We start from the raw sequence: 211,286 nt of genomic DNA on the forward strand, positions 1-211,286 counted from the left end.
AGCCCTAAAACACTTGACGCACTCCCGCACAACTTTGTTAGCTTACCATGCGTAGGCCAGAACTGCTCGCGAATTGACGATAACAACAGCTGTGGCCCTGCGTGTAGGAGACGCGCGTGCTCGTTGCGCAGTGTAAGCTTAGTAAGCGGGTGGCTGTGATGTAATATGGCTGGGTGTTTCTTATCGAATGAGTATGTTGAGTTAGCTAAGCGTCCGCCGACTCGCATTAATCCTTCTTTCAAAAAAGGGTTCAAACATAACAAATTTTTGATTTCTTTAAAATTGGTTTATTTTGTTGTAGCAATTTATACTCGCTCGGGAATGATTCGATTTGAGATAGTTTGATTAGAATTTTAATAGAATTATTTATCTTGTAGAATCCACGGACGAGTTGATGAAATGAAACTCGTGGAGTTCCAACAGTACTATTTAATATTCTTTCACAATAGTACCTAATTTGAACACCTCTCACACTATCCAATACAATTATTAGGCGGTAAGGATGTAAAATAGCGCATGCATCAGGGATAGCGTTGACGACAAAGCAGGCAACATGCGGACGGTGCAGCAGACATCATCGGTGTGTCACGAGACGGTGAAAGCAGCCGTCTGCGCGGAAGTGGACAAATTTCGACCTCTTGCGCGCATGCTGTGCTAGGTCCGTTACATATCACGACACGACTGCAGATCTGCGGCACGACTCGTCGTACTGCGAGGTAAATGATATTATTATAAATAGCAAGTATATATGTTGATATATAAATAAAGTATTTATATGTATAGATATTATATGTGGGCACGCCACATCACTCCCCCCCTGAGGCCGTCCTAGGACGGACGATAGCGAGCCGGAGGCTTTATCGTTCTTCTAAAACGAGTGCGTTTGTTATTAATCTGAATGTTTTTATCTATTTCAGTCTTATTTTCTTTAATTTCTTTTTCAGGATTCCTTTCAGGATTTTCTTTTTCATTTGCTACATTTTCTCCTTTCCACCCCTCAGTTTTCTCAGCGCTTCTTTCTTTTCTGTTTTCAGCTGAGCTAGGTTCCGCAACCGGATTATTACTGACGAGGTATGCTGGTTTCAGCCTGTCTACTGACACAGTTTGTTCTCTGCCTCGTATTAGCAATTTATATGTCTTGTCTTTTCGTTCAAGGATTTGGTATGGGCCAGAATACGCCGGCTGGAGTGGAGACTTTACACTGTCATCTCTAAGGTAAGCGTGAGTTGCTGTTTCCATGTCCTTGAAGATGAATATGCTTTTGTTACAGTGTCGAGTCGCTGGAACTGGTCGAATATTGCTTATAATGTTACGAAGTCGTACAATGAAGTCGGTCAAGTCCGTCGATGTGACTGAACTTGGGTTGAAGAATTCTCCAGGAAGTTTTAGGGTCTCGCCATAAAGAAGTTCAGCGGGTGACGCTTGCAAGTCTTCCTTAATGGCACTCCTCATGCCCAGTAGCACCAAGGGTAGCGTTTCGGTCCAGTTTGCTGAGCCATGACAGGTAATCGCGGCTTTTAGCTGACGATGCATCCTCTCTACCATGCCATTGCATGCGGGGTGATATGCCGTTGTCCTTTTGTGCTTAAATCCAGCTATGTCAGACAGGTACCTAAATAGCGAAGATTCAAATTGCTTGCCACGATCAGTAACGATCTCCGCGGGGCATCCGAAGCGTGAGATCCAACCTTGTAGCAGGGTTTTTCCAACAGTTTCTGCTGTGATATCTGTTATTGGGAATGCTTCAGGCCATCTTGTAAACCTATCCACTGCTGTCAGGCAATAACGACATCCATTTGAAATGGGGAGAGGCCCTATAAGGTCAATATGTACATTTTGGAACCGAGCTTTAGGAAGACTGAATGAATTGAGAGGTGATGACGCATGTCGGGTAATCTTTGACGATTGACAAGCACGACATGTTTTCGTCCATTCCCTGCAATCTTTTCTTATTCCTGGCCAGACGAAACGATGAGCAACTAGGTTTGCAAAAGTCTTTGCACCAGGGTGACTGAATGAGTGTATACTTTCGAACACTTGTCTTCTAAATGGTTCAGTGACGAAAGGTCTTTCTATTCCTGTGCTGATGTCACAGTAAATGGGAATATCAGTTCCATCTAACTTCACTTGCTTAAGTCGAAGCGCTGTTTCTGTGTTTTTCAACAAGTTCTGCAGCTCAGCATCTGACGATTGAGACTTCGCTAAAGCTGTCAGGTCTATGGGCTGTGTAACTTCAGCTATCCTGGACAGGCAATCCGCTACCACATTATCTTTCCCTGATATGTGTTTTATATCAGTTGTGAATTGTGCGATATAGTCCAGATGCCTGAATTGGCGCGGCGAACAATTCTCTTTACGGGCCTGGAACGCGAAACAGATTGGCTTGTGGTCCGTAAAAATGGTAAAGTGTCTAGCTTCCAGCATGTGGCGGAAGTGCTTGATGGCTTCATAGATGGCAAGTAATTCTCTATCCTAGCCTATTCTATATCTATGCTTCAATCACGTCGGGTGCGATGATGACGAAGGCTGCTTTCAATCACGTCGGGGTCACCAGTGTAGAATCCACGGACGAGTTGATGAAATGAAACTCGTGGAGTTCCAACAGTACTATTTAATATTCTTTCACAATATATGTTGATATATATAAAGTATTTATATGTATAGATATTATATGTGGGCACGCCACAATCTCAACTACAGAGAGTGGACCTAAATATTTTGTATTTTTTGGATTTGAATTATTTGTAAATCGCAACATATACGCTATAACACGATATAACGTTTTATCACTGGAACATTTACAAAATAAAGATTGCATAAACAAATTGGTTTCTTGTTCCACCGTGTAACAACAAATAACATCGTCTATGATTTCTGAGCTCACTGTACGTATTAGCTCAGAGCGTGGCCACTCTGATCGTGGAGTTCGGAGCCACGATGGGCCCTGCCACCACGACACACTCTGGGCTAGCCCGGCTGCGGGCAGCCCACGAGTTATCATATCTGCTGGGTTATCCTGAGAACGAACCCAATGTCACTCATTTATATTGCATAAGGCATGAATTTCCTTTACTCTATTATCAATAAAGCCTTGTAATTTACTAGGTTGTGTGTTGTTATTCCAAGCTAAAACGATAGTTAAGTCGGACCACAGATAAATTGAATTTAAATGAATTTTTATCGCCATTTTTATCTTATTACAAAGTGTGGCTAACAATGTCGCCGCTCGTAATTCGAGTCGGGGTATCGTTTCTTTTCTTGCTATTCTTGAGCATAATAATCTCACTACTATGTTACCTTGTTTATCGATCGATCGTAAATAAATGACCGCGCCGTATGCAGTTAGTGAACTGTCCCTTCCGTGCACTTTCATAACTAAGTTTTGTTAACTGGTTAAGAAAAACCCTTTTTTATTATTGTTTTCACAACTGGTTTTTAAACAAGAATACGAAGTGTTCATTCATAACTGACAATCACAAATAGTTAAGAAACGAATAATTATGATTATGTTTTTATAACTAGCTACAGTCAGCAATAACATTTTTCCTTTAACCTTAAATCAAAATAAAAACAACAGAGTTAGAGTTTTTATCGAGAGTATTGCATGCGGAAAACGGATGAGGTTCTTATCTTAATAAATTATCTATTATTGATATGTAAACTGCAATGGCATGACATTGACATTGTCATTTTAGTATTATTTAGTTTTCTATTGCAATTGAGTGCAATTTATATAAAATATATAGCAACCGAAAACTTAAGTGATAAACTATGTCGCTTTCTAAGCCCACCATGGAGTTCATAACGACAAAAAGGGATCGCGAGAAACTACTATACGACGGCCGTCAGTACCATAAAATTAAAACTTATGTGAACGAAAATGTTTTTTGGAAATGCTACAATAAAACCGGTTGTAAAGGTAATGTGACATTAAGCAATGAAAACCATATAGTTAAAGAGGGCGTGCACGATATTGATTGTTTACCTAATAGTGCAAAATATCTAGTTTTGAAGAAAATGAAAGATTTGAAAACTAAAATAGTAGCTAATGTCGATCCAATACAAAAACAGTTTGAAGAAGTAGTATGCGAACTGGAAGACGATGGCGTGCACTTAGTTGCTGACTTACCAAAATTTGACAATATTAAAAGTGGTCTATACAAAGCAAGAAATAAGGCATTAGGAGTTTCTAAGCTCCATTTTGAATCACCAACTAAAGTAGAAATACCAAAAAAATATAAAACTTCCTCCTGGCTGACTATAACGACAATGACACAAACAACAGGATTTTAATATTTTCTTCTTCTGATATAAAAACGTATTTGGACAATTTCGAACATTTCTTTCTGGATGGAACTTTTAAGTCTTGCCCTGAACCTTTCACACAAATATATACCATTCATGGACTACATAAAATAACAAAAAAAATGGTACCTTTATTCTTTGGTTTCATTCATAATAAAACTGAAAATACCTACAAACTTATATTTGAAATGATAAAGTCACAAATTCCAGAATGGAACCCCGTAAAATTGACACTGGATTACGAAATCTCAGCAATGAAAGCGATACGTAAAATTTTTCCGAATGCAGTAATGAAAGGATGTTATTATCATTTTTGTGCCAGTCTTTTTAAAAAGGCGAAACGATTAGGGATTAAATCTACAGTACAAAGACGACATATTGCGAGATGTGCTGGCTTAGCCCGATTGCCATTGAGATATGTAATGGCAGGTTACAAGTATACAATGACCAAATCCCCGAAAACTGAAGCAGTGATAAAGTTCAACAATTACCTAAACCGTTACTGGTTCAGCGATGTAAATTTTATCAAGACTTGGTGCTGCTACGGCGAGGAAATTCGGACCACCAACAATCTAGAAGGCTGGCACGCAAGACTTAATAGAATGGTTGGACGCCAAAAAGCGTCGCTAGCAACAATTCTGAATGTTCTTCTTAAAGAAACAAAAATTTCAATGTCGTTCAAAACAAACAAAAACACATCGAACAAAAATTACCAAGAGATTGACCAAGAAATTGCGGATACTATACATCTTTTAACAAATAAGTCTATCACTGTTGGACATTGTTTAGAAATAATTGCCCCATTTAAATATTAAGTAATAGTTAATTTCACCTAAATTACATTCTGTGTTTGATTTAAGGTTAAAGGAAAAATGTTATTGCTGACTGTAGCTAGTTATAAAAACATAATCATAATTATTCGTTTCTTAACTATTTGTGATTGTCAGTTATGAATGAACACTTCGTATTCTTGTTTAAAAACCAGTTGTGAAAACAATAATAAAAAAGGGTTTTTCTTAACCAGTTAACAAAACTTAGTTATGAAAGTGCACGGAAGGGAACTGTCCGCGAAACCGTGCAATTCTACTTCTGTACAGTCAGCAACAACAACGTGACGTGGTATCAACAATGTATTAAGAACAAAAATGCTATTGTAAAATGATTTAAATTCTTGAGTTATTCCCGTTCGCCACCCCCAGTATTGCCCCCTCCGGTGGCGACTGGGAATTATTCTAAAAAAATATCCCAGTCGCCACCTCCGGGGGCAAGCGGGATTGTTGGTAGTAAAAATCCCAGTGGCCACCCCTAAATATAGTTAACATAAAAACTAGGTATGCTACCTATTATCTTTATTTTTTTTTTGAAATGACAAAGAATGTTAATTTTATTAAATTTCTGATTAAAAAATAGAAGTACGTAGGGTTAATCAAACGAGAGAGTTACAATATTTATAAATTGGTAGAAAATTATACAAACATTATTTTTTAGTATTTTTATTTTCAAAATCAACTATTTTAAACACAAATCCAAAATCACAGATAATTAGGTACTTTCAATAGAATATAAAATATTTCTTAAAATATACTTGAAAAAACAATTCTCCGCCTTCTTAAATCTACATTTTCATTTCCAAAATCAACAAGTTTTATACAAATTCTAAATAATCACATCAACAAGTCAACAATCATTTCTATAGGAAAAAAAAAGTATTATTAGAAAATATACAAAACAAATAAAGTATTACTCTGCCCTAATAAAAAAATATTTTTAACAAAATTAAAAGTATGCACTAAGCATAATGAGTATTTTCAAATAATCACAGACATAACGAGACTCTACCCTACCCTAATCAGTATGAGAAAAAATCACAGATGCGTCCTCTCAATTAAATTCGTCATTAATGTACTCGTATCACAGAGTATTTACAGTAATTGGGTTTTATATGTAAAAAAAAAACTTAGAACTAGATATTTTGCTACTTTAAAAAAAATACTTAGGTAATTTGTTATGACTGGCACAAATCAACATCATTATTTAGGTACCCATAATTGACTACGTTATTCATTGATCGTCATCAAGTAATGAATAATTTGTTTAATTTACCATACCTCTTATGCTTTTTTTTACCTTTTTTTATTTATTTTCATTGCCAAGAAGCCTTAATGCCTTACAGTTTCTAAAAAATGACCTACTGATATATTGCCATGTAACAGCTCTAACTGACTTTCCAAAATAAATTGATCAGTAAGGACATTATTTTTCTTTCTTTTTTTAAAAGGTGTCATTTTGGTTTTATTAATGTTATCACAAACACTGAAATATGCAGAATCTTTAACCAATACATTTAATAAATGAATAATATTAGGGTTCTTTTTTCCAATTTCTTGGTTTAATTTGTGATTCCAAGCTTCCAAGAAGTTAGTGGTCCTATGCTGCTCTCCGTAAGCACACCAAATTGGTATAAATTCTTCCTTCAGCCATTGTTCTTCAAAGTATTTTCTGAATTTTTTTAAATCCTCCTCTTGTGTACTGTAGCGAGTAATATACTTCCAGCCGTTCGAAATTTCGTGTGCAGGCAATAACGGTAGAACTGCACTTAGTGCAACCTCTCTTATTTTCTTCACATCTTTTGATTTTGTAATTTGAAGTTTACGGGCCTTCTCCCAAACCGCTTTATTATAGTGATAATAGCATCCTTTTGTGTTAACTTGCGGAAATAAATTCTTTATAGCAGTCATTGGCGCTTTTTCGAAGTCAGTTTTGTATTTAACCGGATTCCAGCCGGGGATTTGAGCTTTTATCATGGAAAACAGAATGAAGTACGATTTCACGTTTCTTTCACTCATAAGAGCGTAAACAATAGGCATTAAATTCGTACTATTTGATGTACTTCCCATATCTGCATGTATAACATATAGCTGCGAAAAAGGTTTCGGACAACTTTTAAAAGTTCCGTCACTGTAAAAATCAGTCGCTTTGCAAATTGAAAGTTTAGCTTTTTCTGTGCAGAAAATTAGAATTCGGCTGTCACCATCAGCATAATCAGCTAGTAAAAAAATTGTGAATTGGTTCGGGACTTCAACGTTTCTTACTAGCTGCGGCTGTAGACACTGTACTCCAGCTTGTACATTCCTAAATCTGTACAAGGATGATTTCACGCTATTGAATGTTGGTATCTTGCACACCAAATCTAATCCGCTGTTTTCTAATGTTGCAATCATATTATTATAAGACTGAGGAACTGCCGGGTAATTCCCTTTGATAATTTCTTGTTTGCAGGAATAAAGCCGCTCATCAATTTCATTTTTTAGGAAATCTGGAGTACATAAATGCGGCGTTTCATTTACGATATTATTATTCTGCGAAGAAAAAAAGATTTTATTAAACATTTAATTTGATTATTAAATAAGAGTATAGGAATCAGGGTACGAAATTATAATCGATCCAGTAGTTTCGGATCCTATTCGTTACAAAAAATCTCTTTATAATACAAAGCAAAAGATATTGCTTACGATTAATAGGCATACAAGTAGAAAAACTTACACGAATCTTTATAACTCCTTTGCATTTCTTTTTTCGCTGGCTGCATTCCCACACACTTCAACTAATTGGCTGGGTAATGATTCGTCCCAACCCGTTTTTTCAAGAAAAAGTTGTTGTATAAAAATTTTACCTTTAATTAATACTGGTGTTAAAAGCCCAAGTGGGTCAAAAATTGACAATAAAATCGACAAAGCCTTTCGTTTAGTTAATTGATTACTCATTGGTAGATTTTTTAACGCGAATGTTAGGTTATCGTTTTGTTGACACCAAGCGAGACCTAGTACCTTGCTTGAGCTATATCCATCTCGCCCTAACGCTATCGGTGAATTTGATTGAGATGCTTGATTGTTTGTGTTGGCTTTACTTACCGAACTTAACACCTTCTGCGAGTTGGTCCGCCATTTACGTAATTTAAAATTGGCCTGTTTGAGAATACTGTCAACTTATCTTATCGTTTTAACCATCTTGTAAAATAGTAGTGTAGTCGTCAACTAAACTATAAAGGAAATCGTACATATAGAAACTTGTTGTTATAGCTATAGCTGCGTCAGGGAGCTGTGTTTGGTTATTGGTAGGCAAGCTGTCATAAACAGCGCGTGGCTAGATATGGCGCGCTTTTTAAACCGAAGCTGAAAGTAGTCAGCGCATTAATGTTAATAGGTTGATCGGGATTTTCGCGCCACAATATACTTTGCAATTGTCGTTGTTCCGGATTAATGTAAATCATGCGATACATCTTTTCGATATCTGCACAAACAACAAATGTCCCTATTCGAAATCGTAATAATAAATTTACTAAATCACCCTGATTGATTAAATAAATATATTAGGACAAATCACACAGATTGAGCTAGCCCCAAAGTAAGTTCGAGACTTTTGTTATGGGATACCAACTCAACGGTACTATATTTTATAACATATACATATATAGATAAATATCCAAGACCCGGGCCAATCAGAAAAAAATCATTATCCATCATGACCCGACCGGGGATCGAACCCGGGACCTCTCGGTTCAGTGGCAAGAACTTTACCACTGCGCCACCGAGGTCGTCAAATTGTACCCTTGTATTGTATATCATTTAATGACAACCCGTTATCAGTGGAGCATTATGCGTCATAATCATAAACTATCCTGACGGCTGCTTTGTTTTTCACCATTTATGACAGCATGGTGGGGCAAAAAATTACATTGAGCATTTAGTGATTGACCATCTATCTTTATCATATGGCCTGACTGTTCAAATTCCCGCATACATGTTATGTAACGTTCTTTAAATTCGGTGTTGCGAGCAAATTTTATTTCTAATTTTTTTAAACTTTTGTATGCAATGTGTCGTGATCTCCCTAAGGAGGAGGGATCCTCCTTAAAGCACCGTTTGCAAAGTATATGAGCCGCGATAGATTTTTGTTAATTTTTCGTAATTTAAGTTTCACAGATCCTAATCTGACTTTTGATAGCAACGAGTAGTAGCAGTGGATTTACAAAGCCTTTATTTATGTCTTTTATTAACAACTTAATGAAACTTCTTGTAGTTCCACTGAAATAATTAACTATAGATGAAACTGTTGTTTTGTGGCGCAGACGTTTTAAAATCATATACAGTATATACTACGGAAGAGACATAAATACGTTAAATTACATGTGCTTACGGATAATGCAGATGGCATAACGCAGAAAATCTTAGGTTACTTCAGGGAAAAGGTCATGCAGATAAAGTTGTAATGATGTTAATGGAGGATTGTTTGAATGTAGGACGTTCGTTGTATATGGATAATTTTTATAATAGGTTACTCTTGCAGAAGATCTGTTATATGCTTCGGCTACATTAGCGGGCTACAGCTAATATTCGTGTTAACGCGATGAATGTGACCGAGTACATCGTGTGTGACGTAGTTTCGAAGACGATGTAGTATCGGGGAGCTGTCGGTAAACTGGCGCGGATCAAAGGAATTTGTCGCGACAATATTCGCTTGGGTGGCTACACCTACGTCAATTCAGTGTCTTCCAGACTTTGAAGCAAGACGTACGTGCCTGTATTTATATACTATGGAGTGGAGTAACTAAAAAGTGTTACGAGTTTATTCAGTTTCATGAAACGGAGAGTATCTTATGGAATCCTAGTGACCCCGACCATAAAAAGAAACATTTGGTTCATGATGCGTGGATCCGAATTAAAAATAAGCTTAGTTGGCCCTACAACAGTAGAAGAAATGAAGAAGAAAAAAGATTCATTGATGGCATACAACAGAGGCCATCTCAATAAAATTAACAAATCGATTCAGGAGCTGGCGCCAACGACGTACCTATACCAGACAAATTGGTTTGCCTTTTCGGCGATGAAAAGTTTTCTTCAGCCTATATACGACTGTCGTCCAACTATAGATTCCCAGGTAAACAATGAAACAAGCTTCTTTATTTTCATCAGGTATTTATGTATAAACTGATATATAAAAAGAAACTTGCATATTATGGTATTTTCTCTGGGTTTAAACGTAAGTATTATAGTATTGTAATAAAAACTATTCATCGCGTCAACTCGACACGAATATTCGTCCGCCTTAACGTAGACAAGAGCATCGGCTACGCCCGAACACGATGTTTTTGTCGCGCCAACACGATACGAATCTTCGCCCGCTAATGTAGCCGAAGCATAAACTACTTTTATAAGTTACACCGATGTACCTGCGCAGAAGTCTAATTTTTGTACGGCGCGAAAATATTTTAGCTAATCAGAGCGCGCCATGTTTACCCGCGAACAGAGCTGTCCGCTATTGGCTGACGCGTATGTCTGGAGTCCGCGTCGTCTCCTCAGTCGGTATTTATCTAGTCTACAGTGTAAACGCGTTCGTTGCTCTTTCATACACTTGAGTGCAAAGTTAATAATAGTAAATCTTCAAAAAAAAAATGTTAGTTTTTTGTGTGGACAATGTCTTTACTTAAAAGAGGTAAATCTTTGAGGGGTCAAAGTAGAGAAATAATATATAATGTGCATCAGTTCATGCAAAACGAAGCTCAGCGTGCAAAAAATGAAGTGTTTAATGTGAATAATTTTCAGTCAGTCCTGGTACGTACTGCGAGGGCTACGGGCATATCCCGAAAAACAGTTGCTGCGATGATAAAAGAAAAAAAGAGCGCTTCAATGCGACCATCAACGTGTTCCTAATGAAACGGGACCAAAAAAAGAAGTTTTAAGTAAAGATGCAGTTAATCTATCGTTATTTGAAGAAACACATCCGAATGAATCTGGCATAAGTAATCGAGCTGATCTTAAGAACCAACCAATTGTTATAACTGTGCCGTCAGAGATGGAACATGTTTACCTTATCCATCTCTGTCAATTGGTTTAGTAACCGAACCAATTGATCTGACAAGTTTGATATTGATACGAATTTTGATATTGAGGGTAAGTACCAACAATGATCTTCCAGCAGTACATATCACAAGTCCTAAATGTGAAAAAAAAAACGCGCTCGTGTTTTGTATCCTGGAGACCCTGAACCACCTCTTAAAACAGTAAGTTCAAGCTCTCTTATATACAATACTTTTAATAAATCTAAAAATATTGGCTTTACTTGCAAGTTGTGTCAAATGGAATTAAAAAGTAAAATAAAATGCATAGTTTGTAAATCCGATACATGTCTGAAATGCAGTGGGACAGTCTTTTTTGATTACATATGTCCTCCTTGTCTTTGTGACTCAGATGAAAGTTAAGTTTCACCTTAATTTAAATTTAAAAAATAACTTGTAGGCTGCTGACTGTCAGTAATTTGTTCATGATGATAATTATGTTAAATATTTAGTTTTTTGGAATAAATTACTCGAAACAGCTAACTTCATAATCAATCATTGATTAATAAGCCGTAATTTTGCTAACATTGACAACTGTGATTGATTTTGAGATAAAAAAATATATCGTAACGATGATAATTATTTTATATTAGTTTTTAAAGAAAAAAAATATTTCGTACCGGCTAACTTAATAATCAATCATTGATTAGTATGCCGTAAATTTGCTAACAATGTGTTTTAATTGACAAATGTGATTGATTTTGAGACTGATGAGAACCAAGTGCGGAGAGTATTCGTATATTTTAAGAAATTGTATGAAGCGCGGCAGGCTCAGCAATTAGGTACTATACAGATTTGTATACCTATATAAGTTTAAGCAACTTATATTGTCATTACCATGACTTTGTCGTAAAATTTTTTGTACCCAATGAATAATGTTTTTTTGTTATTTGAGCACATTTAATTTCGTTCAAACGAGTATTTGTTTTTTTTTAATACCGAGAAGTCTTGTTTTAATTTAAATCTATTCATTAAAAGTGGTAAACTTTTTAAATACCTAGCATAACTACTTTTTTTCCTTGACGCAATAGGAATAATGGGATAAAAATTGAAAATATAGCTTGTCCCGCTATTTCTATTTAGTATTTTCATGGAAATAGTAGGGTCGTGAGCTGTAATTCACTTGTTATGCCTTTGTTTTATCTTGAAACATAGTAAGATAAAAATAACAAAGGCGATGATCACCAACAATACAGATATCAGGATGTTGTTCACCCGCACATGACTCTCACTTTCCAAAAGGTTCGCGCCGTTGGTACCACCAGATGCTGTCTGCGCAATCATTATTTCCTTGTCCTCACTTTTAGAATAGCTCTTCCCCATTTAGTTTCGCTCCAAACAGGTCTTCTAACAGTTAAACATTTTTTTTTATTATTAAAAAAAAATAACACAATTTGCCGTAACGTTGACCAAGTACGCAAACAAAACAATGCAATAAATTTTGTTCAATTTAGTGCCACAAGGCATCTAATGAAAATTCAGAAAGCTCCGAATCCGAAGACGTCCCACTTAGTAGATTGTCAAATAAAATAAGCAAATATGGCAATGGTGATTATGTGATTCTCAAGTATGAGGGAGAACATTTCCTAGGCGTTATAAAAAATGTACGCGGAAATATGTTTGAAATTAGCACCATGAGTTTTTCGTTGAAAAACACTTTCAAGTAGCCGGAAAAAGAAGATAAAATCTGCGCATCACACAGGAATGCGTCTACGTTTCACTTTATGCGCGATCGTTTCCATAAACTGGCCGGGTCGCCATGAATTACAGTTAGAGGTGATTTGATAAAAGGAAACACAAACGTACGTTAAAGACGTATATTATCGACTGCTCAGGCTTAACTTACACTACAAAGTAAACCTTATACACCTTATGTACACACGACACATATCCTTCATATATTTCATATTAAATAATTACAACTAACCTTACATAAGACTGCCTCTACTTCTTCATAATTATTACATATTTAAAAATATTTAGAAGTCATTTTAAATTATCAATTTTTCTATCTTTTTGTTTAATTTGCTGCTTAATTTAATTCATTTCATACTTCTCTAATAATATCTTCTCACGAATATATAAGCACGGTATTGAGGTTCAATGAAAACACATCTTTAGGGATGTCACCAGTCAGATGATCAAAGTACATTACAGACTGATCTCTTTAATTGTGTCGTATACGTTTCGATCTCTTCCTCTGTTGTCCGTCTTCCTTGTTTTCTATTGAACAATTTATGACGTTATAGTGTCACGTTAACTTTTGGGAGGAAAATGATTCAAATTTTCCTATTAAGTTTTTAAATGCGATATTTTTCATTGGAATATTAAAATTATGGATGTACACTTGTACAGGGTGTTAACTGACATCCTAGAATAACGCAAGCTAAGTAATCAATAAACTTAAATTTACAGGACACTGAGGAATAAACCAATTTTTTCGAGTGTATTAAAAAGTCGCAATGATTACTATGCAGCCTGTAGCCAATATTGGAATTTAGGAGGACGGGTTATTCGATGGAGGAGAGCGTTGGTGTGTTTCGTTTTCCTCGCTGACTTCGTTGTGTGTGTTGGTGACGGTTTCGTCGTTTTCGCTGTCCGTTTCGTCCATTTTGTATATTTCTCTAGCCGCTGAAATGAGTTCTTTCTTGTCTGTTGCGAGCTCTATCCACTCTGAAGGGCTTTTCTTATAGTATTCCATGTCCTGTTGTAGGGAATTTATCCAGGTTTATACCTGGATAAATTCCCTACAACAGTTGTAAAATAGGTCGACCTATTTTACAACTTTTTGCTTCATGTTTGTATGCAGCGTGTAGTAGGTGTGGGTCTCTGCGTCGTAGTATGTGTCCATAGTAACACATTCGAAGGCATTTGATTCTTTTTGTAATAGTTTTTCAATCCAGAAAGTCGTGTATATTTCTGTACATGTGCGGGGCCTGCATTGTCTAGCATGTCGCGTAAAATCATTCTTTCGTATCTCGTAAGTTTTGAGCGATTCGCTTTTGTTAGTGCTGCGCATTTGAGACCGTAGGTCATAAGTTGGTTCTATCACCATTTTGTAAAGAAGTTTTATTGTTTTCCCTTGCATGCGGGAACTCTTAATAAATTTTTGTAGAGTCTTCGAATTTTTGATCGCTTGTTTGCAGCGGGCATTTACTGTACCATTCCTGTTCAGTGCAGATGAGATGTAGGTCCCTAGATACCTAATTTCTTTAACGGGACATAAAGTAGTTTCTCCCAGTACAAAAAAGTTCCTGTAATTTATGTTTATGTTATATTGTGGGTCGCGAACTAGTAGGCCTTTACAAAAATTTCGTTTAATTGTTGAATATCGTTTGATATTATAATTACGTCGTCCGCGAGGGCTAGAATAATTGGTAGTTGAATTTTGTCATCTTGATTAATTCTTATATAAGTTAGTTCTTCCGCTAGTGTTTTGAAGACGTCGTCCATAACTATTGTTCAGAGTCTTGGTGATATGGGACAGCCTTGTTTGACACCCTTACCTTTTTTTATCCATTTGGTTTGTTGTCCGAACCATTTAATGCATGTAGATTCATTCAAAGTGGCTTTTATGATTCGATTTGTCATGGATTTATTTGTTCTAGACGCGATTATATCTCTGAGGGCTGAGTGATCCACGGTGTCAAATACTGCTTCTATGTCGATCGAAAGAACAAAAGTTTTTTCACCCGAGTTAGCATGCCATAACCATGCTAAGTTGCTGACGCAGCCCGCCAATTCAAGCAATCGTCGTCGGTGCGAACCGCCGACTCAGCCATTACGCCATAACCCAGTTTTATTGCAGTTGTTTTTATTTTAATATCTAAAATTAGTCTTGTATTGAATTCTCTTGAATAAACACCTAATTTGTAATAATAAAATATCTTTTTTAAAACGCCCTTCGCGACCGCCTATACGTAATTGGCGCAGTCGGTAGGATCGTGGCACCCTAGGACTTTCGGTATAAAGTCCCCTTCGCGAATAAACTCTTTGTGAAGATTCAGGGTGAACGGTTTTAATCGTTGTTAACCGCGATAATAAGAACTCTACGGCGGTAACAGTGAAGCGGCTTATCTCGCGGGAATCCGGAAAATTGGAGACCTGTACTCTGCAAGACCCGAGCAGGAGATGCAGACGAGGCTGTGTTGGTGAGTACTTTTTGCTTTCCAAGTACATCCTATATGCTCTATTTCCTGTCGTATTAGATGTAAGATAGTGTTCACGTGTGTCTGTCTATAGGCTTTGAATCGCTATAGATTATAAACTAAATTTAAAATCAATTAAAAGTTTTAGTATACACGTTTTTTATATTCATTTACTATTTTTAAAATGGAGTTCCAGACAGATTTTAAGATGATCTCGGAACTTATGCCTAAATTTGATGGTAATCCTAAAAGATTACAGTTTTATATTAAAGAAGTAGATAACTTAATGGCACTTATTAGACCTAATGATGGAGCAGGTCCTTTCGCATTAGTTTGTTTAATTAAAAGTAAGTTGAGCGGAGCGGCCATAGATGCCCTCGCTCACGAAGATACACTTAATAGTTGGGTAGATATTAAACGTGCCTTATTAACACGTCTAGGAGAGCCTAGAAACGAAATTCAAGTTATGCAGGAGCTCACACGCACCCATCGCAATAAGAACGAGGATGCTGAGTCCTTTGGTAAACGTATTAGAGATGTGCTCGATACTTTATATCAAGTAGGCAGGCATTCAGATAAATCTTACTATGAGAATATGGCTATAGAGCAATATGTAAACCAGTTAGAATTCCATGTATCTGTAGGTGTACGTATTAACAAACCTTCCACATTAGAGCTTGCAATAGTCACTGCACGTCAAGAAGAAGCAAAGGTTGACTACAGACAGGGCTCAAATTATAACAACCCTTCTAGTAGCCACCCCCAAAATAAAAAGCCAGATAGTAATAATAAGCCTGGGAATAATCAAAATCATTTTCAGCATACTTTTAAGAATAATCCACATTTCCTTAGACCATTTAACTTTGCACCTCAGCCACAAATTGCACCCCATAATAATTATATACCTCAGCGTAATAACTTAACCCCCGAACAGAAACAGCAGTTAGTAAACTCGGTGCTACCGTGGAAAAATAGACAAGGTAATTTTAGAAATAATTCAGCAACTTTAGAAACACAGGTAATTTCCAAAGGCCTAATATACCCCAACAGCAGGTCAACCCTCAGAAGTCATCTGACGTCACTATGCGATCGGTCAGCAAGCCAGCGCCACCGCAATTTGCTTTCGAGGAATTATTTTATTCCCCTTATGAAGGTAACATAAATTCGCCACAATATTATTATAACCCTGCAGACTACTACCCTTCCCAAGATGAACAAGAGGTAGACTACGCCTCAGCGATTTAGGAGGAAGACCAGCCAATCACACCTCAGGATTTTCAAGAAGACCAAGAGGTAAACAACCACAGTTGATAAAATTAAACCATCAGGATAAGGATCATCTCCCCTACATAGAGATACCTGAATTTCAAGGTAAATTCCTTATCGATACAGGCGCGTCACGCTCAATGATATCCCCTGACGTAATTTATAATACCCCCTTTCAACAGTGTGTAGGTTACGAGCCATTCGAGGTTAAAACAGCTCACGCGGTAACTCGACACTCATACATAGCGCATTTGCCCCTACCACCGGTCTTTAACAGTGACAAAACTCACAAGTTTCTCATCTTCGAATTCGATAATAAATATAAAGGACTAATTGGCTTAGACCTTTTGAAGTCTTTATCTAGTAATATTGATCTACGAAGTAAAGTATTACGAACTTCATCTGCTATAATTCCTATTCATTTTGACTACCCCATTAAGAAAATAAAAATCGAACCATATTGCAGAAAAATTGTAAAAGTAAAAACAAATTATTCCGATGGTACCTATATTCATGAGGACCATGAATGGATTAAAGGTCTAACAACCCCCGCAGCTTTAGTTAAGGTAGTTAATGGTACATTTCTAACTGAGGTTTTAAACTTAAACTCTGATAAGAAAACTATTAGTAACAAACCCCCAATTGTTTTAACACCATATGTAGAAAAGGAAACCCCCGATACTTATTGCGAACTAAATTCAATACGATCGCAATCAAGTACTGATAAAGAGTATCGTGAGAATTTAAAGAAAATAAGAACAGATCATATGAATGAAGAAGAGAAACGTGAGATAAATAGGTTATGTTATCTGTATAGAGATATCTTTTATTCTGAGAACATACCTCTGACTTTTACACATGCAGTTAAACATGAACTCAGACTAACAGACGCCACTCCTATCTTTGTCCGTAGTTATAGGCAAGCCCCTCAACAGCGAGATGAAATTAAAAGGCAAATAGATAATTTATTGAGACAAGGTATCATACGCGAAAGCGTGTCTCCTTGGTCATGCCCTGTTCATATTGTACCTAAGAAGCCAGATGCTTCTGGCAAGGTCAAATGGCGCCTTGTCATAGACTATAGACGACTGAATGACAGGATTATTGAAGACAAGTACCCCTTACCTAACATTAGTGACATACTTGACAGACTAGGGCGCGCTCAGTACTTTAGCACTATAGATTTAGCTAGTGGCTACCACCAAGTGGAAATGCACCCCCGTGATATTGAGAAAACAGCCTTCTCAACTGAAAGAGGTCATTATGAGTTTCTCAGAATGCCCTTTGGCCTAAAGAATGCTCCAAGTACCTTTCAGCGATTGATGGATCACATCTTGCGTGGCCTAGATAACGTATTTACGTACCTTGATGACGTAATTATCGCATCAACATCCCTTCAGGATCACATGCATAAGCTTAAACAAGTATTCGACCGTTTAAAGCTTCACAATCTCAAAATTCAGTTAAACAAATCAGAGTTTTTACAAAAACATGTACAGTTTTTAGGTCATGAGCTTACATCAGATGGCCTTAAGCCTAATCAAGACAAAATTAAAGCAGTTCTAAACTTTCCTATTCCTAAGACTCAAAAGGATATAAAAGCCTTCTTAGGATTAGCGGGTTATTACAGGAAATTCATCAAAGATTTCGCAAAGCTCACTAAGCCCATGACTTCATGTCTCAAGAAAAATCGTAAGGTAGAACACACTTCTGAATTCCTTGAATCTTTCAACAAATGTAAACAAATACTTACTAATGACCCCATCTTACAGTTCCCCGATTTTGACCAACCTTTCATACTTACCACAGACGCATCAGACTTTGCCTTAGGTGCAGTCCTTTCTCAAGGTAAAATAGGCTCTGACAAGCCAGTTGCCTATGCGTCTCGTACTTTATCAGACACAGAGACTCGTTACTCTACCATAGAGAAAGAACTATTAGCCATAGTGTGGGCAGTCAAGTACTTTCGACCCTATTTATATGGTCGTAAATTCACCATCTATACAGATCATCGTCCCCTTACGTGGCTTATGTCTCTGAAAGACCCTAATTCAAAGCTAACCAGATGGAGGCTTAAACTAGCGGAGTTTGACTATAATGTCATATATAAGAAGGGCTCACAAAACACGAACGCAGATGCCCTATCTCGAGCTAAAATATTTCATAATAGCATAGATTCCCTTGCAGTTAATTTTGAAGATAACGAGGATGATGAAATCATCCCTAGAATTTTTGAAAACGTTCGTCGTGAGATGGAACGCGAAGCTGAAAATAATAACAATCAGCACATTCCCGAGGAGCCTCCTGCGCTACCCCTATCCATTCCAACTGCTACTTCAGATAGCATGAGCATTGTTTCCTCTGACCCTAATCAGTTAGTCTCCACAAACCATACACAAGCCGATAACGAAAACAACGGCATCCCTATTATAGATGACGCTATTGAAAGACAACAAAAACAGTTTTACATTAGATCTACCCCCGGTTCTACCTATAGAGTTGAAAATAGGACGACTAACTCTAAAGTTACTATTAAAGATGTTTTTATTCCGGTAAATAATACAGAACAGGAAATAATTCGATTTCTCAAAGAACACACGATAGCTGATAGAGTTTTCCATTGTTACTTCATAGACGAAAGTCTTTACCTAACTTTTTCCCGAGTTTATACCACAATATTTAATGAAAGAGGCCCTAAGTTAATAAGATACACATGTCGAGTAACATTAGTAGAGAACAAATCAGAGCAGTTAGATATAATTAAAAAATACCACGAAGGAAAGAACATACATCGTGGTATCCAGGAAACGTTTAAACATATACGTAGGAATTATCATTGGCCTAATATGTTACTAACAATTCAAACTTTCATTAATAAGTGTGATACATGCTTGAAAGCCAAGTATGAGCGCAACCCCTTACGACCACCCCTTATGGTAACTGAAACACCTACCAAACCCTTGCAACATCTCTTCATGGATCTGTATTCCACAGGCGGTGGAACATTCCTGACTATCATAGATAACTTTTCTAAATTTGCGCAAGCAGTCCCCATGCTAGGCTCTAGTAGTGTTCATGTAGCAGATGCCCTCTTAAAAATATTTTCTATATTAGGATTACCACTTAAAATTACTACCGACTCTGACACTAAGTTTGAAAACGATGTTCTTAAAGAAATATGCGCATCTCATAACATAGAGATTCACTTTACCACCCCTTACAACCCTAACTCGAACTCCCCAATAGAACGCTTCCATTCGACTATCGGTGAAATAATAAGAATTCAGCGTATGACCAACAAAGATGATACAATACAAGTAATCATGAGATACGCTGTAATAGCTTACAACAATTCAATACACTCAGCTACAGGTTACACACCACATGAGCTACTCTATGGACATACAGCAGCTAGAAACCCGTTAGAGCTTTATTACCCTAGGGAATTTTATCAAGATTTTGTTCTCAAGCATAGAGCGAACGCGGAAGCTGTACAGGAGTGTGTAGCAGCCCACTTATCTAAAAATAAAGAACAGGTAATAGCGAAACGGAATCAAGCAGCAGAGGAGACTCAGCTAAAGGTAGGTGAAACGGTTTATAAGCAGGTAGCGAAGACAGCACGCAACGATAAAACGAAACCTGTATTTAAAGGTCCGTATAAGATCATTCACCTACACCCTAATAACGTGGCTGAGATAATAGGCAACCACCCTAATTCAAAATCTATAAGAGTTCATTTCAAACTATTACGAAGACCTCACCTTGTTCCAGGGCATTCCTCACCGGAGCCCTCGTGCTCTCAGCGGCAACCACCATGAACATTACCCCAATAGATCATTCCAACGGTCTACTATTACTAAAACAAGGCTCAGTTCTTAGACAATTAGATACATTTAATTTAGTCTGTACGTATAATATAACTTACCTTTATGCAACCACCTTAAAACTAGCAGACTTATATGTAAGCACTAATATGTTAGACCCTAACATCATCTCCAAAGATTTGCATAAAACTTACACAGATCAAATTGAGCATAAAATTGATATCATCTATAACAAGCTCACATTTTTAGCACCACCTAGTAAGACAAAGCGTGGTTTGTTTAACGGTATAGGTTCTGTAGTTAAGTTAGTAACCGGAAATTTAGATTATAATGACGCAGTTAAAATAGAAGAACAAATTTATAATCTTAGAAATAAAATTCATAGTATCCAAGAAAAATCCGTTGTAATAGCTCAGAACGCTATCTCAGAGTTTTCAACCCAAGTAAATAAAATTAATGAAAACGAAAATAAATTAGCTGAGATAATAAAAAACGTTAGTATGCACTCTAACACAGTTTATAGACATTTTAATCTATTACAGGTTCATATACAGATCGATTTTAGTTTACAGATAATTTTAGATAAACTTATGTTACTAGAAGATGCTGTGGCATTTGCACAGATAGGTATCATGCACCCTAGTATAATTCATTCGAAAGATCTTATTACAGATATGTTGGATCTGAAGAGTAATTTTAGTTTTACAGCTGTTGCTCCCATTAGCTTAGAAAATATTCAAAAAATAGAAAAATCTATAGAAGTCAAGGCTTATAGTACCGGACATTCGTTAAACTTTATCTTAGAAATACCATCCGTAGATTCAACTCCTTATAACCTAATCCATATATATTCCATCCCAAATGATGAAAATATTACTATTATTCCTAAATCCCAATACCTAGTACTTGGTAGCGGAGAGTACACATACATCAATGAAGAATGTCGCCACATCTCGGATGAAACACAAGTCTGCAAGCAGTTGATCATGAAGCAACTTGAAGATAACGGAGACTGCATAACATCTATAATTCAGCATCAACCGGCACACCCCAAATGTGAATATGCGAAGATGAAGCTGACCAACGGAAAATTCCAGAACATCTCTCCCAACAGTTGGCTCGTCATCACCAACAACAATGAAGTGCTGAAATCAACGTGTGGAAGCGACGTCACTTACCATACTCTCACTAAGACGCAACTCATCTCAATCTCGAACGAATGCCGTGCCGAAGTCCTCAACATAACACTGCAAACACATAGTAGCGCCGTGACAATACATGACGTCATCCCGTTACCTGAGCAACAAAGTAAACCGAACAATGAAATAAAATATGAAATACAACTAGAAGACATTTCACTGGATAGCTTACATCAACTGAAAAATAGAGCAAACGATTTAGATGAAGATGATTACAAGGATCAACTAGTATCCTTCACTCCAAGCTGGACCACCATCTTGCTGTACTGCATCGGAGCTGTATTTCTGATCTGGAAGACATACAAATACTTCACATGTAGAGAATCAACACCCCTGCCAGCAGCATCAGGAGATACCCCCGAGCGAACCAGTGGGACACTGTTCTATCTTAAGGAGGGAGGAGTTAGCATGCCATAACCATGCTAAGTTGCTGACGCAGCCCGCCAATTCAAGCAATCGTCGTCGGTGCGAACCGCCGACTCAGCCATTACGCCATAACCCAGTTTTATTGCAGTTGTTTTTATTTTAATATCTAAAATTAGTCTTGTATTGAATTCTCTTGAATAAACACCTAATTTGTAATAATAAAATATCTTTTTTAAAACGCCCTTCGCGACCGCCTATACGTAATTCCCGCTTTCCATTCTTTATCCAATATTCGACGTAAGGTGAACATGTGGTCATCCGTGGAGCGATTACTTAGTAAGGCGGCTTGGTAATTGCCTAGTGTTTCAATTATTTCGTCCAGTCGTTTTAGTAAAAAGTTTGCATAAATTCTGTATCCCTTACTACATATTGATATACGTCTGTAGTCATTTACCTGTTTCGGGTTAGTTTTTTTAGGGAGTGGCACTTGAATTGACTGAGTCCATGAGGATGGCAGTATGTTTTTATTCCAAGCAGTTCGAATGTGGTTTAGAATTTCTAAATTTAGCTCTTCTGGGTTGGCTTTGTATCATTCTGTTACGACTTGGTCTATTCCCGGGGCTGTTTTATTGCGCATTTTTTTTTTATTATTTCTTCGATTTCTTCTAGTGTAGGTTCCGCGCCTAGTTCTTCTTTTGCGTTTTCGCCTGTCAATTCTTCTATGATTTGTCCTTCTGTTTTTGCCAGTTCTTGTTCCCATTTAGACATAGGAATAAAAGTCTGCTTTAGTCGGCGTCTTTCTGTTTGCTTATGATTTCTATAGAATTCGTATGTGAATTTCATTCTTACTGTGGGGTGTCTAGTTGATAGGTCACTGAAGAATGCACGATATTTTTCTTGTACCTCGGCGACCTCTATTGCTTGTAGGTGATATCTGCACTCTTTCGGGATTTTTTGGTGGATTGGGTTAGAGGGCCGCTGTTTTTTCAAGCATTTTTCTTTTTGTAGTTTTGCTAGAGCTAACCTGTACTCTCTGGAATATTTCCGATAAAATTTCAGGATTTTTGTGGCTGCTGTTTTCATAGTTCCTGTTTTTCTTCCCAGGAAAGATTGGCTTTGTTTTTGTTCTGGTGTCTTTTATTTAAAAGTTCAATTACTTCCGTTTGGTATCTTTCTTTTGTGCCTTTACTTTGAAGTAGTTCATAATCTAGCGATTTATATTTAAATGTGTTTAGCTCCTTGTTTTTGGGTGTTGTTGTTTGAGTATTAAATTGGTGGGTCTTATTTAAAGGTCTTAGATTGCCCCAGATGATTTTATGGTCCAAAAGTGGCGTGTATTCGCATTTTATATAGTTAAATGATGGTGGAGTTTTAGCTTGGGTCATAATGTGGTCGATTTGTGAAATATTGCGGCCGGATCTGTATGTCGTTTTACAACTATTGCGGCCGAAAGATGTGTCCAGTCGGAGGTTTCCCATTCTTATTAGATCGTCATGATTTCACCGTTGTTGTTTGTAGTTTTGTGATGCAGGTTTTTACCTATTTGTTTTGGATTATGCCGTGTCTTTGGGTTTTGGTAGCCGACGTGTGCATTGAAGTCGCCCAGTATTATAATGTATGAATTTATTTGTTTGCCGATTATTAGTTGCCGGAGGCGAGCCAAATCATTTGTTGCCGCTGACGTTGAGTTTGAGAAATGTGTATTAACTATAACTAGTGTAGTTTGGTTATCTAGGTAGATTAGCGCTGCCATGTTGTTTGTGTTTGATTTTGTCCATTTTATTGTGAGACCGCAATGTTTTCTTATTAGGATGGCTAATCCCCTTTATCGGTTTTCACATAGAGACCAGAGGTAGTGTTTAGATTTGTAAGAACCTGTTTTAAGTGGGTTTCCTGTAGGCATGTAATGTGAATCGATTTATCTTCTAGTATCGAGTCAATGTCTGCTTTTTTGTTTAAGGTCGCTGCGCCTCTTACGTTCTGTTATACTATACATATGCACCCTTTAGTGCTTACATCACTCACAGACTGCTGCATCAGCAGATTCGGTTGCGACGTTAGTCGCTAGTCCATTCCTTTCAGTCAGTCGAAATCGAGCTCCTTTCCATGCTAGACGGTTGCCTCAAATCAATTAATTCTTTTTTTTAAAAACCTATTTCCTCAACTCCGTATAACATTTGGTGGCAACGGTAAAGGGATTTAGAAAAATAAAATCCCCGGTTCGCCTCTTTCACGTAAAATTCAAGTATATAAATTCACGCGTGTGTGTGTTTGTGTTCAACTTCGAGTTCTGCTCCGGCCCTCATAGTCGTCGTCTTCAAGAAAGCAGTCCACCTGGGGCCCATTGTTGGGCATCGCCGATATTCAACGTGCTCCAACCGGCCTCAAACCACCTGCCAGGTTACCCACTGTCACGCGATATTGACGCTGTGACCGGTATACCATTGAAGCGACAACTAGTGATTCATTATCACATACACGGTATCCTCATCACTGTATCCAGATCTAAGCGCACCTCCTATCGACATCGAGATTTCACCGTATCGACGACGTCACGCCGTGCCTGTATTTTGTTGTGTCTACGCGACCAGCGACATGCTCGCCCTTATCACGTTTCCTGCATTCCTGTGAGTGACTTTTTATTCATACTTATTCTATTGGTCATTGCTACTCTGTACTCGTGTTTTTTTTTAACAAACGAATTCTTGTCATAATTGTATAATTTTATTATTATTATTTTTCTTTTATATTCACATTTTGTTACTCATTTAAAATGGCCGAAGGTCGTTCAACCAGCCCGAAACCCGAAATCTCTGTCACAGACACAGAGGAAGATACCCAGGGCCAATTACATCCAGGCCCCTCCACTAGATCTAGTAAAAAGAAAGCGGCTGTAATTCCCAAATCCGAAATTGAATTATCCACTTTGCTTAAATTTATAAAGCCATTTGATGGTTGTAGAGAAAAGTTAAATTCATTTTTAGTAAATTGTAATAATGCTTATGAAATAGCCTCGGACACACAAAAAGATATTCTCTTTAAATACATACTCTGTCAGTTACAAGGCAAAGCAGAGACCGCCTGTTCCATTAAAGAATTTACTAATTGGCATCAGCTTAAAGAGTTCCTCAAAACGCAGTTCAGCGAGAGGAAACATTACGCTCATCTCCTCACCGAATTACAGGAATGCAAACAACAAGTCACTGAAACTGTCAGTCAGTATGCTTTAAGAATAGAGACTTGCTTATCTCATTTACTTACCGAAATTTCCATCTCACACGGCCATAAAAGTAGAGAAATGATTGGACGTAGTGCCGCGATGGAGGAATTAGCCCTCCATCATTTCCAAATGGGGCTAACGCCTCGAATATCTAATTTTGTTAGGAGTAAATCCGTTAAAACTTTAAACGAAGCAATTAATATCGCAATTTCTGAAGAAAGAATCCAACAATCTTTATCTAAACATTCAGCCCCGTCTAGCAATCAACAATCTCGTCAGTTTATACGTCGTAACCAAAATCCATCTTCATTCAAAAACAATCCTATTACTCCTCGTCCTAATAATAATAATTCCATCCTTGTCTGCCGATATTGCAAAAATCCAGGTCATACTATAGAACAATGCCGAAAAAGAGAATTTAATAATAATCGCGAGAAGGGTGTTCTCGGATGTGTAAGAGGTGTTATCGGTGTTCCTAAGATTAAATTGAGTTTCGTGTCGACTTACCAAATATTTACGTACGGAAGGATTGTGTATTGTAACCTCAACATCACTGGATCAAGGTACGACATTGTATACTATCTCACAACGTTAATATCTCATTATAAACACTTCAACAATTTCGGCAAAGGCAATCAACGGAATTATTTAAAAATTGAATCACTTGTTTATATGGAAATAAACCAATTAGAGCAGATAAAACGGAGAAACCACAACCCACAACGCCCACAACCCTTTCGTCACAACCGGCTTTTCTTTTCTGTCTGTCAAATAAATGAAGTGACTTTGACATATGAATGAAATTGACATAAGAAGTAACATATTGACATGGTATTATAAATATAGATGAATTAAAGAATAAAATTATACAGCCAAGTGGCAATTTAATTGACATTAGAATATTTTCATAAGTATAATTACAGTTTTTGTCTTTGAAAATGGATAACATAACCATTAGAAAAAAATTACACAGATCTATATCAGAAACGGACTTAACAAAAATGACGATGGAATGTAATAGCAATATTTTAAATTCTACTATTATGGACACTACTATGTACAGCCTGCAAAATGTAACTACAAATGATACATCTTATGTTGAAGATTTAAAAACAGAATTAGAAACTGTAAGAGAGAAATTATTAATTGCAGACTTGGAAATAGAAAATTTAAATATAGAAAACATTAAAATGAAGCAAAAAATACATGAGCAGGATAAAAAAATGGAATTACTAAAAAAACTTACGACTAATAATTTAACTGAAAACAAAATTATGTCCACACCAATTAGAAGGAAGATTTTAAATATAAAGATGCGTACGCCAAGAATATCACCATTACATCTGGACAGAAGCGTTTTGGCCAATACGCATAACCCAGGAATAAAAAGTAAGGACGTAACATTCCGTCTTGAAAGAAATACCCCAAGCAAAATTAACTCGTGTTTACAGCAACTATCTACTGACACTAGTGATAATACTTTTTCTCCAGAAAATTTTAACAAAAATATCTACAAGAAAGAGATTCACAAACAAGTTCCCACCAAAAAGGTTATTATACTATCTGATGAACAAGGACGTGGGCTCAGAAATCAACTTCAAGAATTATTGGGCTCTGACTACACTGTTATCTGTTTTTCTAAGCCAGGTGCATCAAGTAGCAATATATTAAATAATTATTTATATGATGAGTTGAACAAGCTAACTAAAAATGATACTGTTGTTTTTTTGGGTGGAATAAATGATAAAAATCCTTACAATTTACAAACAGAAATTATGAAATGGCTTCATTCTCTAAAACATACAAATGTTATTGTAAGTGAAATTCCATATAATAACAATTTAAATGAAAAGAAAATAAATTATACACTTCAATTTTTATGTAGACAAAATAATGATGTTATATTTATGGATATGAATTATAGTAGGATTCTGCCTCGAAAGAAACACTTTGTAACTAACTTAGCTAGATGCCTATTAAAGGAAATATTATACATTGGCTACCAAGTTCAATTACAGTCCTATAAACAATTTGTACAGAAGAATATAAATCAAAATAATAATTGCGATTGTAAAAATAAAGATTTTAAAGATAATTCAACCCAAACATATTAGTGATACCTAATAATTCAAATGATATTCCTTCAAATGACATGAATAAAATTAATGAAGCTTGTGACATTATAAATTCTAATAAAAATAATAATAATATGGACTCGAATACTGAAAATTATAATAACGACAGTAATAATTTATTTCGTTCATAATAATATAAATATAATGCATCAGAATATAAACGGACTTATAAAAAAATGAGATATGTTACTAATTAGCTTAGACGAATTAGAAGATGAAGGAATACCTATTGATATTTTATGTGTTACTGAACATAACATGTGTAAAGGTGATGAGCATAGGTTAAAGTTATGTAATTTTAAATTAGCATCGTATTTTATGAGACATGATAGGGACGGGGCTCTTGTATTTTAATAAGAAACTATTACAAGTTTAATGAACTCACAGAATTTACCAGTATGTCTGTTCCAAATATATTTGAATGCTCTGCAATTGAACTTCCAGTGCAAAAAGTAGTGGTTATATGTATTTACAGAAGTCCCAAAAATAGTAATTCTAATGTAGAAAGGTTCTTCAACAAACTTGATGTGATTTTAATGAAACAAAAACCTAACTATAAAGTTGTTATTTGTGGAGACTTCAATATAGATATTCTGGTGAAAACTAAACAATCTGGTGATTTCCGCAATTTATTATACATACACAATCTTAAGTTCCAGTTTGAACAAGTTACTCGCGTATCAAGCAAGACTTGTTTGGACAATATCATTCACAATTCTAATAAATGTAAGGGTGAGGTACGTGAATTTTCATTGTCAGATCATACTGCGCAAATAATAACATTTCCTGTCAAAAAATATTGCCGTCTAAAATACTGGTTCAAAATGAAACGACTCGAAGTATAATAGACAATTTTTTATCAAATACTTAAGCCAAATAAGGTTTGAAAATGTTTGCCAAGAAATGGACCCAAATGCAGCATACAATGAGTTTCATGATATATTTAAGTTACTATATGATCTATGTTTTCCAATAGTAAAAATAAAAATTAACACATTTAAAAAACCCAGTTGGATATCGAAAGGTATTAAAATATGTAGTAAACGTAAGAGAGCTTTACTATGGAAATATAGAACGGACCCTACGAAAGACAACGAATTGTCGATGCGCTTGTATAACAAAAGATATAAACGAATAATAACACTTACCCAAAAGTCTAGGAATAACTATCTTATCAATAACTCGAAAAATAAAAGCAAAGCCACTTGGAATATAATTAACCAAAATAAATATATTGTACCTAAAGAAAATATTGACAAAATTAATGTTGATAATAAAATTATTACTAATCCCATAGATATAGCGAATTCATTTAATGATTATTTTATTGACGAAACAAAATCTGACAAATTTACTAATAATTATTCAAATACAATAAATAACAATAATTTAAATTCAATATTTTTGACTCCGATTATTCCATCTGACATTTATGAATTAATTAAATCATTAAAAAATACAAAAAGCACTGGTTATGATGACATAGCCACTATGATCGTAAAAGATGTTGCGCATATTATCAGTCCCGTACTATGTAACATTATAAACAATATTATGGAAAAAGGTGTTTTTCCTGACAAATTTAAAATTTCTATAATAAAACCACTGCATAAGAAAAATGATAAGACAAAAATGAATAACTTTAGACCCCTTGCTATGGGATCAATTTTCTCTAAAATAATAGAAAAGGTCATACACAGAAAACTATATAATTTTTTGGAATCACATAATATACTTTCACCCCAACAGTATGGTTTCAGAGAAAAAAAGTCAATTAACATGGCCATTTATGACTTTTTATATAGAGTTAAGGCACAGGTTGATAATAGAAAACCGAGTGTTGGTCTATTTATGGATATGTCGAAGGCATTTGATCGTGTTGTGCATGAAATTCTATTGCACAAACTGTGCACTTACGGTATCCGTGGCAACGCGCTCAAACTGATGGAGTCATATCTAAAGGACCGACAACAGATAACTCAAATTGATAAGATTTGTGACAAATCCAAAACAGAACTTAGTTACTACTCACAAGCTAGAAAAGTTACATGTGGCATACCGCAGGGGAGTGTATTAGGTCCACTATTATTTTTAGTATATATTAATGATTTACCTTCAGTAACAGAACATCATGTTACACTTTTTGCTGACGATAGTACCATTTTATTAACAGGGACTGAATCCCATAACATGGAGACTGAAATTATAAAAACATTGACATTAATAACAGAATGGCTAAATAATAATAAATTGAAAATTAACATTGAAAAGACGAAACTAATAAATTTTAAACAAAGACATAATGAAAATTCCAAACTTGACATTACATTCTTGGACCAAACTATTACCGAAACAGAGGTCAATAAATTTTTAGGTTTATATATTGACAATAAACTAAAATGGAAGACGCATCTAGATTACTTACGCAAACGGTTAAATCAATACTCATATGTACTCTCAAGACTACAAAAAATTGTAAATATAAATACTGTTCTAACAGCATATCATGCGTATGTAGTGTCATCATTAAAATATGGAGTCATATTTTGGGGGAACTCAACTGACAAAGAAATGATATTAAAAGCCCAGAAACGTTGCATTAGATCTATTTTCTATTTAAAACCAACTGACTCATGTGTACCATATTTTAAAAAGCATAAGTTGCTTACCCTGCCCTGCATATATATTTTCGAATGTGCTCTTTTTGTACACACAAACAAACATTTGTTTTCACATCACACCAGCGCGCGTCATTGTACCAAAGTTATTCAATATGCATGTAAAACAAAACTAATGAGCAATAGTGTATTTGGCAAAGCCCCTTTAATATATAATAAATTGCCGAAATCGCTACAATTGACCATAGATGTGGGTAGTTTCAAAAGAAGCCTCCACGATTTGTTAGTTCAGAAATGTTATTATAATCTTAATCATTTTATGAGTGACAAATTGTAATCTTTATTAATTTAATTAGCTATTATATATTTAATTATTCTGACTGACATTTCTATGATTTAATTTTGATTTAATTTTATTTTAAATAATGTTTTCTAGATTTAATAGGTACTAATATTGACAAGATTATGTACGCCTGCCAGGCAGAAAACAGAGTTCTGTTATATTAACATTTTTATCGAGCCATTGTACCTGTTTTCACGAATAAATGAATTTTGATTTGATTTGATTTGATTTGTTATCATGTTTGCTGTGTTGATGTATTATCATTGTAAATTAATATTTATTGAAATATGACCACTACAGAGGAGTTGATTAGGATTTTAGAAGGAACTAGTGATGGTGAATTTGAAAGTGATGAAGTGTTCTTACATAATCAACAGGTAAGTTATTAAAAATTATAATACAATAAAATAAAAGTGTTCTCAATCTAGTGTAGTTACTCTGCTCTGATACAATATAGTGTTTGTAATTTTCTTTTTTTATAAAGGAATATTGAAATTAATACCTATAAAGATGTTACCTTTAGAAAAAAAACTTCCTATCAAATTTATTTTCATATTTTTTATTTCGTGTTACTAAAAATATTAGAATTTTGTTCGATCATTTTACGTCAGGAATATCACCAAGTTTAATATCAAAGGCTTCGTCTGAACTGGAAATCTTTGAACATTTTATTAATTTAGAACTTATCGAACATATGGTTAAATGCACTAATCAATACCATCAACGTCTAGTGAGAACTCTTCCATTGAAAACGTACTCAAGATTACACCGATGGAGTGACGTCACAGTACAAGACATGTATATACTTTTAAGTGTCACCATGTTAATGACAAGAAATTCACATTTGTCTATTGAAGAACATTGGTCGACGGATCCCCTATTATGTGCTCCTATATTTGGGAAGTTAATGACTCGCAACAGATATTGTATGATTTTAGGTATGCTCTGTTTCCATGATCTGACAGCAGCACCAGCATCAACGTCTGATTTAAGACTAACTAAGCTAGAATTTATTATACAACACGCACGTAGATTGTATAAAGAATCATTGGTTCCTTACAAGAATTTGTGTATCGATGAAAGCATCGTCCCTTTTAAAGGGCGCCTTGTTTTCAAGCAATATATGCCTAGAAAACGAAATAGATTTGGGATAAAGCTTTTTGTACTATGTGATATTGAAACTGGATGCATAGTGGACTTCATAGTATATTGTGGTGCAACCACTGATGTTGCAGATATTCCGGATTTGGGCAAAAGTGGGTCTGTCGTAGTTAAACTCCTTGAAGACTATTTTGATTGTAACAGGTGCTTATATGTTGACAACTGGTACAGTAGTCCTTCGCTGTTTAAGTATTTAAAAAATAAGAAAACTTACGCATGTGGCACGGCTAGAGTATCTAGGCGTGGGATGCCAAAATTTAAAAAAATTAAGAAAGGCGAAGTGGATTCCCATTACTGTGGCTCGCTAATGGCATTAAAATGGAAAGACAAAAAAGATGTTATAATGTTAAGTACAGTTCACGACAGTAAACTTGTGCCATCTGAAAAAATCGATCGCGTTACCCGTCTACCGAAAATGAAGCCTGAGTGTGTGATTGATTACAGTAAAAATATGGGATCAGTTGATAGAACAGATATGATGATAAGCTCATTAACGATTATGAGAAAGACTGTAAAATGGCACAAAAAGCTGGGTTTCCACATTTTCGACATGCATTTATTAAATTCCTTTTTTATTTACAACGCCATGAGCATGACAAAGCTTGATTTAGCGCAATTTCAGTTGAATGTGATACGGCAACTCATAAGCAAACACAAACCGGCAGCTGATGTATTGACCATTATACCGCAAACTTCACAAAGACAAAGTCTTGATAGTAACCCTTTACGTTTACTTACAGCCGCGGCTGTAAAGCATATGCCAAAACTCATTCCGGATAGGAAATGTCAACGGTGCAAAGTTTGCACTAAAAACAAAATCAGATCCCAGACTCGGTATTACTGTGCAGAATGCAACGTTTATTTATGTGTAGATCCCTGTTGTAGAGTGTATCATGAAAAGAAGGATTTGTAATACTTATCAGGAATTGGAAAATACCTACTTGAAGGGTATAAAAATTTGATGGCTAATTCCCTTAAAATTTAATCAGCTAAACTTTTACACTCCGTATAATGTATACCTACTCACCTAATTATGTTATCATTTTTTGATTCATAATATTTTTTATTTTATCACGACAAATCAAATTCCCTTGAACTTTAATAAAATAAAAGTAATTCTGTTTCCTATTTTATCATAAAATAGTATCATAATTACTTACATTTCAAGTAAATAGATTATGTATTCCAAATCATCATTTTTAAACAAACCTTATACCTATTTATCAAAAATAGAATATTAAGATTTGTACTGACTGCAATGATAAGTTAGAATAACTTATTGTCACCTGCCAGATGCCAAATAACATTGTTGTACAATAAAGATTTATCTTATCAACACACTGAAACCGCGTCCCACCGTGTTCAATGTGCGTGCGCGCAGGTATATTTGTCCTGAAATAAAGCGGGCAAAAGTCAAATCGTTGTCAGTTTGACTTTTGCTGTTTTTAATACAAAACCGCCATATGAGTAAGTAGACCAAATCAAAAAAAAACATATCAAAAGAAACATTAAAATAATCAATAATAAAATATACAGCTAAAAGTAGAGCTACTTATTATTATGAGTATAGTCGTTTATCAAACTGAATTATTGTTTTTCAGTCTCGGATACTTCTATGTTGTGAGTATGTTCATTTAAAAGCGTCCGTAAAAAATTTAAAATTTTGACGTAACAACGTGTACGCATACAAGGTTGGATATATTTTAATTCCTCGTTGAGTAAACGACAAAAATGTTCATTCCTGTTATCGGTTGCACTAAGTGATGCACATTCTGGACATGATTTCACAGTCACTTGCGGTGGGTCCTCTTTTACTTGCTCAGGAAGCATTTTTGGCAATTGTTTTTTAACCCTTTCTTGTAAAACAGATTTGAGGAAAACAGTTTGAGTTGCATCTTCATCGCTGTCTGAAAACTCCTTCCTAACTCGTTTGTTATCTGGAAAATTTTACATGAATTAAGAAATTACTTATTATTTATTTAGCATGCTTTCCTTCAGAGATTTTAATTTCGTGTAAATAATGTTTTAAGCGAGGTCATCATTAAAGAAAGTGATTGTATTGCTGCATGAAAACAATATTTCTCTGCCGTTACCGGTACTTTACATTATTTTACTACAAAAAGTAATTGAAAATCATAACTCTTTGAAATACAGTAAAAGCTTACCTTTAGCCATGGCAATTGAAAGTAAAAAAACTTGAGACGACGAAAAGAAAAATTACACTTTCAGATGATTCAAGTTAGTCATGTCATGTAGGTAGGTAAGCAAGTCATGTAGTGTAGGGTATGGTAAATTTTTACACAAGGAATCGTTTTTTGTCTTTAAAATAAATATAACTTGATTTAAGGATTGTTAGATATTAATACGATCATCAGATCTAGTAAAATGAATATTGTCTCCATCATTTTATTAATTTAGTAATAAATCAATAAGTTAAAAGTAAATCTTTTGTAAGGTATCGAAGTTTATGACCGGAAGTTGGCACATCACTAACACTTGTTAGAAACTCATAATAAGCATACGCCACTGTCTGATATATCAGACGCGTAGTGATGGAATTAATATCATCATTACTTGTGCGTTTTTTCACTGTACGCCACTAAGATTTCAATACATTTTGTTCTAATTATTTTGTTTAAACTGTTTCAAAGAGTACAAAATAATTAAATAAACTCCATGAAACTAAAAAAATACAATAGATATATTTTTATAATGATTTATTTAATAAAAATTAATAAAATCGATACTTAATATCAACAACACTAGTAAAACAACCACGTTTATTGCCGTGGCGTGTGGTGAACGTTTTTGACGAAAACTCTTGGCGTGGAAAGGGTTAAATGCTTTTATCATATCATCTTCGGAATAACTGAACATTTTTCCCTTTATTGGAGGCATTTTTAACGTATTTTATCAATTTAATAAGTACCTGCACAAAAAAGAAAGACAACTTTACTTTTGTACTAGTATTTGATATTTAATGTTCAAGTAATTGATACCCCCTATCAACGACTAGGTAGAAGTCACTTAGTAAAGCAATATTTAAAACTGAGATAGTTCAACCTTAAGCTTATTGTAATAGTAAAAAAAATCGATCGAATCGAACAGATGACAATATAGGGTGAATCCACCGGTTTACGATCAGTTAGTCGATGTTTCGATTTTAAAACGTCATAACTTGAAAAAATTATGCATTACAAACTAGATATTGTGTTTTATGCATAAAAAAACTTACAAATTATTTAATAAACCCATCTTCATAAATAATTCTATTTATCTATTATTTTTAAATTTACAAATAATCGAAAAGTGTGTTTTTTTTAGTTCACGATCGCTTTTCGTCAGTTTACGTTCAACAGTTTGCGGCTGTTTACGATCATTAAAAACCACTGAAAAGGGAACTCTAGGGCAATGAAATGAAAGTCGAAATCGTATTGTATTATTTATTGAAAAAAAAGTTATTAATTTTGACAAAATGAACTGTATAATTATAGGTCGTTAGAGCTGCTTCAATATAAGATTTTTCGCGCATTTCTGTGCATTTTAAGTGGAACCAGCGAATGCATACATCGCAGCCTATATTTTTTTCCAAATCATCTTCAACGTCACTAATTAATTCTTCAGCACATTCACTGCATAACAAAGTATCTTTTTTATTAATATTCTTTTTTGATAAAACCTTCTTTTTCTTCTTCTTCTCCTTTTCATCTGCTTTCTTTTTCTTTTCTTCCTCCTTCAATTGTTGTTTAAGCTTTTTCTGTAATTGAATATTTTCTTTTTCTTCATCTTTTTTTTTTTGTAGTAGTCTCGCCAGGCTTGTGATGAAATTGCGCTTGGCAAATTAACTTGACGGATTACTGTTTTTGGGGATGCCTTTGGCTCTGGGAAATGTAGGTGTAGTACTTTTGAAAGGTTGTGAAACACCTTGCTCTTCTTTGGTTTCAGTTTCTTCAAAGCTTAAGTTTTCTGGAGTGATGTCTGTTGTCATATTAGTTGTAAGTTGATTTGGTGTTGCAGCTTGAGGATCTTCATCATCTTTTACCATATTTATTTCAGGTTCGTCAAACATAGCTAACATCTCAATAGGCAGAATGGATGTACTAAGATCTGAGGCCGCAGAATTTCGAGGCGTCTTTGATTTAGAACGCCTATTTTGGAGATATGTTGCTTTAGAAATTTCTATCTCTTTTAAAACGACTTCTGAATCTATAGTACGTTCCGACAGTTCATTTTTAATTATTGATATTACTTTCATTGCTGCATCAAACTCATTTGCAGTTTTCTTATTCGAGCTTGAATTTTTCTCTCTTCTCTCTTTCTCTACTCTTTGTTGTGTATCCTTTACACATTTTGTGTAATCAACATTATCTTCATTTAGCGGGTATAGGCCACACTTTCTGAACACATTTCTGATAGCGTCTTTTAGCTCAGTTTGTGACAGGGTATTATTTAAAATGGAGCAAAAATTGAATTTTGTTACAGCTTGGTCTGATTTTTTAACTATATTTTTCCAATTCTGTTTTAGTGGTCTGAATACACTAACATCAGCCGGTTGGAGCATATGAGTACTATTTAGTGGCAATGCGTATAGAATTATATCATTTGCTTCACAAAATTCACTCAAAGCATAAGTCATGTGCGATTTATGTCCATAAATAAATAAGAGAATGGGCTTCTTAACGTTATTTTTCATCAGCCAATGGGAACAAGAACTTGCAAAAACGGAAGGACAAATCATAGAAGAATTGACAGGCGAAAACGCAGAAGAACTAGGCGCGGAACCTACACTAGAAGAAAACGAAGAAATAATCAAAAAAATGTGCAATAAAAGCCCCGGGAATTGATCAAGTCGTAACAGAATTATACAAAGCCAACCCAAAAGAGCTAAATCTAGAAATTCTAGACCACATTCGAAGAGCATGGAATAAAGACATATTGCCATCCTCATGAACTTAGTCGGTACAAGTGTCACTCCCTAAAAAAAATCCTTCCGTGCACTTTCATAACTAAGTTTTGTTAACTGGTTAAGAAAAACCCTTTTTTATTATTGTTTTCACAACTGGTTTTTAAACAAGAATACGAAGTGTTCATTCATAACTGACAATCACAAATAGTTAAGAAACGAATAATTATGATTATGTTTTTATAACTAGCTACAGTCAGCAATAACATTTTTCCTTTAACCTTAAATCAAAATAAAAACAACAGAGTTAGAGTTTTTATCGAGAGTATTGCATGCGGAAAACGGATGAGGTTCTTATCTTAATAAATTATCTATTATTGATATGTAAACTGCAATGGCATGACATTGACATTGTCATTTTAGTATTATTTAGTTTTCTATTGCAATTGAGTGCAATTTATATAAAATATATAGCAACCGAAAACTTAAGTGATAAACTATGTCGCTTTCTAAGCCCACCATGGAGTTCATAACGACAAAAAGGGATCGCGAGAAACTACTATACGACGGCCGTCAGTACCATAAAATTAAAACTTATGTGAACGAAAATGTTTTTTGGAAATGCTACAATAAAACCGGTTGTAAAGGTAATGTGACATTAAGCAATGAAAACCATATAGTTAAAGAGGGCGTGCACGATATTGATTGTTTACCTAATAGTGCAAAATATCTAGTTTTGAAGAAAATGAAAGATTTGAAAACTAAAATAGTAGCTAATGTCGATCCAATACAAAAACAGTTTGAAGAAGTAGTATGCGAACTGGAAGACGATGGCGTGCACTTAGTTGCTGACTTACCAAAATTTGACAATATTAAAAGTGGTCTATACAAAGCAAGAAATAAGGCATTAGGAGTTTCTAAGCTCCATTTTGAATCACCAACTAAAGTAGAAATACCAAAAAAATATAAAAACTTCCTCCTGGCTGACTATAACGACAATGACACAAACAACAGGATTTTAATATTTTCTTCTTCTGATATAAAAACGTATTTGGACAATTTCGAACATTTCTTTCTGGATGGAACTTTTAAGTCTTGCCCTGAACCTTTCACACAAATATATACCATTCATGGACTACATAAAATAACAAAAAAAATGGTACCTTTATTCTTTGGTTTCATTCATAATAAAACTGAAAATACCTACAAACTTATATTTGAAATGATAAAGTCACAAATTCCAGAATGGAACCCCGTAAAATTGACACTGGATTACGAAATCTCAGCAATGAAAGCGATACGTAAAATTTTTCCGAATGCAGTAATGAAAGGATGTTATTATCATTTTTGTGCCAGTCTTTTTAAAAAGGCGAAACGATTAGGGATTAAATCTACAGTACAAAGACGACATATTGCGAGATGTGCTGGCTTAGCCCGATTGCCATTGAGATATGTAATGGCAGGTTACAAGTATACAATGACCAAATCCCCGAAAACTGAAGCAGTGATAAAGTTCAACAATTACCTAAACCGTTACTGGTTCAGCGATGTAAATTTTATCAAGACTTGGTGCTGCTACGGCGAGGAAATTCGGACCACCAACAATCTAGAAGGCTGGCACGCAAGACTTAATAGAATGGTTGGACGCCAAAAAGCGTCGCTAGCAACAATTCTGAATGTTCTTCTTAAAGAAACAAAAATTTCAATGTCGTTCAAAACAAACAAAAACACATCGAACAAAAATTACCAAGAGATTGACCAAGAAATTGCGGATACTATACATCTTTTAACAAATAAGTCTATCACTGTTGGACATTGTTTAGAAATAATTGCGCCATTTAAATATTAAGTAATAGTTAATTTCACCTAAATTACATTCTGTGTTTGATTTAAGGTTAAAGGAAAAATGTTATTGCTGACTGTAGCTAGTTATAAAAACATAATCATAATTATTCGTTTCTTAACTATTTGTGATTGTCAGTTATGAATGAACACTTCGTATTCTTGTTTAAAAACCAGTTGTGAAAACAATAATAAAAAAGGGTTTTTCTTAACCAGTTAACAAAACTTAGTTATGAAAGTGCACGGAAGGAAAAAAATAACCTGAAACAGGTAAATGACTAAAGACGTACCTATATGTACTACGGGATACAGAATTTATGCAAATCTTTTATTAAAACGACTGGACGAAACAATTGAAACACTAGGCAACTATCGCCTTTCTAAGTAATCGCTCCACGTGGTCGAATATTGGATGAAGAATGGAAAGCGGGTGAAAAAAGTTCTTTCGATCGACATAGAAGCAGCATTTGACAGCGTGGATCACACAGCTCTCAGAGATACAATCGCGTCTAGAACGAATAAATCAATGACAAATCGAACTATAAAAGCCACTTTGAATGAATCTACATGCATTAAATGGTTCGGACAACAAAATAGTTACTTTATATAATACATTGTTAATATATTATATTGTATTCCTTATATTTTATGTTTATGTAATTCATTTTATGAAAGTCTTATCCCCATTATTATTGCTAATTTATATAGGTATTTACAAATACTTTTTTTTTCTATCTGCCACAATGATGTCCTTAAAAAGTAAACATTTTAAACTCGGTCTGTATAACCCCGGTTCATTAAAGGCTAACCATGATGACTTTCTCACTGCATTTGATCACACAAAAACACTATCTGTTATGTCTGGCATGAAGGAGGAGGTGCTCGAGGCGTTAACGAATTAGGCTCTTGCGTATTTATGTATTTACATAATTTGCATGATAAAGCAAATGAAGATTTTGATGTTGTTTTCTATAGCGACAATTGCTGTGGCCAACAAAAGAATAAGTTTATGTTGGCAATGGATCAACACGCTATTCGACAGTTTCCAAAATTGCGTAGTATAACACACAAATATAAAGGGGCACACCCAAAACGAGGGTGGGTGACTCTGAACACTCCGTGATAGGGAGGAATATTTCAAATGCATTGAAATCTTGGCCAATCTATAGACCAGATCAGTATATAGCATTAATCAAAACGGCTAAGAAGAAAGGCACACCTTACTCTGTTAAAGAACTGACACATGACAGTTTTTTTCATTAAAAACCTCTGGCTGTAGGTAACTACACCGTTACAGAAAATGGAAAAAAGCTGAAATGGACAGATATAAAAGTTTTAAAAGTTGTTCAAGAAAACAGAAACAAGTTTTTTTTAAGACTTCATACGACGACACAGAGTTTAAGTATCTCCTTTGAGTAAAAGAACAAAAGCAACGGCGACCACGACACTAAAAAAATATATATGCATATTTGATATATGAAACAAAAGAATTGACAGCAGGAGTGCGAAAAAAATATCAAAAAACTAAATCATAATATTAAAAATGCTCTCTCCAAAAATGTATAATTTTGAATTGTGGCCCTTTAGTTTATTAACTGCGATTTGTAGAAACCTGCAAGAAGTTCCATCAGAAGTTGATACCCTCAACTTCTGAGGGTACTTCTGCACTGCCAGCTGAGGATATTGTTGAGGAACAGTGGCATGAAGAGTTAAGATATTACTTAAAGAACAGACCTTATAAATAACTATTTTAATTAGGTTTAATAAAATGTTTTGCTGCACACTTGTGTTTATTTTTAATATATTTTAACAAACTAAAACTTGACTGACCACAAAAATTAAAAGTAATTAAGGCTATTAACAAGCTATCACAATCACAAACTAAAGAATAGATACACAAAGCTTAATATTTTTTTACAAAAATTCATGCAAGGTTTAGTAACAAATTTGGCAACAGACAAGACTTAAAGTAAACAAAAATTGAAACTTTATTTACTTTCTATTTCTAAGAATTTTAAGTTTTTCTAATTTTAATGTTTCATTCTTAAGTGTGAAAAACGCCATCTTCTTTACACACTTTTTCTTCATATTGAATTATTCGGCAATTGCATAGTCTTTTACTATTATGTTTCACAGCTTCATTCTTCGGATTTACATATTGTAGTAGCGCCACCTACTGTCAGCCTTGCACGGTAGTTTAAAGTTTTTTTTTTTTATATATGGCAACACTCTTGCATATTCGTAGTGGGGACACACATTCCGGGTTTCAGTCATTGTGCGTTTCCGTGCTGTAGCCTTCGCACGTCCACTAAAAATTAAATTCGTAAATAACGAAGTTTAAAATTAATTTTATAATGACTATTTTTTTTCTTTAAAATAATGGGGAAAAGTGGATCATATGACAAAATTGAACGGAAGATACGGAAATTAGAAATAAAATTACAAAAGAAACGAAGATTAAGGATTATTTCGTCGTCATCTTGATCGTCATTTGATGAACCTAATAGTAAGTAATTTTTTTTGACATAATATATAAGTGATAAGTACGTACTGCTCATACATACGTCGTATGTATGACAAAAACACACGTCGTGTGTCTGTTATAATGTCTAATAATATGTTTTTTTCATTTGCTGGCCATACGTCGTATGCGCAGCAATTAAAATACAGACGTCATGTGTCTGTTGGAATCCCCAATATTATCATCAAATTATTTTGCTGGCATACGTCGTATGCGCAGCTATTATTAACACACGTTGTGTGTTAATAATTTCTAATCATGTTTCTGCCTTCATGCAGATACAATCGTTGAGGAGGAAGAGGCAGTTAATGATGAACCGGGAGTTGAATTATCCACACTTGCTTCACCATCCTCAAATATTGGAAATAGACAGAATTTTGAACTTTTGAATCCACCGCGGGAAGTCTCACCTTTAGACCAAAGTGTGTCTATGCCGGATGAATCTCTATCCCCAAATTCAATCCCAGGACCTTCAACTATACAAAATGGAGAAAATAAGGAACATCCTCTTGAAGAAAATATATTACAGCTGTTAGGAGATGCTCCGCAATCAGATGTTGTCCTGGGAAAAGAAATTCATAAAGAAATTGCGGGTAGATGGCAAGAAATTTTGAAGAATGGCCTATCTAAAGAAATAAAGGACAAGCTCACAGGACAGTATTTAATTCCCGCAAACTGTAACCTCCTATTAGCACCAATATTAAATCCTGAAGCCAAAGCAGCAGTTCCCGACATAATTGCTAAAAGAGACACAACCATGTTTCAAAAACAAAATCAAATCGGCATTGCATTAGCCGCATTATCAACAGTGATGGAATTAGTAATCTCCAATGAAACCTCGAAGCAAAAGCTTCTGCAACCGTTAAGTGATGATTGTCGAATTCTTTGTGATAGCCACAACGCCGAGACCAAAACGCGCCGTGGCATTTTCCTGAATGCAATCAACACTGGATTACGGGAAACACTTGCGAGTACCAATAGAGATAAATATTTATTTGGCGAAGATGTCTCAGAAAAATTAAAGATTGCCAAAAATGTTCAAAAAACTGGAGAGTCCCTTCAAAAGGTGACTCCAAAGCCAAACACCAAAAACGCTCCTCAGTATAAGAACAAGAATTATTTAAACTCCAAGGGCAATCTTCGCAAACAGAGTAGAGAGTTATCCAAGACCGCAACTCCAGCTCGCGGCTCGCACCACCCTCCACCAGCAACGTGTTCTCGATCACCGAACCGCCGACACTTCACATCGACGATAAATCATCAGGTACAGTACGCCGGTCGTTTGCAATATTTTTTTCAGCAATGGGCTCAAATCACAAGCGACTCATTCGTGCTATCTTGTATAAAAGGTTACAAAATACCTTTTGTTTCAACTCCCTCTCAGGAAAATTATCCAAATGTTTATCCGAAATCTATAGAGGAACACCACGATTTCGAGATAGCAATTCAAAAATTATTAGACATAAATGCAATCTCAAGATGCTCTCATGAATCGGGAGAATTCATATCCAGTATTTTTCTCGTGCCCAAACCAAATGGTGAAAAAAGATTTATTCTAAATTTAAAAAAGTTGAACAAATTTGTTAAAACTAAGCACTTTAAAATGGAAGATTATTGAACTGCAATAAAATTAATAACAAAATACTCGTATATGGCTTCCATCGATTTGAAAGATAGTTATTTTTTTATTAATGTAGAAAAATCAAACAGAAAATATTTACGTTTTAAATACAGAGACAATTTATTTGAATTTAATTGTTTACCATTTGGTTTGAGCACAGCACCCTACGTATTCACAAAACTACTAAAACCCGTTATAGAATATCTAAGGTCGCACAATTATATGTCTGTCATATATTTAGATGACATTTTTTGTATAGGAAAAAATTACATTGAATGCAAATCTAATATAGAATCAACTAAGTCAATTCTTCTTAATTTGGGCTTAATTATAAATGAAGAAAAAAGTTGCTTTACCCCTTCAACAGAGTGTAAATTTCTTGGTTTTTTATTTAACTCTAAAAATATGATTTTAAGATTACCAGAAAATAAAATTCAAAAAATAATAAGTCATATCAAAACATTTCAAAATAGAAACAAGTGTAAACTTAGAGATATTGCTAAATTAACAGGTTTATTAGTGTATGCTTGTCCAGCAATACAATACTCCTGGTTGTACGTAAAATTACTTGAACAATTTTTATTTTGCAAATTAAATATTTATCATAATTATGACAAAATGGTCACTGAACCATATTTTCTACAAAATGATTTGAAATGGTGGTTAAGTAATGTTAAAAATGGATTTTGCCCTCTTAAATCTGGTAGATATATTAAAGAAATCTACACCGACGCATCAACGACTGGATGGGGTGTTTTTAGTGAAAACAATAAATCTTACGGACATTGGAAAGATAGTGAGAGGTCTCTCCATATTAACGAATTAAAATTAAAATCAGCTTTTTTCGGATTGAAACTATATGCTAACCATTGTTACAATTGTGAAATACTACTAAGAGTTGATAATATTACAGCGATTGCTTGCATAAATAAGATGGGTAGTGTTCAATACCCACACCTTAATTACATCACTAGGGATATCTGGAAATGGTGCGAAAGACGTAGAATTGTTATATTTGCTTCATATATATGTTCAAAAGAAAACATAGAAGCTGATTTTTTATCTCGTAAAAAATTTCACGATACAGAATGGGAGTTGGGTGATTATGCATTTAATGAAATAAAACAAATGTTTGGCACCCCACAGGTAGATTTATTTGCTAATAGATGTAATGCCAAATGTTCCACTTTTATCACTTGGAAGAATGATCCAGATGCATGGGCAATAGATGCTTTTACAATCCCTTGGAATAACTAACGTTTTTCAGTTATTTTGAAGACCCTTCAAAAGATAGTTAATGAACAAGCAGAAGGAGTGGTTGTAGTACAATATTGGCCTACTCAACCATGGTTTCCATTATTTAGGAGGTTGTGTCGTGAAATAATTTATTTTGAACCAAATATAAATTTACTAAAATCTCCTTTCAGGTCACCACACAACCTCCACCGGACACTAACATTGGTTGCCGCGAAATTATGCGGCAAGCTCTACTGAAGAGGTGCCTGTCTCCGAGATCCGTAGATATAATGTTAGCGTCTTTGTCTTCCCAAACTTACAAGCAATATGATGTCTGTGTAAAAGCTTGGTTAAATTATTGTAAAATACATTATAGTAAACCACCGTACATCTGACCTTCCCACTCGGGCCTCCCGCGGTCGGTTGCCGACGCGATATAGAGAATAGCAATCTCTTTCAAACACCTGCGCGCGCATCGCGTGATACATCGCGCATGCGCACTACGTCATATAGCGCGCCGTTTGCCCCGACGCCTCTGTGCTCGGCAGTCAGCCATTAACCGGCAAACTATTCACATCTTCCGCGTACCTACACTGATGTGCCGCGATCCGCGCGCTTCCATATCTATCGCGACTTTAATAATTTTAAGGGATTTTTCCGAACCCTTCTGTATTTGTAACCTCCTGTGTGTGTGTGACAGACAATACATTTTATATGAGACTACCTCGTTTTCTTACACCCCTGAAACCCTTCTCATAACATAATTATTAATATACCCGATCTTCAATACCAATTGTTATACACTTTTTAACTGACACCTTCGATAAAGGTGCAAAATATGGAACCATTAATTCGTATAAATCGGCTTTATCGTTAATATTAGAAAATAGTTTAGATGATGATAGAATTAAGCGCTTTATGAAGGGTGTTTTAAGATTGAGACCATCTGGTCCCAAATATAATATAACCTGGGACACTAATGTAGTATTAAATAACTTAGCTAGAAAATGGCCAAATGAAGAACTGGATCTTAAAACTCTCCAAAAAGACAGTCACATTAATTGCCCTTGTCACTGCACACCGTGTACAAACTCTCTCTTTAATAAAGATGCCAAATATTGTTGTTAATCCCAATGAAATAGTCATAAAGATTCCAGACAGAATTAAAACCACCCATGTAAATCCTTTCTAACCTCTTTTAAAACTCCCATTTTACAATTTACGTCCAGAAATTTGTCCGGCTAGATGTCTTCAAACATATATTGATAGAACTATTCAATCTAGAAATAACGACAGCTTATTTATTAGCTATAAAAAACCATTTTCTAAAGTTAACTCTCAAACATTAAGTCGTTGGATTAAAGATACTTTAAAGGACAGCGGATTAGACACAACAATATTTAGCGCTCATAGTACACGGCATGCAGCCACATCAAAAGCTAATCGATTAGGAGTAAGCATAGATGTAATCAAAAAAACTGCAGGATGGTCTGATTCTTCGTCAGTTTTTGCAAAATTTTATAACAAAGAAATTTGTACTGAAAATAATTTTGCTCAATCTCTATTAAAGTGTCATGAATAAATGAAAGGTGATTATATATGATTATATATACAAAAGATTTTTATTTTACATCCTCTAATATATTCATAATGAACAATATACAAAAGATTTTTATTTTACATCCTCTAATATATTCATAATGAACACATTATGAGATTTTAGTCATTTCACATGGCTCTAAACATCCTACAATATGTAAATCCGAAGAATGAAGCTGTGAAACATAATTGAAGATCAAACGAACTTCTAAGTGAAGTTCGATCATAATTATGTGAACAGCTTCATTCGAAGCGATTTACCATCACCCACCCTGTATCATTATTGGAATGATAAAAAATAATAATAACCCGACCCTTAAATACTACGAAATGACTAAGTAAACAAAATTGAGCATTGAGCAATTGAGCATCTTTAAACTACATGACTGAAACCCGGAATGTGTGTCCCCACTACGAATATGAGTGTTGCCATATATATATATAAAAAAAATTAAACTACCGTGCAAGGCTGAGAGTAGGTGGCGCTACTACTACAATATGTAAATCGCTTCGAATTTACTGTTTACATAATTATGATCGAACTTCACTTAGAAGTTCGTTTGATCTTCAATTATAGATAGATTCGATTTTTCTATTTGAGGTTTTACATAACGAACTATAAAAAAATTCACTTTAAGCAAAGTTTCGGGAACTGCATTATTAATGGTTATTGGTTATCTACTGATATTCTATTTGAGATCTTATGTTTTTTATTTTGATAAGTTTTTTAAATGAAAACTACAGATTGTTAAATGCGCGCAAATTCGGCGAGGGCGGGGCGACGAATCGATGCAGTCAGGTGATTCGGGCTGCGGACCAATAGCGTTGCGTGTTACTTACGATTGCCATGCGCTCGCCACTGGCTCACACGCAGCATTGTGCGTTTGTTTATGTTTTAGTGTGACGTAATATTTGGACGTGCTGCATAATTAATTTGTTTTAACATTGTTAACTGCTTTATGGTTACAATCATGAACGATTCTAGCTTACCAGGGACAAGTAGTAATAATATGAATGAAGTTCCAGTGTACCAAAGTGAATCTGAAAGTGAAACAGAAATAACAGTGACTAAAAAGCAAAAGAAGTCAAAAAATTGGATATTTATAAAACAATTTTCTAATGAAGAAGAGGCTACAAACTTCGTAAATTCTGAATGTACTTGGTCGCGGAATTACACACGTGCCACTGAAGATGGTCAGAAAAGGTTCTATCACTGCTACAAAGTTAAAAGAAGGGAGCCGCAATGCGACGCGGAGCTTTATTTATTATTTGTAATGATGACGATAAGGTAAACATGTATCAAACTGACACGGAACATAACCACGAACCACTGCCATACATGGTAGAAAAGCGGGCTGACATCGTGCTGTTTGCTGATGATACGTCATTAATCTTTAAAGTAGACCGCCATAGCGAAGATGTTGATGTAAATCGTATTTTGTCTACCATTTCGAATTGGTTTTCTGCTAATAACTTATTGCTGAATGCAAATAAAACCCAATGCATTAAATTTACACTTCCCAATGTTAGGCAGGCTCACGTCGACATGACTCTGAATGGAGAAAGCTGAGATTTTGTACTAAACACTTAATGGCCTATCTAAAAAGCTTAGTTCCGCGGCATTCGCAGTTTGGAGAATCAGACAACTGACGGACGTGGCGACTGCTAGATTAGTTTACTTTAATTATTTTCATAGCTTAATGTCCTATGGGATACTACTTTGGGGGAGTGCTAGCACCATTAACACTATTTTCATTTTACAAAAAAGAGCAATACGTGCTATATATGGTTTGAGGAGAAGGGATTCCCTTAGAGATTTTTTTAAAGATATTAATATTTTAACTTTACCCTTAATATTCTAACTTTTTATTTATATATATATTTTATGTGACAATTTTCAATAATTTTATTGGAAATACATATTTTATTTTATTTATTTATTCAAATTTTGACATTTTTAATAATGATGTAAATTCGTCCTCCTAATTTTTAATATATGTATAAGACCTATATTGTTAATTGACGTCCTTGGAGAAAAGGCTGCGGTGAAGTTTGTTGCGCCGCTTCTTCTTCACCTGCGCTTTGGAAGCCGGCAGTAGACTTAGTTTAAGTAATTTTTGACGTCAATAAGTGATGTATATCATCCTAAATTTAATAAAGAATTTTGAATTTGAATGCTGTTGGCACCCGAGATAATTACGGCATTCGCGAGAAAACAAAAGAGGAAATCAACAAATTGTTTGGTTTGCGCTTGAAACCCAAAGCAATTTTATCAGAACTTGCTAATATAGAAGGAATAGTTTTACCAACGAAAAAGCAACTCTACAATTATTTGTCGGATCACAGAACACAAAAGTTTGGAAAATCGAGTATTTCTCTGGGCGAATTAGAGCAGTGGATATTTAAATGTACCACTATTCCAGAAGATAGCAATGAGGTTTTCGTCATAAGTTACCATATTATTGAAGGGGATCAGCCAAGTTTCCGATTCAATCTATCTACAAAAGCATTATTGAAAAAAATTTTATTCACGGAACTCATACACACCGATGCCACTTACAAACTGGTATGGCAGCAATTGATTGGTTGATTGTAGGTACTACGGATAAAAATCGTATGTTTCATCCGATTTGCTTGGGAGTAGCTACCTATGAGCGTCAGGAAGATTTTAAGACCATGTTCCAAGGAATAAAGCATGTCATGCAATTATACGATTACACAATGAATCCCAGAGTTCTGATCTGCGACGCGGCTCCTAATATTAAAAACGCACTTTCAGTCAAGTTTTTGGTGAAGAGCCGACTATTCGTATGTGCTGGGCACACGCTAAAATAAATATACAAAAGAAAGTAGAAAAAATTGTGCCAAAAAAGGATCAAAAAAGCGTCTTGAGACATGTAGATGTTTTGCATAACGCCGCTTCACTCGAATTGTTTAATGCCGCTTCGCAAGCCTTCCTTGACAAATGGAAAACACAAACCAACTTTGTAAAGTACATGGAAGAGGAACGGTTCAGAAAGAATTGAAATTGGTTCTTAGGTGCAGCACCTCTGTCGCCATCGATAAATAATGCCCTCGAGTCATTTAATCGAAGCATAAAAGACCATAATACATTGCGAGAACGATTTCCTCTGTCGCGATTTTTGTCTGTTGCTACCGATATGGTAGCCCAATGGTCATTAGAAAACTCTTCGTTACCTGAGGCACCTACTATTGAGCTTCAACAGTGGACGGAAGCTTACGCTTGGGCGAAGAAAGATATAAATATAAAGATAATAGCATCTGATCCTATCAAAAAAGTATATTTGATTTGCAACGAAAATGCGAAAGATTTAAACTACAATGATCGCTGGCAAACTTTTAACGAGTATAAAAAACTGTCAGTAGCTTTCCAAAAAACCACACTGCCAAATTTGGACTGGCAAAAAGGATCATGCGACTGCGCCGAATTTTTCAATAAATATGTATGCACACACGTTTTGGGTCTAGCAATTCGGCTCAAATTAACAACACCACCACTAGAAGCAAAAATGATACCCATCGGACAAAAAAGAAAACGAGGCAGGCCCGCTAAGTCCAAGCCAGCACTTATTTACCAGTGACTTAAGTACCAATGTTGCTTATTATTAATAAGATTACTTTTTTTTAGTTGACTGAAGCGTCTTATTTTAGTTTGTCTTTTGTTCATAATTTTTTCCTATTGCTTTGTTTTTTCGGAATACATTGTTCCATTTTATGTGAAATTTCTAGATTCTCAATCACAAATGACGCGAGACGAATTTGTGAGAGATTTAGATAATTTTTGTAATTTATTAAAATTAGAAGAAATATACATATTAAAGAATAAAGATAATGAAATTTTCATAGAAAAATTATTAGATAAAATAAAAAATGATAAGACTAGGTCCGGACCGCGTATATGTATTTTAAGGATTTATTAATTTTAAGGACGTGTATTTTAAGGGTCTAAAACATTTAAAGAAAGAGGGAATTATCACTAAAGAAAATAAAATATTATGCTACGTTATTGTCAATGGACAGAGACAACAAAAGTCACCGGAAAGATGGCGGGCATCTGTCAACAAAAATGAAAGAATATGCAGATGCACGAATAATACTTCAAATTCCAAAGAAATGGATTGTAAACAAACAAACGCATTTAGTGCCGTATTTTTGAATAGATTTTATAGTAAATCTGATTGGTATGTCGACTCCGGTGCGAGCGTGCATTTGACAACAAATGAACACTGGATAAAAAACCCATGTTACGATGTTAGCCTGAAAGAAATTGTTGTGGCTAACGAGAATAAAGTTCCAGTGAAATGTTCCGGCAATGTGCAAATTGTTACCTGCACTGATAATTTTAATTTTTATGTGACAGTGGAAGAGGTTATGTGTGTTCCAAGTCTCACGACGAAATCTTCTGTCAGTTAGTCAACTTATAAAAAACGCGGAAATAAAGTGAGCTTTAGACAAAATGGATGTGATATTTACAACAGAGAAGGAGTTTTGGTGGCAACAGGTATATTAGCTAATGGAGTATATAGATTAAATATACCAGTGCACTTGTCAGCTGCAGCGGTGATATCCAGTGAGGTGTGGCATCGACGACTGGGACATGTTAATAGTTCTTACCTGAATAAAATGCAGAAAGCAGTGGAAGGTTTTGACATGGACCAGGAGGCAGAGATAAGTAAAACTTCCTGTGTTACCTGTTGTGAAGGGAAGCAGAGCCGTTTACCTTTCCCGAGCAGTGGCAATAGATGCAAGGAGCTGTTAGGTGTCATCCATAGTGATGTGTGTGGACCTATGGAGAATGTCTCGCTGGGAGGATCAAGGTATTTCATACTTTTTATAGATGACTATAGCTGCATGACTCACATTTATTTTATGAAAAACAAAAGTGAATCTTTCCAATGCTTTAGAGATTATACAGCCAAAGTAGAGAATGAATCGTACCATTGTTGAAAAAGCTCGATGTTTACTATTTGATGCTGGATTGAAAAAGCAGTTCTGGGCGGAGGCCGTTAATACTGCTGTTTATTTGCAGAACCGGACAGTATCTGCAGTATTAAATAATAAAACTTCATATGAGCTGTGGACCAACAGGAAGCCTAACATTAGTCATCTTAGAGTATTTGGAAGTCAAGTAATGGTACACATACCCAAAGAGAAAAGGTCGAAATGGGACAAGAAGTCAATGAAATGTATACTCGTGGGTTATGAAGAAAATGTGAAGGGTTACAGAATATATAATCCTGAATCCAGGTTAGTAACGTGCAGTCGAGATATCATAATTATAGAGAAAGAAATTGATAATACTGTGATAGCAACTGTAGACTGACAGAGACAGACTCTGATAAAAAGGAAAAATGCTTAGATTCAGTGGGGGACAGTCCTCAGTCAGACGATTCATTCATTTCAGTGGAGACAGTGAATAATACAGATGATTCTATATACACTTGCTGCATGCTCCACAATATGTGTAACCGGGCACATTTAATAGTGGAAGATGATGAGAACCCTAATAACATACAGACCTAACTATTGGTGTAGAACCTGCACTACAAGAAAGAGGTGGAGCTTGTATAGAGCTGCAAAGGGGTATAGAAGCTAGAGCAAATCTTGTGCGACAATTGTGGGCAGCATGTGGTGTGTGATAATGAGTAATATTTGGTTGGGAATATCCTCACAGGAAGTATAAAAACAATGTCCGCTTCTTCTTCTATCATGGGTATAGTAAAAATGCCTTCCTATATAGGCATGGCTGACGTTATGCCATTAAAAAGATTCGAGCAGATTCGACGTAACATTCACTTTGTAGACAATGCCAATTCGGATGACGACAGATATAATAAAATACGACCGTTCATTGAAAAAATAAGGAGAAACTGCCTCGCAACTGAAAAAGAAACAAAGTTTAGCATCGATGAGATGACTATACCGTATAAGGGTACTAAAGCCGGAGACAATATAACCCCATGAAACCTGATAAGTGGGGATTCAAGAACATAGTACGAGCTGGCGCGTCTGGAATCGTCTACGATTTTCTATTGTACGGTGGCGATGACACATTCCGTTACATCGATTTTACCGAAGAGGAAGAGCAGATTGGGTTGGGTGCTAAAATGGTAGTAGCTCTTTGCAAGACCATTCAGACTCCAGGATGTGCCGTTTTTTTCGATAACTATTTTACGACGATCGACTTAATCTGGTATCTACGTGAACACCGTGGGATTTTCAGTCTCGGTACTATACGACAATATAAGTTATAGTCAGTTGTCAAACCACCTAACATAACTACAGCTAAAAATTCGTCCTCGAGTTTAGATCCAATATCCTCCAACTGCTGTCCGAGCTCCGTAATATGTGATAGGTAGCTTATAATTCATACCTGTTGCTAATCCATTTTTCAACAGATTCATGCTTCTTGAGTTGAGATGACCCACTGATTATGGCTTTGGAAAATTCGGGAAAGCCTCTTACGACTGAACTTGTCAAAATAAAATTGTTGCAGGAGCAACAACGACGGGATGGAAAAACTGAACACTCCGATTTCAACGCTTTAGTGATGAAGAAGACATTCAAATCATTTAAATGTTTCCGATGCAAAAAGACCGGGCATTTTAAGAAAGATTGTCCAGAAGGAAAGAAAAACCAGAAGAGTGACTTATCACTCTTCTTGTTTTACTTATCTTTATTGACAGCTTTATCAGCAAATATTCAGAAAAATGTCTGGTATATCGATTCTGGAGCGACAAATCACATGTGTCATAATAAATTACAAATGATGGATTTTCAGTGTGGAAAGCCGTTGCAAGTGAATGTTGCTAATGGAGATACAGTGCTGACAAGTGGTCAAGGAAAAGTTCAAGTTAATTTAAGAAATGGTTTAAATACTATAAGTAATGTTTACTATATACCGGAACTATTTACTAATTTATTATCAGTTAGTGAATTAAACAGAAAAGGCTATAATGTAATTTTTAGTCCAAAAGGTTGTAAAATATATGATGATAGTGAAGTTATAGCTACAGGCAGTTGCATTAATGGCGTATATAAATTAGATACTGTGATAGACTTAAAGGTTGTAATAAGGGATTACTGACTGACAAAGTGCTGAAGAAGAAAGGCAGAGGTTCATTCAGCCAAGTCGTAGACAATGACAAAAAGATCGCTATGGTCAAATGGTACGATAATAAAGTTGTGACTTTGGCCTGTTCTTATGCAGACGCTTACCCAGTTCAGGAAATCAAGAGATGGTGCAAAGAACAGAAAAAGAAAATCGGTGTTAAATGTCCACGGTTAGTTCAATACTACAATCAACATATGGGAGGCGTCGACCTGTGCGATATGTTGATATCTCTCTATAGAACATCTTTCAAGAGCCGTCGTTGGTACATGAACATCTTTGGCCAAATGTTAGATATAACGGTTAACAATGTCTGGCTTCTCTATAGGAGAAAATGCAACACCAAGAGCATGAAAAATGTCAGCTTGAAAAAGTTTAGACATAGGTTGGCAGTCGAATTGAGGCAAAAGGGACGGTCAGTTCAGACAGAACCACCAAGCCCTGTACCAAAAAAGTCACTGATCCAAAACCCAAGTGCACCGAGGCCCCCAGTACACTGGGACGTACAGACGTACGTTATGATGGCTGCAATCACTGGCCTGAATATACAACATATGGACGTTGCAAATTCTGCAAAAATAATAAAACAAACATGGTTTGTTCCAAATGCAAGCAGAGGCTGTGCTTAGTGGCCAAACGAAATTGCTTTTATAATTTCCACAATAAGTAAATAGGATGCTAGGCAAAACTACAAAATTATAGATGCATAAAAAACTACGGAGATAGTTAAGACTGATTAAACTAACTTTTTAGTTTTATTTGTAACTAGTTTTTATGTTCAAAACATAATTGTTATTGTAACTTTTTAAACGTTTTAGTCTTATCAGAGTTCCTATTAGTCTTTTAAGCGACTGTGACAGAAAGTAACTGTAACCATGAGACTATATTTCTTTGATATAATTATTATTTTCCTACGAAATCACTTGTTTTTTTTATTCTATTCCTTTGATAATGAGAAGTATACTGCACGTGGTTGGAGTGCATCAGTTTTTTAAGAACTTGATAATGTCCAGTATAATGGACGTATATTTTTCAGAAAACTGAAATATCTAGATTTTTTAAAGTATTTTTTCTAGGGTCTCCTACAACCTAATAACCAAAATCTATAACCATTTTACAAATTTAATTAAAAAAAAACCGTCGATTTAAGGGTTAAACGTTATCCTGAAATAAGTATTAGAACTTCAGAGGCAGTAACAGCTGCTAGCGCAACTTTTGCTGAGAAGGACATCAAAGGATGGTTTTCTAAAATAGAATAGAATAATATCTTAAAGAAAATGGTATTTTTGACATTCTCTCTGACCCAAGCAGAGTACTGAATGGCGATGAGACATTTTTTTTATTATGCCCCAAGACAGGAACAGTATTAGCAGAAAAAGGAGACAAAAATGTATACGAAGTTGACAGAGGACAGGCAAAAAGTGTAATAACCGTTATGTTCACTATTGCAGCAAATAGAGCTGTGACACCACCCATGATAATTTTCCCCTATAAAAGACTCCCAGGGGATATCGCTGCAAAGTTCCAGAGAAGTGGGGAATAGGCCCCAGTGATAATGGTTGGATGAAGGCCGATATTTTTTACGATTACGTAAAAAAAGAAGTAAATGTAAAGTTCCCTGTAATTTTTTTTTTGTTGATGGCCACAAAACACACATGACCTTACAAGTAAGTGAGCTGTGCTTAGAATTATAAATAGTGCTGATAGCCTTGTATCCGAATAGTACACGTATTCTTCAGCCCGCAGATGTGTCTGCCTTCTTTCCGCTAAAATATGCCTATAGGAAGAGTGTACTCGATTGGAGACGAGAGCATCCTTTGCAACAACCAAATGAGAATTTGTGCCGATTTTGCAAAAAGCAATAAGTTTAGGAATCAAACCAGAGATCATTAAGAATGGTTTCAAAGCTTGCGGTTTACACCCTTGGGATCCTAACTCCGTAAATTATTCGAAATGTTTAGGATCATCATCATTAACTACTAAAAATAATATAAATATATTAGGATATAGAAATACCACAAAAAATGAAAATAAATCTATTCAGGAAAAAACAATTACAAAAGAAATATTTGCAAACATAGTTGGCTTAGATTTAATTAAAGATTTAGAGCAAAAATCACAAAAAACACACTGTGGAAAAGTACTTCAAAGTCTGTGGAATTTTTTTCAAAAATTCTTGTGACCAAGAGCGAGAAAATGCAATTTCAAGAGAATATAGTCAAATTGAAAACCTAGATCCTAATATTCAGATTGAAGATTTAGACGTGATTATTGCTAGTGATAATCTAAATATGAGTCCATCACAGTATTTGAACATCGCAGAAAACTCGCCAGCTAATGTTGAAGATAACACTATTATTAATGCCAATATAACACCGGACAACACTCCAAAACCTATTAATACAATTGTAGTAAACAGTATACAAATTTGTAATCAAACCAATGGAAGGTTTTAACAGTTCAAACGGAAGAAGGTACAACAGAAAATAAAGCAAAGAAGCAAAATATTGATCTGATTCCTGTGCAATTACATGATTTATTAGTTCTTCCAAAAACCCCAGTTCGCAAAGGAACTGGAAATACAGAAAGAACATCATTTGTATTGACATCAGCAGAATGGCAAAGTAAAGAAAATGAAAAAAAGCGTATCAAACAAGAAAAAGAAGACGCTATTAAGAAACGAAAGGAAGAAAGAGAATTAAAGAAGGCATTACCAAAGACTAAGCAAGTAAAGAAGGAGAAAAAGGAAAGAAGTTCAAAGCTTGGAATAGAAAACCAGCAAACACAGAAAATAGCAGATATAAAAAAGCAATTATTCTCACCCGATTTTTATAATATTGCATCAATATCAAAGCAAACAAATAGTCTAGATAATGCACTAAACATTTTAAATTTGAAAGAAAACTTTAATGTAAAGAAGGACACAAAAAGACACAAAGATTCTGAAATAGAGAAAATGTTGTTGTTGTCAGAATTTGAAGATTGACTTTTTATTACACTGATTATTAAGATAGGTAGGTACGTAATTGAGATTGAGATATTGATTTTTTTCGTTTATGTTATCAGAAATTGAAGACTGATTTTTTATTACACTGATTTTTGAAATAAGTACGTAATTGAGATAAGAGATATTGTTTTTTTTTGTTTATGTTGTGATAAATTGAAGACTGATCAAGATAGATAGATAGAACAGGATAATAATTGTGATTTTATTTGATTTATAACTTCAAAAATATGTCTTTTTTAAAATATGTTTAAAGTAGTACTTAATTTTTAGTTTATAAGAGGTACTTAACTCCAGAGGTACTTAATTTTTAGTTTATAAGAATACCAAAAGACTAAGAATTTGTTACGGGTTTCAGATTTATTTCTTTTGATAAATATATTTTTATTACCTTATAGACATTGTTTTATTTATTTTACCTTCATAAAGTAACTAGGTACTGCATATTTAAGATACTAAAGAGCAAATTAATAGATCGATTGCAAAGGTGCCAATACATGGTTTATCTGATGGCAATACTTTGGGGTTGACTATGCCAATAGTTGGATTTTAGCATGTGCATACTTTAAATACCTTTTTCTAGTATTTGAGTCTTGATTTCCAAAACAATTCATTATTGAATAGTTTAAAAACTTATCTGAATACAGTTTAAGCAATAATTATTGCTTTAGATTCAGTATATATTTTTTTATACTTTTTTATTTCACACTTGTCGCCTAAAGTGCCAAAAATTGGCTGTGTTACCCTACATAAGACACAAGCTATTTTTTATTCACAGGAGTAATAAAATCTCGCGGTAGGTAGTTAACTAAATAACTAAGTTGTAATAAGATAATAATTAAATACTGTATGCCTACAAATACCTATTTTATTTCTGCAATATTTACGTAGAAAGCATGTACTACTCCCTGTACATCTTTTAAGGTCACTTCTAATATTTAAATATTTTAATATGGCATATATAAATATATATCGCATGTAGGTATTCCAAAAATTCATAGATTTAAAGCGTCAGAACCGTTTCATTTATTTAATCCAAAATGAAATCAAAATTCTGAAGCCAAATCAGTTGAAGTTTCATTTGACTTAGGAGATATAGATTATAATAATATCAAACCATCTCCTTCATTTTTTGAAAATATTAATTCGAAAATAATTTGTCAATTAGAGACAGAAAAAGAAATGAATACTGAAGAACCAAAGAAAGGTGTTGATAAAATTAATAGACATAGCTCTGACGATGATAACTATGAGGTATGTATGGAAATATGTTGTTATTGTAAGTACCTCTTACTCGGAAGAACGTAAGTACAATCTCAATCTTGACATTTAGGTACATCAATACCTTTGTAAGAAGTTATTAGCATAATGACCATGCAGTCAAAATATTTTGCCCAAAATAATGTTCCTCTTACCCAACCTGACAGTTAAATTAAAGAAATGCTGTAGTTAGCAATGAGAACTGAGTTTTTAAGTTTTTTAAGAACACTCATGCTATCATTAAAGGGCTTCAAACTGGTACTCCAATGATGCCACCAAACACTAATTATATATATATATATAATATACGGAATTGATTCGTCAGTTTTCATAACAAAATACATGTCTGCCAAATGTACAGTACAAAATCCATCGAAGGAATCTAGTTCTCTAATGACGCCGTAGAACTCAACTCACACTTATAATTCCAGAGACCTCCGTTAGAATTCGACAAAACATTCATGTGAAAATAGAAAAAATATGATACTCTAACCTCAAACAATTACAATAACTAAAACGAACGGGCACAAATTCAACAAAACATAAAATTATTTTTTTAAAACAAACCGGTTAGAAATATATTTTTTAAATTATGTACAAAAAAAATATTTAGAAATTATGATGACAATATGCATGACAAAGACAACACAAAGTTGCCAAGTGTAAAATTAATATTTTCAAAGGGGTTTGAAGATTTTACTATGGAGCGTGGCATACCTACTGCCGCCATTTTGATTTTTTTTCAAAATCGCGGCCAGCCATGAAACCTTTATAAATCGATAGCTGACATTAATGCCAACAAAAAATATTAATTCAATGACCCTCATAAAGTGTCAGGTTTCCGAGAAAATAACCGTCAAAGTTGATCACGTGATTTCTATTTTTTTTTTAATAGCGACTATAAACCCATCTATTTGGTATAACAATGTGTAAACATACACAAAATATTCTAATAGGTATAGATAATATTAATAATAAAACATAGATAACTATGCCTCATGATATTTCTACATGTTGCGGCTACTATGTACTTAATAAGAATATTTTATACTACGACAAAAAAGTCAATGGAGACGTACTGTTCCTTAGGTATTGTTTTAGGTGTTATATATAACAAGAAAATAGATTATATATTGTATTATTCTAATGTGCAAGCGAGACACACTACAAGCGGGGGTGGGGGGAGTGTGGCGGAGGAAGTAATTAACTATTACTTGTTTTATGTGTATAAGAAAGTTAAAAAGTTTTTTTGTATTGATGTTATGAATGTGATTTTTGTGTTTGTAGTCTCAAAAGTGTTTAAATTGTGTATACTAAAAGCATGATGCCTTAAATTGTTTATCGGGCAATAAAAATACTGTTCCGAAACTGTACTTCTAATTGTTTTCCCTTTTGTGCCAATGTAAAAAGAAATCCAGGTTTATATAACTATTTTCGCAAAGAGAAATTGTAGTAAGTAGGTAACCATAAAACTATGCCACAATATAAACGTAAAGAGAATTTTTAATTTTATGATTATTCCTATCTTGTGTTATGTAGTAAATGGTTTTACAGAGGTACCTATTACTTTCATTTACCCTATAATGTCAAATGTCATATTAAATCTAATGACGATACTGCACTCACACATAGATGGTCACAAAATATGTTATTAAGTTGAAAAATATATCCAGATACAATGCAACATACATATTTGTTCTAAAAGTTTTTTTTAACATCTTTATTCATCAGAACACATACCCTTGCTTATAATTATGGATGTCACGTGATCAACTTTGACGGTTATTATCTCAGAAACCTGACACTTTACGAGGGTCATTGTTTTAATATTTTTTGTTGGTATTTATCTCAGCTATCGATTTATATACGTTTTATGGCTGGCCGCGATTTTGAAAAAAAATCAAAATGGCGGCAGTAGGTATGCCACAAATCTTCAAACCCCTTTTGAAGCACAATGCAGGAGCCAGCACCCCCAAGAATTTGTTGATCCCAAGTACATGTATTGCTTTCCCTTTCATTTGTAGCTTCTTGCGCAAAAGTTTTTTGCAATAACTAGCAAGTTTTTAACAAAATTACGTTTTAGTCAGTGTATTGTTGCAATTTACGCGTGACGAACAAAATCATGTCCATGCACTAAACCGTTGAGAAGCTCCATCGTTCCGAGCCTAATAGGCTCAGCCTATACTGAAGCGACGCGACGACGTGGAAAATTTAAACTTTGCAGAACAAGCATGCACGAGATTGGCGCACGAGCTAAATATTTTGAACTTGAACCTACGAAATAAAGTTTTATTTTGCAACTCTGTCCAATGTCGTCGTTACAGTCGTTGCTTTAGCACACGTTTTAGAGGTAGGTACCTACCTAGTTATTAATCCGAGGTTTCTATATATCATCCCTATAAGCTGGCTGTTCAAAATAAGCAGGCAGGGTAGGATAATAGGAAATAATTATTGTTCGTTCATTCAAGTCAAAATGTCAATGTCAAAGTTACGTCAGCAAGGTATCCAAAAAAATTGACGTCGAGCGTACTACACTAGTTTTGATGTTGTAATATTAGGTATCGTCTAAAAATCAATTCAATTTTTAATTATCTTGCCATTATTACCATTTACTTTGTTTGTGCAATATTTCATCATGAATTCTGTGTACTTCAATTGATTCCACTAATATTGTTACTTCCATCACAATGTTTTGGCAATGTTTCACGTAAGTTACATTTTCGTATCTTTATAAATAAGCGAAGTCTTATTTAATTAGGTTCTCTACATAGATATAATTGGCCCATTTTGCAATTTTTTATCGTAAGTTATTACTTTAAAAAAATTGTATATTTACAATTTTTTTTCTATTCTACATTATTCTGATACTTTATCGAGCTGACGTGTATGTGTATCTGCACATTGGAGATAAAGATAAAATCTGTGCAATTTCTTTTACAGGTTTTTGGTAATCCTGCCAGTTATATTCATTGGAGTCATATCAATAGCCACTTTTGTATTGGTTCCATTGGCTTTTATTTTTGCGTCATGGTATATGAGGATCCGGGAACGTAAACTTCAGAGGCGGAACAGGGATGGAGCGAATGTCGCGTTCTTTCATCCATACTGCAACGCTGGCGGGGGAGGAGAGAGAGTACTATGGGTTGCAATCAAAGCTTTGCTGGAGAGGTACTGTTGTTTATTTAGCTAGAAAGAAAAGGCTGATACAAATCTAGTTCCTTATAATCTTTACGTATATTCACATATTGACCGAAAATTGTATGATAGCCATGAGACTTTCTGGTTGGTAATTTTGATGGAATTTAAATGTAATGTAGAAAGCAAATAATATTTTCTGTTTTGCATCACTCATTGAGTTGTTTCTTAATTATTAACTGATGCTCTGTTTCTTAATTCATTTGTTTATACTAAATGCTCTGTTTATTAAACCTCCACAAATAAAATACCAAATTTTGACTTTCTACATGTAGTAAGTCAGCTGTATTTAAATTTCATTGACATGTGTATTGATTAATGATAATAATGAATTCTAAATAGGGTTTTATAAAGAATGTTTATGGTATATACACTGCCATTAATTATTTAACAAATGAAACTTATGAAACTCATATTAACAAACTCACAATTGCAGGTATCCAGACACAAACATCTACATATACACAGTAGAAACAGCTGAACCAAAAACAATACTAGATAAGGCTCAGAACCAATTCAACGTCAAAGTTGACCCAAACAAAATCAAGTTCGTCCGGTTAACATTGCAGAAGCTAATTGAAGCTAAAACATATCCATACTTTACACTCATATTGCAGAGTTTAGGCTCTATGTTTTTAGGAATGGAAGCATTTATGAAACTTAATCCAGGTATGTGGTTAACATTTATTTGAATCAAATTTTATTTACTAGTATGGTACAAAGCACAGACAGCATTCTCTACCAACCTTCAGGAAAAACTGAACCACTTAATTTCTCCTCTTAATTACTTGTCTGTATGTATTTTGAGGCTTGTGGTTCCCACCCTAAAATAATATCACTCCATGTCCCATTGATGTCATACAACACAACTAAGGTATAGCCTTGTCACCTTGACAGCTACAATGAAACTACAGCATTTCACATCTGAATTTGTAATTTAAGCCTAGTGATATTATATCCCACTGCTGGGCAAAGGGCAGTATGTACCCATCAATCATTATAATAAATGGTTTTTGATGTTTCGCAATTTTATATATATTATATATATATATATATATATATATATTATATATATAAAATATTGCATTTATATGCAAGATTAGATATCATATTATTGTGATATCTAATCAGTAATCTTTTTCCAGACATATACATAGACACAACGGGTCACGCGTTTACATACCCTATATTCCGGTATCTAGCTCAGTGTCCAGTAGGCTGCTATACACACTACCCCACGGTGACGTCGGCCATGACGCGCCGCGTCAAGCAGCGCGTCGTGGGATACAATAATTCGAGTATAATCGCCAGAAATCCCATATTTACATGGATTAAGTTGCTGTATTACAAAATTTTTAGATGGGTGAGCCTGTAAATTTATCTCTTTACGTAGCTACAAAAAACTGTATATTTTTATTGTAGCCAAAAGCGAAACGAGGCATATGCATGGATGCCAAACATCATAATCTGACAATAACCACTCCCTTCTCCTGTCCACACAGGGAGCGAAGCGACACACCTGAAAGAGTGTCTTTCAGGTAACATCTGAAAATGAGATGGACCTTTTTGTATTTCTGCCACACATGTTATATTTTTTGTTTGTACAAAATTTTGTACAAACAAAAATTATTTGTACAAAAGTTGTGTTGTTTTTACAAATAGATTTTATATATATATCTATCAGATAAACTTGAAACATCCCTGGCCAATATTATTATTATAATTGCAATATATATTGCAATATATTTTAAATGTTTTACAATATTTTTTGTTATTTTTTTATAAAGATTTCTTTACTTCCTATTTCAGCTGTACCGTCTAGCGGGTCGGTGCGCGGACGTGGTGATGGTGAACGGGAGTTGGACGGAGGGTCATATTAACGACGTGTGGGGGGTCCCCCTACAGACCCACAGGGTCTACCCTCCTTGCGATGTAAGTTTTAGAAGCTTTTATAAGAAAATAAAAAACGAAGCACATATTCTGAATTGAACAATATTTATCAATCAGAAATGTACCTACAGAAATTCGAAATGATCATCTTTTTATTCAGGTAACAGAACTAAAGAAACTGACATCTTTAGTGAAGGACTCTGACCCGATTCGAATCCTGTCCGTGGCTCAGTTCAGGCCGGAGAAGGACCACCCTCTGATGCTGCAAGCAATGTACGAGCTGAGGAACCTGCTGATTAAGAACGAAATGCTGTGGAACAAGGTATTTGATTATTACGTCAAAAATTTGACGACCTCGGTGGCGCAGTGGTAAGATTCTTGCCACTGAACCGAGAGGTCCCGGGTTCGATCCCCGGTCGGGTCATGATGGAAAATGATCTTTTTCTGATTGGCCTGGGTCTTGGATGTTTATCTATATATGTATTATATTATATAAAATATAATATCGTTGAGTTAGTATCTCATAACACAAGTCTCGAACTTACTTTGGGGCTAGCTCAATTTGTGTGATTTGTCCTAATATATTTATAATTTTGGATATTTTTTTTAATGATCCTGTCATGCATGTAAGACTAGTCGTGACCCGTTAATCTAAAAGAACTTATTTTGAATTCTGTATATCCGAAAAGGAAGCGATATTTTAATGTGGCATATTTAACATTCAATTTTTTTTTCAACCGTTTCTAGATAAAACTGGTTTTAGTCGGTTCCTGTCGCAACGCGGAGGACGAAGAACGCGTTCAGAACCTCAAAGATTTGGCCAAACATCTCTCTGTGGAGAATTCAGTGCAGTTCGTAGTGAATGCGCCGTTCGCAAGATTGCTACAGTTGTATCAGACCAGCAGTATAGCGTTACACGCCATGTGGAACGAGCACTTTGGAATTAGTAAGTTTTTTCCGTCGTAAACGCTATGTGAATTTTGTACGACACGCCAGGTGTGTTTTCAGATGCGGAAAAAGATTATATAATTGATTGCTCGTAAAATTCATTTTTTTTTCTTTTTGCGAAGTTTCTGAATGCATATTAGCCTAGAATAAAAAATATTATTAGATACTGGCATTTGTCTGCAGCTCCGCCTGTAGTAATTTATGTGATAATTAATCACCTGATTAATTATGTCTATTATTTCATCAAAATAGTCGTGAAAACTGTCGATTATAAAATATTAGTATGAATTACTCGAAATTACTATTCACAACTGGTAGTTTTAAACTTTTGAGTGTATAAATGAACGATTCCGAATGAAGACACCTTACAGGTGTGGTGGAGTGCATGGCGGCGGGGCTGGTGACGGTCGCGCACCGCTCGGGCGGGCCGCGGGCGGACATCATCGAGACGTGCCAACCTTCGCGCACAGGTAACGTTTTGTAAAACACGTGCTGTATCCATTATTATATTAGGGCTGTTGAAACCTTTAACCAATTTTATATTACGAAAAAAATAATAAAGAAAATGGTCTGATTAGTAAATAAATAATTATTTCCACATTTAATACCGGTAGCTTTGCATAATGATTTGCTAGGCCAAGTAGCCCGATCAAATCTATCTTTTATCATATGTAAAAAATATAATAACAATAGATACAGTCAACAGCACATCAAGTTACCCTGCTTAAACCTCTATGGCGCGGTAATAGCGGTGAGTTTGCAATGAATTTGGGAAGCTTGATGTGCTGTTGACTGTACTAACGTTGTATATGTAAAAAATATAATAAGATTAGGTACTAACGTTATATTCAGGATTCCTTGCTGCCGAACCAGACGAATATGCTCGGGCCATATTAGAAATTATAGCTTTACCTCCCGAAGAGAAGAAGAGGATTGTAGAAGCTGCCAGGTACGTACAATTTTGAATCAGATACCTGTATTGTCTATATAAATATTGTAAAAGCACAATAGAATACTTAAACTGTTTGTAACAAATAACTTGTAGGTAATTTCGATGAGTTTCATAATACATATTTTAACCAAAGATTTCCACTTGTCACAATCCTGACAAAAATAAAGATTATTTATTTGCAAACACATGACTAGACTACATTTTTACATTGTGGTGTTAAAACTTCATCCTACATTTTTGACAAATACAAATTAAAAAAAAAAACATTTCATTCTTTCTTCATTTCAGTTTCCACTCTCGATTTACAAAGAGTGTTAAATCAACGATATTTTATAAATTCTATTTCCACTAAAATTGCAATTATATAAGTGTCAGTAAATATTTTCTTTCAGGTCGTCAGTAGACCGTTTCTCAGAGAAGGAATTCGAGAAGGCTTTCCTTCGCTGCGCCGAACCGCTTTTGAGAATCGACTAGCGAACGTCTTTAGCCGCTTGGCTTGACGAACTAGAAGTTATTACTGCCGACTATTGGTATAACATGCTTAGGGTGTGATAGCTACATTTGACCGTGACTCATTGAAATGAGTGAAAAGTTTATGAAAGTGTAGATTTCTATGTGAAACTTTACATCTCGGATATATGCTGTGCGCTTTTCGTGATACACGCTAGGTGCGATTTCTGTCGTGGAATTCTTAGAATATTGTATAGGATTCCGCTCATTTCTGTAGGAACTGGTTTAGATAGCAAATTTAAAGGAATGCCAATGAATTATGTAGTTTTTGAAGTTCTAAAATAGAGAAGTCTGGTTAGTTATTTATGTATATATAAAAATAACCATACATAAATAAATCTAACCAGACTGATCTCTGTATATAAAAAAAAAACTTTGTAAATCTTAACTTGTAATTGGAAATAGAATGTGCTTTCAGATATTACTTAGTAAAATTGGTCGTATTTTCACATTACATACAGTACCTACCTAATAACTTTTGTAACTAACCTAATGCAATAATACCTCGCATACTAAATCAGTTAAGTAAATTATATTAAAAATTACTTGAAAGAATGTGAAAACATTGTAGGTACAAAGCACTTCATTTGGGCAGTCAGTTAAATTAGATTCGCTAGCTTTTTTGCAATGTGCTGATTGCCCTAAATAGTTTAACATATAATTGTAATTGGTATACGTTGACGATATCGCTTCTTTACGCAATATGTTTCAAATAAATTTAAAACGCTCTATTGCTAAATTTAAAAAAAATCTAGTTGAACAAATAATGCGAAAAAATGCGTGAAATATGTAATGCGTCATAGAACTTCATATCTTAGCGCTAAGAATAGCCTAAACAATGCATTTGAAACTAAACTACGTAGGTATAATGTTAAATGAGCTGTTGTTATTAAATGTGCCACTAGTTTGGCCAGTCATTGCAATTTAATGTGTTTTTTTTTTTTTAATTTTTTTTAGAACTTTGATTTAATACCTTTGATGTTATAACGATATATAGCACATGATATTTGTTTGTTCTTTTTTTAGTTTTCTTAATCCATAATACAATGTTATTCAACTGTAAATAATGATTGTAACGTTACTTAACTATAACTATACTTTGTGATTATTATAAGTACGTTCCATTAGTATATAAGATATCGCAATAAATTATTTACCAAAGTTATTGGTGTTTTGTTTATTACCACTAGTGTTTCGTACCACCCATAGACGTAGTCTGTAGTTTTTTCACAAAATATACTGAAGAAAAAAAACCTATTTATTTAATATACATATAATACCTATGCTTGTGAACTTATTGAGTTAAAAATTTCGAAACTCACCTTTTTAAATTCAGTTCGTTCATTTCATTGTGAAATATGCGCCTGGCGTGTTACACGCTTGGCGCACTTTATAAGAGTAAATACTTTAACATTTCTAATTAGTAAATAACGAAAAAGTAAAGTATCTTTTTTATAAAAACATTTAATTACACATAAACATAAATATATTATCTGTAAGGTGTATAAAGTAATAAACTTAAATTAATGGAATATTTGCGCTTACGTCCGGTTACCCACTCTGTCTCGTGGAATTAGTCTCAGTTCTGAGCCGTGCTTCAGGAAGACATTTCCTAAAAAAAAAAACCGGAACATTATAATAGGTAGAAACATATGTGTGGTATGTGCTGCTAGATGGAAATCTGTATCTAGGTGAAAGTTCACCTAGGCCAGAGCACTGGCTGTTCTAATTAAAAATTACACTTACTTGGCAAATAAATGAATATAAATATATCTCTGCCCACAGCATAAACAAATAGTTTTTTCTCACTAGTTCGATTGTCAAACTAGTAAGAACTTTTTCTCATTTGTTCGATTGTCCAACTTAAATGAGAATAGTTCTACTACAGCTAAAAGTTTTACGAATATAGTAATACCTGCAGTCTGTTGCGGGTTGATGCCGATGCCGTCGTCTGTGATGACCGCGCTGGTGGCAGGCTCCACTCGGAACTCCTCCGCTGCGAACTTCAGTACTGCTGTGAACGGCGTCGCTTCGGGCACGCTGAGACTACAATCGAAATGTATAGATAGCATCCAATTTATTTAAGAGGTAATCAATCTTGACATGTGTATTCATAATAATAATGAGATGAAAAAATTCAGGAATCGAGCGGGAGAACCCACTCCCCTGCTTAACCACAGTGCTCTTAACCACTGAGCTATCGAGACAATGCCAGATGCCAGTTCGGCCAAATTGAGAGTAGCAAGTACTCTTAATAAACATTTTTTTACTAAAAGTTTGTACCTATGTATTGTCTGTCATCTGTCATTAACTTAGTCTTAAACGGTTTGGGTCATGTTAATGATATTTCGGGTTAAAGAAATATTTATTCTTATAAGGAATAAATTAAAAAACTAGCTTTATTATTAAGCAACATATTACAAGTGGGACAAATAAAAAATTCTCACATAAATTTCTGGTAAAAATATTTTAATAATTTTGTCAAACAGATTCATAACATGTTTTTCCAGAAAGCCACATCTGAGTCACTGATTATATCAAAAAATTCTACCTTCAAATTTTCATCCACACAAATTCTCTTGACTACCCCCACTAATTGAGTATATGTCAGGTCTATGTAAAAGAATTCTGCCGACATATTCTCCTTCAACAGCCTCCCGCAATCCACTAAAGCTCTCACAATCAATTTAAACAAATCCATGTGATCTATACATAACTGTAAAAAATACTTTTCGTCGACGCTAAAAAGATATTTCCATAATGACTTATTAATATAACTTTTTCTTGATATCACATCTGTGAATACATTTACTATACTATTTACAGATTTAAGATATGTCACATCTTTATTTATAATGCTTATAACTAATAAGTTCATGTTATCCTGATTTAAAGCATTAAACATATCCAACAAAACATCTTTTGGGTGTTCACAACTGTTCAACTCAGATAGCAAAATCTGACTTTTAAATTCTAAAATCTTCTCCTTTGGTATTTCATTGGGAATATGCCGCAATAAAGTCTCTTTTGATGCAGTCTCTAGCATTATATCAGCGAGACATTTCTCTAACTTCTCTTTGGAGAACATCTCTAAAAATATCTTAAAAGCGATGTCCATTTGTATAATTTTTGTCTGTGACTGTATAATTTTTTTCAGGACATAGTTTTGGGGGTCAGCAAAACATGTTTTTAAAAAATAGTCAGGGAAATCTTGTTCACTTTGTAAAATCGTAAGGAACTCTGTTACAATGTCCTTTTTATGGAGTTTATTTAAACAACTTTCGATGTGGTTCGCGATAACAAAAGCATTTTTTATTTCCTCCTCAGAGGTTTCATTTGTGGGCCAGTTTTCTGTTTGACAGAGGCAAAGGAAGTCTTGGAAAAAGTCCAGGAATTGTCGCAATACAGCTGCCTCCATGATACAGCGATGTAACTTCAATGTAAGTCTTTAATTTCTTCAGCATCTGTTAAAATGAAAAATCTATGTATCATTCCAAAAGTTTGGGGTATATTTAAACAATTTAACCAATTTAACTATCAAGATCTACGTTGAAGTTACAGAATATAATTTTAAAATGTCTACGTGTAAAAGTAAGCGGAAACTTACACTTTAAAAGGCAGTTTTGGATCTGAAGTCAGGGTTATCTTGAAAGTAACTTTAGACCTGAAAGTAATAGTGAATTAGAGATTTTTTAATTTACGCGTATACATATCAAATCTTTGTATATACAAATTTTACTTACATGGTTATAATTACACGTGAAATATACAAGAAGAACCAAGACAAATAGCCACAAATAAATAGCAATCTTACAAACTCGATCGTTCAAGGCCAGAAAGAATGACAGTCAGACAGATGACGTTGCACGCATGTCAACTTGAAAACGTCTCGGTTTAATGAAGAATGTGTAGAGTACCTAGTAAAATTTTAGTGAAAGCAAATCCAGGATTTCTCTAGTAACAATTATTTTGTAAAGATGTCATTTTCTAGAAAAAATATTACGATTATTAATTATTATTTTATGGATCTTTTTTTTTTCTTTGTGGATCACCAAGATCAGTAAACTTATCAAATGTACCAATTTAACATAAAACAGCTGATTTTGACATATTTGACAGTGACATGAAAATGCATGACAAACATGATTTATCAAATAAAAATCAATACAAAATAATCAGACTGTAAACACAGGTTTTCGTAAATATACGTAAAATCGTATCCAAAATGTTACTTAAAAGGAATCTACTTGAATCTTTGACTATAGTTTCTTGTAGTGGCACACTTATTTGCTTGTTACTTCATTGTTTTACTAATATATCTCCTATAAGCGGTGGTTACTTATTCACCTACTTTATTGCTACATTTCTGGTGTCCTTATTTCTCAGTTTTAAGTTTGTACAGTATTTATTGCACTTGAACAAACCTTTGAAATATGATTGGGAGTGGTTGGAAGGATTTCCGGAGATATTTCGTAGTCTTTTCCCAAATCCGCCGAAACGATCCAAAATGGAGACTACCAAAGAATATGATACAAATGAGTTGAGTGTTATCAGCACAGTGTTGGAGAAGAAGCTGGTCTCTTCGTGGTATATGCCGTATATATCGCAGGAGATAGGGTTTCCCTTTGGATGTAAACAAATGCTGGATCAAATGATTGCAAAGACTTTTCAGGTATGTGACTGGTCGATATTGCTTCATTATTATTAAAAGTAATTACATCTAGTAAATTTTTGGATACCTGGGGGCCACAAAGGTACAGGCAGACCAAGAAGTAGATGGGTTGACCTCAACAAATTTTTGAAATGGCTAGAGTTGGGTGGAAAATTACAAGTTGAGCTTTGCTCAGCAGTGGGACACGTTAATTAATGTTAATATTATTTATTTTGACGACCACTGTGGCCTAATTGTCATCATACCGGACTGCTACAGGTTCCCAGGTTAGATCAGACCAGATTAGACCCGGTCAGATCAACATGGAAAATGATCTTTTTCAGACTGACCTGGTTTTTGGATGTTTATTTATATGTTATAAAATATAGTATTGTTGAGTTAGTATCCCATAACACAAGTTTCGAAATTATTTTGGGGCTAACTGAACCTGTATGAATTGTACATTATATTTATTTATTTCAGATCTGCAATAAAATAGAAACCAAAGACGTCTACATAGATGTGTGTTCCATACTGGTCACGCATTTGAAAGAGTACCGAAAGGCATTGAAACGTCACGAGAAAGCCCCAAATGATAGCATAGAGAATCTTTACAAAAAATCCCACTCTGCATTTAACACAGATAACAAAATTAACGCTACGGACCATTGCACAAACGTAATACGGGTTATCCTCAAAGAACTTATATCTTGGGAGCTTTGGGACACTCCCCACTCCGAATTGCTTGTGAGAATTCTGTCTAAAAAGCTGGAAAGCTTTATTGATAATACTTTGGCGAATCCACAATGGCTGAACGATAGGTTGATGACTATTTTAAAAGGAAAAGTCGTCATTCCTAAAGCGGAAGCCACCGGTTTCAATGTCATAGAAGATATACAAGAAATTGAAATTACCGAAGCAAAACCAGAGACAACAACCATAGAGTCGGCCCTTTCTACATTGATAACAAAAAGCACTGCTCCGATTTTACACAGGGCAATTAATGAGGATTATAATGAGGAACAGACAAGGATGCGAGATATTGTTGAAGAAGTGCCCGTGACGTCATCAGAGCCTGTGGATATTAAGTCGTCGCCCATTTTGAGACAGCGACGGGGAAGACAGGGCAGGAATGAGGTGAAAATATACGACAGGATTATAGAAGGTCAGTCTAGAATTATACAAAGACTGAGGAAGTAACTGGGGAAACGCTCAGATGAGAAAGAGAGAGTCAAGAGTTATATGAGAAAATCATAGGCAAGAAAAAAGTAACGACAAATTATCTATGCCACTTTCTAGCTCTACAATTATAATTTGTATTTCATGATACTTAACAGTGATGTCTAAAAATAGAATGCGCTATTGTTTGTTCGACGACCTCGTGGCCTAATGGTCATCACGCGGGACTGCTACACTGGAGGTCCCGGGTTCGATCTCCGGTCAGGTCAACATGGAAAATGATCTTTTTCAGATTGTCCTGGGTCTTTGATGTTTATCTATATATGTATATATTATAGAATATAGTATTGTCGGTTTAGTATCCCATATCACAAGTTTCGAACTTACTTTGGGGCTAAATCAATCTGTGTGATTTGGCCCTATATATACTTATATATATATTGTTTTTATATAGTTTGCGAATGATCGTGAGGAAACCTACACACTGAATGACAGTTTAACTAATGTGATTTGCGATGCGACACAACTGACCAATCACAGTGCACCATTGTATTTGTATTCAGGCAGCGTAAAAACCTGGGAAACAGACTTGGATCTCCAATGTATCAGCTTGGGGCAGGATCTGCTGGCGAGCCTGGACGGGGAGCTCGCGCTCGGGCGCCTGTGGGCGCTCGACCCCGACCCCGGCCCCGACGGCAGCCCGCGGCTGAGGCGGGACAAGTCCCCGCAGCCGATGTGGTTCGGTGAGATACTGTTTATTTATTTATTCCAATTTTTATTTAACATTTTGGGAATCGTTTTTTAATGACAATTTTGACACAAACTTTTATAATTGTCAGAGAGGTGCATTCAATGTGTGACAAAACATGTCCGTGCAGTGAACCGTTGAAGAGTTCCCACGTCTGGAGCAGTCCATCACCATCATGCTTATCATAATAATGCATGTCATCCGAACTAAAGCTTTAAGCTTAACTTGCAAGATTCCACTAGAGACATAGTGACAGAGACATACACACATGGTTACATTGCAAATTAAATAAATGCTTATAAAAATACCGTTTTCAAATCGCATTTAAGTACCTATAGTATTATATATATGAGAGTTGAAAATTTTACTTTTTCTGCAATCTTGTTGTCTGTTTTCTTTACTCGGTGTACAATATAATAATGTTTTTCAGGTGAAGAAGACGCCATTGACATGGAATTCGAGACCAGTCCGCCCAAGACCAGTCCGGTCCGGAAGGACCACAGTCCGAAACCGACAGACGCGATCCTGAAAGATCTTCAGACCACCGTCCACCAAGCTAAGACGAAAATCGGCGACCTACAGGTCTCGAACACTGCCAAAATAGATGTGCCCTACAAACGCTCCGGTGTATGTTCTTTGCACGTTCTATCTGCTTTGTTCGGTTTATCTTTCCAATCTTTATTAGTTTTGAGGTTATGTTTTTTAATCTTCTATGCTAACGGTTCTCAAATTGTGTATGTTCGCTGAGCTCAAGGTCATAGTACAATACCTGTTGGGGCTCCACGATTATATTGCAATATGACGTAAACGCGTTGGAAATGATTTCATTAATTTGGTAGGTATTATTAATAATTATGAAATATTAACATTATTGAAAGGCTAATTATATATAAAAGAAGTTTTAATTTGCTTAGATATATAAAAAAAAATCAAAAAACAGTTTGAGAACCGCTTTTGTAATGATTGAAGCACATGTTTATAAGGTGGTATAAAGGGTACACCAATGGTTTAGGCGCAGAAAACTAAAAACATAGACAATGTGCCCGGTTTTATTATGCATATCTTGCCGCTTATCTCATTTGGCTATATTAGCGTTGTCTTTAGTTTTCTGATTCAATCTTTGTTGGTTTTGAGGTTATGATTTTACTTTCTATGCAATATTTGAGCATGTTTACTTTGAATGAGGTAAAAGGGTTAACGAATGGGTGGTAAGCTAGTACTTACGGAGGGTGGGTACTGGTCTGGTAGCAGGGTGAATTTTAAAGCATTTCGATAATACCCTCTTTTAAATTTCAACAAAGACAAGAATCTTTTCACTACCCTAATTTATATAAAATTGTGTTGGGGGTGATGTAAAGTTTTATCAATATTTGTTATTGAAGATTTTAAAAAAGTATTTTTATTTTGAAGGATGACGGCAGTCGAAATGCTCGAAAATCTAGCTGTTATAGGCAAGTTATGTCAAAATAGAGCTAATATCGTGCCGTAAAGAATCGCATTTTAAGAATTTATCCTTATTTTTTTTTAAAAAGCATGTCTACTTCTTCAATATTAATTTCACTAATTTATTTTCTTTAGATATTCGAAGTAAAAGGTTCGTTAAATTAGTATTCAGATGTTTATCACTAGATGGGCACGAGGTGTCCCGTCCATGTTAGAATATTTGTGACTTTTGTAAGAACTAACGTTGGTTATTGGTTATCGATGGATTCGATAGTTGTCCTTGAAAATCACAAAGAATATTGAAAGACAAAAGTAAGGCAATAACATCGATAGTTTCAAAGAAAAAACTTTTACACTATCGATATTTTATTCTATTGATTTATTTTAGATTATCGACAGTCTAAATTCATCCGATTATCCCAATATTATCGATAGCATCGATAGTATTGCCTCATTCTGAGCTACTGATACTATCGATAGTCTAGAAATACTGTAGCTTCAATATATCGATAATGGAATATCGATCGGGAACACTATTAAGAACATGTCGAATAGAGTGGTTGCCAACAAGTCAAATAGGGATACCTACTTTTTTCCATGTGTCAAAAAAAATATATGGGGCTTGTATGACAGTGGGCACGTGTGACGATACAAGTGTTGAGTCAAAAAAGGGTTCTAATTATAATTTGATGAGATCAAAATAATATTGAATGTTACTGTACTTAAATAAAATTGATCAATTTGATAGCTGACAAGGTCAGAGAATTGTAGGTAGGTATAATCTAGTTTATCAATAGGGTAGTTGACAAGGTCAGAGAATTGTAAAAAAATAGTATAATCTAGATAAAATAGATATATTTAGGATCATTATGATAATTCATAGACTGTATGCTGGATCATTATATAAGGATTTAAACTTGGCTGGAAATTTCATTTTCAAAAAGTGTGAAAATATAAAAACAAAATCGACCATCATAAAAAACTGAAATTTTGTAACAACTTTTATTAAGAGGTCATCATCATAAACGTAATATTTAATAAAGCTTTCGAACAAACATATCTTTCTTCTAGAACATTTTAGCACGTTGTGACGTCACATGTTCGTGTCATTTAGAATGGAGCGTTTGGACGAATCTAATAATGGGTGATTTCATTTTTGTCATATATTCAAAAGTATTGTTTTATTATATTATCACAGTATTTTTTCAATGGTATTTCTAACTAGCTTTTGCCTGCGGCTTCGCCCGCGTGAATTTCATAGCAAAATCTCAGTAATTTTTTTATCGCGTATTTACCGGGATGAAATGTAACTAATTTTCCTACAGGACCCTCCTCATTTTCCGGGATGAAATGTCTATAAGATGTTAAACCCGGGATTCTGAGGCATTTTTGATTCATAATTCGTTTTTGAATTATCCTACGGGAACCTGACCATTTACCGGGATGAAATGTATCTAAGATGTTATCCTGGTATATAAGGTTTCATATATATACCAATTTTCAAGCAAATCGGTCCAGTAGATTTCGAGTGATGCGCGTTCAGACAGACAGATAAAAATTTCCAAAACTATATTTTCGTCATCTACGAGGGGAGGTCAAAAAGTTCGCGGAATAAGGGGGAAGCGGATTGAAATTAAACACCAAACTATTTTTTCTTTTCAATATATTCTCCCTTAACTCTAATACATTTTTCAGATCTCTCAAATAACTTATTTATACCATCGAAAAGAAATGATTTATCTTCGGTGTCAAAATAGGCCGAAATTGCCGACTTCACTTCTTCATCGTCGCCAAATTTTTTCCACGCAGCTCTTTTTTCATTTTTGGAAATAGATAATAGTCACTGGGTGCCAGGTCTGGACTGTAGGGTGGGTGGTTCAATTGTTCGAAGCTGCATCGGTGAATGGCAGCCGTCGCAACATGGCACGTGTGAACGGGTGCGTTGTCGTGCAGAAGAAGCACACCTTTTGACAACTTTCCTCTTCTTTTTTCCTTAATAGCTTCTTTTAATATTTCCAGTAAAGAAGCGTAGTACTGTCCCATTATAGTCACACCACGTTCTTTGTAATCGATCAATATAATGCCTTCTGTATCCCAAAAGACAGTCGACATGATCTTGCCAGCCGATTGTGTCACTTTGTACTTCTTTGGAGGAGGTGTGCCTTTTTTATGCCACTGTATCGACTCTTGCTTCGACTCAGGTTCATAGTGGTGAACCCAGGTTTCATCACCAGTAACAATCCGGGCCATAATTTCTTCCTTTCTCTCTCCACAGAGCTCCAAAAACTGTAGAGAACACTCGACACGTTCACGTTTTTGAAGTGGCGTGAGCATTCTCGGAACCCATCTTGCACTGACCTTAGTCATGCCAAGATGATCATGTAGAATATTCAAAATACTGGTTTCGGATACTCCAATCATTGCTGCAAGCTGCTTCTTCTTCAACCGGGCATCTTCCAATACAAGTTTTTCTACTTTTTCGACGATTTCCGAAGTGGTGGCCTCAATTGGCCGTCCGGAGCGTGGGTCATTTTCAATGGACTCTCTTCCTTGTTTGAAAAGACTATGCCACTTGTAAAAGATGGTTTTTTCAGGGGCAGAGTCCCCGTAAACAGCCAACAGCTCTTGAAAAATAATCTGAGCGGATTTTCCTTGCTTGGTAAGGAACTTAATAACAGCGCGGTGTTAAATTTTCTCCATACTGGCTGATTTCTTCCCGATTCAGTTGTTTACAGGTCGATAACACATAAGTTAATGAGCCGATTACGTTCAAACTTGATATATATACTCTTAATGAGATGCTCAACTAGTAACTACCTGGACGAGTAAACCTACCCCCACCAACCCCTCCATTCCGCGAACTTATTGACCTCCCCTCGTATATCAGTAACTAAGTATATTCCATGAAGAATTTAAAAAAAATATATCCAATGTACAAATTTGGCCTTTCTTCAATTTTATTATATGTATTGATAATATAGTCATTAAAACAAACAAATGTCAACTAGCCTATTAAAGTGACATTTGATTGTAAGGTTATGTGATATGTATTTATATATTCTATACATAGGCAACTATATTGCACGATTATGACAAAATCCATGCATGATTTTATGTCATTTGTTGCATGAACTTAATTCGAATCGAAAATGGATTTCATTGATGTCGTACGAGGCAACTAAGGGTCACATAGTCATCATATTTTGTTTGTTGTGTTTGGAGCACGTACTTATTTACGAAATTTAAAAGTGATAACTTGCAATGGCTTTATACTTATTTATGCTAGTGCTTATTAATTTGTTCATTGGCTGTTAGTTTTCTTGAGATATAAAATGAAATAGCTGCAACGGTTGCTGACATGCAACATTAAGAATCCCAAAGACTATATCAGCCAAGCAGTCTGTTGCAAAATAACATCGTGTTTTTAAGGGGCTATATACGCGCACACTAGTGCCACCATACAATTTTTGTCATATTTTATCTTGACATATATTGCTACAATAGTTAAAAGACGTTATATTATTACATCTCACAACGTAGATCAAGCTAATATAGTTTTCATCTTATAACCTAAAAATGTTTATGATTATATAGGATGAAGCTGCAGGCATGATGGAAGGTCTGCTGGACTTCGGCATCGCTGGTCTGAGGAAAGGACTACGTTTTACAGGACTTAGCGACGACTCACAAGTACTATTTACTTTATTCAAATATTAATATTAAGGTATATTAATAGTATTAAGGTATTTGCCTTATTTAGATAATAATAATATATAAGTGGAATGATTACCTGAATACATTAAATAGTGCCCCAAGAACGAAAAATTGTTGTAAAAATTGTTTACGTTTAGAATATATCTTGACGATTTACTGCACTGAGCGTCACAGAAAAAAAACAGAACTACAGTACAAAAACCAGCCTTCAGTGTATTTCCATGTAGATGTGCCACCGTGCTAACTAACCAACAACAATTTATCTTAAACAATTGTCCCAACACAAAGATCAACTAAAGAAGAACATCAACTAAATAACTTACCTAAAGTTACTTCACGTATAATCATAGAGAAATCCAAATTAAGTAATTCCATAGTGTTCTCTTCCCGGCCACTTCGTTTGTATAATCATCATAATCACTGAGAAATAATGAACCAACACAACCATGTACCGTCACTTATAATCACAAAGGAACACGACCGCTCCGCACGGCGCCAGAGCTAAAATCATTACAACGCTCACACGTTCGTTTTATAGCCAACACACAGGTGGTGTGCCATTGACATTTATGATTTACTTTGTCGACGCCATTTTGTAATATGTGCTGTTTTATCGACAAAACGGTACTTAAAATGACAATAAAGTTAACTCTCTGTCATATGTTAATGAATGTGAATTATGTGCAACAGGACAAGTCGCCGTCGCATCACAAAAGCGAGCGAGTCTCCCCCGCAACGGAAATAAAGGCCAGAGAACGAGAGATAGGCAGCTCGTCCGTTATACAAAAAGGTAAAGACCATCTCACTCTCATCCCATCACATCATTGCCAGTTCCAGGTTGCATTCGGAGCTGTAACGTTGCGACGCCAAAAAATACCCAAATTTTTTAAAGACTCGTCTGTCACTTCACATTTGGCCGCTTGACGTCAGCTCGCCTAGAGAATACAATAATTGCTTATCAGCTAAGGATAGGTGTCCTTTAGTCGACTTGTATGACATTCATGGAAGTATATGGAGTGGTTCTATTCTAGGGCGGGATCACACGCTCACAAAAAGGCCACATTAGTATTGTAAATCTCTTATATTAGCATTAGTTGAGGATTTTTTTGAATTTTTTCAACGAGTTGACTACTTTTTTTTCTAATATCAATAAAAGCTTTTGAAAACAAAAAATCGACATTGAATTATGTTTGGTCACTGAAAAAGTTTTGTTTTTTTTTTCTAAACAAGCAAATAGCCAATTGCATTTTAATATTATAATAATACTTGACAGCATATAATAACAATCAAGTGCTTGTTTCTAAAAAAAAAATATTTCATTTTTAATTTCTTTTTGTGGCGAGTTTCGATAACATTTATTTGTTTGGTAGATGGCAACGAAATGCCTACCCCAGCGCCACCATTGCTGAAGCAACAGCGTGTTATATCACAGGACAGTTTGGTAAGATGTCAGACAACGTGCAAGCTTTGGTTTCATTTCACTTAAAGTGCTAACAATTTTGTAAATTTATAGCGAAAACTAAAAAATATCACAAGAGATTATACTACACAAGATTTTATTAGATAGTAATATGTCCGCTGCTGAAAGTGATATAAAAATATGATGATGGCGCTAGTGCGCACACTTGGCCCAGTCTTAAGACATATTCTAGATTAGTTATTGCCTGCTGCTTCGCCCGCGTTAACTTTCCGGGATGAAAACCCTATGTCCTTCTCTATACTTCAAACTACATGTATGCAAAAATTCAAGAAGATTGGTCGAGTAGAGAGGTTATTTTAACAAACTTACTTTCGTACTTATAATATTAGTATTATTATATTGATATTTATTGAATGTTGCTTGCAGCCGTCGCAAGCCAAGCCGATACTAAAGGGGGAGATTCCCCCACTTACGTCTATCATATCCCTGTCAGACTCCCCCGAGCCGGAGTATGAAGAAGCAGCAGACTTGTCGACCAGCATCGCAAAATTGCGATGTTTGTTGAGCCAAAGGGACGTTCAGAGGTATGTCAAACTAATCACTCCATTAATAAAGCCAAGAAAGTTGTGTAAGTTTAATTCCACGTAATAACCACGATCCTCAGCCGTGAGGAATACGACTATGAAGAGACTTTTGCTTTTCCACTTTGCACAGCGTTTGTTATCTTTAGTAGTCAGTCCATTGGAACGCATATATTCTTTGACGACATCAAGCACGGCGGAAATTTTGTTTTCGAGTTTATGTGCTATGTCATCGACGTGAAGACTACCTCGAATTGTCGAGCGTGATACTACACTTCCAGCGCAGCATTGTCATCTCCGTGATGTGTAACTCTTTTGTCGCTCGAGCACCGATCAAGCTTCACGTACAAAAGCACGGGTAAACCAAAAACAATATGACTGTTATTTCGCTCAGTGTTCGAGCGCGCAACAACCAATAGGGGATGGTTTTGGCGCTCTGTGATTGGCAAAAATATTTACGAGCGATGTAAAAAAAATAATATTTCTGCGCTGCGGCCATAGTGTTGTTCATTGCATATTTATTTACAGGCCAGAAGTGTGGTGGGCTGGTGAAGACACCAGAAGCCGTTCGCACGATAGACCTGTCGACACCGCGACCCTGGCTGGTAATTTTACATGCTTTTATTCAAATTGCAGTTTATGTACAATCCTCAGCGCATAAGTTGAGCCAAAATAAACGAGTATTTTGAATTTCGCGGGTAACCACGAAAAATCCCATAAATAACATTTTTATCTGTAACTCTAGCTTTTGCTCATAACTTCGTATGTGAGTAAGGATCCGTTTCCCATGGGAATTTCAGGAAATCCCTTCTTAGTGTTCCACTACAGTGTAGGTATACACATCAAATTCCAGCTTTCTACGCCCAGTAGTTTCGGCTGTCAGTTGTCTGTCAGTCGATCACTCAATAACGCAAGAGTTTTATATATAGGTGGATTAAATCTACGCTGTTGGCAGCCAATTTGGTTCAACTCATACAAGACGACCTCGGTGACGCAGTGGTAATGTGCTTGCCTCTGAACCGAGAGGTCCCGGGTTCGATCCCCGGTCGGGTCATGATGGAAAATGATCTTTTTCTGATTGGCCCGTATCTTGGATGTTTATCTATATATGTATTTGTTATAAAATATAATACCGTTGAGTTAGTATCCAATAACACAAGTCTCGAACTTACTTTGGGGCTAGCTCAATCTGTGTGATTTGTCCTTATATATTTATTTATTTCATTTATGTGCCGAGGATTTTACATACCTTTAGTAATGCGTTTCAAACTAAACGTGTACATATAAAATGTCAGCTCAATCAGCCAAACCATTGCATTATATTCGTTAACTGTTGTCTATATATTAATTCCATTTTGCAGACGAATATGACAACTTAAGTCTGGACCGAGGGTCCCCGGGGCAAACGTCGAAGTCTGACGGCATGCAAAGGCTGGACAAGTGAGTTTGAAATTGAGCTTTATTTTTATTGGAATAAGATTGCATCTTCAACGCCTATGATGCGCCTGGGATTGTATACCTCATATGGGTGCTCATCTTTTAATTTTCTAACTTCAAATAAGGCTTTATTTTCCAGGTTATTCCAACGCACAGTGACTGGCATGTTCAACTCTATAAAGACTGCGGTGGGGGGTGAGGGCGGGGACGGGGGGGAGGCCCCTAGACATGATTACGATTGGACCTATGTCTGTACGTCCGTCGAGGCCAGCGTATGTTGTGTGCAATATTTTTTTAATAAATACATAAGTCCAATATTTAGTTTATTAAAGTAACAATATATAATAATTTCTTTTCAAAATAGTAATACGTTTTGAAAATAGGTTGTATTCAATTATTTTATGACGTCAATGTGATGTATAATATGTCATCCTAATATAAATAGGACCACTCAAATCCTCCTTTCGATGTAATAGGCGAATAAGGGACACATAGCCTTGGCAGGGTTGACGTCAGACAGGCTGGTTGAAAAATCACAGCTAAATCTTCCTAATTTTACTAATTGTCTTTTATGCTGAGTCCGAGCTTTGTGACGTCACATCCGCGAATGAAAAGGGGAACACGCGAAGTTGAGAGATAAAAGTAGATTGGTTGTTTGTTGTCAGGTGGGGGGCGCGGTGGCGCGGCTGGTGGGCGCGCGACGCGCGCACGCGCACGTCGACGCGGCGCTCGACTCGCTCAGCCTCGCGGCTCCGCTCGCGAGGAAACGCGACGACGTCATACCTGATGACTTTGGTACAGCTATTCACATTTTTTTCACTGTTCTAATGTTATAAACTTTTTTCTCATGCTCATAAATTTTGACATTATTAGTTGTAAGTAATTTTGTATGTCAATCAGTGTGCAGATTTCAGACATTTTCCATCACTTGAAACAAGTGGTGGTTAATGATTTAGTAATTATATTAGATATAGTATACATGAGTCAGATTGGTATAGAAACTCATGTGGCTCGAGTAGGATTCGGACCTGGGACCTTTTGATCTCAAATCTTAACCACTGTACCACCACCGCTTCTAGTATATTCGGAAAATTTATTTGATTTACTTATCGTAAACAGAGGAATCGGTCTGGACTTACAATCGATCGTGGTGCGGTGTGGGCGAGTTGGTGGCAGCGGGGGGACTCCTGAGATCGCATGTGGCGATTCGACTGGCCACTGTTTTATGCGCAGGTATATTATTATGTTGTCTTTCAGATCTCAGTTAGAAACTCACGGGCCGTGGCACGAGTCTCTGAGTTTTGTATGAGGACATAAGTCCAATATTTAGTGTATTAAAGTAACAATATATATATATAATAGTATATAAATAATATAAATTAGGACAAATTACACAGATTCAGCTAGCCCCGAAGTAAGTTCGAGACTTGGGTTATGGGATACTAACTCAACGATACTATATTTTATAACAAATACATATATACATAAACAACCAAGACCCGGGTCAATCAGAAAAATATCATTTTCCATTATGACCCGACCGGGGATCGAATCCGGGACCTCTCGGTACAGTGGCAAGAACTTTACCACTGCGCCACCGAGGTCGTCATCAGTATGGAAGTCAACAAAATAATTTAGCGTCAGCCTACCCTTGTCCCACTTTATGTGTGGTCGGTACAGCACGTCAGTCTCCAATTCTCCCTGTCTGATGTCAACCGATCTGTAACTTTCTTTTTCCAATCCTCCTCTTCTTGGGCCTGCCCCTACTTTCTTTCTTATTCAATTTAAAATCCATAACCTTTCTTACAATATTATTTTCTTTTATTCTCATAACTTGACCATACCAATAAAAGACAATAAAAAATATTTATAAAATAATTGTATGCAAGTGCGCGCACTAAGCTGTTTGGTCACATCTCGAGATGAAACCATGACTCGATCGAGCGTCTCGTTGTCCAAGGCAAGGTTGAAGGCACTAGGCCGCGCGGAAGGTCGCCAATGAGATGGACTGACCAGGTGAAGTCGCTGGTGGGGGAACCTGTACACGAGTGCACCAGGATGACTACAAGCCGGGGGAGATGGCGGGACATCGTACGGCGAGCTACACCTGCCTCCCAGAATAAAAAACCAAGTCGACCACGACCACTCTGTCAAGAGTGTGGATATATTCATCCATTTATATAGAGTGTATTATTGCTAACACTGGTGTCAAATTTTATTCAAGTAACCTTAAGACATCTGACATGATAGTGTGAATATAGATTTATAACATTAATGTTTTGTTTTGCTAGATCTAGCGGAACAGCTAATCAACTCGTGGTTGGAAGACGTGGGCCCGTGGCTGCACCATCAGGTCTTCCATAGCTTCCAGAATATGGAGAACCAACACAATGCTGAGGAAGAACCTTTACGCGAGCTAAACTTGGACGAAACTGTCGCGGCTGTCGTTGAGAAGTTACCAGGTAATTACAAAAATACCTACCCTTTATTTAAAAAGCATTAGTTTATATTATTATTATTTCAATAATAAATAATATTTCCAGCAACATTCGTGTTCGGCGAAGAAGCTCTAACGTCTACGGTTCGCTTCGCACTGTCGAGCTTCAGTAACGCCGCAATAAATAAGGATGTGTCTCTGCGTTTGCTCGACATTTTGTCCGCGCATTTCAAGATGTCTGCCGCAAATAGGAATCCTTCGTTTGACGCTAACTAAAGTCTCTGATTGTTGTGTATTTTTATACTATCAAGTAGGAAAACAGGCACATCTGATGTCAACTGGCCACTGGACGCATGGGCACCACCACGCACCGGGCATGATGAGGGGTAACAGATCTTAGCACTCTGTCCCGTTTCTTCTTGTGTATTCCTAATACGCGTTTCTCTTTCTTGTATGAGCGAAACAAAAGATATGACGAAGTATATATACTTTTCCCTGTTTACGAGTGGAGTATTTTTCTCGCGTGAGTTCAATATTATATTAGATCATTGGAAATACTAACACGGCGATTCTCGACACTCTATATAATACGCGTCGGAAGCTAAGGGTTGTGTAACTTTTGGAAAACAAAATTAATTCATACAGTCACGTCCTTCATGTTTTGTGACAACCCTGACTGCATTACCAACGCTGGCGGCGGTTTTGCAATTAGCAACGCCATTGTAAAACTGTGAATGTCATTAAACTGTGTTATCGTACAGAAATAAAGCCAAAAAGCATTGTGATAGGGGAAAAGCAAATTGATCAATTCACATGACAAACAATGAATTTGGAAATGCCAAAGATAAGTGAATTTTATTGATACTCATTAATTTGTTATATATCATAGCTTTACATTTTAGTAGATTAGTCAGCGAAATATATATAATAAGATTTATTTACGAATTATTTTTATATATTATTTCCATGACATTTTAAAGCTTTAATTTTTGTCTATAAGACTAAAATGTATGTTAATTAGTTTGTTATTAGATTAATTGAAAACATGATTAAGCAGATGTTTATAAAAAGTGAAAATAATAACTGAACACTTATCCCATTGCTTTACAGTTGCTATGGTAACTGTATTGCTGTATACTTACATATGTACTTGTGTTTTATTTGTAGGAAAAATACAAAGACAAAAAATACAATTGTATTTTTTGTGTACCATTTGGCTAGGTTATGTGGAGAGTTTAGACAAAACTATAATAGTATTAGGATGTATATGTCAAAATTATATGTTTTAACTGTAAATGTTTATGTTATAAAATAAAGTATCGTTCTGTTAGTATCTTATAGTCAAGGAACTTATGTTAACTGGAATCACTAGTAATAACAAATGACAAAATAATGACATTAAAATGCTTTGTTATAATAATTACATTTCTACAAAGTCTGCGTGCCAATACCTAAAGTTACTAAAATTGAGTACAAAATTTGTAGACATCCCTTTCTGGCAAAATGTTTGTGTTATAGGCGAGAAAAAATAGCTACAACCATTGCTATTTACATCAAAGTTTCGGAACGGCTTTTCTCATTCGTTGGTATTCCAGTTTTGTTATTAGAAATTCACTGACCATAGCACAAGCTTTGGGGCTAACTTAATCTCTGTGATTTGTCAATAATTATTTTATTCATATGTACGTACCTGTTTACAATAATATAAAAGGAAATAAAAGAAATAAATCCATTAACCGTCGAATATTTTATTATTATTTAAAAAATGAAACCTAAATAAACATCACTAAATATCACAGAGCTCGTGCGAGAGCCAAGTATTGCATTATAATAAATTAGATTATTTTTTAAATTCGCAGGAAAAAATTATATATTTTTTTTGTCAGAATGATACAATTATCTAACGTTCGACAGAGAAATAAATAAATATAAGAATCGAGAAATTGTGTCTATATTTGACGTTCCACGCGTTGTGCACATCACTACAACAAAGTCGCTTCCCGCTGTCTATGTCCCTATGTATGCGTTCCTCAAAATCCGTTCCATAGTTTTAAAGATCTAATTAAAACTAAAGAATGGATTTTGATGCGAGTTTTATTAAATAGAGCGATTTAGGAAGGAAGGAGGAAGGTTTAAGTGTATTATTATGGGTTTACCCGAGCGAAGCCGAGACCGGTCGCTAGTCTATAATAAAAATGAGCAAATGAAACTCCTTTGGCGACTTCATTCCATAATATACTTTTTCTCGTGGAACGTCAAATATGTTTTTTGCGATCTAACTTACGTATTTATAGAGAGGATACTAGTATACAAAAAGATGGTAACTTTGGTGAAAAACGATGCTTTGTGTTATTCATAAAAAAGATAAAGCATACTTCAAGCAATGTGTTGTCCCGTTCTGTCTATGCCAATTTTTTTTAAATTACGATAGTGACAAAACATACTTTAGCTTAAAACATGTTTTAACTCTTTTATGAATAAAACGGGTTAAAATATATTTTTTGTTATAGTCATTTATTATCTTAATACTAAATATACGACATAATATTATATTTGAACTACATTAATTACATCTATGTATGCTTAATCGTCATTACATCTAAAGTAACGTCAAAATTTGTTATGCTGATTAATAATATTACGGAAAAACAAAAATCAATTTCAGGCACACAATGGCAATTTTACTACATTCATTAAAATATGGCATTATATAATAGTTGTTTTCAATTAAAATTCAATAATATTATAATGACATGCTAAACGAATTTCTGGAATTGTAATGACAACACACAATACATACAGTATTATCAAAATAACTAAGTTTTTAAAATTACTAATTCAAGTCTAGAATTGAGCAAAATTGGTTATTATTGCGAGCCAGCTTCGAATTAATTAACACATAAAATATAACAACAAAGACACTTTATTTTAAGGCACCATGAATACGCACATTTATAAGAATTTGAGGCGTTACGTAGCCGCACACTGGCGCCACCATCACATTTTTATCAATGTCTTTTGTTACTTAGCGAAAAATAACAAAATGAACTTGATATATTATGCCACACTAAATTTTTATTAGAAATTATTATACTTTTCCATTACACATTATAAGTTACGGTTTACTTTGTGTAATGAATAATTAATTAATTAATGACTACTATATTAACAGTTGACCAAAAATTACACATTGTATTATGGAAAACTATGACACTTTCTACAATTTTTTTTTTAATCTAGTGTGGCATAATCTGTCAAGATATTTTTTACTTTTAGCAAAGAAACAAAAGAAATATGCAATTAATATAAATATGACCGTGGCGCTATAGGGTGCGGCTGATAGCGCTTTAACTAACTACGTTGGGCAATCGAGTTGCTTCACAGCTAAATAATTCTAAAGTTCAATTTACAATTTGATGACAATGTTGCATACATTGCACACAGGCTGGTACTGACGTCGACTTACGTTTCAAAAGTATTATATCTTAAAACATTATTTACTGAATAATGATTCTACGGTGAGCAATTTCAAATTAAAAAAAACATATTTTGGTGCAATTACATTTTTTAAGATCTCTCTCTCTCTCTTATTTGAGCGTTTCCCGGTTTCTTTTTCAGCTATTGAACGTCAGAGTCCATGATACTTACTTTTTCGTCTCCAAATCGTACGGTCGGCATCCCTAATTGTCAGACCTATGGCTTATATAAAGCCACTTCAGACAGAACGCCTATATGTGAGCATAATATGCGTGAATGAAGTGAATATGTGTGTGTATACGATTATGTTTCGTATAGTTGACATGTGCACATTTACGCATACGTAAAATTTCATATAACTTGTATTGTATGTATTCGGTACGCACTCGGTCTAAAATGGGTTCTATTGGTAATTTAAAAGTACCTACCTAGCTAGTATCTCACTAAAGCCTAAATAAACTGAATTTCAGTGCATGTTTTTAAAGTTTTTGTTTGCTAGAGAGAGGTACAGTTGTCGTCTTCGTTGTTTTTCTTGAGTAGCTCCGGGGAGGGAATTTCTTCCACCTCCACTGTGTCCAAATCCATATCAGCTTTGTCCGTGAAACTTAGGAACATCTGAGGAAAATCAAGTTGATTATTTCGGTCATAATTATCATCAGAAGATTTTGTCATCAATATAACTATCACTTAATCAATAAAAAGAACGATGTTCTTATTGATAGATTATTTTCCATTCAACTCAGCGCCCTGCCATAGTTTTTACCTAAATTGATTTATTACTACATAATATAAAACAGTCGCCCGCCGCGTCTGTCTAATTCTAAGCTTTAAAACCGCGCAATGGATTTTGATGCAGTTTTCACTGTTGATTAGACAATTTAACGAAGTTTTACAAGGTTTACATACCAGTCAGCCTATTAGACCGGGCAAAACCGGGTCGCTAGTTTTACACAATTAAATCGAATTATGTAATTGAAAATTTTTGTGAAGATGAAACAGTACGATCTGGCCACGTGGTCCGACTTACTTTACAATACAATAATTCTTTATTGCACAAATAAATTACATAATGTATAATCACACATAGCATGACATATTTTGTCCGACCAATCGGACGACATCACCTGGTCTCACCTGGTCTAGAGAGCTCTGGTTCACTGTGTAATCCTCGACGTCACACGTGCTCTGCAGTTCGGACATCAATCTGAATATGTCACTCAGTCTCGTGGTTATTTCTTTCTTCCCCACTGAAATTAATTATTATTATTATTGACGAAACGTGTTGCGGCTTTGTTTGTGTTTCTATGATGCGTCTACACGGTATGACTACCTGGGTATATGACTATTATTAAATTTTATTTATTATTACGCATGCCTAATTATTGACGACCTCGGTGGCGCAGTGGCAAAGTTCTTGCCACTGAACCGAGAGGTCCTAGGTTCGATCCCCGGTCGGGTCATGATGGAAAATTATCTTTTTCTGATTGATCTTGGGTTCCAGACCTCTTCCCTCTACATGACATGGTATAAAAAAAAAGTCATAGCAGAAATCCCACAAAATTATATACGCCAAAGCAAAGATTAAAACTGTACAGCGACAATGTTTTCTGCATGGCGATTAAATTGTATAATGCGCTTCCAATAGAGATAAGAGAGACACAACAATTTATTAAATTCAAAAGTAAATTATTTGACTGGCTCTTAAATAAATGTTTTTATGAAATTAAGGAATTGTTCCAGAGTCATTTATAATTGAAAAATTTACACGGGACTTTGGTTTATGATTATTAAATGGTTGACCAAATATGTATAACATTTAAAAGTTTCAATATGTATAATGTAATGTAATTTTAATACTTGACATTCATACGCTAACTGTGGCAGAATATGTTGTACTTTTGATTGTTGTCATCTATTTATATCACCATATTCTTTGGAATAAATGATTTCTATTCTATTGGATGTTTATCTATATATGTATTTGTTATAAAATATAGTATCGTTGAGTTAGTATCCCATAACACAAGTCTCGAACTTACTTTGGGGCTAGCTCAATCTGTGTGATTTGTCCTAATATATTTATTATATTTATTTATTAATATATTTAATATATATTTATTTATTTCAAGACAAATAATAAAATATGTTCCTTTTTTTTATTTATTTATCACAGAATCAACAGCACTTGAACAAAAATACATCTAATCTTAATCTAAATGCCAATTACAGATTCTTATTTTGTAAATTAAAATCTTTTGAACAGTTTAGAACAGAAAAAAAAACAAAAGACAAACAGGGATGCATCACGTTATATGTGTATAATAATGGGTACCTATAGACAATCACATTATGTGTGTAATACGTATACTATCTATTACGTAGGATGGAAGAAATATATTTTTAAATGCCGCTTTGGAATGAGAGAATATGTTAACAGATTATGAAATATTGAAGTGCGTAAAATAGTTGAATGACTTGCGTAACTGCAGTTCTTATAACAATTTCTTAGAAAACTCATCATAATCATTGTCAGCCATAAAACTAATGGGGCACAGGCCTTCTTTATAAATAGATAAATAAGGAATATGGGCCCCACCCACTTAACCACAATTACAATACGCGGATTGGCGGGTTTCAACGACTGTAAATACAGCCGATGCTATTAAAACATAACTAAGCCTCACCGATACAATGATTGGGCATAAGGAAATGCACCGTGGCGTGGTGCAGCACCCTGAGCGAGGCCTGGGGCGCTGCGGCCGCCACTCGCCGCCACAGCGCGCGCGGGGACCGGCTGTCGCGGCACACGAATTGCACAATGTAGCCTCCGCCGAACCTGGGATAAACAACAATCAATATATTTATTTGCATGAAATGTAGGTACATTAGAGATGGTTTTAGTGTTAAGACTGTGAACCGAAAGGTGCCAGGTATATCAATCTGACTCATGTGTAGTAGTTCTCATTGGCTACCACTTGATTCCTGCGCAGGAAACCTGCACTCTGGTTTATTATTAACTTGTGTGTGTAATGGCAAACCCCTTTCGGCATTCTAACAGTGTCAAGAAAGTAATGACTACGACCTTCAGCCATGAGGAATTAAGACGACGAAAAAGAGATTCCTTGCTTCCTCTTTTTCTTCTATTCCTTCCTTGAGAGGTTAGGTTGCGCACGCAAAATAACAAAAATAGTTTATTTAATTAAAATATTTAATTAACGCAATATGTTTTATAATACCTATATATACTGTGTACCTACGTGATTATGAATAAATTAATAGAACATAGGAGTTTTTTGTCTATAAACTTACCTATCAAGACACGTCTCGAGATCGGCAACGACGGCCAAATCTCCCTTCCTCATCAAGGCCACTCTCGCAGCCAATCGGCGCGCGTCGCTGAGCGCATGCGTGCTGAGGACTACGCTCCGGCGCGAGTGGCACGCGCGCGCGACGCCGCGCCACACGCACGAGCGTGATACTGGGTCCATGCCGCTGTGGAAAAGGGAATTTTATTTATTTTATCATGTTCAAGGAGAACCAACAGCTTGCATTCTTAAAAACTAGATATATATCAATTGGTTATAATAAGTAATTACAGAAATACTTTGAGAAAAACGAAATTAGAGCAACATGCAACCACACACATAATCATGATGTAAGCACAACAAAATTACAACTTAATCTTGAAAGAACTGCCGCGTTACATAGCATCTTATCGATGTCACACTACCTACAGTTAAACATATCAATGTCAGAATTATTAGAATAGTTCTTTTTTTCAGGGATGAATACCCTATATCCTTATCTGTACTCTAAACTACATTATACGGTAAATTTAAGGAAGATTGGTTGACCAGATAAAGCGTGAAGAGGTAACAAACAAACTTACTTTCGCATTATTTACTATGTAATTTTAGGCGGCTTATATATAATATCACACTTTACTAGCTTATTGAGTATTAGATTAAATTTGCACGGTATTTTTTATGGCTAGATAGGCTTAAGATGCTATATACCAGTATATCAAACTAAACCCTATTTAAAGCAAAAAATAATTTTAGATTTTTAGTGAAAAAATCTATTGTAAAAAATATCCATCGTGACATTGTTATTTTGTTAATATAATTGTATGTTTATGTTTCGCGGATTTATCTCGCAAACTCTTTTCTGGTAGCGCCATCTTGTTTGGTATCACTGAAGATCAGCGTCATGGCTCTTCGTCACGGCACAAGCTGAGTGTGAGTACTCTTTTGTAGCATATTCAATGTACCTTTGTAATATTAACATTTTTCTTATTTTCTGTGATGTATACTAGTATGTTATGAATAAATTTATTTCTATTCTATTAACCCGTCGATCGCGCAGAATCGAGACAATAGATAAACTATTGTTTGACCGGCGCTTACGCACCGGTTCGTAAGGTATTCGTATAATCCTACCTGGTGGGTTCATCCAGCAACACGAGCTGATTGCGGCCCATCATGGCGATGGCGGCGCAGAGTTTCCGCTTGTTGCCGCCGCTCAGAGCGCCGCTGCGCACGCGCACGTAGCGGCTCAGCGAGAACGTGTCCAACGTCCGCCGTATTACCTTTGGACAAATAATTTATGTATGGCATCATTTATTGTAAAGATCATTTTATTTTCAATAGAAATTGATAAAAATATGATGGTGGCGCTAGTGTGCGGCTTGAGCCTTAACGGAAAAATCCTTTAGAATATTACTTATTAGAGAAAAGTAGTCCTCTGGCTACTTTTCTCTAGTTTAGAACAAATTCTCTAATTAGTTCTAGAAAATTAAAACTTAAAAGAGATCCGTCCACGGGATAAGTCCGCCACATTGCTATCACCATTTATATTATTTTCAATATTTCAATGTTTTCTTATTGCCATAAAGAATTAAAAGAAAGATTATATGAAAAGTAATAAGTACTTACAAACAAAACAACATCTAACAAACAACAGTAACTAACAAACAAGAGTAATACTTAATTTAATTTTAGGGACACCCGTGCGAGCACCAGACGGGTGATCACTGATCAGTCCTCTTAAACTGCAACCATTTCATTTAATCAAGTAATCTTACATCGTCTTGTTCGGCAATGCCGCGCAGCCTGCAGTACATGACGAGGGTTTCCCTCACCGTCATCAGGGGATCTATGGCGTCGCTCTGAGGGCAGTAACCTAAACAGATGTCACAATTAGAACATAGATGATAACAATATAATAAATTAATCCAAAAATTCAAATTTCTTTATTAAATTTAGGATGATACACATCACTTATTGACGTCAAAAAATTACTTAAACTAAGTTTACTACCGGCTTCCAAAGCGCAGGTGAAGAAGAAGCGGCGCAACAAACTTCACCGCAGCCTTTTCTCCAAGGATGTCAATTAACAAATATAGGTCTTATACATATATTATAAAATACAAATTAGGAGGACGAATTTACATCATTATTAAATATGTCAAAATTTGAATGAATAAATAAAATAAAAGTTGTATTTCCAATAAAATTATTTAAAATTGTCACACAAAGTATATATATATATGTTATTGTAATGTTAAAGTCACAGATTATATAATACTACCAGTAGTACAGTTCAAAGATAAAGTAAAGACTACTTAATGTAGCCAAGTTATTTGAGATACATTTTGTTTAAATTAAATATTTGAGTGTGTTTGATCTCGATATAGTATGACAGGAAGCAAAGATGAGGTCGAGGATGTAACGCAAGCTCAAAAATGCATATTCACTCTTGTCTTGCCTAATGCCGGTTTCACCCTATCGTCGGACAGTTTGCCAGATTTGGTAGATTCGGTATACATTGCTAGTTTTTCATTGTGGTGAATAAAAGCACTCATATTAACTACGCCATGTGTTTTGTTGGATGTTGACATTTGTTGATTCATCTTGTGAAAATATGCACTAGGCATCCTCCGGTTAGTATATTGCGAATGTTGTCGATTGTCAACCTTGTGTGTTACACAGTAAGAGCCATTATGGTACTCACTGATATGTCCTGTGGTCAGCTGGCGGGCATTCACAGCTTGCCCGTGGAAGTAGATCTGTCCGCGGCTAGGCCGCACCTCCCCGGTCAGCATGGCGAATGTTGTGGATTTGCCAGCGCCATTTTGCCCGAGCAATGCTGTGCACTGTAACAAAATATCCCATTTATTTCTAGAACCCTTCGTGACGATGGCGAATTGTTCAGCACGCCTGTACGCTATCTGGAGGTCCTGGGTTCGATTCCTAATAAGTTAAACGGAAAAAGCTGAAATTTAATTTGCAAGATTTAATTACAGACAAACGTCCGGACAGGTGAAAGTAAATAATAGCTTGTGTAAAATTAATAAACAGCGAAGTTGTAGCAGGAGCCAGGTATTATGTTCGACCATCACGGCAGAATAGGTGTGATGAAAATTTCAAATGCGCGTTCTAGACTTGTCGGTTCGACCATGATTAGATCGTAGCACCATCTGTCTATAGTTTTGCGAACCATCTGTGCGGTGTGCTTGCATGCGATGTGGTGCAGAATAAAAAGGATTAGTTATTACCTGTCCAGCCGGGAAGCCAAGTGTGAGCGCCCTGACAGCGACCCTGGGTTTCCCCAGCGCTGGGTACACTTTGCCCAGACCCACGCACGCGGCGACGTCCGCATCAACTGTCACCATTCGTTTCGTTGATGTTTTTGTTTCGTCTTCTGTGTCTACGAAACCTGACAAATAAAAAAGTCAATCTTAAAGAAAATAACGACCGGAAAATTTTATTGGCTACCTAACAGTTAAATTAGCAACGGTTTACAATCTCGAATGAATCAATCAGATAGAAAAACAGGTTTATTACAAGCTCACCGGCGTTAATATTTCCGATGGTTCGCAACCTGACGGGCGCGCTCGCTTGGCTGATAGCGTCCTGCACGCGGCGTCGCTCGGCCGTCACTTCTACTTGCTCCATTTCTACGGTAGAGGTCGGTATTGATTCTTTGCGTAATCTGTTCAGAAAAAGTACAAATAGTTTAAACGTTCAAGTAACTTATGCCGGCTAGACATTATAATTTAATACGACTTGGCGAACTTTATTAGTGCGCAACCGATACAACATTATTCGCGGCGTCATACAGGCCCTCCAGCGTGCATATGGAAGACACAATGTGTGCCAAGCATTTTCCGAGCTATATCCGTACTTGGACATATTTACTATTACAATACAATACAAAACCCTTTACATAATATCTATCTGTGAAGAGACTAGTTAAACAAATAAAATTTACCTGACGAGTATTCTCTCAAAATAATCGTATTCGACAGCCAAGTTGAGGAAGAACAAGAAGGTTCCGACCAAAACCATCGCAGCGCAGTGGAGGGCTATAAGATTACTGTTGAACGGGTCCCGGTAGGTATCCATGCCGAAGCGCCCGAGCACCTGTAAAAGAGTGTTTTTAAGTATTTTAATATAAACATTTATGTAATAGTAGTTTAAAACAATTTCGATGCCAATTCGCTGTGCGTTAACACATTACCTGTGCTTGAATTGTGTTCTTAGCGATCTCCAGTAAACCATCTCCGAGCGCGAACTGCGGTGATATTAGGAATATCTTGTGAAGCACCCAGCGGGCGTCGTCTGTGGCCTGGCGAAGATACAATACAATATTCATGACAAATTTATTTGATTTTGCTGTCAATCGTTTTAATATACTATATTCTATAAAATAACAGTTTATCTTCATGACACAAATGGTTAACATCGACGAAGTTTTAATAACAAAACCAACGATTTTCATCAGGTGCCAATAAATTTGAATTTATTGGGAATTTCGAAAAAAGGAAAACTTCGATACCTATCTAATATTTTATAGAAAACCATTTTTTCCTTTTGTATGGGCAAGTGGTAGAGGTTCCTCTCAAGTCACGTTGACAATTTATTCGGGAAAAATAGCAAAAAAAAAAAAAATCACCTCCGACTCGGAGATAATGTCCAGTATGAGCAGCAAAGCGATCCCAGATAATCCAAGGAAGGTGTTACCACAGAAAAGAATCATGTTGGCCATGCTGGAGTCCAAGAACAACTTCTCGGCTAGGTGCACGAGATTGCCGCACGCGTACCTGTTCGCAGACAAAGTTAATATTAAAAAGACATCTTTACTTACCTCTACAATATTGCACTTAATTCTAATGACGATAGATTACATTGTATAGGAATAGTATATAATTTATTCCCTCTGGCCACATTGGCAAATGAGATTCACAACCACATGCCAAAGAAAAACCAAACATTTTTGCCACTTAACCAGTTGCCGAAGACGACAGATGAAATGGGAAAACATTGTGCATAGTGCGGCTTTGTTGTTTTCATCTCACTATCGTATCGAGTCAATTCGCAGCGAGACGCAGGTAACCAATCACAGCGCGCCATTGTGACGCAACGACAACCACACCGCAATGTGATGGTGAGAAGTGCAAACCCGCACTAAACCCACTGGTTTGCATTTCACTTCTCACTATCGAGTCGATTCGAAGTGAGACGCAGCGAACCAATCATCAAGATGCAGGTAGCGTCTCACTGCAAATTGACTCAAGCATAAACTCTTGTTATTGTTATAATAATAAATAAATAAAAATCTTTATTTCGAGCATCCAGGACTCATATAAAAAAAATGTTAGTAGTATACAAAGAAGCTTCTAATCTAGTGTTAGTAACAAATGTATGTGGCAGCCTAATTTTTATTCACTACATGCAAATCGCAGCAGTGGTTGATGTAGGGACAGTCTAGCCGGCTCGCTATCATGGCCAGGATGCTGTTGGAGCTGGCTCGGACGCGGCGCACCAGGCTGGCGCCGCGTTTCCGCATCGTCGCGTAGAAGCAGTCGACCCGCGCCGCGGCAAACATGCCTGATGCGCTACAAAACCGAGGCAGCCGCAACAACACCCTGAACGCGTTGTTATATTGGATGCGAAAAGCGTCGTACGATTTTTTTGTAAAATGGGCCCACAGAGTACTCGTATAAAATGATGTGCAAAATGCTCTGAACAGAGTTTTTTTGACATCTTCCGAGCATTTCGAAAACTTGTGGGCGATCATATTTGCTCTAACCGACAACGCTCTTCGCTCCCTATCTATATCGGCATCGTCCTTGAGGTCAGGAGCCAAGATATGTCCAAGATATTTAAATTTTTCTACTCTGTTCAGAGGAACACCATACAGGGAAATAGTAGGTATGGACAAATCTTTACTCCTAGCTCCAAAAACCATGACCTCACTTTTCCGGATGTTATATTTAAGGCCGTGCGAAGTAGCATATGCTTCACAGATGGACAGGAGTTTCCTCAGCCCGCAGACCGACGCGCTCAGCAGGGCCATGTCGTCTGCGTAACTGATGTTATTGACGCACACGCCGTCCACGTGACAGCCGACATGCTCTCTGCTGAGCGCCTCGATCAGCGCGTTCACATACAAATTGAATAGCGACGGAGAGCTTAGCCCGCCCTGTCTTACACCACATTCCATCTTATATGGTTCAGATAAAGTGCAATTCCATTTAACATTGTTGATTTGATTTCCGTACCAAAATTTGAATAGATTAATAAGTTCATTAGGGGCCTTTATGTCCTCCAGTTTTTGCCAAAGGAGATCATAGGAAACCAAATCAAATGCACTGGACAAATCAAGGAAACAAGCGTAAACGGCTGTTTTTCGACGCAGGTAATATGAGACAGTATGCTTAAGGCTCAGTATTGCACTATCGGTTGACAGCTGGGGTCGAAACCCAAACTGATTGTCATGCAACTTTAGGTATTTATTAAGCTGAGCATTAAGCAGGCCGTCCAGTACCTTAGCCGTTATAGTCGCCAGCGATATAGGCCTATAGTTTGTCCTATCCGCCAGATCACCCGTCTTGTTTTTTACAATTGGTATTACAATAGTTCGCATGAGGTCACAGGGCAAATACGAATGACTTATACAAAGCGACAACAGCATTGACAGCAATCTACATATGTGGGAACCAGCATGCTGAAGATGCTCAATGCTGAGTCCATCATGACCTGGCGACTTTCCACGCGTCATAGCCCGTAACACATTGTTTACATCCTTTGCGCTAAACTGCATATTTACTTTGCCACCGATGGACACAGCACTGCGCTCATTTTGCGATGGGCCCAGCGACGATGTTAATTGAAAGGATTCCCTGAAAAGGTCTGCAATCTCTTTCGGGTCGCTCACCCCACCTACACTAATTGGTTGCCCCGGCTGCGGTGTCAGTTTTTTGGTTTCCTTCCAAAAAGAGCCAAAGTCTTTTTTACTATGATGAGTAGCAAGCTTCTCCATTTTTATTAAATCCTGATGGTTTTGACACCACTTAAGACGCGATTTAAAAATTTTTCGACTTTCACACATATCATGATAAATTTTTCCTGATTCGGGTTTCCCTTGGAGTAACCAAATCTGAAACCGCAGCCTGGCTTCCTCGTGAGACGGCTTAACATGCTTATTCCATCCTAATACAGACTGCTGTTTATTATTTTTACGCTGATAACAACGACTTACAACGGCCGCCTCACTAAGAGAGCGTACTATATGATTATACAATGTATCAATGGCCTGCCGATGGTTATGGTTATCGCAATAACAACCCGCGCATTTTCTAAATAAATCTGGGAAATCAATCAATTTAAGTCTTTCGTTGCATTCACTCTGGTACAATATTTTTTCGTCATCAGTTCTATGCCCCCATAATACCTTATTTGTCCCAGTTTGTGATGTTTTTAGTTTTTTGCTGATTATGTTAAGTTTACATTGTACTATTAATGGGTAATGATCTGACCATAACACATCATACTTAACATAAACGTCTGTGACAGAGTCACGGGCTGCGTCCGTGACTAAACAATGATCAAGCCAACGTTTTGAGCCGTTGGCCTCACTCACAAACGTATACGTGCCTGAGTGCAGGCCTAACTTATCAATGTCTATACAAGTCCACTGTTGATCAGTACAAAAATTTAAAAGTTCATAATAAAATAACTCATTTGGATGGGCATTAAAGTCACCCAGGATGTAAACACAATCCACACCGTACTCATCTACAATCGCACTCACCGTACCCATACAATCCGTGAACTCCGGCAAGTTTTCCTTCGAGTCGGTAGGCATGTACACACACACTACGATTATAGGCCGATCACTTGTTATTATCTTAATAGCGCACACTCGCGAATTATCGCACGGTAACACTGATACATTGTCGAACACGCTGCTCCTCCACAGCAAGGCCACCCCTCCGTAGGGCCGCCCTCGCAGCATTCCAGCTGATATATCCACCGCCGACTTCCCCGTGTACCCGAAGTTAGGGTCAATACTGCTAAGATATGAAATATCATTCGGCAACAACCACGTCTCCTGAAGCGCCACTATATCTGATTTGGAACATAAATCTTTAATACACTTGATTGACCTTTTAACATTTTTACAGTTGAATGTTGTCATTGTAAAACCTTTATCCATTATTGACATTTATTTTAGGGCCGACAGTCGTCTTACTACTGGCAATGAAAGGACTTTTGTAATGAACAAAGCGCCGAAAAATAATTCCTCGAGGCCATAATTTGTCATCCAAAAATAATGATAGCTTATTTTGCGGCACCATAAACTTATAGGCCAGGTGGTGGTTATGTTTCTTGATTGAGATCTTCTCGAGAGAAACCCTTTCTTGTGTTTTCTTATGAATATAATCAGTGATGTCTGCCTCGGTTGTATCATTATGTATGTTACTGATGAAAATAGGCATAAACTTTTCAGCCGCCTTGAATTTGTCATCATCACATGCTTGTCCAGTCCTTCCCGAGAAGCGCATTTTCTGTTTATTTTTGCGATTCACAACCGGTTGCCAACCGACCTCCGCATCTTTAATCTCAGTATCGCTTGGCAAAATAGTATCGATCAGCTGTTCGGAGCGCATACAATTTACTTGTTGAGAGGCCTCCGCATGAGTCATCAAACCGGTCTCAGCGTTTTGCATAGGCACTTCGTTGCAATGCTCGATTATCGTTAACGACGATTCTTTATTAACGCGGTCTTTACTACCCTCCTTGATACTTCGGTATTGTAGATTATTATTCGATTCACAGTTAGATATGTTAAAATTTTGAGATTCATCCAAGGTTGAATTCTGGAACTGCGATAAACCCATAGGGCCACTGTTTCTACACCAAGCACCGCGCTTTAAATTTACATTGAAACACGAAGTGTCAGGTATAGACTTAGACTTCAGACGGTTAAAATCTTGCTTCAATTCCTCTAAATGGTTTAAAGTCGCATATGTAGTTTTGAAGTTCTCGATCTCCGCTGACATTCGAGTAAGATCTTTGAGCAATTTAGTGCAGTCAAGATGATCAAATGTGATAGGCGGGAGTTTTTCCAATTGTCTAGCAACGAACACTGGTAATATTTCTGGATCTGTAGATTTGAACAACGATATTATGTCCTCCATATCCCGGGATTCCTTCCCTTTTCTTTTCCGTTGTATTTGACGTCGCTCTGCGGGTACTGCACTGAACAACAGTGACTTCGAGTTTTTGATTTCCTCACTCGTAAACGCCGACACACAAATTCTCACTAGCGATTCTTCGTCTATTATCGATATTTTGTTTTGAATATACGATAACATTTCATCGATTACGATACTACAAACATTACACTTTATAATATCCGTCATTTTTTTTTTTTACGTAGCTAGGATAGCTCCGTACAAAGAACACGACCACACGAAAGCGCGCGCGCCTGCGACTGTTATGGTAATCGTATTTGTTTACGAACAAGATCGTTATATTCTCATAGATTACTGGACTGAGACTCTCTCTCGCTCTCTCCCCTTCCTTCTCTCTCTCTCTATATATAAGAAAATGAGCTATCAAGAAAGGGACAACTGCGACTTTCTATCTCTATTTAGCAGCGGAATTATACAACTTGAAAATGAATCTTATTAAATTAAACTTAAGACTGGTTTTTATAGGCGCTTTTTTCTAATGAGTAATCTATAGGTTATATTCTTAGCAAATACAGTTACCATAACAAGAATGTACATGCTTGGGCTGCTGAATGGAAAACGCTGAAGAAGAAGAAGGAAAAGAAGATCAATCTTACCCGAACAGCAATATCAGCACGCAGATGGCAGGAAGGTTACTCTTGGACACGAATACTGGGAAATGGAACGCTTCCATAACTACAGCCGTAATCACCATGTTGATCGCTATTATCTGCGGAAAACATTACGAGCTTGTTTCACAAATTCTTGATAAAATATGCCAGGCCATGGTGTGCTGATCGGTAGACCTTATAAGACATTGAATAAGAAAGAAAATGCTTACAATCATGTCCCAGGTCAACGCCACACCCCAATACATGGCTGGTGTGACTCCACACAAGTAATGCAGTCGTTTTTGCTGCGTGACTCTTGAATTGACCAAATAAATGGCGGATCCAGCGCTGACGAGGCTGTAGGCGATGAGAACCAGGGCTGATATGCCGGCGTCCGCCACGTGTTGGTAGCTGCAAAAATATCCTTACATATTATAGTCCTCTGCCGCGTCTGTCTGTCTCACAGATTCTCATGCGATTTTCACGAATAGATAGTGTGATTCCGGAGGAAGGGTTAGGTGTATAATTTATTATGTTTTTACCCGAGCGAAGCCGGGTTGGGGCGATAGTGTAAGATATTTTGTATTTATATGTTAAGGGCCTTCACCGTTTTCTGATAAATCATATTGTAATCTGACAGATACATTATTTGCTAGATAAATCTGCCTGATATTATTGGACAGTCAGACGTATACATTTGTGAAAAACAATTTGTAACATTATCTGTTCGATATATTCCACACTATTGACCCCAAATAATCCTGTTACAGTTTTATTATAAGTACAGATAGACTATCAGTTACTTTATCAGCTAACAGTAAAACCGATGTCTAATTGGTCTTCACTAAAATAACACGCTAAGAATAAGAATAAAGCTTACTTACACTGTATCCTTTGATATCTGCTCTTTAGATATCTTCATAGGGTGAGAGTACGTGGTGATAGACGCACTGTCACCAGCTATGGTCTTCAACGCTGCCGAGTTGAGTGCGCTGAGGAATGATGGCATAGCATGGTGACCTTTGTTGTTATACCAGGCTATTAGGGCAGTCATGTTGTTTTTGAGGGCTGCGGAGAATCCGCCGTATCTGGAAGGTATAAATTTTCTGGTCAATAACATTTTATCAAGATCTAACTAATACTGTTCCCTAACACATGAAAAATAGCTGGTTGGCCAAAGAGGGTTGGCCACATGCAGGTTATGAAAGCATAGCCATATCTTCAAAATTTAATGATTGATTCTTTACGTTAATATTGAGCTTCGGGACGTCACAGCTCCGAATGTAACTGGGAACACGCGAGGAATTTCGAGAGATCACATACAAAAAATCTACTAATGTTACGTACTTATGATATTTATATTCCAAGTTTTAGTATTCTAAACACACATACTTAGATTTAATGTTTGTAACATATAAAATATATTGGATTATAATCTGTTTAATAATAAATATTTGTTGGTTCTGGGTGTTAGAGTGTCCGTCGACAGATAACGCAGAAATTGTATGAAGTATGTCAGCAACTTGACATCGAAAGCGCAGGTGAAGAATAGTGAAAAAGATAGCTTAGTGTGGGTCAGTATTGTCCAGTTATCCTTCAAAGACATAATCCTACCTTTTTTCCATGTAAAGTTCCTGAGACTTGACAAGCCAATCGTTGGTGACATTCAGATTTGGCAGGATCATCATCTGAGGCCGCGTTATATGCAAGTTTGTGATGTTACATTCTTGACGGGTTTCACCACATTTGCACGTTGGAGTTTCCTAGCAAAACAATAGGTGGGTTTAAAACCTGTTAACGATTATATGTTTAACTAGCGACCCAACCTGGCTTCGCTCGGGTAAAATTAAAATAAATTATACATCTAAATCTTCCTTAGGAATCACTCAATAAACTGTTGATGGAAATCGTACAAAAATCCGTCCGATAGTTTTTGAGTTTATCGCGATGTAACTAGTATTATTAAGATTTCTGCTAAACATTTATATCTAACTTCTAGGTCACGCTCGCTGACTCGGCACATAGTTGCTACACATTGTATGATTTTTTGTTCTAACAAATAATATACATTAATATTCATTAATATTTGTAACGTACAAGTATGAACAGAAAGCCTTCTGTTCATACTTGCATACTTTACCATTATAAATTATTATCTCTGTCATAAGATGTCAAATTTTCTTCGCTAAAATAATAACAGCGCATATTTATTTCTAAAGTAGATTAGTAAAGTAATTAAAATATAAATAAATATATTAGGACAAAATTACACAGATTGAGCTAGCCCCAAAGTAAGTTCGAGACTTGTGTTATGGGATACTAACTCAACGATACTATATTTTATAACAAATACCTATATAGATAAACATCCAAGACCCGGGCCAATCAAAAAAGATCATCTTCCATCATGACCCGATCGGAGCTCGAACACGGGACCTCTCGGTTCAGAGGCAAGCACATTACCACTGCGCCACCGAGGTCGTCAAAAATGTTTTCAAGGCTCGATATACTTGTTAATTAATACCTGATTGGTCCAGTTTTTGGTCTCCTTGTCCAACTTCAAAGTATCCATGACATGCTGGGCGAATGACGGATCCACATTCTTTGAATGCACCGATGGATATGATCTTGACATGAAAATAATGACAAAATTAGCTTAAAAATGTAATTGTGACGCAACGTCAACCACACAGCATTGTGATTGGTTCGCTGCGTCTCACTTCGAATTGATTCGGTAGTGAGTAGTTAAGTGAAATGTAAACACGCACATCGCCCTCTGTTTTAAATACTTACATTAAGAACTCAGTGGTGTTTCCGTAAAGACTCGAGTGTAGTTTCAAAGCTGTTTCATTGTCAACTGGCGGGCGGATGGTGGAGAATGCCATGGCGGTGGTCACGAAGAGAGACGGCAATATGATTAGCAGGAATAGAAGCCACCTGGCGGAAGGAAGAGGAACTTATCAAAATTTTCTTGTACACTATCTTATCTTGTTTCTATTTTCCCATTTTTCTTCCGCGTGTTTACGGGAAGAGATATTTTTTAACTACAATTGGTCTACAATTCAACTTTGGGGCAAAAGTACATTTTTTGTATGTAAGTTTGTTTGTTTGTAACGCGATAACTTTCGAACCGTTGGTCCGTATTTGATGAAATGTAAAAGGTATGTAGAATCTGCCAATAGAATTTTTAAGTTTTTGAAATATTCACAGTTTTGTAAAAAAAAAATATTGTTTTCGTGAGGTCTAAGTGCGCGGCGAACAAATAGTTTTAGAAATACACGTAAGTATTAAATTTGTTAATCATCTAGTCTACCTTCCTACCTTAGTTTCTTATTCATATACACATCCTTGATTCATTCAAAAACTACTGCACGGATTTTCATGCGGTTTTTACCAAGATTGTGTGATTCCTGAGAATGTTATAGGTGTATAACATTCTCAGAAATATATTCTATACTATATCTTTACCTTGTTGGTTTGCAGTAAATAAAAGCTTTCATACAATCTGCGCAATTTTCATTCATTCGCGTTGACATCTATCCGAGTTCGAACTTAGTGTGCAGCCGACATAACACTTTATTCACCTGTTTCGTGTATAATGGATATATCTTGCATGTAACAAAGCCAGAAATTGTCGCCATGGTGTGCCTTTCAATGGCCCATCGCCTTCTACCAGTTGGGCGTTGTCATTCCTGATGCTCGAACTGGAAGCACTCTTGGATGGAGTGTCTTCTGGCACTGGCAAGAAAAAAATATTTTGATTGTCGATTAGGTCATAAATCGCATGCACTAATATTTAGGTACAAGCATTTAATACAGGTCAAATGGATGGATCCTAATTAACCTAATCATAAATCTTCATTTAGCAATCTGCGACCGAACGCGTCTATATCTAGCCAGTATGATAAAACTATATCTAGGTTTAGCCGAAATGATAATGACGACCTCGGTGGCGCAGTGGTAAAGTTCTTGCCACTGAACCGAGAGGTCCCGGGTTCGATCCCCGGTCGGGTCATGATGGAAAATGATCTTTTTCTGATTGGCCCCGGTCTTGGATGTTTATCTATATATGTATTTGTTATAAAATATAGTGTCGTTGAGTTAGTATCCCGTAACACAAGTCTCGAACTAACTTTCGGGCTAGCTCAATTTGTGTGATTTGTCCTAATATTTTGTCCTAATATATTTATATTTATAAAGGCTGAACCTAAATTTAGCCGGACATAAGCACGGCTACACTAAGGTGTAGATACCGTTCGGGGTTTAGCTGTGGTGGTGTAATGGTTAAGATGCCCGCCTGTGGATCGAAAGGTCTCAGGTTCGTATCAAACTCGTGCCATATTATGAGTTTGTATACCAATATGAGTCATTATAATAGTAGTTTGTATTGTCCACCACTCGCTTCCGGTGAAGGAAAACATCATGAGGAAACCTGCACACTGGTGGACAGTTTAGTTCACTAGTGTGTATGCGACTACCTGCCACTAGATGGCGGTAAGCAGTCGTAAAAGTCAGATTCCTTTAGACGACTAAAATTAACGAATAAAATTGGACACCAGTGTTGACACACTCGATATGATGATGATGGTGATGATGAATGATGATATGACTTTTTGATCATTGGGGACCTTAATGCTCAGTCCATATTGAACAACTTTTCGGATGGGAATAACCTCGAAACCCATCCAAAATCATAGGAAAATGTATGGATCATCTGTATAGGTTTATATATAGACTTGATCGTCATGGATATGTGCGACTCCAGCATTTGATCTAGACCGCTGAAGCCGAAGCCGTTAAGGTTAGCTTCAAGATTCAATAGCCGAGGATTCAAATTTTCTGAGAAATCCTTAGTACTTCGGTGAGCGCGGTTAAGATATGCAGGAAACGAAAATACGAAAAGACACCTTGGAGTATGGGTTAATTGACTTACTATATTCAATAGGATGCGGCTGCGAGTCGACTTGGTCGCAGATGTTGAAGAACACTTGTTCCAGACTGCTGCAGTCGAGGCTGTAGCTCTTGAAGCCTAGCGCAGTCTGGGCGCCTTCCAGCACAGCACATAGTTGCAGGAAGCTGGAAGACAAAAAACTACAACTGCTGACAATGATTATGTACAATCTGCCACAGAGAAATCTGACTCCATAAAAGGTGATGTTCAAATCGCGACGGGTCAGATTTCTCTGTGGCAGACTGTACCTAATATCTCTTTTATCAGTTTGACAATAAATGATTTCAGATTTCTGGCAAGAACCATAACTCACTTCTCTCGTCTTCCATGCTGCTCTGGGAGCAAAAACTATATAGAATGTGCTAGCTGTTTCTTCCGCGCAGATTGTTAAAATCAATCAAAGGAAAGGGCTAGAGATTCTTCCTATAGGCGATGGGCTAGCCACTTACTACTATTTAATCTTAATTCTATCAACAAAACCAGTAAGACATGGCTTTCGATTCAAGAATCGAAAGCCATGTCTTACTTGTCCCTTGGGTCTGTCTACCCCGTAATAAATAACAGATAATGAAGTAACCAGAATTCAATTTTCCCACATCCACCCTTGTTGCTATTAAAATGGTCGATTTTACGAAAAAGATCCTATTGGAGCAATAGAGGAACCTCGGACCAAAGTGAGCAGCTGTTCAGTCTTCTCCTCTACAGGCTTTTTCTTCGTATGACCATGGGAGGTTAATGGTTCTAATGTAAGACGGAAACTGCCTGCCGGCTACCTAACATACAAACTTCCTTCCATATTCAACCAAACTGTAGACACAAGTACCCGATCCGATACGACAATGGAACTTTCATAGATAAGTACTTCTTATTCTGGGTAATACCTTCGATAGAGGTGACCCACTCGCTCGTATGCTGTCCAATAAGTAACCTACCACAAAAAATACTTAAGGCGAATTAGCAATAGAGAAACCTGTACTAACTTGTTGTTCAAGCCGTGAGCATCAAAGAATGGCAACGCAATCTCCACCTCCACACCATTCACATCGACCAGCGCGGCATTTTTTATCACATCTCGGACCAAAGTCAACAGCTGTTTAGTCTTCTCCTCGATAGAGACTTCCTCGTCTTCGGAAATGTCTTCTTTCTTGGGGTAGATGACGTTAAGCTTGTACCCCGTTCCGAGGGTGCGTTTGATCTCGATTGGGGAGCCGGTGGTGTGGATTTGACCCTTAAAAGTAATAAAAATATGTGAAGTTTCAAAAAAGTAATGGCCCACGGAAAGCACTATTAAAACTTTCTGTGCATCCGCAAAATGCAAATCTTTTCTTATTATAATATTAGTTGGATATGAAAGTATGGATATGAATAATAGAATAGTTTCAGAAAGAACGAATGCTTTCCGTGAGTCATTGTTACTATTTTTTTGCTTGTGTATCGCTAGTCTGATGGACACAAACACAGAAACGGGGACAACACCAGAACCGCAGACAAATATTGTGATCACAGATACTTATAAATATTTGCCAGAGCTGGGAATCGATTACCCAGGACCTCCAAATCTCCACCTGTGGTCGTGTAATCTTAAAATAAAACGTGATCCAGTTGACATCTCTCCCATCTGAAGATGTTTCGTGTTAGTCTAGCGGCATCCGGTCCTTCCTCAGGAATCACATTATCTATTAAAAAAAAGCCGCATCAAAATCCGTTGCGTAGTTTTAAAAAGCGTAGATGCGCCTTTGTTATAAAATTTTTGATGATATCTACAGGACTTAACCATATACTCACGTATAAACATACATTTGATATTTTTGTCATTCCTTGGGAATGCCTTGTTGGCTATGTGTTTATTAGTCGCCACGGGAGAATATAGAGTGGACCTATCCTAGGGCGGGAGCACAGGCTAGGCGGTGTGAATGTGTTACCTTATGCATTATAACAATTTGATCACTGAGCAGCTCAGCTTCGTCCAAGTGGTGAGTGGTCAGCAATATCGTCCTGTCCTCTTTTAGCTTCACTATCATGGACCAAATGTCGCTGAAAGTCAAATGGAAAAGTGTAAAAATTAGTTACTTATAATAAAAAAAACATACCAAAATACCATATTTATTGAATTTAATTAAATATTACATATTTATTCATTTTTGATTTCGATTTTGACTTCTGATTCTGATTGATATCATATGCCCTAATGTTGCGAAGCGGTGGTGGCGTAATGGTTAAGACGCTCGCCTGAGGATCGAATGGTGCCAGGTTCGAATCCTACTCGTGCCACATGAGTTTGTATACCAATCTGACTCATGTATAGTAGTTTTCATTGACCACCACTTGCTTCCGGTTAAGGAAAACATCGTGAGGAAACCTGCACACTGGTTGATTACCAACTTTGTGTGTGAAATGGAGAAGGCAACGGCAACATCCATTAATAGTGCCAAGAAAATCGTTGTGCGTTTCATTCCACGTAATGACCACGACCTTCAGCCATGAGGAATCTATAAAGGTAACGTTACTAACCGCCTCGCAGCGGGGTCGACCCCAGCCGTGGGTTCGTCCAGCACCACCAGGTGGGGGTTCCCCACGAACGCCAGCCCCACGCACACGCGCCGCCGCGTGCCGCCCGACAGCCGACAGACAGGGGTCGCCGACACTGAACCTAGCGACAGTACTTGCAGCATGCTGGGGACAATATATTATCATTAGCTTTCGCCCGCGACATCCATCGCGTGATTATCCCACGGGATTTTTTTACCGGGATGAAAGGTACCTACTCCAAGGCCTTCTCCGTACTTCAAACTAAATGTATGAAAAATTTCAAATAGATTAGATAAGTAGGCAAAGGGTGAATAGGTAACAAACAAACTTACATTCGCTTTTATTAGTTAGGATTTAAGTAGAGTATTGGTCTAAATACCTAGATTCAGATTCAGATTCATTTATTGCAATGTCACAAGTGGAAATGTTAGGTGTTACATAGATAATAAGTAAGTACAGGTGACGCCCTGCAAGGGCACAGCAAACATTGGGGCAGCTAGATGCCATTTACTTAAATATTATGTCACATACAATACCTATGTCACAGTCAGAGTGATGTTGCGTTATCCCCAAACCCCACATAATAAGTAAATATATGGACAATCATACATGATGTGGTTAGCCCCAAAGTAAGTTCGCGATTTGTCCCGGGTCTACAGTATAGCAGTGTCCGGCAGGATAACCATTAGTACGAGATACGTTGTGGCCTGTACTATATAATACAGTATTTCTACTTACTTTTATTAGAACAGAGAGTGTTTTAGTTAGTAGATTTGCCATCGACACGCAAAGAAGGTAAGTAATTACTAGTTAATAAGTTGGAACATCAGAAACCCTGGTCGTGATGCACAGCTACGTGCAGAGGAGGGGAATACCTATAACATTGCCGTAAATATGTAACTTCACCGAAGTAGTATAGAAGTTTATGTTGCAGTCTCAGAGAACACTACATATAGGTACTCGTATTTACAGAAGTAGTTTGTGGCTTTTGAGAAATACTGTATACTTGAAAATTTTACGTGAAAAAATGCTTTTACTTTAGATAATATACATTATGCGCCTAAAACTTGATGAAAGCAATTACTTATCAATTTCTTGAGCAACCCTGTCCTTAGGTGAATGGGAGTTGAGCATCGCATAGAGTGTGACGTGTTCTCTCGCGGTCATGTACTCGAACAGTACGTCCTTCTGCGGGCACACTCCCAGACGTGTGCCGCTGGGGTGTTCAGACCTGACGGTCACGTGTCCCTTTGTCGGCTTCAGCATACCAGTCAGAATATTGCTGTGGGAATGAAAATATTTGTATTTATATTATATTATTTATATTTATTTACTTATTAAATATTTGTAAAAAGACGTATATGATGTTTTTTAGAACATAAGAACATGAGTCAATTGCCGAATAGACGGAGAGGAGTAGGAAAATTGAAGAAAATATGGAATACTAGCTGCGCCCCAGGGCTTCGCTCCCGTGGGAATTTCGGGATAAAAAGTACCCTATGTGTTATTCCAGGTTATATTCTACCCGTGTACCAAAATTTCATAACAATCGGTCCTGTAGATTTTGCTTGAAAGATTAACAAACATGCACACATACGCACATCCTCACAAACTTTCGCATAATATTAGTAGGATGGTTTGGATGATATGATGTTAACCCGCGCATATCAGACTAATATTACGACAAAAATTTTCGTGACCACATCGCGAGCGCCGTATATACCACAAAAACCACTGTTTGTGTGTTCGCATTCCTTTTTGAAACGTTTTTTTTTTGTGGGTATTTATTTTCGATTCAATATGCATTGTCTTAAACTGAAAGAGTCGCGGAGAAAGGTAAGTGAATAAAGGTATGACAGGAAACAGACAGTTCTGGAAGGATAATACTTGATTCGGCGACCCCATTTTTAAGCCCCGACGCAAAAAGAGGGGTGTTATAAGTTTAACGTGTCTATTTGTGTATCTGTCTGTGGCATCGTAGCTCCCGAACGGATGAACCGATTTTCGTTTAGTTTTTTTTGTTTCATAAATAATTTTATCCCGAGTGTTTCATGATAATCGGTTCAGCCGTTCAAAAGTTGTAGCGAAATGAATATTGAAAGTCTGTGATTTTTTAATTTGTCTAACAAATCAACTTGTTTCTTGTTGACATCAAATCTTATTTTAAATGGGGTACATATAAGTATTACATTAGACTTACATAAGTGTAGTCTTTCCAGCACCATTATGTCCTAACAGCGTCGTGATCTGGCCTTTGTGAAGCTCCACAGAAACGTTGTCCAGCGCAAGCTTCTGGCTTCGAGATCCTTCGTTGTAGATCTTGGTGATGTTGAGGATGCTGACGCCCGCCTTCTCGCCGGACGTCACGCATTGAGTTATGCTGCTGCGTAGGGTTTTTGGACCTGACAGGATGAGGTTGTAATTTATTTAGGTTTTTGTAAAGTCAATATTTAATTTAACGACTTGTATCCTTATAGGCGATGTTATTTTGGTGGATCTCAGAGCGTTTTGACCGCTGTGGCCGCGCAGTCAATACAAAAAATTCAAAATTTTAACAAAGTCAACAATTAGTATTCTAAGTACTATTTATTTATTTATTTATAAAACTTTATTGTTCCAAGTAAAAACATACTTATAAACAAATGGCGAACGCTATAAGCATTCTCTCCCGGCTAACCATTAGGAGAAACAGAGAAAAGTTGTGCGGCGCAAAAATATCTTAAACACAAATAAGTACTACCACATACTAAAATACAATAATAACTACATATATAAAATATAAATATAAATAGCAAAGCATATATACATAAGACTACATATATATCAATATAATATGAATACATACAAACCAAAACAATAAAAATTATGTCCAAGAAATACAAATAAATGCTAAACAGAAAAGAGAAAATCAGGAGGAAAAGGAGTTCAAAAGATGAGCATGAACTTTTTTCTTGAAAGAAAATTTTCTGTTGAGGATGGTAATGTCGGCGAGCAAAGCATTCCAGAGTCGTGAAGATTGGAGGGCGAAGGAATTGGCCATGAAACAGGTCCGGAAAAGGGGGATATAAAGGAGGCGCGAGTTGGAAGAACGAAGTTGCCGTTCATGGGAGTCAGAAAGATATTTGAACCAGCACGATAGTTGTAACTATCTGATTTTAAAATAATTAATCTGTACTGAATGAATTTTATGAATGATTGATTTTGGAAATGATTCCTTCTCCAAGGAATTTGACAGATCATAATGACAGCGTGGCCGCAGCAGTCGAAACGCTCTGAGAAAGTCTCATTTAATGAAATTCTCTTTTAACTCATAAAATGGCGAATTTTTCGCGAAGTAGCGAACTAAAGCTAAATAAGACTTCCTTTTCTAAGATAAGACAGACAGCCTTCTCGCATGGCCGGCAACGTTCCTGTGACAGCTTTATTATTAAAGTTGTTCCTTGACAGCGGCAATCACTTACCATCAAGCGACGCATGTTCATTTCACATCTACCATAAAAAAGAGACTTACCAAAGAATCTATCAATGAGCCAGCCAATAGCCAAATACAACAGAGCATCGACAATCAACATGGAAGCAGCTATTCCAATGCTCATGTCCTCGCCGTCCGCCACCGGCGCGGCCCAAAGCTGCGCCCAGCCGGCGCCGACGCCCATGGCTTCGTACCGGGCGATGTAAAGGAAGGAGTAGCATAGAGCTGAAGACATTGAGAGACACTGTCGGGGAAGATAATACATTTTATTAGGCATTAGATTTTGGACACGGCCTCGCCCGCGTGAATTGCAAAATCTCGGTCATTCTTTAAGAAAAATGATGAAGAGTGTAAGAGTTTACATATTTTCAGATTTTTATTTTGATATTTGTATTAAGTACCACACAATCTTTCACCCCCAATATTCCGCTCGACCGCTGTAACGACACAGATGTCGTTTTTTTGATTATTTAATGGAAACCTGATAATTTACAAAAATCTATGCAATGGATTTAGCAAATCTATCCAATGAATTGTGTGTGATGCGCATAAGTTCGAACAAACAGACAAAAATTTCCAAAACTGCGATACCTATTACTTATATTTTCTAATAAATCCTTTATCGTAACGTAGCATAATTTGTATAGAATATTTCTATAGTACAAAAATAATAGATAAAAATATGATAGTTTAAAGAGACATAAGTGAAAGAGTGTTTTAAGACTTTGTAGAATTGATATGAAAAAATAAACGACGCGACGTCGCGTATTCTCGACTCACCACTAATATCTTGTACTGGCTGGACATGACAGCTTCCAGGGACAACACCAAAACGATCGGCATGAAAGTCACCAGATACAAGATGGCGGAACACACAGCGCCGAGACTCGCCGTCGAGAACAGCTTCGAGATCATGTAGCTGTGAAATTAAGCATTATTATATAAAAACCTTTAAGTATTCTACCATATATATTAATAAGTTTTTTTACAAAACTGTGATTTTTGATATAGCACAATCTTTTACCGTGTCGTACCACCACTTGCTTTCGATGAAGGAAAACATCGTGAGGAAACTTGCACACTAGTCGACAGTTTAAGTTCACTAGTGCGCATACAGTTACTTGCAACCAGACTCGGTAGGTAATCGTACAAGTCATGTCAGATGCCTTCAGGCGACTTGAATAAAATCTGACATCAGTGTTAGCAATTAGCACGCATGAAAAAAAACTGTCGTATAAACTGGACCTGTTCAGGATTGCGAAGAACCTTTCGCTTTAAAGCATCGTTTCTCCATCAAAGGTTATAAATAATTATAATAAGTATTTCAGTGGATTTGTTATACAAGTCGCACATGCTTTATTTTTTAAAATAATGAGATGAAAACATTCTGGAATCGAGCGGGAATTGAACCGGCGTCCCTGTCAAATTCAAAATTCAAATCATTTATTCAGAAATTAGACCTTCACAGGCACTTTTTCTCGTCAATCTTTATATTTATAGTTATTTCTCACAAGCTACAAACTACTGACATTTCGGAACGACCACTGCTGAGAAGAAATGCCGAAAGAAACTCATTTGAACAGTGTTGGTCCCTATCATGCCAGATCGGCTTACCATTATTGTTTCTTACAATGTTTTTTTTTCTTTCTAATAATATATAAAAGTACATAATGTACATAGTCAAAAGGTATATCAAAACAGGTGATTGTGATCCGAGTGCTGATTATAATATATATATATATATATATATATATATCGATCTGTCTATCCGGGACAGTGCTCTTGACCATTAAGCTTTTGAGAGATAGACATGGGCGAGGGTTCAATTCCCGCTCGTATCCAGTATTTTTTTTTCATCTCATTATTACTTTCAAAAGTAGTAGTATTAACTAGATGCTTACCAAAAGCATAACACGGCAACACCGAACACAAACAATATGGTGAATATAAGGCTGGGCGCAGTCCTCGGCAATATTCCCCCGAGCCACAGAACACCAGAGACGCAGGCTACAGTTATCGTCATCTCTATGAAGGAGGCGATGAACCAGGACAGCGTGTGGTAGGTCAGGTCCACGCCCATCACCGACATGAGCTGAAGGAATAGATTAGTTATAAGTTTGGCAAAAGATTTTCATTATTTTCAGATTGGACCTGGATCTTTTCATTTGCAAAGTTATTATTTGAATATATAGTTTATTTAGTATCCCATAACAACAAATCTCGTACTTACTGTGTACTGACTGTGTATTCTATATTTAGTCGACATGTGTGTATATTTATTTATTATGTATATGTAGGATCAAATGAAGACTGGTCCTCAGGGCGTTTCGACCGCTACGGCCGGGCTGTCATTACTATTTTTTTTTTAATTTTAACAAAGACAAGAATTAGTTTTACTCTCTGACTTTTAAAATCCTTTATTTGTAATGTGGTAATATCAATTATGTGTATCATTGATTTTGGAAATGATTTGCCTTGCTCAAGAAAATTGACGGATCGTAATGACAGCGCGGCCGCAGCGCTCGTAACGCTCTGAGAACATCCTTTAATATCATATTGAGATTCCCTGACTCTTCTCGAGACTTCCCTGACTCTACTCGAGCCCTGAGATTTTTCATCTCATTATTATTGAGTTTGAAAACTCACCATGGTATTTCCAGACTCCTTGTCTGCCACCATGAACCGCACAGCCGAAGCCACGGTATACAGCAGAGAGAAGAAGAAGGTAACCAGCAGTGCCTGTGATTCATATACCGAGGTCTGGAAGCTGCAAAAAATGATTATTGTTTATGTAATCGATTAGTTAAGACTAACATTTTGCGATTCACTTAAAAACTCTAAGTTTGATAAAGTATAAAATATTCTGCTTTATTTACTTATAATCACGCTAAATTCAGTTGGATCGCAATTGCACTTTATCGGTCCGGATTTAATACCGTTTCGTGTTAAATACTTGCAAATTTATGATTGAAACGTGTTGTTTTGACTGATTTACACCAAGCGAGCGTTTTCATATTTGGCGCCTCTTGTAATAGAGTAGGTTTTTCGCAAATCCCACACGGGATCAATAGTTTTTTTTCCGGGTTGAAAGGTACCTTATGACCTTCCCCATACTGTTAATTACACATATGTTAAATATTAATTATTAAGTAGGTACCATTTACAGTTTTGATTCAAGAATGCATCAATTTTCGTGATGCCGAAACGGTAAAACATAAGAGAATAATGTTGGTCAACTTTCAGCAACAAGTTCAGCTGAATTTATTGGCGCGATTATACAGTATTTAACAGAATAAAAAGATGCATAGGTGGGTTGTACCAGTCAAATTTGACGTTAACTTTAACCCGCGCAGATTAACGCATAGTAACTGAGTACTCCTTTTTGTCTAAACAGGTAAAAGTCAACGTCAAAGTTGACAGGTACGATTCACCAATAATGATCTATAATCATTATACTTACAAATCCTTCCTATAACAAGGGTACGGTGTCTGCTGCATGTAGACTGCCCACTTCATGTCTTCCTTCACTTCCCTCTTCGTTCTGGACTTGTTCTGAGCCAAGTCTATGATAGCACGGTCTACCAAGTCTTGTATCTGTATGAATCCGCGGAAGTAGCGCATGTCTTCGAGGAAACTTGCCTCGGGACCCGGTGTCCACATGCTAGAAAATGATTGAGTTTGGGTAAAAACATATCTAGAAATATTCTCGCAATCTTTCATTTTAGCGAGATATTTAACATGTTCAGCCTACATCAATCCACTGCTTTAGTATATAGGTCTGTGGTACAGGCCTTCCTGTTTGCGCGCCACTTTTTTCGGCCTAGTGCGTTCATTGCATTTAGGCCCGTGATGCCACATACCTTGAGAAGTGTCAAAAATAGATCTTAATATTCTTAAGATTATGATTTTAAATCCGGCAGTTTTGTCTTACGTTAACGCTCTTCTGATTGCAAGCTAATAGTATCTAGTAGTTTGTTGCTTTTGTAAATATAATTTACTTTAGAATATGACGTGAAAAAGTAATTTCTGAATAAGTTATTTGATTTGGGACTGCTATTGTTATAGCTGCTAAGGCTTCCCTTACAAGTGCTTAGAAGATAAATTGAGCTGACCGCGAACTGTCCCTTATTTGTTGTCAACGTAAAGTATGTCTTCAGAGGACGATTCAAAGCTTATTTTTAATTAACGTCATTTTGCCTGGCGGTGCGGCAGTTAAAAGGCTGCGTTTCCACCAGAGATGTGCGAAAATGCGTAGCAAGGGATGTGTTTTTGAAAAAGCAATAGTATCGCTTCATTTACCTAGCCTCGCTTAGCGCAGCTCTAATGGAAACGGCTACAGTTACGAAGCAATTAATTGCATTCATTTTATTTCGCATGGAGTTAAGAGTATTATTATAAAAGAAAGAGAGTGAGTTATCATGAGTTTGTTCTGTGTATACTTACTAGTTCCTCAGCCTCGCAGTGGTAGGCACGTTGTCAATGTCCATTCTGATTTTGTATTCGATGTTGTTCATATTGTCCGTGTGTTTGTTCGCGTTCAAGAAGACTAGACCTAATGACAGACCAATGTAGAATTATATTTTCGAGGATATCGGAGTAAAAAATACCCTACGTGTTATATCAGGTCATATTCTACCAGCGTACCAAATTGGCCCAGCCGTTTGAGCGTGAATAAGTAAATAAATAAATATATAAGGATAAATCACACGGATTGAGCTAGCCCCAAAGTAAGTTCGAGACTTGTGTTATGGATACTAATTCAACAATACTATATGTGTTATGGATACTAATTAAACATCCAAGATCCGGGCCAATCAAAAAAAGATCATTTTCCATCATGACCCAACCGGGGATCGAACCCGGGACCTCTCGGTTCAGAGGCAAGCACTTTACCACTGCGCCACCGAGGTCGTCAAAGTAACAATAATACTCAAAAATGTTCGCCTTTATAATATAAGTGGGATATGTTGGATTGGTTAGGACTTACCCCTATATTTTCTTAGTTTATTTGCTAATAAAAGAAATAAATAACTAACCAGCTGAGAACTCATTGACGCCGCTAAGTTTAGCAGCGGCGTGCGTGAGCTCGTACTCATCAGGGGTGGGGTGGAACCGGTTCAGGTTGATGCACTGCAGTAAGTCTGACGCCTTGGTAAGCAGGTTACCGATACCCTGGAACGTCGTATCCACGTCTTTGTTATTTCACTACCGGCCGGTCCCGGCTATCGGCAATCTTATACACCTAAATCTTCCTCAGAAATCATACTATCTGTTGGTGAAAACTGTACGAAAACCCGTCCGATAGTTTTTGAGTTTATCGTGTTGATAAAGACAGATGTGATACGCTACTTTATATAATATGTAAATATGAAGATACTCATAAATGTTTTACATAAAACATCATCCAAGATTCCTGGACTTAAAGATGAATGAAATTTAGGAGAAGAAAACACCAAAGAGACCAATAATACTTATTCTCATTTATCAGCTTTAGGTTTTATTTTATGGCTTCGCGGGCGTTACAGCCCCGAACGCAACACGCAAGGATGAGATAGAGAGAACGCTTTCTTGATGCGACCTGCAGAGATTGGTTTATGTCCAATATTTTCTCATTTTCTTCCCAAAAAGACTGTTCAATCTCTGAACCTGCACTGCTCGTGTACTTACTATGATATAAAAAACTAACCTTCAAATCTCCAAAGTCATCAAATAGTCCCTCCACGTCCATATCCGGCAATTCCATGTCTCCAATAAGGGTGCTCTTCAACTCGGCCAAGCCAGGGTTATTGATGATATTCTGCAGCGCGGCGACACCTTCTCTGTGTTGGGACAGTTTATCCACGGAAGAGAAGGATTTCGCGAATGAGTGGACGAGGCCTGTGAGCTTGGTCATGTGTGCGAAGGATTCGTTTGCCTGAGAAATAATGTCAAGATTTTAAACTTCCTTAATTAGTCATAGAAAATAAGCGCTTTCAAGCGCCGGCTTTTATTGTCGGTCCGACTGCTGGTTTGATTATGAAGGATGAAGCGGCGTAACCTTTATATAACATTACCTCTATAACACCAGAATCTGTAGCCTGATTGGTGAACCTGGATGTAGATATATTATTAGGTCCTTATATATGAAATTGGCGTTTTGTTGTACTGGTCACTTTAATCACAATTTTCTCCTCTTTGGTTAGGAATTCCAAATTCAAATTTATATATACAGCTATTTACACATGTATTTGTGTTTCGTTAACCGTCATTAATTTGTTTTTTTCTTCTGATTTTTCTGTTTGCGTCACTTAGTTTACAAAATTGAAAACTTGAAATATCGCGTTATTTACGAGTACGAGTTCCACCGTGGCATCAGTGCTGCGGAAACGGCTCGAAGGGTTAATGATGTGTATGGTGGTCGTGTCGCAATATAAAACACAGTGCGTTTTTGGTTCCAACGTTTTCGTTTTGGAAATTTCGACTTGCAGAAGAAGCCCCGTGGACGGCCGGAGATCCTAATTGATAATGAAGAAATGAAGGCTATTATGGAAGCGGATCCATTGCAAACCACGTTCGAGTTAGCTTCAGGCTTCGGTGTTAGTGATAAAACTATTTTAATCCATACTTGAAGCAAATTGGGCAGATTAAGAAACTTGAAAGGTGGGAACCTCCTCATGAATTGAGTGAAGCAAACCGGCAAACGCGTGTCGACTGCTGCGTTACATTACTTAACCGGCACAATAATAAAGGGTTTTTAAATAAAATCATTACCTGTGATGAAAAGTGGATTCTCCGCTCCAACAGATTACAAGGGAAAAAGTTCAACTCCGATAGGGCAGTCCAAACCGCCTTCAAAGATTTTATTGATTCTCGTCCGAATGATTTTTTTTAGTAAAGGGATCAATGAACTACCTATGAGATGACAAAAGAGCATAGATAATAATGGTTCTTACTTTGATTAAATAAATATATTATATTTAAAAATATTCGACTTTTTGTTCCTCCTATACCAAACGCCAATTTCATATGTAAGGACCTGATAGATAGATATAGCACTGAACCTATTTTATATAATCATATATACCTAACGAATGATACGTTATACGATTGAATAATTACACGAATACTGGCCATCACATAGCAGTAATCGCTAACAATAAAATTTAGAGTCAGTATGTATTCTAATTAGTAATAACCTTCTGTATTATCTTCTGTACTATGGGTGTGTCTGGAGTGTACAGAATCTTCCCCATCAGCAATGGCTTCACGAAGCTCCACACGATCTTACCGCCCTGTACGTTGATGATGTCCGAGTACAGCGAACGGCAAAAGTCGGCTAAAAATATACAGTGATTAGCACGAGCTTTTGCGAATCGTGTCGCCATGGACAATGTTTATGGAATTCTGACTTCGCTCAGGTAAAACCATAAGGAATTACACTTAAACCATTCTCATGAGAATTGCCATCTACGATTATTGGTGAAAACTGTACAAAAATCCGTCCGGTAGTTTTTGAGTTTATCGCGTACGACAGACAGAGGTGACATACGTTCTTTTTATAATATGTAAGGATGAACAGGTCTTACTTATGCTATTTATACTTTTTATACCTACTCATAAAATAGAAAGAATCTTTTCGAAAACGTAAATTTTTAGTCAAAAGAAATACAAGTACTTATGAGTGGTTTCTATCAGGGAAATATTGAATAACTGGTATCGAAAGAACAAATATATTATAATAGAAAATATAAATATGTTTTTTCCTTCTATTACTTACTAGGTAACACGTCTAATTGCGCTTGTTCCGGCTGGTTGGAGAAGTCCTTGGTCTGTGCCACGGTCTTGTAGAACCGGTTCACGTTGGCGTAGAACGGCTTACCGCAGATCATTTTGCCCGCGCTCGACATGAACTCTGATGCTGGAACAATTTTTTTTTACTACTTTTTGACATCCCCCATGGCGTTGTGGTCCACACGCCCGCCCGCTATCTGGAGGTCCTGGGTTCGATTCAGTGATCACATATATTTGTCTGCGGTTCTGGGTATATTGTGCCTGTTTCTGTGTTTGTGTCCATCGGACCCGCGATACAAGCTTAGTGTTTAGTGTGGGCCGTTGAGTGTTGTCCATTTACTAAGGACCAAATAATCAGACAAAAAGAACAGCGGACGTCATGTTGTATTCAAGATGTGAAGGGAGAAGGCAATGGAACGGAACTCCACCGACAAGAGCCCCGTTCTTAAATTAGGTGATGATGATGAACAAGCAGGCATGTGTCCCACCAGATGGAAAGTGGTCACCGCAAAGTAGACGCCTGCAACACCAGGGGTATCACATAAACGTTATCGGCAATGAGTGAATGAATGAATGAATGAATGAACGAAAGAACGAACGAACGCACGTACGATCAAACGAACGAAAGAAAGAACGAACGAACGAATGAATGAATGAAATGAAAAAAATGAATGCACACCTTTTTTGAAGAACTTCATGTTATGCCAATGTTATTACAAAATATTTATACTATTAAATATTAACAATTAATTTGATCTGACATAACATGGGCATAGAACTGATAGAGTTAATAATACATTATGATACAAGCAGCCCAATATTGGTTGTAGACAAGGGTTTGTGCACGTAGCTACTATATAGACACTGATGTCATAACTAGATCACTGATGTTCCACCGCATTCACTAACAAGTATTCACACACTGTCATAATGGATATAATAAATAACAGTTCGTGTGCATAGGCACCGGTTATGACCGTTGTCTTAGGTTTAGGTTTAAAGACATTTATTCCCATAAAGACATATTTTACATCAATTACATGAGAACACAAAATACAAGAAATGTTATATTCGTTGTCACACTAATAAACTAAACACAACAGACAAGTTCGGTAAATAGAAATTGCATGTTTGGCTAATTGTTTCTTGAATACATCGAACGAGTTAATATTCTTGATATCAAACGGTATCTTGTTAAAAAGACGCGCACCTTCGCATGTTATTGTCGACCACAAAACTAGCAAACTTATATAGCAAAGCAGGGAGGATGACATAACTCATTAGACATTCACAAGGCAGGATTTACGTGCGAGATGAAACGGATATGAATCTTCATTGCTGCATACTTTGCCTTCAAAGGTATATTTGCTAACCAGTATATTTTCTAGGCATTTAAAGCCTCCTGAAACCGAAAAAAAGGATCATTAGAGAAGTATGTTGTAAAATGTATAAGTTACTTACAAGCCAATAGATTTCCAACGGAGCTGAAGTCCTTCAACTGCTGGAACAGAAGTTCCTTAGCCAACGTGTCGCTGAGGTCGCCCACGCTGTTCTGAATAGTCGGCAACAGGGCAGCCATTTGTGGTAGGCTGGTGAGGACGTTGGCCCCCTCGGCTTCGGTGAGGTGCGATGCGGTGTACAGCTTGATTAGGAGGATATTTTTTACCTGTATCATGAATTGTATCCTTATATAAAAAGAAGTTCCGCTAACACGTCTGTCTTTATAGCTGTATAGAACAATCGGACTATCAAAAACTATCGGACGGGTTTTTTTACGGTTTACACCAATAGATAGTATGATTCTTGAAGAAAGTTAGCTATATAATTTATTATGGTTTCCATTATATTTTTATATATTTAAATACTACTTATCTGAGTAATAACTACAGAAGTTAATTAAAACACATACCTATTGAAGCACAGCAGAGAATCTATTTCGATGGGGCTTCTAGTTTTCGAGTCGAAAAGAAGACTAATTATATTAATTTAGACCAGCCGCAGCAATTGTCTTGTCATTGCTTCATTCAGGTCTTTTATGGAGCAGGAGGAAGGACAATTTGGGAAAGATGATGGTGAAGCAGCGAAGCCTAGGGTAGTAAAGGACCTTATTTTTTTAAAAGATTTTACAATCAGCCGCATGCCGACATCAATTATTGGGAATGCTTTTGTTGCTTATCAGTAGCAAAGATATATGGTCCGATGCTAGGATAAAACGATACAATTCTCCTTAAATTACCTATAAGGAATCTTAATAAGTACCTTCTCGATTATAAAGCTGTAATTTAAATTCTGCACAATAGCTACGATGGCTTTCTTCGCCTGCACATCAGATAGCTGACAGAACTGGTCCACCACTGCCGCGTGGACGTCCTCTGACGTCACCACGTCCAAGTTCGCGGGGTGAATGACCTTTTCCATCCAGTCCGGCTGGCAGACGAACCGTGAGATGTGGTATTCATCTTGGTTGGAGAAGATCTAAAAGGACATAGATGAGCATAGGTATTTCTGATATCCTTTGGCTCATATACATATGAAAGAGTTATAAGAAAAGAAAGTCATATGAAACTTGAGGTTACCATCTGATCGGATAAATCTGGTTTAAACCGGTTTTTAGCCATACCATTACATTGAATAAGGCGCCAGCATTGCGCGCGGTTCTATGCCAGCGCACAACATTTCACAATGAAATTTCTATCAAATACAAAATACTTTTAAAATTGTAGCTAAAGGATAGAAATATAGGTACTAATTGTGTAAATAATATTAATGATTAGTAAATGATTTTTATTTTCGGCCAAAGACAGGGTTTTAAAAAACAATCAGGATTTTTAACTTAATATATATAATATAATTTAATTTTGTAGCGGGAGCTAGGTGATTATGCTCGACCGCCACAAAGGGAAGATCTTCGCGCCAGGCTAGGTGTTGCGCCTGGGGAACCGCACGCGACAGACGGTGTCATGTCGGAGGTTGTATATATACTTCCAATCGAAAACGCACTGTCTGCGCGGTCTAGGCTTGTTAGCTTCTAGAAGCGAGTCGACCGTAATGCCATCTGTCCGTAGATGTCGTGGATCACTTGTGTGGCTTGTTATTCGTTGCGTTTGGTCGGCTTTTTACATCTGCGCTGCTGTGCATGTCGCGTGGTAGATGTCGCCACAGATTTAAACCCCTAGTAATCCAAGTTGCTTTGTACATACATAGTAAAATCAGCTTTATTACTGGTATAATAAGATTGAACTTACCGGTTTAAATGTGAGATGTCCAGCATGTATGCGCGGCGCGGCGATGGACCAAAAGTTGGTGTTGTTTATACCGATTCTGCTCAGGGCTGTCTCCAACCGCTCAGGGTCGGAGAACAGGGTTGACACTTCCACTGCACACAACATTATTAGTTGAAACAGGTAATTTATATTCATAATTTTTATCAAAGCTACAAAACTACTTACTAGTATTGAGTTTGAGATTCCCCACTTACTGATAAAATATCATATTGTAATCTGACAGATAAACTAACTAATAGATAAATCTGCCTAAGTTATTTACCTGTTAGCTCTATACATCACTTATGCAACGCAATTTTAACGTTATCTTGTCGATATGTTTCTTATTGGTTATACTTTATTAGCAAAAAGGCGCTAAATAGCCTAGCCAAATAAATTACCTTTAAGCTCATCTTTCTCCACCATCTGCTTCTTCATTTCTTGTATGATGACCAGACCTTGGGTAACTGCATCCAGGTCGACTTCCAGAGGAGTTTCATGCAGGATCGGACGTAATTCTTCTCGTATTCCTTGTATACTGGAAACATTATAGTATACATCTTATTCTTTCTCTCATGGTCCTATTCTAGGGCGAAATCACACGCCAAAATATAGATCATTTTCTTTTCGAGGTGGTATCGCTATCCTAACCAGAGTCTGGACTTCCCGATCTCCCGGCGCCGTAGTCCCGAATGAAACCTGTGACACGCCTTGATGAAAGGATTATTATAAGATCTATGAGTATAATATCCATCATAAGAGCTATTCATCTCTATGGTAATGAAGCTTGGCCGGTGGTCGACCGGCACAAAAGGGAGTTTCAAGTCACAGGAGACGAAAAATTAGGAAAACGAACCCTGGTCTCCGACGCTCAAGCCTCAACGGGAATATGTTCAGATGAATAAGAAAGAGAAAAACGTTTTATCTTACCTATACACAATCCCATTCAGAATGTCATCGCCAAGTATTTCCATCATCAGATCAATCACTGAAGCTAGTCGGCCTTCCAACGTCCCCGTGATATCCAGCTTGCTGGCTGCGCCGAGTAGACGGCTAGCGTGGTGGATAATGTTCTCCATGTGATGGAGAATATTGGACACGAAGGTGAAGCGCCAGTATTCTTCGGACTGAAGTCTTCGTAGCTAAAAGTGAAAAATTTTATCGTGAGGAAACCTGCACACTGGTTGATTATTAACTTGTGAAATGGAGAAGACATTGGCAACTCCGTTAATAGTGCCAAGAAAGTTGTTGTGTGTGTTATAAAGTCTTTGTAGGTAAAAATGAAAATTTTCTGTGAGAAATATTTTTTATTTAGATATTAACGTAAATATACTACTAGCTTTTTCCCGCGGCCTCAACCGCGTGTATTTTCACGCCCTTTTATAGTCACTTGGGGGTTGAATTTTTTAAAAAAGGAACCTTTGTTTGATCTGGAGTCTTTAATTACATGCATACCAAACTTTATGAAAATCGGTCCATTATTTCAGCGGTCAGATTAACATAAGCAAGCTACACCTCAGTGTGTAACCAACTGTTAGACAAAGTAGCCACCTAAACCTAGTAGTAACTGCATATATCGTTATGAACTTAATATTTAATAACTTACATCCTTATTAGCCAAAGTTTTGTTAATATTTTTGTACACGATATCAGAGAGGGCAGCACAATCGACCTTTTTACAAACGTCATCCCAGTCATGGCTTGATAGATGGACGTACCTTCTTACTGGGGCTTGTGTATAGTTACCAATCTGGAGACAAAAATACGTATAAAAAAATCTACAATAAATTATTCATTATTATTTTGTTTCATTTGTCATTTTTACCATTATTAGAGTTTTACAAATACAATAGTAAAAATGGAATCCCTATTGAATCCGTCTGTTATGGAATCCTCGAACTAGATATTTTTTTTATAAAGTAAACTTAAAAAAGTACTTACCAAACGTAAATTAACATCACACTCTTCGATATCCTTAACCAAATCACTCTGTATCACTTCACCCAGATTTTGTGCTAAGTCATTATCCTTCATCAGGTAATTTTTGAGCGGCACTAGAACATCCAACTTATGTGCCACTTCGGACGCCAATTTCTTCAAGTATGGTACATCTCTGAGGCCGTCGACTTCGTGAAAATGAGGTAGTTCAGCTCGAATCAGTCTGGTTGTGTGTGCTAGTACTGACAGGAATCTGAAAAACATTAAATTTTAGAACTCAGTAACCCTTCAAGCCAAGAAGACATAATAAAGACAATTGAACAACTAATAGGATCGCAGGCCGAACTTGCCGTGTGCGAAATGACTAGTTAAATATTGTAGTCGTCAAACTGAGCAATCGACATATATTTGACAATATAGTTAAAATATAATCGCTAGTGGTATTATCGATAGTTTTAAAATTAGAGACGATGTTGATAAGTATATTACGAGTGTTCATGGATAGTATTAATAATGACACAAGCTAACACTAAAAAATAATCATGTAGAAATAAGTGCTCACATAGTAGCATTTCCGAACCCATTCCTGCTAACGTTCCTCGCCAGACACTCGACCAGCTTGCTGGAGTTAAAGGTCAGGTCTCCCATCAGATGCAGCTTGATTTGCTCCAGCATTTCGTTGACAGATTTGTTCATTTCGTACTTCGTGTAGTTCCGCGATGATATTAGCTGCAGATAGATAGATATAATAAACTTTATTCACCACCATTTTGTACACGTAACTAAGCACAATACATGGTATGGTTGACAAGATATTAGCACGAAGGACGAAGGTATTAGCATAGTTTAATGAGATTACAATTGTTCGACGGTTTGCTAAAGAAGAAACGCAGCGTTGACAATGCAGTCGGGGTTGTCACAAAAAACAAAGACGTGATACTGTATCTGTTTTGATTAATTTTATTTTCCAAAAGTTACAACCTTATAGCTCCCAACGCGAGATATGACGCGTTCCTCCTTCCACGCATCTGTCATTCCCACTTAGTCGGTGGCAATTGAAATTAGACTGTAGGAACCAAATAAATATATCACTTGGCTTAGATATTAGGTTAAAAAAATATATTGATATAACTAAGAGTAAATGATGACGCACCTCTCTGATAGCCATGTCCCAATGGAATTCGTTCTTGAGGGTATTATGCAGTTCCTCCAACGGCATGGTCGGGAGATGGCAGAGCAGATTGTCGTATTCTTGCTTCTTGATCAGTTGCAGGTTGATCTGCTTGAACCAAGTTGTGAACTCGGAACAGAATACGCATTGACTGGAAAAATTACAAAATATATGGAAGCAGAATTCTTGCTAAAAAGGGAATGTTTCCAATTTAAACGGGAAGCGTACCAAGTCAATCGAATATCACTTCGAAATAACATTTTTTGATTGTGAAAAGATGCGATTTCCACATGACTGGCGGCATGAAATGGGGGTCAATTATTTTTATTTATTTTTAATTATAAATAAGACAGTAATAATAATTATGATAATCTTTAAAAAGTACATTATATTCGGTACTTTTTGAATAAACGAAATACTGTATGTGACACCTCTGGTATTGCTAAACGTCCAAATGCCTATGGTATATGACAATGGTGACCACTTCCCATTAGGCTTTCACATGCCTGTTTGGTAGTATAAAAAAAAAACATACCTGCTATTCAAAAACAGTGTAGATCCATCAACAACATTCCCGATCACACCAAAAGCGATCTTGGTCAAGGATTCTTTAGATAAAAGCTGTACAGCAACATTCCTCAACTTCACTATCTTCTCATCGTCCACCCAGCTCGGTCTTTGAGGAGATTTTGGTCCATTTTTTATTTTCTCTAGGTTAGCTTCTGTTTTGATTGTAGCAGCGTCAACAGCCGTGTAGTCGACTTCTTTCGATAGTTTTAGATCGCTATCATATCCCTGGTAAGATAAAATGAAAGTTTTTTATAAAAAGAGATATTTGAGATTTGTTGTCAAATTGAAAAATAAGTATTTTCGATGGAAAACCATGGATTGTGTTTTTCAGACACATTGTAAACTGAGGATGATTTTCTCTCATCTCCGTATGTTACCGGTTTCGACCGAGGCTCTGTTTGCACGTTCCAAGTTTGTGGACAGCGACCTTGAAATTTTGAATATTCAGCTGTGATTTAATAACAGTTAACAGCCGACTGCCTGACGTCAACCCTACTTGGGAATAAACTGAGGTTTCCTTCTCATGTGACAATACATAAAGTAGATACCGAAATTAGGCCTTTGAAAAGTATCTCCTGATGACATCGCATTTAGGTAGTCAGAAGTGCTATGCTAAAAATGTTCTTAAAATACTTATAATTAACTTTATTTAGTAGATTGGCAGAATCCTCCGTGGACGGGGTAGTTTTTCTTCCACATTACATGATAATCCATTACAAAAATATAAACGAGTGCTTCATCAGTTACTCTCAGAACTTGACCTGCACTCCAACCAGACGTTTGTTAATAATAATTACATTAGTTTATATCATTTCATGTTCATATTTTATGTATTGTACTTTATATTTTATACTATTTTATTTTGTAATTGTTTGTTATTCTGTAATAAATAAATAAATAAATTACTGAAAGACTTCATTGAAGGTGGAAAAAGCAGAAGCTTACTTGTGATGCAAAAACAAGCGGTGGTATTTCCCTAAAGATCTCAGTTCTATCGGTGTCACACACGCGCTGTTTCAAGCTCGACAGTGCTCCCGCACTATCCGGTATGTAGTCGGAGAGCGTCACGTTTGGCCGGCAGAATGATGTGGTGCTGTTCACGTCGATGTCGCGGAGAAGACGGACTAACTGGGAGAATAGAAGAATAATAACAAATGTTTGTTGAAAGAAGTAAAAGTCGTCACGTCACGTACTTGAATAAAATCTGATACCAGTGTTCTCAAATTCAAACTACAAAATATTTATTGCGATATATAGTTCTTCAGTTCCCCAGTTGCCCTTCCAGGCATGCATTATTTAAAATTATAAGACAAAAATATATCTAAGTAATATGTTTAAGAAGTATTTAGGTTTAGGTACAACAAAATGCAATTTAACGTTTTTAACGTTTTAGACGCGAAAATTACTCGATACAATACAAAATACTCGTATTATTATTACAAATATTAGCTTACTCGATAAGAAGAATCGAAATAAATCTATTAACTTAATTTAGCGATACATTATACTGGTAACTTTGTCCAATAAATTTATAATCTATGATCATAATTCAATATGACATTAAAACCGACGAAATTGTACACAATTTCAAATTGTAACAACATGAAACAAAGTCGTTTTACAGATTCATGACTTTATTTTATTATACATATACCTCGATGATGTGTCCCAGTCCTGCCCCACATTTTTCTGCGGCCAATATTCAAATATTGAGATAACACTTACGTGTATCTTATCAAGCTTCGTCAACATATCCGCAGCGATTTCACAACTCATTTCAACGGTATCCAAAAACTTGGTTGCATGTGGTCCGTTATACAAATTTCTCAACGCCGCCCACCAGTCTTCTCCAGACAGGAAATACAGAATAATGTTATAATTTTCCAGACTATTCTGTAGATATTTCAGATATATTGCAATGCCGAAGTCGTAGGCGTGCTTAATTGAGGATTTTAAAGTTTTCACCACGTTTTTTCTGAAACAATAATTACATTTGTTAAATATTAATTTACACATAGATAATTTATTTCAATAAATGGTACTTCTTACCTTTGGTTTAAAAATTCTGAGATACGAACTTCCTCTATATTTCCATTTTGTAATACATTGCGAAGGTTAATTAAAGTTTGTCTAATACCTCCAATATCTTTGGTTATAATATCCTCTAAGGCACCATATATTAATCTATAGTTTTTAGCACAAATCTGCGATTTTAATCTATCTCCTTCATTCAAAATATCATTATTGGTTTTATTGTTTTTCAAATTATTACATGTTTCATCTAAAGCATTCACAATCTTAAAATTTTCATCATTTCTGTATGCAATATCAGTTAACAGATCGAAATGCAACGCAATAGCGTCGGTCGGCCTCCTTTTAAATGTTTTTTGTACAGTATATAGTTCTTTATCAAGTTTCTTCAAATCATCTCCATTTTCATCAGTTTTTATATCATCAACCTTTAGATTCTCTAATTTTGTTGACATTTTGTTAATTGTTGCAACAATTCTTATCAAATAAGTCATTGAATAAAACTGTTTTCTATTTAATTCAGCGTATAATCTATAAGATGGATCAGACGCGTTGATTTTGTAATTCAAAATGGAGTCTACATTTTTTCTAAGCTTTTCCTGTATGCTGTTTATTTTGACGTTATCTTCAGTGATAAGAGTTTCGTTCCTTTTGGCTATATCTAAAAGTAGATTAGTTAGTTCTGTTGCTTTGATAAATGCGTTTTTGTAACTGCTGGTTAGGTTTTGTACTGGTAACGTGAAGAAGTAGTATTGCTGAAAGAGTCGCAAATGAAATTTATTAAAATCATCAGCGGTATTCGTTGTACAATTATATCATCTAGTTAAGACTTTATTTTTCAGATATGTGATCTGTATAATGCTTATAGTTTGTACAAAGTTGTTAATGACTATAAATTGAAGTAAAATGAAAGTAAAAGTGTTTATTATCAAAATCCTTGATTTCGAATGAACACAGCATTTGAAGTTTCGGATTCAATTTCCAGTGCGGGCAAATATTTGTACCTGTTTTTACTAATATTTGTCTGCGTTTCTGAGTGTGTTGTGCTCATTTCGGTTTTTTTTTCTATCGGACCCGCGATACAATTTGAAAGCCATTGAGTACTGTCAATTTTATTATTTACGAGTATAACTTACTGGTTTAGCGACGACATCAAGTAGAGTATTATCTCCTCTCGGTAGGGATATCCAGTGCAATAGCGACGGACAGACAAACGGTTTGACTTTCTCTATAGTTGCGGTATCTATACCGGTGCCGGGGAGAGGGATCAGGGATTCGATAACTACTTCGCAATCCCAGAATTCGGACAGCGATGCTCGGCGAATCTGAGGACGAGTGATTTATTTGGTTTAATGTTGGAAGTAATCTCAGTTTTATTTTTCGAATTTACAATTCTATATTCAACTTAGGATGATATGCATTAGTTATTCAAAATTCAGTTTCCTGAAGACTTCTTAAACGCAGGTGAAGAAGCAACAGCGTTACAAACTTCGCCGCTACGTTAATTTTTTACGCCTACTCTAACTCGGCTTTGGGGCGTCACAGTTCCGAATGTAACTGAGAACACGCGAAGATATATATGCTATGTACCCTAAATATTTCAAATAGATAGACTAAAACACTAAAATAATGAAATTAAATAAATAAATGCCGCGAACATAAAATGTTTGGGAATCCCTGATTTAAGGGCATATCATCATCAGCCTAGGGCGTTCAGAACTCTTTATCGCATTCAATCCTACTTAAATCTACATTTTGGATTGTCTATTCAAAATGGCGCTCATTTTGTGGTTATTATTATTATAGGCTACGCGGGCGGAGTTGCGGGCAAAAGCTAGTCCTAACTCCCTAATCACAATCATATTTTTTTAATAAATGCGAAAGGAAATTAGTTTGTTACCTCTTCCTTCACGCTTTATCTGCTCAACCAATATTTTTGAAATTCTGCATAAATGTAGTCTGAAGTAAGGAGAAGGACATAGCGTGCCTTTCATTCCGGAAAAATCACTTTTCCCATAACAAATTGCTTGTTCTTATTTTGTGAACAGTTTCACAAAGCGTCACCTAGATGGCGCTGAACTTTATTCAAACGCGCTGTAGTTTGCCTATGACTCGCGTACATTACCACGACGTTACTATATGTTTTACAACTTTAGGAATGAACCATTATGTAGGTAAATGAAATTGAAGTAACCTTTACATATAGATAATCTTTTAATCATCATAATTTTTGAAATGCTTAGCTCAACGCTTTCATGCGTAGAACCGAGCTTTATTCAGGCTGTTTTTAGGGTTCCGCACCAAAAGGGTAAAACGGGTCCCTATAACTGAGACTCTGCTGTTCGTCCGTCTGTATGTCACCAGGCTGTATCTCATAAACCGTAATAGTTACGACACAATTTTCTGCTACCGCTATAACAACACAAACAAAATAAAATAAGCATTTAAGGGGGCTCCCATACAATAAGCGTGATTTATTTACCGTTTTTATAGATAAGTGGCTTTTGTCCGCGGCTTCGCCTACGTGATTTTCACACGGGAACATATATCAAATCAAATCATGTCATATTCTAAATTAAATGATGTTTACCAAAGCTACAAACTACTAGCATTTCGGAACGACCACTGCTGAGAAAGAAATGCCGAAAGAAACACATTCAAACAGTGTTGGTCCCTATTATGCCAGAAGGGCTTACCATTTTTTAAATATAAATTTTTTAAAATTTTTTTAATGAGAAAAAGTAGAACCATAATAATGTAAAAGCGATATTCTTCTGTCAATTGTGTGAAAACTAAATATATGTTAATTTTTAACGAGCTGGGAAAGAATGCCTTAAGCATTTCGTTTTTACTTAGAACAATAAAGTTTAATTAATATTAATACCTGACTCATAAATCCATAATCCCAGTAGGAATTGATCAAAGTGCCAACAAACTGTGGAAGCTTGTCGTACAGAATGTAAAGGCCAGTTCTCCTGGTGAAGCCAAGTAGTTGAAGCAGGTTGGACTCCGGCTCTATGGACAAAAGTTTAGTTTTATAGAAATATAGAAAGCGTTGCAGACTAACTTTAATTGTAATATGACAATATGTATGTAGTATGTATTTTTTGTTTTAAATTAGGTTTACAGACGACCAATATCGAATACTTTCAATGTAATTCTCGCGTTAAATTTATTCGACAGTGGCGACTCCCTCGCCGGGTTAGATATCCTTGTCAATTTGTAATACAAATAATTGCATTTATTGTATTTAAGACGATAATATGGAGTCCGTACGTTATTTAATGTGTGTTTTTTGTAATTTAAATTGGTTGGCTGTGAGTGTGTTGGCTGACTGTGTTTCTAGTATAACTTTGTTCTAAAAAGAAACAATAATGATAGTGTAGGCGTGCGTTCGATAATCTCCCTATTATCTGAGCGTTTTTCCGGTTTCTTCCTCAGCTGTTGAGCGTCGAAGCCCAAGGTCTGATTTCATACGTTTTCGTCTCCACTTCGCACGGTCGTTGGCGTCCCTAGTTGTCAAACCATACGCATATAAACCCTAACCACATCAAACCAGCACTTCTTGGGTTTGCCGCTTCTGCCAAAGCCAGGCGGGAACGGCATAGCCAGACATTTGTTCCCTAAGTAATTTTCCGATCAAGAGTATCGTGTATACGCAAAATGGTGATACATCTTACCATTAGCTTCCGTAAAGTACGTCATTAGATCATCAGCCATGTTCTCCAAAGCCACTGATAAAGACTGCAATGTATATTTCCAAGCGCCTCGACCCACCATCTTACAATCATCAGCTATCAAAGTCCCATTGCTACATTTGATGTAATCCTCCCAAATAGCGTTTGTGGACTGGTTGGTGAAAGACGTGTTGATGGCGATGAGGACTGTGTCGAGTTTGCTGAAGAAGTTTCTGTAAACATATTTTTGAGACACTATGTAACAAAATTAATTTTTCGTAAATCGTCTGTCGCTTCATCATTAAAAAAAGATGAAAATTTCAAAAGTAACAGTAGCTAATAAAAATATATATTTGTTGAATTTGTTCCAATAAAATATTGGGTCAAAACCATAGTTTAGGAACACAAATAGGCCCAAATATATATAATAATATTGCATCATATTACCAAATTTCTATTGCCTACGCTTCCATCATCATTAATTCTATTTAGTTCTAGCTCTAATATCGAGTCATTAATTATGTCTACTCCACATTTAATCAAAATCGGCCTAGCGGTTTTAGACAGATCGAATTTTTCATTTATAATACTTATATGGAAGAATGTAAACTAAAATACTCCATAATCTATTTCTTTATTAATTTCAACTTACCCAAAAGTAACATTCTTGTCTGTAGCATTAACAGCCTCAACGGCATACTTCCACGCAACCACCACATTCATATCGCCATTGACTGCCGAGCTGTCATTGAAGACGTCCGCCAGGGTGTGATGCAGGGAACTGACGTCGAAGATCAGGGAGTCGAAGACAGAGGAAAATTTCAGGAATATGTGTGGACTACTTTCCTGAATGAAAAATACTAAATATAAATAACTAGCTTTTTAGCGTGAATTTATAGCGGATAATGTAATTTTTCCCGGAATTAAAAAGTAACACATGACCTACTTCGTATTCTTAACTATACGTGTGCAAAATGTTAATCACTTAGTCCTACAACATTTTTACTATTATCATAATAAATGTGTTTGGGTTAACCACGACGGGCGATGAATATTTTTAGACTGTTAGGAACCTATCCCTATTTGATCACAATTTCACCAACCAGCCCACTATCAAACTAAACGCGGCTTTCGAGTGTCGTAATTCTTAGTTCTGTCTACCCCGTAAGATGTGATACTGTATCAGTATTACAGCTATAAAGAAGACCAGATGCTGATAAAGTATCCGATAGCCTAAATGTAACATACCAAACAGATAGCGTTAAAATTGAGTTTCACAAAATGTTGAATAGGGTTTTTTACATCAGGCAACTTTACAATATGATATTTAATCAGAACGTTGTGAAACAGGCCCTAAAAGTAGATCAGATCACTATCAAAAGTGAAGGAATTATCTGTGGAGAGAGAACAATGGAAATAAACTCCAACGACAAGAGCCTCGCTCTCACATTAATGACGATGAAAAATCTGTAACTTACATTAATAGTCGTAATATTAATATAATCCCTCCATTGTTGTTGTAGCTCCGTGTCCAAGCAGACCAGTGTCTCCACGCCTTTGATCGCCTTCTTCGAAAGGTCGCTCAAGGTCAGATGTTCAGATATGCTGGTGGTGGAACACGGCCAGGGAGGGTCGGCGTTCATTAAAGAAATTATTGGTGCTGTCTGTAAAATATTTTCAAATGTTAAGTTTTATTTTCATAGTGTAAAACAAAGTCGTTCCCGCTGTCTGTCTCTATGACGACGACATCGGTGGCGCAGTGGTAAAGTGCTTGCCTCTGAATCGAGAGGTCCCGGGATCGATCCCCGGTCGGGTCATGATGGAAAATTATCTTTTTCTGATTGGCCCGAGTCTGGGATGTTTATCTATATATGTACTTGCTATAAAATATAATATTGTTGAGTTAGTGTCCCATAACACAAGTCTCGAACTTACTTTGGGGCAATCTCAGCTCAATCTGTGTGATTTGTCCTAATATATTTATTTATTTATTATTTATGTATGTTTAGATTTTGATGCGGATTTTTTGATAGATAGTGTGATTTCTGAGGAAGGCTTATGTGTATAATTTATTATGGTTTTACCAGAGTGACCACTTACTTTGAAGTGTATACAGATACTATGTGTATACAGAGTTTGCATACATACAAACAAGCAACTAGTTATATACTAAAGAACTTACATCAGTATCATCATTTACAATGATATTGGCCGCGTCTACTATCACAAGTGGGATGTTAGGTGCGATGGCGCTTAGAGCTTCGAACGTTTTGCTTGGCAGCTTGGATGTGTATGATTCTGTTTTGTTGATGAGTGCTGAAATATGCGGAACGATAACATTAATTTATTTACGAAAATCTTAAAATTCAATTTAAGTAAGTACAGGAAATTATGTCAACGGCGCATATTGTAAATAATTCAATGTTATATAGATCGATCACATTTTTGAGCATATCTCTGTGATATTACAACTAAATGCCTCTGACTTTTACCCTTGGGAGATTCAGTTTGAAATTAGTGCTGTAACGCCGCGAATCCAGAGATCAGCATAAAAATAAAACTTTCTAGATTAGGCTGTGATTTTTCAAGTGGTCGCCTGTCTTACATTAACCATCCTTTGGAATGCTATTACCTGTCAGTTGTTAAGGCTATGTGTCCCTTAGTCGCCTCGTAAAACATTTTCGGGATGATATAGAGTGGTGATACGCATTATTTCAACTAAATGCTTAAACCTGAGAAAAATGTACTTAGTATTATTAAACTTACCATTTACATCTTCAATAATGTCTGTTATAATATTAAAAGGTCCAGTAGTAGCACTGAGAACTTGTTTGATCTTGATCCAGATCTGATCTGTGATGCTGAAAATCTCATGATCCATCAAATCTAAGACTCTGAAGAGTAGCTTGAGACTGTAATTAAATGAATCAGTGGTTAGGACGCTTCTCTGTGATTGTGAGGTCCCAGGGTACTAATTCTCATGCAATCGAAGTTCATTTTGTTTGTGGAACGTTGTGGAAAGAAGGTATAAAATTATAAAATTTTAAATTGTCCGTCTGACCGTAAATATGTTTTCATTTTTCCATTTATTTAAAAATGTTAACACAAACCTCAAATGAACACTTCTATCCATATGGTTCCAACTGAACCAAAAGACTTTTGCTTCCTCTACCAAGAGCTTTACTTTCGCCTTCAGAGCCTCATCCATTCCATACGTCTTGTATTCAAATAGATATGGCAAGTCTGTATGCAACTTTGTGTATAAATTCTTTACGTTGTTGATCAGTTTCGTCCAGTTGATCGACTCTAGAGGACTATGAGACGAGTTAGTTACTTTCACTATCTGAAACGAGAGAGGTCAACGCTGGAAAAGGAAATTCAAAAAAGCATAAAGATAAAAGATCATGTCCCATTGAAATGGAATATCAATTTACAAATTATCAATTTAACTTTATCAATTTAACGTAATTTATTTAACGTTATCAATTATTAATGTCGGTACTGCTTATGTAATCATATACACAATATTGTAACTTAAATAAAGAGAAAAAAAAGACTAATGATTTGAGTGACTGTGGGGCGACTCGTCTGTTAACTTGCTGTTGCCAAACTGTCTCTCCTCTTACTCCATAAACCTTAATCATCGAAGTAGCAGATAAATTAATAAAATTTGTCTACTATTTCGACTAGAATAGAAGAAGACGAATTAATTTTCTTAGTTCAAGTTTTTTTACAACATTACTTACAGCTTTAGCAATAACAGAATCACTTTTTAAACCATTTTCGATGACTACAGACGTGTCGCACAAAGTTGAGACTAGATCGTCGTCAGCACCCGTTGGAAACTCTAAATACTGTGATGCGGAAGATAAGGTTTTGTTTCCATTGCATAGAATGTCTTCCGATGGAGTTGAGAGGCATTTGTAAGTCTGTAAATAGAGATTGCGAAGTATGATTACTTTAGGGTTCGCCTGTTGCACGCTGCAATGTGATGACATAAATAAATAACTTCTAAGGCTCAGAAATTTACCTTATATTCATTAAGCATAGTCAACAACATTGTCTGCAAAATATAAGGGTAAAGCTTCTTCAGCCTGGCAATCAGTTCCACAGGCATTAACGCCAGTTCTTCATTCATAGCTTCTACTATAGTGGTAATGTCTATCAAAGTTGGCGATATTTTGAACTCCAGTAACGCATTCTGTTTTACTACTTCTTTAGCTAAAGCGCCGTGGACTGTGATTCTGAAAATTGGAAGTAATTTATGTTGAATATTACGAGCATAAGATATTTTTGAAAATAGATTTTATAGTTTTGGACGTAACATATCTGTGTTAAGGATTAAAAATGAAACCTTTGGGGTATATCTTGCCGCATTTTGCTAAAAATAAATAAATTTCATTGATTAAAAATCATTATAAGTAGTTATTGATGTCGACATTAAAACTGAAATGCCACTGTGAAAATTTTTAGTTGTTAAGAAAAAGTAATTTTAAAAAGCAATCAAATTATAGGAAAGGGTGGCATAGAAATTGTTGCTAAAAAGCATTCAGATAACATTATTTGAATGCTTTTTAGCAACAATTTATATTTTATAGTATAGTATAATATCTATAGTAGTTATTAGTTACTATACTTACAACATTTGTTTTCCAAGATGTCCCTTTTCTCTAACAACTTTCACAAAATCCGATTCTTCAGTGACATTAAACAGTTTGAGCCAATCAACGTCGAGTTTCTCCACCTCATTCATTCCTATCAGACCGTTGGTAAAGTTCTTGATGACGTCAATCGTTTTGTCTAGAGAATACATCTGCTCAGAAACATCTTTGCCTAATGTTCTTTGTATGACTAGAGATGCCATAACATTTATCTGTAACTCGCAAAGGTTGGAAATTATTGTATACCATCATATCTACTGAGTTTATTGTAAAAAAATGTGTGACTATGGTGAAATAAAAAAAAAAGAAAAAATAAAGAATGTATATTTTATCTTGATAAAATAATCTTTCTTACATTGTCTCTAACTTCGTAAATGCCGAAAGACTTGATCAGGTCTGTGATGTAATCTTTCCATGCGTTGGTACACAGCTTTTTCTTCAATCCATCAGCTTCGTCCTTCGAGACCCAGAAGAATTCCGCGATTCTACCGTTGTCGCAGAACATTTGACCGGGATAATTCAGTTTTGATGTCAGAATCTGAGAATAAAGAAAAAGTAATTAATAGATTTTTTATTTATCAATTAATTAAATGTTCCGACACCGCAAAATACAGCTGAGCGACGGATTTATTGATAATTAATCGACTATATACAATATACATTATGTATCATCACAATATTAGCGATGCTTTCAAAGTTATGACAAAACTAACATTTTTGTTTCCAATAGTGAAGAATTCTTATTTTATAGTTTATTGTATATGGTTAAGAGCACTGTCCTGGACAAACAGAATATAATAGATATCATACCCATTCGAGTCCTGATTTTTCATTTTACTAATTTTGATAAATTCTTAATTGTAAGTATAATAATACAAGTGTACCTGAGTACGCTCAGCATCAGCCAAAGCATCAAACCCTTTGCCCACAACGACAGCAGGCAGACTAGTCAACACTTTAACACCGGCGGCGTTCCTCAAGGAGACGTCATATGCCATCTGCTGAATGTGAGTATTTATATTGATGACTTTCAGAGCTCCTTCCATTAGCTTCGCAAACAGTGTCGTGTAGAAGGATACTTCGAATTTCAAATCTTCTGGTAGAAACTTGTATATTAGTTTGGTTATTTGAGCTATCCTAGAATGGGAAGATAATATAAATATTTTTTATATGTTTTGTGATTTTCATTGCAGAAGGAGCAATACCGAAAGTAGCTGGCATAAACTCGTCAAGAGTGCCAATGGTCTGATAACTAAAAATGCCGAAAACCGTGCGTAGTGAAGAAAAAAAGGTAAGCAAATGGACCTTGGGCTACAAAACCTGACTTAGCTGAGGAAGGATGAAACCTGGATAAAGCTCAGATGAAAGAAATAAAAAGACATGTGATATCTAGATGTTCACAAGCGATAAATAATAAACAATGCACATAGAATGTTTATTATGCATCAGATAGATACATAAATATGATAGATGCAATTTGCCTGCGGTTGTAAACATAATGCACACGACCGCAGAGATTCCAGTATGATGACTGACTGACACAGAAGTCACATTTAAAACTATAAATACGATGTATATTATTTAAAAAATAACATTACATTTTGTAAAATTACAACGTATAATGATTATAATTTAGTTATGTAAGACTATATTTTATGTGGATTTTGGGGAGATATTTGCCAGTAGAGGGATGTAAAAGTTTAATATAAAATTTAACAAAATATTACCTACTTATGGTACAAGTGGGAAAATGTTGGACCGCTGTGATGTAAAACGTTGAAAAATCACACCTATAAGTTCTTATATCTGTGCGAAAAATAATCGCCTTTAACAATGGCCAATTAAGTTACTGGCGGCTTTTTATTTTTCAATGTCAAACTATGAAAAATATTACACTCACCCATTGAACACTCCATCAGAAGTATTAGTAGCAGTATCGGCGATAACCGTCACAGCTCGTTTTAAAACAACTTCGGCAGATGCCATAGACCTCGTCCCATTTTTCTTCACTCTTAAATCGTCAACCACACTGCTTGTCGATGGTTTTATTATTCTATCTAAATATTGCACTCCTGTGATTAATGGTGCACTCAAATCATTTATGGTTCTGAAAACTTGTGTATCCCCGAATGTCGGCTCGAAGATTTCCAATATCTTTGGTATGCTAAAAAGTGAATTTTGATTTTAAAATGACAGTAGGTATTTAATATTTACAATTTTAATATCATAAGTAGTTTTTTATGTTCTTTGATGCAATAAGTAGTAAGTATTTTTTCTAACCAAAGATATAGCTAAGTCATAGGCATTTGCAAATTCGGTTAATATTATTAGTTTTACTTAACGAATTTGGAAAATAGGTAAAGAATATATCAGTCTAAAGATTATGATAAAAGAAATAAAAATCCAAAGAAAGAAATGACGAACCAGATAGATTATTTTGAAGGTTACATAACTTACATAGTCAAATTAAAATAACTAAAATCATTGTCTGCTCCCAAAAACAAATCTACTAATTCTGGAGGCAAGAAACTCTCGATCTTAAGCATATGAAGCAGTGCAGATAAAGTGTTGCCCAGTCGAGACAGCCTGCTGTCTCCTGACAATTTGAAGTACATTTCGCCTGCCTGAAGGTGAACACAGTTCAAAGAATAAATAGAAAATACACTTTGAATTACACAGATAACTTAATAAATTATATTATTAATAATAAACAATCGTTTTATTTGTTATTGTTTATTTAAATTTCAAACAAATAAATGAAAAATGCTTAGTCGGCGTACCATTGCAATGTATTTTTCAAAATTCACTTCCATTAATAATTTAACAGCTATTTTCTGCAACTGGTCGTCTGATAGAGTACATAATTTTTCAACTAAAATACCTATTTGTTTATCATCTGTCATATTTATAATGTTTGATATAGATTGTGCACTGCATCTGTCTAATGCTCCTTTGAATACCTGCAAGGAAATAAATATATTATTGTTTAACTAATCAAAGTGAATGCATATATACTTCATTATTGTGAGATGGTTCGTAATCTTTATAGAAGGTTACTGAAAAAAATATTAAGTGTAGAAATCAATAGAATTCAAACTATATTAAAAATCTTAATATAGTTTGAATTCTATTGATTTTCCCTAGTAGAACCATCTATTAGATTTTAGGGATGTTTAAGTAATACTTGCAAAAACACAAACAATACACCCTGACACAGTAACACACATAGACAACTAACAAAAAAAAACAAAACAATAAAACAATTTGATTATTATAAATGTAAAGTTGTACAAATAACTTTTATAATATAGACTTTTTGTAATAGTGAAAATATGACTTACGCCTTGAAAATTGATATCTGATGACATGAGTCCATCCACCACTTCATCTGGAAGGTCTAACTCTACAGCTATTGTCCTTTTCGTCCTTTCTGGCCTTTTGAATAGGTCTTCAACTCTTAAACCATTTTCTGCGAAAATTATGGCAGTATTAGTTATTTGTCGAATTCGAAGTTTTTTAGTTGTGAAATTAATTACATAAAATCTAACTTTATCTTTATATAATAATAAATTTACGCTAATGGAAAATAGCCAACCACAAAAAACTTCAATGAGGAGTTCTTTCAGTCAAATCTCTTACAGATTTCAAATTTAAACAAACTATACTTTCTTATAGTGCATACTAGTTTTAAACTATAAAAGGAAGAATCTTCTCAGCAAAGATTCAAGACACCATCCATTTACAATTGTTATCCGGTTGTCGACTATCGGTCAAGAGGTGACAGAATAGTAAAATTTATAGAAGACTTTAGAAATCCAAGTAAAGAAAAAGTATCTTACTGCTAATATCAACGAAGGTAGGTTGGTCTGCTATGTCGGACAATGTGGACAGCAGCTTTAAGGCGTCCGGCACCGTCCCTGCTGTCACTAGCACTGTCTCGTTGTACAGCAGGGGTGAGAACTTCCTTTGCAGTTGTGTCAATCTGAATAAAACACGATTTTATTTACACTGATTGACAAAAAAGTCTCTCTTTTTATCTTCTTCTTCGTGTGTTTGAGGTTGTGATGTCGTGAAGCCCAGGGCCAGTGCAAAAACAAAACTTTAAATTTTGAAGATTCGGATGATTTTTTAATCGGCCCCAAAAGTCAGCCTTGCGGTACACCGAACATAAAATATAAATATAATTCACCAATTTTTTTATCACAATGAGTGTTATATAAATTTCTAGTTTACAAAATACTTACAAAGAAAACATATATACGTGAAACAAGATATGGGTGTAGCTATAATGTATTCATCAAGCAAAAGACAATGACTAGTGTTATCAAAAGCTTACTTGGAATCTTCGTAAGTGGGTATTTCCTCGAACTGGTCCATCGGCAAACACTCATTGTTGACGCCGCATATAAATGATTGTAGGAACGTTAGAAGCCCAGCGCTGGGCAACGCTCGCGCTGGGAATGAACCTGGAATGTTTGTATTTTAATGTGAATGTTAGAATTTAAATGTACAAACAAATTAAATATACTTAGGTATAAACCATTGTTGCGCCAATATAAATTTTATTAATTACGTACTAAAATAGCTTAAGTGTACTAACAAATTGTGAGTCCTGGTTACTTGGATAAATATTTTTTCATTCATAACGATCCTAGCAGCGATCGCTCTGGAGACGCCACGTTAGGGAAACGGGAACGATGATTTTAAACTAATAAAAGTTGGTTGTGTTATGTTTGTGTACTTACACGTGGGAAAGTCTTGGTTATCTACGTTTATTCTCACTATATACAAACTTAACATGACAGCGACGGCCCATGCTACACCAATGAGGGTTATCTGTAAGAGAAAGACGTAATTAATTTTCCATATCAAACTTGTCAAAGCATTTATTCCGAAATTAGAACTTCACTGGCACTTTTATGTCAAATTTTATACTATATAGTAATTTCTCAAAAAAATACAGTAGTTTGTTACTGTCATTTCGGAACTGTGTTTCGGAATGACCTCTGCGGAAATGAAATACCAAAAGAAACCTATTCAAACAATGTTATCTTTCGCTGTCATCTTAGTGTTCTCGACTGCCACGCTCCGAATCTAGGGATAACTGCAATTTTATTTAAAATTCAATAAAGTTTTTGTTTCATCTTTATATGTTAGCTGAAAAATAATAATTTCCTTATCAAACCTAAAGGAGTGTAATTGCATTTTTTATTACTTAATGTTAACTACTGAAAGTCGCTTTCGTAATATTTGATTGTTAATCCTTCCTCATAGCATTATTTGGTATGCATGATTGCAAGTTATTGAAACGGACCTTGGCCTCCGACTCTCTATGACTGAGGAAGAAACTGGGAAAATTCTGAATTGCGAAGCAAGATCGATCAAATATGACACCGAGTGTTGTTTCAAAACAAAATAATTTTGGAATTGCAACTAATCTATAAATAGGAAGTAAACAGCTGACAATTCGGATGTTTACAAGTATAGCATACTGGTAAACATACGATAATCTCATAACAATATATGATTGTATTTGTGTAGAAACGAACAGTATTGTTTGCGAAAATTATGAATGGTTGAAAAACTAATCGTCATTCTCCCACGGAAATCGAAGTGTGACATATATTTTTATCGTTTCCGTATGAAAGTGCATAGTTGTCATTTCATTCATTCAATTTCAGTACTTCAGAGCTAACATTATGAGAACCAAAGCTATTATATTTAAGGTTTATTTCGTCATAGCTAACCAACTTGATTTATATATTTTGTTTTCATAAACAAAGTAGGTGTTTTAATTAAGAGTGGGATTCTTAACTTTTAGTTCCTAATAATGAATGATAAGACAAATGTTCGTTTAATTAATGTGAAAGAAATTTTCAAAATTCCCTTGGGGCTAACTCAATCTACGAGTTTCGTTTAGATGAAAATTCGTTAGAATATAGCACAGTATAGTTTTATTTTAGAAAAACACAAGCACTACCAACAAATATCTATATAGGTAGGTTTATACATGGTAAGGCGAGTCACTACTCATTACAATTTTACACAGTTAATATATAGTTCTTAAGCATTAATTTACATTTGGTACTGGTTTCTAAATTAATTATTTTCTCACAAATATTGTTTGAGTAATTATTCAATATAGATGGCAGAAAATACTCCCCTTGAGTTAGCCCATGACACAAGTCTCGAATTTACTTTGAAGCTAGATCAACCTGTGTATATCCTTACATATTATAAAACAAAGTCCTCTGCCGCGTTTGTCTGTCTGTGGTCTGTTCGCGATAAACTCAAAAACTACTGCACGGATTTTCACCAAGAGAGGTCTTTCCTGAGGAAAGTTTAGGTGTGTAATTTATTATGTTTTCACTCCAGCGAAGCCGGGACGGGCCTATTTATATAATACATATCATTTATACCAGTTTCCGTTTCCGTATAAGGTAGTCCTTCCACAACAGCAGCCGAAGTTGCTGAGCGCCCGCCATCGCGCCGCACGGGGTTGGGACCCCGCATCACTGGAACAATACATAAAGTTGAAACACTTTTATTCTCTATTTTGGAGTTAAGCTCGTGTTGTGTCATTATGTGGAATTAAACTAGCCTTTGTTAACTTGACCAGTCAAATAAACCATGGCAATTCACGCAATAAATAAAAATAATTGTAAAACTATTATAAATAAAGCTAATTACAAACGGAGATGAGATTCTACTTAAGTCGCCAACAGTTAGAATAGGTTCGTTAATATTAATTACAAAATCTGGTAAGTTAGATTTCAAAGTCAAAACGTTTTATTCTAAAACCATAAGGAGACCATATGGTTAGATCGATAGATGTAAGTGTATAAAAAGTAGAAAACGTATTATTAATGAACTAAATTTTTGCCATTACAATACCAAACAAATTATAATGATCAAGATTGATTGATAAACACCCAAGACCAAACTTTACCCGTTGCTCTTATCATGTGATTTTTCTACGGAAGCAATTATTTTTCTGGGATGAAAGGTAACTTATGTTTTTCTGTGTATTTCAAACTCATCATCAACTGCCGGCTGGGGTACATGCCTTCCTTATGGATGGCTCCGTATATGGTCCTATAGCATAGGCCATAACACACCCATAGCGGATTTTACGTAAAATTACATATACAGTCACCAGCACATCAACCTACCAAAATTCATTGCAAAGTCGTCGCTATTACCGCGCCATAGAGCAGGGTAACTGTACTTATGAAAAAATTTCAATACGATAGGATTGTAGTGTTAGATAGAAAAACACTGGAACGTATGTAGCACACGCGAGCTGTCGGCAGACTGCTAGCAGGGGCACGTGTGACGATTCCCGTCGAATAGTGTTGGGTCTTCCTCGAAATTTGCTATTACTAGACATATTCTAGAGCCTAGATCTTCAGTCCAATCACATCTTTGCATGCATGATAGCAGTCGACAGGTCGCGGTCACGCTTGACGCTGACAGGAAATGACAAAACATATACGGACGGACGAACAGCATCACGTATATATAGCTGGTTATTATTTCATTACACCCGTGAAGGACAACGCAAATTGTGAAGAAAATGTTTGAGGTTATGTCAATTAATATAACTATTATTAAGTGACATTGGTGATTTAACTGAGATGTCAACGTTAATTTTAGTTACTTGCATAAATTGCTAGCTTTTGCCCGCGGCTTCACCCGCGTGGTTTCCCACGGGGGCAGTTATTTTTCCGGGATGAATCCTTCTCCGTACTTCAAACTATACGTATGCAAAATTTCAAGAAGATTGGTTGGGTAGATAGAGCGTGACGAGGTAACAAACTAATAAACTTACTTTCTCATTTATAATATTAGTTAGGATTACAATTATTAGATCGCGATCTCATCTCTGCCTAAATGGCATCCCAGTTGCGTTCGGGGTTGTGAAGCCGCGAAGCCCGGGGTCTAAGATTTTAAAAACATAATTCATCTTCGCATGCGCCCGGTTACATTCGGGGCTGTGGCGTCGCGGGTCCCAGACTATATATCTCTACATAGTATACAAGTTTATTTGTTAGACAAATTGAACCACCGCATAAAAATTAGCTATCAAATAAAAATACCACACCCAAATCGGTTCCCCCGTTAATGAGTTACGGTGCCACGTAAACTACGGACACACTTAGCGGTCAAACTTATAACACCCCTCTTTTAACGTCTGGGTTAAAAGCAAAGTCGCTTCCCGCTGTATCTCTGTCCCTATGCATTATAGATCTTTAAAACCAAGCAATGCGAGTTATTTAAGTAGATGATGGTTCAAGAGGAAGGTTAATAGTATAGTTTATTATGGTTTTAAACTTAGTTTAAAAATAAATTACAAAAATACGAGTATGTGACTTGCATATTTAATCTCAATTTCGACAATAGTAAGTCAGGTGAGTGTGTACATATTTTTTCTAAATTTATACTTATAAATACAATGTCCGCACGCCAAGTGACTCCATCCCTGGACCCTCCATGGACTTCTATACGGCGGTAAAAATGGCGAATTTGCAATAAACTTGGGTAAATTGATGTATTGTTCACCGTAAACAACATAGTGCCGAAACGTGACATTTTATATCAAAACGTGAGGAGCAGTCAAATTGTTGCTTGAGCGGTCTTTCAAGGTCAATTGACCATGCATACGGCAGTGGAATCTCTAAACCACGTTATTATTTTACCTGACAGTTTAATGTTCTGTTTAGTCTAGTCCAGTGGTTAAGACCGTAAGGTTCTATAGGTTCGAATCCTACACGCGCCACATGAATATCTCATCTCATTGAGCTAATTTTATCCCTCATTGGGTGTACTGTTGCTGCTTTTCAGTTATTAAAGCTTTATATCCCTTAGTCGCCTCGTACAACATCCACGTGGGGATATGGAGTGTTAACATACTAGTACGGGAGTCACACACCAATTTTAAAGTTATCCAAATGAGTCCATAAAGTCATTTTGGCATTGGTGTAATGACCTTTTGTTACGCATGCAAAAGTCGTCAACGTATGCTAATAGACGAGCAAATTATTTTACATAAGAATTACATCACTTTGACACTTTCGCTGATACCTACGAATCCACAGGCAATTTATAACCAAAATAAAACAGTACCTACGTTTACGAGACTGACAGAGCCAAGTGTAGTAGTCGTGACATATGAGTTTGCATACCAATCTGACTCATATAAAGTAGTTTTCATAGACCACCACTTGCAACATCGTGAGGAAACCTGCACACTGGTGGACAGTTTAGTTCACTAGTGTGTATGCGACTACCAGCCACTAGATGGCGGTAAGTAGTCGTAAAAATCATGTCAGATGCCTTTACGCGACTTGAATAAAATCTGACACCAGTGTTAGCAATAACACACTCGATATGATGATGATGAGTACCAAAATTTCGGTGCCTCACTCTAATCTGTTTGCAAACGTGTTGCATTGTTGTGTTCCGGTTGGAAGGGTTAGAGAAGCAGTGTGATTACAGCACAGATAAAAGGAATAATTTTATCTATGGATTACAGGTTACTGTGGTAAAAGATCATAGGCCACAAAGGCGAACGAGTGATGTTTCAGATTTTAATAGCCTGCGGAGACTCTTTTCGGGACTGCATCGGTTTTAGTCTGTTTGGTATAAGTACCAAAAGACTAAAATGAATACACTACTTACTTATATGTGATTATCTGTGCCCTTAACTATTGTATTTGTGTCATTTTTGTATTTTTGTGTATGTGTTCTGTTGCTGCGAATATTAAAAGGTTTTTTATCTATCTATCATTATATATCACTAAAGCGAGCGAGGTGTACAAATCAACTTGGAAGAAAGCAAAAATACATTTTTTTTATGTATGTATGTATGTTTGTTTGTAGGTCTGATTTTGATGAAATTTAAAAGGTAAATGGGATCTGTCAATAGAATTTTTAAGTACGTGGGTCATCAAAATGGGTTAAGTCGTTTATGAGATATTTACAATTTTGTAAAAAATATTGTATTCGCGAGGTTAAGTTCGCGGCGAAAATCTAGTGTAAGTAATTTGAATTTAAACTTTATTTTTGTACGAAGGTACAAAAATAAACTCAAATTGTTGTCCTCTGAAATAAATAAATATATTAACCAACGGAATCACACATACTATTATCACTGCACAGTATGAAACAAAGTAGCTTCCCGCTGTTGGTCCCTATGTATGCTTAGATCTTGATAACTACGCGACGAATTTTGATACGGGTTTATTTCATATATAGTGTGATTCCTAAGGAAGGTTTAGGTGTATTTATCATGGTTTTACCTAAGTGAAGCCGGGATGGCCTCCTGCTAGTGTAATACAAAAATCCCACAAAAACGAAGCTGTTGAAAGCGTGGCCGTTATAAACAAATAAATCCTATAACGATATAATATTTATTAAGTGCTGAATAATAGAAAAAAAACATATATTTTCACAGTCACATATCAATTTCCACAGGTGAGTGTATCGACGTAAAGGCAGATCAAAGTGCACGGCCTTGATCTTGCTCCGGTGATACGATCGCTTCTATTATACTCGCGGCTCATACAACAGAACAATTATTTACGATATGATCTTAAGAAGCTAACTTTGTATTGTTTTCATTGGAATAACATGACGTTGCAATTGTCCGTGCAGTAAACCGTTGAAGAGTTCCGTCGTTGGAAGCCAATCCTGGGCGCGCCATCTGGTCATTTCATGTTTGTAGCAAGCGGAAGTAGGTGAAATTTTACCTTACTTGACAGACAGACAGGGCTACCGAGTAAACAAAATAAATCTGGTAATAAAATAGCATAATATCCGATAGGTAGAAAAGGTCAAGAAGAACACTAATATGAATGTAGCTTGTTTGACCTCGGGTCTATATCGGTACCAAATTCCATCAAATCAGGTTCAAATGTTTAGACGTAAAGCGTAACACACATAATGAAAAGACTTTCATATTAACACTAGCGGACCTTTTCCGTTTCGCTCGGGTAAAACCAAAATAAATTACACCTTTCTTAGGTGGCTATCTATTGGTGAAAACTGTACAAAAATCCGTCCGGTATTTATTTAATAAGATTATCGCGTTCATACAGACAGACGGACGGGACCAAGGGACATATTTTTATAATACGATACGATGGCTTATGATATAAGTAATAGTACTTAGTACCTAAACCATCTCTTCTCAGACACAAGAATCCACTCAACAAAAATGTATATAATCGTGCCATTGAGAAACTGTCAACTGATTCGTCACAGCTTTTAAAGCAGACAAGTGTAACATATGCTTAATTCACACAATAACTGTGGCTAACATGTGCGCGTCTATTGTCGGTTAATCACGGAAACTATTAGCGACGTCGAATTATGAAATATACTGCTAATGAAATATGTTACGTCAATAAAAAAATATATTTTTAACATTTAATTATTTATTACACAGACAGCGGGAAGCGAGTTTGTTCTTTTTACAGCACTTTTCGCTGTATGTCTCGTCTCTGTGTATAAATAGTTCAACGGATTTTGATAGCGTGATTCCTAACAAAGTTTATGTGTTATGGTTTTGTCCGAGCGAAATTTATTCTAAACTAGATGTGAAAAAATATATGGCCTATGGCAATCTTGGATAATTTACCTTTCTAATGGTGAATGAATTTTTGAAATCGGGTTGGCGGTTTCGGAGATTACCCGCCTCAAACATACAAACTCACAATAACGCTTACCTCTTTATAATAATAATAGGTAGGTTACTCGTACGTTATTTTGAAATGACAACGTTTCAAATTTTGAATTTGCATATGTTTATTTGACTGCACCTCTGTTTAGAGTTGAGGAAGCGGATTATTTAATAAACAACTGGGATATTTTGGCAATATAAATTTTCTACATACATAAGTCGGCACATATCTATTCATTACACTTGCTATCTCATTCGATTCTCCGTTTCTACCTACACATCCCTAGGGTCTTCCTTTAGTTCTTTTGACAGACAAAGAACTGCAGATAATTGGCTATGTCTGTAGGTACATTGGAGATATCAAAGAAAATATATTATGAGGATCTTTAAGTGTCCAGGTTTTATGTTTAGTACACTGGCCACTGAGACTTAATTAAGAAGAAATTGCAATGTATTCCTGGTTTAAATATTTTTTTAAATACAATATAGACCAACTATTTGAATAGTATGGGACTAATAGAAGCCAAACATTATTGTTTTTACTGTTTTTACTTGTATGTTTGTTTGAGGTAACCAATTTTTTGGGATGACAGGATTTGACCTCGTGTCAAATGCCACTGACACGCAAATAAGAAGATAGGTACTTTAGCTGTTAATATGCTTTTAAGCTTAAGTTTTAAGAGGGCTATCAAAGCATAATACCCATGGGAAATTCCCTAAAGCTTAGGTAGCATTATATATTATTTCGGAATGCATTGCAAAATCAACTAAGTACACGATTTACATAGTAATTTCCGCTTGGCGTCCATCAACAGAAAATTGATCTAACTATTCACCAATACAATACGTACAGTCCACTCCAAGTCAAAGACCTCTATGCCTCGGTAATAGGTCTCAAATTTGAGATATGTCTCGTTGGCGACTGTACCACAACAACATGATGTTATGAAGCTTTCCGGTGAATTTTAAAAATCATTCCCGACTTTTAATGAGTTGATATTATGATAGCCTGTCAAGTGTAGCGAGGTGTGACTGTGTCGTGACTGACTGAGTCACCTAGCAATCTTAGTGATCTATCTGCATCGGAAAATTATTGTTTGCGTCTCGATAAATACATATATCGAACACAGGATGAACTTGGCTTATTTTATCCTTGGTACAGTCAACGACGCAATTAGGTATCCATGTAGCTCTCATTTCAAAGGCAGGCGCTTAGCGGCGAAGGACCTTGGGCTCCGACGCTCAGCAAGTAACTGAGACGCCAGATGTGTTGGAGGAAAACCCCATTTTGAGTCCGAATTTTATAAGTACCTATTCATGCACTGACTTCACAATCGTTCACATAGTATTGTGTTGAAACTGATTAAACAAGAAACTGTACATTTAGCCCTAGTAATTTGTTATAATTAAATTATTACATGTAAATAATACATCCGAAATGGTTAGTTTGAGCAACCAGCCGTGATTGGCCACTGTTTAGCCAAATCACAGTTCAGTGTTGCGTGCTGTGAATTTGTATCGTTGGTACACATTTACAGGGTTGCCAACAAGCCATCTAAAATTTTCGAGAATTGTGGTGAACCATGTTAGCAATTTCGACCCTTTGTTAATTCGTGAACAATTATTTTTCTTTTCTTTAAAATATTTAACAGATATCATTCAGATTCTTGATAGTTTGGTGGCTTACAGTCATAACCTTCAACCTCATCGATTTGTATGAAAGTGCAAGAATAATTTTAAAGGTAAAATAGATTTTTTTTTGATCGTTCGCTCTATGAGGTCATCTAAGCTGGCTGAGAAATTTTGGTTGGTGTGTAAAATAAAATGGCTACCGGATTTAAATTTTTAAGCATTCTGTCTTGAATCTTCGCCGCATCAAGAGGATATAATTGAATTGAGTTATAATTACAAATATTATATTTGTTTATAGCCAAAAATAGCAATGATTAATAGCCAATGATTGTCAGGCAACCGCTACATAGTAAGTATAAAAAAGACGCTTCCCGCTGTCTGTATGTCCCCTACGTCTATGTCCGCTTAGATCTTTTAAAAGTACGCAAGAGTGAACTTCACAACCGTTTGAACGCGGCGTGTAGCGCGTTTCATTAGTGTCCGACATTTTTTGAATAGATTCTTTTTTTTAATAAACATTTAACATATAATATAAATATATTACGACAAATCACACGGATTGAGCTAGCCCCAAAATAAGTTCTATACTTGTGTTATGGGATACTAACTCAACGATACTATATTTTATAATAAATACATATATAGATAATCCAAGACCGGATAAAATTAACATTGTACCAGTACTTTACTTATTTATAAAATAGGATAATTAAATTGATTACTGTGTATGGTACAATTTAATAAACAATAATAAGGGCCCGCGGCGGAGTTCAATACGCTCGTGAAATTCACCCACAACGGATTTAAATGTGGATTTTTCATTAGATAGAGTGATTCAAGAGGAATTTTCAGATAACAATTTATTATGGTTTTACCCGAGTAAACCCGTGACGAGTCACAAGTGTACTGATAAATTTTATTTATTTTTAAAATATGTATTAAACTTCTAGTATGGAAGGATTTATGCCTAAGGGACTAACACCTGTGACAGAACGGCATCATAAATAGTATATTTCTTATAGCCATATTCCACATGGCTGAGCTTACCAGTCATCATATGGAATGAAACACACACAGAACGACTTTCTTTTCTCCCAATGCCTTCACCATTACATAGCAGATAAATCATCGATTTGCTTCCTCACGATGTTTTCGTAAGAAGCAATTGGTATGTATCATGAATCATGATACCAATCTGACTTTATATCAAAAATATCATTCGTGTCACATGTGACACGAGTAGGATTAGAACCTGGGACTTTTCGGTTCACAGACCGCTTCTATGGACCAATCCATGACCCCGAGTCGATACGATAGTAGGTACTTTATCGAACCATTCATTTTCGAAGTACCTATCGAATAACCCATAATTATGACTGGATATGGTATAATGAGGACTGGTCTGGTTCGCACTCGCTCCAGCAGCTCGCCTTGGTTTAGATTTCAATTACCATAGTGCAAGTACCCCCTTGTTCAAACTCGGTGTCCTAGGTGAACAGTAAAGCCGACAACGCAGTGCAACGCGATGACATTAATTTCATAATATATAATTAATGAAATAAACGCAAAAACTTATATATTGATATAAATACGTTATTTTGACTGTCGCTTTCACGGCTAAACCGTTGGAACGATTTTAATGAAATTTGGAATAGATATTATGCCCTAACGGGCAAACATGATTGAACCCAGAACTGGAAAACGGAGCGCAGGACATCCCGCAACTAGATGGGTCGACGATGTAAAGGAAATTGCTGGCAACAACTGGATGGGGACGGCCCAGGACAGAGATGGTCGGCGGAGACGGATTTAGGCATATGCCCAGCAGTGGGTCACGGAGGGCTGCAGATGTTGATGATGAGGGCAAACATAAACTATTGGTCTTTTTTATCAACTTCCATAGTGCGTTAATAGGTTTTTTATTTCAGTTCATATGATCAGTACCTGTGATGACAACATTGATATATTATTAAATTAGGCATAAAAAACTAATAGAATCGATTCGCTGGAATCGAATATCATCGTCGCCTATGTTGTCGCCGTAATCTTTCACAAAAAGCATCGTGCATCATCAGTCGCTCACCTAGAACGCCTGGTTAAGCTTGACTGACATGTTTAAGTGTCCATCAAAAGAAAATGGCGGACATCACGAACAGCTGATGGAGAACAGTGAAGCGAACTATTATCATTTCAATTGAAGTTAATTTATTCATGCCTTTATTTAACTTGCAATATATGTATGTGTGTTCGAGCGATACATCCAACCGATTGAGGTGAAACACGCGTTTAGTTTGGATAACAGTGAATTGTTATGATAAGCATGAGCGGCTCCCGACGAGAGAACTCATCAACGGTTTACAGCACGATCATTATCATTGAGCTACGCTTTTATAGCAATAGCATTTGTCTGACAATAATAAAAGCTTGTGTTAAAAATGTCATTTTTGTTCCAATTTTAGTAAATTATTCTATTTCGAAAAATAATTATCCTACTCGTAAATAAAATATAGAAAAGTTATTTTAGTACCTACATTAGATAAATGCCTGAAATATCATAAAAAGACGTCAACAAAACACTAATGTCTTATTATAAAAAAGAAAATGTATAATTCATTATTTACTATAAATAACACAGCAATGCGTCACACGATCGTCCAAGTATGAACAAGTGGAAGTTATTATAGAAGAGTCAATTTCATAATTTGTTATTTTAATATCTAATGATTTCAAATTATCATTTCAGTACATGTAGGTATTATTTTCAGTACTTTGTTTTTCAAGGGACAGATGTTGTGCGAGGTCCGCCCGCGTTAGTATACGTTTCCGTGTCAATATCTATCTATTTCAAATTCCATCAAAATCGGCGGTTTCCGCTGTGAAAACCTGACAGATAGAAACACAGACAGACTTTGGTATTTATAATTATACTTATATAAGTATGGATTGCATGTGCAGTCTCAGAATTTCTATTCTATAACTTTTTCCCGACATTTTGACGACCTAAAGCCGTATTAAAAAAATAATAAAGCCGTATAAAAAAAGAATATTCATTTATTTCGACCAACGAAGTCATCATGCCGGACTGACTAGACTATACTAGAGATCCTGGGTTTGATCCCCGGATACCCAATAAGTCAAGAACGAAATTATCTTTTTCAGATGCACCTAGGTCTTACATGTTTATCTATAGGTACTTATAGTATGTGTTATTGAAAATAGGATCGTTAAAGTTAGCACCTCATGTGTGATTTGTCCATATATATTTATATTTTCCCCGAAATAACTTGCTGTTTAACTTACCTAAGTAAAATATGTAATTACTTTATTGCAATGTATGATATAACAACGTCGGTGTATTGAGCCTCCTGTATATGTGGTAATTATCATAATTATTGTTTATTTTTTTGCGATTCACAACATTTAATTGTCCGCAAGGCTTAATTATAGTTTTGTTCTTGACTTTTAAAGAAATAATAACACTGCTACCACAGTAGTTGAGATCGTCTTTTGTATGTTTCAATTTGGCTTTACCTGTAAAGCTGCGTTCATTTGGTTTTTTTTTTATATAAAAAATTTGCTGCGTCCCGTGGCTTCGCTCCAGTGAAATTCCGGGAAATTCGGGATAAAAAGTACCAGTACCCTATGTGTTATTCCAGGTGTAGTCCAGGTCCAGTGGATTTTGCATGAATGAGTAACAAACATGCACACATCCTCACAAACTTTCACATTTATAATAATAGAAGGATAGGATTTGAGTGCGTTCGACCTCAATCTAAACTAGGATGCCGAGATCTGCCGAAGGTAAAGTCGCAGTTGAATCTTCGAAAAATTTTAGGACTTTTTATTGCAAACAAATATGAAAACAGGTTAACGGCACCTGATGGTAAGCCACCACAGCCTATGAACGCCTGCAAATGGGTTGTCACACGAGCGTTTCCTACTTTTTGGCCTAGGGTCGACAATTTTTTTTTGTTGCAAATGACACAAAAACTTGGTTCATAAAAATGTTTGATTCTTAATCAAGCATTTTGCATTGCAAACATTTCATAAAAATGTTTGATTCTTAATCAAGCGCTTGAAGAAGATCACAAAATTGTTTACGTTTATCTACTGGCATGTTATTGTGCTAAATGCCATTGTCTGTGTCAGTCAACAACAGCCACTAACAATAAAGTCAGCAATCGCTTCGAGGAAATGCTCGTGCAATCTTCTGCAATTTTACATAATATGCATTTTTATGGAGCCATAGCGTAGCGAACGGTGCGCTCGACAACTACGGACTTTTATTGAGGATAATCAGTCATCAAAGTTACTATAAACTTTACTTGAATAAGATTTGTTTCTAAAAATGTTTTTTTTTAAGCTTTGATTTGATGTAATACATTTCCGCGCTGAATCGGAATAGAAATTATAAAATCAATTTAAAAACCGGTTAAAACAAAACATAAACAGAATTTTAAAGTGCGAGTCGGATTCGCGAAACAACGATTCCGTACTAACTATAAAAATAGCAAAAAAATGTTTGTTGTGTTCATCTTAATGGTGATCCATAAAATTATTTCAATGACGTATCTCAAATGGAAAAAAACGCTGCCAATTAAATCATAATAATAATATTATGTAATATCGTTTGGTACGTCTGCATGTCTACTAATAAATAAATAAATATATTAGGACAAATCACACAGATTGAGCTAGCCCCAAAATAAGTTCAAGAATTGTCTTATGGAATACTAATTCAACGATACTATATTTTATATAAAATACATATATAGATAAACATCCAAGACCCGGACCAATCAGAAAAAGATCATTTTCCATCATGACCCGACCGGGGATCGAACCCGGGACCTCTCGGTTCAGTGGCAAGAACTATACCACTGCGTCACCGAGGTCGTCTAATTTATTCGTAACAAACAATTTAGAATAAATTATACAAATTGAAGTCATATTATTTTTTTTATGATTATAAAAAGGACACAGCTTGGGCAACGTCAGAAACGTTAATATTAGAATTATCGCACCCTTCTTGAGAATGACCTATTGAGATCGGTAATATATGTACAAACGTATGTACCTACGTACATTTCGTACATTTACCCTGTTATTTATAAAAAAAGGTAAAGCATACTTTAAGAAGTATGTTTTATCACAGTCGCACTTCACAATATATAAAATTTGACATTGACAGAACGAGTTAAGACATTTTTAGCTTTTTAACTTGTTTATGAATGCGCTTATGTATTTTTTATTGTTTGTTAATTTTCAATAAACACTATATAATTATAAATTCAATCTCTAATGTAATGAATGTAATAACTCTATTGTAATGGATAAAATCAAAAACGACTGGATCGATTTTGACGAAATTTGACACAGAAATAAGAAACCTTCTGGAGTAACATAGCCAACTTTTTTATTACCTTATAACTTCATCTACTAGTTGTATATATAAAATACTAGCGGTCCGTTCCGGCTTCGTTTGGATAAAAACATGATCTGGGGCCACGACAGCGCCCCTGCAAGTCGAGCAAAAAAAAGCTGCACGGCCGTACCATCCTTTTCTCGAAGCAATTTAGGCCAATTTAAAGTAAAGCTTCCTCAGGAATCACCACCTATTGGCGAAAACCGCATGAAAAACCGTGCAGTAATTTTAGAGTATCTATCTATATGGCGAACAGATAGACAGACGCGGCTTATCCACCATGATCCACTTGTTAATTGACGTCCTTGGAGAACAGGCTGCGGTGAAGTTTGTTGCGCCGCTTCTTCTTCACTTGGGCGTTGGAAGCCGGCGGTTGTCTTATACATTTTGACGTATATAAGTGATGTTTAAGTGATGATAATAACTGATGTATATCATCCGGAGTTCAATACAGACTTTAGAATTTGCTAAAGTCTAGTATTTTCGTTTTGAATTTTCTGACATTCAATTGAACACATAAAAATCCCGTAAATGTACACAAAATAATATATTTTTCCTTTTAATTGGACATCCGGTAGAATATAAATTTATTTATTTTATTATTTACATTAGGTAAATTAATGATAATTTTGCAAATTTAATTAAAAGTCACCAGAAATTCGGTCAGGGACGTCATTTCAAAATTAACCTTGCGATAAATTCTACAATAAGACCTCATAGTTTTATTAATATTTTTATTTTTATTTATATATATATATTAAAATAACTCTAAAAATCTTGCGTGACTGAGGTTACTGAGAGACTGATTGACTGACGGACGGGCCTAGAAAACATCTATACTATTATTATAAAGAGGTAAGCGTTTGTGAGTTTGTGACTTTGTGACTTTGCATGGTTAATCTTCGAAACTACTGAACCAATTTCAAAAATTCTTTCACCATTAGAAAGGCACATTATCCAAGATTGCTATAGGCTATATTTTATCTCATATTTCTCACGGGAGCGAAGCCCCGGGCAACATCTAGTTTTACATATTAGTGAAATAATCTGTTCTATTTGTTTGAGAATTGGGCACCTGATTAGTGTCCGATTATCATAATAGCATATTTATCGCTACCCGTAAATATCATTCACTAACTAACCTTGGAGGAATGTAAGGCCAAGTATATATTATGTATATTAATGAATCGCTGAGGTAATTAGATGCCCTAGATCAACGAAATATTTGTAATGTTTGCGGATGCTGGCATAAATGATTTCTGGGTGTTTCTCTGAGCGTTCCGATCGGTGCGGCCGCGCTGTCATTTCAATTTTTCAAATTTTAACAAAGACAAGAATTAGTTTTATGATCTGACTTTATAATAATTAATCTGTACTGTAGTAATAAAAATTTTATGAATGACTAGCTTTTGTCCGCGGCTTCGCCCGCGTGAATTTTCCGTGATGAAATAATGTCTATGTCCTTCTCCACTTTCAAACAACATGTATGCAAAACTTCAAGAAGATTGGTTGAGTAGATAGAGCGTGAAGAGGTAACAAACAACAAACAAAGTTACTTTCACATTTATAATATTAGCTAGGATTAATTTTGGAAATTATTCCTTCCGCAAGAAAATGTACCTACTGCTCGCATTGACAGCGCGGCCGCAGCGGTCGAAACGCTCTGCGAACCAGTCTTCTATGTATAGAAGACCTACATTTGTTGCGCTGCAGACGATAACAAATAAACTTACGTTTAAGTCCACGAGATTCTGGAGATTTTTTTTTAGGAGATTAGTTTTTTCAATGCCATGATTATAAAAGCTAGTGCGAATTAAAATGTCTAAACTTATTTTTCATTTCTTTTTTTTTTTAGGGTTTTTATTATATATATTTTAGTGCTTAACTTGCATTGTAAACACCTGGTGTCTACGCCAGTACACCACAACGCTAGGCACGTCCCGCCCGCGACCCCTCGCACAGCAGCCAATGGCTATCGTACACGACAATTTAAATTTGATTCCTATACGCGCGCACTACAATCAAGTTTTTCTTTTTTCGTTTTTGCATTCCTGTCATTCGATTTCCGTTTTCCAATCTACCAATTTGTAAAGAACAAGGATAAATATAGTTATCTAATTTTTAGCTTGAAAGTATTTTATTTTAATTAAGTACCTATTAGTTCCGTAATGAACAGGTAATCTGTCATGCTCTCCTAGTACAGACACCAGTCTCTCACATAGATCACTATTTTTGTAACTATGTAATTTCTATGTGAGAGAAGAAATAAAGATTATTATTATTATTAATGTATAAATTAACGGACCGTCCCGTCTTCGCTCGAGTAAAACTATAATCTATTACACTCCTAAACCTTCCATTGAAATCACACTATGTGTTGGTGAAAATTGTACAAAAATCCGTGCTGTAGTTTTTGAGTTTATCGCGTTCATACAGACAGACAGACGTGACAGGGAAATATATTTATATTATAACAATGTATAATATGTAACAATATATATGGCTTAATTGGTCCTATAAAGACATATATTATTTTTTATTATCTCACATGTATGATTTGTAAATTAACATATACATAATTTGTATCTAGCGTTTCTTAAATATATTTACTTATTATTTAATCACACTGTCACTTGTATGTCAATATATCACTAATCTATGTAGTGATTATATATTTCTTGAGAATATTCATAATCACTCAACACGAACGCGTTAGTTACTTCGCGGCAATACGCGAAAAATATATTTTGCGAGTTTCAGCAGTTCAACTTTACTAATAGATATCAATCTAAAAATGGCGTATAAGATTTTTTTTCGATTTGTTGATCGTACCGTTAACACCGTAGTGTGACATATTATTACTGTAACTGAAACTGCGAATACGTAACATTGTTTACATTCGCCAATCGCGCGTGAAAAGCGAACAATGGCGCTAAGTGCGATTTTTGGAAGTCAATCATGTGTAACCGTTCTGATGTTGGGATAAACGTTGGGAGAAGTGTGGGCTTGATGTCGTAAAGGATGATATGCGTGCCAATGGTCTGACAACTAGGGATGTCGACGACCGTGCGAAGTGGAGACGAAAATGTAGGAAAGCGGTCCCTGGACTCCGATCAATCTGGGCTCAATCATTTGGATTTACGGTGCGTTGCACCAGTCAACTGTTAATGTTGACTTATACCTGCACAGTACGCCTTCTTCAATTCAATTCATTTATTGCCTTTTACAATGTACAGTAAGGTAATTCAGTAACTTAGTCACCTCAGTAATTATAATCTAGGTATAATGTAAACCCTGTCGGGCATTGCAATTTAAAATACAAATTAGATTAAAATTAAGAATATCAAATTATGTATTACAAAATTAATTAAATATCAAAATAAAATATCAGGAACGGCAAACGGCAAACTACTTCTTGTTGAAGTGCCTCTCCATTACTGGAGGTTGGCCGTCAGTTCCGCAAACTTCTCCCTGTCCATCACCAGGCCAAACAGGTGTTCCAGTCCACTCCCTTATATTTCTCAACGCCAATTTATCTAAACGACGGCGCGCGCATGTTAAAGTTAACGTCAAACTTGACTTGGGCAACCCACTCTAAGACAATATTAACCTAGGTTTCTATTGAAAAATCATTTCCAAAAATTGTACTGTTGACAAAACTACATACAAGCAAGAAATCATGCGATTATAGTGACGTAACTAATTTCACAATCGATAGACTCACATGTCGCAATAAAATCTCATTGTCATGCGCTCGCGCATCCACGAGTTCGCTAATCAGGAATAAATTAACTATGGGGAAATTAAACTTGGATGCCTCCATTGTGTTTATCCAGGATCGAGATGTAATACTGTATGTAACATGAAGTAGTCCGTCGAATTGTATGAACACCATAAACTGGACGTATTTTTGTATAATACCATACCTAGTGTGATTTCTGAGAAAGTTTTAGGAGTATAATTTATTATGTTTTTATCCGAGAGAAGCCGGGACGGCCGCTAGTTAAATATATATTTAGAAATAATAATTAAGAAATCTATACCAAAATATTTTTAAGGTAGTTTAATCTATAGGTAGGTCTGTACTATTATTATAAAGAGGTAAGCGTTTTTGAGTTTGTATGTTTGAGGCATGTATCTCCGAAACTACTGAACTGATTTCAAAAATTCTTTCACCATTGATTCTTTGATCATTGATATATTTTATCTCAAAATTCCCACGGGAGCGAAGCCACGGGCAACATCTAGTTGAATATAATTTAATATATGCGTCATACCAAAATTATAAATGCGAAAGTCTGTTACCCTTTCACGGCTAAACCGCTGAGCCAATTCTGATGACATTTGGAAAAGACATTACATTGGAGACATTACATATACAACATACATTTCATTGGAAGGATTGAAGTAACAAATCACATATACTCTATAGCCCTAGTAGTTGATAAAACTGCATACATTAGACAGATAGACTTTCGTATGCCTTATGGCGGGACATAGAGAAGCTCATTCCAATGTATTATACCTATTATGTAACCTGTGTTCACAAAATAAACGAATTGAATTGAAAAGTTATCCTATTACCTGTGGAAGTACAAAACCCTAAAAATATAAAGGTCAACGTACTCGGGCCACGTTCCGAACGACCAAGAATACAACATTCGTCCGACCTATCTCAATCATTTTACTTGTTACTTTTGTTTATTGCAAACAAACAAAATTAACCTTCAAATATTTTGTATGTTAAATTAATGACCTTGAGATTTTATACCAAAACTGAATAATTTAATTATCACTACATAGGAAGTATACAAACAAAGCTGCTTGTTGTCTGTCTGTCTTTATGTATGCGTAGATGGTTTTGATGCGGGTTTTTTTATTAGATAGAACGATATAAGAGGAAGATTTAGGTGTATATAATTGTGTAGTATTATAGTAGTTTTACCTGAGCCAAGCCGGGACGAGTCGCGTGTTAAAACAATAAGTTTCTTAGTTTGGGTTGTCGCTAAATGGTATTGACACGGGATTCCAAATAGATACTATGATAGTAAGGCGTTTAATAATTATATTTTATTGAAGTCTATAACAAAATTCTAAACTAAATTCAACAATCAACAAACGAATGAATAGTTTGTATGCGAGTTTTTCATTGTCGCAATGAGAAACCAAGCAATGTACGGTCGAAACCGCCAAATTCGGCGAATCAGTAAGTCTATTGCCGGGTTAATATGATATGTTGTCCTGTGTTGCGTGTCCCTCCAACCTGCATAATGCATTTGTGTACCTACATCGCCAAGGACAATGATTTGGCAGTGCCGAAGAAAAAAGTAACGAAAATAAAGAAAAACTACTTATATACTTAACTATTTGGTAAAATTAGCATTGTAAATTAAAATTTTTACATAAGTACATTCTTGAGCTCCAAAATGGATAGCGCTGGTTGTCATTTTGCAGCTAATTGCATATAGGTGTTGTCAAATAATATTCTTTTAGCCTTTTTATAATAGCTTTTTTTAAATATACAATTACTAACAGAATTTTAAGTGAAATTGTTACTAACATTTAGGATCTAATTTATCTGAGTAAACAGTTATTTTATTATAAAACCATAAAAAATTTATTCCCGCTCCGTGACATTATTGTCACGGAACTGACATAGCTGATATTTCACAAAATTAAACGCCAGATTCGACTTGCTAAGAAACTACGTTTATAATAACAAGATGCTAGTAACTTTAATTCGAAACCATACATGAACACTTTGACCTAAAACGTTTTATCTCATTACATTTTGTAATTGTTGTAATTGTAATGTGAGCTATGCGGTATGCGCGTGCGTTCTTATTCTATCATGTATGCTACATGATGTAGAATACCATCGATGTAGAATATACATAGATGGTAGGTATGCGCTGACAAATCACGATTCTCTGCAACGTTGCGATAACTGGTAGTGTTGCCGACAAAAATAATTTCTTTATCGATATTTCCTTTGGAAAACCTCTAAGTTATGGATAGCTGCATAAACTACAATACTCCCTCTTTTCGATTTGAAGTGGCAGACAAATTATATTAATTTAGACCAGTAACAAACGCCAATAATATTTAGATATTGCTGCGAACTATCAAATAAACTCCAACACTCGCGATACAAGTGAAAATTAAAACAAAGAATAAACAATCTAAGGAATCGATAGTTTTGTAAATAACAATATCTTTAGTAGTACGAATGAACGAATCCATAGCTTCAAATGAGGCAATATTATTACCTGTTATTTCGCCTCACATCAAATTCAAATTCAAAATTCTTTATTCAATTTAGGATGATATACATCACTTATTGACGTCAAAAAATTACTTAAACCAAGTCTACTGCCGGCTTCCAAAGCGCAGGTGAAGAAGAAGCGGCGCAACAAACTTCACCGCAGCCTTTTCTCCAAGGACGTCAATTAACAAATATAGGTCTTATACATATATTAAAAATTAGGAGGACGAAAATCGACAGTATTAAACTATCGATAGACAGCCGATAGCCTCTCGATCGGCAACACTAAAAGCGTTCACGGAACTAAGGTACACAGGTAGCCAAGTCACGTCATTTTTCTACGCCTAGATATTTATCTATGGTGGGAGCATGTGGGAACAAATTTGTGCAAGATTGTACTTACGTTAGAGAATTGTTCACTTAGTTCTCATTATGGCTACTTTAAAGTCTGTTACTAAACAAAGGTGTGTAAGAAGTTTTTACACGAAATGTTACAACGTTTTAATCACAATTCTATAGACTGTTAAGGCTGTATTTATTTGTGATATTTTTTACATACATTTTTATGTTGACTTGGATACATGACATGTATTTGTATTAAATGTCTTTTTTGGTTGATGATTGATATACAGAATATTAAACAAATGGGCTGCTAAACAAGGCTATCAGATACCATTTTTAACCATGTTATTTGTTGTATTTCATAAACTGCTTAATATTTTAATACAAAAATATGGAAATTGGAAGCGCTCTTGGATATAATATACGGCAAATAAAAGTTAATATTCAGAACAACATATAGGTAGTTTACAGAATTTAATTAACTTTTTATTATAAAAAGAAGATTACTTGGCGGTAACACTGCCGTGCACCAATATATTCCTGCAACAACTTTATAGTTTTTTTTTTACAATCCTTATGCAATAATATCTAATAACAAGTTCTCTACAACTTATAGTCTCTTCATAACACGTTCATGTCAGATGCCTTTAGGCGACTTGAATAAAATCTGACACCAGTATTATCATTTAACACACTCGAAAGAAAGAAAGATAAAACATTTTTCTTTATTTAGCCCAGCCGAAAGCGAATCATGATACAAAAGCCGAATAGTACAAGTTATAAAAATATTTATTATTTAATCAAGACTGTGACATGCAGTTCACTGTACATGTTGAACTGAATCATAACAAAACTCAGTCATTGTCTTCAAAATAATGTGTTTTCGCGATCAATATTTGTGTTATCGCAAACGTGCATTTAAAAATTGGTACAAAGTTGCTAAACGTGACTTTTAGCATCAAATGTCCATACTTGGTTATACTCATTTCATTTTATGCTAGGTACCATAGTTATGTACGTATAGGTTAGACTATAATATTGTAGGTAATTAGCTTTTTGCCCGCGGCTTCGCCCGCGTGATGAAAGGTACCCTATTTTCTTCACGTGTACTTCAAACTACATGTATGCAAAATTTCAAGAAGATTGGTTGAGTAAATAGAGCGTGAAGAGGTAACAAACAAACGTACTGTTACATTTATACTAGTTAGGATCATTGGCTATCATCAACTTTTACAGAATGAAACGAATAAGAATTTCAAATTAAGAACTTGAAATTAATCATTAGTATAAAACAATTTGTTAATATAATTTAGATTGACTAAAAATTAAAACTAAAATAGACATTATAAATAGAAACTTTTTCTGATTGGCCCGGGTCTTGGATGTTTATCTATATATGTATTTGTTATAAAATATAGTATCGTTGAGTTAGTATCCCATAACACAAGTCTCGAACTTACTTTGGGGCTTGCTCAATCTTTGTGATTTGTCCTAGTCATATTTATATATTTATATTTATTCAAACATATCCTGGATTCACAAACTGTTACATCTTAGAATCAATTTTAAACCGATTAGTTAATTAGTATAAAACAAAGTATTAAATAACCATATTAATTGATTAATCAATTTTGAAAGCCAACGTCTTTTGTCCACATAACAATTTGTGGTTTGTTTATGTGCGTCAATTCCAATTGACACATTTATTTATAATTTTATTTATTCTTTTCGAGTCTGTTATTGCTGGTGTCAGATTTTATAAAAAGACATCTGACATTACTTTTGCAATTACTTTTCTAGTGGCAAGCAGCGCCATGCACGCACACTAGTGAGTTTAAACCAACCAACAACCAGAGTGCAGGTTTTCTTTACTGGAATCAAGGAGTGATTAATGAAAACTACTATACATGAGTTTGATTGGCATATAAACTCATGTGGCAAGAGTAGGATTGATTGATTCGAACCTGGGACCTTTCGGACGGTCCCACCACTGGACCACCACCACTACAAATCTATTTAATGAGAGAGAGAAAGAAGCCCATATAGGATTTTAGCCGGGGCTGTGTCGCCGCTAACCATTTGGAAAATTGGCTACTTTCCAACTAGATATACGAATCAGTTACTTTTTGCTAATATCAAAAACAAAAAGTAATATAGTGCTTGTATGACAGTAATGTTGACTTCACGACTTTAGGAGTCAAAATGCATTTCTAACTTTAATGAGAATAAAATATATGCGATTAAAAAAACTGACCAATTAAAGTGACCTTTAATTATTATGTTCGGTAATTTTATTACCTTTTTGTATTTATTTGTTTTCCAGTCAAGTGGCCGATTGACATTTTACGAAGAGAATAATGATCTTTGTGTTAGTGACGGTGGTAAAACCCGAACACGATTTGAGCAAATCATTGACGTCATTAAGTCATATCGACTTCTAATATTGAGTGAGAAACTGACAGAACTTGTCGATTAGATAGTTTTTACACGAATGCAAAGGAAGGGTATTGTTTTTCGCGCGTATCTTGTGTGTATGTAATATTTTATTTTTTATTACCTACCTCAACTTTTGTGTTCCTAATTCTATTCCTATTCTTTTTTACCTCATATCTCCAAAACCACTGAACGGATTCATATCATTGTATTTTAAATTGTTCATATGCATTTTATATGGATATCTCTCTTATCTGAACGTGTTCCTGGTTTTTTCCTCAGCCGGAGCCCAGGGACCGCTATTCTACTTTTTCATCTCCACATCGCACGGTCGTCGGCATCCTTCCATTCATCAGTTATGTAAATTTTATATCAGTTACTATATGTATATATACGGACAAATCACACAGATTGAGCTAGCCCCAAAGTAAGTTCGAGACTTGTATTATGGGATACTAACTCAACTATACTATATTTTATAACATATACATATATAGATAAACATCCAAGACCCAGGCCAATCAGAAAAAGATAATTTTCCATCATGACCTGACTGGGGATCGAACCCGGGACCTTTCGATTCAGAGGCAAGCACTTTACCACTGCGCCACCGAGATCGTCAATTATCAAGCAATTATACTACAGGTCTCTAGACATGACGAATAGTGCCAAATTCACATTTTATTTATTTATTTAGGGAGAACCAACAGCTGTGTTGAACCAACAGCTGTGTTTACTAAATGGCCATTTAAACATTAATAAGCAAATGACAGATTAGTTATATGTTTATTTCAGCGGTTATGAGGTGTTAAAGCCTAACTAGCAAATCTACACACGTTCACAACTCAATTCCCAAGTCGCTTTTGACAAGTTATGTAATATTTGACTGTAAATATTAACTTTTCACGCTGTGCTATGTTGTATGGGTTTTATTTAGGCGATTTGTGAGAAGATTTACCACTACTTATTTCAAAATGCGGGTATTTTGAAATAAGCAGTGGAACATAGGAGTCCATGGAAAGTACCTAGGTATACGCCTTCCCTTCCGGCAAAAACACTGTTCCGCTGGTAAAATCACGCGGGCGAAGCCGCGGGCAAAACGCATCGACCAATCAAATCTTATCAAACGGTCGTTATTATCACATTGAGGTTCTTTTTGTCTTGTTTTATTGTGTCAATTTTAATTTTTGGCGAGAAAAATGTTTGTGAACGTTGTGTTTGCTCGTAAGTACCTATATAGTAGGGTGTTCAAACTGTCATATTTCATTTTGTAATGTTTATTGAGTAATATACTTGTAATCGAACAGTTTGCAAATCGAATAGGTAAATAAAAAAATTTGGTGATTTTTAGAGATGGTTGAAGAGCTTGAGAAAGTGACTTAGGATATTTTTTTGCTCTGCGGGTGGAGTCGCCGGCAACAGATAAGTATAAGTTAAGACATGTCGACGTAATTCTAAGGTTTTAATTAAATCATAATAATATATTCTTAGTTAGCTTATCATATGTAAAAGTATTCACGGAACTTCCCATAATTGATACAGTTCAAAGTATAACCACAACTTGATAATCAAGTTTTATTAATAATTTTATCTGCTTCCGTGGTGCGATCTTTGATCGTGCCAAGAACGCTGGCTGCATTTTTAATTAAAAACTGCTAGACATTTTTGTACACTTTTGAACTGTCTGCTACTAGTATTATCTATTTCTAAACGACCGCAACACTTAGTCTATCTCAAACTTGAAAACGTTTTAGGGTTCCGTACGGGAGCAAGACTCCGCTGTCCGTCTGTCAGTTCGTGGTCATTACGTGGAATGAAACACACACAACAACTTTCTTGGCATTATTAATGGAGTGGTTAGCCATTGCCGGATTGATGGAGAAATTTCACTCGCAAGTTATTAATAATCAACAAGTGTGCAGGATTCCTCACGATGTTCTCCTTCACCGGAAGCTAGCGGTGGTTGATGAAAACTACTAGAAGTACATGAGTCTCAAACTCATATGGTAACAACGAGTAGGATTCGAACCTGAGACGGTTTCGATCCACAGGCGGACGTCGTACCCGTTACACCACCACCGCTTCGGTGCGGTGATGGCTGCATACTATAACAACAAAACCCATGAAACAGAATAAATAAATATTTAATTAATCCATAGAACAGTCGTGATTTTGTTTTTGTTGCTTTGTTTGATAATGTATGTAATTGTACGGTATCCCCAAACGCCAGTCCGTCTCACACTTAACTTGTACATAAATAAATAAAGGCATACCTACCCTCATTATTATTAAAAGTTACAGCATAAGTAAGTACTTCAAGCTAAAGTATGTTTTAATCTTTCTGTCAACGCTAAATTTTGTAAAGTGTGATTGATAGTGACAAAACATTCTTAAGCTTATAATATGCTTTACACTTTTTGTGAATTACAGGGGGACAATGTGTAAAAGTTAAAATTTGACTTCGGTAAATATATATTTAAGGATTAACTTGACTATGACTATGACGGCATCAAACAGGTTTCAATCTCAAAAGCTAATTGATTTTTTTTTGTTTCTATAGTAAATTAGGTCACCAATAGAATCCGAATTAACTGCGGTTAATATCAATCATCTAAACCGGTTTTAATTAGCAAAACAAAAAGCAATTATGGAACAATAAACAATAACGACTTTTGTTAAAAAAAACTTACATTGCAGACGAAACCGGAAAACCCCTTTTTTATCACTCCACAATCACTGTATCTTCATGTTTTGTACATAACACAAGAAAAAAAATTGTTTTAAAAATATCGAGTCGTATTACGCGATATATGGCGCAACGAGAGGCGCGTACACAGGTTACGAAAGTCAAACAGGTACTGGTTGGCGGTCGGCGATCTTGCTTCGAAATTCAAATGTTTTGATCTGATAAAGGCAGTTTGCAGATGCTGCAATGGAAGAAAAAAAATATACAACAGGTTTGTGGCCAGTACTTGGGGTTTCTGGACGTATTTCCTTGAGCAAAATTATCGTGATAATAGACGAAGGCATCGGTAATAATACAGTCGGTCGTCACGATTCTCCACGGGTCTATGATATAACTATACTTACTTACTATATCCGGTTAGATTTTTTAGAAAATAACAGTTGTGCCCCGGGGCTTCGTTCCTGTGGGAATTACGGGATAAAACGTACTCCATTGCTATTCCAGGTTACATTATCGTTCAGTAGTAACGTAATTGAGTAACAATAAATTCTAACTCGAAGATACTATATTTTATACATACATACACCTCTATAGCCCAACATTCAAGACCCAGCTCAATCTGGAAATGATCATATTCCATCTTTACAAAAACCGGGGATTGAACCCGGGACCTGCAGCAATCTGCATGATGACCATTAGGCTGCAGTGACTGTCATGACAAAAGAATGGGCAGGATTTGTCTTTTCTGTTTTACTATGTCTAGCTGAGATGAGATGAGAAAGAAGTACGATATACGCACCTTTACACAAAACATTTACACAAGCTGAATGTCCGCTGCTAAGGCGTAAATCAAGCGTATGGTCTTGCACCACAGTCGGGGGAGCAGGAGGCCAAATTATGTAACTGACTGTGTCGATGATTTCCTATTCTTCGCATGTCTTCGGATATGTTCACAAACTTTTAATTAAAATATTGGGATAAGGTCAAGAAGAAGAAGATTAATAAAATAAATTTTAATTATTAATAAAAGTTTAGTTGGCTGATTAGGTTTGAAGTAGTTTTTTTTTTGTTTTGTCCCTCTCTCTCTTATCAGTATTTGACATTGAAAGAACGAGACAATATAAAGAATAAATATTCCGAGGCTAATCAGAGGACAACGTATTAATTAATAAGGGGGACGAATATTAAAGCTATTTCTCAATATAGACCAGCAGCGGTTCTTAAACTATGTATGTTGGGGCTCCGCGAAAATAGTTCATTCTAATAGATTTATATCACAAAAGATTTATGTTTTTATTAATTATGCAAAATAATTATATAAACTAACTATACATGAAATATGAACTTTATTGAAAGTCCAATCGCTGTGTTAGCTTTGACGTCAGTACACATAAAACAAGTTCAATGTAAATGTCGGCTATACAGTATCGGCTAATTTGTCGACTTTGGTATACTTATATGACGACCTCGGTGGCGCAGTGGTAAAGTGCTTGCCTCTGAACCGAGAGGTCCCGGGTTATTAAACATGATCCCACAAACTATAGACCTATTTCTATATTACCCACTCTAAGTAAAATATTTGAAAAAAATATTTTCAGTCAACTTGTGTCGTATTTTAATATAAATAAAATTTTACATAATCGTCAATACGGTTTCACCAAAGGTCGTTCAACTACTGATGCAGCAGCCACTTTAGTCGAAATAATTAATGAAGCTTGGGAATCCAAGCAAGATGTCGTAGGTATTTTCTGTGACTTATCGAAAGCTTTTGACTGTGTAGATCATAATATACTCAAAAATAAACTTCAACATTATGGTGTCACTGGCGCGGCTCTTAGTGTTCTTTCGTCTTACCTAGATAATAGAACACAGAGAGTAGAAATTAACAAAACAATTTCCGATAGTGCACCTGTTCACATAGGCGTACCTCAAGGCTCCATTATCGGTCCCTTTTTATTTTTGATTTATATTAACGACCTCCCATGCCTTGCCCAACATTTATGCGAAGTAGTTCTATTTGCAGACGATACATCCTTATTATTTAAAGTCGATAGAAAAAGTGAAAACTATAACTTTATAAGTAATAGCATGTCGGTAGTGCTTAACTGGTTTACAACCAACAACTTAGCTCTAAATACAGAGAAGACAAAATGTATTAAATTTTCTCTCTTAAATAACTCGCACAATGTTATACCTTTAACAGTAAATGGTAAAGCTCTGGAATGGGTACATAGTACTAAATTCCTGGGCATTACTGTGGACGACAAATTAAAGTGGGATAAACATATTGAAATCACGGCCAAAAAACTTAGTACGGCAGCTTTTGCAGTGAGAAGGATCAGACAGTGTACGAACATAGATACAGCTAGACTTGCGTATTTCAGCTACTTTCATAGCATTATGTCCTACGGACTATTAGTTTGGGGTAATGCAGCTGACATAGGAAAAATTTTTGTATTACAGAAAAGAGCTATCCGTTTTATTTATGGGTTAAAACCTCGAGATTCTCTTCAAGAACTCTTCAAATCAATTAACATCCTCACTGTGGTATGTCAGTATATCTTTGATGTGCTTATTTTTGTCAAATCAAATTTACATTTATATAAAAAATTAAACGAAGTAAATAGTGTAAACACTAGAAATAAGCACAAACTTTGTATGAATAGATTCAGGCTTAAAAAGGTTCGGCGGTCTTTCGTGGGTCAAAGTGTAAAATTATTCAATAAACTCCCTGCAGAGGCTATTAATCTGCCAATGAAAAATTTTAAAATTTATGTTAAGAAAAATTTAATGGATAAAGCGTATTACACAATTAACGCCTATTTGACTGATAAAAACGCTTGGATCCTCCACTTTTATTTTTTTTTTTACACAACTTTGCCACTCCACACATGATCTCCTAATTTTTATTTTACTGTTTTTTATTATTTTATTCACAATTTTGAATTTTGTTATAATAATTCGTATGGCATTTAAATTTTATTTGTAAAACATGTACGTGATTTGTGATCTTCAAGTGTCTGAATTATACTTCTATTTCGACGAATAAGAATTGTAATTATGAAGTCATGGGAATCGAGTGTGTCATGCTCACTCAAATGGTCAATCTGGTGGTGGCGTCGTGGGCCGGGTCGTGAGGTTCCCTCTATTATGGTTGAGCTACGCGATGGCTGTCCCATGCGTCAACTCGTGAACGGGTGCTGCCAGAGGGAACTGGTCATCTCGTTTCTCATATATTTTCATGTAAGTTAATTGTGTTTCACATCGATATATATATATATATATATATATATGTGTGTGTATATATATATATATATGTATATATATATATATATATATATTATAATCAGCACTCGGATCACAATCATAACCTGTTTTGATATACCTTTTGACTATGTACATTATGTACTTTTATATATTATTAGAAAGAAAAGAAAAAAAAAAATTTTTTTTGTAAGAAACAATAATGGTAAGCCGATCTGGCATGATAGGGACCAACACTGTTCAAATGAGTTTCTTTCGGCATTTCTTCTCAGCAGTGGTCGTTCCGAAATGCCAGTAGTTTCTAGCTTGTGAGAAATAACTATAAATTTAAAGATTGACGAGAAAAAGTGCCTGTGAAGGTCTAATTTCTGAATAAATGATTTGAATTTGAATTTGAATTTGGTTCGATCCCCGGTCGGGTCATGATGGAAAATGATCTTTTTCTGATTGGCCCGGGTCTTGGATGTTTATCTATATATGTATATATTATAAAATATAGTATCGTTGAGTTAGTATCCCATAACACAAGTCTCGAACTTACTTTGGGGCTAGCTCAATCTGTGTAATTTGTCCTAATATATTTATTTATTTATTTATACATTGCTGGTTGCGGTAAATAAAAATTCTCATACAAACTTCGCGATTGTAAAGACTTTTTTAGAGGTTATAATATGTGAGGATTAGGATTACAGCTAAATGAACCCAGCATATAGTATTTCATTTTCTTGTCCCGTTGAAGATTTTAAAATTACAATTGTAAATGGCAACATGAACTTTATTCAGTTCAGGGCCGAGTAATTTAATTCATCTTTTATTCAATGATCTTGCAATCACAACGCGACACGAAGCTGCTATAAAATTCATTAATTTCATAACTAATTCTTTTTCTTGATCACTTGAACATGATTGTTATAACATGACTGTGCGCAACTTCTCAGCCACGAGATAGACATATAATCGTCATCACGGGGTGCCATCTTCGAATTTAAGTTTGGAGGTCAGCATAAGGACTAATTTATTTATTTTAACTTAATTATCAAACGTTTGAACAATTCCTATGGGAATCGCGTAGGTACTTTCGGAATAAAAAGTACACTAGGTATATGATATGTTAATCCGAAGTATCAGCTACTTCAATACCAAATTTCATAAAAATTGACCCAGCCGTTTGAGCGCGAATAAGAAATAAACAAACATACAAATTTTCGCCTATACACCTAATGTTAGTGGGATGTGTAACTATAAGTATAGCGAATACAATTATGACATGATTACGTACCTACGTATTGTACATAGGTATATAGCTTTATATAATTGTGTTTCACATCGATATATATATTATAATCAGCACTCGGATCACAATCATAACCTGTTTTGATATACCTTTTGACTATGTACATTATGTACTTTTATATATTATTAGAAAGAAAAAAAACATTGTAAGAAACAATAATGGTAAGCCGATCTGGCATGATAGGGACCAACACTGTTCAAATGAGTTTCTTTCGGCATTTCTTCTCAGCAGTGGTCGTTCCGAAATGCCAGTAGTTTGTAGCTTGTGAGAAATAACTATAAGTATAAAGATTGACGAGAAAAAGTGCATGTGAAGGTCTAATTTCTGAATAAATGATTTGAATTTGAATTTTGAATATTTTTTTTTGTTAATTTTCAATAATTTTAGCTTATTGGGAAAGACACCATGATGTACGGGTTAATTGACCGTGCTTACTCGGTAAGAAATAATAATAAACATATTAACGCGAAATAGGTAAACATCGCACGCGCATTGCAGCTGTGCTAATGTTTAAATTAGGTATTTCGTAGTTTCAAGGAATGAAAGACAAAGGATACGTGCAAATGATAAACAAGGTTCTGTGACAAGCATTTTAAGGCTACCATAGCCAAAAATTTAGTTTAAGTAGTGTTTTTTTTATCTGATGTCAATAATTGATGTAGGTAAATAATAGGTATCATCTTGAATTGAATAAGTACCTAAAGAAATTTGAATTTGAAATGGCTGAAATAGAATCCTCAGAGGAGTATCATCACTTTGTTATTCGTCTGTCAAGACTCTTTTTCTCAATAATGCAAAGCGGTTACAAATTATAACTGACAGGCCCACCGTTTGTTCGTTTGAAGTAATTTTATTGCATAAGAAAAAAGCCACAAGATAAAAAAAAACTAGCAACGACAGACTTTATACAAGGAAGGATCTTTTCCGCAATCAACCGGCAGCAATTGTATTATATACTTGAGGCTTCAATAATATACACTTTATATAAATCTGTGATACCAATACTATACTGTGCCTAAACAGATTCATATGCGCCTGACATTTTTTGCCGAGCAATGTTGAAAACAAATGTCAAATACGCGATTAGATCTATGCGAGTAGGAGCCTGGAACAAGTACTTAGCGATTGTATCCATCTTCTGCTCAATTTTAAAAGTTTCAACAATGTATGTAATAACTCCTCAAATGTCGGTTTTTATTTCGTTTGTATACAGGTATTTTGTACAACCAATCACTGCAGCCTTTGGATTCCTGCAACACCAGGGGTGTCACCGTTACGCGATTTTCCAATCCTGAATAAATCTTTTCGCGACATTTTTCAAGACCTCTAGGAAAAACCATTTATATTACCGCCAAAATAAATACACAGTATTCCATCGAAAAGAGTCTAGAATCCGCCCACGACCCATAACAAAATCCACATATTATTTCCTTATCAGATACGCCCACTATCACATATCAGAAAATAGATATGATAACACTGTATTCGTGATTCATTTCGACAAAGCAACGCTATTGTGAAAACTGTGCAAGTTTCTACCAATATAAATATGTTATTTTTAATCAATTGGTGTTTTTTTAAAGATTTTCTTTGTGTAGTGGAAAGTTGAAAATTCGGTAAAAGTGATTTGGGTAGATTTTTCAAGTGTTATAGTTATTAATATAGGTATACCTACTTAGTTGTTAGTGAGAGTGTTTTTATACAAAATAGGAAAAATATGAAATTAGGTACATGTTTCAAAAAGGGGTTTTGGTAAAGGTGGTGTCACTTTTAATTAATTTCGCGGTCGACTTTTGTTATTTTGAAACAATGTATCAAGTGGAACGAGCTTTACAGCAAAATAACTGATTTCTATCTAAGATATTTTATTATTAACAAAAAATAAAAACATCAATTATGTAAATATCATAATGTCAGCTCCGATTATTTTTTCCTTTATTATATAGAGTATTACAAAATATAAAGAAATCTTATCTTATATATTTGTACCTACACCCTGCACTAGGTACTCGGAGACTTTAATAAACCTTAAAAATCGTATTAAAATCAATTTTTTCGTCTTCGACTGTATGATTGGCTAACACTGATGTCAGGAATATTCAAGTCGCCTAGAGGCATCTGGCATGACTTTTACGACCATCTACCGATGGTGGTACCGTGGTTTCCTCACGATGTTTTCCTTCACCGGAAGACAAGTTTAAGAAAATGAATACCTATGCATGATTCAGATTGGTATACAAACTCATGTACTTCCATCACAAACAGTTATTTATACATGTACACCGAGTCGGGTATGTTAGTATTATGTACAGATATTGATAAAAAAATTTAATAGATGACACGTTTTATGATAGATTTAGCTGTAGTAATTTTATTGTTATCTATTTTTTATCTTTCAAATCAAAAAGCAATTCTGTACTGCGCAATCTGTGGGCGCGATCAAACGAGTATCTATTGGTAGTTATAGTGTGTGATAGACGGTTTTCATTATTAATTAGATTAAATTAATTAATTTTAAAACGGTTTCTAAATATTAATTAAAATATAACTATGATCAGGGTAAAATACTGAGAAATTTTGACTTAGTTTTTATGGTCCGCTAGAGTACCTATCAGGTAGGTCAGGAGTAAACAACTGTCTCTCATCTGAACGTTTCCCGGTTGCTTCCTCAGTCGTTGAACGTCGAAGCCCGAATCAACTATATAACTGAATTTAAGTAATTATATTATGATTAAAAATAATATTTACATACTAGGTGATGGTAGATGATTTATTTATTTACGTAGGTACACAATTTTATAGAATGGATAATAAGAAAGTGTTATTTTGTGTTACATCAAGTGGTCTAATAAAGTGTTAAAAAATGAGTGTGTTAAAAAAGAATGGAAGTTTGGACTCTAGGGGCGGGGTGCGGGACAGCCCTTGCTATTTCTGCAATGAGATGTTTGAAATGGGGAAGCTACAGGTATGACTAAATGTATTAATATCTACTTATTATAAAACAAAGTCCTTTGCCGCGTCTCTCTGTCTGTTCAAAGTACTGCACGGATTTCCATGCGGTTTTCACCAATACATAGTTTGATTCGTAAGGAAGGTTTAAGTTTTTTATGTTTTTTTTTCATGTATTTATTATTTTACGCGAGCGAGACTGCTAGTTTAAGATACGGAGCTGCAAGGTGCTGCAACGTAGTAATGGGGCGTAGCTCTTAGTAAAATATAAATTCATGACCACACTAGACTAGACACATAATTTTATTAGAAAGTATTATACTTAGTTTTCGAAATCGGTGGCAATCAAAATCCGTTTAATCGAGTATACTAATTTTTATCGAATGGCAAAATCAAAAAGTTTGCTATCAGAAAAAAGTATCTTCAGTACAAAATAACATAACTCACATCGATATTTTCATGGAAATCAGCAGATAAATTGCTATCTTCCGCAAAACGCTTATCAGAATGTGTGGGATTTAGTTTGGTACAGCCGACAGCACGTCACCGTTATCCAATCTTTGCAAATTCGCCACAATTACCACGTCATAAAGTCTGTGCGGGGTAACTTGATATGCAGGTGGCTGTAAATATTTATACAATTACCTCATATACTCATAGATTTAAAAGGATCATAATTATGACAGAGTACTACGTGCTTGGGTCACGCAAATAACGGTCAAGCTCGAGTTGTGTCATCACAAAATATATTTTTGTAACGTTTTTTTATCGATTCTGGGAATCGAACATTGCAAGTTAATAATCATTTCTGTGTTTCCAACGTCGTCCATGCTGTGTGCAGAGTGCGACTTTGCTGTATACATTCCTCTATCGAGTCATTTCGCTTTTTTTTACCACAACGTAACGACTCCCACACCGCAACAAACAGACAGACGATCGCGTGTATAATATTCAGTATAGAAATATTGATCATGTTCGTTTCTTCGATTGCAGAATCACCTGAAAGAATGCGGAAGCATCTTGGAGCAATGTCCTTTGAGGTGCGGGGCGTGGATACAAAGGAAACACAGAGACACGCACGTCAAGGAGTGTCCAAAACTGGAGAAGGTACTGGCATTTTCATTTTCTTCTTCTTGCTCCTTATCAAATCATAACCTGTTTTGATATACTTTTTGACTATGTACATTATGTAGGTACTTTGATATATTATTACAAAAAAAATCGTAAAAAACAATAATAGTAAGCCCTTCTAGTATGATAGGGACCAACACTGTTCAAATGTGTTTCTTCCGGCATTTCTTCGCAGCAGTGGTGGTTCCGAAATGCCAGTAGTTCGTGGCTTGTGAGAAATAACTGTTTAATATAAAAAAAATACGTGAAAAAGTGCCTGTGAAGGTCTAATTTCTGAATAAATGATTTTAATTTGAATCATTATCTATATATTAAACAAATCCAAATACTTTTATGACTACCTACCGCGGCTAATCGCGTGTAGGTAATCACATTACACATTAGTGTACTTTAACTATCAACCACTGGTTTCTTCATGATGTGTTCCTTCACCAAAAGCAATTGGTAGTTTCTAAATAGTAGTTTATAGAGATCACCATTGTACTGGCACATGAGGCAAACTGGTAGTTCATGTGGCACGAGTAGAATTCGAACCCGGGACCTTTCTATTACAGGCGGCTCTTGACCGCTACCGCTTCAGAAAATGGTGAAAAAGGCCCTTATATAGTTAAGCTGTCTTCCAGAGTCGCAAGTCTTCTACCTATACCAAGACGTGGAGTCCCGAGCCACACACGTGGCTGCCACAAGCCACGCCGCACATGGACGACAGGATCGCCAGGATCGAGAAAGAAGTGGATGCGATCAAGTAAGTATTCATATCCATATCAAGTATTCATATCAACTGTCTGTGTTTGTCGTCTTGCATAATGGAGACCTAAACGAAGCCTATGTTACTGTTGCCTAAGGTCCTCAGTAGTCACTGTGCCACCGAGGTCGTCAATATATAATAATAATAATAGCATAGAAGTCTCTTTTTCACCTTAACGAGTTCCTTAGTTTTCAGTTTTATGTAAATTAACGTCAATGTATGTCATCCATAAGTTGAATAAAATTAAAAATTTACAGAATAGCACTCGCCGAAGAATCCAGCCAAAGGGATCTCCAGCAAACAGACCTGGAAAATCTCCGCGCAAAGTTGGCACGTATAGAAGAAAATAGCCAACACTTTCTGTCTACGCTGGCTTCAACGAGAGCAACCGTGGATGAGGAGCAAGAATTGACGAGCAATTGGGCAGCTCAAATTAGGCATGATTTGGCTAATGTCCAGATAACTCTGCAGGTAAATGATAAATAATGGTGGAGATATGAACTCATGTGACACGAGTAGGATTTTAACACGGGACCTTTCGGTTCATAAGCGGGTATTTGAACCACTGAACAACTAAAGCTCTTTAGCTAATAATATACAGTACAATCCTCTCGTTCCACCTCGCTCCTCTATTTTTTATATACAGGCAAACAGACATGCGGTCCACATGAGAAGAAGGGGTCACTGCAGCAATGAAGGCAGTAGGTATATGCACGCTAGACCTAAACGAATATATTTTTAATTACAGGATTTACAAAACGAGCAACTAAACACAGCAATGAGGTTGGAGAGTGCCACCAACCAGCTGGTGAATGAACAGCACGAGAGAGAACTGCTCGAGCAGGCGCTTACACACCAGGATAGCAGGATTAGAGCTGTCAATAAACTTGGTAAGGTTTCGTTATAGGCGGCCACAAAGAAGTTGGTTTTTGACGAGAAATATGTGCTGTGGTGCTGTCCCATCAATGACTCTTCTACTGTAGTCGCCTAACTGTCCTATTTTCTGTACCATGGAGGACATCTATCTCTAGTACGGAATAAAACATACTGCTCTTATATTATATAATTAGCCTTACTAATGTTGTGAAAAGAAGAATATATTTGATGTACATTCTCTGTGCCGAATGACACGAAACTTCTAGGATTATTAAACTTCCAACACATGAAAGAATGCAGTTCATGTGTGAAACATATGTTCCTACACATGTTTACAATGACCTCACCAAGAATGGTAGTAATTTGTCCAAAATATATATCTTATTTAAGTATTTTTTTAATTTCTATATTCTTCTTTTCAGAGGACGTGATAAACTACATAAGGCAGACAGTAGAAGAGGAACGGGAGAGGAACGCAGAAAGCCGGGCGGTGTTGGAAGCAGAGCTCACGGAAGCGAGGAGGTCGTCGCAGCAGCTGACGCAGCTGGCGATGGTCAGAGAGCAGCTGCAGACGACGGAGCCTGAGAGACCGGTATGATAACTATAATCGATAAATATCTGCAGATGAACCCATCTTACTTATTAGATTAAAAAGACAATAAGGTATCTGTCCCATGTTGGTTTCGAAACACAAACATAGAAACGGACTCAACATATCCACACACGAGGTTGAGCAGAAGACACCATAACAGGCAATTTTTAAATAAATTTGTCGACATTGTATTTAATTTTAATTGACAGATTGACTATTGTAGACATAGTTATTTTGTCTTTCTTAATGTATTTACTTTTATCACGACATTTGCATGCCACCGTTGGTAACTTAATAAAATTCTTACGTCATTTACTGTGCCATATTAATGATAATATTCTAACAAAACTGTTACAGGCTCTCGACCGCCTAGCAATCCTGGAAGTAGCCACGGCAGACGCCCGCGCAGAAGCGCAGGAGCATTCCGCCAAGATGGACATCATCATCCGCGACATGAGGGCACTTACTAAATCCTACAACAAACTGAGGAGTGAACTGGCCGACTTCCAGTCTAGGGTCAGCTTTGAGAGGTTCGAGGCTGGGAGTGATAACGGTAAGATATCCGCGTCGATTTTCCCTATACTATAATTTAGAGATCTTATATTTAGGCAAGGCATTTTTTGAGCTTACGTGTAACACCATAGACCTAATCTTGGCTTTCCATCAGGTTAGATTGAGGTCCAACACATTCCAATTACTAATAACTAGCTTTTGCCAGCGGCTTTGCCTGCGTTTGTTTAGTGCGTGCGTTCATAACTTATTATTGTCAATATGTGATTATAAGCAACGTATCACAATGAAACCTTTACCAGATTTTAAGTGAGACTATCCGCTAACAACTGTGGAGCTCGATCGACATGTTTGTTCATATAAGATTTGTTCATCCGAGATGAACCATTGCAAATGTGGCCTAGCCGCCAATGTTAATATAACCCTGCGTGACCCACTGCAGCGTATAGGCTTTCTTTCTGTTGTGGGCCATCCTTATCCAGTTATTGCCATCAAATTCCTTTTAGCATGCCAACCATTCACGACTTACTTAACAAAATGTAATTTAATAAATTGATTGCAGGACATTTCCTCTGGAGGATAGACAGGTTCACATCTAGAATGAAGGAAGCGAAAGAGAAAGACACAGTTCTCACCAGCCCGTACTTCAGGACCGATAAATATGGATACACAATGAAGGTAATTGATATCAACAGCTTTTAAATTTATTCTTTAATAATGATGTAAATTCGTTCTCCTAATTTTTAATATATATATAAGACCTATATTTGTTAATTGATGTCCTTGGAGAAAAGGCTGCGGTGAAGTTTGTTGCGCCGCTTCTTCTTCACTTGCGCTTTGGAAGCCGGCAGTAGACTTAGTTTAAGTAATTTTTTTGACGTCAATAAGTGATGTATATCATCCTAAATTGAATAAAGAATTTTGAATTTGAATTTCTTTGAACTTCCAGTATGCAATAATTTGTGGTTCTTCTTATCGAATACGAGTATGTTATAGGTACTGGTGTCAGATTTTACTTATGTCGTAGGGATCCAATAAATAGGTTAGTCGGCTGGGGTTATCCTATCCAATTTCCCTGAATTTCAGGCTGAACTGAACCTTAATGGCATCGGGCGCTGGAAGGGGCGACACGTGACGTGCACTGTGCGGCTGGTCGGCGGGCCGCACGACTCTCTGCTGGAGTGGCCGTGCGACCTGACCATCACCATAGCTGTGAGGGACCAGCCTACTAATAGGAATCAGGTGAGTCACTAGCTTATACGGTTGTTCCGAAACCGAAATGCCACTAGTTTATAACCTTTTGAGAAATACTATAGTACCTATAAACTAAAATTCGACGGAAAAAAGTGCCTGTGAAGGTCTACTTTCTGAATAAATACTATGACTTTTACGTTGAGGTCCAAAATCTCCCTTGCATTATAATGTTCATTTATCATAATTTCTTCGTTTTCTTCCGTGCCTTCTCCCTTTATTTGGGGCGGCCCTCCGCGTACGCCGATGCCAGGACGGTCCGTCTTGAGATTTCTGAGTGTCCAGTCGAGTCCGTGCCAAATCTTCAGGTCACATGCGGTCCCTTTCTCAAAATGTCGCTTTTACAAAATGTCACTTTCCCAAAAAGGAGGCTTTTCCAAATATCCCTTCATCATTTTCGGCGCCACAACTTCGGATGTAACCGGGAACACGCAAGGATAAGAGAGAGAATAAACAAAGAAAAACAAATGCACCACGGAACGATCGGCTCGTCTGTGATTATATTGTTGAGTCTGCACCCTTTTTTCCATCTAAGTACATCATACATCTACGATAATAAAATTACAACAGACTCAACAATATAATCACAGGCGAGCCGATATCACTACAACGCATCGTCTTACATTTTTTTAGTTAACCATACAATGTATTGTGTTTAGCTAGACATGTACAAAATGGTGGTGAATAAAGTTTATTATCTATCTAAATAATCTCTGCATTCCACAGGCAATGGACATAGTGAAAACCCTGCAAGTCCGTCGGAAGACCTCGCCCAGTTTGGACTACGACACCGAAGACGAGAAAACCAAATCCACCGAGGCTTTAGACAAGTCAGTGGTCCAACTCAAACGGCAGTACGTGTTCTTCCCACATACAAGTCTGGACAAGTTGGATTATGTGAAGAATGACGTCATGTTCCTAGAATTCACTGTACTGCAATAAATTGTTGCCAAATTGTAGCCATAACCTTAAAATTCTTAAGTAATTTTAAGGTTATGGCTGATTTATGCCATTGACGAGCGACCATAGCCCATGACATGATCAGGCTTTAGTAGACCGTCGGAATGGAGATAAATAAATGGACAACACTCAACGGCCCACACTAAGACCTTGTATCGCAACGGCTTGTATCGCAGCGAGACTCTGATAGACACAAACACAGAAACGTGCACAAATTGTGCCCGTGTGTTGTGTTCTGGGTGTGATGTGCTGCACAACATATCAAGAAGAAGAGTAAGAAAAAAATATGATTACTCGACAAAAAAAATCTTCAACTCACTATCCGACATAAAATTAACAATTCAGTATAAAAATTTTGTCGAAAAGGCGACCAATGATGCACTACCTTTTTTCAAGTTCAAAAACGGTACTTAAATGAGTACAGTTGTCCACTTAAGAGATTATTTTTTTAGTTTTATAAAATTAAAGCGGTGGCGGTGTGCCTAATGGTTAAGACGCCCGCCTGTGAACCGAAAGGTCACAGGTTCGAATCCTACTCGTGCCATAGGACTTTGTATACCAATCTGGCTCTTACTTAATAGTTTTCATCGACCAATCTGCTTCCGGCGAAGGAAAACGTGAAGCATCTTGCACTTTGGTTGATTATCGACTTGTGTGTGAAATGGAGTAGGCAACGGCAAACCACACCAATAATAATGCCAAGAAAGTCGTTATGTGTGTTTCATTCAACGTCAACCACTATCCTCGGGCTTGAGGAATACAAGACTAGTTATAAAGAGAAAGAATTGATAAAAATGTGACGATAGCACTAGTGTGCGTGTTGGTTTTTAAACGTATTTTAACATTCCACCGGATACTATAAAAATATACCTATATTTTAATTTGTATTTAATATAAAAAAAATATACCTATATTTTAATTTGTATTTAATATAACCTATATTTAATTTATATTAAATTAATAATAAATTAAATGCACAGTGTATTATAAGTTTCATTTACTAAATATATTAATAGACCTGTCACAAATGTCACGGCGCGGCATAGATCAACAAAAAGAAAAAAAAACCAGTGCGCTGGTGTCGCCTGGGGCTGGGGTTACATTAGCAGTTTTCACCGTTGTGTAGAGAATTTATTTCCTAAAGTATATACGTAAGTATATAAGTAAGTAAATACCATCCCCCTGTATATATTAGCAGAAAGATTTTGAATAGTATAGGTTTTTAAAGTTCAATCCCCGGGGGGCGTCTCTTCGAAAGTGAGGGTTTTCGACTAATAGGAAGTATTGCTGCACTTTCACTGATTCACTTAGTGCTTCCCTTTTAAATTAAGAGTTCCTTTCCCTTTAGTTATAGAAATAAGAAAGCTTCTTTTTAAGTGCTCATTGTTACAAGTATCGGTTAAATTTTCATGGGTACCTACCCACAGCGGCGTTGCTGGTAACGAAAAAGCTGATCAGTTAGCTAGAGAAGCGGTAGCCTGTGGCGATATTTTCCCTTATAAAAATTTCTGTCATGATTTGGTCAATCTTACTGAAAATCTCCTTCGAAATATGTGGTATAATCTGTGGCGAGAAAGCTCAAAATTCAAAGGCAATCGTTACGCCCAAATACAACCAAATATCCCTGTTAAACCTTGGTTCTTCAAGCAAACCTTAGATAAAAAATCCACTAGTTCTCTTATTCAAAAGAGGATTGGACAAAACAGTTCACCTAAACACTTATGTAGAATAAAGGTTCTGAGTAGTGAAGATTGCCTTGTGGCACAGGTGTTGGCGACCTGGATCACATATTCTTTGCCTGTCTCCTGCACGATCGATCCCAGTTTGAGAATTGTTTACAGAAAGGAAATATTCAACTCCCAACTAACATTATTTCTCTTCTCTCTTTAAATAGTTCAATAATTAACAAAATAATTTGTGATTATTTAAATTATAATAATTTATCATTGTAATAGTGGTATCTAGTAGTGGTATTTATATTTATTTTTAAAAAACACTCTCCTGATTTTTTACTTAAAATAGCTTTATTTCACATTGTCCTTTATTCACCAAACCTGTCTTTGGCTAATACTCCCTGAGTAAAGCCATAGATAAAAAAAAAATCAGAATGACCGAAAGAACTCAGAATGACTCAGAGTGAGTGGAATCTTCTCTGGTTAGCGGGAAACGGCGGGAAAAAATCGAGACAGGAAAATCTGATAAAAACCAAATAAAACATTTAAAAAAGAAAGAAGAGAAACTTCAAAACTTTACTAACATGGATAATTTCCATGTGGAAATTCGAAATAAATGTTCACTTCAGGGCAAAGGAACTAAGTGAGATTATAACAACAACAGAACAAACTAAAGAAAAAGCTTTTCAGCTAAAAGATGCCGAAGCACAAAAGTTAATATTGTCGACTATTGATAGAAAATTAACATTTCCAATAATAAATTGCAAAACAGCCAAACCAATGTATGCCTTACATTTCAAGGCTCCGTGGAAGGACAAGTGCTACAAGTTTTTTTCGGTTTTAAAAGTGACGATAATAAATTCTTGTCTCAAATGTTGTGAACATTTGAGACAATTAGTCAGATTTACAAGTGTCTTATCTTCTTCTCTTTTTTATCTATTTTAATATGAGTATATACAATATTTAATTACTGGCAGAACAAAGTAGAAATTGTTGTGATGAAAAATTCGTGGCATTTCAATTTATGTTTTTAATGTCACAAAGACGGAAAAATGTTTTCAAAAATAAAAATAATAATATAATTCTGTCAAAATAATCTCTCATGTATTTCTAATATGCACATCTCTTAATTGTATGAAAAATGTTGCGGTCTATGTCTTTCTCTTTCTACGACGAAACAATAAGAAACAACCAGTTTCACAACAGGAATTCAATAGCTCCATATCACGAGTTGCCAGCTCACAACTCAATTCTACTAAAAATTTCTACAAAAATTTGATCTGATCTTGAGTTTGTCCGTATTCACACCAGCATCCCTATACAATACACAACCAAATACAATACAATACAATACCAAAATCCAATTAGCTATCTAAGTCAACACAAAGAATAATAAATAAGACATCACAATTACCCTTTTCTTTATAAAAAAGTTAAAGCATACTTTAATTATAATATTTTGTCTCGCTATGTCAATGTCAAATATTCGGCACGGAGTGGTCTCATAGATTAACTTTTTGACGAAGCATGTTGCACATTTCTTCATACAAACATTTTGACGAAGCTTCTTGCGGATTGTACTGTTGTATATTTTGACGAAGCTTGTGGCGGACACTTTTCTGTATACGTTTTGACGAAGCATGTAGCGACTAATTATGTAAATTATTTATACAAATAAAATATTGCGAATCGCACTTCGCAATATTTTATTCAAGGGACAAAAATATTATAGCTTTAAATTTTTTATGATCTCTTATTCATAATGACCGCTGTCGCTCATGAGCTTTGAAAAAATATATACTTAATTAGTAATTAAAATATTAACAACTAGCTTTTGCCCGGGGCTTCCTTCCTCCTCGGCACCGATTCTGCAGATTCGGTTAGTCGCGAGTGGAAATCCTGATCTTTTATGTGAAATCAGTCTCATAATATTAAATGTTCATAAAAGATAAAATATATAAAAAAGAATAAACCAAAGTAGGTTAAGCGTTTTTAAAATTATTATACAGTATAAAGTAAATGCAGTTTTGTATATGAATCACATTTATTATATTAAATAAATACATCCAGGTAAGAAAATAGTTCAATGTCCAGAAATTAGCTAATCTAGAAAATAAATTACAAATAAATTAGAGCCATTGCAGTTATATAATAAGTAGTCAATCAGGGCAATTACGAATAGGGTTGATTGCAGTTATTATTTCAAATTTCGTTATTATTCATTATTATAAATTTTAATTAAATTTTTGATTTTTCAAACTTATCAGTATCATCAGATCTATTGTCAATCACCCCTGTATACAATTACCCCAATATATAAATAAAATTATTGAGAGTAAGATTATCTCTACATTTTTTTTTGTTTCAGAAATATAAACATTTTTATAATCAGATATTAATAGTCAGAGACATTGACTAGAGCAGGCGAAACGGCGAATATAAAGCTCGTGAACGTACTTAAAAACTGGAAAGAACAATATAATATTGTTCTTTCCAGTTTTTAAGTACATTGTTCCATTGTCAAGACTTTATGGATAAGAATATAAGACGTGCCAATGAAAGAACGACATTTTTTCGCGATGAAAATTTCGCCAGACTTATGGAATTAATCTGATATACACTACACTGGCATCCGACTAATTGGGAACAGTTGATGCAAGTATTGGAAAGGTGTAACTTTTGGTTTACTAATTTGCTTACCGTGCAACACGATATACCTACACGGGTATAATCTTTAACACTCCCTGTTATACAAACGACATTACTGGATATAAAACTAGTGATGCCGATCGATAGGCTACTATCGATAATGTTCAAAACTGTTCATAGTATCGATAATATTTAGACTTGAGAGTAAGACCATCGACAGTAAACTCATCACGGCGTCGATACTTTATATACTATCGATAGTACTTTTGACATCGAGTTTTCAAAGACAACTATTTCGCCCGCTCTAGAATATATAATAAATATTATATGGGATATTTTTAAAACGAGCTGGACTCGCGATATTTTGATAAGTGGCAGGACTTGTACTAACACCGAATAAAACTCCATTCACTACACATAATCACAACATACATTTCAGACATATAATAGTTCATAAACACAGGGCAATCTCACACGACGCTACTCATCAATTGCGCAACTTATCAAGCACTATTTCTATATATATCGTTATTTTTATTAAATCATAAAATTGTAATATATTTTAGTATCCTAAGTTTTTGTCTAAATCTTATTTGGTGCAATAAAGTGTTTTTATTTACTTACTTTAGCTCTAGTACATAAAATAACCCAATTTGTTTTGTAAGTTTCAGTGTATTGATAAGAAAAGGCAAAATATTCAGAAACTTAATATTTTAAAACTTAGGAGACTAAAACATAGAAAAAAGTACAATAGGCGGCCTCATCACCAGTGCAATCTCTTCCAGGCTACCTTAGTTAAAGGATAGTTGTAAAAATAAACTCTCTAATGAATGGTAAATGTATTGATAGTTGTAACATGTGATACGAGTTGGTGGGGACGTAACGTAACTTATAGGTAGAAGCTAGAAATCCGAATTAATAATAGAAGAAATTCATTACAAGAAGAAATTGACATTAATAATGAACTTTAATTTTCAATAAACCTCGTGTCAAATGTATTCCGTGTAGCATTGTGCAAGATCGGCCATACACCGATGTAAATGGACATCAAGGCATATAATGGCCCTAAACTACATTACACTAAGATTATTGCTTACAATGCTCATATTGCTTTTCATTTGAAAAGTAATAGCATAAAATCAAAATGTATTTAAATTATGAAGCTCAGCTTTCCTTTGTAATATCAAAATATATCAGAAACCCTACTACTCTTGGTTCGACGAGCAGTGTGGAGTCTTAGGTATATTTTAGTACATTACAAATCAAAGAACCTGTTTGTAAGACTAGAATAGTGTGGTCTCAATAGACGAATCTATCAAGAAACAAAATGCATTGTAAAAGTACATAATTGTATGGTAGACATACATTATTGTATGGTCATTAAAACATTCAAAATTTAAATTGAACATTTATATTATTTTAGTTTATAATAACACCTCTATACGTATATCCTTATTCAAATAGCAATTTTCGAACGACACACATATTAAATTAATCCGCACTTTTTATGCGGGTATTTATATGGGCTAAACATCAACTTTTCTGTCTACGTCGTATATTATGTACACTTATTATTTATGAGAATGCGTAGACCTCAAACTAGTCTATTGAGAAGCCAAGATGAGTTATAGGGTGCTTCACGCAATTTAGAATTTAATATAACGATTTAGTGTCCAAACAAAACCATAGAATCATGGTTTTGGTCAAAAGTTTCGGATGGTTATTGGCCGAAACCGAAACTAGATTTTAAAATCGATACCAAAAAATAATAATACTTTGAGAATTAGCACGTCCAATCCTGAAGATATACATATGTTATGCGATAAAATGGTAACATTTATAGTATAGTCACATTATACACACAAAAATTCGAAATTCCAAATATGGCATCTTTCAGTCATCTATACCTACCATACAGTCAACTTACTTAGATCAAAAAACACACATTATGTCATGATTTCCACCATGCTTCAGAATTAACATTACAACGAATATCGAAATATATATTTTGTAATTTCAAAAATCATTAATTATCTCCGATTTTCTTCTGATATCTTCTGATAGAAGACTTGAGAAAAATTTAACACTTGTATTGTTAACACTAGGAAACGTAACCGTTAAGAAACGGTTTCGTTTCGAAACATTCAACATGCAAAAAATACCATATATAAGCGTCTCCTATATGAAGAAATCTCACCGCGTGCTGACAAAGTATCCGAAATCCTACATGTAACATATCATTATGTTTCACAACTGTTGGATTTGGCTAACTGGCCAATCACTCGATAGATTTATCTACCAGTTAGATAATCTATCAGATTACAAGTGAAAGTGGTGAAACAGGTTTGTAAGAAAGAGACACACACAGAGCATAGAGTAACTTTTCACGTGACATAGACGTCCAAACCACCGAATTCATACCGGAAACATACGCTTTACTTAATAATTGTATACATTCTGGCTTGACAGATTACAATGAAGAGTTTTAAACACAATTTCAGCTCGATAGCCCAGCGATGTTATTTAATGCCTGTGGACCTCTCTAGGTTAAAGGCATCTGTTTTATTTTTAAAACTAAGGTTAAGTGTGACCTCAGGTTAATAACTTTTCTGTATTCACTGATATAACGGCTAAGGATAGACAGATATGGAAATCACTCCACCGACAAGAACGTTTTCTTAAATGAAAAGTATTCATTACGAAGATATATTTCTACATAATGTCCTACACTCTCTTTCTTATCGAGTCTTATTGACAGTGTCATTGAGACACCAGTGCGGTGTCAGAGTTTATTCAAGACGTCTGAAGGAAGTGACAAATATTCGTATACACTAAAGTAAATAGTCAACCAGTGTGCAGTTGAAAGTTTTTTTTTGTTTGGTTAATTATACATATATATATATATATATATATAAGTATATATATTTTCCTTTCATCAGCACTTGATCACAATCATAATATGTTTCAGTATACCTTTTGACCATGTACTTTATTGTGTACTTACATGTTATATTACTGATAAAAAATTATACATAAATTTATATTTAAAAAATGGTAAGCCCTTCTGGCATAATAGGGAGCAACACTGTTTGAATGAGTTTCTTTCGGCATTTCTTCTCAGCAGTGGTCGTTCCGAAATGCTAGTAGTTTGTAGCTTTGGTAAACATCATTTAATTTAGAATATGACGTGAAAAAGTGCCTGTGAAGGCCTAATTTCTGAATAAATGATTTGATTTTGATTTTGCAGTTTCCACACAATGTTTGTCTTCACCGGAAGCAAGTCCACACTCACTGGGCTACCGAGGAATAGTTAAAAATGATGCGCGCTACTTTCGCTATTAGCGTACAAAAAATGGAATTTTTTTGTATGCGTAATGCGTTAGAGACACCGCATCATTTCATTCTGGTCACCATACACGTTCAACGACTTACAATAAAGACTTGTACTGGACCAAGAATTCCTCTTCTTCCACCAGAGAGGTGTCCAAGTGGTCATCATCCTCGGGCCTGATCGCGGTCGAGAGCCTGTGGAGCGCCTGCTCGCACTCCTCCTTGCTGCAAGTGGGTTAAGGGGCTACATACAGTCTGTCAAGAAAGTGAACTAAGAAAGAACTAAAAAAGTTTTTAATTCAGAAATGTTTTTATACAAAAGATTAATATTTTACACGACGATGTACTTCACTGAAAATAACTTATTCAATTATTGTAATTTTATAACATTTATATTTTTGTTTTGTTTATTATTTTTAATTATATGAATTAATTAACAATAATATAAAATAATATAATGCTTTCATATTATAACGATAATGAAATTGCAACGACCTTCCAGGGCTCATTTGTGCACTTAAAATGTTACAATACGACTGAATGTACACCAAATGAAAGCAATAAAGAACTATGAACTGTGAAGAAAACTGATTTTTGATATACTATATTTATGACAGACTATACGCGCACACTAAGAGCAATGCCCCATTGCTCTTCGTCGTACTTTTCAGCTCCGACGTGCTCAATTGTTTTCACAATGATGTATACACGTACGAATAGGTATCAACATCGTATCACATAGGTTTTGACATTGACGTGCGTTGATGTACGTCGAAACTTCATACAATTTCTATGACGGCTATGGATCGGATGTTAACGTGACGAAGCGCGACCGGGCATGGCTCGCCGTATACTTTTATAGATTTGTTTGCGAAAACTCATAAATTTGTGGTGGTGATTCTGGTATGCCCTAAGATCATTGGCAATCGAAAGGGGAATACTACGCAAAATGATAACAGATGCAAATCACTCGATGCCATATAGTTGGAATACTGTCGTCGAAAAATCGATAGATTCGCTATCGATAGATTCGCTATCGATAGATGAACCTTGGAAATGTTCTAGAATACCGATAGTATCGATATAGAAAGAAAGAAATCATTTATTCGGCAAACACATAAAATCAAAACATACAAAAGAGTAACAAATATAGATCGAATAGAATATGTAAGCCGAAATGGCGACCAGCTCAGCATGGTGCCAAGGTATCAAGCCAAGGCGCTGATTTTCAGCTGGAACCAAGTACAAAAGTAGGTATGGTGGCAAAATAAACAAGTTAATATGTACGGAAACAGAAACAAACAACAGCAAACAATAGAATTAAACATATGACTTAGGAAAAAATGTAAAAAAAGGAATAAGGATAAATTACATGGAAGCTATGGAATATATATATATATATATATATATATATAAAGTATAAATATGAACCTAAAAATAATTCAATGTATTGCCCAATATATCCATATTAACTGAACAGTACTTACTTCTTATCTTTCTTATGCTTCTTATGCTTCCTCTTAGCAGGAGAAGCCGTGCTGGTAGACGGGTTAGCGCTCGTATCTAGAAGAACAACTGCTGTATTTTAATAATTAGTTGAATGATAAATAACGTTTATTTATTCAAAACTTGCTGCGCCCCGGTGCTTCGCTCCCGTGCGAATTTCGGGATAAAAAGTACCTATGTGTTGTTCCATGTTATTTTCTACCTGTGTACTAAATTTCATAACAATCGGTCTAGTAGATAATGCGTGAAGAGGTAAAGAGTTAACAAACTTACTTTCGCGTTTATAATATTAGTGGGATCGTTAGGTATAACCCGACGGACGAAATAAACGTTAACTGTGACAACGCATGACTTGCGGCCGTCGTGTCAGAACAAAAAGACAGACGCCGCTTCTTCTTCACCCGTGCTATGGAAGTCGATAGACTTTATCAAATAAATTTTTGACGTCATTAAGTAATGAATCCTAATTTGCATAAAATATTTGCAACTATAAAATCATAATAGCTTTTACCCGCGGCTTCGCTCGCGTTTAAAAGCTATTATGTTATTATTTATCTGCGAATGTGAAACAGATATGATTTTTGTACAAACTTTGATCCCCTATTGCAGTAATTCGGGGGTTGAATTTAGAAATATAATGAGAGTACCTTTGTCGTCGACAGTCCCGCTGGCGAGCGCGCGCGCGGCGTCGCCGAGGCGATTGCGCGACGCGCGCAGCGCCGCCTGCGCACGCGACGGCGAGTAGCCCATTCCTTCCAACTGACAAATTTTATTTATTATCACGAATCTCAATTATCGAAATAATACTTTGCATATGCAGAAGCTCTGTAGAATACCCTAGATCCGTACCATAAAATCTCGTCTTTTTTACGTATCGATGGAAAATCCGAAAACGCCACACCTTACAGTCGTACTCTGAGGAGTCGATAACCACGACCTCAAGCTATGAGTAGCTTGAGGGTCGTGGATATCGAGTGGAATGAAGCACACCACGACTCCCTTAGCAATATTAATGGAGTGATATGAGTGCCTTCTCCATTTCACACACTATCAACTAGAGCGCTGGTTTCCTCACGATGTTTTCCTTCACCGGTAGCAAGTGGTGGTTTATAAAAACTACTAAACATTGAGTCAGATTGGTAAACAATCTCATATGGTTTGTTGGATTCGAACCTGGGACTTTTCGATCACAGGCGGTCGATTAACCACTGGACCAACATCACTTCAAATGGCTACTAAATCCTTTCTTACCAAAACCGAGCCTTCAACAGAAGGTGACATCATACCAGTGCGATCACAGGCGTTTAGGCACTCGGAAATCGCGACTAGATGAGCCATTGTTTGCGAGGAGAAACAGTCGGCACAAATTATGAAAAGCATTGAGCTTACCCAATCTTATATACTATATTTGCACCAACCCAGTATGTTTCGTGTTGTAGTTAGTATATCTACCCGTATATGACGTAGTAAGGACAACATTAGCCTTGGCAGCTGACAGGTGACAACAGCATTACTTATGAGGGTTGACGTCAGGCAGATTGTAAAATGGCAGTCGAATCTTCAAAATTTTTAGGTTTATTTTTTACACTGTCTGGTGACGTTACAACCCTGAATGTGACAGGAAACACATAATCTTTAAAATTATAATAAACGCATATTTTTCCTGGGGTCCCACGCGGTCCCCGTGCATTCACAGCAGAGAAAGAGACAGATGAGAGAGAGAAAACTAATATTAAAAAATAAAGTGTACTTAAATTTACCAATGAAACACAATGATTTACAACTAATGAATGTTTGACGGTGGATCGATGAAGGGATTCTTCTATGGAAAAGAGCATTCTAGAAGTACGTCGCATAAAAAACCGAGCTTCCCAAAACCAACATAGCAGACGCAGGTGCCAAGACAAACGAACTGAAGTGGGTTGGACCATTTTACCGCATGCCGTGATTTGAAAAGACATGGTTTATGCCTGGGGCAAAAATGTTAAGGCCCGTGCACACCGAACGCGTATCCAGCACTTGCACAGCATAATAGTATGCAGTTTTAACGCATGTGTGCATTCGCGTATACACGAGTATATAAGTGTATGCGTGCATACGTATGCGTTACAATTCTATACAACCGGCTGGAAAAATTGTTGTGCACGATCCTTAAAGCCTGTCATCTCTGGACACGAATTTTTGATGCCAAAGGAGTGTAGACATGGATGTTTTCCCGAAAGGGCTTCCCTGGATCGAAATGTATCGAGGAGGAACGGGGATTCCATTGCCCAGCAGTGGCATACCGTGAGGCATTAAAAATGAAGCAAACTGAGAAAAAAGGGCTTGAACTGACTTCGGTAACAAGTTTGTTGTCCACTTCGACGACGGAATCATCAGAGCTAGGGGTCCCGGTTTCATCTGAAGAATCTTCAGACTCCTGCAACTAAAAAATAAAACTATTACAAAATTGTTTTTTTTTTAAGTTAGTAATTGAAATTAGGCATTCCTCCAGAATCCACACCTTTACCAAAGTTTTTAGGAAAGTTGACGATAAACATTTGATGTCGTACAAAGTTAGAGGAATCACGCAGTTGAAGTGGGAATGGGCAGAACACTTGGTTAGAATAGGACCATCCACGGTCCAAAGCAGTGAAGGAGACAGGGACAGATACCAGTTAGTTAGCTGCTGATCAGATGTTATTTTCATTGGGTTAATGGGAAACGATGGATGAGACTGACTGACACAGGAGATTAGGAATTTGCGCGAAAAAAGAAGGTATAAGCAGTGGGTTATTGTGGGCTGAAAATGAATGATGAACGATTTGCTTATTGATGGCATACATATTGCTTACCTTCTCTGGCAGTAATTGAATGAAAAAGAGATGATTACACCCAACAGGTTAATGTGAGTTTCAAATTAGTGATGAGTTACTTACTAATGGTAATAATGGCCAAAATATTGCTTACCATATCCGGCTGCTGAATAAAAAAGTGAGGAGCAAACCCAGCAGTGGGTTAATTGAGCTAGAAAATTAATTCTTGAATAAAACAAGTGAAGCAGTGGGTTATAGTATAGCATGTACCTAATGAAGTGTGTTTTTGTGGAGAAAATAAACATTTATTATTATAGTTGGTGAAAATTATGAACGAATTGCTTCTAGATGTCCTATACATATAGCTTACCAACTCCGGCTGCTCCTGGATGAGCCTAACAGCCTCAGCGGCGTGGTTGTTTGATTTTCTCAAAGCGGCTGTTGCTATGCGCCGCGCGTACCCCATACCCACTAGTGCTTCCACTAACTGTTCTTTGACTGGAGTCCCGTCTTGGCACAGGCCTAGTTTGCGTTGTTGCCTGTAAGATAGTACAGTGTTAACAAGTCACACAAACATATTTGTATTAATAATGATTAATAATGAAAATATAATACGTTGAACTATACACCATACATTTTTAATTATGCCAAAAAAATTAAAGGCTTAACATTGAAGACCCTATTAATACATGTGAGTAAGCAAAATTTAATATTATCGTTTATCAGCAAAGTTATTGAGGTTTGGGTCTATATATATCAAAAAATCAATGAATTTATGGACGTAGTTTGAAACTCCAATTATTCCAATTCATAGTTTATAGTGCTCTCTCGCTCTTGCGTGCAATGACCCTGGCATAGGTAAAAAATAAATAAATAAAAAAGAATTGCCAGAATTTATCAATGAAAATCGACTTTGTGTGGACCGCTGCACTGAACCTACCTTTACTATGAAGCGTGGTAGTCAGGTGGCACACTCTAAGTATTATATATAACCAATTATTATAGATTTATTTGGATAAATTTTGGATTTTGATTTTTTATGTTTTGACTATGCACATATTATCATATTATCAGTAATAGGTACTGATAGCCCCATTTTATTTTTTGGCACAATTAAAAATGTATGGTGTATTTATCATACTAAGTTTGTCAATAAAATGATTTTATTATTATCATAATGTCGAGTGTGTTATTGCTAACAGTGGTGTAAGACTATATTCAAGTAATGGAGGCTGGGGAAACTGCAAGCCACCTCCTCCTGGAGTGTCGTGGCGTTGCATCAACAAGAGAAGAGTTCCCGGGAAATACAGGGACCATGAGCGAAGCCTGCCGTACACCATCGGCGGTGCTCCGCTTCCTGAAGGAGCTGAGCTGGCTGGAATGATCAGCGGCTCAGACTCCGCACGCAAAAAGGGCCCAGACAAAAGGCTTAACTGAGGAAAATAGTTTTCGAGGGAAGTAACAAGTTATTCAAGACGCCTCAAGGCATCTGACAAGACTTTTACCACTACCTACCTCGCCGACTAGTGGTCGGTGGTCGGATACGCACTTGTGAATTGAATTGTCCACCAATGTGCAGGTTTTATGAATAAGAGCGTATATGTGTCTACGTACTATATATTCGATAAGGCATTTGGCTTTAACAGTTATATCCCTGTAATACTAAATTTTTTTATTGGATCCTGGGCTTCGGTTCTTCTTCGCTCAGGGCTTCGCTTCGGCTGAGGGAAAACGCTCAGAAGAGAGAGAGAGGGAAAGCAAGAAATGTGAAACTTTTTATGACTTAAATTAATTCAAACTAAAAACTATCTATCTTATGACTAAGGGTCGGTTGCACCGTTAACTTTAACGTGTTTAAATAACGAGAGTTTGAAATCAAGGTCAAATTTATCGGTGCAATTCATCATAAGCTGGTAAGCCCTTCTGGCATGATAAGTACCAACGTTGATAAAATTAATTTCTTTCGGCATTTCTTCACAACAGTGGTCGTTCCGAAATGCCGATAGTTTGTAGCTTGTGAGAAATAACTTTGAATATAAAAATTGTCGAGAAAAAGTGCCTGTGAGGGTTTAATTTCTGAATAAATGATTAGAATTATAATTAGAGAGTGTTGCGCTGACCGCAGCTTCTGGTGCGCCTCCCTGGCGCGGTCGCGCTGCGCGCGGCGCTCGGCCAGGAAGTGGTGCGCGCGGTCCACGTCACCGCGCGCCGCGCGCAGCCCACAGCGCGCCGCCGCCAGCGACCAGCCCAGCTCCATCAGCGCGCACACCGCCGTCTCGTCCACCTGGTTCCCACGGCACGAAAACTTGACATGGTGACATGGTGCTACCGCTAAATGTTCGATCCCCGGCCGGGTCATGATGGAAAATGATCTTTTTCTGATTGGCCCGGGTCTTGGATGTTTATCTATACTATATGTATTTGTTATAAAATATAATATCGTTGAGTTAGTATCCCATAACACAAGTCTCGAACTTACTTTGGAGCTAACTCAATTTGTGTGATTTGTCCCAACATTTTATTTAGGTTTATTAATATTCTAGGTAGGTTCTCATTTAGGTTTATTAATATTCTATTTATATCGGCGCGCACACTGCCGTCTCGTCCACTTTAGAATGGGCCGATCTTATGTTCCGATGCTACAAAATGTTGGCATGGTGCTATCGATTGCTTGATATTATTTTAAACTAGCTTTTTGCCCTGCGTTTTCCCACGAGAACACCTTGTATCGAGTAGTTGCCAGATAAATTACCGTTAATTAATTGCAGATGAAAAATTTTGGAATCTAACGGGAAATTATATCGCACCCGAGACAGTATTCTTAATCGCTGAGCTATTAAAAGTAATGAGGTAAAAATTCTGGAATTGAACGCGTATTGAACCCACGCCCCTGTCTAACCGAGACAGTGCTCTGCTCTGAGCTATCGAGATCATGCCAATTCCACCAAATCACTTTATCTCTTTATGTTTTACTAACTTTTGCCCGCGGCTTCGCCCGCGTGAATTTCATAGAAAAATCTCAGTAATTTTTTTATCACGTACTCTGTAAGACTGGTAAAAATATATGATTCAAATTGCCATTTTTTCTCATCTTTAGTACAATTTTCTTTTTCCCGCTGCGTGTCTCGTCCCGCAAACTTGTCCAATCCCGCTTCCTGCTATGTAATGTAAAGTAGATATCCCGTACCGTTTCCTACATATTGTGCCATCATGTTTTTTGCAATGTGTCCGTTCCTGTTTCCCACTGCGTGTCTCCTTCTCACTTCCCGCTCCTACTCCCACTCCCGCTTTCAGCAACGCGTGCCGTCCCATTTTCCGTGACGTTTTACGTCCCGGTTTTTTATTATTAACAACAAACGTAAATGAAACATTTTGTATTTACTATTACTGTTATTTACTACAAAAAGTAAGTGTTGGTACACTACAGCTTTTTACCTTGAAAATTGTATTAAGTCCCATACAATCTTTTATCCCCCTTATGAAGGGGTTGAGGGTTAATTTTTAGAAAAATCTGAAACACGTATTCATTCCTTTGTTGTAAATTACCAAATTCAAATTTTCAAGTCACTAACTTCAACGGTGTAGAACTTTCATATTATCAGTTTTTCACCCCTTTCACCCCCTTCGGAGTAGAATTTCCAAAAATCCTCTATTGGTGCTCACCTACATACCAAATTTCAAACAAATAAATCGGTCCAGTAGAATTCGAGTGATGCGCGTTCAGACAGACAGACAGACAGACAAAAAATTCCAAAACTATATTTTCGTCATGTATATCAGTAACTAAGTAAATTCCATGAAGAATTAAAAAAAATATCCAATGTACAAATTTGGCCTTTCTTCAATTTTATTATATGTATTGATGATGATATGTGACATGTATGTGTATCAAAACCATTTAAATTGTCGGATAGTTTTAAAACTTTTTAGTGACATTTAAAAAGCTGTAGGATATGATATCCACGTGTGTGTGTGTGTGTGTGTGTGTGTGTGTGTGTGTGTGTGTGTGTGTGTGTGTGTGTGTGTGTGTGTGTGTACTCGTGCGACTCACCCTGAGGAAGTTGAGCTCAGCCTCGGCCTTGTCCAGCAGAGCCCTGGCCTGCGCCCGCTTGTTCTGGTGGTAGGCCACGACTCCTTGCAGTAAGTACAGTCGCATCAACAACACGCGCTCCGTCGCTGAGGGATAAAGTCACATTTAGCTGTATGACAGCTTGGCGGAATTGAGATTCAATAGTAATAGGAATGTTCAATTTAAAGATTTTATATACTCGATTTATTTTTATCAATCTGCTCGAAGAGAAACAACAACGTCTTTCCTTCCCTATCCAACCAAAAAAAAGTTTATTTATTTCAGACAATAAAATGTTCATGTATGTTAGAATTTCTCATAACGTTAATAATATTTATAGTATAATGTTAGTCCTCGTGCATCGTAACCACACGGCTGAGGGTCGTGATCCGCAATGGCGTCACGATCTTCAGTGTGTCGAGTGTAATTTTGATAATTTTTTATATTTTTATTTATGTAGTGTAATTATGTCAATAAAATCATTTTAATGGAATAACCAATCAAATAAATTACACTTAGAGTTTCATAGATAAATCTAAATAAAATTTTAATTATATTATCCGTACAAAAGAAGCGACGTCTGCCTTCATTCTGCAATTATCTACAAAGAGCATTGTATTGTGAGAATCTTACCAATAGTTCCCCTCAACTCCGCCATCCTCTGGTGATGTTCACCGTACAGACACCTGAGTGACTCCTCGGCGCGCGTCAGGCGCGTGACCGCGTCGGTGGCGGACGACAAGTTTTGCAGACAGAGATAACACCACGCTATGTCTAGTTGTAGGACTGCCCAGTTGTCTACGGATTTCAGGATGTTTGAGCTGCATTCGCTGTAAGGAAATGTTTAATAGTAGTACCAAGCAGGCAATCAGGCATGGCGAAGTAAGATAATTGCTTGGAATAAACTTTACAAAACAAACAAAAGGTGAAAAATAAGTTACTGCATTATAATTATTGTCATAATGTTAACGCTCAAAAACCTCACTCGATTCGAAGTCTTTATTTATATATTTTATATTCAAAAATTAAAACCTCTAATATTTGTCAAAGCTACAAGCTACTAGAGTTTCGGAACGTACACATACATAAACAACTCAAAAGGAAAAATGGAATCGTCATAAAATCAATGCTTTGACTTTATTTATTTAAAAACTATTGCACAAGATTACAAAAATTAAATTAATTGGACTTAACGCCATACGTCATTCTCTACCAGTCAATTAATTAAACCAAACATAGATAGCAAAAAGATGTCACAAATGCTCTAAAATGAAAAAAAAATAAGAAATTTTCATCATGGCGACAATAGCCGTCAGTCAAACAGTGTCAACCTGAGTTGGCGGTCGGCCTCGAGCAGCAGCACGAGCGCCAGCGGGTAGTCCCGCTGACGCGCGGCCGCGCGCCCGCGCTCGTGCAGCGTCAGCCCCACCAGCAGCGCGCGACGCGACGATGGGTCCACGTCCACTGTCTTGCCCGATTGGTCTTCCAACTGGCAACGAGGTGTTTTTTTTGCTTTTATCATTTCATTTATTTTTGAAAACAAAATGTTCACTTTAATATAAATCGGAAAGGCAAATGTAGGATAGCTGTTGTCCGCGGATGCGTACGCGTGAATTTCCCACGGGTACATTTTTTTTTGAAATGAAAAGTGCCCTATGTCCTTCTCCATACTTCAAACTACATTTATGCAAAATTTCAAGAAGATTGGTTAAGCAGATAAAGCGTGATGAGGTAACAAACTTACTTTCGCAGTTGTAATATTAGTTAGGAAGTTAGGATTTCGATATAAAACAAATTAAGCATTAATTCTTTTTGAGTTTTTTAAGCACTAACCTAACCACATCTATGTTTAAGCCATAATCCACGTGAATTGGTATACAATACAAACTCATGTGGCAAGAGTAGGACTCGATCCTGTGACCTTTTGATCCACAGACGAGGGTATTAAACATTACACCACAACTTTAAAAAATAATAACCATAATCCCAACCTTCATTAAGGAACATGCCAAGACATAAAACCAAACCTACCTTCATATACTCCTCGTCAGCATACTGTGACAGCAAATTAGCGTCGTCTCGTGTTGATTTCATCTCCATGTACATATTGTCTTCTCTTTTCACCTCGTCCGGTGTTTCTAGGTAAATAAAGATATTTGTCACATAAATTAATCTTTCAATTTATGATAGAAAAGCCTTTTAATTATTATTTTTTGTTTGTTATGTATTTATATACAGATTTACGATATTTTCACTTGTTTATATTTTTGCTAGATTTCGTGATACTAGGTCAATGGGAAGTAAATGATAGGTTTTTATCCTCTTTTGATATCAGAAAATTTGTGTGAAATGTGTAGACAAAATTCCAGTTCAATCAGTTGAAGGTTGAATCAGTTCAAAATTGAGTTAAAAGATACCACCACACATATTACACATAAAACAAAACATACACACTTGAAAATTATATTGTATGCACAAAATGTGAACATATCTCGGTAACTTATTACTCCAATGTCTTTAAGCTATTTTTTTTCCAGACAACCTTTTGGAGAATTGAAAGAATAGAATACATACATTGAAGTTGAATAAGAATTTTTAAAATATGGAACATGCAGTGTACAGAGTTACTGGTATCTAATGCATAACCTTCCAAAGGCGCATAAGGTACATAGAGACTAACATCTTTTGTTCTATGACTATTGTATAAACATAATAAATACAAAAATTCTCTTTAATGCTACATAATGCTATGTGTATTGTCTCGCATGTTGCTTAGCTATTACAGAGAGATGTGTAGAATCTCAAATTAGATTGTTTTTTATATTAAAAAAAATACTATGAATCACGAAGAGTCATAGAATAAAAGTGGCTTGTTTTGATGTACACAAGTAGTCTTTAGGTTTTGCTTTTGACATCAGTAACCCTGTATAATTACATATATAAAATAATTCAATAATTTTACAAAAACTTACTGGCCATAATAAGTGCCATAATCTGAGCCCCATTCTTGATCCCTTGATCGTCCAAGTTGGCTGTAGGCTTAATAACTTTCCCATTGAAAATCAGCTTAATCCTGTGAAGTACAAGTGTACATATTTACAAAATATTGCAAATGCCTTTAAATTAAACATCTAAATGACCTATTATCATTTAGATATTCATTGTGGATTCATGAACACATATTCAACAAAATATACAGGAGTTATGCCAAAAGTATTTATCATGGACTCATACATTAAAACTGAGTAAGTAACATTACACAATGTTCATCTTTCAGTTCTAGAAAAAAATAATTTCAGACTTTTCTAGAAAGAAATATATAATTATATTACTGATAAAAAATTATACATAAATTTATATATAAAAAATGGTAAGCCCTTCTGGCATAATAGGGACCAACACTGTTTGAATGAGTTTCTTTCGGCATTTCTTCTCAGCAGTGGTCGTTCCGAAATGCTAGTAGTTTGTAGCTTTGGTAAACATCATTTAATTTAGATTATGACGTGAAAAAGTGCCTGTGAAGGCCTAATTTCTGAATAAATGATTTGATTTTGATTTTGATTTTGAAAATTAGAACATCACATTATCATTTAAATTTATGAAAATCTAGTGTGAAATATGCTAATTATTTTTTTTTATTTTGATGACTAATTGAAGGCCCTGTTAAATTACTGTGATAAGGACAATGTTTTCAAAGATATGACAAAAATAAAATCACACATTTTTGGACTCGTCTAAATGTTTCATACTAAATAACACATAGAAGAGTATCATCACAACTTGATAAAATATTTGCAAAGAAAGCTATGTTGGAAAACTACAATATAATAGCTTGTTAATAATACAATAGCTATTTTAGTTTTTTATTGTTTCTATAATTGTGTTTTTATAATTTCATACTTTTGAAAATGGACTTTCCACCAACCAACTTTAAATCTTCATATAAGCTAAACTGATCTGCATTGCAAATTCATATTCATCGAGTCAACATTTAGTATGAATGTGATACATTTTAGGTTCCTAAATTTAACTGAATTGCATTGGAGTTGTTCCGTGAAAGTTGATGGTAAGCCTGCTGATCACATGATTTTACATCGATAAATATCTACTCACCTACTCTCAGCCACACCCATCTCCTGTGCAACGTTAGCAATTAGGTCACTACCCATTGCATCAAGTTTCTTCTGAACCTTCATAATTCTGGGCTTCTCTCCGGCAACCGTAGCCTTAATCCTGAAGGTTGCAAAGCCAGTTTCTTTAAACTCTGCATTGGCTTTTGAACGGTCAATAGAGTGGAGTTGCAACTCATGTAGTGCTCCGAGGATTATGTCTTGGTCGGCACTCAGATCTGACGAATATTTTTGAGCCAGATCCTAGAAGAAGCAATATTTGTTTTCAGATTCAACACTGTTTTTTTGTTAAAAATAACAGAATGGAGGGAGCGGCAGAAATGTGATAGGTAATTACATTCATTTTGTTGCAAATGTACTACTGTAGAACGCGATAAATGCGCAAAAAACTATGTATGTATTTAAAAGAATATGTTTTACGAAAATACTTTTCTAAAAGAAATTCGGACAAAAATGTACATTTAAACGTATTTTGTGAAAGCTTTCATTTTATTTCAGCATGATGGCTCGCTAATAAGGAAAATTGTGTGAAAATAAACAAAGGAGACAATATCCACCTTCAGATTTTGTGACACCTCGTTGTCTTGCAGTACATATGGCGGTTCCCATAACTTCACCTTCTCCTCGTTCAACTTCGCTCGCAATTTTATCAGAAGATCCTCGTGCTGAAGATTATCCTCCATTGCTGGATATATCCAGGAAATTTATAGCGAAAATGAGTTGCGAAAAATCTTCACCACACCATTTACAGCGCCGCCGCCAATAAACAAAACAATATGTCGCGTTGACGTGAAACTTCTGACAGTTGTTTTTTTTTAATTTTATGTTAGAGATTCGAGACAAGAGCAATGTTGATAAAAGTCCAACAAATTCCTAAAAGTTTATGCGACCATACTCGAAACGGCTAAAGTCCTGTGGGCGAAGTGCGGGTTTGCATTCTACTTCTCACCATCAAATCGATTCGAAGTGAGACGCAGCGAACAAAAGGGGTTAGTGCAGGTTTGCATTTCACTTCTCACCATCGAATCTATTCGAAGTGCCCTTCTAAATCGAACGCGTGTAGGGAATACTTAAAAGAAAACGCGTAAAAAGAAAACACATATGCACTTTTTGGCATACCCGACTACGTCACAAATCACGAACACGGGGCTATAGAAAATTCGTCAACTGACTAGTTATAAGTGTTTTATAAATCAAAATACCATTCTCGGTGTCAATGGAGCTAAAGAGAATACGGGAGTCCTATAATACCATAAAGTACCTAACCTACTGTTTCAGGATAAAAGTATTAATATGAAAATAATTAATATCGTGGAAATTAATAGGTATTTCACATACAATCAGCGTAAAGACGTGATACTGTATAAATTACGTAAACTTAGTTTTACCCTTTTCCACGTACCTAAATATCAAATTGTTATATTTCGGTCGGGAGTAAAGATGGGTTGCGGATTTACCTAAATTGCGACTTGGGGGCCTAAGAAGAAGCATTTCCCATACAAACCAGGTAAAATAAATATTCAAAGAGAATAATTTCTATCACTCAACTTCGCGAGTGAGTTAATTGCTAACACTGGTAACATTGGTTGCTAACACTGGTATTGTTCATGTAACCTATTCCATTCAAATATCTTGTCCAAAAATTTCACCCACTACAGGTCCAATGAACACAAATAAGGAACACAAACACAGAAATAGGCACACCACGCCCAGTACCGCAGACAAATATTTTTCCGCACTGGGAATCGAATCCAATATAAATATGACACTTCTATTTGATTGCTTCATTATTCTAAATTCAGTGGCGTGGCGATGCCCATCAGCGGTCACGGGAGAGGTTATTAATTATCATTCCCATTAAGTAGAAAGGGTTTTGTGACACGTGCAGGTGGATGACTTTGACAAACTTTGGATACGAGACCTTCCTAAACTTACATAATTATAATTTAGCTGCTTGTTACAGTAGAAATAATTCCAAACGAGGAGGAGCGTGTATTTTAGTGAAGAAAGAGCATAAGTGGAGAGAAATAAATGTTAGAAAATATTGTGTTCCTAGTACATTCGAGTGCTGTGCGGTTGAGTTAATTGATTATAAACTTAATATTCTTTGTGTATATAGGGTGCCAGATTATAAAAATATATATGATTTTTTCCAAAAGTTGGAACAAGTCTTAAACGGTATATCGAAATGTAGTCAAAAACAATTAATAATTGCTGGTGACTTTAATATTGATAATCTGAAAAATACTAAGGAAAAAAATGAATTTGAATGTATATTAAATAGTTATGATTTAAAATTAGCATTGAAACAAGTCACTAGACCAGTAAGCCAGACATGTATTGATAATTTTGCTCATAATTTCAAAAAGAATTGTATAACGGAAGTGTTAGATTTCGGTCTGTCAGATCACACAGCTCAGCTTATTAAATTGCCTATTATAAAAACTGTAAGATTTAAGTTTTGGCGTAGAACAGTGCGAGATTACAGTGTCGAAAATATTAATAAATTTATAGACTGTATAAAACGCTTAAGTTTTTCGGAAATATATAATACGGTGGACCCCAATATTGCGTATCACAGTTTTGCAGAAGTTTTTATATTATTTTATGATTTATGTTTTCCTAAAAAACGGATTATAGTCAATGTCTATAGAAAACAATCTTGGATTTCCAAAGGATTAAGAAATTGTAGTAAAAAGAAAAGAAGTCTTTTGTGGAAGTTTAGAACAAAGCCTACTCTTAATAATAAAATAAATTACAAAAGATACACGAAACAGTTTAAAAAAATTATTAAATTGACAAAATTAAGTCAAAATAATTATAAGATAATGACGTCCGAGAACAAATAAAAAACCACATGGCAAATTATAAATCAAGCTAGACTAAACATACCAAAAGAAACAATAAGTCGAATTAAAGTTGATAATCACTATATTACAAATCCAGAGGAAATAGCTAATTCATTTAATAATTATTTCATTGACAAAATCAAACCAGAAAAAAGAAGTCGAGCCAATACTATATCTGCTATTACCCATAGACAACATTCAATGTTTATGGCACCATGCTCACCAGAGGAAGTTTATAAAATTATAAAAGAACTTAAAAATACGGATAGTGTTGGGTATGATGGTGTTTCAACCAAAATACTCAAAGCTGTAAATGAACATATATGTCATCATGTTAGTCACTTAATAAACCTTAGTATAGAAGCTGGTGTTTTCCCTCAAGACTTAAAAACTACCATAATTAAACCTTTATTAAAAAAAAATAACAAAGAACTAATGCAATATTATCGACCTATAGCTTTAAATTCTATATTTTCAAAGGTTTATGAAAAACATTTTTCCAACCAATTAAACGTCTATTTTGAAGATAAAAAAATTTTGTGTAATGAACAAAAGGGGTTTCGTCGTAATAAAAATATAAATATGGCCATCTATGATTTTTTGAAAATTGTATTAACTGAAGTTAACATCAGAAAACCCATATGCTCTATATATTGTGATATGACACAAGCTTTTGACTATGTTCAACATGACATACTATTACACAAGTTAGAAGCGTACGGAATTAGGGGTAATGTGTTAAATTTAATAAAATCATATTTATCTAATCGTAAACAGTTAACAGAAATTTCAAAATTCAATCCTAAAACACAATCGGAACAACATTACTTATCAACTGAACGTTCTATATTATATGGTGTTCCACAAGGTAGTGTGCTTGGGCCCCTTCTTTTCATAATATATATTAACGATCTTCCAAACACTACCAAACATAATATGACTTTATTTGCGGACGATAGCACGGTAACAATAAAATGTAATGATGTAAATATTTATCAATTAGATATTAATGCAACTTTAACATCCATAATTGAATGGCTTGATAATAATAATTTAAAGATAAATCTTGACAAAACCAATATAATGCATTTTAGTCAAAGACCGCTTGATACGGAAAATTATAAAATAGAATATCAAGGCCATGTGTTGAAAGAAGTTGATTCAACAAAATTTCTAGGGCTAACTATAGATTCTAAATTAAACTGGAAACCCCATATAGATGGTCTTAGTAAAAGACTTAGTAGTTCGGCGTTTGTACTATTTAAACTCTCAAATGAATTAAACATAAAAGCGCTTCTTACAGCTTATCATGGTTTAGTGGAATCAATACTTAGATATGGAATAATTTTTTGGGGCAATTCGACGGATAAGGATATAGCTTTTAAAATGCAAAAACGCTGTATTCGCGCAATGTTTAGACTCCAAAGCACTGATAGTTGTCAGCCGTTTTTTAAAGAACACAAAATTCTTACACTTCCGTCACTTTACATACTTGAGGTAGCAACATTTGTGAAAACCAATGCTCATTTATTCCCTCGTCTAGCTGATGTTGTATTGAGGAATCATCGAGATATCTATCGATTATGCATGCACCCATCAAAAACTGCTTTACTCGGTAATAGCATAGTATGTATGGCACCGAAAATTTACAACAAAATTCCAAATCAATATAAAAGCTTAAATTTAAATCTATTTAAAAAGCACCTCAAGTCTTTATTAACTGATAAATGTTATTATACTTTAAATGATTTCTTTAATGATAGACTCGGATAGAATTTAGGGCTAGTATAGTACATTATAGTTTGTTTTGGATTTGTAGTGGATAGCATGCTCCTCTTTATTTAATTATATTTGCATACCTATATTCGGTAAAACGTGTAGGTCTAATTCATTTTGACCATTTGTACTCATGTTTTTGGCAAATAAATGTTTTCTTTCTTTCTTTCTTTCTTTCTTTCTTTGTTTTCGACTAGCCATTATTACACTAGGTGTTTTGTTTGTACTTTCTTGAAGCTGAGAAAAAGTCGAACCATTTATGTCGAGTTATGTTTACATGTTTAGCGATATTTAAGAGCCATACTGTTAGTAAGTACTCCGTACAATGGGGTACCTACTAATTCCACGGTCATACCTATTGCTCAGTCGCGCTCCATAGTTATGATGTGCGTCGTCAAAAATTGCGAGAAGTTTCGATGCATGTCAGCGCAGTATAAACAACGGAGCTACAACGTGCAGCGTCGTCGCAACGGAACGCAACTGAGCCATTGCTCAGTCAGTGAGACGTGGCTGTTAATGAGTTTCGACATTTCCTCTCGACTCGAAAAGAAAAAGCATAAATTTGATGTGAAAGAGTATCTGTTAAAGCTTTATTTTTTATTAATTGCTTTGACTTTGATTTCGCCCGGGAATAAAAACCAACCTCTTTTTTACATGCACCTGAATAGCATTGACATATTATATTGACATATTGGGAATACTATGAAATATTCCAAAAATAACAATAAACACAAATAGGTATCAAGTTACTGTGTTTGAAAACAAATAAACTAAAAGCCTACCTAAAACCGTTCAAAATAATTGTTATTTCTTTTAGAATACAAATCTCAAAAGCATTGTTTTTATTTGCTGATAAATGCTTACCTAGACAAGTTCTTTGATCAAGTCGTACAAAGTGAATGTCGAGAACACGGATTCGAAGGGTAGCCACCTTAGGTGCCTAGCTCTCCTTTTTTCTATCATTTAATTACAGATTTCTGTTCTAATGTTTTATTTATTTATTTTATAAATTCGAAATAGCCCTAGAAAACAAAAACAAGATAATATCCGGTGTAAGTAAACACATTGGTTATTCATAAAACAGTAAAAGCATACTTTGCGTGGATCGGGTCGGGAGGTTCCCTCTATTGTGGTTGAGCTTCGCGATGGCTGACTCACGCGTCAACTCGTGAACGGGTGCTGCCGGGGGAACTGGTTAGCTCGATCTTTTATTAAAAGTTTTTTTTTTGTTTGGTTAATTATACATATATATATAAGTATATATATTTTCCTTTCATCAGCACTTGATCACAATCATAATATGTTTCAATATACCTTTTGACCATGTACTTTATGTTATATTACTGATAAACATAACTTTACTTACATGTTATATTACTGATAAAAAATTATACATAAATTTATATTTAAAAAATGGTAAGCCCTTCTGGCATAATAGGGACCAACACTGTTTGAATGAGTTTCTTTCGGCATTTCTTCTCAGCAGTGGTCGTTCCGAAATGCTAGTAGTTTGTAGCTTTGGTAAACATCATTTAATTTAGATTATGACGTGAAAAAGTGCCTGTGAAGGCCTAATTTCTGAATAAATGATTTGATTTTGATTTTAACTTTAAGCTAAAATATCTCCCTTTTACAGTCAAACAGCTGGGCAGATTTTGATAAAATTTGAAATAGATAGGTATATGTAGATGACCCGACAGCAAACATAGTCTCCCAAACATTTCGGTCTGTGCGTATTTGACATTCATTGATCAAACATCCAGGTTTATTGAACCAACCGAACTCCCGAACGAGTCTACTAACAGAAATTTTAATTGATCGCAAATTACATAGGCACAGTCAACAAAGCGATACAGTTGGTTTAGTCGCATAGTGATTACATGGATTTTAGTCACTATATTATACTTTACAGCATATAATAAGTTGCGTTCGAGGTCGAGTTTTTATCCGAATCAACTCGTAGAATCCGAATCAATGTTGTTAAATTATGTTCCTATTCTCAGATAATCCTAGTTTTGAGGGATGTTCCCAGGGACGAGAACGGTAACTGGTAACCAGTTTAAGGAAACGTTGGTGTGAAAGCTTACCAAGTAAGAGCCATGCCCTATTGCTCCGTTGTCTTCCGTCGTCGCAACGGAGCGCAACGTAGCAATGAGGTATGGCTCTAATGAGAATCTGTAGTCGCATTGCGATCTTGGTTGGTTTCAGATAAATTGAAAATATCGCGATGTACAACGAGGTAGAGGACTATAAGCATAAAGTTGTTCAGATATTTGGTTTTATTTTACGCTAGCTGTACCCCGCTGTGTTACCGGAATTATTAAAAGAAAATAATATTTTATGCACAGTTGCGTCATCTTACTTTATAAAGCGCTATTGACTCATACTTCTTGGGTCAACATTCTACGGGAATCGCGTTCTTTGGGATAAAAAGTACCCTATGTATTAATCCAAGGAATCAGCTACCTAATTTTGCCGGTTGAGCGTGAAGAAGTAACAAACATACTCACAAATATTCTCCTTTACAATATCAGTGGAATAAATTTATGTGCATTGTAAAAAGGGTTTAAAAGTCATGGACACGTAGGTACACAAAATAAAGAGAATGTTATGTATTAAAAGAAACTGTTATCTATTAAAATTTATTTATATATTTATATTCTATCTTGAAAATGGGTTTATCCGAGAATATAAACATAAAATACAAACCCTTATAAACTGGCATGGAAAATTGACAAGCCGTCGCATAATGCAAGTTACGATATTTTATTCAACGTGACGAGATAGTGTCGTAGCTACCGACACCTTTGACATCATACCTGCGCTTGATAAAAAAGCAAGTGGAGCGCATTGACCACATGTTAGCTATAAGGTTCCTAGACTAGACTTCAGTACCCCGAGCACGAAATAATATTTTTGTCGTTATGGCAACTGTATTTGGATTGGGAAGAAAAACTTTGTATATCCTGACGGATTACTGGACTGAGCACTTCATGCAGTCAGACGTCAATGTCAAAACCTATAGAAAACAACGGAGCAACGAAGTACGACTTGCACAGATTGTACAACGCACTCTCGATCCCAGTCAGCCGGCAGCTGTAAATTGAATGTGAGTGGGGCCGCAGGGTGTAACCGTATTTTAAATATAATGAGTACTAGCATAAAAAATGTGGTCAAACGTATCAAAACCAGAATGATTTATATTATATATAAGCGATAGTTTTAAAAAGTACTTTAAAAACCAGTTATAGATATGGGTGTAAATTACAGAAATACAGTTTAAATTATGTGTTTAAACTATAACATTTGTTTATTGTCAAAATTTGTTAAAAGTTGATAAATAAATTCGTTTGGATAACACCGAAACGAATCTTCGGGAGATGGCTGCTTCATACGGTTACGGTATATTGTTTATTACGATAGGTGATTGAGACAGTAATGACGGTCAAAAGTCAAGTTTGGTACTAAAGTTATTGATATTCAGTCCAGCATTGACCCTTATTAGCCAATGGGTCACAGTAACGGTTAAATTCTATGTAAAGTTTGTCCGCTCACGAGTAGAGGAATAAAAATGAACGTTGAGAATTCTCTAGTTTTGTGCAGGCACGTTTTTAGTTTATGACGTAGTAAACATTTCTGGGACATTTGTAAAATTTACACCAACTCTTTAAACTAAAATTGTGTGTTATCGTATAATATTTTTATTTGCTTATTTATTTTTGTTCTCTTTTTTTATATAGAAAGAAGTTATTTACTTTTTTCAACATGAATAACAACTCTCTTGCCGATGCAGTTCTTCCCAGCTCAAGACAGAGATCTTGATTTGACCTCTCTGCATGACACCACTTTTGCCCTCTCCTTTATTTGGTCCATATAAACCCTTCTTGGCTTTCTTTTTTCTTTTTTTGCTTCTATGTTGCCTTCCATTGTTCAATAAGTTAAGTGCCCAAATATTAATAAAAAAAATATATATAAAAATGAGTTATATAAATTATTATTAATATTTAAGTATGCTTTTAAGCCATTCATGAGGCCACAGACAACAATTCTATATTGATAAATATGAGATTACTTTTATCTATGGATTAATCCTATTTGAAATACTAAATACTATTTAAATATGAGATGGCTGTGTCTGATGGAAAAGGAAAGCCAAGAAAGGCTTATATGGATCAAATAAAGGAGAGGGCAATAGTGATGAGTGTCAAGATTGATGTCGTACAGGGAGGACAAAACAAGGGCTGGGAACAAGAACGACGTTCTTAAATGATGATGATGATGCATCTATGGATCTATCCCTTGTCCATGTTTCATATTTATTTAATTCGCTTTACACATGTACCTATAAGATTAGATACTAACGGACAGTTCTCCACAGTTGCCAGGACCCTTCCTGGTAGATACCTATCCTAAGTAGATCCCTATCTACTTCATGTGGGCTATATGGATCGGATGTTACTGGGTTATTAGTAGGCGAGTCTGACAATCAAGGTTGCTGAAGGCCGGGCCCTCGCAGAGTTGCTACATACAATCATATATCCGTAATCATTATACATAAAAATAAGTAATAATCGTAATCATTATACATAAAAATAAGTAATAATCGTAATCATTATACATAAAAATAAGAGTTCAAATTAGAAATTACATTCCTCAAAACAACAAACTATTATTATTTCGAAACGACCACTAAAGGGGAGAAAAAATTAAAAAAAAAACTCAATGAACTGTGTTCTTATCATATGCTAGAAGGGTGACGATAATTATTTTTGATGAACGCAAAATAATAATAATAAATTCATAAATCAAAAATCAAAATCAAAATCAAATCATTTATTCAGAAATTAGGCTTTCACAGGCACTTTTTCACGTCATAATCTAAATTAAATGATGTTTACCAAAGCTACAAACTACTAGCATTTCGGAACGACCACTGCTGAGAAGAAATGCCGAAAGAAACTCATTCAAACAGTGTTGGTCCCTATTATGCCAGAAGGGCTTACCATTTTTTAAATATAAATTTATGTATAATTTTTTATCAGTAATATAACATGTAAGTACATAATAAAGTACATGGTCAAAAGGTATATTTAAACATATTATGATTGTGATCAAGTGCTGGTGAAAGAAAAATATATATACTTATATATATATGTATAATTAACCAAACAAAAAAAAAAACTTAATAAAAGATCGAGCTAACCAGTTCCCCCGGCAGCACCCGTTCACGAGTTGACGCGTGAGTCAGCCATCGCGAAGCTCAACCACAATAGAGGGAACCTCCCGACCCGATCCACGACGCCGCTACCGGTTTGACCATTTGAATGTGCATGACATACTCGATCTCCATAATCTAACATAATAGATACCTATGTTACTTTCAGACACTTGAAGATCACAAATCACGTATATGTTTTACAAGTAAATGTATATATTCAAAATATGTTACGTATGAAGTTAATATTGACTGTTATAATAATGTTTTTTTTGTTTTATATTTTAGCCTGTTACATAATATTCCAAGTATTATTTAATGTTTTCTGGGAAATTCACCAAGCGCGGCGCATGGAGGGAGATTAACCCGGTGTTCTAAGTCAGCGACAAACGCTGCCAGGCAAGCGAAACACAATACACGATACGATTTAATGTATGGATGCATTTACTATACTAAACATTTATTATTATGGCCATTATGTCATCCAAATCAATGGTACATGTTCAGCGTTACGCCATGAACGTTCTGTCGTCGCACACCTAGGACGGTAATCACGTTAGGTCACGCTTTACGCCTTTGTCCCTTCACGTTCCGGATGGATTTATAAAGCAGCTGCAGGACCGCCATATTATCGCTTTTCCGCGTTTTCACAAATCACTGTCCCTGTGTGGCGTGTGCTGAATAATCGATCGTACTCATCGTATCGTCTTTATCCCCTGCGGGTAGACAGAGCCAAGAGTGAATTCCAGTATTTGCCATTTCTCTTGATTTATCAGACACATTTTTATTAATTTAAAATATTCTATGGAAATGCTGGGAAAAACTATATACTGTGTAGATCTTTTGTACGTACCTTTATCCAATGCAAATAAAGACATTTATCTATACATTCATTGATCAAAATATCATATAAAAGTACTAGTAAGATTGATAAAATTTTAGTCGAAGCAGCTGTTATTTTCTTATCAAACTTTTTAGGATTATGTTTAAAAGAAACATCAATTACCTTTATTAAAATCAAAATCAATTGAAAGATTCATGAATGGAATTCAAGTGGGTGGGAAATAGCTTTTTATTGTAGTTGTGTATTTTGTTAGTCATTGTCGCCAGGGAAGCTCATTACTCATAAACAACAATGGCTTCTAGGTCATTTTCCGAATAATACGTAACGTTGGTACAGTCAACAGCACATCAACCTACCCAAACATTGTAAACTCGTCGCTATTACCAGGTTTCGTGCAGGGTAACTTGACGTGCTGTTGACCGTACTAAAAAGCCTGAAACGTTCTACGAATCGGGAAAAGTTGTTCTTTTGTTATAAATTGAAGTGTTCTTTGGTGAAACGTGCCATGACTTGTGACATAGTGACTTCTTTAATCATAGTTTCCATTGCATTGAAGAAAAAATTTTGCTTTCAGCTTCGAAATATGTGAATTTCTTTCGAGAATTTTCAAATTTCGTCGTCATTAGCGTGTCTGGCGTTAAAATTCTTTATATTATTTTTAATACTTCCGCTAAGTGCAGGTGCGGGGAAATGCTAATTTTAATAATATAATACGTGTATGGGAACTTTATTTGGCCGAGAGTGCCTTGTCTTATATACTCTACTAATTTATTTAAGAGAACAAATGCTAATGGAATTGTGTCGTGGATTTCCAACTGCAAGGGCAGGTACAGGTACCTAAATTTAAAACAAATATAAGCGTGATGGGACTGTGTTATAGGATTGAGGAAATTTTAGGGTTTCACAAAATTATTTTTTCACTTATTGACTACTTGGAAATGTGGGGAAAGTGGGCGAAATTGTCCCAGCAGGGGAGGACCGGTAACCCGTCTGGTGCTTGCACTGGAGTCCCCAAACAGGACATTATAATATTAAAAATGTCTAAATACAATCAATAAAAAGCAACTTTTACCCAGTGTGTCCATGGGAACAGCACTTTTTTGTGATCGAAGGTAATTTATCTCATTTATCCGTGCTAATTATATGTATGTAAACTTTCAACGAGATTTACCCCCGTATTCTCAGTCCTCAACTCAATCATGCCATAACATTCCTCAATCTAACATACAATCAAACAGATGAACCACGCCCACAACTTCAAATGCGGGCAACAAGTTCGAATAGTCTATTGTTTCCTCAATGAAGATGGCAGGGTTCTTCAATCAAATATTTGGCAAGACACGCCATCTCGTGGCTTGTCAACGCAACAAAATTGAATAGTACAATCTCATATAGCCCTCGAAAAAGGAAACAACCAAAGCATGCCTTGAATTGATTGACAAAATTGTCTATCAATCTAAAAAACATTAACGGTACCTAATTTAAAATACCAAATAATTTCCTTTCTTTCGTTATATTCTTTGATCCTTATAAACAAATTTCCTCACAAGCATAATCAATCGATATCATCATCAATACATATAATATATTGAAGAAAGGCCAAATTTGTACATTGGATATATTTTTTAAATTCTTCATGGAATTTACTTAGTTACTGATATAGATGACGAAAATATAGTTTTGGAAATTTTTGTCTGTCTGTCTGAACGCGCATCACTCGAAATCTACTGGAGCGATTTGCTTGAAACTTGGTATGTAGGTACCTTATATACCGGGTTAACATCTTATAGACATTTCATCCCATAAATGAGGAGGGTCCTGTAGAAAAATAACATGATTAAAATAACAATCCACGGAGCCGATTTACTTTAAAATTTTGTATAAAATAACAGTAAATACAAAAAATGTTTTATTTACGTTTGTGGTTAATAAAAAACCGGGACGTAAAACGTCATGGAAAATGGGACGGCACGCGTTGCAGAAAGCGCGAGTGGGAGTCGGAGCGGGAAGTGGGAAGGAGACACGTAGTAGGGAAACGGAATGGGACACATTGCGAAAAACA

The 211,286-nt window shown here is 35.8% G+C and overlaps 9 protein-coding genes and 2 pseudogenes across 22 annotated transcripts; 5 read left to right on the forward strand and 6 right to left on the reverse strand.

Moving 5' to 3' along the window:
- Positions 1-5,765: 5,765 nt before the first annotated feature.
- LOC128678760 (uncharacterized) lies at positions 5,766-12,523 on the reverse strand (annotated as a pseudogene).
- A 28,503-nt stretch (positions 12,524-41,026) lies between these two features.
- On the forward strand, positions 41,027-45,202 carry LOC128678925 (uncharacterized). Its single transcript, XM_053760836.2, has 2 exons — positions 41,027-42,010; positions 43,795-45,202. The coding sequence occupies exons 1-2, from the start codon at positions 41,177-41,179 to the stop codon at positions 43,996-43,998; spliced, it is 1,038 nt and encodes a 345-aa protein (XP_053616811.2). The 5' UTR covers positions 41,027-41,176; the 3' UTR covers positions 43,999-45,202.
- Positions 45,203-50,748: 5,546 nt separating this feature from the next.
- On the forward strand, positions 50,749-52,854 carry LOC128678762 (uncharacterized; annotated as a pseudogene).
- Positions 52,855-59,101: 6,247 nt separating this feature from the next.
- Positions 59,102-65,258, forward strand: Alg11 (ALG11, alpha-1,2-mannosyltransferase). The gene is made up of 10 exons (XM_053760471.1): positions 59,102-59,305; positions 59,539-59,766; positions 60,230-60,462; positions 60,939-61,156; positions 61,603-61,725; positions 61,844-62,005; positions 62,431-62,629; positions 63,003-63,101; positions 63,484-63,580; positions 63,976-65,258. Exons 1-10 carry the CDS (start codon positions 59,286-59,288, stop codon positions 64,055-64,057), a joined length of 1,461 nt encoding a protein of 486 aa, XP_053616446.1. The 5' UTR covers positions 59,102-59,285; the 3' UTR covers positions 64,058-65,258.
- A 279-nt stretch (positions 65,259-65,537) lies between these two features.
- Positions 65,538-67,972, reverse strand: Ufm1 (Ubiquitin-fold modifier 1). 2 transcript variants are annotated; one of them, XM_053760473.1, is made up of 5 exons: positions 67,837-67,972; positions 67,701-67,757; positions 66,645-67,557; positions 66,009-66,139; positions 65,538-65,705 (listed from the first exon to the last, which is right to left on the reverse strand). In XM_053760473.1, exons 3-5 carry the CDS (start codon positions 67,509-67,511, stop codon positions 65,645-65,647), a joined length of 1,059 nt encoding a protein of 352 aa, XP_053616448.1. In that variant the 5' UTR covers positions 67,512-67,557; positions 67,701-67,757; positions 67,837-67,972; the 3' UTR covers positions 65,538-65,644. The 2 variants fall into 2 exon arrangements, with proteins under 2 accessions (XP_053616448.1, XP_053616449.1); XM_053760474.1 differs by lacking the exon at positions 66,645-67,557.
- Positions 67,973-68,179: 207 nt separating this feature from the next.
- LOC128678722 (uncharacterized) lies at positions 68,180-83,277 on the forward strand. Of its 2 annotated transcripts, none has more exons than XM_053760467.2 (15): positions 68,180-68,765; positions 69,228-69,909; positions 70,487-70,666; positions 71,102-71,298; positions 75,709-75,804; positions 76,519-76,618; positions 77,199-77,269; positions 77,675-77,832; positions 78,358-78,434; positions 79,191-79,269; positions 79,406-79,538; positions 79,932-80,061; positions 80,386-80,499; positions 81,558-81,728; positions 81,810-83,277. In XM_053760467.2, exons 1-15 carry the CDS (start codon positions 68,319-68,321, stop codon positions 81,977-81,979), a joined length of 2,805 nt encoding a protein of 934 aa, XP_053616442.1. In that variant the 5' UTR covers positions 68,180-68,318; the 3' UTR covers positions 81,980-83,277. The 2 variants fall into 2 exon arrangements, with proteins under 2 accessions (XP_053616442.1, XP_053616444.1); XM_053760469.2 differs by having other exon boundaries at positions 71,102-71,253.
- A 154-nt stretch (positions 83,278-83,431) lies between these two features.
- ldd (lipid droplet defective) lies at positions 83,432-165,061 on the reverse strand. Of its 2 annotated transcripts, none has more exons than XM_053760465.2 (70): positions 164,818-165,061; positions 140,767-140,862; positions 139,093-139,183; positions 138,684-138,813; positions 138,187-138,329; positions 137,689-137,816; positions 137,128-137,307; positions 136,805-136,971; positions 136,248-136,511; positions 135,232-135,484; positions 134,703-134,885; positions 134,327-134,559; positions 133,717-133,930; positions 133,433-133,615; positions 132,797-133,029; positions 132,453-132,598; positions 131,869-132,002; positions 131,165-131,350; positions 130,339-130,532; positions 129,690-129,919; positions 128,894-129,024; positions 127,146-127,334; positions 126,028-126,764; positions 125,704-125,953; positions 124,924-125,106; positions 123,944-124,203; positions 123,391-123,559; positions 122,800-122,966; positions 122,241-122,490; positions 121,906-122,049; positions 121,230-121,441; positions 120,701-120,837; positions 120,282-120,412; positions 119,296-119,511; positions 118,498-118,702; positions 117,023-117,163; positions 116,442-116,581; positions 114,953-115,180; positions 114,303-114,438; positions 113,710-113,818; positions 112,727-112,927; positions 111,913-112,033; positions 111,168-111,358; positions 110,047-110,185; positions 109,306-109,510; positions 107,995-108,196; positions 106,879-107,076; positions 105,777-105,938; positions 105,188-105,299; positions 104,246-104,493; positions 103,248-103,390; positions 101,899-102,052; positions 101,108-101,251; positions 100,839-100,941; positions 99,929-100,077; positions 99,199-99,402; positions 98,545-98,725; positions 98,321-98,433; positions 93,137-93,284; positions 92,702-92,809; positions 92,453-92,604; positions 92,034-92,173; positions 91,737-91,897; positions 91,193-91,334; positions 90,264-90,361; positions 89,620-89,768; positions 88,490-88,672; positions 87,865-88,016; positions 86,315-86,427; positions 83,432-85,795 (listed from the first exon to the last, which is right to left on the reverse strand). In XM_053760465.2, exons 2-70 carry the CDS (start codon positions 140,830-140,832, stop codon positions 85,676-85,678), a joined length of 12,129 nt encoding a protein of 4,042 aa, XP_053616440.1. In that variant the 5' UTR covers positions 140,833-140,862; positions 164,818-165,061; the 3' UTR covers positions 83,432-85,675. The 2 variants fall into 2 exon arrangements, with proteins under 2 accessions (XP_053616440.1, XP_053616441.1); XM_053760466.2 differs by lacking the exon at positions 164,818-165,061 and adding an exon at positions 141,520-141,553.
- Positions 93,827-96,682, reverse strand: LOC128678723 (uncharacterized). Its single transcript, XM_053760470.2, has one exon. It carries the CDS (start codon positions 96,680-96,682, stop codon positions 93,896-93,898), a length of 2,787 nt encoding a protein of 928 aa, XP_053616445.1. The 3' UTR covers positions 93,827-93,895.
- LOC128678725 (uncharacterized) lies at positions 96,675-97,907 on the reverse strand. The gene has a single exon (XM_053760472.1). It carries the CDS (start codon positions 97,890-97,892, stop codon positions 96,675-96,677), a length of 1,218 nt encoding a protein of 405 aa, XP_053616447.1. The 5' UTR covers positions 97,893-97,907.
- Positions 165,062-170,858: 5,797 nt separating the features above from the next.
- Positions 170,859-179,370, forward strand: Traf-like (TNF-receptor-associated factor-like). 8 transcript variants are annotated; one of them, XM_053760546.1, is made up of 11 exons: positions 170,859-171,002; positions 172,158-172,336; positions 173,314-173,427; positions 174,075-174,196; positions 174,457-174,670; positions 174,948-175,089; positions 175,498-175,667; positions 176,025-176,220; positions 176,740-176,855; positions 177,264-177,419; positions 178,155-179,370. In XM_053760546.1, exons 2-11 carry the CDS (start codon positions 172,235-172,237, stop codon positions 178,368-178,370), a joined length of 1,548 nt encoding a protein of 515 aa, XP_053616521.1. In that variant the 5' UTR covers positions 170,859-171,002; positions 172,158-172,234; the 3' UTR covers positions 178,371-179,370. The 8 variants fall into 8 exon arrangements, with proteins under 8 accessions (XP_053616521.1, XP_053616520.1, XP_053616524.1 ...); XM_053760545.2 differs by having other exon boundaries at positions 170,860-170,987; XM_053760549.1 differs by having other exon boundaries at positions 170,861-171,002; positions 172,127-172,336.
- A 2,716-nt stretch (positions 179,371-182,086) lies between these two features.
- LOC128678631 (uncharacterized protein) lies at positions 182,087-199,334 on the reverse strand. Of its 4 annotated transcripts, none has more exons than XM_053760278.2 (13): positions 199,098-199,334; positions 198,524-198,783; positions 197,383-197,483; positions 196,442-196,548; positions 195,742-195,899; positions 195,044-195,240; positions 194,393-194,517; positions 192,462-192,625; positions 190,712-190,880; positions 189,882-189,971; positions 188,194-188,305; positions 187,528-187,615; positions 182,087-186,265 (listed from the first exon to the last, which is right to left on the reverse strand). In XM_053760278.2, the coding sequence occupies exons 1-13, from the start codon at positions 199,221-199,223 to the stop codon at positions 186,139-186,141; spliced, it is 1,824 nt and encodes a 607-aa protein (XP_053616253.1). In that variant the 5' UTR covers positions 199,224-199,334; the 3' UTR covers positions 182,087-186,138. The 4 variants fall into 4 exon arrangements, with proteins under 4 accessions (XP_053616253.1, XP_053616254.1, XP_053616255.1 ...); XM_053760279.2 differs by having other exon boundaries at positions 187,528-187,603; positions 199,098-199,333; XM_053760280.2 differs by lacking the exon at positions 189,882-189,971.
- Positions 199,335-211,286: the final 11,952 nt, after the last annotated feature.

The sequence above is a fragment of the Plodia interpunctella genome, chromosome 20, assembly GCF_027563975.2.
Source record: "Plodia interpunctella isolate USDA-ARS_2022_Savannah chromosome 20, ilPloInte3.2, whole genome shotgun sequence".
NCBI lineage: Eukaryota > Metazoa > Arthropoda > Insecta > Lepidoptera > Pyralidae > Plodia > Plodia interpunctella.

Coding starts and splice junctions, on each gene's coding strand:
- LOC128678925 (XM_053760836.2), top strand. CDS start 41,177: ATGCCGGATGAATCTCTATCCCCAAATTCAATCCCAGGACCTTCAACT. Junction 42,011..43,794: donor CATCGACGATAAATCATCAG/GTACAGTACGCC, acceptor ATCTCCTTTCAG/GTCACCACACAACCTCCACC.
- Alg11 (XM_053760471.1), top strand. CDS start 59,286: ATGTTTTGGCAATGTTTCAC. Junction 60,463..60,938: donor ATTTATGAAACTTAATCCAG/GTATGTGGTTAA, acceptor ATCTTTTTCCAG/ACATATACATAGACACAACG. Junction 63,102..63,483: donor GTGCCAACCTTCGCGCACAG/GTAACGTTTTGT, acceptor CGTTATATTCAG/GATTCCTTGCTGCCGAACCA.
- Ufm1 (XM_053760473.1), bottom strand. CDS start 67,511: ATGGAGGCAGCTGTATTGCGACAATTCCTGGACTTTTTCCAAGACTTC. Junction 66,140..66,644: donor GTGTGGATGAAAATTTGAAG/GTAGAATTTTTT, acceptor TTTCGATTGTAG/TCTCAGCGTGCCCGAAGCGA. Junction 65,706..66,008: donor CAACCCGCAACAGACTGCAG/GTATTACTATAT, acceptor TTTTTTTTTTAG/GAAATGTCTTCCTGAAGCAC.
- LOC128678722 (XM_053760467.2), top strand. CDS start 68,319: ATGTTACTTAAAAGGAATCTACTTGAATCTTTGACTATAGTTTCTTGT. Junction 68,766..69,227: donor TGATTGCAAAGACTTTTCAG/GTATGTGACTGG, acceptor TATTTATTTCAG/ATCTGCAATAAAATAGAAAC. Junction 71,299..75,708: donor TGCCCTACAAACGCTCCGGT/GTATGTTCTTTG, acceptor ATGATTATATAG/GATGAAGCTGCAGGCATGAT.
- LOC128678723 (XM_053760470.2), bottom strand. CDS start 96,682: ATGGATAAAGGTTTTACAATGACAACATTCAACTGTAAAAATGTTAAA.
- LOC128678725 (XM_053760472.1), bottom strand. CDS start 97,892: ATGACGGATATTATAAAGTGTAATGTTTGTAGTATCGTAATCGATGAA.
- ldd (XM_053760465.2), bottom strand. CDS start 140,832: ATGGCGGGCGCTCAGCAACTTCGGCTGCTGTTGTGGAAGGACTACCTT. Junction 133,030..133,432: donor ATTCTGTTATTGCTAAAGCT/GTAAGTAATGTT, acceptor CTCTCGTTTCAG/ATAGTGAAAGTAACTAACTC. Junction 88,673..89,619: donor TTGCTGGATGAACCCACCAG/GTAGGATTATAC, acceptor CCTTTTCCACAG/CGGCATGGACCCAGTATCAC.
- Traf-like (XM_053760546.1), top strand. CDS start 172,235: ATGAGTGTGTTAAAAAAGAATGGAAGTTTGGACTCTAGGGGCGGGGTG. Junction 172,337..173,313: donor TTGAAATGGGGAAGCTACAG/GTATGACTAAAT, acceptor CTTCGATTGCAG/AATCACCTGAAAGAATGCGG. Junction 174,197..174,456: donor AAAGAAGTGGATGCGATCAA/GTAAGTATTCAT, acceptor AAAAATTTACAG/AATAGCACTCGCCGAAGAAT.
- LOC128678631 (XM_053760278.2), bottom strand. CDS start 199,223: ATGGAGGATAATCTTCAGCACGAGGATCTTCTGATAAAATTGCGAGCG. Junction 196,549..197,382: donor TATGGCACTTATTATGGCCA/GTAAGTTTTTGT, acceptor TTATTTACCTAG/AAACACCGGACGAGGTGAAA. Junction 187,616..188,193: donor CGGGACTGTCGACGACAAAG/GTACTCTCATTA, acceptor AAAATACAGCAG/TTGTTCTTCTAGATACGAGC.